Genomic DNA, 261,347 nt, shown 5'->3' with positions numbered 1-261,347 from the left:
AGATATGAACTTGCTAAGTTGCCAAACTTGAGCCTCAGTCTGTCAGTAATTAGTATAAAATGTAGTTCCCACCAGGGGACAAAAAAGCTACATCTATGTTAAAGAGTCTACAAGACTGATGCACTGATTTGGAGTTCATGATTATGGAGGGTTGAAACTTTTGCACATCCACAGACTAGTTTGTCAGTCTTGATCCCCTTAATAGCCATTTACTGCCTACCTCTGTGTCAAACATAGAATCCTTTCCCATGTCAGATAAACCTTAGGGATATATAAACTAACAGACCCCTACTTTCCATTTATCCAAAAGCTAAGAATGTCAGAGCTCTATAGCAATGACTTCCCCAATTTGCTGTGATCTGACTATTTGTTTGTTTGTTTTTTTTAATCTGTTCTGTTTTCTTTCTTAAGGCAGGATCTCACCATAGCTTAGACAGACCTGGAACTCACTCTGTAGCTCAGGTTGGCCTTGAATTCACAGCAATCCTCCTCTCTCAATCTCCCAAGTGTTGGGGTTAAAAGTGTACACCACCATGCCTGGCCTACCTGATGTTTCTACCAATATATTTGAGAAGTTTCTTGTTATTCTGTAACTATAAAATTTTCACGAAACTATTACCACATCAAAATTTAGTAACCTGAATCTACATTGCCAGGTCATGGTCCCTCTTCTTTGACTGCAGAATAAACTGTTTCCTATTCCCTTTGAGTGGGACCTGTGCTTTCAGTAAACAGTAGGATTACAAGCTTATGCCACCAGGCCTAGCTCATTCTTTGAATCTTATCTACTTACTTATAGTCTGGAACTCTGTATGTAGCCAAGATGGCTTCCCCCTTCCCCCCTCCAAGGTAGGGTCTTACTCTAGCTCCGGCTGACCTGGAATTCACTATGTAGTCTCAGGGTGGCTTTGAACTCATGGCAATCCTACCTCTGCCTCCCAAGTGCTGGGGTTAAAGGTGTGCACCACCATGCCCGGCTTTTTTTTTGTTTTGTTTTTTAATTTTGGTTTATTTTTGTTTATTTATTTGAGAAGGACAGAGAGAGAAAGCAGGGGAGAGAAAGAGAAAAAATGGGCGCATCAGGGCTTCCAGCCACTGCAAACAAACTCCAGACACACGTGCCACCTTATGCATCTGGCTTATGTGGATCCTGGGGCATCGAGCCTCAAACCGGGCTCCTTAGCTTAACTGTTAAGCCATCTCTCTGGCCCTTTTTTGTTTGTTTGTTTGTTTGTTTTTTGTTTTTTTTGTTTTTCAAGGTAGGGTCTCACTCCTCGCTCTAGTCTAGGCTGACCTGGAATTCACTATGTATTTTCAGGGTGGCCTTGAATTCACAATGATCCTCCTACCTCTGCCTCCCATGCGCTGAGATTAAAAGCATGTACCACCACACTCAGCCAAGGGTGATTTTTAAAAAATATTTTATTTTATTTATTTGAGAAAGAGAGGAAGAGAGAGAACAGCCAGATAGAATGGCAACACCAGAGCCTCCAGCCACTGCAAATAAATTCCAGATGTATGCACCACCTTGTGCATCTGGCTTACATGGGTACTGGAAATCAAACCTGGGTTCTTGGGCTTCACAGCTAAGCACCTTAACCAATACACTATCTCTCCAGCTCCAAGATGACTTTTGACCCTCCTGCATCCACCTCTCAAGGGCTGAGATTGCAGAAGTGGGCCATGATACCAGGTTCGTGCAGTGCTAGAGATGGAACCCAGCACAAACTAGGTGTAACATCCACGCTGCTGGGATGAGCATACAAACCGGGCAGGGTTTATGGGAGGAAGAGTTTATTTCAGCTTATAAATCCAGGGGAAGCTCCACCAATGGTGGAAGAATCTACTTACTCCCACAGATCGAGGCCTCAAGCAAAACACCAGCACCGGCACAGAAAAACCCTCCAGAGCACAGACTGCTCTCTTCACACCTTTATGCTGGAATCAGATCCATCTCCCGCAAAAAGCCTCCCACCCGCCCACCCCTCACCCCCCACCCCATAGCAAGAGTCGGCCTGCAATGGGCTGAAGATACAAACTCAATTTTACTAAAACACCTAAGTTTGTGGGCACACACATTCACATTACCACACTAGGCAGGCACTTTACCAACTCAGCTACATCCCAGCCCCTAGTTTTTAAATCATAATGAAGTAAAGCTAGCCTTTGGTATCTGTGGGTTCTACATCCAAGGCTTAAAAACAAGCACAGATTGAATATGTTCAAAAGAGGGGCTGGAGAGATGGCTTAGCGGTTAAGCGCTTGCCTGTGAAGCCTAAGGACCCCGGTTCGAGGCTCGTTTCCCCAGGTCCCACGTTAGCCAGATGCACAAGGGGGTGCACGCGTCTGGAGTGCGTTTGCAGAGGCTGGAAGCCCTGGCGCGCCCATTCTCTCTCTCCCTCTATCTGTCTTTCTCTCTGTGTCTGTCGCTCTCAAATAAATAAATAATAAAAAATTAAAAAAAAAAGAAAGAAAAGAGATTGTAACTGTTCTGAAAATATACATACTTTTTCTTGTGATTACACTGTTGTGACACCTGAGAAATGTCAAGGTACACTGCTTAATATGTCACCCAGGTCAGCCAGCAGTACAAGGCCCTGGCTCCTACATGCTCTGACTCACACAGGCAAAGGAGTGCTCATCATATCCCAGAGGCCTGCAAGACCATCCTGTAGGAATTCCCAACAGAAGGTTGCTTGGAACAGGGGTATCATGAGCTGACAAGCCAGGCCTAGCCAGGAACTGGAGACTATACAAGAATAAAGGGCTCACCTGTTGGAAGGTTCTGAGGTGGAGGAGCCTGTGAAGGGAGCTTCTAAGAGTAAGGGGCACTAGAAGACTAGGGACTCCTAGCAACCTGGTCTTTATTTGTCCTAAGCATTCTATTCTGGCCCAGCAAAAATCCATCCCAGGACCTCACAGCTCACTGCTGCTCTGACCCTCTCAGTCATCAAGCCTGAGGTCCCAACCTGGAAGTGATAATAGCATAGGCTTTGCTGCCTGACACTTCTGATACATGACAGTCCATCAGGTGGCTCCAAAAATGGTGTTGACGGTTCTCTTCCAGAGCAAGACTTATAACAAAGCTGGAAAAAGACAGCAGTTGCATTCAGCAAGAACAGAGCCAGAGGATCTTCACAGGATTTCAGACCCTCTCTCCACTCATGTCTTGAAGAACAGAGCCAGAGGTTCTCCACAGGGATTTCAGACACACTCCCCACTCAACTCTTGAAGAACAGAGCCAGAGGATCTTCACAGGATTTCAGACACACTCTCCACTTGACTCTTGAAGAATAGAGCCAGAGGTCCTTCACAGGGAATTCAGACCCACTCTCCACTCGTCTCATGAAGAACAGAGCCAGAGGATCTTCACAGGGATTTCAGACTCACTGTCCACTCCTCTCATGAAGAAGAGAGCCAGAGGTTCTTCACAGGGATTTCAGACACACTTTCTACTCCTCTCTTGAAGAATAGAGCCAGAGGATCTTCACGGGATTTCAGACACACTCCCCACTCCTCTCTTGAAGAACAGAGCCAGAGGATCTTCACGGGATTTCAGACACACTCCCCACTCCTCTCTTGAAGAAGAGAGCCAGAGGATCTTCACGGGATTTCAGACACACTCCCCACTCCTCTCTTGAAGAACAGAGCCAGAGGCTCTTCACTGGAATTCAGACTTACTCTCCACTCTTATCTTGAAGAACAGAGCCAGAGGTTCTCCACAGGAATTTCAGACCCACTTTCCACTTGTCCCAGGCCTCACCCCTTCTTCATGGCCTTGTCTCTTGAAGAACTAGGTTCTCCCTTCATAGATCTCAGCTTAGGTGCACCACAGATCCTTAGCATGCTACCTCTGATCCAGTGGTTATCCTGTATCACATGGTGCTAACCTATTCCCTCTCTCATTCTCTCTTATCTGCCTCTTTCTCCATCTCTCTAAATAAATAAATAAAATGGGGGCTGGAGAGATACCTTAGCAGTTAAGATGCTTACCTGCAAAAACCAAAAGACCCAATTTCAATTCCCCAGTATCCACATAAGCCAAATGCATAAGGTAGCACATGTGTCTGGGCTTCATTTGCAGTGGTCAGTGGATAGAGGCCCTGGAGGGCCCATTCTCTATCTTAAATAAATAAATAAATAATAAAATATTTTTAAAAATAAAATAGCCCTAAAACCCAGGGATGATGATACATGCCTTTAATCCCAGTACTCTGCAGGCAGAGGTAAAGGATCACCTTGAGTTTGAGGCCACCCTGAGACTAAATAGTGAATTCCAGGTCAGCCTGGGCTTGAGTGAGACCCTACCTCAAAAAACCAAAAAAATTTTTGAAAAAAGACCCTACTGGGTAGATGTGATAGCTCATACCTTTAATCCCAGCGCTCAGGAGGCAGAGATAGGAGGATCACTGTGAGTTCAAGTCCAGCCTGACACAACATAGTGAATTCCAGGCGTGCGTGGTTTAGAGTGAGACCCTACCTCAAAAACAAAAGTCTCTACTAAATACATACATTAGAAGTTCAAGATTTAAGGCAAACTAGAGGTTGAAATGGAGTATGGAGAATGAATGCATAGTTGGAATGGAGCAAATATTCTGCCAGCACATTAACTAGAGTGACTGTTACCCTTGCAGATCAAGGAGGCTGGAATCCCAGGTGGTTCTGTTCCTACCCTGATGCATTTCAAATATCCTTATGATGCAATGAAGGATCCTCTTCTTCCAGGACAAAATGACCTGGGAAATTGGTACTATAAGCCCTTGTCTTCACTGTTCTCAGCCACCAAGGGACTGGGGAAAAAAAAATTTCGCAAACTATCCAACCTCCCTTACCAGGAACCAGTTACACCTCCCTAGAAAGATGGGCCTGGAGCCGGGCATGGTGGCACACGCCTTTAATCCCAGCATTTGGAAGGCAGAGGTAGGAGGATCGCCATGAGTTTGAGGCCACCCTGAGTCTCCATAGTGAATTCCAGATCAGCCTGAGCTACAGTGAGTGAGCAGACTGGAGGCCTGCTCCATGGGAGGGAATACACCCCTGATACTGAAAACCTATGATGGGATAAGTCATAAGTCCTAGGGGTGCAACACCTGCTCCTGTCTGCCTAAATGTACATATTATGCCCAGCAAACTGCCCAGGAAGCACTCTTCATAATGTTCATAACCATATACTAATGCTACTTCCACTTTTGGTTAGAGAAGCTTCTCTTTTTAGATGGGGGGGACCTTGGGACGACTCAGAAGGCACCATAGTGCTGAGAAGAAGTGACAGAGTGTTCATAACCGAAACATCTCTATCACAACTTCTAAGACTCAAGGTCCATTGCAGAAGAGGTGGCAAAAAGAATGCAAAAGCCAAAAGAAGAGTAGGACTCCTTACAATGCACTCTTCCAGGCACAAAATGGCCTGGATGTCCATGACCTTGAAGTGCCTGACACTACTTACACAAGCCATCATAACAGGAGGAAAAGATGATGACATCAACAATAAAAGAGAAGTTGGGGGGCCTTTTCTGCCCCCTTCCCCTCCCCCCAGCGCTGCTCCTGCTGCACCGCGCTCGCTCCGAGCTCCGAGGCTAGGGCCGCCACCGTCTCCCTCCAGCCGCCATCATGATCATCTACCGGGACCTCATCAGCCACGATGAGCTGTTCTCAGACACCTACAAGATCTGGGAGATCGCGACGGCCTGTGCCTGGAGGTGGAGGGCAAGATGGTCAGTAGGACAGAGGATAACATGGATGACTCGCTCATGGTGGAAATGCCTCCGCTGAAGGCCCGGAGGGCGAAGGCACTGAAAGCACAGTCAGTAGTCACGGGTGTTGATATTGTCATGAACCATCACCTTCAGGAAACCAGCTTCACAAGAGAGGCCTACAACAAATACATCAAAGATTACATGAAATCACTCAAAGGCAAACTGGAAGAACAGAAACCAGAAAGAGTAAAGCCTTTTATGACAGGGGCTGCAGAGCAAATCAAGCACATTCTTACTAATTTCAATAACTTACCAGTTTTTTATTGGTGAAAATATGAATCCAGATGGTATGGTTGCTCTCCTGTACTACTGTGAAGATGGTGTAACTCCTTTCATGATTTTCTTTAAGTATGGTTTAGAAATGGAAAAATGTTAACACATCCGCAGTCATTTGGATCTATCGCCTGTCATTGCAGCCAGCTGCTGCTTGCCATCCATACAACACCCAGACTAGAAGAACGGGACTGATGTCATCTTGACCTTTTATTTTGACTGACTTATTTGGAGTAGAGGCATTGTTGTGGTTTTTTTTTTTAAGGGAAAAAAAAAAACATGTCATGTAGGTTGTCTAAAAATAAAGTGCATTTAAACTCAAAAAGAGAGAGAGAGAGAGAGAGAGAAGTTGGGCATGGTGGCACACACTTTTAATCCCAGAACTCGGGAGGCAGAGGTAGGAGGATCATCATGAGACTGAGACCACCCTGAGAATACAGAGTGATTTCCAGGTCAGCCATGGCGGGAGTGAGACCCCACCTCGAAAAACAAAAAATAAATTAATTAATTAAATTAAAATTAAATAAAAGAGAGACTGATTGAGAAGGAGAGGGGATATGATGGAGAGTGAGGTATGAAGGGGGATGTAGGGGGGAGAGAATTACCATGGTTTCTTGTCTATAATTATGGAAGTTGTCAATAAACATAAAATTAAAAAATAAATAAACGTGGGGAGCAAACCAGTAAATTTTCTGTGTGATACTGGTGTTGTCTACTCAGTTATAAAGAAGCCAGAACCGGGTGTGGTGGTGCATGTCTAAAATCCTAGCACTTGAGAGGCAGAGGTGGGAGGATTGCTGTGAGTTTGAGCCTACCCTGAGACTAAACAGTGAATTCCAGATCACCCCAGGCTAGAGCAAGACCCTACTTCAAACACACACACACACACACACACACACACACACACACACACACACACACACACAAATAGAAGCCAGAATGGGGACTGGAGAGATGGCTTAGGGGTTAAGGCATTTGCTTGCAAAGCCTAAGGACCCATGTTCAACTCTTCAGGTCCCACCTAAGACAGACACACAAAAGGTGAGGCAAGTGCAAGCTCACACATGCCCATGAGGTGGTGGAAGAGTCTGGAGTTCAATTGCCCTGGCTGAGGCCCTGGCATGCCAATTCTCTCTCTGTCTCTCTCTCTCTCTAAAATAAAATTTTGTTGTTGCTGTTGTTTTTTGAGGTAGGGTCTCACTCTAGGTCCGGCTGACATGGAAATCACTCTGTAGTCTCAGGGTGGCCTTGAACTCACAGCCATCCTCCTACCACTGCCTCCCAGGTGCTGGGATTAAAGGTGTGCACCACCAGGCCTGGCTTATAAAAATTTTTTTAAAGAAGCCAGAAGGACCCCTGTCAAAAGATAGAATGTTTATACAGGGGGCCAAAGGGTCCCAGCAAACCTACCACTGGTCAGAGGACCAAGTCATGGACCTAGGAGGAAGAACCATCACCACTCCTTCCTAGTGATTCCAGACTGCCCATACCCACTCCTGGGCAGAGACACAAACTACAGGCAACCATCTCCTTTCAGGAAGACAAAACCCAGCTGAGAATTAGAGGGCAACCCCCTGTCAGGCTGATGCTCACCTGCCTCCTCAGTGAGGAATCTCTCCTAATTGCATCTAGCGTCAAAGCCCAGAAGAATTCTTATTTAATAGACCTCCAGGGCCACATCCCCGAGGTGTGGGCGGAAAACAACCCACCTGGGCTGGCAGATCACCATGCACCAGTGGTGGTCCAATTGACTAGTCAAGCCTCACCAATACAAGTCAAACAGTATCCTGTCAGCATGGAGACAAGAAGGGGTATCACAGTCCACATCAGATGGCTGAGAGCGGTGGGGAGCCTGGTCCTGTGTCACTCACCATGGAATGCCCACCTTCTTCCAGTTCACAAACCAGGGACAAATGATTTTAGACCAGTCTAAGATGTGAGAGAAGTGAGCATGGTTGAAACCATTCCTCTTTGTCATCTTTGTCATTATCCTTTGTTTTTCTGTCTCCCTCAACTTTATTTTGACCATGGGACATTTTTCCTCTCAGCTCTCAACCCCCCTTGATCTCGCTCTCTCTCACTTTAAGGATTTTCAGGAAGCTGCAGCAGTCTCAGCAGCCAAAGTGAAACCTTGAAAACTTGGGACCTTCTGCTCCCTTGAGTGGCCTGCCTTCCAGGTTGGTTGGCCACCAGAGCAAACTTTTGATGTGAACCTGATTCTTAAAACCCAGACAGTCATTTTTGGCCACCCCAGCCACCTGGACCAAGGACCCTATATTGTGGCTTGGCGCTACCTCCTCTTTGATCCCCCTTCCTGGTTAAAAACCTCTGGTTCTAGCCAGGCATGGTGGCACACGCCTTTAATCCCAGCACTCATGAGGAAGAGGTAGGAGGATCGCTGTGAGTTCAAGGCCACCCTGAGACTACATAGTGAATTCCAGGTCAGCCTGGGATAGAGTGAGACTCTACCTTAAAAAAAAAAAAAAACAAAAAAAAAACCTCTGGATCTTCCTATTACTAACAAGTCTGCCATCCTCTCGCTCCTACCCAGGGGGAATGAGAAGAAGAATCAGCCTCCAGAAGTACTCCTTTCTTCAGGCTCTCCTAAGGAAGACCTCCCCACTCCTTATAACCCACAGCAAGGCCCCTCCAGGGCTGAACCGAGCCCGTCTCCCCAGCCTTCATCTTCCATTCCTACGGCCCAAGCACCCACCGGGAATCCCTCTCCTAGTCCCCTCCATACCCGTTCAGGAAAACCCTGTCCCCCGACTGCAGTGGCCCTTACTCTGCAAGCTACTTAAGATGATGGGAATCAGTACCTCACTGATTTTCCCTTTTCCACCAGTGACCTGTATATTGGAAACTTCAAAACCCTTCTTTTACGGAGAAACCCCAGGCTCTCATAGACCTCCTTGACACTGTCCTCTTTACTCACCAACCCACCTGGAAGGACTGCCAGCAGCTCCTCCAGAGCTGGTTTACCACAGAGGAAAGGGACCATATTCAGAGAGAGTACTGGAAAGTGGTCCCAGGGCAGGGTGGATGTCCGACCACTCCTCAGTGGAAGCCTGCATTAATGTTGCTTTCCAGACCACTCACCCTGACCCAAGGGAATGGTATCCCAACTCACCTGAAGATAGGGAGTGGCTAAAAGTCTACTGCCAGGTTCTACAGGATGGTCTCCAGGCTACTTCTAAGTGACCTACATATTTGTCAAAAGTTAGTCAGGTAATTCAGGGGAAGGATGAGTCTACTGGTGCCTTTCCAGAAAGATTATTAGAGGCTTACAGAACCTACATTCTTCTGGATCTGGAGGCACCAGAAAATCAGATGGCCATCAATATGGCCTTTGTTAGCCAGGCCAGCCTGAATATTCAAAGAAAGCTCCAGCATCTAGATGGATTTGAAGGTAAAAACCTCTCTGAATTAGTTGCAGTCACTACTAAGATTTACAACAACAGGGAAATCCCAGAGGAACGACAGAACAAGGGACCAACTAAAGTCCTCTTGGCAGCAGGGGTAGGAGATAAGAGGGGCCTTAGGGACTACAAGGGAGGCCAATCATTTAGGAGGACCAACCACAACAACTGCAGAGATGCCACCTCTCAGCCACCCCTTAAAAAGGACCAATGTGCCTATTGCAAGGAGATACACCACTGGAAGGGAGAATGCCCCCAAAGAAAATGAAGACAAGTGCGCTCTGGGAACCCACCAAAGGTCTTTCAACTGGCTGGACTGGATGACTGAGGCCTAGGGGCTCACCTCCCCTCCTCAAGCCTTGGGTAACTTTGAAAGTGGAAGGGCAACCAGTTGACTTTCCAGTATATATGATGGATCATCACTCTGTTCTAAAATCATCCATGGGATCCCTGTTGGGGAAGTAGACCTGGTTCCAAGGAGCAATGACACCAACATATACCCATAGACCACCAAACACTCAGTGGATCTAGGAAGAGGTACAGTCTCTCACTCCTTTATGGTTATCCCTGATTTCCCCTACCCACTTCTGGGAAGAGACTTATTAAGCAAAATGAAGGACCAAATTCACTTCACTGTGAAGGGGTTGATGATCTCCCCACGGTCCAAAGTACTCTGTGTCTTGGATGTTGATATGGAGGAAGAGTATCACCTCTTCTCCAACACATTGACTGTCAAGCCCCAGGCATTTTTGCCTGAATTACAGTGGCAAATTCCTGAAGTCTGGGCTGAATCCAACCCCCTGGGATTGGCAATTTACCAAGCCCCTGTGATTGTGACCCTTAAGCTTTCAGCCTCTCCCGTCCAAAGAAAACAATACCCAATGATCCCAGAAGCCTGTCAAAGGATTTGCAAGCATATAGGTAGACTGAGACAATATGTTATTCTGATCCCCCACAAGTCCCCTTGGAATACATCTCTCCTCCCAGTCAGGAAACTGGGGACAACAGATTACAGGCAAGTACAAGATTTGAGGGAAATTAATTAAAGGGTTGAAGATATTCACCTAACCCATATACACTCCTGAGCTTACTCCCTCCAGAATTACAGGTCCATACTGTCCCAGACCTAAAAGATGCCTTTTTAGCCTGCCGCTGGCTAAAGAGATTCAACCACTCTGCATTTGAATGGCGAGACCCTAAACAGGGTTTCAGTGGCCATTTGACATGGACTCTTCTCCCTCAAGGATTCAAAAATTTACCTATAATATTTGATGAGGCCCTACACCAAGACCTGAGTGAGTACCATGCCTCCACAATAAGATGAGTCTCCTCCAATACGTTGATGATCTCTTGCTTGCTAATAAAGACCAAGAAACTTGCTTTCGGGCCACTAAAGGCTTACTGCAAACTTTGACCACCTTAGGCTGCAAGGTGTCTGCCAAAAAGGCCCAAATTTGAGCCTCAGAGGTTACCTACCTGGGTTATTTATTAAAGGAAGGTAAACGGTGGCTATCCCCAGCTCACAAACAGACCATCCTTAGGATCCCGACCCCAAGGACACAAAGACATTTACATGAGTTTCTAGGTTCAGCCAGCTTCTGTAGACTGGATACCTGGTTTTGCAGAAATGGCCCAACCTCTTTTTGAAGCCACTTGGGGTAATGAGAGCTCTTTTACTTGGGATGAGGCTCAAGATTAGGCTTTCCAGGCTATTAAAAAGGCTCTCTCCATGAGGCACATGCCCTTGCCCTTCCAGATGATACAGATCCATCCAGCTCTTTGTGGATGAGTGGGCGTGAGTGGCTAAAGGGGTACTGACTCAACAACTTGGCCTCTGGAAACAAGCTGTGGTTTATCTGTCTAAGAGACTGCACTCAGTGGTCACTGGCTGGCCAGGTTGCTTATGCATCATTGCTGCTACTACCCTTTTGGTAAAGGATGCAGATAAACTAACTCTGGGGCAGCCATTGGCCATCACCACCCCCCACTTTGTCGAGGGGGTTCTCAAACCCCCCCCAGACAGGTGGATAACAAATGCCAGACTAATTCACTACCAAGCCTTGTGTGGTGGTTTGATTCAGGTGTCCCCCATAAACTTAGGTGTTCTGAATGCTAGGTCCCCAGCTGATGGATATTTATGAATTAATGCCTCCTGGAGGGAGTGTATTGTTGGAGGAGGGCTTATGGGTATTATAGCCAGTTTCCCCATGCCAGTGTTTGGCACACTCTCCTGTTGCTATTGTCCACCTTATGTTGGCCAGGGGGTGATGTCCACCCTCTCTGCTCATGCCTTCATTTTCCCCTGCCATCGTGGAGCTTCCCCTTGAGCCTACAAGCCAAAATAAACCTCTTTTTCCCAGAAGCTTCTCTTGGTTGGGTGATTTCTACCAGCAACGCAAACCGGACTGCAACAGTAAAGTGGTACCAGGAGTGGGGTTGCTGCTAGACACCTGACTATGTGGCTTCAGCCTTTTGGAGCTTATTTTCAAGAGGAATGTGGAAGGAGTTGAAACCTTGGCCTAAGAGATGCCTTGCAGTGCTGTAAGTACAGCTTGATGGACTATTCTGGTCAGAGCTGAAACACCTGAAGGCAGTAAGAACTATGGACTGAGAGGTTTGGCTTATGAGGGTGGGAAAGAGCTTTGCCTGGACTGGGCTAGCAGTTTGTGTGAGAAGCTTGGTCTTATGCCCATGTCCTGAGAAGTTGTTCAGGGTTGCTTTGCATAGAAATGAACTGGTGTGAGCAGACAGATATGACACAGAAAGAAAAATCTTTGGGTGAACTGTTGCCTGTTCAGCTGCAACTGAGAGATTACAACCTTTGAGACTGGGCTAGCTGACCTGTGCTGGACCAACAAGAAGAATGTAGACTCTTTTTAAGGGGCCTGAGTGCTCAAGGAGTCCTGTTCTTCAAAGTCTGCTTTATTCCTCCCTGGATTAACAAATTGGCACCCAACCTGGTATCATGGAGTATAGGAAATGCAGGAAAGAGGGTCATTGGGTTTGCAACACAGTCTTGTGTTTTGGAAATGGCCATGGGCAGTGTGAAGCAGGATCACTGGTTGCCTGCATAGAGACCCCATGGGGCCATGAGGATGAACCGTGGCTTGCAGTGGAGACCCAGTGGAGATGCTGGGACCATGAGATGACTGCCAAGGAAAGCTGCCGGCTCCGATGAAGTTTCCCAGGACTGTAAGTAGCCTAGCTGGGGTGGTGGAATTGGAATGCCAGAGCCTTGTTGCTCATTAGAATCATCAGACTTGAAGATTTGTCACTGGCTAGAGTTGCTGGACTTGGAGCTACAGAGTTTGATGTTTGCCCTGGTTGTTTTAAATCTTGTATTGGTTGAATGTTTCTTTGCTATGTCCAGTGCCATCTTTTGCAGTGTGAATATTTATTCTGTGCCATTCTGGGTTTTTTAAGGTTTTTTTTTTTTTTTCGGTATTATGGCTTAGTTAAAAGATCTTGAATTATGGGGATGTTTGAACATCATTGGGATTGATAAAAACTATGGGGATTTCTAAAGTCAGACTGAATGCATTGTATTTTACATCATGTATGGATATCAGTTTATGGGGGCCAGGGGCGGAATGTGGTGGTTTGATTCAGGTGACCCCCATAAACTTAAGTGTTGTGAATGCTAGGTCTCCAGCTGATGGATATTTATGAATTAATGCCTCCTGGAGGGAGTGTATTGTTGGGGGTGGGCTTATGGGTGTTATAGCCAGTGTCTCCTTGCCACACTGTCCTGTTGCTATTGTCCACCTTATGTTGGCCAGGGGGTGATGTCCACCCTCTGCTCATGCCATCGTTTTCCCCTGCCATCATGGAGCTTCCCCTTGAGCCTGTAAGCCAAAATAAACCTCTTTTCCCCAGAAGCTGCTCTTGGTTAGGTGATTTCTACGAGCAATGCGAACCGGACTGCAACACCTTGTTATTCAATCCCCTGAGGATAACCTTTCAGCCTCCATCTGCCCTGAATCCAGTTACCTTGCTACCCAACCCTGACTTGGAGAAACTGCATGACTGCACAGAAGTGAGGTAGACTCTCAGTCTCTCCTTACCTGCAGGGCCATTAGAATCGCAATCCAGGCAGGTTAAGGGAAAGGCTGCATCCATGTCAGCCTGCACAGTTGTGGGCTGACAGATAGGTCCAGGAACCAGATTGTGGGCAGTGGCTAGAATTTTCTCCCTTTCCTCTGTAGTAAAAAGAACCTGTGGGGGGCTGGAGAGATGGCTTAGCCGTTAAGTGCTTGCCTGTGAAGCCTAAGTACCCTGGTTCAAGGCTCAAGTCCCCAGGACCCACACTAGCCAGACGCACAAGGGGGCACACGTGTCTGGGGTTTGTTTGCAGCAGCTGGAAGCCCTGGTGTGCCCATTCTATCTGCCTCTTTCTGTCTGTCTGTCGATCTCAAATAAATAAATAAATAAATAAATAAATAAAACCTGTGAGAACCAGGAAATGGCTTAGCGGTTACAGCCTTTGACTCTGAAGCCAAAGGACCCGGGTTCAAATCCCCAGGAAGCATGCAAGCCCGATGCACAAGGGGACACTCATGTGGGCTAGAGCAACTGGTGTGCCCATTCCCTGCATCTGTCCCTTTCTCTAGCCGGGTGTGGTGGTGCATGCCTTTAATCCCAGCACTTGGGAGGCAGAGGTAGGAGGATGGCTGTGAGTTCGAGGCCACCCTGAAACTCCATAGTGAATTCCAGGTCAGCCTGGGCTAAAGTGAGACCCTACCTCGAAAAACCAAAAAAAAAAAAAAAAAAAAAGAAGAACCTGTAAGAGCTGCTGGCAATCATCCCAAGTGGGCTGATAGGTTAGGTTATCATTATGTCATTACGGAATCTAATATGTCTAGGAGGGTTTAGAGATTCTCAGAAAAGTTTGGATTCTGCATCTTCCAATTATATAAGTCACTGATAGAAAAAGGGATGTGAGTCACAAACTGCTGGTCGTCCCAACCATGGGGCCAGTTGCCCGTAGAAGTAGTGCAGTCGTTGTGGAGTCTGCCTGTCTTGTGGTCCAGGCCCGTGTATGGGGAGGACTGGTCATGTCTCCTTCTTCCCCTGGGCCCAGATCAACAGCTGCCACTTGTGGTACAGGTTCTGGTGCAGGGACAGGTACATAGGGAGGTGGGTAGAGGTCCTCCTCAGTGGTAGAAGTGGGCAGGACCACTGGCTTAAGGTCCTTTGGCAGTCCTGACTCCTTGACTGGCAAGATTGTTGGCGCTGGTGGTAAAAAGGGCTTCAGCCAAGGAGGGATTGGCTAGGCAATCACTAGATATTGCCAGACCACGATGTATGGGACCTGGTCAGGATGCCCAGGATTCCCATACACAATACCTTTAACTTAGTAAATGGTGGGGAGGTGGGAGGTGCCTCCCTCTGGCCATCCCATATTGAAAGTCGGCCATTCATTCCTGCAAAAGATAGTTTTCCTGACTGTACTGTTAAACCCAAATTGTCCGCCAGGTGTTGGAAATCCTTGAAGTGTGACTGGACTAGGTCCAGTGGGGTGGAACTCGTCACCTGTCCCATGGTGTCTCACAAGAAAGTAAAAAAAGGATGAACAAGACACAAACACAGACACGGAAACAAATTTCCCAAGAAGTGAAAAAGAAACCAAAACAATGCTGATAGTGGCCTATCCCGTGAATGGGACCTGCCAGACAGACAAAACCTGTTAGTATTTATCAAAACCAGAGTCAGACTAGAGCTCTCAGGCTCACACAGATGGGTGGCCCACAGCATCTTCGCAACCCCCTGGCCCAGAGGCATTAATTGGCACATCTGCCCAACCTTTGTGGGCCTCCAGATTGTGTCCAGACACCAGAACCAGCATTACCTGAAAAACAAAGGACAGAGTAGAACAAAGACACACAGTACAGAGGGCGCCCCAAGTCACTGATCGGTGGAGAACCAGTTGCTCCCCTGAAAACACTCCACTATTGAGTTGGGGGGGTCCCAGTGGTCCCAGATGAGCCCTCAAATGTAATAGTCCAAAAATCGCTGAAGAAAGACCCCGGACTCAAGTAGTATGTAAAAGCAAAGAGTGTTTATTGTGCAGAATCAGCCAGCATGTGGGGGTCAACCATTCATACAAAATGTCAATGCGAGAGGAGCACGCAGGCCCCTTTTAAGCACAACTAGGGAATTCCAGGAGGGTTGGATAATCTTCTTAAATGATTGGCTAGGCAAGCAGCAGTTAAAGTTGTACATTTCTAGCTGGGCATGGTGGCGCACACCTTTAATCCAAGCACTCGGGAGGCAGAGGTAGGAGGATTGCCGTAAGTTCAAGGCCACCCTGAGACTCCATAGTGAATTCCAGGTCAGCCTAGGCTAGAGTGAGACCCTACCTCGATAAACCCCCCCAAAAATAAAAATAAATAAATAAATAAAGTTGTACATTTCTAGTTGGTTGGGGCAAAAGGCACAAAAGGGACATGTCTAGGCTTGTTTGGACATGTCTCCAGGAACTGACTCAGCCCCTGGGCGGCTATCTTCTCCAGCCACATGTCAGGGCTGGGTCACTATTGATTAATGGCCCTTTCCAGAAGTCCTGCCTGCCTCTCCAGGAAACTGAAACTTAGGCCTATTTAGGGTGGCCTGTCATGGGTGTCAGTTTGGTCCTTTCAATTACCTGTGCCCTGTCCCGACCCGCGGGACCTCGTTATTCGTGGGGGCGAGGAGGACCCAAACCTGAAATAAGATGGGCGAGAGAGAGGAAGGGACTCAAGCAAATGTACACTTGTCAAGAGTCCAATTTTATTGAGCCACAGCGGCCTTTTTAAGGGTTAGGGTTAGGGTCTTGGGTGAGGGGGGGGCTGGAGGAGGCAGGTGGTGGAAAGTTACAGAATCTTCTTGGCCTTTGGCCTAGGACAGTTTGCAGTTATTCTAAGAATTCCCGGTATAGTTCTCACGTCTCTGCAGTCACCAGGCAGGATGTTAATTAGTTAGGTGTGGCGGGGTGAGGGGATGGAATCAGTTAGGTATGGCAGGGTGGGGGGATGAGGAAAGGTCGGAAGTTGCTCAGGGCAGAAGTTATCTCAGGGCAGAGGTTATTTCAGGGCAAAGATCTGTTCAGGGCTCATCTCCTCGTCTCCAACATCTCCCCCTCTTCTGTATACAAGGACCAGGATAGGGAGGTTACCGCGACCCCTTAATGATGTCCCAAAGAAGGGCTTGTTTTGGTGGCCGATTATTTTTGTTTAAGAGTAAAAATGGATCCAGAGGAGCAACCTGACAGCAACCTGACATCAGAGAGGCGAGTGAGCGTTCCCCAAAGTAGGTTGAGCGCTGTTACTCATAGGTCATTGATTTTGATAAAGTCATTTGGATTGACCTTAGAACAAGGGGCACAAATGGTCTGAGCCTGTTAGAAGGGCAGTGCTGGACCCTTACCCGTCATTGGATCGGCCTCCTCTCGGCGAGGTCGTCCTGTCTTAGGCGGGTCGAGACTTAGCCACCCGTTCCGTCGCTGACTTACCAGACCACTCACTTTGTGGAAATGTAACGCATTTTGCTCTCAACAAGACCGTCAAAGCCCCATAAGGATCCTGGAGGAAATATGTTTGGTAGCCAATTAGTATGAGGGGTCGCGGAGACCTGAGTTATTATTTGGAGGGGCGGGACCAAAATTTCCACCCCAGGGTGGGTTTTTGCAGGGAGGTAAAGTCTAAGGGTCGAGATGGGGGGGTTGTCTTGTTCTTTTGGCAGGTCAGCTGCAGATGTTTCTTCTGTGGCAAGGCGAGGTAGTGGACTTCCACCGGCTTGATTGCAGAATCTACCTGACTCTTAATGAAACTGGTTAGTCGTCTGAAGGCCCAGGGGCCAAAGGAGATAAGCAAAAGGAATCCAACAAAAGGGCCTAAAAGACTGGGAAGCAAAGCAGTTAGCCAGGGAGATGTGGAAAACCAATTTTTATACCAAGATTCTTGTTGTTCTCAAGTCCTTTTTCTATCCTCTAGATTTCTTTTAACTTTATCAATGCTATTTTGTATTAGCCCAGTCCTATCTAAGTAAAACAACATTCTTCTTTGAGGGCTACACAGAGTCCCCCTTCCTTTAAGAACACCAAATTTAGCCCTCTCCGGTTTTGAAGTACAACCTCAGAGAGCAAGGCCAAAGAATCTTTGAGATTTTGTATCCCCTCATGTATGAGGTTAAGATCTCTGTCCACTAAGGCACTGAGTTGTGAAAAATGCTGTTGGGTGGTTACCAGAGAGGCAATACCTGTCCCGGCCCCTGCAGCACTAAGTCCCAGGAGCACAGTCAGGGTGAGGGCAGTTAAAGGCTCTCTTTTTGGTCTAATGGCAATGCCTTGATCTATAGTAGTTGTAAAACTTTCAGAATCATGAATGAAAAATCGTGGCAAAACTATAACTACAACACAATAGTCCTTAGTCTGTAAAAAGTCCTTGTTGACAATAAAGGGAGTCAGCCCCGTGGAACAAGCAAGATAGGAGTTACTAGGGGCTTTAGTATATATAAAGGAGTCATTGATAATAGCAGTTTGGTTGCATACTGGTTCAAGAGTCAGAGGAGGGAGCATATCAGGGCCTAATAGACACAGTCCGAGGCCGGAAATGGATGCAAGAGTAATAGCCCCCTCTGGGGCAGAGTGCCAGAATAATCCCTCTGCACTGTTAGTAGACACAGGAGATGTAAGGATGGCAATTCCCTCATAAAAGGGAGGTCCTAGAACTTTTAATCTGTATGGCATTTCAATCAAGCTCTATAATTTTGAGGAACTTTAAATAAACTTATTTTAAGTAAACTTTATCTATGACAACAGGAACGTATGGTATAGACAGTCTATTTCCCTTTTATTTCTCCCTCTCATGAGAAGACACTCTAACTGCTTTAGGGGGCTGGGTCGAAGACATCAGATCATTTACTACTTCCTGCTGAACGGGGACACGAAGTGGAGACTTGTTGCAGTTAGAGAATCTCTCCTAGAGAGGGGAACTATTTTAATGTACCCCAGAGTGTAGGAAGATAATCTTGAAAGATAACTTTGGAAAGAAAGAATAAAAGTAAGGAGTTACTGAGAAGTGAACACACAGCAAACTGGTCTTTTTGTAGGTCGAGGGAATCCAGGTAGACAGGCTTGGATCATCTCAGGACCATCTGAGGATGAGCTGGCTGAGATTTTCTTTCAGAACTGTTCATTAAATGGCACAGTAGTATTTAACATGGCTTGTAAAACAGATGAGATGCTAGCAGAGTTATCAGAAACATATACATAACATTTAATCTTAATAATAAAGAGCTATTTTTTATCTTTGGTTCTACATTTTTCTCTGAGTGTTTAAGACCTTGCAGATAGCCAAAAGTTAATTAAGGATTAATTTTGGAGGTCATTAATGGCTCTCCAAAGAGACTTTAGGGACACAGGAGTAGCCCCATAGCTTACTGGTGTCTTTGGCCTGTTAGGATGAGCCAGGGCCATGCTGGCCAAGTAGTTTTCCCTTCTTTGGGAAGTCAGGAGGACTGATTGCTTCTCAATTGTGACTCTCCTGTTTTACATTGTACACCACTTTTGTTTGGGTCTCCATATCCTCCCTGCTCAGGAAGACAGGTGACTTACCAGGGGGCCAGTGTAGAAGTGTTCCATCATCTCCAGTGGCCTCATGACATGGGAGCACAGGCCAAAATATTGACACTTTTTACTCTGATGATTCCAATTGGCTTTGGCTTCTACATAGGTGATTAACACACTTAGAAAGGAAGTTACATCAGCTTGGATGTACATACATATGGAGCACATTTAATTACTGAAATAGACTTAACTAAAGAATGGCACAGGGCTTCTAAAATCATTTTGTCCTATTTTTAAAATTTTTGTTGTACTGTGGTAGCATAAGCCATATATCTGAGGTATAGAAAGTAGGCACATCTCCCATTTTAAATATCCAACATTTATAAGTATAGGCAGAACCTGTTATCAGTCTTGAAAACAGTACCAGCTGATTTACAAACTTAACTTATTTAACCTAGAAAACAAGTAAGACAGTATAAGGTCTTAGCACCTGTGTGAAAACATCTTTGATTAGTTCAGATACCTGTATGGGTACAAATTACCCAGAGAACATTGGAAACAGAACCATTGTTTGAGCATGAGGCTGTGCCCTAAAGTAGGGAATATGTCTTAAGGGTTAATTTTGTTATAAGCACTGGACTTAAGATGCCAAAATTGAGACAGTTACTTTACATATAACAGAGTAGAATCTGGTCTTTTCTGAGCCCAAACAGCTAGCTAAATATTAATATAACCCTTGATAAATATTTTTGAAAGAAAAAAAACATTATTTGACAACCAACGATTTTGGCTTAAACTTGATAGCTATTGATTTCATGCACCACAGAAATTTTTATTAACATAAAACAATTTTATGTTTTACCCATGACTTAAATTTGATAAAGCTCAAGCAAACTATCCCAACATACTTCAGCCTGAAAATTTTCTTTTTTTCTTTTTTTTTTTTTTTTTTCACATCCACACATCTTCATCTACATTAACATTCTGATCTAAGTACCACTCAAAAGACATTTTTAACAAGCACTCTATGTCCCAACATTGAAAAATTCCTTCCCAGTTTTTTTTCTTTTTGGGGCATTCGTGAACCCAAGATCCTCTTTCCTTGCAATACATACATTGATCCTTCTCAAGGGGCTTCCTAAAGCCCTCAGGTTTTTTTTTTTTTTTTTTTTTTTTTTTTTTGTTTGCCTGTTGCCCAGGTACCCTGGCTGTCTAAGTCTTCCTGATCCTGATGCTTTTTTTTTTTTTTTTTTTTTAATCACTGTATCCAATATCCTATTTAAGTTCCTTTCTTGTCTCCTTTTCCCATTATTTTTTCTCTCTTCTGCTTCCTTTTTTTTTTTTTTTTTGGTCTTTCTTTTCTTTTTCTCTCTCTCTCTTATGCTAAACCTTTCCAGCTTCCTTAATTATGTCTGTCAAAGCTAGATCTTGTAAACCCTCCAGATGTTGTAATTTCTTTTTAATGTCTGGAGCGGACTGCCTTATCTATGTCATTGTTATCGCCGCCTGTTGACCCGGAGAAGTAGGGCCAAAAGGAGTATATCTCCGGGAAGCCTCCATCAAGCATTCTAAAAAAATAGAGGGAAGTTACTTTAGCCAGATTCGTGGGGCGGCGAGCAGCCCCCCTGAGACCTGCCATCAGAGCCTGGCGGTAGACTGTCAGTTGCTCCCTACCTTCTGCTGAGTTGTAATTCCATTCAGGTAGGGTGAGAGGGAATCCCACATCAATCTCATTTGGGAGCTAGGTAGGCTGCTCATTTGGGCCTGAGACATGCTAGGGTCAGGGGGAGGACCAAAGGCTTGTACGATGGAATCAGGTCCTTCAGTTTCTAGTCCCTGCAGTGGGCCCATCTCCTCTTCCCTCGAGCAAAGCTGGAGCAGGGAGAGCAGGGGGCTAAGGTGGGGGAGATGGAATCGGGGCAGAGGGCCACTCGGGAGGGTCCTCTATTTCAGGATATATTTTGGGCTGAGCCGAGGGGTCTGTGGCCACTCGGCTTGGTTTTCTCGTGGCTTGTTGGGCCACTGCCAGGACTCGGGAGCCTGACCGTGGCGGGGGGTGGATCCAGGGCTTGACCCATGCTGGGGATCCATCACTAGGCTCTCCCAGACCAGGATGTATGGCTGTTGATCTGGGTGAGAATGGGTCCCTTCTGAAAAACAATATTCTTAACAGCAGAAATAATGGTTAGATCAAATGCTCCCTCTGGCAGCCATTCAAAGGAGCAGAAAGTCTGTTATTTACCTTTTTTAATTTTTACAGATAAGTCATGAGCCTTACTTCTAACTTCAGAGAAATGGGATACCGTCAGAGTCAGGGGGGTCGTCATAGTCTGTCCCATAATTAGAAACAAGAGTCCACAAACAAACACAAAATAGATACTGACAAAAAGAAACCAAAAACCGTGACACCTCCGATGCGTCCAGAACAGAAAACCAAATGCAGTTTCAGATGGAAGATGCCTCTGTGGTTTCTCCTGAAGGAGAAATACACAATCTTCCTTTACCAGATAGGAGACTGTCAGCCACCCTGACTCTCCTCAGATCCTGGGGCGTCCCCCAGGATTGCAGCCTGTGGTCCTGCCAACCACCATTGTCAGGTCCTCACGGTCCTGAACAACAGCTGCCCAAACCGAAATTAAAACAGATCAGAACAACAGAAATCACAGAAATCACTCAGACAAACACTCAGACAAACACTCAGACAAGCACTCAGACAAACACTCAGACAAACACTCAGACAAGCAGCGCTGCAGACATTTACATTGTTTACCTCCAAGGGGGTCTCCGGAGTCCTGGGTAGACGTGCAAATCCCTGGATGAGCTCTCAATTGAAAGACCCCCAGAGGGAGACCTTCACTCAAGTCTCGAGATAGCACGCACCCAAAGACACACAGGAGACCCAACTTGCTGCAAAAGCATGAGGCTTTATTTAGGAAACCAGAGCTCTGGGGTCGACACATATCTCACGCAGGAGACAGAGGTGTCGACTCTTTGCCATTTCTTTAGTAGTAAGTTTTTGATTTAATTCTTTATTGACTCTTTGTCATTTCTTGGGATGAATGTTAGGTCCATCAATCATAAACCTCTCGGGGAATGGTACCTGCTTTCACTCTGATGACTATCAGCTAGAGGATTCCCCCTACGCATCACTATGCCATTCCTCCTTCACCCATGTTGTTCGAGTCTCTAACTCCTGGTGAGGATTAGGTGAATATACTCTACTAGCTGTCCCTGATGGGGCATACTTTGCTTGAACCCTAGGACTGACACCTTGCCTCTCAGTATTCTTTTTCACAAAGAAAAATAGCCCTAAATTCTGTATTTTAATAACTGTTGTACCCAGGATATTCTATTACAGAGAAGAAGCTGGCCATCAACATGTAATGCCTTCTCTCAGCCCCTACCATTTTCAGAGGGTCGCTTCCATTCTAATCCCCACCTTAGTGGGAATAGGCATAGCGGGGTCTACTGCCATTGGGGTCACTTCGTTGGCTCTCAGAGTCTCTAGTCATCAACAGCTCACTGAAGTGGTAAACCAGGACTTAACGAGACTTCGCCAAACAATGCCTTGTTAGATAGCTAAGTCAATTCCTTGGCTGAAGTAGTCCTTCAAAACAGAAGAGGCTTAGACCCCTTGTTCCTTAAGGAAAGGGGACTATTGCAGCATTGGGAGAAAACCGCTGCTTTTATGCTAATCATTCAAGAATCATCAGGCAGACCCTAGAACTCCTAAAAACAGACATAGAAAGTAGACAAGACAATGAACGGTTATGGTCTTGGTTTCATAAAATGTTCAACTGCTCCCCTTGGCTAACTACCCTGCTTACTGCCCTCGCCGGTCCATTACTTCTACTGTTAGGATTAATCATAGGACCCTACATCCTTAATTGGTTGATCCAACTTATTAAACATAGGATTTCTTCTGTAAAACTCATGGTACTCCAACCCCAATATGAACCCCTGGTCACGGACTGAGGGACATAATCTTGAATCAAAAGTTTAATTCAAAGCTGGGCGTGGCAGCACACACCTTTAATCCCAGCACTAGGGAGGCAGAGGTAGGAGGATCACCGTGAGTTCGAGGCCACCCTGAGACTCCATAGTGAATTCCAGGTCAGTCTAGTCCACAGTGAGACCCTACCTCAAACAAACAAACAAACAAAAAAGTTTGACTCAGTCACAAGTCAAAGAGGGGAATGAAGGGCTGTGCAGATTATAGGGACTCCATTTTGTTTATATACTCTTGTTGACCTCCAGCTCCAGGAATAACCACTGAAAGGCAGGATGGAAAATTTTAAAGTAAACTCTGTGAAGAAACAGTTGGTTGCTACAAAACAGCTAGGGGGGGTCAACCTGAACTGTATATTCCAGGAAGAAGTAAAACAAAGATAGGCTGCGGGTGGCCCAAGATATGGGTTGGGTCAACCTGAACTTTATGTCCTGGGAAGAAGAGAAACAAAAATACAGTTTCGAGAAAAACCAAAATATGGGAATAGTGAAAGGCCCAAGAATTCAGAAGCTCAGAAATACTATCACACTCCGAAGGGAGCTTAAGCGGGCCCCCTGCATACCTCAAACTCCAGGCTTTACTCTCTGTTAGAAGCAAGTAAAGAATCCCTCTTCTCATTATATCAGAGCCCGCTCCTAATATAAAACTAGGTAAAAAGGGCATGAGATAGCCCTCAAGGATGGGAAATGAGTAATAAAGTGAACCACTTATTTGGTTTCTGTAAATAGCCTGCACCATAAGCCTTAATAGCCCACACTGTTAGCCTTAGTAGCTCGCACCATAAACTGTAACAGCCTGCCTCAGACCACCAAGGTCATAGGAGGCTGATACCATACTCTGCTACCCCCACCTAAGGAATTGCACAAAGGCTGACCTCCAAGGTCATAGGAGACTGGTACCACACTCTGCTATCCCACCCAAGGACCTGCGCAAATGCTGACCACCAAGGTCATAAACTAATTGGCTTAGAAACTATGGGGTGGCACAAACTGACTGGCTAACACCCTGCAGGGCTCCTGATATTAAATAATGATTGGTCTAATGCACAGGCTTTGTTAGAAACCCTATAAAAACTGCCCGGGTCCTGCATTCGGGGCTCTGCAGTCCTCTACCCCTGTGCGGTGTACGACTGTGGGCCCCAGCGCGCTTGGAATAAAATCCTCTTGCAGTTTGCATCAAGACCGCTTCTCGTGAGTGATTTGGGGTGTCGCCTTATCCGGGCAGAGCGTGGGGGCTCCCTGCGGGTTTTTTTTTCCTACAATAGTTTCCCAAGATAGCCTACCAAGGACTTAAACTCTGGTTATGCAAAAATAAGGTATGTTGACATAACTGTACCAGTAAAGTTGCAAGCTTTGCAAATACCCTTGTGAAACCCCCCTTCCCGCCCTTGTTAAAAACCCTATAAAAAGAAACACCCAATAAGGCTCAAGGTTGATTCCTCCGTCTCCTGCTTGAGATACGTGTATACCCCAGAGCTCTGTTCTTCCCGAATAAAGCCTCATGCTTTGCAGCAAGTTTGGTCTCCCTTGTGTCTTTGGGTGCGAGCTATCCCGAGACTTGAGTGAGGGTCTCCCTCTGGGGGTCTTTCACCACAAGGTGTTTCCCTGTAACTGAGCCAACCAATAAGAAATCAGATCCCTCCTCAGAATAACCTCTACATTTGCCAACATCCTGAAACCAAAACAACTAGTTCCTTAACTATAGTTACATAGTTACAACGTATCTCTCCACCTGGAACTCGCCAATCCTGTTAAAGGTTAGCCAGCTCCTCCCCTGGCTGTACACTGTGCCCAGAACTTGGTTGTGGTTTTTTTCTTTAAAAAGCCTCTGAGCCACTCCTTCCCTTCAGGGTCGCAGTTCGAGCTCCCAAGTCAGCCTGCGTCCATGATCGATCAGCATTGTCTTGCCTTGGCTGTAATAAACTTCTTTCTGGTTTTTGTTGAGCTGGAGCGCACTCTGCCTCATTATTTGCACGACCCCCTGACCCAACAGTAACTGAGCCAACCAATAAGAAGTCAGATCCCCTCTCAGAATACTCTCTAAACTTGCCAACATCCTGGAACCAAAACAACTAGCTCCTTAGCTACAGTTGCAAAGTATCTCCCCACCTGGATCCCACCAATCCTGTAAAAGGTCACCCCAACTCCTCCCTGAAACTGTTACTCTGTTTGCCTGCACCTGTTTATGGTGTTGTTTTGTTGTTGTTTTTTTTTTCCTTTAAAAGGCCTGTGGGCCAACCCCTTGGGGTCGCAGACCCGGCTCCCGAGTCTGGTTGAGTCCCTGATCGATCAGCTCTTGCCAATCCCGCGGTGACAATAAACATCTGCTGATTTTCTTGAGCCCAAGCATCCTCGGCCTCATTATTTGTGCGAACCCTGGCCCAACAGCTCCATAGTTGCTTCTCGCTCCGTGAGAGGGAGGCGGCATGGGCCAGGGCTGGCGAGGCAGCAGCCTCCGGCGCGAGAACAGGCGCCTAGTCCCGGGACGCGCTTGCGCAGCAGCGAGCGCCGTAGCCGCGGAGGAGTCGAGATGGCGGCCCTCCAGGTTCCTAGAGAGGCCACGGAGCGCGGCGCGCGTGCGCGAGGCGAGGTCGGCGTCGCAGTGGGCGCGGCGGGAGGAACTGTGAGGGACGGCTACGCGAGTAGGTGGTGAGCGGCCTGGAAACGCGGGACTGTGGAGCGCGCTGGGGCAGCGGGCGAGCGGGGTCTCGAGGCCGTGGCCGGGGCGCCGGGAAGCGCGGGCCTGGGGCGGGAATGTGGGCGCAGGCTGTGCGTGTGGCCTCGTCCACCAGGCGTGGAAGTCGCCCTGGTTCCTGCTGGGCAAGTCCACCTGCCCAGTGGCAAAGTCTGGAGTGGGCGATGGTTTCGTTTCCGCGAGCGAACCAGGAATCGGACGCCCCAGGGTCTGGACAGATGGCTCAGCGGTTGCAAGTGCTGGTGCAAAGCCTGCCAGCCCGGGTTCGATTCCTCGGGACACAGGGTGCACAAAGTGGCGTGTGCCTGTGGAGTTAGTTTGCAGTGGCGGTAGGCTTTTGGCGCACGGGTATTTAATTTCTGTCGGCCTCCTCCTTCTCTAATTCTTCCATATTTTTAAGAAAAAAATTTTTTTTTTCAGAAGCTGAGTGTGGTGGCGCAGACTTTAAATCCCAGCACTTGGGAGGCAGAGGTAGGAGGATCGCCGTGAGTTCGAGGCTAGCCTGAGACTACATAGTGAATTCCAGGTCAGCCTGGGCTAGAGCGAGACCTTACCTTGGAAAAAAAAAAAAAAAAGGAAGAAAGAATTGAAGATTGAGTGGAGAATCAGAACATTTATTCATGTCAAAATGGATTCAGGGGGATAGCTTTCAGAGCCTGAGTCCTGAGCTCTGATAGTTCACAGGTTTTGTAGACAGTATGGCAGGCAGTTTGTCATCACGGTGAGTTCTTTGTGCTGTTGATGGGTTAAGTTTCTGGGCTTTATGACTGGAGAGTACATGCAGAAAATTGCGGAAGTTGGGGGAGTTTGTCTGTGGCTGCACTAACCAGATAACATACATGCAGGGAGCAACTGCGAAGATTGGGAGGACATTCATGCTGGCTCCATGGTAAAGGTTTACACAGTAGAAACTGTGTTTCAGAGGATCGACTGGGTCTGCTTTCTATGTCAGATTTCTTCTGTCATAGTTTTTGTGGTTGTTGTATAAATAGACTGTGTCAAAAGTCCCCTGACTCCTCTCATTTCACCCCTCCCAGGAAATGTCAGACTTCTGCCTCAGGAAAAGGGTGAAGACAGCTCTAGCTTCTTCAGGTTGACAGGACAGGGAAGGAGCTCTCTCTCTCTCGAGAGGGTCTAGTGGATCAGGGAGTACTTACAGGACCTAAGGGGTGCCTGAAAGTCCAAAGTACTGCTGTAGAAACTTGAGGGAATTCACATAGTCTGTTCCATCTGGACCACCATCTGAAGTTTGAAGGCCTCTATTTTGTGATTAAATCTGAGACACCTTAGGTTAAAAGGACCAAAAAATAATAATAAAAATAAAAGTAAGGGGGTCCAGAATGGGGAGCAGTCAGCAGATGGTGGGAAGCTAAGTTTTCTTTATTAAAACCGTGTGCCACCACACCCAGCTTCTAAAAATATATATATTAGCTGGCTGTAGTGGTGCACCCCTTTAATCCCAGCACTGGGGAGGCAGAGGTAGGAGGATCACTGTGAGTTCAAGGCCAGCCTGAGAGTACATAGTGAATTCCAGGACAGCCTGGGCTAGAGCGAGACCCTACCTTGAAAAAAAAATTTTATATACATATACATAGTTAATTTATGAGAACGAGAGAGAGGGGCAGATAGAGAATGGTTGTGCTAGGGCCTTCAGCTGCTGCAAACCAACTCCAGATGGATGCACCGCCTTGTATATCTGGCTTACATGGGTCCTGGGGAATCAACCTGGGTCCTTTGGCTTTGCAGGCAGTTGCTGTACCACTAAGCAATCTCTCCAGCCCCAATTTTTATTTATTTATTTATTTATTTTAATTTTTATTAACATTTCAGCCCCAATTTTTGATTGGACTAAAAATTTGAATGGACAAACCCTGGAAGACAGACTGGTCGTGCAACCATTTGACCTTCTAGAGTGGTACCTGAGCCCAGGTCTCTACTTTCTGAGATATGTTGATATACACGCAACAGTGTCCCTGAAGACAGCACACACGCCCTTCTTTAGGTAGTATCCAGGCTAGCACCTGACTGTGATCCAGGGACCAGCAGGCCCGGGAGCTCCAAACACTGCATCCCAAGCTCATCCTCTGTGCTTTATAGAACCACAGAAGAGATGCTTGGGGTACATAGCAGAGGAGATTCTTTCTGTACATAAGGTAACTTTTTTACCTTAGGACGTGTTTACCATGTTGCCCTCTTATAGGAGGGTGCTCCAGAGCATATTTTGAGGGTTGGTTTCAAGTCTGTGATTAATGAAAGAGCAAAGATGTAAAGATTTAGAAGAATTAGGTGAAGCAGAGCCAACACAAGTTATCACTTGTTGGACAGTGTATTCATTATTATCACATTAAAACAGTATAAAACTGGTAGAGGGAGACTTCTCTCCTTAGCACAACCAGCAGTTGGACTATCTTTTGACCAGAGCTTTGGCTGTTGTGGGCATAGTTCCTCCATGCCCCTGGAGCCAGTTGCTGTCCTACTCCCATAAGAGTGATTATGAGACAACTTGTTAGGAAAGAGGGCACAGCAGGATGGGCATGTCAACATGGACTGTTGACAAGTGCATACATTGTTCTACCCCTGTGGCAGGCAGCAACTGTCAGAAAGTAAGGCAAGGAAAGCTGTTCCTGATTCCAGTTGAAGGGAGGCCCTCAGGTAGGTTTCTTTTAAGGCAAGGTTGAAGTATCTAATTACTGATGTTTGTCAAGTTTCACCATTGTAACTTTTCACACCCTGTTTTCCCTTTGTAATCAGTATAGCCTGGGGGAAGACATTTGAAACTTTGCTTTCAAATGCTGTTTCTCCTCAACTTTCTCCTCCTACTTAGCATCCATTGGTGGATCTTGCCTACAGCAATGACTACTGGGTTCTGGGTTCCTAGCCCTTATTTCCTGTTACATTGCACATTGGAAGACTTTGTGAGGAAGATTTAGCCACCCCTTTCCTTTCTTTTTTGTTTTTGAAGGTAGGGTCTCCCTCTATCCCAGGCTGACTTTCTTTATGTATTCTCAGGGTGACCTTAAACTCACCACAATCCTCCTACTTCTACCTCCCAAGTACTGGGATTAAAGGCCGGAACCACCATGCCTGGCTTTTTTTCTTTTCTTTTCTTTTTGCTTCTTTGTTTACTATTTGTAAGCAGGAAGAGAGAGAGAATGAGACTGGACACACCAGATCCTCTTGACACTGCAAACAAACTCCAGGCACATGTGCCACTTTATGCATGTGATTTTATGTGGGTATTGGGGATTCAAACCTGGGCAGTCAGGTTTGCAAGCAAGCGTCTTAACCACAAAGCCATCTCTCCAGCCCTGGCTCTTCTTATTCTTGTGCCTTTCCACATAAATTGTACAATTAGGTTTACACTATACATACATAACATACATACATACATACATACATACATACATACATACATACATGTTTGTGTATATATCCCTCCTACTCTTTTTTTCTTTTGTGGTACTAGATATTGAACCCAGGGCATTGGACTTGCTAGGTAATTGCTCTACCACTAAGTCACATCTCAGGCTCTTCTCCCCTCCATCTTTTTGAGATTTTCTTTTTTATTTAAATTTTTTTATTTTTATTAACATTTTCCATGATTATAAAAAAAATCCTATGGTAATTCCCTCCTTCTTGAGATTTTCATAGGAATTGCACTACATCATCTGTATATTAGGTAGGGTAGAGCTGACAGCTAATCATAAGTCTCCAAATATACGAATATGGTGTATCTCTCCATTTATTCTTTTATGTATTTATTTTTGTTTTTTAGAGGTAGATTCTTGCTGTAGCCCATGCTGACCTGGAATTCACTATGTAGTTTCAGTGTAGTCTCCAACTCACAGTGATCCTCGTACCTATCTCCTGAGTGCTGGGATTAAAGGTGTGTCCCACCAGTCCAGGCTTTTTTTTTTTTTTTTTTTTTTTTTTTTTTGCACTTATACTGAATATTTTTATCTATTTACAAGGAGAGAGGAAGAATGAATGAATGAGTACACCAGGGCCATTTAATGCTGTAGAGGAACTCCAGATACATACAATACTTTGTGCATCTGACTTTATATGGATACTGGGAATTGAACATGCGGCACCAAGCTTCTCAAGCAAGTGCTAAGCCATCTCTTCAGCCCCATTTCTTCTTTTTTTTTTTTAATATTTTGTTCATTTATATATTTGAGAGAGAGAGAGAATGGGCATACCAGGGCCTGTGGCCACTGCAAATGAATTCACACAGGCACCGTCATATCCATCTGGCTTAAATGGGACCTAGGGAAGTCAAATCTGGGTCCTTAGGTTGCTCAGGCAAGCTCCTTAACTGGTAAGCCATCTCTCCTGCCCCCTTTTATTCTTTTTCGAAATTTTTCATCAACCACTTATTTTTTGTTTGCTTCTTTTTTTTTTTCTTGACATGTTTTACTGTGTTTGGTGATACTTTCTTAAAAAAAATATTGTGTTAATTTATTTGAGGGGAGGCAGATAGAAAAAGACAGCCTGGGTATACCAGGGCCTCCAGCCACTGCAAACGAACTCTAGACACGTGTGCCACCTTGTGCATCTGACTGACATGGATCATGGGTAATCAAATCTAGTTCCTTTGGCTTTGCAGGCAAGTGCCTTAACAGCTAAGCCATCTCTCCAGCCTCAGAGATATTTTCTCAGCGTAGCTCATTAGGTCTTGGTCTGACTATAATCTATTCCATACTGGCAAGTCTTACATGTGAAGTGCTCATCTACACTTGTGCCCTCATCTCACATTTGAATGATCTAGCTGTATCATATGGGATGGACATTGTTTTCTCATCTATCTCCTCCTGAACAGAAATGTTGTCTCATTCCCTTTCCAGTGACTTGCAGTGACCCAGCAATAGTTTGCACACTGTGGTCTTGAGAAGATGCTTGCAAGAACTCAGAAGTGACTCAGTGAAGGCAGTCAGCTTCTTTTGCATTTGGTAGGGTGGACACTAAACAGGAGTGATGCCTCCAGGCAGGTGGCATACTGTCAGACCAGCTCAGGCCCAGGCTTCAAGGGAGCGAAGGCGTCTTCGCACTGTGAAGAAAGAAGAGGAGGATGATAGCTCTACTTCATTGTGCACTGCTAGGCCACAGACACTCAACCGCCCTGGCCAAGAGCTGTTCCGCCAGCTCTTCAGACAGCTTCGCTACCATGAGTCTTCTGGGCCCCTAGAAACTCTGAACCGCCTCCGGGAACTCTGCCGCTGGTGGATGAGGCCTGATGTTCTCTCCAAGGAGCAGATCCTGGAGCTGCTGGTGCTGGAGCAGTTCCTGAGCATCCTGCCCGGGGAACTGCGGACCTGGGTGCAGCTCCATCACCCTGAGAGTGGTGAGGAGGCTGTGGCCCTGCTGGAGGAGCTACAGAGGGACCTTGATGGGACACCACAGAAGGTAAGTGGAGCCCAGTGAGTTCTGCCAGGCTGGGCATGGATGGGTGGCCCTCTGAACTATGAGCTTGAGGAATGTGGGGGAAAACCTCTCCTTGTCATTCTCATGATGACTTGGCAGCTAAGAACTGGACCCTGAGTTATGGACCCTTTAGCAAAGAGTCCCTCCCACTTTACCTAGGAAGATCAGTATATAGAAAATCTGTCTCCACATATTGCCTGATTTGGTTTGAGACTGGCCATAGCCATATAAAAGTGGTAGGGTCAAGACTTGTTGCTTCTGAATGGGGGAACATAAAAGAATAGGCTGCATGTGCTATGTTTCTGCCTTCTCACATACTTTCTGAGTCACTCTGTGTGTGTGTGTGGTGTGGGTAGGTAGAGTAGACACAAAGCACTGGGGGCCATCCTTGGGCTGGAAACTGGACCTCAGTTTTATGCTTCATTCTATAACCACAGTGTCTTTGGCCATCTCACTATACCTTTGGTGGGGTTATTGATTAAGAAGGAACTGCAGAAATGATCTATCTATGGGAGTTTGTTTAGTAAATGTTTGGAACGCTGGCTTACATCCTGTGAGTGGCCTTGACCCTGGTACTGATGCTGCGAAGCAGACCTGAAAGTCCTAGGCTAGACGGGAATAATGGTAGATCATTTCCTGTATTTTTCCTGATCAACTGATGCTTAGCTTGTCCCTTCTGTGTAGTTTTAATTCACTGAAAAATATCATTTATGCCAGGTGTGGTAGTGCACCCCCTTTAATCTCAGCACTTGGGAGGCAGAGGTAGGAGGATCACCCAGCATGAGTTTGAGGCTACCTTAAGACTATGTAGTAAATTCCAGGTTAGCATGGGATAGAATAAAACCCTACCTTGAAGGAGAAAAAGAAAAATATCATTTATCATTTTAAGCCTTCTTACAAATTTTATTTATGTAAAACGAGGTGTTTTACATAAATAATTCATGCATAAAAAGTTGCTAATAGCCTGGCATGGTGGCACACGCCACCATGGTACTCAGGAGGCAGAGGTAGAAGGATCGCCGTGAGTTTGAGGCCACCCTGAGACTACACAGTGAATTCCAGGTAAGCCTAACCTAGAGTGAGACCCTACCTTGAAAAACAAACAAGCAAAAAAGTTGCTAATATTTTTGAAATAACTTTAACATTGTTTTAAATTTATTTGAGAGAGAGAGAAAGAGGCAGAGAGGGAGAGAGAGAGAATATGGATGCACCAGCACCCCTAGCTGCTGCAAACAAACTCCAGAACTATGTGCCACTTTGTGTATCTCGCTTATGTGGCTCCTGGAGAATCAAACCTGGCTCCTTTGGCTTTGCTGGCAAGCACCTGAACTTCTAAGCCATCTCTCCAGCCCCAAATTTGACATTTTTTTTAAAAAAATTTAAACTTAAAAATATTGATATTCTTAGGCTGGAGAGATGGCTTAGCAGTTAAGGCATTTGCCTGCAAAGCCAAAGGATCCTGGTTCAACACTGCAGGACCCACATAAGCCACATAAGCCAGATGTACAAGGGGGCTCATGTGTCTAGAGTTTGTTTGCAGTGGCTGGAGGCCCTGGCATACCCATTCTGTCCCTCTCTCCCTTTTTCTCTGTCAAATAAATAAATAATTGAAATGAGCATGGTGGCACATGCCTTTAATCCCAGCATTTAGAAAGCAGAGGAAGAAGGATTGTCATGAGTTCAAGGCCACTCTGAGACTACATATTTAATTCAATGTCAGCCTGGGCTCAAGCAAGACCCTATTTCAAAAAAAAAAAAAAATGTATATATATATGCCAGGCATTTTATCACATGCCTTAAGTCCCAGCACTTAGGAGGCAGATAGGAGAATTGCTGTGAGTTTGAGGACAGCCTGGGACTACAGAATGAGTTCCAGGTCAGCCTAGGCTAGGATGAGACTCTACATCCAAAACAAACAAACAAATAAATTATATATACACATATATTTTTTTCCAGCTTGAAATATTATTTTTAAAACTCTGAAGGAAAGCCAGGTGTGGTGGTGCACCCCTTTGATCCCAGCACTTGGGAGGCAGAGGTAGGAGGATTACCATGAGTTCGAGGCCACGCTGAAACTCCATAGTGAATTCCAGGTGAGCCTGGGCTAAAGTGAGACCCTACCTCGAAAAACAGAACAAAACAAAAAAAATCTGAAGGATTGGGTCTTTTGGTTTTTAGGGTTTTTGTTTGTTTGTTTTGTTTTTGTCTTTTTGAGGTAGGATCTCACTCTAGCCCAGGCTCACCTGGAATTCACTATGGAGTCTCAGGGTGGCCTTGAACTCACAAAGATCCTCTTACCTCTGCCTCCCAAGTGCTGAGATTAAAGGCATGCACCACCATGTCCAACTCAGGATTAGTTTTTTGTTTGTTTGTTTGTTTTTAAACAGGCTTAATCCACTTTTATTTACTTTTTCTGTATAAAATCCTTATGTGGTAGCCACAGCTGGAGCCTGGGTCCTCTGCACTGAGACTCTGGTGTGGGTTTTCACAAGATGGTCATTGAATTCCTGGTAGGGAGACTTGGTGAACACAGTCTCTTTCCAGAGGTGGGGGGTCAGGTAGCTGTAGGTCTTAGAGATGGTGTCAAAAGTGGCCTTAGCAAAGTTGCCCAGGGTGGCAGTGCAGCCCCTGGCTGAAGTGTAGCAGTCATTAATACCAGCCATCAGCAGCAGCTTCTTGGGCTCGGGGGCAGAGACAATGCCAGTGCCCCTGGGGCAGGGATAAGGTGCACCAGCACAGAACCACAGAGGCCTGTGACTTTACAGGGGACTGTGTGGGGCTTGCCAATCTTGTTCCCCCAGTATCCTCTCTGAATAGGCACAATGGAGAGCTTGGTCAAGATGATGGCCCCTCGGATGGCAGTGGCTACTTCCTTAGAGCACTTGACAACCAGGCTGACATGACCATTGTAGTCCCCAATGGCAACAAAAGCCTTGAACCTGGTCCACTGATCAGCACAAGTCTGCTTTTGCACTGGCATGATCTTCAAAATTTCATCCGTAAGGGGCACGCCCAAGAATAAGTCAATAATCTCAGACTCCTTGGTGGGCAGGGACAACAGATAGATCTCTTCCAGGGACTTGATCTTCATGTCCTTGACCAGGCGTCCCAGCTTGGTTTTTTTTTTTGTTCATTTTTTTATTTATTTATCTGAGAGTGACAGACACAGGGAGAAAGACAGATAGAGGGAGAGAGGATGGGCGCGCCAGGGCTTCCAGCCTCTGCAAACGAACTCCAGACGCGTGTGCCCCCTTGTGCATCTGGCTAATGTGGGACCTGGGGAACCGAGCCTCGAACCGGGTTCCTTAGGCTTCACAGGCAAGCGCTTAACCGCTAAGCCATCTCTCCAGCCCTGGAGTTCATTTTCAATGCTTGAGGCTCTAGTGTTCCCTTTCTTTTTTTCTCTCTCTAATAAATAGAGAAATGAAAATAAAAGCAAAGGTGTTTTCTTTTTCTTGTTTGGTTGATTGGTTGTTTTTGTTGTTGTTTGTTTTAATGTTTTGAGGTAGGGTCTAGCTCTAGGCCAAGCTGACCTAAAATTCACTGTGTAGTCTTAGACTGGCCTAGAACTCATACCAATCCTATCTCATCCTCCCAAGTGCTGGGATTAAAAGTGTGTGCTGCCACACCCAGCCAGAAGTTCTTTAAGGTGCATGTGAAACCATAGTATCATCTTTTTAAATATTTATTTGAGAGAGAGAGAGGCAGATAGAAAGAGAGAATGGGCATGCCATTGCTTTTAGCTACTGCAAATGAACTCCAGATGGATGCGCTCACTTGTGCATCTGGCTTACATGGGACTTTGGGAATCAAACCAGAGTCCTTAGGCTTTGCAGGCAAATGCTTTAACCACTAAGCCATTTTACCAGCCCCCTTTTAAATATTTTATATTTATTTATAGCACAGAGAGAGAGAACATACCTATAAACACTGTAAATGAACTCCATATGCATGCTCCACTTTGTGTACCTGGCTGTATGTGGGTACTGGGGAATCAAACCTCAGTTGGTAGGTTCTCTGCAGCTCAATAGAATCTTCTTACGGCTCATTAAACTGACCACAATGTGGAAAAGCAAGGCCTGGCTGTCCTCGCTTAGTTGTACTTTGTATTCTTAATTATTTCTATCTTGTCAGGACTTGTCAAGAAATGGGAAATGATGACCGTGGTCAGTTCATCCTCTTTAGTCTAAATCTGTCAGGTATTGTGATGATTTGATTCCCCCATGAACTTTTGTGTTCTGGATGCTTGATCCCCAGCTGATAACAATTTGGGAATTGCAGACATGTTGGAGGTGTGTGGTTGGGGGTGGGCTAATGATTATTATAGCCAGCTTTTCCTTACCAGTGTTTGCTACACTCTCCTGCTACTGTTGTTAACTTGATGTTGGCCAGGAGGTAATTGATGTCCAGCCTTTCCTCATGCTGCATTTTCCCCTGACATGGCGCTAGCTGCCCTTCAAATCTATAACCCACAAGCAGATTTTGGTTGGATGTTTGTCCAACATTGCTAAGCTAAGCTGACTGTAACAGGTATTCAATGGCTTCAGGTTAAGATTTGTCTCTTATCAGTATTTCTTGGCTATAAGAATTTCTTGGGTACAGGGTCAGAAAAAGACCCAAGTTTGTTTTTTTTTTTTTTTTTTTTTTTTGGTTTGTCAAGGTAGGGTCTCACTCTGGCCCAGGCTGAGCTGGAATTTACTATTTACTATGTAGTCTCAGGCTGGCCTTGAACTCACATCAATCCTCCTACCTCTGCCTTCTGAGTGCTGGGATTAAAGGTGTGCACTACCACACCCAGCCATTTCCTTTTTTTTGTTAGTATTATTTATTTGTTTATTTAAGAGAGAGAGAATGAATGGGTACGCTAGGGCATCTAGCCACAGCAGAAGAACTCCAGACAGATGCGCCACCTTGTACGTCTGGCTTTACGTTGGTACAGGAGACTTGAAACTGGGTCCTTTGTCTTTGTAGTACAGTGCCTTTAACACCAAACCAACTCTCTAGCCTGTCCAGTTCTCATTTCTGTGTCAAAGACAGCCTTACCTCAGATTAGAGCTGCTAGAGGTCCAAGGATAAAGCCTTGTTGCCTGCTCTTTTCATGAATGAGCAATGCATGAGACTTTTTCATCACTTTTTTTTCCCCCAAGGTAGAGTCTCACTCTAGCTTAGGCTGACGTGGAATTCACTGTGAAGTCTCAGGGTGGCTTTGAACTCACAGGGATCCTTTTACCTCTGCCTCCCGTGTGCTGGGATTAAAGGTGTGCACCACCATGCCCAGCTCATCATGGTTTCTTGAATGAACCTCATGATTCACATTACTCTCTAGTCATGTTGTTTCATTCAGGATTACAGTCTGAGAGCTGACCTCATCTGAAGTCACTCTGCAGGTCAGTGCTGAGAGCAGTAATCACAGTAGGGGATACTTCAATGTATCTCTCTTGTGAACCATTATCCATTTAACTTTTAGGCATTAGTTCCTTCTCAGTTCAGAGCTATAAGTCAGGGCTGGGGGAGACATGACTATGGCACCTAAGGACTGTGTTGTTACTATTTGCCAAGGATATCCTTATGTTAGGAATAGGAAGTGTTTAGGAAACAAATAGGAATTTGTTTCCACCTGGGCGCTCCCTAGCCCAAGGACTAGGGATGGCAATGAAGGAGGTAATCAAAGGCCTGGTAGCCCATAAATCAGCTCCTGTCCTTTACAGATTGGCCATGGGGCCTTTTCTCTGAGTTGGATTTCTGATTCCTATGGGAATCCTCTCATAACATTTTTTTCTCTCCAGGATCCACTCCTTGCTCAGAGCCTAGATGTGCATTGGATGGGGACAGGAGCCTTGCAGTCTGCACAGATATGGCCCTCTTCTTCGCCTCTCAAGAGTGGCTCTGCTCTTGGGGGCCACCTGGAACCTCCCCATGCAGTAGGAGTGTATGACTTCCTGGCTGGGCAATCCGGTAATGACTTCCTGGCTCTCTGCGACCTTAGACTTATGTCACACCACACACCTTAAGTATTTCCTATGCTGTCTTGTCAACCCGTATTCTGTCACAAGAATCTTGTCCTTAGCCCTGTGTTCTGTTGAGCCCCTCTGTGACTCTTAGTTTCTCTTTCCACTGCACTTGTACTCCTCCCTTCCTGGCTCACAGCAGACACTGAAGACACATCCTATGGGTGTTGAATAGCAATCTACCTGCTTGTCAGTCCAGGAGTCATCTAGGAGTGGGGAGAGAGGGCTTCTCGGGTGTCCAGAGCTGAGTAGCTCTCTCACGGCTCTTTGTTATCCTTCAGATCCTTTTGCCGCCCAGATGCCTTGCCCTTTGCAGAGAGAGGGGAGCACAGACGAGCAAGTTACCTCTGCCAGGTCCTTGACAGCCCAGCCCCAGGTGAGTCCCAAGGTCTTCAGACCGTCTCAAAGAAGTCTCAGCACTGGGACCAGTAGATAGTTAGCCCCTTATCATGGGTCTCTTGATCATTTCCCTCATTTCTACAGACCAAATATCCTGCTTAAACCCAGAGCTCTGCTGATAATGCCTTTTATTTTGCTACATTAATAAAGAGCTTACTCTGTGCCTTGCCATTCTGAATTTCTCCTGTTGTTGTTGTATGCTTGTTTTAGGAAGCTTTGACTTTCAAGGATGTGGAGGTGACCTTCTCTCAGGATGAGTGGGTCTTCTTGGACTCAGTTCAGCGCAACCTATACCGGGATGTGATGCTGGAAAGTTATGGGCACATAGCTTCTCTGAGTAAGTCAGCACCATACCTAGTTACCTTTCTTCTGCTTTCTTGGTTTTCATTGTGATGTGAAGGCTTGGATCTCAGCTCCGTAACTACTCACCAGCTCACTTAACCAGTTACCCATATTGTAGTTACATTTATGTAAAACACACACTAACCCTCCTCTCCCTTCCTCCCTCCCCTACCCCCCACCAGAAGCAGCTTATGGAAGGACAGGATTGATTTCCGTTTATAGCAACCATGGGAAACATGATGATGACATAAAGGACTGTAGAACAGAGACTGGGCATCACTTCTTCTCTCAGCACCTGGCAGACAGCAGCAAGAGTGAACTAAGCTCTGGCAAGGTGGAGACTGGGCTATAATACATCTAAGTCCGCCACCTCCAGACACATACCTCCTCCAGCAAATTCCACCAACATGGGTCCAAGCATTGAAAACACATGAGGTTATAGGGGACTTCTGATTCCAACTACCATACTTTACTATCCCTCTTTAAAAAAATGGATTGTTAGGCTGGGTGTGGTGGCACACACCTTTAATTCCAGCACTTGGGAGAGTGATAGAAGGATCACTGTCAATTTGAGGCCTAAGAATTCCAGGTTAGTCTGGGCTAGAGTGAGACCCTACCTTGAGAGAGAGAGAAGAAAAGAAAAAAGAAGAAAACAAAGGAAAAGAGAAAAGAAAAAAATGGTGCTGTGGACCTCTTTGGCGCTCTGCGCCTCCTTGCTAAGTTTTTTACACCTTTCTTCCTGGCCTTCCCTCCTCCCTAGCAGACCTGGTGACTGAAGAAGCTAGAGAACAGTTCTGTGTAGCTCATGTTCATCTTGCTTCCCTTCTTTCCTGCAGTGGGACCATCTTCCAAACCTGCTGTGATCTCCTGGCTGGAAGCAAGGGAGCCATGGGTCCAGACTGTCCATGCAGTTCAGCCTAGCAGTGATCTGTGGACTATCCCTGCAGGTGATTTCCAGACCCCCTCCAGGCCCTGCTCCTCCTGCATCTACTTTTCCCTTTCATGTGTCCAGCTATATCCCTTGGGACTTAACTCCTTTTTTGCTAGGCATTGCTTAGGGTTATTGGTTTCCTGTGGCTGTTCTTCCTGACTGGTCTATGACAGGCCTTTTTTTCCAACCCTGTCTGTCCCCCAGCAGCCCTCATCACAATACTTGTTCATCACAGGGCATTCTTGGTCCTCTTTTCCACTTTTGGAGCATCTGCACCTCCCTGACTCTCCTGTGCTGCTTCCCCCATCCTGCTCTTAGGAGCCTGCATGTCTCTACTGTTCATCTTCAGAGTTTATTCTTCCTTCTGTGATAGCCTTGCTGTCCAGTGCTTTCAGCCAGGCCCTTCTTAGAGCCCCACCTCTTGGTGTTTGTGGCCCTTTGTACAGTGCTGCTTCTCCTACTTTGATATTAGTGCTTATCTCCTCAACCCTCTTTATGGTCCTGCTGGATATGATTTCTGTGTCACTGTCAGCTGTGCCCTTCTTGCACGGACCTCCCTGTTTGAATTCTCTTTCACAGTTTGCATTGTCCTAGACTTGGGTGAAGGGTTTGTTTAGCACTAATATTCTTGCTACTAAGGGTTAAAGCTCTTTACAGCTCCTAGTTGCTTTGTCAAGTTCCAAGTGTGGAAAAGAGTACCTTTCTTTTGTTTTGTTTTTTATTTGTATTTATTTACTTGAGAGAGACAGGAGAAGTAAGTAGAGAGAGAGAGAGAGAGAGAGAAAGAGAATGTGCCAGGGCTCCCAGCCACTGCAAACAAACTTCAGATGCATGCGCTACATTGTGCATCTTGTTGACATGAGTCCTGGGGTATGGAACCTGGGTCCTTTGGCTTTGCAGGCCAGTGCTTTGTCTGCTAAGCCATCTCTCCAGCCTTCTTTTCTTTTGATTTCTGTCAGGAGGTGAGCCCCAGATTTGGACAAGCAAGGTCATCTTAGAACAAAACCCTTTGAAATGTACAGAAACCTTCACTGTGCCACCTGTATGTCCTGCAACATGTGTTTATGAGGGAACCAGGCTCAGAACATCTTTTGGACCAAACAGTAGTCTACAGAAGCACTGTGGCAGCCCGAGAGAAGTGAGAGTTAAGAAAGAAGAGATTGATTTCAATGACATGACAGAAAAAGAACCTGAAGTGACAGGAAGAAGTAATATTGTTGATCTAAAACATGGTACGTATGTGAGAGTTTCCATGAAAAAGCAATCCCTTAAACATGGCTGTGGCAGACACTTCAGAAAAAGTTCACACCATTATGACCACAAGAAGTCTGGGAAAGGGCCCCCACACACAGTCGAAGGGCTTGGAATACATCAGAGAATTCATACCGGCTTGAGAGGGAGTGAAAAGGACACTTGTGGAAAGGGCTTCATCCTCAATTCGCATCACCAACAGGAACAGAATTTTCATCCTGTGGGGAAGTACTGTTGTCGTGACTGTGGAAGGACCTTCAGTAAGAGTTCCCATCTTGCCTATCATCAGAGGATTCATACTCAGGAGAGGCCATTTAAATGTAAGGTGTGTCAGAAAGCCTTCAAATGGAACTCAAACTGTTTGCGACATGAGAAAATTCACACTGGAGTGAAACCTTATAAATGCAGTTTATGTGAGAAAGCTTTTCAGCGTCTATCAGCCTACCGCCTGCACCAGGAAACCCATGCTGGACAGAAAATTGAATCAAATCAGTATGAAGAATCTCTCACTCACAGCTCAGTGCTTGATCATCATTTGGAGGAGCAGAACGAGCAGAAGCTCTTTGATTGCAGCCAGTGTAGGAAATCCTTCCACTGTAAATCCTATGTTCTTGAACATCAAAGGATCCACACACAGGAGAAACCTTATAAATGCACCAAGTGTAGGAAAACATTTCGGTGGAAGTCAAACTTTAATCGCCATGTGAAGCTGCACAAGACGGGAGAGTTTCGTGAAGAAGACAGATGTCCAGACAACTTCAGGAAAAAGAAGCGCAGTCAGCCCCAGGTTGTCTCTTCTGTACGGAAAACTCTTCAGTGTCATCAGTGTGGGAAAACTTTTGCTTATAAGAAAACCCTCATTGAACACCAGAGAATTCACACAGGCGAGAAACCGTACTGGTGTAGTGAGTGTGGGAAAAGATTTACCTACAGGTCAGCCTTTATTGTTCATAAGAAGAAGCATGCCATTAAAAGAAAACCTGAGAATGGCCCATCTTTCAGTCAAGACACCGTGCTCCAAGTTCCTCAAAACAGTGACACTACAAAGGGTCCTCTCATATGCAGCCAGTGTGGCAAAGCCTTCCGTAACCACTCACTCCTTCTCATGCATCAAAGAGTTCACACTAGAGAAAAGCCCTTTAAGTGCTGGGAGTGTGGGAAAGTTTTTCGATGGAGTTCTAATCTCTACCGACACCAGCGGCTGCACTCTTGGCGCCATCATTGTAAGAAATCTTTGCAGCAGCAATATGAGTATTGCAAAAGTGAAGAGACTCCAAATCCAGAGTCAAAAATCCTCACTAAGGATAAGCCTTTTTGGTGTGAAGAGTGTGGGAAAACCTTTACACGTAAACGAAGTCTATTAGATCACATGGGAATACACAGTGGTGAGAAGCGCTTTAAGTGCAATGTATGTGGAAAATCTTTCGATAGAAATTATCGTCTTGTTAATCACCAGAGAGTACATACTTTAGAGAGATCTTTTAAATGTCATTGGTGTGGTGAAGATTTTGTTCAGATACGTGACCTGTCTGTTCATCAGAGAAAACATACCAAGATGATGCAGCCTAAATTCAGTCTTCCTGGCTTATCTTCCTCCCGGGATTCAATCTTGAATGTTCAAGAATTAAAACCAATTGTAGGGAAGTCCCTTGAAATCTGTGAGGTGCCTTCAGGCCAGCGCTCTATGTTCACAGGACTCCAGAATGTACGCTCTAAGAAAAAGTGCTACAAATGTAGCCTTTGTGGGAAAAGTTATAGGAAGCATTCGCAACTCATTACCCACAATAGATTTCACACTATGGACAGACCCTTCAAATGTAGGGTATGCGGGAAAGCCTATGGGTGGGCCTCCAATTTAGCTCGGCACATGAAAATCCACTTTTAAGATAAGCTTAGAGCTTCTGATGTCAGTTGGGTTAGGAATGGAGAAGGGGAGCACCATGTTCTCTGAGGCCCTTCTGCAAGTTCATTCCCTTAGCAGTCATCCTTTACATGGTAGCCCTGGCCTTGTCAGCTAGGTCATTGCTCTCTGGATGGGACATCAGTGGTGTCTGCAGAGAAGGTGCCAGTTGTCGCCAACATTTCTCTCTAGGTTCTTTGGCCCATGACTGTGTGTGTGCGTGTGTGTGTGTGTGTGTGTGTGTGTGTGTGTGTGTGTGTGTGGTTTTTCAAGGTAGGTTCTTGCTCTATCCCAGGCTGACCTGGAATTCACTCAGTAGACTCAGAATGGCCACAAACTCACCGCGATCCTCCTACCTCTTCCTCCTGTGTGCTGGGACTAAAGGCGTGCACCACCACACCCAGTGACAATGGGTATTTTCTTACCTTTAAAAGCAACTCCATCAAGAACAACAACAGTCCTCCCAGATATCTCCTGGATAACTATGGTTGAGGCTTCAGCATTGCAGCTCTCTTTTGTATAAAAGCTGGAGGCCTAAAGTTGTCTCAGCTACAAGTGTGAGGGAAGGTTACTGAGCTGCATTACTTGATTTTTAACCAGTTGTCAGTTCAGTAGAGACACCTGAGCACCTCCCCCACGGCCGGCATCTATATGAGTCAGAGATAGCTGTGACTGCAGCAGACAAAAATCCTGCTATGTTGGTTCTTTACAAATAACAAATGAGAAATTATTCTGGACAGTGATAGGTGTTGAGGACACAAACCAGAGTAGAATGTGGATCTCTAGAGTGTTCCCAGCAGTGCAGAAGGGCTCTGCTCTGGCTGGCATTCTGAGAGGATAACAGAGTTCCCAATGCCAAGTGGAATGAGCCAGCTATAAGTGGAAGCAGGTGTGCCGGAGGTGAGTTAGGGGAATAGAACCCTTACAGAATTCCTTTACAGACCTGAAATGATTCCTTTTCTGTTCATAGTTCTGTTCCCCCACTTCTTGTGCCACCTGGTACCTCTGAAGATTTTGTCCCATAAGCTCTCTAATGTTTTTGTGGAATGAGAAATACTTTTTAAAAACATTCCAACCAAAGGCTAGGGAGATATTTCCATGGTTAAAATTGCTTGTTTGCAAATCTTACCATCTTGGTTCATCTTTCAGCCACCTGCATAAAGCCAGGCAAGCATGTGTTTGCAGTGGCAAGAGACTCTGGTAGAAACACACATGCACACACATGCAAATCAATCAAAACTTTAAAAAAATTTAAAAATAATTTTCAGTCTGGAGTGATGGCCCAGTAGGTAAGTGGTTGCCTGCAAAGCCTAACAACCCAGGTTTGATTCTCCACTACTCAAGTAGATCCAGATGTACAAAGTGATGCATGTGTCTGGAGTTCATCTGCAGTGGGAAGTGGCCCTGGTGTGTCCATTCTCATTCTCTCTCTCTCTGCCAGCATGGTGGTACACATCTTTAATCCTAGCACTTGGGAGGGTGAGGTGGGAGGGTGAGGTAGGAGAATCGCTGTGAGTTCGAGGCCAGCCTGAAACTAAATAGTGAAGTCCAGGTCAGCCTGGGCTGGAGCTAGACCCTACTCAAAAAAAAAAAAAAAAAAAAAAAATCCACTGGGCATGTTGGTACACGCCTTTAATCCTAGCACTTTGGAGGCAGAGGTAGGAGGATCATTGTGAATTTGAGGCCACCCTGAGACTACATAGTGAGTTTCAGGTCAGCTTGGGCTAGAGTGAGACCCTACCTCGATAACCCCCCCAAAAAAAAATAAAGCTAAAACTTAGAATAGTCGCAACATCAAAACCAGTCTTTAATACTATAGCTGTAAATATTGGGATTGTACTGCACAGTCTGTTCAGTTAGCTGAGTTTTCATATTACCTTATGTGTATCATTGTAGAAATGGTGTTTAAAAGCCTGGCTATTTGGAACTAACTGCTAAACATTGTAACATTTGGGTGTGATTGATGTCAGATTTGACTTCCTTGCCCATCCCAGAACTATGCTCCTGAGTCTGTCCTGTCTTGTGCTGTCTCCCTTGGTCCAGAGCACTCCCTCTCTCCCTATACTGGCCCAGGTCTTCCCTCTTTAAGGGCTGGCCTAGTCTTAGCCTTGTCCTTAAATCTGCTCCTCTGACCCCATCTCTCCTGAGGCACACCAAACATGACAGGTTTGGGTGCGTGCTTATGTTTGCAGAGATTTTACATAAAATTGCTTCTGAAGGAATCTAGTTTAGCTATGTCATGGTGGAGGTAGTTTTTTGTAGTAGCCTTTGAGTAAAATGTTAAGTAGAAGCTATACACAAATTCATAGCTACTGGTTTCTGGTTGGGGGCCCAGTTGTGTCTGTAATAGGGCTCCAGTTGACAGCTTCTGCTTATCTTTGCCACCAGGTCTAGTCTTGTACCCAAATGTGGCCTGGAAAACACACATGCTTCTTTCAGCCCATTCCACCTCTCTGCTGCTTTGGAGGATCTCAAGTTGGGCATGTGGGTAACCAGATGGGCTTGGGCTGTCACAGAAGAGTAGACAGCAGATTGATTTAGTCACCCAGTCAGTGTGGTCAGTCCCAGACTGTCAGATGAGGCAAAAATGTGCACAGAGAAGAAACCACATGAAATGCAGAAAATAATGGCTAATCTCATACACAGGTAGTCAAGTTTTTTTGAAACATAAGTATAGGTAAATATGTGGAACAATTGTGATTTACACTCCCTTGTGAGTGGACATATGACATCTACAGTGCCAAGCAATTTGCAGTCTTGCGAAGTTGTGTCATCAGCAGTTCTGGGTCAATCCTAGAAGAACTCATTGTGAAGGAAGATAACTATGAGTTTGTTGTAACACTAGATTGTGGGACTAGAAACCTTCATGCTATCAACAGAATAGGCAACAATGGGTTGTTTTATTCAGAAAGTGAAAATGGGGCCAAGAGGTTATCAGTGGGTAAAGTGCTTACCATGCAAACATAAGGACTGAGTTTGGTTCCCCAGCACCCACATAAACACTAGGTTTAGTGGTGTATGCCTTGTAATGCCAGTGCTGTGGAGTCAGGGTTCCTGGAGCTGGCTGTGTGGCAGTGAAGCTCCAGGTTCAATGAGAAGATACTGCCTCCAAAAGTAAGGTAGAGGGGGCTGAGGAGGTGGCTCAGCCATTAACGCACTCACCTGCATAGCCTAACACTTAAATGACCTGAGTTTGAACCCCAATACCCCACATAAAGCCAGATGAACAAAGAAACACATGCATCTGGTGTTGGTTTGCAGTGGCCTTGGGATGCCCATTCTCTCTCCCTCTCCCCCCTCCTTGTAAATAAAAATATTTTTTAAAACTTAAGGTGGAAGCCAGGCATGGCGGTACATGCCTTTAATCTCAGCACTCGGGAGACAGATGTATTTCTTAGGTGACTTTAAGCATATTTATGAGCACATCACTTCCATTGATTTTTGTTTCACTGTTTCTGTAAATAGGATGGTAGTACAGCCTCACAGGGTGAGGAGGAATAAGGGATGGGGACAGTTAATGAAATGCATGGGTAGTGCTTAGAAGAGTGTCTAGCATGTATATGTATGTGTTTATGTATATATTGTATACTTCTGTTGATTGAAATTATATGTACATTTATGAATTTGGAAGATGTCTTACTGCTGCTTTGCCTTCCCAGGGCAGAAATTGCTGGTATAATCAGGAGGGTACACGGGGCTACACTTGTATTTTTCTAAAAATTGATGCAGATCCATCAGAAAGTTAAGATCTAGTAGAATAATGTGGGCTTACTTAAAATATGTTAAAATAAAAAAATATTTAAGCATGGGCTCTGATACCATGATTATATAGAAATCCCAGCTCAGCCACCTCTTTGCTAGCAGTTACTTAATGAGACCGGATCTCTTCAAGCTTTAGTGTCTTTGGCAGGGGAAGAACAGCCAAAATCAGGAGCAGCACTACTGGCTGTTGGTGAAAGAATGGTTAAACAACTCTGGGCCACTTTAAAAAACAAAACCAAGTGCTGGGCATGGTGGCACATGCTCTTTAATCCCAGCACTGGGGAGGCAGAGGTAGGAGAATTATTTTGAGTTCAAGGCCACCCTGAAACTACGTAGTGAATTCCAGGTCAGCCTGGGCTAGGGTGAAACCCTACCATGAAAAACAAAAACAAAAGCGTGGGCTGGGAAGATGGGGCACTTGCAAAGCCTTCTAGGCCTGCTTCAACTCCCCAGCCACCCGCATAAAGCCAGATGCACAAATGGTGTATGTGCCTGAAGTTTGGAGTGGCAAGAGACACTAGTGCACTCATTCACATTCTTTCTCATCCTGCAAGTATTTTTCTTAAAAGGGGTGTTCTATGTGTATTTTTACATGATCCTCAAGACACACAGTTTATAGAAATTACACATCACTATTTCTTCCCCTTTGCTGAGGAAAAAAAAAAGTCAAGCTATAGACTGAGTTCTGGTGAGGAAATGAAATTCTGAGAACAGAGATGTTAGCCATCTGTAGATGGATGAATAAAAGTGAGTAAATGTTTACATGCCAACTACTATATTGATAGGAATTAGTAAATTAGTCCCCATATTGTAGGAGGTCAGTCAGGATTATAGGCCCCAAAAAGCTACCACTGACAAGTCCAGAGTAGAGAACCTGAGGACTGCTGGGCATGGTGGTGCATGCCTTTAATCCCAGCACTTGGAAGGCAGAGGTAGGAGGCTGTGAGTTCAAGGCCGTCAGGAAACTATTCCAGGTCAGCCTGGGCTAATGAGAGACCCTACTTTGAAAAACTGGGGGGAAAAAAAAGCCATTCATGGTGGTGCATGCCTTTAACCCAGCACTTGAGAGGCTGAGGTAGGAGGATCGTGAGTTTGAGGCCAGCCTGTGCTAGAGAACTTACGGACTGAATTTTACAAAGGCCTGACTCACCAAATTCTCTTATTGTCCTTATTCCTTTTTTTGTTGTTTATGAGAGAGAATTGGTGCGCCAGGGTCTTCAGCCACTGCAGTCGAACTCCAGACACGAGCCATCTTGTGCACAAGTGCGACACTGCACGCTTGCATCACCTTGTGCGTGTGGCTTGTGTGGGACCTGGAGAGTCTAACATGGGTCCTTCGGCTTTGCAGGCAAGCACCTTAACTACGAAAGCATCTCCAGCCCTCTTGTTACTTTTTTAAACCAATAACCCCTATACACATCCACAATAACCAATCCAGTCCACCCTGATTTGGTGCCTAATCGCTATCACTGGAGTTGGAACTCCCATGCATACTGCCGCATAGTTGACATCCCTCAGGTGTAAGAGCCCTTGGTCCCAATCACTAAGTGGGCTCCAGTTTGGGGCTCCTTCCAGTTGCTTTTACTTTCTATGATTAAAGCTTTCCCCGCTTGTTCTACTTTGCACCTGTGGATTCTTTGCAGCTTCTAAGACAACAGATGCAAGACAGCCACTGGTTTAGGGAATTAGTAACCAGAGTTTCTGGCATTCAAGCCCAGTGAGAGTTGAGAAAAATGAATACACCCCGATTTCCATATTTACCTGGGCTAGAGTGAGACCCTACCTCAACAGAAAAAAAAAAACAAAAAAAAAACCTGCAACATCTTTTAAGTTAATAATTGTTAAGAATAGCAACTTTTCTTTTTTTGTCAGCTAACTCCTAGCCAGGAGTCAGAAACTATACCAATTACTTAAAAGAATGTGGAAATATTGACTGGGGGTATCTGAGAGGCAGAAAGAATGTCAGGATGTCTTGGGATATCCAATTGCCAGAGTAGCTTCCATCTTAGGGTCAAGAAAGCTGTCACAGAGTTCTCAAGTTTTGAGGTGTGGCTGCTAACAGTTTCAAACTTCATTGTCATTCCCAGTCATAACAGAATGCCATTTTTGGAGTAGAGAATGCATTGGCTTGGGCGGCCGTGGCAGCTTTGGAGCAAATAATCCAGTGCCCTGTCAATGGAGCTATTAGTCCTTTTAGGAGTAGGAGGAAGGACAGGTCGCAAGACAAGGTTCAAACTATTCTCTCCTGCCTTTCCTCTAGCTGCAAGTGATTTGGGGAAATGCTGCATTATACCAGATTAGAAGGTTAATTGGAAGGGGGACTTAATGATGCAGCGTCATGAGGTTGCCATCCAGGATGGGGTGAGACAAGGATGACAACTGCCTGTAAGTCTCCCATGCTCTGCTGTGCTCTATAAGTAATCCAAATAAACTTCACCAAGATTGAATTTTGCTACAGTATTTACTTTGGTCTGCATCCTGAGCTCTACTTGGTGTAAATAGACTTCTGTTTGCCTCTCATTGCCGGGTGTGGTAGCGCATACCTTTAATCCCAGCACTTGGAAGGCACAAGTAGGAGGATCGCCATGAGTTTGAGGCCACCCTGAGACTACTGAATGAATTCCAGGTCAGCCTGGGTTAGAGCAAGACCCTACCTCGAAAAACCAAAAACTGGTGGTGTGGCGATGACTCCTAGTAATCATAATCTTACTAAAGAAAGTTAATCGATTAAAAAAAAAAAAAAAGGAAATTTCCCGGAATCTACCCCTCCCCTGCAATTGCGTCAGTGAATACAGAAAGCTTTTCTGTCAAGAAATATAACTCGGAAAGGATGCCAATCTATGGCAAGCCCCTCCTAGGTTAGCAGTCCTGAAGCCATAAAGAATCGACAATCCTTAGAACCTAAGTCTAAAGAAAAACAAACGCAGGATCCTCGTGATAGGGACCAACCCCAGCACCAGATGTGCTTGCTTGCTGGCGATGAAGCTGCTCACAGCTATTACATCCCGCCTTATCTTTGTCCTGGGGAGAGCGAGGCCGCGCCAACGCCTCCGGAGAAGACAAGAGGCCTCCAGGACAGGGGTACGGGCGGCACGGACCGGTGCGGGCGACGGAGCCCGGGGCCAGCAGCCTGGCTGCGCGAGGACAGAGCCCCAGTCTCGGGACGCGCGTGCGCAGCCTCGAGCGCCGCCGCCGGCGCGGAGACGAGATGGCCGCCCTCCGGGTTACTAGAGAGGCCGTGGAGTCGAGATGGCGGCCCTCCGGGTTCCTAGAGAGGCCGCGGAGGGCGGTGCGCGTGCGCGAGACGAGGGCGGTGGCGCAGTGGGAGCGGCGGGGGTGCGGCGGCGGAAGGAGCTCTGAGGGACGGTTTGGCGAGTAGGTAGTGAGCGGCCTCGAGACGCGGGGCAGCGGGCGAGCGGGGTCTCGAGGCCGTGGCCGGGGCGCCGGGAAGCGCGGGCCCGGGGCGGGAATGTGAGCGCAGGCTGTGCGTGTGGCCTCGTCCACCAGGCGTGGAAGTCGCCCTGGTTCCTGCTGGGCAAGTCCACCTGCCCAGTGGCAAAGTCTGGAGTGGGCGATGGGTTCGTTTCCGCGAGCGAACCAGGAATCGGACGCCCCAGGGTCTGGACAGATGGCTCAGCGGTTGCAAGTGCTGGTGCAAAGCCTGCCAGCCCGGGTTCGATTCCTCGGGACACAGCTAGAGCCGGGTGCACAAAGTGGCGTGTGCCTGTGGAGTTTGCTTGCAGTGGCAGGAGGCCTTTGGTGCACACGTACTGAATTTCTGCTGGCCTCCTCCCCTCTCGTTCGTTCCATATTTTTAAGGAAAAAAATTCGTGTGTGTGTGTGTGTGTGTGTATGTATATAATTTATTTCTAAGCCGGGTGTAGTGGTGCACACCTTTAATTCCAGGCCGAGGTAGGAGGATCGCCGTGAGTTCGAGGCCAGCCTGAGACTACATAGTAAATTCCAGGTCAGCCTGGGCTAGAGCGAGATCCTGCCTCGATAAAAAGAAAGAATTAATGAATGAATGAATTGTAGTGAAAGTAACAGATTTGATTGCAAGCATAAAGTTTCCTCTAGATGGAAGGGGTCCAGAGCTGAAGAGTTCATCCCAGTGAGCTCTAAGACTGCTCTTTCCTCCCCCTTCATGCTACTGAGGAACTGAGATTCTGTTTGCCCCGTTGGCCTTCCTGAAGATTGATATAATGCCTCAGCTTTTTGCTCTTTCTGTATTTGTAGTTGTTGCATAAATAGAATGTGTCAAAAGCCCAGTGACTGTTCCCTGTCTGCCTGTGTCCCACTAACTCCTATCATTTGCCCTCTCAGGAAATGTCAGACTTCTGAGGGATAAAGGTGCTCAAACTTCTTCAGGCTGACAGGGAACGAGGAAGGAGCTGTCTGGAGAGAAAGGTTTTAATGGGTCAGGGAGTGCAGGGAAGTCCTAATGGGTCAGGAGGTGCCCAAGGACCAAAGGACTGCTGCAGAAGCTTCAAAGAATTGTCATAGTCTGTTCCATCTGGACCACCATCTGAAGTTTGAAAGCCCTCCAATCTTTGGTTAAGTTTATGAGACACCTTAGGATACAAGGGCCAAAAATTAATAATAAAATAAAAGCAGGGAGGTTGGGGAGAAGCCAGGAGAAGATGGTAGGAAGCCAAGTTTTGATTTGACATAATTTGGATACACACACCCTGAAAGACAGACTGGTCATGCAACCATTTGGCCTTTGGAGTATTACCTGAGCCCAGGTCTCTACTTGCTGAGATGTGTTGACATACATGCAACAGTGCCCCTGAGGACAGCACACATGACCTTTTGGTAATATTCAGGCTGACACCTGAGTTCAGAGAAGCTTGAAGGTCTTTGAAGTTACTACCCAGTTCAAGGGCTGTCTAGACTGTGGAGGCAGTAACATTGTTTGACCAGTGTTAGCAACAATCTCATAAGTGAGTCCTCCCAGAACTGCCAGTGCAGTGATACTCTAAGTGTCCGAAAATCACTGAAGACAGACCCTGAACTCAAACAGTATGTAAAAGCACAGAGCTTTTATTCTGCAGAATCATCCAGCCTGCGGGGGTCAACCATTCATACAAAATGGTTACCCCACTAGCACACAGGCCCCTTTTAAGCACAACTAGGGGCATCTGAGGCGGGGTTAGGTAATCCTTTAAAATGATTGGCTAGGCAGGCAGCAGTTACAGTTATACGTCTTTGATTGTTGGGGGGAAAGGGACAAGTCTGGGCATGTTTGGACATGTCTCCAGGAACTGACTCATTCCCTGGGCAGCTGTCCTCTCTGGTCACATGTCAGGGTCACTGTTGATTAACAGCCCACCCTTTCCCAGAAGTCTTGCCTACCTCTCCAGGAAACTGAAACTTGGGCCTAGTTAGGGTGGCAATTTACTGAAGCCTATCATGGTGTCAGTTTGGTCCCTTCAGAACCACAGAAGAAATGCCTCCATGGGGTGCATAGCAGAGGAAATTATTTCTTAAGGGAACTTTTTCTGTAGTTTTTGTTTTTTGAGGTAGGGTCTTGCTCTAACCCAGGCTGACCTAGAATTCACTATGTATTTTCAGGGTGGTCTGAAACTGTCCTCCTACCTCTGCCTCCCAAGTGTTGGGATTAAAAAGACGTGCACCACCATGCCCGGCTCCTTTCTTACTTTTTTAGATTTTTATTTTTATTTTATTTTAAGAGAAAGAATGGACATGCCAGGGCCTCTGGCCACTGCAAACAAACCCCAGATGCATGTGCAACCTTGTGCACTTGGCTTACGTGGGTATTGAGGAGTTGAACCTGGGTCCTTTGGGTTTGAGGCAAGCACCTTAACTGCTAAGCAATCTTTCCAATCCTTGTTTGTTTTTTGAAGAAGGGTCTCATTCTAGCCCAGGGGGACCTGGAATTACCTGGGATTATGTAGGCTGCCATGCACACCTGGCATTTATTTGGGGATCCAAACTGGTTCTTGGGTGTGTATGGGAAATGCATTATCTGCTGACCTTTCTCTCCAGCCCCCTTTGTTGTTTCTGACCTTTATCAAAAGTCAGTGGGGGGCTGGAGAGATGGCTTAGTTGTTAAGGCACTTGCCTACAAAGTCTAAGGACCCGGATTCGATTCCCCAGTACCCATATAAACCAGATACATAAGGTGGTGCATGTATCTGGAGTTCGTTCTCAGTGGCTAGAGGTCCCGGAACACCCATTCTCTCCCTCCCTCCCTCTTCCCCCCTCTCAACTAAATAAATAAAATATTTTTTGTTTTATTTATTTATTTTTTAATTTTTATTAGCATTTTCCATGATTATTAAAAAAATCCCATGTTAATTCCCTCCCTACCCCCCACTTTCCCCTTTGAAATTCCATTCTCCATCATATTACTTCCCCATCTCAATCATTGTGCTTACATATGTACAATATCAACCTATTAATTACCCTCCTCCCTTCCTTTCTCTTCCCTTTATGTCTCCTTGTTAACTTACTGGCCTCTGCTACTAAGTATTTTCATTCTCACGCAGAAGCCCAATCATCTGTAGCTAGGATCCACATATGAGAGAGAACATGTGGCGCTTGGCTTTCTGGGCCTGGGTTACCTCACTTAGTATAATACTTTCCAGGTCCATCCATTTTTCTGCAAATTTCATAACTTCATTTTTCTTTACTGCTGAGTAGAACTCCATTGTATAAATGTGCCACATCTTCATTATCCACTCATCAGTTGAAGGACATCTAGGCTGGTTCCATTTCCCAGCTATTATAAATTGAGCAGCAATAAACATGGTTGAGCATGTACTTCTAAGGAAATGAGATGAGTCCTTCAGATATATACCTAGGAGTGCTATAGCTGGGTCATATGGTAGATCAATCTTTAGCTGTGTTAGGAACCTCCACACTGATTTCCACAATGGCTGGACCAGATTGCATTCCCACCAGCAGTGTAGAAGGGTTCCTCTTTTTCCACATCCCCACCAACATTTATGATCATTTGTTTTCATGATGGTGGCCAATCTGACAGGAGTGAGATGGAATCTCAATGTAGTTTTAATTTGCATTTCCCTGATGACTAGTGATGTAGAACATTTTTTTAGATGCTTATATGCCATTCTATTTCTTCCTTTGAGAATGCTCTATTTAGCTCCATAGCCCATTTTTTGATTGGCGTGTTTGATTCCTTATTATTTAACTTTTTGAGTTCTTTGTATATCCTAGATATTAATCCTCTATCAGATATATAGCTGGCAAAGATTTTTTCCCATTCTGTAGGTTGCCTCTTTGCTTTTTTCACAGTGTCCTTTGCAGTGCAAAATCTTTGTAATTTCATGAGGTCCCAGTGATTAATCTGTGATTTTATTGCCTGAGCAATTGGAGTTGTATTCAGAAAGTCTTTGCCAAGACCAATATGTTGAAGGGTTTCCCCTACTTTTTCCTCTAGCAGTTTCAGAGTTTCAGGTCTGATGTTAAGCTCTTTAATCCATTTGGACTTAATTCTTGTGCATGGCGAGAGAAAAGAATCTATTTTCATCCTTCTGCAGTTATATATCCAGTTTTCCCAACACCATTTGCTGAAGAGGCTGTCTTTGCTCCAATGAGTGTTTTGGGCATTTTTATCGAATATCAGGTGGCTATAGCTACTTGGGCTTACATCTGGTTCCTCTATTCTGTTCCACTGATTTACATGCCTGTTTTTGTGCCAGTACCACACTGTTTTTGTTACTATGGCTCTGTAGTATAGGTTAAAATCAGGTATGGTGATACCACCAGCCTTATTTTTGTTGCTCAGTATTATTTTAGATATTCGAGGTTTTTTGTGATTCCAAATGAATTTTTGGATTGTTTTTCTATTTCCAGGAAGAATGCTTTTGGAATTTTGATAGGGATTGCATTAAATGTGTAGATTGCTTTTGGTAAGATTGCCATTTTCACAATATTGATTCTTCCAATCCAGGAACAAGGGATGTTTCTCCACTTTCTAGTGTCTTCTGCAATTTCTCGCTTGAGTGTTTTAAAGTTCTCATTGTAGAGATTCTTTACTTCCTTGGTTAGGTTTATTCCAAGGTATTATTTTTTTGATGCAATTGTGAATGGGAATGATTCCCTGATTTCATCCTCTGTGTGTTTGTTGTTAGCATATATGAAGGCTACTGATTTCTGTGTATTTATTTTGTTTCCTGCTACATGGCTATAGGTTTTTATCAGCTCTGTTTGCTAGTAGAGTCTTTAGGGTCCTTTATGTATAAAATCATGTCATCTGCAAATAATGATAACTTGATCTCTTCCTTTCCAATTTATATCCCTTTTATGTGTGTCTCTTGCCTTATTGCTATGGCTAAGACTTCTAAAATTATATTAAATAAAAGTGGGGACAGTGGACACCCTTGTCTTGTTCCTGATTTTAGTGGAAAAGCTTCCAGTTTTTCCCCTTTTAGTAATATGTTGGCTGTAGGCTTGTCATAAATAGCTTTTATTATATTGAGACATGTTCCTTCTATTCCCAGTCTCTATAGGACTTTTATCATGAAGGGATGTTGGACTTTGTCAAATGCTTTCTCTGTGTCCAATGAGATGATCATGTGATTTTTGGCCTTCAACCCGTTTATATGATGTATTACATTTACAGATTTGCATATATTGAACCATCCCTGCATCTCTGGGATAAAGCCTACTTGGTCTGGGTGAATGATCTTTTTGATATACTCTTGTATTCTGTTTGCCAATATTTTGTTGAGAATTTTTGCATCTATGTTCATGAGGGAGATTGGTCTGTAATTTTCTTTTTTTTGTTCTATCTTTGCCTGGTTTTGGTATCAGGGTGATGCTGGCCTCATAGAAGGAGTTTGGTAGAATTCCTTCTTTTTCTATTTCCTGGAAAAGCTTAAGAAGCAATGGTGTTAGCTCTTCCTTAAAGATCTGGTAAAATTCAGCAGTGAATCCATCTGGGCCTGGGCTTTTTTTAGTTGGGAGATTGATAACTGTTTGGATCTCCATGTTTGTTATAGGTCTATTTAAGTGATTAATCTCATTTTGATTTAATTTAGGTAGGTCATATAAATCAAGGAAATCATCCATTTCTTCAGATTTTCATACTTTGTGGAGTATATGCTTTTATAGTATGTCCCTATGATTTTTTGAATTTCTCTGGAATCTGTTGTGATGTTACCTTGTTCATCTCTGATTTTATTTTTTTTAATTATTTATTTGTTTATTTGACAGTGACAGACACAGAGAGAAAGACAGATAGAGGGAGAGAGAGGGAATGGGCGCGCCAGGGCTTCCAGCCTCTGCAAACGAACTCCAGACGCGTGCGCCCCCTTGTGCATCTGGCTAACGTGGGACCTGGGGAACCGAGCCTCGAACCAGGGTCCTTCGGCTTCACAGGCAAGCGCTTAACCGCTAAGCCACCTCTCCAGCCCCTTTCTAATTTCTTAATATAGGCACTTAAGGCTATAAATTTACCTCTTAGAACTGCCTTCATTGTATCCCAGAGATTTTGATATGTTGTGTTCTCATTATCGTTTGACTCTATGAATTTTTTGATTTCCTTCTTGATTTCTTCATTGACCCATTCATCATTTAGTAGTGTATTGTTTAGTTTCCATGATTTTGTGTATGCTCTATAGCCTTTCTTTGCTACTGATTTGTAGTTTAATTCCATTGTGGTCAGATAGAATGCAAGGAATTATTTCAATTTTCCTGAATTTGTTAAGATTTGCTTTGTGTCCTAATATCTGGTCTATTTTAGAGAATGTTCCATGTGCTGCTGAAAAGAATGTATATTCTGCAGCCTTTGGATGAAATGTCCTGTATATATCTGTTAGGTCCATTCCTTCTATGACCTCATTTAGTCCAGATGCCTCTCTGTTTATTTTTTCCCGGGATGACCTGTCAATTGATGAGAGTGGGGTGTTAAAGTCACCCACCACCACTGTGTTTGGTGTTATCTGTGACCTTAGTTCTAATAGTGTTTGTTTGATGAATTTGGGAGCCCCCATGTTAGGTGCATATATGTTTAGGATTGTAATGTCCTCCTGTTGGAGTGTGCCTTAATCAATATAAAGTGACCTTCCTTATCTTTCTTGACTAATGTTGGACTAAAGTCTACCTTGTCAGATATTAGAATAGCAACCCCTGCTTGTTTTCTAGGTCCATTTGCTTGAAACACCGTTTTGCAACCTTTCACCCTAAGATAATGTCTATCCTTTGTAGAAAGGTGAGTTTCTTGGAGACAACAAATTGTAGGATCCTGCTTTTTAACCCAGTCTGCAAACCTATGTCTTTTTGTTGGGGCATTGAGGCCATTGATATTAAGAGATATTATTGAAAGGTGTGTATTTATGTTTGCCTTTTTTTGTGTGTGTGTGTGTGTGGTTCCGGTTCTACCTGTGTTCTCTTGTGTTAACTAGTATTTGAGTATTGCTTGTTTTTTCTAGGTTCCTTATATGTGTGCTTTTCCTTTTCTTCAGCATGGAGGATTCTATCAAGTATTTTCTGTAGAGCTGGTTTTGTCTTCAAATACTCCTTTAACCTGCTTTTGTCATGGAATGTCCTTATTTCTCCATCTGTTTGAATGGATAGCTTTGCAGGATAAAGTAACCTTGGTTGACAGTTGTTATCTTTCAGAACTTGGAATATATCACTCCAAGCCCTTCTGGCTTTTAAAGTTTGTGTTGAATAATCTGCTGTAATCCTGATGGGCTTGCTTTTGTAGGTAACTTGATTTTTCTCTCTAACTGCTTTCAATATTTTTTCTTTGGTTTGTGTGTTTGGAAGTTCGATTATAATATGGCGAGGAGAGGTTCTTTCCAGGTTTTGTCTGGATGGGGTTCTAAAGGCTTCCTGTATCTGCATTGGTACCTCTTTCCCAATTTGGGGGAAATTTTCTTCTATGATTTTGTTGAAGATGCCTACTATGCCTTTGGAGTGGAATTCTTCTACTATGCCCTGAATTCTTATATTTGATCTTTTCATACTGTCCTGAATATCTTGAAATTCCCACTCATACTTTTCTATAAGTTTGTCTTTTTCTTTGTTGGACTGTATTAGATCTGCCACCTTGTCTTCTAGCTTAGGTATTCTGTCCTCTCCTTCATCCATTCTACTGGTGAGATTTTTAAAAGTAATTTGGGCCAAGCATGGTGGCATACACCTTTAATCTCAGCACTTGGGAGGGAGAGGTAGAATGGCTGTGAGTTCAAGTCCACCCTGAGACTACATAGTGAATTCCAGGTCAGTCTGGGCTAGAGTGAGACCCTACCTTGATAAACCAAAAAAGGAAAAAGAAAAAGAAAGTCATTGGGACAAATAATAGGGGTTGAATTCACTACACGATTATGTGTCCCAGAGTACTAAGTTCTGGGTCCAACTTCCCCAAATGTGAAGAAACAAAGATTTGGATAGAGCCCAAATGAGTTTCTTCCTTGAATATTACTCATGTATGCCATGAGGCCACACAATCAAGAGGTGAATTGTAAAGGGGCAACTGGCTTAGTTAGTGTATATTCTGTGCTCTTCTCATTTCTTTGCAGCAAGGTTTTGTTATGTGGATAGGCTGACCTCAAACCTGCTTTGTACTCCAGGCTCACATTACAGTTGTCATACTTTAACTTCCCTAGTACTAAGGTTGTAGGTATATGCCTGGCCATATTTTCTTTCTACTAAGCCCTGCTGTTTCCTAAAGATGGTTTGATCATTTAAAAGCCATTGTTGTGCCGGGCGTGGTCATCCTGAGCTAGAAACAAAAAGGAAAAAGAGCCAGGTGTGGTGGCCCACACCTTTAATCCCAGCACTCGGGAGGCAGAGGTGGGAGGATCTCCCAGAATTAGAGGCCAGCCTGAGACTACATAGTGAATTCCAGGTCAGCCTGGACTAGAGTGAGACCCTACTCTGAAAAATCAAAAAGAAAAAAACAAAACATTGTTGTGATGAATCGCTGAAAGAAATACAAGAAATCAGTGAGATGATGGGTTAGAATTTTGGTCAGCTTTTTGTGTGTGTTTGCATATTGTGTCTGGGATGTGCAGAACAACCTCTGGTTGTGTGTCTCCACCCTCCAACCTTCATCTTATTTGAGTTAGGGTTGGTCTTTTTGTTGTTGTTGTTGTTGTTTTTGTTTTTTTTTTTGTTTTTGGTAGGGTCTCACTGGAGTCCAGGCTGACTTGGAATTCATAATGTAGTCTCAGGGTGGCATTGAACTCACTGTGATCCTTCTACCTCTGCCTCCTGAATGCTGAGATTAATGCATACACCACACCCGACTTGTTTTTGTTGTTTAGTTTAGTTTTGTATTGTTTTGAGAGCCATAGAGAGAAAGAGACAGAGGTAAAGAGAGAGAGATAGGAATGAGTGCACCAGGGCCTCCAGCCACTGCAAACCAACTCCAGATGCATGCACCACTTGTGCATCTGGCCTATGTGGCTACTGGGGAATTGAGCTTCGAACCAGGTCCTTAGGCTTCACAGACTAGTGCTTAACTGCAAAGCCATCTCCCCAGCCCTTTAGTTGTGTTATTGTTGTTGTTGAGGTAAGGTCTAGCTATAGCTGAGGCTTACCTGAATAGGGTCTTTCTCGTTTGCTGCGGCATATTTCAGGATAGCTGGCTTGCAAGCTTTTGGGAACCTTGCCTCTTCATCTCCCTTTAAAAAAAATTATTTATTTGAGAGAGAAAGAGGCAGATAGAATCGGCACACCAGAGCCTCCAGCTGCTGCAAATGAACTCCAGACACATGCACCACCTTGTGCATCTGGCTTATGTGGGTTCTGGAGAATCAAACCTGGGTCCTTTGGCTTTGTAATAAGTGCTTTAACAGTAAGTCATCTTTCCAGCCCTGACTTTTCTTTCTTTCTCTCTCTTTTCCTCTTTTTGAGATAGGACCTCACTCTACTTCAGGCTCACTACAACTTCACTATGTAGCCTCAGACTCAGAATGAACTACCTAGCTTAGCCTCCTGATTGCTGGGAGTAAAGGTGCGTGTCATCACACCTGCCTTGCGTGTGTGTGTGTGTGTGTGTGTGTATTACATGGAGAGACGATAAGATCTCATGTAACCCAGGATGGCCTCAACTCACTATGTAATCTAGGCAGGCACATTGATGACCTCATAAAAATCAGAGATTTCCCTAGTCAGCATTTTCTTTTTTATCTTTGAATTATTTGAGATATTTTAAAGTGATGTAATAAAATCTTATCTGATATTTAAGAGATGACTTGAGCAATTTTGTACTGGTCTTTGTGGGCTTTTCAGTCTCTGTTCTCAGCCTATGTACATGGACTTGATCATTATCAATGGATCATAACTCTTCAAATCAAGTGGACTGATTTAGGCTGTTTTTTTCCACATTATTGTCATTTTCAGAATGATTTAGTTATTCTAATTCTTATGCCTTTCCATATAAATTTTAGTGTTAATGTTTATACTTTAGATATCTCCTCCTGCATTTTTTTTCCTTTGTGGTACTGGATATCAAACCCAGGGCATTGGGCTTGCTAGGTAATTACTATGCCACTAACTTACATCTCAGGATTTTCCCCTTTCTTCCATCTTCTCGAGATTTTGATGGTACTTGCATCATCTATATATCAACTTGGGGAGAATTGATGGCTTTATATCTTTTTTTTTTTTTTCTTTTTTGGTTTTTCGAGGTAGAGCCTCACTCCAGCCCAGGCTGACCTAGAATTCACTGTGGAGTCTCAGGGTGACCTCAAACTCATGGCAATCCTCCTACCTCTGTCTCCCAAGTGCTGGGATTAAAGGCGTGCACCACCATGCCCGTCTTAAGTATGCAAATATTTGAATAAGGCATATCTGTCCATTTATTCTTTTTTAATATTTTATTTATTTGGGAGAGAGAGAGGGAAAGAGGAAGATGAGAGAGAATGGGTGCAGCAGGGCCTCCAGCCACTACAAACGAACTCCAGAAGCATGTGCCACCTTTTATATCTGGCTTACATGGGTTTTGGGAAATCAGAACTAAGTCCTTAGGCTTCTCAGTCAAGTGCGTTAACTTCTAAGCTATCTCTTCAGCACCCATTTATTCTTTTTTAATACATTATTTATTTGTAAGCAAAGAGAGAGAATGGATATACCAAGGATCCTTGGCATTGTAAGGGAACTCCAGATACATATAATACTTTGTGCATCTGTATCTACATGGGCACTGGGGAATTGAACCTGAGCTGCCAAGCTTCTCAAGCAAGTGCTTGGCAATCTTCTCAGCCCCATTTATTCTTCCCCTTCGCCTTTGGTTTTTCGAGGTAGAGTCTCACTCTAGCCCAGACTGACCTGGAATTCACTCTGTATTCTCAGGGTGGCCTTGAACTCATGGTGATCCTCCTACCTCTGCCTCCCAAGTGCTGAGATTAAAGGTGTGTGCCACCGTGCCCAGCTTCCATTTTATTCTTTGTTTGTTTTTGTTTTTCGAAGGAAGGTCTCATTCTAGCTCAGACTCATCTAGAACTAACTATGTAGTCTCAAGGTGTCCCTGAATTCTCCTACTTCTACCTCCCAAGTGTTAGGACTAAAGGCGTGTGCCACCACACCTGGCTCAACCACTTACTTCTTGTTGTTGTTTTTCCTCAGCATGTTTTACTATATTCAGAGATATTTTCTTAGCATACCTCAATAGTTCTCTAACTATAATCTACTTACTCCATATGGGTAAATCTCACATGTGAAGTGCTCATCTACACTTGTGCCTTCATCTATCTCCTCCTGAACAGAAATGTTGTCTCATTCCCTTTCCAGTGACTTGCGGTGACCCAGCAATGGTTTGCACACTGTGGTCTTGAGAAGATGCTTGCAAGAACCCAGAAGTGACTCAGTGAAGGCAGTCAGCTTCTTTTGCATTTGGTAGGGTGGACACTAAACAGGAGTGATGCCTCCAGGCAGGTGGCATACTGTCAGACCAGCTCAGGCCCAGGCTTCAAGGGAGCGAAGGCGTCTTCGCACTGTGAAGAAAGAAGAGGAGGATGATAGCTCTACTTCATTGTGCACTGCTAGGCCACAGACACTCAACCGCCCTGGCCAAGAGCTGTTCCGCCAGCTCTTCAGACAGCTTCGCTACCATGAGTCTTCTGGGCCCCTAGAAACTCTGAACCGCCTCCGGGAACTCTGCCGCTGGTGGATGAGGCCTGATGTTCTCTCCAAGGAGCAGATCCTGGAGCTGCTGGTGCTGGAGCAGTTCCTGAGCATCCTGCCCGGGGAACTGCGGACCTGGGTGCAGCTCCATCACCCTGAGAGTGGTGAGGAGGCTGTGGCCCTGCTGGAGGAGCTACAGAGGGACCTTGATGGGACACCACAGAAGGTAAGTGGAGCCCAGTGAGTTCTGCCTGGATGGGTGGCCCTCTGAACTATGAGCTTGAGGAATGTGGGGGAAAAACCTCTCCTTGTCATTCTCGTGATGCCTTGGTGAGATAATCAAATTTGCTCCAGATTATACAGCTAGGCCTAAGTTTCAGTTTCCCGGACAGACAGGCAAGACTTCTGGGAAAAACCACAACAACAAATAATGGGCTGTTATTCAATAGTAACCCTGACATGTGGCCTGGGGCTGATAGCCACCCAGGGGTCTGAGTCAGTTCCTGCACTACCTTTGGACTATGACCAAAATCAGACTTGCCTGATATAGTGGGCTCCAGATCTGAGTCAGTTCCTGCAAAGTCTCTAAAGCATGTCTAAACATGCCCAAGATGGTAAAACCTGGGCCAGCCAATCAAAGGTATACAAATTTAACTGCTACTTGCTTAGCCAATCACATTAGAAGTTGACCTAACCCTCCTAAAATTACCCTAGCTGTGCTTAAAAGGGGCCTTTGTGCTCCTCTCAGGGTCGCCATTTTGTATGAATGGTTGATGCCCGCATGCTGGCTGATTCTGCAGAATAAACGCTCTTTGCTTTTACATACTATTTAAGTCCAGGGTCTTTCTTTTTTAAATATTCTTTGTTCATTTTTATTTATTTATTTGAGAGTGACAGAGAGAGGGAGAGAGAGACACAGATAGAGAGAGAATGAGCGCGCCAGGGCTTCCAGCCACTGCAAACGAACTCCAGATGCATGCACCCCCTTGTGCATCTGGCTAACGTGGGTCCTGGGGAATCGAGTCTCGAACCGGGGTCCTTAGGCTTCACAGGCAAGGGCTTAACCACTAAGCCATCTCTCCAGCCCTCCAGGGTCTTTCTTTAGCAATTCTTAGACTCTTACATTGGCAGCTGAGAACTGGACCCTGAGTTATGGACCCTTTAGCAAAGAGCCCCTCCCACTTTACCTAGGAAGATCAGTGTATTAAAAAATCTGTCTCCACATACTGCCTGATTTGGTTTGAGAGTGGCCATATCCCTATAAAAGTAGTGGGGCCAAGACTCGTTGCTTCTGAGTGGGGGAGCACAAAAGAATAGGCTGCATGTCTGCCTTCTCACATACTTTCTGAGCTTCTCTATGTGGTATGGGTGGGAAGGGTAGACACAAAGCACTGGGACCCATCCTTGGGCTGGAAAATGACCTCATTCTACAACCACAGTGTCCTTAGTCATCTCACTATACCTTTGGGGGTTTATTGATTAAGAAGGAACTGGAGGGATGGCTACTGGTTAAGGCGCTTGCCAGCAAAACCAAAGGACGCAGGTTCAATTTCCCCAGGACCCTCATAAGCCAGTTGCACAAAGTGGCACATGCATCTAGATTTCCTTTGCAGTGGCTGGCAAAGCCAAAGAACTCAGGTTCAATTCCCTAGGACCCTCATAAGCCAGATGCACAAAGTAGTACATGCCTCTGGAATTCCTTTGCAGTGGCTGGAAGCCCTGGCACACCCATTCTCTCTCTCTCTCTCTCTCTCTCTCTCTCTCTCTCTCTCTCTCTCTCTCTCTCTCTTTTTCTCTAATAAATAAAATATGTTTAAAAATTTGACATTCTTGTCCTCTAAATTTATTATGAACATCAAAACAAGAACTTTTTAAAACAATACTTTATTTATTCATTTATTTGAGAGAGATAGGGAGACAGAAAGAAACAGGTATAGAGAGAGAGAGAGAGAGAAACAAGTGGCCATGCCAGGACCTTCAGCCACTGCAAATGAACAAACTACAGACACATGTGCCCCCTTGTACATCTGGCTTATGTGGGTCCTGGGAAATGGAACTGTGGTCCTTAGGATTCGCAGGCAAACACTTAAACTCTAAGCCATTTCACCAGCCCAACAAGTTAACTTTTTATTTATTTATTTATTTATTTTTGGTTTTTTGAGGTAGGGTCTCAATTTAGCTCAGGCTGACCTGGAATTCACTATGTAGTCTCAGAGTGACCTCAAACTCATGGTGATCCTCCTACCTCTGCCTCCTGAGTGCTGGGATTAAAGGCATGCACCACTATACCCGGCTTAATGTTTAATTTGTTTGAGAGAGAGAAAGAGAGAAAGGGAAATAGGCAGATGGAATGGGTCTGCCAGAGCCTCCAGCTACTGCAGGTGAACTCCAGACACATGCACTAGCTTGTGCATCTAGTTTATGTGGGACCTAGGGCACTGAACTTGGGTCCTTTGACTTTTCAGGCAAGCACCTTAACCACTAAGCCATCTATCCAGCCCAATTTATTATTTTTTTAAATTTTATTTTGATTTCCAAGGTAGAGTCTCACTTTAGGCCCGACTGGTCTGGAATTCACTGTGTAATACCAGGGTGGCCTCAGACTCACAGGGATTCTCCTACCTCTGCCTCCTGAGTGCTGGGATTAAAGATGTGTGCCACCATGCCTAGCTCATCATGGTTTCTTAAATGAACCTCATGATTCACATTACCTCTCCAGTCATGTTGCTGTTTCATTCAAGTTTACAGTCTGAGAGCTGACCTCATCTGAAGTCACTCTGCAGGTCAGTGCTGAGAGCAGTGATCACAGTAGGGGATACTTCAATGTATCTCTGTTGTGAACCATTATCCATTTAACTCTTAGGCACTAGTTCCCTCTCAGTTCAGAGCTGTAAGTCAGGGCTGGGGGAGACATGACTGTGGCACCCAAGGACTGTGTTGTTACTGATTTGCCAAGGATATCCTTATGTTAAATAGGAATTTGTTTCCACTTGGACACTCTCTGGCCCAAGGACTTGGATGGCAACGGCCTCTCTGGTTTCTCCTTGGGTCTCCTCTGCCTGGAGGAAGTAATCAAAGGCCTGGTGGCCCATAAATCAGCTCCTGTCCTTCACAGATTGGCCATGGGGCCTTTTCTCTGAGTTGGATTTCTGATTCCTATGGGGATCCTCTCACAACATTTTTTTCTCTCCAGGATCCACGCCTTGCTCAGAGCCTAGATGTGCATTGGATGGGGACAGGAGCCTTGCAGTCTGCACAGATATGGCCCTCTTCTTCACCTCTCAAGAGTGGCTCTGCTCTTGGGGACCACCTGGAACCTCCCCATGCAGTAGGAGTGTATGACTTCCTGGCTGGGCAATCTGGTAATGACTTCCTATCTCTCTGAGACCTTAGACTTAATGCCACACCTTATACCTTACATATTTCTGTCTTCTTGTCAGCCCGCATTCTGTCACAAGAATCTTGTCCTTAGCCCTGTGTTCTGTCGAGCCCCTCTGTGACTCTTAGTTTCTCTTTCCACTGCACTTGTACTCCTCCCTTCCTGGCTCACAGCAGACACTGAAGACACATCCTATGGGTGTTGAATAGCAATCTACCTGCTTGTCAGTCCAGGAGTCATCTAGGAGTGGGGAGAGAGGGCTTCTCGGGTGTCCAGAGCTGAGTAGCTCTCTCACGGCTCTTTGTTATCCTTCAGATCCTTTTGCCGCCCAGATGCCTTGCCCTTTGCAGAGAGAGGGGAGCACAGACAAGCAAGTTACCTCTGCCAGGTCCTTGACAGCCCAGCCCCAGGTGAGTCCCAAGGTCTTCAGACCTTCTCAAAGAAGTCTCAGCACTGGGACCAGTAGATAGTTAGCCCCTTATCATGGGTCTCTTGATCATTTCCCTCATTTCTACAGACGAAATATCCTGCTTAAACCCAGAGCTCTGCTGGATAATGCCTTTTATTTTGCTACATTAATAAAGAGCTTACTCTGTGCCTTGCCATTCTGAATTTCTCCTGTTGTTGTTGTATGCTTGTTTTAGGAAGCTTTGACTTTCAAGGACGTGGAGGTGACCTTCTCTCAAGATGAGTGGGTCTTCTTGGACTCAGTTCAGCGCAACCTATACCGGGATGTGATGCTGGAAAGTTATGGGCACATAGCTTCTCTGAGTAAGTCAGCACCATACCTAGTTACCTTTACTTCTGCCTTCTTGGTTTTTATTGTGATGTATAGGCTTGGATCCTAGCTCGGTAACTACTCACCAGTTCACTTAACCAGTTACCCATGTTGTTGTTTGTGTTGGTGCAAGAAACAGTCATCCTGAAGCCACTAATGGGAGGAAAGGATTTATTACAGCTTAAAGTCACCAGGGGAAGCATCATGACAACAGAAGGAGTGCAGAGCAGAGGCTGGGCATCGCTTCTTGCCATAGCAGCTGGTGGCCAACAGTAAAAGAGAGCTGGGTTCTGGCAAAGTGGAGGCTGGGCTATGACACTCATAAGCCCACCCCTAGCCACCCACCTCCTCCAGAAAAGCTTCACCTCCCACAATTCCACCAGGTGGGGACTAAGTATTGAACACACAAATGTTTATGGGGGACATCTGATTCCAATAACCACACTTCACAATCCATCTTTAGAAAACTGGGATATCTATACGTGTCATGCAGGGCTCTGGTAGAGGCTATGGATCTTTCATGTTCCATTTAGGCATTCAGAAAATGTTGGCTGATAGCCGGACGTGGTGGCGCACGCCTTTAATCCCAATACTCAGGAGGCAGAGGTAGGAGGGTTGCCTTGAGTTCGAGGGCACCCTGAGACTCCATAGTGAATTCCAAGTCAGCCTGGGCTACGGTGAGACCCTACCTCGAAAAACAGAAGAAAAAAAAAGAAAGAAAATGTTGGCTGATATAACTTAAGTAGTTGCCCTGGCCAGCGGGGAGTTGAACAAGGACTCGAGGAGAAGCTAACCTCAGTGAAAAAAGGCAAACAGACACAAGAAGGAGAACATGCTAGGTGTTTGTCAAGGCCTCGAATGTTTATTCTTACATGTAAGTTTATATAAGGTTATAGGGGGAAACGGACGTGGTCAGGGCAAAGAGTTGTAGGGGGAAGGGGACATGGTCAGGGCAAGGAGTTGTAGGGGGAAGGGGACATGGTCAGGGCAAGGAGTTGTAGGGGGAAGGGGACGTAGTTAGGGCAAAGATCACAGAGTTACTGGTTAAACCACGATGTCTTTGTTTCTTTATCAGCTACCGGCAGGATGGGGAAGTGTTCAGCCAGGTGTATGATCCCATTGTTTCTGGTAGTTGAATCTTAGGTGAGGAAGTAGAAACTTAACTTGCTATGTGGCAGTCTTTGTTTCTGGTAGTTGAGTATTAGGTGAGGAAGTAGAAACTTAACTTGCTATATGGCAGTTTCTGTTAACATGGCCGAGGTTTGGTTCATAGCTCCCAACAAGTAGTGATGTGGTTCTGACTTTGGGAGAATCTTTGCAGTCCTTTTGCCATCATTTTTCTTAGTCTTTTCTCTGTCTACTCAGAGCTATCAAAAATGGCTGTCTGGGGCTGGAGACATGGCTTAGCGGTTAAGGTACTTGCCTACAGAGCCTAAGATTCCAGGTTCAATTATCTAGGTCCCATGTAAGCTAGATACATACGATAGCACATGCATCTGAGGTTCGTTTACAGTGGCTGGAGGCCCTGGCACACCCAGATTCATTCTCTCTCTCTCTCTCTCTCTCTCTCTCTCTTTCTTTCTCTCTCTCTCTCTCTCTCTCTCTCTCTTTCTTTCTCTCTCTCTCTCCTCTCTCTCAAATAAATAAAAAAAAAGTATTTTTAAAAAGAAGAAGAAATGGCTCTCTGGAGGAGGGAATGATGGCACATACCTTTAATCCCAGCACTCAGGAGGCAGAGGTAGGAGGATCACTATGAATTAAGCCAACATGGCACTACATAGAAAATTCCACTTAGTCTGGGCTAGGTGAGAACCTACTTCGTTAAAAGAGTCAGAAAGAAATGACACTCTGCCCTCTTTGCCTTACTTTTTACACCTTCCTTCCTTCCTGGCCTTCCCTCCTCCCTAGCAGACCTGGTGACTGAAGAAGCTAGAGAACAGTTCTGTGTAGCTCATGTTCATCTTGCTTCCCTTCTTTCCTGCAGTGGGACCATCTTCCAAACCTGCTGTGATCTCCTGGCTGGAAGCAAGGGAGCCATGGGTCCAGACTGTCCATGCAGTTCAGCCTAGCAGTGATCTGTGGACTATCCCTGCAGGTGATTTCCAGACCCCCTCCAGGCCCTGCTCCTCCTGCATCTACTTTTCCCTTTCATGTGTCCAGCTATATCCCTTGGGACTTAACTCCTTTTTTGCTAGGCATTGCTTAGGGTTATTGGTTTCCTGTGGCTGTTCTTCCTGACTGGTCTATGACAGGCCTTTTTTTCCAACCCTGTCTGTCCCCCAGCAGCCCTCATCACAATACTTGTTCATCACAGGGCATTCTTGGTCCTCTTTTCCACTTTTGGAGCATCTGCACCTCCCTGACTCTCCTGTGCTGCTTCCCCCATCCTGCTCTTAGGAGCCTGCATGTCTCTACTGTTCATCTTCAGAGTTTATTCTTCCTTCTGTGATAGCCTTGCTGTCCAGTGCTTTCAGCCAGGCCCTTCTTAGAGCCCCACCTCTTGGTGTTTGTGGCCCTTTGTACAGTGCTGCTTCTCCTACTTTGATATTAGTGCTTATCTCCTCAACCCTCTTTATGGTCCTGCTGGATATGATTTCTGTGTCACTGTCAGCTGTGCCCTTCTTGCACGGACCTCCCTGTTTGAATTCTCTTTCACAGTTTGCATTGTCCTAGACTTGGGTGAAGGGTTTGTTTAGCACTAATATTCTTGCTACTAAGGGTTAAAGCTCTTTACAGCTCCTAGTTGCTTTGTCAAGTTCCAAGTGTGGAAAAGAGTACCTTTCTTTTGTTTTGTTTTTTATTTGTATTTATTTACTTGAGAGAGACAGAGGAGAAGTAAGTAGAGAGAGAGAGAGAGAGAGAGAAAGAGAATGTGCCAGGGCTCCCAGCCACTGCAAACAAACTTCAGATGCATGCGCTACATTGTGCATCTTGTTGACATGAGTCCTGGGGTATGGAACCTGGGTCCTTTGGCTTTGCAGGCCAGTGCTTTGTCTGCTAAGCCATCTCTCCAGCCTTCTTTTCTTTTGATTTCTGTCAGGAGGTGAGCCCCAGATTTGGACAAGCAAGGTCATCTTAGAACAAAACCCTTTGAAATGTACAGAAACCTTCACTGTGCCACCTGTATGTCCTGCAACATGTGTTTATGAGGGAACCAGGCTCAGAACATCTTTTGGACCAAACAGTAGTCTACAGAAGCACTGTGGCAGCCCGAGAGAAGTGAGAGTTAAGAAAGAAGAGATTGATTTCAATGACATGACAGAAAAAGAACCTGAAGTGACAGGAAGAAGTAATATTGTTGATCTAAAACATGGTACGTATGTGAGAGTTTCCATGAAAAAGCAATCCCTTAAACATGGCTGTGGCAGACACTTCAGAAAAAGTTCACACCATTATGACCACAAGAAGTCTGGGAAAGGGCCCCCACACACAGTCGAAGGGCTTGGAATACATCAGAGAATTCATACCGGCTTGAGAGGGAGTGAAAAGGACACTTGTGGAAAGGGCTTCATCCTCAATTCGCATCACCAACAGGAACAGAATTTTCATCCTGTGGGGAAGTACTGTTGTCGTGACTGTGGAAGGACCTTCAGTAAGAGTTCCCATCTTGCCTATCATCAGAGGATTCATACTCAGGAGAGGCCATTTAAATGTAAGGTGTGTCAGAAAGCCTTCAAATGGAACTCAAACTGTTTGCGACATGAGAAAATTCACACTGGAGTGAAACCTTATAAATGCAGTTTATGTGAGAAAGCTTTTCAGCGTCTATCAGCCTACCGCCTGCACCAGGAAACCCATGCTGGACAGAAAATTGAATCAAATCAGTATGAAGAATCTCTCACTCACAGCTCAGTGCTTGATCATCATTTGGAGGAGCAGAACGAGCAGAAGCTCTTTGATTGCAGCCAGTGTAGGAAATCCTTCCACTGTAAATCCTATGTTCTTGAACATCAAAGGATCCACACACAGGAGAAACCTTATAAATGCACCAAGTGTAGGAAAACATTTCGGTGGAAGTCAAACTTTAATCGCCATGTGAAGCTGCACAAGACGGGAGAGTTTCGTGAAGAAGACAGATGTCCAGACAACTTCAGGAAAAAGAAGCGCAGTCAGCCCCAGGTTGTCTCTTCTGTACGGAAAACTCTTCAGTGTCATCAGTGTGGGAAAACTTTTGCTTATAAGAAAACCCTCATTGAACACCAGAGAATTCACACAGGCGAGAAACCGTACTGGTGTAGTGAGTGTGGGAAAAGATTTACCTACAGGTCAGCCTTTATTGTTCATAAGAAGAAGCATGCCATTAAAAGAAAACCTGAGAATGGCCCATCTTTCAGTCAAGACACCGTGCTCCAAGTTCCTCAAAACAGTGACACTACAAAGGGTCCTCTCATATGCAGCCAGTGTGGCAAAGCCTTCCGTAACCACTCACTCCTTCTCATGCATCAAAGAGTTCACACTAGAGAAAAGCCCTTTAAGTGCTGGGAGTGTGGGAAAGTTTTTCGATGGAGTTCTAATCTCTACCGACACCAGCGGCTGCACTCTTGGCGCCATCATTGTAAGAAATCTTTGCCACAGCAATATGGGTACCGTAAAAGTGAAGAGACTCCAAATCCAGAGTCAAAAGTCCTCACTAAGGATAAGCCCTTTCGGTGTGAAGAGTGCGGGAAAACCTTTACACGTAAACGAAGTCTATTAGATCACAAGGGAATACACAGTGGTGAGAAGCGCTTTAAGTGCAATGTGTGTGGAAAATCTTTTGATAGAAATTATCTTCTTGTTAGTCACCAGAGTGTACACACTGTAGAGCGACCTTTTAAATGTCAGTTGTGTGGTGAAGATTTTGATGGGTTATATGGCCTTTCTGTTCATCAGAGAAAACATACCAAGATACTGCAGTCAGAATTCTGTCTTCCTGACTTATCTTCCTCCCAGGATTCAATCATGAATGTTCAAGAATTAAAACCAAGTGTAGAGAATCCCCTTGAAGTCTATGAGGAGCCTTCAGGCCAGCGTTCTGTGTTCACTGGACTCCAGAATGTACGCTCTAAGAAAAAGTGCTACAGATGTAGTCTTTGTGGGAAAAGTTTTGGGAAGCGTTCACAACTCATTAGCCACAATAGATTTCACACAAGAGAGAAGCCTTTCAGTTGTAGAGTATGTGGGAAGGACTTTAGGTGGGCTTCCAATTTTGCTCGACATAAGAAAAACCACATTTGGGCTGGAGAGATGGCTTAGTGATTAAGGCACTTGCCTATGAAGCCTAAGATCCCAGGTCAATTTTCCAGTACCCATATAAACCATATGTACAAGGTGGCCCATGCATCTGGAATTCGTTTGCAGTAGCTGGAGGCCCTAATGGGCCCATTCTTTATCTGCCTCTTTCTGCATCTTGCAAATAAATAAAGTACTTAGGAAGAGAAAGAGAGAGAAACCACATTTAACACAAGCATGGCAGCCAGGCATGTCTGAACACACTTTTTTTGGGGGGGGGTTTCAAGGTAGGGTCTCACTCTAATGCAGGCTGACCTGGAATTCACTGTGTAGTCTCAGGGTGGCCTCGAACTCTTGGCAATCCTACTTCTGCCTCCTGCATGCTGTGATTAAAGGCATGGGCCACCAAGCCCAGCCCGAACACATTTTAATCCCAGCATTCCGGAGGGTAAGGTAGGAGGATTGACAGAAAGGAGTTAAAGGCCAGCCTATAGCTACAAAGTGAGTTCCATTCAGTTGTTGCTAGTTTGAAACCATACCTCAATAAAGGAAAAAGCAAGCATGTGGCTTCTGGTGACAGTCGGTTGAAGAATGGTTCCTGGTTTTGTCATGCTAGGGAATTTTCATGGTCAGCACTATAGGGAAAACTTTCACAAGGTCTCAGCCCTTTCTGTATTGATTCTCTTGACTAGGAATCCTGATGATGTAAAAATTCAGAATGCCCGTCTCCCTGGTGCAAATTGAAGCTAAGAGTAGCAGCATGTTCCCTGCGGTCCTCTGAATGCTCAGGCTCCTAGCAGCCATCTTGGACAAGTCAACCACTCTTGGACAGGACATGTGAGGCCTGCCTACTAGTGTCTGTTGGGAAGGAGGCAGTTGGATCCTATATTCCTCTTTAGGTTTTGCCCATGATAGTGGCTATTCTGGTGACCTTAAAAGTGACAGCCCTTCTTTCTCTCTCAAATAACTCAATAAATACTTTTTTAAAAAATTTAAAAGGGCTGGAAAGATGGCTTAGTGGTTAAGGTACTTGTGAAGCCTAAGGACCCAAGTTCAGTTCCCCAGTACCCACACAAGCTTGATGTACAAGGTAGTGCATGTGTCGAGTTCATTTGCAGAGGCTGGAAGCCCTGGTGCGCCCATTTTGTCTATCTGCCTCTTTTTCACAAAATAGTAATAGGGCTGAGGGATAACTTGGTGGCTAAGGCCTTTGACTGGAAAGCCAAAGGACCCAGGTTCAATTCCCCAGGACCCATGTTAGCCAGATGCCCAAGGGGGTGTACACATCTGGAGTTTGCAATGGCTAGAGATCCTGGTACACCCATTCTCCCCCCGCCCCCACCTTTCTCTGTCAAATAGATAAATAAAAATTAAAAATAATAAGGGCTGGAGAGATGGCTTAGTGGTTAAGGCTATTGAAGCCTAAAGACCCAGATTCAATTCCCCAGAACCCACGTAAGACAGCTCTACAAGGTGGTGCATGTGTCTAAAGTTCATTTGCAGTGGCTAGAAGGCCCTGGTGCGCACATTCTCTCTCTGTCCCAATTTCTCTCAAGTAAGTAAATAAAAGTTTAAATATAAGTGACAGCATCAAGAACTACTGTGCCTCACTGATTACTCAGCTCAACTCACACTCTTACAGAATTCTATGATCTACATAGAACACTGGAGTTTCTAGGGAAAAAAATCATACTTAGGGTATGGAAACAGTTCCAGGAACTCCTGACTTAGTGGTGTGTTTTACAAAATGATGGTTTTTTTAGGCTGGATAGATGGCCCAGTGGTTAAAGTTGCTGACTTGCAAAATGGTGTTTTCTCTCAACATACAGTTTTCCTATATTAACCCTTGGTACAAAAGATAGTATATCTAGCTAGGTATGGTGGTTTATGTCTTCAATCCCAGCACTTGTGAGGCAGAGGAAAGATGATTCCTGTGAGTTCGAGGCCAGCCTAGAGCTTATAGAATCCCAAATCAGCCTGAGCTACAGTGAGACCCTACCTCAAAAAAAAAAAAAGATTGTCTCTTTCATACCTCTCATAATCCCCCCCTTTTGGGGGAGGGGCTTCTAGGTAAAGCTGTGCTCTAGCCCAGGCTTACCTGGAATACTGTGTAGTCCCAGACTGGCCTCGAGCTCACAGCAATCCTACCTTGACCTCCTGAGTGCTGGGATTAAAGGTGTGTACTACCATGCCCAGCCCCCTCATTATAATATATTTTTATTCTTTAACATTATTTAATTTGACTTTCAAGTTCTGTAGTTTTCATTAGTAATAAATAAGTATGATGGTTTGTTTTGTTATCCCTGTTTCAGTTAATCTCTGAAATAATCCCCATACACATGGGATAAAAGAACACCCAACTGGTCATAACAGCTGTTAAAGCGCTTGTCTGCAAAACCTAACAACCTAGGTTTGATTCCCCAGTATCCAGATACACAACATGGTGCATGTGTCTGGAGTTTATTTGCAGCAACTGGAATGCCCATTCTCTCTGTTTCTTCTACCTCTGTGCTTACAACTAATTAATAAGAAATTGAAATAAAAATACTGAGGCCACTACCATTCTGTTTTCCCAACTATTGCTCCTAGGTGTTAGAAAAAAGGATCATCTATTCAGAAGATTTTGGCCAATTTATTGTCTATAATACTCAGCCCCTAAAGAGCTTTGTTAATCATGCCATCAGGAGCTGTAAGGTTGGGAATGAAAATACACCTTTGACCATCTATCATCCCACAGACTCCCCTTTCGGGTAACTGACAATTCTTTGTTGTAACATATGTAGTTTGTCCAATCTAAAGTTTTTTTTTCATAGACTGCAGTCATAGTCAACACATTAAGAGTCGATCTGAAGGCTTTCCCCCTTTACTAACTGTATGGTTTTTCCCTAGTGAAGAGTTTTTGATGTCAAATAAGACACTGACTGAAAGACTTGCCACATGCAGTCCACTCCTAAGACTTCTCCCACGTGGATTCTCTGACGGTCAGTGGGATTTCTGTTGGAACAGAAGATTCCCACACTCTAGGATTCCTGGTTCTGCCTCCCATCCTGGTGTAGGTGCCCTGGGATTAGACACCGGTGCTATTGGAGACCCCCAGGTGTCAGGCTTGCACAGCAAGTGCTTTTAAACACTGAGCCTACTGGGCCTGGTGGCACATGCTTTAATCCCCACACTTCAAAAGCTAAAGTGGAAGTTCAAAGCCAGCCTGAGAGTACATAGGGAATTCCAGACCAGGCTGGGCTAGAGTGAGACCCTACTGTCATACTTGTGGAGGTAAGAGGACAACCTTAGGGTGTTTGTCTTCTCCTCCCAACTTATTTGTGACAGGATCTCTCATTTGCCACTGAGAAATCCAGTCTAGCCAGCCCAGGAGCTTCAGGCGTCTTCTGACTTCCCCTTCCATTATGGCAGCACACTGGGGTTACAGACTGCTGCATTTGTTACCTTATCACTGCTGATACAAAGCACCCAACCAAAAACAGCTTGCAAGAGGAAAGGGCTAATTTGGCTTGCACACTCAAAGGGAAACTACATGACGGCAGGGAAACATGGCATGAATAGAGACTGGATATCATCTGCTGGCAAGTATCAGGTGGACAACAGCAACAGAAGAGTCTGACAGACAATGGCAACAGGTAATTGGGTAACACCCCTCAGCCTACCTCAACAACATACCTCTAGCAAGTTCCCAACTTGCCATCAGCTGGGGATCAAGCATTCAGGACATGTGAGTCTATGGAAGACACCTGATTCAAACCAGCAAATAGCCCGTGTCTTCCATGGATTCTAGAGATCCGAACTCCAGTCATGGTGCAGCAAGGGCCTTTTGAGCCATCTCCACAAAGCAACAGTATGACATGACTCCATAATCAAACTACATGCCTACATGTCTAGTGTGCTACTGGGTAGTAGAGCTTGCCCAACAGGAAACAGGATTTCTGTCACTGGGAGACACAAGGCCACCCTGCAGAGCCTGTGCCCACATTCCAGCCCCAGACCCTGAGCTTCCTGGTGCCTCTCCCCCAGCCACTGCAGTGGTGTTTGCTTACTGCCCATCAAGCTAATCTCTGAAGTGACTTGCAAAACAGAATGTGTTTAATTCATAAGGTAGCTAAGAATAAGAAGTCCCTGGACTCAAATTTTTGCCTTCCAGAGGATAACATTTGGGGGGTGGAAAGTACAGAGTTGTTTGAAGTAGGAAAGGTTAAGTGATCTGTGAACATGCATGCATAAATATCACAGCTGTCCATGGAAAACAAGAAGATGGAGCATTTGCACCATCTAAGTAAGGGTGGAGCTTTGGGCTCTGATAGTGAAAGGTTGCCCATCAAACACTAGGGCAGGTACAGGGTGGAAGTTGATGGCTCCAACCAATTTGTTGCCTTTAGGGGCAGTCTCACTGACTCTGGAACACTGGTGTTTTCACAAGCTCCAGCAATGCTCTGGTCTCTGTCCCACATAGGGCTGAGATACAGATATGCATGGCTGCACCCAGCCATTCACAGGGGTACTAGGGAATTGAACTCTGTTTCAAGCCTTCGTACTTATGCAGGAAGTTCTCTATCATTGAGCCATCTCTCCTGCACCAGGAAAACTTTTTTTTTTTTTTTCAAAATAGAGCCTCGCTTTAGTCCAGGCTGACCTGGAATTCACTATGTAGTCTCAGGGTGGACCCAAATTCACAGTGATTCTCCTCCTCCTGCCTTCCAAGTGCTGGGATTAAAAGCATGCACCACCACATTTGGAATGAGAATAACTTTTTTTTTTTAATTATTTATTTATTTATTTGAGAGCTACAGACACAGAGAGAAAGATAGAGGGAGAGAGAGAGAATGGGCGCGCCAGGGCTTCCAGCCTCTGCAAACGAACACCAGACGTGTGCGCCCCCTTGTGCATCTGGCTAACGTGGGACCTGGGGAACCGAGCCTTGAACCAGGGTCCTTAGGCTTCACAGGCAAGCGCTTAACCGCTAAGCCATCTCTCCAGCCCGAGAATAACTTTTTTTTTAAAGGTATCTGTTGGGCTGGGGAAATGGCTTAGCAGTTACGACATTTGCCTGTGAAGCCTAAGGACCCCGGTTCGATTCCCCACTACCCACATAAGTCACATGCACAAGGAGGCCCATGCATCTGGAGTTTGTTTGCAATGGCTAGAGGCCCTGGCATGCCCATTCTATCTGCCTCTTCCTTTCTCTCAAATAAATATTTTTGTTTTGTTTTGTTTTTCAAGGTAAGGTCTCAGTCTAGCCCAGACTGACCTGGAATTCACTATGGAGTCTCAGGTGGCCTCGAACTCTTGGCGATCCTCCTACCTCTGCCTCTCGAGTGCTGGGATTAAAGGCATGTGCCACCACACCCGGCAAGATAATTTATTTAAAAAGTTATCTGGGGCTGGAGAGATGGCTTGGCGGTTAAGCGCTTGCCTGTGAAGCCGAAGGACCCCGGTTCGAGGCTCGGTTCCCCAGGTCCCACGTTAGCCAGATGCACAGGGGGGCGCACGCGTCTGGAGTTCGTTCGCAGTGGCTGGAAGCCCTGGCGCGCCCATTCTCTCTCTCTCCCTCTATCTGTCTTTCTCTCTGTGTCTGTCGCTCTCAAATAAATAAATAATAAATGAACAACAAAAAAAATATTTAAAAAAAATAAAATAAAAATAAAAAGTTATCTGTTGGGCTGGTGAGATGGCTTAGTGGTTAAGCGCTTGCCTGTGAAGCCTAAGGACCCCAGCTTGAGGTTCGGTTCCTCAGGTCCCACGTTAGCCAGATGCACAAGGGGGCGCACGCATCTGGAGTTCGTTTGCATGGCTGGAGGCCCTGGCGCACCCATTCTCTCTCCCTCTATCTGTCTTTCTCTCTGTGTCTGTCACTCTCAAATAAATAATTAAAAAATGAACAAAAAATATTTTTAAAAAGTTATCTGGAGCCGGGCGTGGTGGCGCACGCCTTTAATCCCAGCACTCGGGAGGCAGAGGTAGGAGGATCACCGTGAGTTCAAGGCCACCCTGAGACTACATAGTGAATTCCAGGTCAGCCTGGGCTAGAGTGAGACCCTACCTCGAAAAACCAAAAAAAAAAAAAAAAAAAAAAAAAAGTTATCTGTTGAAAAAGCTGGGTTTGGTGGCTCACACCTTTAATCCCAGTACTTTGGAGGCTAAGGTAAAAGAACCACCGTGAGTTTGAAGCCATGCTGGGCTATGGAATGAGTTCCAGATCAGCTTGGGCTAGAGTAAGACCCTACCTCAAATAAAAAAGGGGGGTTGGAGACATGGCTTAGCAGTTAAGGTGCTTGCCTATGAAGCATAAGGACACAGGTTTGATTCTCCAGTACCCACGTAAGCCAGATGCACAAGGTAACACATGTATCCAGAGTTCACTTGCAGTAGCTAGAGGTCCTGGAATTCCTCCATCAAATAAATTTAAAAGAACAAGTGTCTATATCGAAGCATAAAAATTACTAATTGTTTTCCAGTATATTTGTTAGCTTTATAAATAAACTTCCAAAATATAGTCTACTAATGTTAATCTGATAAATATGGAGTTATGATGAAAACAACTGAGGATTCTCTTTCATACAGTCCTATTTATTTCTCTGAAAAATCACTTTTTCCTGGGATTCTTTCATCTATGTGTACTTCTCACCACTAGGAGGCGCCTCTATCCTGGTTGCTAATTTTTCAAAGGACCTTGGACAGTGATGGAGTATTACTGTGTATTGAATGATTACCATAAATTTGTATACACCTGTTACCCCTGTGCATCTATCAGCATGCTTTCAAAATATGTAAGATGTACTAGTGAATCTGCCAAACTAAATAGAATGCAAATGACTCCCTTTAGAAGCATTCCCAGCAAACAATAAAAACAGCAAGATCAGGAAGTGGTGTGCAGTGTGATGCCGTCCTGTGAGTGTAACAACCATTACTGTATCAGTCAGAAGCTGCTGTGACTACTGCTAGAGACCCTCAAGATGGAGCCTGTTGACACTCCTGACTAGAAGGAGGGGCTTTGCAGGGCGTGGTGGTGCACGCCTTTAATTCTGGCACTCGGAAAAATTGGCCTTTTTATGAACTCGACAACCACTCAGACTGGCCTCCAGAGGGCATTCTAGATTTCAATGTCCTCCGTGATTTGGAAAACTTGTCGCCACACTGGCAAATGGTCTGAGTTCCTTATGTTCAGGCTTTTTGGGAACTGCGCTCTCATCCTCCTGTCTACAGCCAATGTTCCACGGTTCAGGTTCTCCTTGCCGCAATAAACAAGCCTATAAACCAATCAGAACCACAACACTCAAATCCCCAACCTGAGTCTTCAGCACTAACTGAACTCCCAGAACATTTGGCTCCTGCACCACGCGGCCCTCCCACTAGTTCCCAGCCTTCTCTGGGTTCTCCCTCTCCTGCCGACACGCCCACCCCTCCAATTCCCCCTCCCTTATCTCCTATTTCTCCCTTAGTCACAGCCTCCCTTCCAAGCCTCAAGGCTTTTACCACCCCTTCCCCTTTTCCCTATCTCTTCACTTCACCCCCTTCTGTGGCCCTCAGTCCCTCCTCTGCCCTGTCCGCCATGCTTCACCTCCTCTTCCACGCCCCCCACCCCATGGTCCTCTCCCCTCCTCACTCCACTCTTCCAGTTCCAGCCTTTCCCCCAAAGCTTCCGCTGACCCACCAGGACGCCTCATCCTTTACACCCCTCCCCCCAACCTCATCTTCCCTTACACAACCCCACCCACCTCATCCACTCCTCTATCCCACGCCCCCCAACCCCCACCCACTCGCTTTGTCTGCTCCCGAAACTCCTAACCCTTCTGACCCCTCTTTCCCCTTTGGGAGGTAGCAGGGACTGAAGGTGTTGCCAGGGTTCATGTTCTATTTTGTCTCTAGGACCTGTCCCAAATTGAAAAATACCTTGGCTCTTTCTCTGCCAATCCAACCTCCTATATTAAGGAATTCCAGGGCTGGAGAGATGGCTCAGCAGTTAAGGCGTCCGGGTTCAACTCTCCAAGACCCACGTAGCCAGATGCACGAGGGGGCACACGCATCTGGAGTTCGTTTTCGGTGGCTGGCGTGCCTATTCTCTGTCTGTCTGTCTCTCTCTCTCCCTCCTTCTCTCCTCCCCCCCTCTCTCTCTGTCTCAAATAAATAAATAAATGAATATATTTTTTAAAAATTCCGTTACCTCACTCAGGCCTGCAGTCTAACCTGGCATGATTTGCATGTTGTTATTGTTTCCACCCTCACCCCAGAAGAATGAGAACGGATACAGATGGCAGCTAAACAATACGCTGACCAGACTCACTTAACTAACCAAACTTTTCCTGGGCACAGGCAGTTCCTGACACAGACCCAGGATAGAATTATCAGGAGGAACAAGGAGGTGAAGGTCAAAGGGACATAAGGGTTACTTGTCTTGTAAGGGGTATGGAAACAGTATCTAACAAGGTGATTAATTTTGATAAACTTACAGAAATCACTCAAGGCTCAGATGAAAACCCAACTGTTTTTCTAAACAGGTTACAAGAGAGGCAGAGGCCACAGTACTGGCTACCCATTTTATTTCCCAGTCCTCACCCTATACTAGGAAGAAACTAAAGAGGGCAGAAGAGGGGCCTTAAGCTCCCATTCAGGATCTAGTGAAAATGGCTTGGAAGATCCTTAACATCCAAGTAGAGGCAGCCGAGTCCTCCCAAGAGGCTCAGATGCAACAGAAGGCAACCCTACAAGCCCAAGCCTTGATAGCTGCCCTGAAGCCATCAGTCTCACGGCAGAGGGGAAGAGGGAGTTCTAAGCCCCATCCCGCCAGGGCACAGTCTCGGTCCACCCCACCAGGGACATGCTTCAAATGTGGCCAGGAAGGCCACTGGACCCCTAAGTGCCCTAATCTACCACCACCCAAGCCATGCCCTGTATGTCAGCAATCAGGTCACTGGAAGTTGAACTGTCCACATGTGGGCTGGACCTCCACAAAGTGAGGCTCTTCAAACTCTCCCAGCATTAGAGCTTCTTGGGTTGGCAGAGGAGTGACGACGCCCTAACTCAGAGTCTCCCATTACCCTCCCTGAGCCCAGGGTAAAGCTTCAGGTAGTGGATAAGTCCATCACCTTCCTGGTGGATACAGGGGCTGCCTTATCTGTTTTGCCTGCCCATTCGGGGACATCAGCCAGGTGAAGATTGACAGATAGATTTTACCCACATGCCAGCCACCCCACAGAAATTCCCACTATCTCCTTACTCTAGTTGATACTTTTACAGGCTGGATTGAGGCTTTCCCACCTTTCAAGGCAACTGCCAGTGTCATGGCCCAGATACTTCTAGAACACATCAGACCAAGATCTGGGGTCCCATTGACTATCCAGACAGACAATGGCCCAGCCTTCACTTCCAAGAATGTCTCACAAGTATTAGAGCATCCAACATATCCTGGAAACTACACATTCCTTATCGTCCTCAGTCATCAGGTAAAGTGGAGAGGGCCAACAGTCTTATTAAACAACAGCTCACCAAACTCTCTATTGAACTTAAGCTGTCCTGGCCCTCCGTTCTCCTTGTTGGTCTAACCTGCTTACAAGCTGCCCCTCGCTAGGCTTAGCCCTTTCGAGTTACAATATGGGAGACCATTTCTGCTCTCTAATCAACTTGCAACCCAAAGCCCCCCACTGTCTACTAACTCCCCTACCTCTCCTTTCTGAGCTCCCTTCTCCGTTCACATGCAGATAGATCCCTACACATCAAGGATGACCCTTCCTACCTCAGACCCTATCTCACCTGGGATTCAAGTCTTTCTTAAGCATGTCGACTCTAGAGTACTCGAACCCAGGTGGGACGGACCCTACACTGATCCTTACCACCCCCTAAGCAGCTAAACTTCTCGGGCACTCCTGCTGATAGCTGATACCACTTCTCCAGGCTTAAATGAGCTTCAGGACAAAATGGCTGGTCTGTACAACAAACAGGTTCTACCTCCCTTAAATTCTCTAACCATCCTGCCCTTACTTAGCCTAGATCCCACCCCCTGGGCTACTGACTGCACGTCACCTCCTTGTGAGTTCCAATTTCAGGTCTGGTCCTTAGATGACAAAGGACGACAAACCACCCTACTCAACTACACTTCATGCCTTTTAGTTCCTGCAATACAGTCCACTTAACTTTTTTGTTTGTTTGTTTTTTCAAGGTAGGGTCTCACTCTAGCCCAGGCTGAACTGGAATTCACTATGGAGTCTCAGGGTGGCCTCGAACTCAGAGTAATCCTCCTACCTCTGCCTCCCGAGTGCTGGGATTAAAGGTGTGCACCACCATGCCCGGTGCAGTCCACTTAACTTTTAATGCTGTTTGTGCATGCCATCACCAATGTTCCAATCCCAAGCACCTGGCAAAGCTGCATAGCAGCAGTAGGATTCTACTACTTTTGGGGATTACATGGGAGGGCATCAGGCCTGGTGGAAGGAGGCCTAGGGCACAGCCTGATGACAGCTCAACTCTCTTCTCAAGAGCTAACTGACCTAACTAAAAGACTCACAGAAGCAATAGAGACAGGTCCAGCTGCCATTGCTGGCACAGGTAACTCTACAAAACAGGAGGGCTCTAGACCTACTAACCACATAAAAAAGGGAATGTCTCTTTCTCAGGAAAGAATGCTGCTAGTATATAAATGAATCAGACCTGATGGAGACCCAAATAAATTAACACACTCCAGATACTGGGTGAAGACCCCAAATGCTGCTTCACTAACCAGACATCCTCTCCAAGCTGGTGGCAATCCACAACTCTACACTTGCTCACCCCACTTATGAGTCCATTAATAATGATTTATTTTTCTTCTTCTTCTAATAGCCTCTTGCCTCCTCTGCTTCCTCCAGGAGTGCATCTGGAAAGTTTCACCGTCGACCAGATGCCCTTATACTCATATGTTCCCTTGAATACAGACCTGCCAACTTCCGACTCCTCCCGCCCCCTCCGTCCCCAACCAGCCTGAAGTAGCTAAGACTTCAGTTGGCATCCATATACACAAAAAGGTCAGAATGTTAGGCAGAACCATGCTCAGAACAAAGGACCTAACATGACGGCCATTCCCTCCAATAACCCTATCACCCACATTCCTGACCATGATTGGGACCAACAGTTTCAAGATTCCCCTGCCGGCCAAACAGCTGGTCCCCCTCCCTAGTTGAAACCTTATAAGGAGACCTCTGCTTTCCCCCATCCTTGAAATAGTTACTTTCCTCAGCCTGCCCTTGGGTTGTAGCTAACAGGTCACCACCACCCCCACCCTCCCCTGTAAAAAAGACCTACACCTTAGTCCCGGATGTGACTTCCCTGGCCTCACATCTTGGGACCAGTGAACCTCACCCAAGAGCTGTGCCAATAAACCTGAACTAGCCTTACTAATCTGGTTTGATCTGGTTCCTTGCTGCACGCAAGCCTTTCAGAAAGCATCTGTGTGAAAGGAATGGTATCTCTATAGGCAGTCATCACAAGTGTTGTTAGTTGTACAGGAATTACCTTTCCAGAAGCTTCCACCAGACTCGAGAGTCCGAGGCCTCCTTCCCCTTCCTGTGTCTCTATAACTGTCGTGTCTTTATAATTGTCTGTGTCTTCTATCCTGCCTCAAATCTATACTGATGGGACACACTATCACCATCTCTGGACCTGGGTCTTTCTGTGTAAAGTGGAGATAGCTGCGGTTCACTTTATTGTTATCACAAGGTATAAGCATGCTCAGAACAGTCAGACCTTTCATCTCCTAGAGTCTCTGCTTGGAAACTGATTTCTCAGAAAGAATGCCCTTAGAGAGGGAAGGGGGTCTTTTTATAGTAGTTATCTGGGCCATTCTATTGAATCCTGTGCCGGCCTGCAGCACAAGAGTCGAAACAGACCCCGAAGGAGGAATGGATCTGAGACAAGAACACAAGGAATGGAGCCAAGACAGGTTCTGATCAAGGCTCAGGTTTATTCAGGCAGTCACAAGCTTATATACAGAATAAACAAAAAAACTTTCTTCACAATGCCTACATGCCTAAAGTAAGCTTCACCAGGGCCATACAATAATTAATGTCTTTGTGCTTCATTTCGGCTGTAGGATAAGGCCTCTGTGCCTTAATTGCCTCTGTGCGTTAATTGCCTCTGTGTCATGAGATCAAAGAGCACCTGCAGCTCCCAACAAATCCTATTAGAATAGATGGAGTGAGCGGCTCACTCTCTTGTAAGGCAGTAAATTTTATAACATCATTTGTCCTCCCTGAGACTGACCATTTAGGGGAGGCACCAGGGGTCACTAGAAGTTTAATCCCAGACTTGGGAGGCTGAGATAGGAGGATCACCATGAACTTAAGGCCAGCCTGGGCTACAGAGCGAGTTCCAGGCCTGCCTTTCTACAGTGAGATTCTGCCTCAAAACAAACCAAGACAAACAAGCTCTAATTGTATAAGACATCGAAGGGTAGCGGGCCAGGTTCCAAAAGAGTGAAGAATCTTTTTTATTTTTAACTTTTTTGTCTCTGCAGTGACGTCCCCAGAAATCCGAATGCCTACCTAGTAAGTTCCTAGGGAGGTTCCCTCTCAGGCGCCCAGCTCCGCAGGGGCCGAGGACCCAGGACCGGAGCCTCCCGCCCCGCGGCCTGGCAGCGCGGCGCGCCGGCCCACCGAGACTTCCGGCGTGGCAGACGGGCCGGAAGTGGGGCTCGCGGCGCCTGGCCCGCCATTGTGTCTCGGTCCTCGCGCCCTGGGCGTCGGGCGGCCGCTCGGGCGGCCTGGGGTCTCTCGGCGGAGCTGGGTGGCGGTGCTGCGGCGGACGCGTCCAGGGAGACCTGCGGAGGCCGGAAGGGGAAGCCCGAGCGCCCGAAGTGAGTCGGACCCCAAGAGTGCAAAGCGCAAAAACCTGCTCGAGATGCGCGGCTGAGCGCTGGGGCAGGAGGGGCAAGAGGACAGCCCGCGCCACCTTCTGTGTGAGATTTCGGGATAGAGTTCACAGATACATCCCCCCACACACACACTTTTTTTTTTTTTAACGAAACTGAGGCTCAGAGAAGACTGCTAACCCAGGGATCCCCAGTGCATAGGGATTAGGAGTCACCACTACACTCAGGTGCTGATTTTTAAATAGCATGGATAACCTGGATAAGTGTTTCCCCCAACTGTCAACTAAATTAACCACATTCATTTGTTTACCACATCAGTGCCCCTATGTGTCATGTGTACACGCGCGCGCGCGCACACACACACACACACACACACACACACACACGACTAGAAACCAGCCTTTTGAGTCGTCCCAGAAAGAAAGACATCTATCAGTGTAAACTGCAATTAGAGGTGAGAAGTGATCTGGCAGAACTTTGAGTAGAAAATGTCCTGTGCGATCACTGAGACAATTACGACTGATGAGCGTGGAGAGGGCAGAGAGGCTTTGGGAGGTGTAGAAAAGAGGGACTCCTCCCCCTCCCCTACCCCACCCCCGTTTCCTCTTTGGTGGCCCTCAACCAGTTTGGAAGGCATGACTAGTGAGTTGTGTATAAAATAGTTAGAAAACAGTGCTATAATGACAGATAATCTCACCAGACCTAGGCCGTCAAGAATTTCTTGAAGAGAAAATGGTATTTCTTCTGGATCTTGGTAGATGAGGAAGAGTTTGTTATCTTACAAAAAGCAAGAAAAGCCCAGCACTCTGGAGGCAGAAGTAGGAGAATTGCCATGAGTTTGAGGCCACCCGGAGACTACATAGTGAATTCCAGGTCAGCCTGAGCTAGAGTGAAACCCTACCTCAAAAAAAAAAAAAAAAAAGAAGAAGAAGCCGGGCGTGGTGGCGCATGCCTTTAATCCCAGCACTTGGGAGGCAAAGGTAGGAGGATTGCCATGAGTTCAAGGCCACCCTGAGATGACAGAGTTAATTCCAGGTCAGCTTGGACCAGAGTGAGACCCTACCTCGGAAAAAAAAAAAAAAAAAAAAAGAGAGAGAGAGAAAAGAAAAGAAAAAAGAGCTGGATGTGCTGGTGCAGGCCTTTAATCCCAGCACTCTGGAGGCAGAGGTAGGAGGATCACCATGAGTTCAAGGCCACCCTGAGAGTACATAGTAAATTCCAGGTCAGCCTGGGCTAGAATGAGACCTTACCTTGAAAAACCAAAAGAGAAAAAAAAAAGAAAGTCCCAACAGGAAAGTGTGAGGCTTTTCCCCATGTTTCTAGAATGTTAGTCTCAAACCTCTACCAGTAGAAGAGGTTTTTAAATTTTTTTTTTTTAATTTATGTGCAAGCAAAGAGAGAACATGAGCACACTGGGGCCTCTTGCTACAAACAAACTCTAGATGCATGCACCACTTTGTCCATCTGGCTTTACATGGGTAACAGGGAATCAAACCTGGGTCACAGGCTTTGCAAGCCAGCTCCTTTAACCCCTGAGCTGTCTCTCCAGTGCCCCTGTAGAAGAGTTTTGAGCATACACCCCAACAATTTGTGTGAGCTTCAGTGTGTGTTGTAATGTTAAATAGAAGCTAGTACTTTCATTTGTATCTTATGGACTACCAGGACTTGCATAGCCTACATTGGTGACCAGTGCTGTCTTTCTAATTTGTATGCTTGGGAAAATTGTGAGGATTGACTGAAACAGGTCTAAGACTAGATTGTGAAAGGTGAATGCAAAACTTAGGCATTTAGGTTTCATCCTATAGGTGATTGGAGCCATGGAAAGTTGAAAGGAAGTCACTTGGATACATTGTTCTAGTTGGTTTTTTGTGTGTGTGTGAAGCTTCACTTTTTAACTGCAGAATCTGTCATCAGCCTGGGCTGAGTACTGCAGAGACTCTTGATTGTTCTCTCCATCTTTCTGTAGGCAACAGTTCCTTCACTTCTCCCTACTATGAAAAACAGCTCCTGAGATCTGAACTACAGACCATTATTTGAATTGTACCCACTGCAGCTGGAATTAGCTTCTATTCAGAGTAGTAATTACCATGGAAGGCAGAACTTTAGGCCTCATCCCCAGGAGTGCTGTGTTCCAGAAGCAAGGGGTGCACCTGACTGTGAAGCAGGAGCCAGGAAGCCAGACCTGGGGACAGGGTTTCCGTCTCCAGAAGAACCACCCTCCTGTCTGTGAAATCTTCCGGCTGCACTTCAGGCAGTTATGTTACCATGAGATGTCTGGGCCTCAGGAGGCACTGAGCAGGCTGAGGGAGCTCTGCCACTGGTGGCTGATGCCAGAGGTCCATTCCAAGGAGCAGATCCTGGAGCTGCTGGTGCTAGAGCAGTTCCTGAGCATCCTGCCTAGGGAGCTTCAGACCTGGGTACAGCTTCATCACCCCAAGAGTGGTGAGGAGGCTGTGGCCATGGTGGAGGATTTCCATCGACATCTCAGTGGACCAGGAGAGGTAAGCAATTGATGTGATACATCTAGAACCATCCTCTAGCATTTGGGCTAACCTTAGGATAGGTATGCTCTGTTCCTCACATCTCAGGATTGTTGGCCTTTGGGATTCCCAAGTTTGTTCTGTGGCTAGAAGGGAAATAGTTTTGTACCCCAATCCATAAACAAAAATGCATGCTGGGCAGGGTGGCTCACACCTTTAATCCCAGCACTTGGGAGGCAGAGGTAGGAGGATCACTGTGAGTTCGAGGTCAGCCTGAGACAACATAGTAAATTCCAGGTCTGACTGGGCTAGAGCAAGACCTTACCTCAACAATCCAAAAAAAAAGTACAAATCCCATCAAGCATGTTTTTGATGATGGCATGAGTTTCCCCAGCACTAAGCAGCACACACATCATTTCCTCTGTGTAAACAAGCAAGCACACATGAACTTGTTGACCACAGGGCTTAGGGTGGCTAGACCCATCCATGGCACTGATACATGGCTAATGTGTTTAGAATGCTGTTTATTAAGACACTTTTCCATTTAGTGGAAGGAGGATTTCTTTTTCTCACTTTGTGTTGCTGAAGGCTAAAAGTCTCAGTGTTCTTGTCCAAGGGGTCCTGCAGAAGTTAATAGTCACAGCCCAAGAGAATGGCTCAACAGTTGACAGGCAGGGCAGCTGAACACCATTGGCTCTAGTGAAAGGAGTCTAATACTCCGTTTCCTACACTGCTACTACAGTCCAGTGCTGTCTTTCTGAAATACAAACAGGAAGCAGATACTTATAGATGATTGCTCATGTTGCCACAGGAAGAGCATGGATGTGTGTGTACGTTAGGGCTGGATAATCCCTGCTGGGCTCCCAAATGATACAGATTGAAAAAATGCTTTTGTATTTTGTTTCTTATTTTAGCTGATAGGAGGCTTACAAAGTAGCCAGTGTACTATTTATCTCCTCTTGACAAATGAGGTGTGCACAGAGAGGCTGATGACTCATCCAGGATGAGACATCATCCCTGTTGCCTGACCACAAGATTACTACCAAGGGTGGGGATGAGGAATTTGTAGCCTTTAAGTTTGAAGCCACTCTCAATTCTCTGGAACATCATTTTGGAATGAGAACTATAATGAGTTTGTTTTTTGAGGTAGGATCTCACTCTAGCCTAGGCTGACCTGGAATTCACTCTGTAGTCTCAGGGTGGCCTGGTTACCTCTGCCTCCTGAGTGCTGGGATTAAAGGCGTGCACCACCACACCCAGTTTGGAATGAGGTTTTCATGCTTGAAGGAAAGAAAATTAGGTTCCTGAGTCCTAGATAATAAATCAAACTGTACCAGAGATTAATTGTTGTTGAATCACCAAGTTAGGTATCACAGTGCAGGTAAGTTCTACCTTCTGCCCATACCCATAACTGCTACATTGAAGAGCTGTTACTCCATTTATAATAATCATCTAGGGGCTGTGGGGTTGGCTCAGTTGGTAGAGCATTTGCCTAACATTCATGCATCCCTGGGTTCAGTCCCTAGTACTCCATAAACCAGGCATGGTGGTATAGGCCTGTCATCCCAGCCTGTGGGAGGTAGAGACAGGAAGATCTTTTGTTCAGGGTTAACCTCAAATGCATAATGAGTTCAAGGCCAGCCTGAGATACATAAAGACAAAATGGGCTGAAGAGCTGGCTTAGCAGCTTGCCTGTGAAGCCTAAGGACCCAGGTTTGATTCCCCCGTACCCACATAAGGCAGATGTACAAGGTGATGCATGTGTCTGGAGTTGGTATGCAGTGGCTAGAGTCCCTGGCATACCCATTTTTCTCTCTGTGTATCTGCCTCCTCTCTCAAATAATTGTTTTTTGTTTTTTTTTTTTTTTAGTTTTTATTTATTTCAGAGAGAGGGAGAGGGAGAGAGGAGATAAATGGGTGCACCAGGGCCTCCAGCCACTACAAACAAACTCCAGACACATATGCTACTTTATGCATCTGTCTTACGTGGGTCCTAGGGAATTGAACCAAGGTCCTTTGGCTTTGTAGGCAAATGCCATAACTGCTAAGCCATCTCGCCAGCCCCAAAGTAAAATATTAAAAAATAATAATAAAACATAAGAGCCGGGCATGGTGGTACATGCCTTTAATCCCAGCACTCAAGAGGCAGAGGTAGGAAGAGTGCTGTGAGTTTGAGGCCAGCCTGAGAATACAGAGTGAATTCCAGGTCAACCTGGGCTAGAGTGAGACTCTACCTCAAAAAACCAAAGTAATAATAGCAACAACAAAATTAAAGGTAAAAAGACAAAACAAAGGCTAGAGAGATGGCTTAGCAGTTAAGGCACTTGCCTGCAAAACCTAAGGACCCATGATCGGTTCCCCAGTATCCATGTAAAGCTAGATATACAAGGTGGCATATGCATCTGGAGTTCATTTACAGTGGCTAGGGGCCCTAATGTCCCCATATTCTCTCTCTCTCTCTCTGCCTCATTCTGTCACTCTCAGATAAATAATTAAATATTAAAAAAAAAAAACACCTCCAGTTAATATCCTGGTTCTACCAGTGAACCATTGCTATTGAGATACATATTAAAAGAGAACATCTGCTGGTGTGGTGGCTCACACCTTTAATCCCAGCACCAGGAGGCAAAGGTAGGAGGATCGCTGTGAGTTCAAGGCCACCCTGAGACTGCATAGTGAATTCCAGGTCAGCCTAAGCTAGAGTGAGGCCCTACCTTGAAAAACCAAAAAAAAAAAAGAGAGAGAGAGACTATCCCTTAACATTTCAATAAATGTAGCCAAATAGAGCAAGTCCAGCATTATTTATTTCAGAAGTTATTTTCATCTCATGTTTGTTACGTACATGCAAGAGCAAGTGAGCTTCTAAATGGTTTGGGTTTCCCACCATCGAAGATGCTCTTTAAACCCAATTCTGTTTCCTTTTATCTAGGTTTCAGCCCCAGCACAGGAACAGGAAGCTCATTTGAAGGAGAAGACAGCTCTGGGTGCAACAAAGGGCTCTTCATGCCCCAGTGGGAGCTTAACCCCTGAAGCCCATGTGGAGCCTCAAAACTCAAGGACACATCACCTCCCCAATGCATACTTTGGTACCTATCTCTCCATTTCTGTCATCAGGTCATTTTTCTCCCTGGAGTCATCTTCCATTGGCCAGTCTTGCACTCCACTGAGATCTTACCTTGGTAGCTGGTCTCCTTCCTCAGTGACCATGTCTATTCCTTTTGTTTATTTTCCAATTATGCATGTCAAGTACATATCAGGAAATATACTTCTGAGCACCAGAGACAACTATTCTGTGACTTCTTGAAAGAATTGTATTTAGGTGGCAAGACTCACCGTATATGTGAGTAGCAGCAGCCTCTTAGCCATAAAATGTGGATCACATCTAGAATCTCCACACGCAGGGGGCCCCTGGACTGCAAGGAGTGCTATGAGCTTGTGGTCAGCCTGGAACTACAGAGTAAAATTCCAGACCAGCCTAGGTTATAGAGTGAGAAAAAACAAAACAAAACAAAAAAAAACATGGGCTGGAAGGATGAGTTAGTGGTCAAGGAACTTGCTTGCAAACCCTAAAGACCCATGTTCCATTCTAGAGTACCCTCATAAAGCCAAATGCTCAAAAGTGGCACATGCATCTGGAGTTCGCTTGCAGCAGCTGGAAGCCTGTGCCTGCCTATTCTCTGTCTGTGTCTCTTCTCTCAATCCATCTCTGCTTGCAAATAAATACATAAAAATACCTTAAAAATAACAAACAACAGAAAAGATACATATGCATGATGAACCACAGCCATGATGCAGACATTGTGGAAGGTAACCTCTGTAAAAAGACAAGATCATTGAGAGATAGAACAGGGGCAGGACACTTGAGGAAGTAACAGGATATTTTATAGTAAAAACTAAATGAAGGCTTTATTGTTTTTTACGAGAGAGAGAGAGAGAGAGAGAGAGAGAGAGAGAATGAATTGGCTTACCAGGGACTCTAACCAGTACAGTTAAACTCCACACACATTGGCCACCTTGTGCACATGCGTCACCTTGTGTATCTGGCTTACACAGGTTCTGGGGAATCAAACCTGGGTCCTTAGGTTTCGCAGGCAAGTGCCTTAACCTCTAGGCAATCTCTCCAGCCCCTTTTTCTCCCTTTCTCTGTCTTCAAAGTAGAGTTTCACTCTAGCCCAGGCTGACCTGGAATTCACTGTGGTCTCAGCATGGCTTTGAACTCTCAGTGGTCCTCCTACCTGTGCCTCCTGAGTCCTCTGTTTGAAGACTGCACTACCATGCCTTGCTAAGTAGATCTTCCTTCAGACAAGTTTAAAGAGAGTGCTGAGAGGAATCCCCAAATCTTGGTTTGACTAGATGCCACCTCTTATGCCCTCCAGGGAACTTTCCAGCATACTTGGGATGAGGTCTATAGGAAGAGTCAGTGTATGAGGAGATTTCTGGATTTCCAAATCTCCTCCTTGGCACATAGACTTGTGGAGCCAAGGGCAGGCCTTGACTCACTCAGAGCTCTCTTCCCAAACCCAGCTGCTGCTCTTCCCCAAGTGGATGACCCAGAAGACCAAGCAGTGGCCACTGTGCATCAGATGACCAGGCTTCAGGTGAATGTGGCACTATGTTTGTTCTGATTCTCATGCCTGGAGACTACCTCCAGATTCTGCCCATCTGATATAGCTCCTTTGGCTTCTGCCTAAGGCTTTCCCTGGAACCAGCTCTCTGCTACTAGTTTCTAGACGACTCCTAGCCATGGGCTTGTCATTTCCCGTATGTTGTCCCAGTTCCTTTGCCTTGCCCCTTTATCTCTGAGGACTCCGCCTTTCTGGATGGAACTGTTCCTGAGCAGTAGAAACTTGTCATTTCAGGAGACTGCAGTGAATATGGACTGTATGCAGAAAAGGTGGAAAGGCTTGAAACTGAAGGAGAAAGTCTTATTCCAGAACATGATGCCACAAAATCACAGCATCGCCATATTGGGTAATGATTCTCTTCCCCAGTAACCACAGTCTGCACTCACTCTGTCTGTCTGGTTTTATATGCATTTTATTTTTTATCTGTTTGAAAAAAGAGGCAGATAGAATGGGTACATCAGTGCTTTCAGCCACTACATACAAACTAGATACGTGTGCCACCTTGTGCATCTGGCTTATGTGGCCCTGGGGAATCAAACTTGGGTCCTTTGGCTTTACAGACAACTTTCCAGCCCTATCTAAAAGTTTTTAGACAGGCTTTCATGTAATCCATGCTGTCTCACCTTCCTAATGCTAGGATTTCAAGCATGCTGCATCATGCCTTGTTTATGTGGTGCTAAGGAGTGAACTCAGGCTTTATTTATTTACATGAATTTTTAATATATTTTATTTATTTATTTATTTGAGAGTAAGAAAAAGGCAGAGAGAGAGAGAGAGAGAGAGAAAGAATGGGCATGCCAGGGCCTCCAGCCACTGCAAACGAACCACAGATGCGTGCATTCCCTTGTGCATCTGGCTTATGTGGGTCCTGAAGATTCAAACTGGATCCTTTTGTTTTGTAGGCAGACACCTTAACTGCTAAGCCATGTCTCCAGCCCTACTTGAATTTTTTTTTTTCCTACTTGAATTTTTAATTTTAAGCTTTTTATTTTTTTGGTTTTTATTTTATTTATTTATTTATTTTTATATTTTGGTTTTTTTTGAGGTAGGGTCTCACTCATTGTAGCATAGGCTGACCTGGAACTCACTTTGTAGTCCCAGCCTGGCCTCAAACATACAGCAATACTCCTACCTCTGCCTCCCAAGTGTTGGGATTAAAGTCACACACAGCTTTTTTTTTTTTTTTTGAAGCAGCGCTCACTCTTCCATCATCTCTTCTGGGAAGTATGTAAGCATGCAATGTCATGTTTGGAAAAGAGTGGAAAAGAGTGTAGAGTACTAGTACCTTTCTCTAACGAGACAGCATCATAGTGCTTCAGGTAGAAGGCACTGTGCTGCCTACCCTAGGCACTCACTTTCTGATCACCCCTCCACCTAGGTGGTGCTGGCCCAGTGTTCCTCTGTCCTGATAACTCTTTCTCATTTTCCTCTACTGACCATATTTCTTCTGTTTGATTTTCTATCCCTAAATATACAATCAAGGTATGTCATATTTCCTGCCCCCTTTGCAGTGTTGTCTCATTCTCTAACCATATGTGACATTTTCAGCTACCTTAGGCTCTTGATGATTCCATTTTCCACAGCAAAGCAAGCAATGAGTAAATTTGTTTTCTTGTTTCTTTTGGCATTAGATAAGAACAGGATGGAAAATTCTGAGATTACTCCACAGCAGGACATTTCTGAAGGATCAGATTCATCTGGCAAGTCCTCAGAGGGCCTCTTTGGAGTGGCTGCTGCTGGACCAGAAGCTGAACTTGTGTGTGAAGATGCTTTAGCACAGCTGGAAGGACAGCCCTCCAGTGTAAAAAGGAGTGGGCCAGAAAGTGAATTTTTGGAAATTACAGGGGAGGATAAGAACAATTCTACAATAGACAAGTATGAGGAATACAAGGGTATGGAGGAACATCCAAATTTGTCCTCTAGCCCTGTTGAATATCAGGGTGTTCCAAAGACAAAGAACTTCTATCAGTGTGATGAATGTGGCCAAATATTTAACCAGAGTTCACATCCCATTAGCCACCAAAGAATTCACAGTGCAGAGAAACCCTGTGAGTGTAATGAATGTGGTAAGACTTTCCAGGAGACCTCTCAGCTGGTTGTACATCTCAGAATTCACAGGGGAGAAAATCCTTATGAACACAGTGAATGTGGGAAGACCTATCGACAGAGCTCTCTTCTCTTTCAGAACCAGAGACTCCATAATGGACAGAAACCTTATAAATGTAGTGAATGTTCAAAAGCTTTTACTCACGGTTCCCAACTTACAGACCACCAGAGAACCCATACTGAGCAGAAACCTTGGCAATGCAGTAATTGTGGAGAAGTGTTCATTCAGAGCACAAGTCCTATCCAACATCAGGTCCTTCACACTGATAAGAAACCCTACAAATGTAATGAATGTGGAAAAGCCTTCTGTTCCAACAGAACTCTCATTGATCATCAGAGAATCCACAATGGGGAGAAGCCTTATGAGTGTATTGAGTGTGGCAAGTCCTTTAGTAGGAGTAAGTGTCTTCTACGACATCAGAGCCTCCACACTGGGCACAAACCATACAAATGTAATGAATGTGGGAAAGCCTTCCATCAGAACTCCCAGCTTGTTGACCATGAACGAATTCATACTGGAGAAAAGCCTTTTGAATGTAGTGAGTGTGGTAAGGCTTTCAGCCTGAGTAAATGCCTTATTCGGCATCAGAGGCTTCACACTGGTGAAAAGCCCTATAAATGCAATGAGTGTGGCAAATCCTTCAATCAAAACTCTCACCTCATTATACACCAGAGAATTCACACTGGTGAGAAGCCCTATGAATGTAATGAGTGTGGGAAAGTGTTCAGTTACAGCTCTAGCCTTATGGTTCATCAGAGAACCCATACTGGTGAAAAGCCCTATAAATGCAAAAATTGTGGAAAAGCATTTAGTGACAGTTCACAGCTTATTGTACACCACAGAGTTCATACTGGGGAGAAGCCTTATGAATGTACTGAGTGTGGGAAAGCCTTTAGTCAGCGTTCCACTTTTAACCACCACCAGCGAACTCATAGTGGGGAAAAGCCCTCAACTTTGCTTCAGTCTGTATCATAAGGTATGGTTCTTGGAGACAGAATTCTGAGTTGAGCTTTGTTACAAGTCAGATGCTTGCCTTAGTCTCTTTGAACCAATAATTAAGGAAGCTCCTTTAACCACTGAGCCATCTCCTCTGAACAAGTAATCAAATTTGACCATTGCTTAGTGCTTTTCACTGGGTTACTAAGATGTCAAACTTAGTGCAGTCCCTTCCCAGTGGGGAGAAAGTGGAGACCACACATTTTATTCTAGTTTTCACTTTCCTTCCCCCCCACCCCGCCCCTTGAGGTAGGGTTTCACTTCAGCTCAGGCTGACCTGGAATTCTCTATGTATCTCAGGGAGGCCTCAAACCCACGGTGATCCTCTCCTACCTCTGCCTCCCAAGTGCTGGGATTAAAGGTATGCACCACCACGCCCAGCTGTTTTTATTTTTTAAACTGTCTTGAAATCTATTGTATTGCTTAGTTTTGCATTCCACAATCAGTCATTTTCACATAGAGAGATTGTACCTTCTGTTGTTGTTTGGTTTTTGTTGTTGTTGTTGTTGTTTTTCGAGGTAGGGTCTCACTCTGGTCCAGGCTGACCTGGAATTAACTCTGTCATCTCAGGGTGGCCTTGAACTCATGGCAAGCCTCCTACCTCTGCTTCCCAAGTGCTGGGATTAAAGGCGTGTGCCACCACACCCAGCTAAAGAGATTGTACCTTCTAACTTCTGAATATCTTTACACAGAGATGCAATACAAGACTCAAGACTGATTTTTTTCCTACCTCTTGACTTGCTCTCAACTTTTTTTTTTTTTAAGCAAGGTCTGTACCCAAGCTGACCTAGAACAACTTCTGTAGACCCAGGATTGCCTCAAGGTCATGATGATCCTATGCAGCCTCCTGAGTGCTGGGAAGATAGGCATGAGCCTCCTTATCCAGTTTGCTCACATTTACTCCAATGTGTGGTTTACATGTATGTTCCCTACCTAGAAAACTTTTTAAAAATTTGTTTGATTTGTATTCCCTCATTGTCTTCAAACTCCATCTCATTTTTGTTTTTGTTTTGTTTTTCAAGGTAGGATTTCACTATAACCCAGGCTGACCTGAAATTCACTATGTAGTCTTAGGGTGGCCTCGAACTCACGGTGATCTTTCTACCGCTACCTCCCGAGTGCTCAGATAAAAGGCGTGTGCCACCATGCCTGGCATTCCATCTCTTTATTTTTTTTTTTTAAGAGATAGAGAAAGAGACAGCAAGAGAAAGAGAATGGGCATGCCAAGGCCTTCAGCAGCTGTAATGAATTTCAGGTGCCTGTGCCCCCTTATGCGCATGTGTGACCATTACACGCTTCTGTAACTGCATCTGGCTTACATGGGACCTGGAGATTCAGACATGAGTTCTTGAGCTTCAAAGGCAATCACCTTAACCACTCCAACCTCTCCATCATTTTTAAGGATGTTCTTCAGCTGCTTTGTTGTTAATATACCTCAGTGCTTTGAATAGATGGTGCTTCCAGGAATAGCTGCTAACTGTTGTAAATTCTTCTTGATGTGGGTGTATATCTTCACAACAACTTGTAGGCTGTCTGTGATTATATTTTTTCAGCATATACACTGCACCTTGTATGTACTCTTTGGTAAATTTTCAAATCTCCACTTGCAAATCAACCCTAAATCAAGTCCAGATTCTTTCCTCTTCCCAAAGCTTCTAAAGTTGTATCCCGTGGGATGTAACATACAATGTCCAATTGATATTTTCTATATGTACTCCTAGTAAAGCAATCTTACTCTTGGTTGATCAATCTCTAGATGCTGTATATGTGTGTATATGGGTAGATATTTCTGTATTGGCTTGGACAGTTGTGTTACACTGAGATGTGTGCTATGTTCCACACTGACTCCAGTTCTGAATTTGCTGAGTGAACTCTGACAACAAAGGCTCATGGAACTTCATTACTGTAGTACAAATAGCTGAAAATCTACCCAGCTTTCTTAGAACATTGTAATTTATGTGGATTAGTTTTTTTGGAAAGTATGATAATGTTTTTCTTTATCCACGAGCCCTTTCTATATCTACTATGTTAAGATTAAGTTGGACACTGTATCTTGAATCTTGGCCTTTTATATCCCAAAGATACAAGCAACAAGTCACCTAGGATTTCCTCTCCTGTTATACATTTGTCATGAGCTGAAACAGCTTTCCCGTAGGTCCCCAGTGCTAGAGGACCTTTACCTCTGGTGACAACTCCTCCTTCCCTGCCCCAAGCTGCTTTTTTGACAGCATGAGAGAATTAGCAGTATGGCAGAAGGTGAGGGGTAGAAGGGCAGTGTCAGATATGTAGCCTGGTGGGAAGATATTTTAAGTTTAAAGAGCCTTTGGTTTTTCAAGGTAGGGTCTCACTCTAGCCCAGGCTGACCTGGAATTCACTATGTAGTCTCAGGGTGGCCTTGAATTCATAGGGTAGGGATCTTCCTACCTTTGCCTCCCAAGTGCTGCAATTAAAGGTGTGTGCTACCACACCCAGCTTGGCTTAGCTTTTCTAAAAGACAGTATTCCGTGTATGCACTGTTTCTATATTCATGTGCATATACACACATGCCATGATGTGCAGGTAGAGGTCACAGGACAACTTTAAGTGGGTCCTTTTCTATTTTGATGATTTGGGTTTTTGTTGTTGTTGTTCATTATGTACATGACATAATGTTGATGGGCAGATCTTATGTAAGTAATGACATTTTTGTGAGGTCATGAATGTAACGACCACTCACTTCATGTCCAGAAAACGGTGTTCCAAAGCACTGTGCCTCGTCTTCTGCCTCTTACATTCTTCCCATCCCCACTTCTGCAGTGTTCCCTGAGCCTTGGAGGGTGTGTGTGTGTGTGTGTGTGTGTGTGTGCGCGCACTTCTCAGTACTGAGCGCTGAAGCATCAGTTATTCCCAGCACCTTGATGGATTTTGAGCCTCCCCAGTAGTCACCTCCATCTGTAAATATGAGTTTCTCTGACAAAGGTGAGAGCAGTACTAATCTGCAATTTGATGGGCACAACATGCCTCTTTAGCCAAACAACAGTAGTAGTTTCCCATTCAGGTCTATGACCTTTACTGCACTATGTATGAATTCCTTCCTATGGAGTGGGCCACAAATCTAATTGTAGGACATTTGGTTTGCCTTGTAAGTAGTCATGCCAATATTGCACTAATGGGCACATCTTGCCTAGTCATTTATGTCGCTCTGGGTCCACTGTTGATGATTTCCCCCTCCCCAGCAACCTGCAAAGCACTTCCCAGCACAATGAGAGCCAGCAGGAAAGAGGCTTCCAGCTCAGTTCCAGCCTGATTTTCCAGTGCTCTGCAACCACTCTGTCATGCCTTCGCAACAGGCCTTACCATGTAGCTCCTTATGGGCAATCAAGAGTATTGGCAAAAGCCTGTATTGTTTTGAATGCCTCAGGGGCCTCCTTGACCAATATCTGTGTGTGTGTGTATTTTTGTTTACTTATTTACTTATTTGATAGAGGAGGGAGAGAGAGAATGGGCATTCCAGGGCCTCCAGCCACTGCAAAAGAACTCCAGACCTGTGTGCCCTCTTGTGCATTTGGCTAACGTGGGTCCTGGGGAGTCGAACCTGTGTCCTTTGCAGGCAAATGCCTTAACTGCTAAGCCATCCCTCCAGCCCCAGGGTATATATTTTACACTCAACTGAAACTTTGACATTATAGTGAATGAGGTGGACCTTCCAGTTCAACAGTGGCATAGTAGGCACCTACTAATACATATTTTCTTTCTCTTTGTTTTTGGTGTCATGGATGGCTTTACTACTAAGATACAAAAAATTTAGTTAAAATTAATTTTTTGAAAATAACATCACAAAGTGCAAAAAAAAAAAAAAAGTGAAATCAGCTAGGCGTGGTGGCGCATGCCTTTAATCCCAGCATGTGAGAAACAGAGGCAGGAGGATCGCAGTGAGGTCGAGGCCAGCCTGAGACTACAGAGTGAATTCCAGGTCAGTCTTTGTTAGAGCAAAACCCTACCTTGAAAAAGAAGAAAAAGAAAAGTTAGTTTTCATGCGCTGCCAAACGGCTCCACTCGGGCTTTGCAGCTGAAAGGCATGGTCTGCGGAGGAAAGCGGCTCTGTGCCCTAGCTGATCGGCTCTTCCCCTTCCAGGGCTCTCTTCTGATTGGCTCTGCACCCACCCGCTCGCCCACTCAGCCAGCCAGGGAGGCGTGGCCGGGAGCCCAGCGCTGGGGCTGGACCGGCTGTGGGAGGCCCGCGGCGGGCGGAGACCTGCATGTCGCCCGCGCACATCCCCGACCGCTTTGTTCGGACGCGCGCCGGGCGCCGAGAGGGCTGCGGGCCGGGGCTTCCGGAGCGAGGGAAGCCAGGCCGTGCCCAGCTGCTGCCGCCCCGAGGCCGCGGGCCCCTTAGTCCCCGAGCGCTTGGCGGTGACACGGCTGTGCCTACCGACCCCGCCGCCGGCCGCCTAGGTCCCCGAGGCCCACCAGCCTGGCTCTTGGAGGACCCCAGCTCCAGTCCGACCCTGGCCGTGGCACCAGTGAGGACGCTGGACCCGGGAGTGGGGGGTTCTCTCCTTTATTCCTTCAACAGACGATCAGCTAGCAGGTCCTGGGGACAGTTGTGTGGAGCAGATCTCAGTTCTGGAAGGGAAGAGATGGAACCTGCTTTTCGGAGCTTGGGCATCTGATGAGAAATTCTAGTCATCAGGGGCTGGAAAGATGGCTCAACTGTTAAACGTGCTTCCTTGCGTAGCCTGCACGCCTGGGTTCAGCTCCCAAGCCACCCACATAACACACAGGCTAATTTTTTTTTTCCAAAAAAGGCATATATATATGAAAAAAAAAGAGTCTTCAAGTGTTCCTTAAGGTTTATACTTTCTCTTTCAGGACAGTTGACCCACCTGCTCCACCCTGTCTACCTGTGCAAACTTACTATGGAAAACTAGACTGCAAGGGAAATCCTGGTTGAGGAACAGGTAAAAAGAAGTGGCTCTGATGTGTTAAAGAATAAGGATTTGCTGTAGTCATGCAAGCCTTGTCACTAGTCCTGTGATCTCTAGAGCAAGGTATTGAATCCCGGAGACCGTTGTTTCATTGTCTTTAACATGGGAGTGTTTTGTGCTGTGTTCAGAGTTCTACAGGAAAGTTAAAGAATGGGTCATTGCCCTGGGGGTTTGCTTGGAGTTAAGGCCTCCGACAACACCATTTATGTTATTTATTTTTTGTTTTCTGAGGTAGGGTCTCGCTCTAGCTCAGGCTGACCTGGAATTCACTATGTATTCTCAGGGTGGCCTCAAACTCACTGCAGTAATCCTACCTCTGCCTCCCAAGTGCTGGGATTAAAGGCATGCGCCACCATGCCTGGCCCTGACAACACCATTTTTATCTGTCTGCAATGAGTATTATAACCCCTATTAGGAAGCTCTTCATTGAACTGAAGGAGAGCAGGCAAAATTTTGCCTAGCAGATCCATTGGGTGAGTCATTGCCTTCTCGTTTAAGCAAGAGGCAGACTATGACCTTTAGACCTGAGACAGGAATGCTGCCTGCTAAAGGATGTGATCAGGATTGAAAAAGAGTGTCTCTTCTCTTTCTTACTTTGTTTATGTGGGGGGGGAGGGGCCTGATAGGGTCTCACATAGCTCAAGCTGACCTCAAATTTGCTATGCAGCTAAAGATGGCTTTGAATTCCTGATCTGATCTTCCTTTTTTTGCCTTCAAGAGCTGGAAATTACAGGCCTGCACGGCTATGCCTGGTTGAAATGGAGCATTTATTTATTGATGTTATTGATCACTTAGGAGAAAAAGCACAGAAAAGGAGGAGGACCTCTGCACCATCGGGAGTAATTTGGGGATGAGGAGTGAGTGATATTAGTGGAACTCAAATTTGTGTGCCACAAAACTTAGATGTACGCCTCAGCTCTCTAAGTTCCAGTTTCTCCATCTGTCAGTTTGGCTAGGAGTTGGGAGTGGTAGTACACATCTATGATCTCAGCACTTGGGAGCCAAGGAAGAGGACTGCTGTGGGCCTCAGGCCAGCCTGGGCTTTATACTGAGTTCCAGGCCAGGCTACAGAACAAGAGCCTGTCTCAAAAGAAAAGGAAAAGACTAGGCAGTCTGAGAACCTCTGAGAAGTGGCAGTGCTCAGTTTCTCAGAGAGGATCCCTTTGTTGAGATAGCATCTGCAAGAATGCAAATATAAGCCAGGCGTGGAGGCAGAGGTAGGAGAATCGCGGTGTGTTCAAGGCCACCCTGAGACTACAGAGTTAATTCCAGGTCAGCCTGGACCAGAGTGAGACCCTACCTCGAAAAACCAAAAAAAAAAAAAAAAAAAAAAAAAAAAAAAAAAAATATATATATATATATATATATATATATATATATATATGGTCATGGTGTTTCTCAGACTGTGGAGCCCTGTAGACTGACAAAATGGAGAAAAGGTGATGACTGTGATATGCAAGGGACTCACTTCACAGCATCCCTATGTGCTCTATATTACTAAGCTCTCCTGTGTCAGACAATGTGTGGTATCCACAGGCAAGTATTCTGGGCCCTGCTGTGTAGGGCCTCAGAGTTCAATGTGTACAGGCTAGGATAAGAAGCACCAGCATGCCTACCAGCAGCTGTCTTACAAGAAAACCTTAGTTTTATTTCACTTTTATTGCTTAGATTTTGTTTTCAAGACACAGAAAGGATTATATGATCATACAAGCTTTTCACTTTGTTATCAGCCTTTGTTTTATGCTTGAAGGCCGCCCTGTCCCTCTCCAAGGTCGTTTGTCTTCCTTTCAATTTACATATTTCACTCATTTGTCTTTCTTTTTATTCCCTACCACATGCAGTTAATGGTCAAGGACCATGTGACTCTTGCACAGAGAGCCCTGGATTTGCAATGGACACTGGAGAATTAAAAGAACACAGCATCCTTGGGTAAGGCCTCTTATTCGGCTTCTCACTATTTACTTGAGCTTATGTTTTTTGGCACAGTTGCCTAGATACCCTTAGTGACTTACTGGTTCCAGCCTCATCTTTCTCTCCTCTTGCTTCTGCAGCTAAGACCTCACCCTTATGGTGCCTGAGAATTCCCATTCAATCAGGCACAGGGTTAGTTAGGTTTCCTTTTGGGGAAATTCTCAAACTGGACCTTCCTGGTCTCTTTGTTTTAGTCTCACTTCCTCCTGTAAGACCAGAGTAGAAACTTGTACAGAAAGGGGCAGTAAATAATTAATAATCATTAATTCAAAAATGTGTGAAGAGATGATTTAGAGAAGATTAGATATGGAAAAGAAAGTTGAGTATGGTAGTACACACCTTTAATCCCAGCGCTTGAAAGGCTGAGGTAGGAGGATTGACATGAGTTTGGGTTACAGAGTTTCAGATCAACCTAAGTGAGAATGAGACCCTGCTTTAAAAAAAAAAAAAAAAGGAGGGGGTGGAGAGATGGCTTAGTGGTTAAAGTGCTTGCCTGCAAAGCCAAAGGACTCAGGTTTGATTCTCCAGTACCCACATAAGCCAGATGCACAAGGTAGCACATGCATCTGGAGTTCATTTGCAGCAGCTGAAGGTCCTGGCACACCCATTTTCTTTCTCTCTCTCTCTCTCTCTCCCCTCTACCTCTCTCTCAAATAAGTAAATAAATTTTACAAAAAGAAGAGGGTGTTGGGGAGATAGCTTAGTGGTTAAAGGTGCTTGCTTGCCAAGCTTGCTAGTCAGGGTTCTATTCCTCAGTACCCACATGCAGCCAGTTGCACAAAGTGGCACATGCGTATGGAGTTTGTTTGCAGTTGTTAGAGGCCCTGGTGCACACATTCTCCCCTCTCTCTGTTTGCAAATAAATAAATACATAAATAAATGGAAAAGAAAAGCAGAGCAGAAACAATTATCAGCTTTCTCCTAGAAGGAGCCATGCACAGGTGAGGTCACCTGCTGTACCAATCTCCTGGCTTCTGTCTGAGTTTCCTCCACTTCCTTCTTCTTGATTAGGAGTGGGGCAGCTGGAGGGGAATGAGCTCAGGATCCAGCCAAGACCCCTCCCCCAACCTCTCTCTACCTACCTTCTGATCTTTGGCACGGATGTCAAAGGTACCTGTGTATGAAGTCACTGTCACTTGGCCTCTGAGATCTGACTTTAACGCTGCTGATCTCCCTTTGCTGGTTTTGAGCACTCAGCACTGGAAATTAGATCTTTCTGAAAAAGTAAGCAGTACTACAAAACCATGTCATTCATTCTTCTTGCTGAGTGTGTCTGTGGAGCTGCTGGGAATGCATTTCAGTAGGAAGGAAGCTTTACATGAAGAGATCAGGATAGCACTGATGATTGTTAAACCTTAGGGATCTGCAGAAATCTCTCATATTAGCAAAACAGTGGTTAAATTATAATGAATTCAGCCTGGCGTGGTGACGCATGCCTGTAATCCCAGCACTTGGGAGGTAGAGGTAGAAGGATGGCCATGAGTTTGAGGCCACTCTGAGAATACAGACTGAATTCCAGGTCAGCCTGGGCTACAGCAAAACCCAACCTTGAAAAATCAAAATATATATGAATTCTATTAGTAGTACATTATGTAGCTATAGATGATCATGTGAATACATGGCAAAAAAAAGAAAAAGAAAGACTAGGGCTGGAGAGTGGCTCAACATGTAAAGGAACTTGCTAGCAAACTGAGGGCCTGAGTTTGATTCCCCAGGACCACATAAAGCCAGATACATAAAGTCGCTTATTTACAGTGCAAGAGGCCCTGGCTCACCCATTTCCTCTCTCTGATTCATATTCTCTCTCTCCTTTTAAAAAATAATTAAAAATTTTTATTGTTTTATTTCATTTTATTTATTTGAGAGAGAGAGAGAGAAGAAAAAAAAAGAGGGAGAGAGAGAGAATGGGTATATCAGAGCCTTCAGCCACTGTAAACAAATTCCAGACACATGTGCCACCATGTGCATCTGGCTTACATGGGTCCTGGGGAATTGAACCTAGGTCCTTTGGCTTCTTAGGCATTTGCCTTAACAACTAAGCCATCTCTCCAGCTCTAAAAATATATATATTTTTTAAGTTAAAAGAACTAGGTGTGGTGACACAAGCCTTTAATCTCAGCTACTGGGAGACAGAGGTAGAAGGATTGCCCTGAGTTTGAGGCCACCCTGAAACTACACTACATAGTGGATGGTGAATTCCGCACAAGCTTGGCCTAGAGTGAAACCCTACCTTGAAAGAAAAAGAAAAGGTTAAAAGGTAGTATGGGGGGCTGGAGAGATGGCTTAGCGGTTAAGCACTTGCCTGTGAAGCCTAAGGACCCCGGTTCGAGGCTCGGTTCCCCAGGTCCCACGTTAGCCAGATGCACAAGGGGGCACATGCGTCTGGAGTTTGTTTGCAGAGGCTGAAAGCCCTGGCGCGCCCATTCTCTCTCTCTCTCCCTCTATCTGTCTTTCTCTCTGTGTCTGTCGCTCTCAAATAAATAAATAAAAAAAAATCTTAAAAAAAAAAAAGGTAGTATGGGAAAATACTTATAAAAATTAATTCTGTACTTTATCCTGAGAAACATTTTGCCACATAAAGTTAACTGTTATATTTGGGATAATGATAATTGGTTGACTTTTAAATACTATTGTCATTTAGCTAACTTTTCAGAAGTACAGTGGAAGAGATGCTACTTGTAAGATGGGGTTGAATCCTCTAAAACGTTAAAACATTTGGGTCTATCAATGGTTGGTCTGGATTCTTCATTGTGGGGCCATCCTCTGAGTTGAATATTTGATTGTGTATGGCCTCTATGCACTAAGTGCCATTTAGCACCCATTTCTGCTCATTTTAGAGGTGGCAGTGAGTGAATAACAAATGAGAGAGTTTATGATAAATAGGTTCAGATTATGGAATAAGTGCATAGTATATTTAAAATTGTATCTTAGTTGACAAACTTTATAAAGCTTGCCACGTTTTTCAAATTTTTAATACATATTTTTTTACTTGTAATTTCTATACTTGCAGACAACAAACCATGATATTGCCCTCCCCTCCCCAACTTCCCCCTTCATAACTCTGCTCTCTATCATATCCCCTCCCTCTCTTCATTAGTCTCTCTTTTAATTTGATGTCATCATCTTTTTCTTCTTTTAGGAGGTTCTTGTGTACATATTGCTAGGCATTGCGAGGTTATGAAAATCAAGGATAATTTCTTTTCTTTTTAAGCATATTTTTTTATTGACAACTTCCATAATTGTAAAACAATATCCCATGGTAATTCCCTCCCACCCTCCACTTTCCCCTTTGAAATTCGACTCTGCATCATATCCTCCCCCCCAATCGGTCTCTCTTTTATTTTGATGTCATGATCTTTTTCTCCTATTATGATGGTCTGTGTATAGTGTCAGATATTGTGAAGTCATGGATATCCAGGCCATTTTGTGTCTGGAGGAGCATGTTGTAAGAAGTCCTACCCTTCCTTTGACTCTTTACATTCTTTCTGCCACCTCTTTCACAATGGACCAAGCCATGAAAGGTGTGATTGAGATATTTCAGTGCTAAGCACTCCTCTATCACTTCTTCTCAGCACCATGATGCCTTCTGAATCATCCCAAGGTCACTGCCATCTGAAAAGAGAAGCTTCTCTAACCAAAAGTGAGAGTAGCATTAATACATGGGTATGAACATTAAGTGCTTACTGGGCAGTTTGGTGAGCAAAGTACATACATTTAGCTAGACACCAGCATAAATTACACCCCTAGGGCCCTGTTGTAGGTTTTCAGCATCAGGGATGTATTCTCTCCCATGGAAGAAGCCTCCAAATTAGAGGGCAGTTGGTTTACCCCATAAAAGACATGCCACTATTGCACTCTTTGGCTCATTTGGCCTGGCTGGACAAATATAAGGCTTGCAGTGTTTGCTGTTGGGTATCTTCACTGGTATTTTTTCTCTCTCTCCCATTGAACTTCATACAGCATGGCTTTTTCCAGCTTTCTGTCCGCTGGTCTACATGGAAGAGGTTTTCAGCTCAGCTCCAGCAGGGTTTCTCAGTGACCTGGCAACTCAAGTATGTGGAGTCTTCAGCAATAGGGTCTTGCCATCTATTTCTGGTGGTAAACCAAGGGCCTTGGCAATGGCAAGTAATGTTTGGGGGCATCAAGGACTTCCCTGGCCAACAACTCACTGGAAGGCATCCCATCCCTAGCACTGAACATTTTCTAGTAACAGTCTACAGCTCATGTGTGCTCCATTGTCCAGAAAAGTAGGTTTCCATATGACTTATTTATATCCTCTTAGATTTTGATTAGCCCTCCTTAAACCTTTCCTTTATTCAATCTTGAGCCCAATTTCTGTCTGGACTTTGCATGTTAGGAGTTGTACCCTTCCTTTGGCTCTTAAATTCTTTCCACTACCTCTTTTGCAATGGACCCTGAACCTTGGAAGGTGTGAGATGTTTCATTACTGGACACTCCTCCTCCTCCTCCATCCCTTCTTCTTAGCACTGTGTTGCCTTTTCAGTCATTACCACCTGAAAAGAGAAGCTTCTCTAAGCAGAAGTAAGAGCAGCATTAATATATGAATATGAACATTAAGTATAGTGCTTCCAGGGCAATTTGGTGAGAATAATATATACCTTTATCCAGACAAGAGCAGGCTTTATACATCTAAGGTTCATGACCTCCCCTACCATTTTTTTTTTTTTGTTTGTTTGTTTTGTTTTATTTTTCTAGGTAGGGTCTCACTGTAGTTCAAGCTGACCTGGAATTCACTATGTAGTCTCAGGGTGGCCTTGAACTTGTGGTTCTCTGCCTCCCAAGTACTGGGATTAAAGGCATGCACTACCATGCCCAGCACCATAGGCTTCTGATTAGGTTTCCAGTACCAAGCATGTATTCCCTCCCATAGAGCGGGCCTTCAGTCCAATGAGAGAGCAGTTGGTTTCCCCCAGAGCAGACATGCCACTATTGCACTTGTTTGGTCATTTGGTCTGTCTGGCCAGACTTAAGGCTTCCAATGTGCACTGTTTTCACCGCTAATGACTTCTATCTCCTAGAAGGCTACATACAGTACAGCTCTTTCCAGCTTTCAGTTGACTAGTCTACAGGGAGAAGGTTTTCTGCTCACCACCAGCTTGATTTCTCAGTGATTTTGCCATTCAGGCATGTGAGTTTCTTCAGCAATAGGGTCTTACCATCTCTTTCTCAAGGGAAACCAAGGGCCTTGGCAATAGCCTGTAATGTTTTGGAGGTAACAGGGACCTCCCTGGCCAACAACTCACTAGAAGGTATCCTATCCCTGGCACTGAAAATTTTTTGGTAATAATCCATGGTTTCTGGATGTGACAGTATACAAAAAGTAGGTTTTCACATGTCTTATTCAGAATATCTTGAATTTTGATTGACTCTCTCCCTCCCCCAACCCTTCTTTTACACAATCTTTTCCCCTGACCTCACTTAGGCCTTTTCCCTCCCTGTAATCTGTTCTTCTACTTACATATATACTAAAGGCATGCACTACCATGCCCAGCCTGTTTGTCAAATTTAAAATCTTGTGCTGGAGAGATGGCCTTGAAGCCTTGCCTGTGAAGCCTAAGGACCCCGGTTCGAGGCTTGATTCTTCAGGACCCACGTTAGCAAGATGCACAAGGGAGTGCACATGTCTAGAGTTCGTTGGCAGTGGCTAGAAGTTCTGGCATGCCCATTCTCTCCCTCCCTCCCTCTCTCTCTCCCTGTGTCTGTTGCTGTCAAATAAGTAAATACAAATAAACAAAAAAGTTATTCTCATTTTTAAAAAGTTTTAAAAATATTGAAATCTTAAGTCAGCTTTATTCTTAGCTGCTGTATAATGAATAAAATAAATTTTTCTTTAGGTAGTTAAATGTTTTGTAAGTCTAATTCATTAAAAAGTAATAAAAAATTATCACATTAAAAAAAATTAGCTGGGTGGTGGTGCATGCCTTTAATCCTAGCACTTGGGAGGCAGAGGTTGGAGGATCACTGTGAATTCAAGGCCAGCCTGAGGATAATTCTAGGTCAGCATGGGCTAGCGCAAGACCCTACCTTAAAAAAACAAAAGAGAAAACTTAAACCAGGTTTGGAGGTGCACATCTGAGATGCTAGTGTCTGGGAGGCCATGTTGGGAGAACTGCTGCAAGTTCAAGGCCAGCCCAGTTTCTGCAGTAGCAAGTTCCAGGCCAGTTGCTGGACTACGTGATATACAAATTGAGACTCTGTTGGGGAGATGTTGGTCAAAAGATACAAGATTTCATTTAGCCAGAAAGAATAATTTCAGGAAATCTCTTGATTATAGTTTCTGCATTTTCTTTTTCTTCTTTCTTTCACTTATTTATTTTGAGGTAGAGTCTCACTCTAGCCCAGGCTGACCTGGAATTTGCTATATAGTCTCAGGCTGCCTCAAACTCATAGCTGTCTACCTACCTAGGCCTCCTGAGTGCTGGGATTAAAGGCATGTGCCACCACCTGGCTGATTATAATGAATAATAATGCATTTTACACTTGAAATATTCACACACACACATACCTAATTATATGAGGTAATAGATATGCTAATTAGCATGACTTACCCATTCTACATTATATGCATATGTTAAAACATACTGTAAACTGTGGATATATACAATCTCTTTCTTTATTTGGTTTTGAGACAAGATAGCATATAAACTTTTATCAATTTAAAAAGTTAGAGGTAAGCCAGGTGTGGTAGCACACACCTCTAGTCCCAGCATTCGGAAGGCGGAGATGGGAGGATTGCCATGAGTTCAAGGCCACCCTGAGACTATATAATTAATTCCAGGTCAGCCCGGGCCAGAATGAGACCCTATCTTGAAAAACCAAAAAGAAAAGAAAAAATAAAAATAGTGGCACAAGCATCTGGCATCATGTGCAGCAGCAGAAGACTGTGTTTGTGTGTATTGCACATACATGTGCAAGTGGGAGAGATGACTCAGCAGTTTTAAGGTATTTGCCTACAAAGCCTAAGGACCCAGTTTAGTTCCCCAGTACCCACGTAAAGCAGATGCACAAAAAGAGGGAATAGAATGTAAAATTACAACTGAATGTTTAATTATTCGACAATCCATATGTAGACAAGTCTGAAAGGGAGCATGGTGGAAGGAAAATTTGTAATTTAGCCTCTCTAGATGTGGGGTCTGCTGAAGTTATCTGTATGTGCACAGTGCTGTGTGAAATTCCTCATAAGTGGTTTCATCTCAGACTTCTTGGGTAGTCTGTCTCCTGTTCTCACCTTGCAAAATCCTGTCATTGTTTCATTTCCATGCTTTGACTAACCTTTCTCTCAGGTTACAGATTAAAGCTACAGACAGGCTTCCGTTAAGTCGGTGGTCACACCCTGTGGCTTCCGTACTGGGAGACTTGTGTCACCACTTATCAAGCAAGGTTTAAACAGAGATGTAGGTGGTTGCTTGGAGCCAGACCTAAAGTCAAATGTGGAATTTTACTCATATCCTAAGGCAGAAGAATCCCAGTTGCTATTCTGTAAAGTAATTTTTGAGTGCCTAGTATATGCCAGTCACTGCTCGCTATAGTTCTGAGGAAACAGGTCAGCAAGAATTAAAAGCCAAACCAGCATGAAAATGAGGCTTTTCAGTTAACTGAACTAAGACTTTTCCCATCCACTTTTGTGTGTGTGTGTGTGTGTGTTTGTGTGTGTGTAATGTATTTGCACATGTATGTGCCCTGTGGTGCCCCATACACTGTCTTGGTGGGGTTCACTCTCCTTCAGAGGTCAGAGTAGAATGTGGGGTGCCTGTTCTGTCCACTCTTGCTTTGAACCAGAGTCTCCTTTGTACTAATTCCAGAGCTTGTGGGACTCTGAAAATGCTTTGGTCTCTGCTCTCCTGAAGAACTGAGGTTATAAGCATATGTAGCCACGCCTAGCCATTTTACTTGGGATTCGAAGATTTGAACTTGGGCAGTTTCAGGCCCTCATGCCTATGGAGGATGAGTACTTCACCTCGGACCCCATTTACTTTTTTTTTTTTCCAATATAAACCTGTGTTTTAAAATTTTTATTTATTTGCAAGCAGAGAGTGAGACAGAGAGACAGAGAGAGAGAATAGGCATGTCAGGGCCTCCCAACTGCTGCAAACAAACTCCAGATGCATACACCACTTTGTGCAACTGGCTTAATATGGATACTGGAGAATGGAAGCCAGGTCCTTAGGCTTCACAGGCAAGTGCCTTAACTGGTAAGCCATCTCTCCAGCCCCCCCCATTTACTTTTTCTCAGATTATCATCATATTGAACAGTTCCCTTGCCTTTGAACGCTCACCTTTCCATGTAGATCCTATGGTCTAACACATTTACACATTTTTTTTTTTGTCCTTAGATAATTCTTCCTCTAGTAAAGAGAAAATGTGATATGTGTGCTTTCTGATTCTCCTGTTAGGTGGTGAAAGGAAGTGAGGTGGTGTTAATTCCAAAGTGTCATTTCTGAAAATTCAGAATCACATGGTACTCAAGATATTTCCATGTAAGTGTGGCCAAGGAAGTCAAAACTTTCAGAGTTCCTCTAAATGAAAAGAATACTAGAGAAGCCACTGGAATGCCCCCAGAAGACAATGAGAAGAAAGACAAGAATCTTCAAACATAATATGTTTAAAGACAGTAATGCACCCAGAGAAGGAAGTGACCAAGAATGTGAGAAAGATGATAGTCCGTGCTATGTCCCTTCAACAAATGAGGTCACTCAGGATGAAAGAAGACAGTATGTATGTGCTGAGTGTGGGAAAGCCTTCAGTCAGAGTGCCAACCTTACTGTGCACGAGCGAATCCACACAGGGGAGAAGCCCTATAAGTGTAAGGAATGTGGGAAAGCCTTCAGTCATAGTTCCAACCTTGTGGTTCATCGGAGAATCCACACAGGACTGAAGCCCTACACATGTAGTGAGTGTGGGAAATCCTTTAGTGGTAAGTCACACCTGATTCGGCACCAGGGAATCCATAGTGGAGAGAAAACATATGCTTGTAAGGAGTGTGGGAAAGCCTTTAGTCGAAGCTCAGGACTTATTTCTCATCATAGAGTTCACACTGGGGAGAAGCCATACACTTGTGCTGAGTGTGGGAAAGCCTTTAGCCGAAGTTCAAACCTCACTCAACATCAGAGAATGCACAAAGGAAAAAGGATTTATACATGTAAAGAGTGTGGTAAAACATGTGGTTCTAACACAAAGATTATGGACCATCAAAGAATTCACACGGGAGAGAAGCCCTATGAATGTGATGAATGTGGGAAAGCTTTCATCTTAAAGAAGACTCTTAATGAACACCAGAGACTGCATCGTAGAGAGAAGCCTTACAAATGTAATGAGTGTGGCAAAGCTTTTACTTCTAATCGAAACCTTATTGACCACCAAAGAGTTCACACAGGAGAGAAACCTTATAAATGTAATGAATGTGGGAAAACCTTCAGGCAGACATCTCAAGTTATTCTACATCTCAGAACCCACACCAAGGAGAAACCTTATAAATGTAATGAATGTGGGAAAGCCTATCGATACAGCTCACAGCTTATTCAACACCAGAGAAAACACAATGAAGAGAAAGAAACCTCATAAGTAACAGATATTGCTGGTATAAGGCTAACTGCTGGTTTTCTGAAAGCAGATTTTAGTGCCATTAAGCTTAATTCTACTTCTAGGAATCCATACAGGGAAAATAAGTAGTAGATAAAGTCTAACAAAAAGAGCATCCCTGCCCACAGTATAACAAAGCAAAAACACCTAGATTTTCAGCAGTACAGGGTTAAGTGGATGAGAGTCAATATATATGATGTTTTATCCACTCAGTGCTTTTAGAGAAGAACACCATGGTGAAGATGTTTTACAGAAAATTGAAGAAATGGAGAAACACACAAATAAAAACCAAGTAAAATATCTGTGCATAGGAAAACTGGAAGGAAGAAACCAAAATGTTAGCAATGCTTATCTCTGCATGATAGAATTGTAGATGATTTCTATTTTCTTCTGTATGCTTTTCTATGCTTTCTAGATTTTCTGCAATAAGAGTTTACTATTTTGTATGTAAAAAAGGCTTATTTTAAATGCAGTGATTACCAGCTTATTTTCACTGAGCAGTGTAAGGAAAGGAACTTAGTCTTGTTAATTACATCCTCATCTCAAGACAATACTTAATGATAGTAGAATTAGGAGTAAATTGGTTCCTTTTAGATGCTTCCTTTTAGGATCATCACTGCCAATCCTTTGTCTTTTATAGTTAGTAGATAAATTGACTAGAGTTGTTAAGACAGTAGGTAGTCATAGTTAAAAGAACACAGCAGAGGGCTGGAGAGATGGCTTACAGATAAGGTGCTTGCCTGCAAAGCCTAAGGACCCAGGTAAGCCAGATGCACATGGTGGTACATGAATATGGAGTCTGTTTGCAGTGGCTAAAGGCCCTGGCATACCAGTTCTCTCCCTTCCTCTATCTACCTTTCTAATAAATAAAAGCTTCCTGGGAGGCAGAGGTAGGAGGATCACCAAGAGTTTGAGGCCACCCTGAGACTACAGAGTGAATTCCAGTTCAGCCTGAGCTAGAGCGAGACCCTGCCTCAAAAAAACAAAAACAAAAACAAAACCTTATTTATAATAATTTTTTCAAAGAGGCTAGAGAGATGGCTTAGTGGTTAAGGCACTTGCCTGCAAAGCCAAGAAACCCTGGTTCAATTTCCCCACAAGGTACATAAGACAGATGCAACAAGGTGGTGCATGAGTCTGGAGTTTGTTTGCAATAGCCAAAGGCCCTGATGTTCCCATTTATCTATCTATCTATCTATCTTCTATCTGATCTGCTTTTCTGTCCCTTTCTCTCTGTCTCTCTCAAAAATAATTTTTAAAAAGACCTGGAGAGATGGCTTAGTGGTTAAGGTGTTTCCCTGCAAAGCCAAAAGACCCAGGTTCAATTCCCCAAGACCCACATTAGCCAGATGTACAAGGGGGCACACATATCTGGAGTTCATTTGAAGTGGCTAGAGGCCCTGGCATGCCCATTCTCTTATCTCTCTCTCACTCTCCTTTTCTCTGCCAGGTGGGGTGGTGCACACCTTTAATACCAACACTTGAGAAGCAGAGGTAGGAGAATCACCATGAACTCAAGGCCACCCTAAGACTACACAGTGAATGCCAAGTCAGCCTGGACTAGAGTGAAACCCTACCTCAAAAAAAACAAAGAGAGAGAGAGAGAACACAGCAGAAGTTACTGTGCCTTTTTCTGAGTCATGGGAGGATCTGCAGATGACGGAGAGCTACCCAGGCTCCATCTTTCCAGCATGTCTCAACTAGAAAACAAATGTACTCTTATGACTTTAGGTAATCGTGGGCTCAAAAACACGAATAGTGGGAAAAAAATTTGCCTATATCATGTTATGTAGAGCTTAGTAGGTTAAAAGTCAGACATTGGGGCTGGAGAGATGGCTTGGTGGTTAAGGCTTTTGCCTGCAAACCCAAAGGATCCTGGTTTGACTCTAGGACCCACTTAAGCCAGATGAACAAGAGAGCACATGCATCTGGAATTCATTGGCAGTAGCTGGAGGCCCTGGCACGCCCATTCTCTCTCTGTCTCTGTCTCTTTCTCTTTCTCTCTCTCAAATAAATAATTTTTTTTAATAAGACATTGGACCGAGCATGGTGGCACATGCCTTTAATCCCAGCACTCAGGAGGCAGAGGTAAGAGGATCCCTGTGAGTTCTAGGCCATCCTGAGAGTGCATAGTGAATTCCAGGTCTGCTTGAGCTAGAGTGAGACCCTACCTTGAAAATGAAAAAAAAAAACAACACATTGGGAGATTAATGTTTCTCATTTGCTGAGTCATTTAATCACCCGGAGCCTCAGAGGCAGTGATTACCTCATGGAATTCCTACAGGATTAAATGAAATAATGTATATCAGGGCAGAAGAGATAGCATAGTGATTAAGGCACTTGCCTCTGAAGCCTAAGAACCCAAGTTCGAATCCCTAGTACCCACTTAAGCCAGATAAACAAGTACATACATAGTATATATATCTGGAGTTGCACTTTTACATAGTTATGGTTGCTATAGGCCCTGGTGCACCCATTTTTCCCCCTCTCATTAAATAAATAAATAGGAGCCATGCATGATGGTGCATGCCTTTAATCCCAGCACTTGGGAGACACAGGTAGGAGGATCACCATGAGTTCAAGGCCACTAAGACTACATAGTGAATTCCAGGTCAGCCTGGGCTAGAGTGAAACCCTGCCTTGAAAAAATAAAAATAAGAGGAAGTACAGAGTGAGACCCTACCTTGAAAAAACAACAACAACAACAAAACAGTTTAGCCCCAAGGGTGGCATTTTGGATATTTTTAGGTATAATTAGTAGAATACCAAGTAGTAATAACTTAGACCTAAAGAACTTTATTTACTTAGGAAGTACAGCCAGGCATGGTGGCACATGCTTTTAATCCCAGCACTTGGAAGGCAGAGGTAGGATTGCTAAGAGTTCCAGGCCAACCTAAGACTACATAGTGAATTCCAGGTCAGCCTGAGCTAGAGTGAAACCCTACCTTGAAAAAATAAAAATAAGAGGAAGTATAGAAGGAAGCAGTTCCAAGTTTGTCTCGGTAACCCAGCAATTCTTGAGCCTTTCATTTTTCACAATCTCATGGTTGCAAGCATCCTAGTTAAGTACCCCACCACTCACTTATGTCCCCCTTCCCCATACCTTTCTGGCCTGTTCTCAAGGAAATCTTTGATGTATCCAAAACTGTTTTTGTTTTTCTAGGTAGGGTCTCACTCTAGCCCAGGCTGACCTAGAATTCACTCTGTAGTCTCAGGGTGGCCTCAAACTCATCATAATCATCCTACCTCTGCCTCCCAAGTGCTGTGATCAAAGGTGTGCGCCACCACACCCAGATGAGAACTTTTAAAACCTTAATTCAAAAATCCATCTGGGTGAGGTGGGGAGGGGATATGATGGAGAATGGAATTTCAAAGGGGAAAGTGGGGAGGAAGGGTATTACCATGGGATATTTTTTATGATCATGTTAATAAAAATGGAGGAAAAAAAGAAAAAAAATCCATCTGGGGCTGGAGAGACAGTGGTTAAGGCAGTTGCCTAGAAAGTGTAAGGACCCAGGTTCAATTCCCCAGTACCCATGTAAGCCAGATGCACAAGTGGTACATGCATCTGGAATTCACTTGCAGTGGCTAGAGGCCCTGATGCACCCATATTCACATTTTGTTTCTCTGCCACTTTCTCCCTCTATTAAATTAATAAGATATTTTTAAGGGTTGTAGAGATGGCTTAGCAGTTAAGGCATTTCTTCAAAGCCAATGAACCCAGATATGATTCCCCAGGAACCACATAAGCCAGATGCACAAAGTGGCACATGCATCTGGAGTTCACTTACAGCAGCTAGAGGCTCTGGTGCACCCATTCTTCCTCTCTACCTCTTTCTGTCTCTCAAATAAATTTAAATATGTATATATTTTTTAAATTTTTTTTTTTATTTATTTGAGAGTGACAGAGAGAGAAAGAGGGAGACAGAGAGAGAGTGGGCACGCCAGGACCTCCAGCCACTGCAAACGAACTCCAGATGTGTGTGCCCCCTTGTGCATCTGGCTAACGTGGGTCCTGGGTAATCAAGCCTTGAACCAGGGTCCTCAGGCTTCACAGGCAAGCGCTTAACCGCTAAGCCATCTCTCCAGCCCTAAAAATATATTTTTGAAACAATCATCTAAAAGAAAAAAGAGCCAGGCATGGTGGCACATGCCTTTAATCCCAGCACTTGAGAGGCAGAGGTAGGAGAATTGCCATGATTTCAAGGGCAGCCTGAGACTAGAGTGAATTTCAGGTCAGCCTGGACTAGAGTGAGTCCCTACCTTAAAAAACCAAAAACAAAGAAACAAACAAAAAAATCCATGTGGCTGTAGTTAGACTATATCTCCATTTTATACACACATACACCACACACACATATATATATATATGAGAAAGAGGCAGATAGAATGAGCACAACAGGGCCTCCAGCCACTGCAAACGAACTCCAGACACATGTGCCCCCATGTGCATCTGGCTAACATGGGCCCTGGGGAACCGAGCCTCGAACCGGGGTCCTTAGGCTTCACAGGCAAGCACTTAACCGCTAAGCCATCTCTCCAGCCCCATTCTTTTTTTTTTTTTTAATATTTATTCATTTGACAGAGAAAGAGGGAGAGAATAGACACACCAGGGTTATCAGCCACAGTAAATGAACTCTAGACAAATGTGCCACTTTGTGCATCTGGCCAACGTGGGTCCTGGAGAATCAAATGTGAGTCCTTTGTATTTGCAGGCAAGTGCCTTAACCACTAAGCCATCTCTCCAGCCCAATATCCGTTCTTAACTTGGACATTCCTCCTCGTAGTATGTACTGAATCCCTAAGCCCAATAACATTTGTCTCATGAACACCATGAGTCATTTCAGAAATGACTGAGGAAATGTCACCTCATTTAATGTAGAAAGAATTGAGCTTCCTCGGTGTTAAGAAACTACTAGTCCATGATTGGGGCCAGGATTTAACATCAGCTTTGCCTTTAAAATTCATACTTTCCTCTTTATTCCAGAGTGCCTCTGCACACCATTGTGATTCTGATTTTTCTTTACTTTTCTTTTATCCCCCTTTAAAAAAATATATATTTTCTGCTGGGCGTGGTGGTGCATGCCTTTAATCTCAACACTCCGGAGGCAGAAGAGGATCACTGAGTTCAAGGCCACCGCTGAGACTACATAGTGAATTCCAGGTCAGCCTGAGCTACAGTGAGACCCCTCAAACCGCTTTCTCCCCCTCCCCCAGGCTGACCTGTGTAGCCTCAGATGGGCTTCAAACTCATTGCAATTCTATCTCAGCCTCCCGAGTGGTGGGATTAAAGGTGTGAGCCACCACACCTAGCTACCATCATGATTCTGCATGTGAATGTGAGGCCAGTCAGGGCTCTCAGCAGCCACCTCTGAAAGGTGATTGTGTCTGGACTGTTGTGGCCAGGTCTCATAGGAAGATACTACCCACCGTCTCTGAGATTCATAGCCCACTTTGTTACCTGGGTGGTTTCTTCCATGTCTTCCTTGCACTGAAGAGTTGTGACGGTTGTTATGTTTGTGTTTTATTGTGGTTTGATGCGATACTGGGTCACACATAATATTATGGTACAGTAGTCTCTATGCATTGTTATTCAGAGCAAGGTTTGGAGGACCTGGAACAGAACTGCCAAGTTCAGGGACACTGGTAACAGAGCCGGGCTGGGATTCTTCCTCTGTCGCTGAGCAGACAGATACTCTGATCACTGTCATCATTTTCCAAATCACTGCATCACAGTGCCTGAAATTCTTCAGATGGGCTTTTCTTTTTTTTTTTTTTAATCTAAAGATTGTGTGATTTTTAAAAGAAAGAAGATTTTAGGAAGGATACCATGTCATTTCATACATTTCTTACCCTAGTAGCTAGCTCTTTAAGATCCTACCTATCTGCTAGACAGCTAGACTAGTGCCTACCTCGACCTACAGAAACCAGTGTTGGCAACAATCCTTGTGCCTTGTCAGACGTAGGACTTGAACTGATCATCCCCTTCCTGCAGCACCGCTACTTCTGCGTTTAAGCATGCAGCCCTGGCTGCCCTTTCCTGGTAGCCTCTCTGAACTCAGAAGCTTTCTGCATGTTTTCTTCAGCTCCTCTGGAACCTTGGCTTTTCCATCAGGCACTAGTTCCTCAAGTGTCCTCTTACATAGTTCTCGCCTGCCTCTTTGTCCTGCCATGCCTTTGCCAGCTTTGGCTTCCTGTGTGCTTTTTTTTTTTTTTTTTTTTTTAAATTTGATTTATTTGAGAGAGAGAGAGAGAGAAAGAGGCAGAGAGAATGGGCGCACCAGGGCATCCTGGCCACTGCAAATAAACTCCAGAGCTAAGCCATCTCTCCAACCCTGTGTGTACTCAGCTTTTAGTGTCCTGAATATTCCTGAGGAAATGAAGATTCAATGTTTATTGGCCATAGACATCTTGGTTGTATAGAATTGCTGTCTGGAATAACTGAGTTGAAAGTGTGAAATAAAATCTAAGCTGGTGTTGATTAAGGGGATATATGTAAGACAAAGCTGCATAGGGAGGAAAGTGCTGTTTCCCTGGACTTAGTTTTTCATAGCTTATGTGCACTGTATTAGATATTACTTGTAATAAAATTGAGACCAGAAGGCTTTAAGTAGCTGAATAATTGTGTTATATCTAAACCTCTTAAGGTTTATTACAGCTCACTCTCCTACTAGCAACCTTCCTTTATTTCTTTTTTTTTTTTTTTAAAAAAAAGTCTTCTCTAGCCCAGGCTGGCCTCAAATTCTCTATTTAGCAAAGGATGACCTTGAACTTCTGATCCTGCTGCCTCCATCTCCCAGGCGCTGGGATTCAGATGTACACTACCATGCCTGGTTTATGCAGTGCTGGGAATTGAACCCAGAGCCTTCTGAATGCTAGAGAAGTACTCTAACATCCACTGCCTCCCAAGATCCAAACTTCCATATTTAGATTTCTGTTCAGTATAAATAAATAATGCTCATAACAGGAGTCATACTTGTGTTTTTTTTTTCAAGGTAGAGTCTCACTCTCTAGTCCAGGCTGACCTGGAATTCACTTGAACTCATGGCCATCCTCCTACCTCTGCCTCCAGAGTGCTGGGATTAAAGGCGTGCCCCACCACACCTGGTTCCTCCACATCTTTTGATATCTCATGTTCTGATTTAAACTAGCTTAGTTCAATTTAAAGGTTCTTAATTTGCCGGACTTGGTGGTGCACGCCGCCTTTAATCCCAGCACTTGGGAGGCAGAAGTAGGAGGATCACCATGAGTTCGAGGCTACCCTGAGACTATGTGAATTCCAGGTCAGCCTGAGCTAGAGTGAGACCCTACTTCGAAACACCAAATAAAGGTTCTTAATTTGCCACTTACATGATGATGTGGAGTCGGGTAGGGTGGTGTGTTGTGGATGAAAGAAGGGCAGCCCCTAAGTTTTGGTTCCAGCAAAGATGCGTTGCCTTCGGGTAACCCAGGTCCACAGCCTGGCCAGGAAGGGCGCAACCCACAGGACCTGAGGGCCCTGAAGCTCCTCGACTCCCACACAGCCACTGCGCCCAGCTACAATCCATCCACCCATCGCCGAGGCGCTTCCTACAGAGGCTCGGCTCGGGGGAGTGGTGGCCAGAGCGACAGGAGTCGTGGCGTCCGGGGCGCGGCTGTGGTCGCGTGTGGTTCCGGCGTCAGGTGTTCCCCCCCCCCCCCCCCCCCCCCCCCCCCCCCCGCCTGGCGCGGAGGCGGCAGTTCCCAGGGCCGCAGCGCGCAGGAGCCGGGTGAGCGCCGACCGGGAGGAGGACTGGGGACTCTCCCGGGTGTGGTGGCGCACCGGGGTAATCCCTGCGCCCGGGATGCTCAGGCAGAGGTCAGGAGTTCAAGGCCAACCTAGTCTGCGTGAGATTGTTTCGGAAGGAAAGCAGAACAACGTGGCTTGTGTTTAGGGATGGGCAAATTGTCATCATCTGATTTTGTGACATAACGGTATTGAAAAAGGGACGGAGAGATGGCTTAGCAGTTAAGGGGGTTGCCTGCGAAGCCTGATGACCCAGATGCGGTTCTCCGGGATCCTTGTAAGCCAGATGCACAAGGTGGCGCATGCGTCTGGAATTCATTTGCTGTGGCTAGAGGCTTTGATATGCCTATTCTCTCTCTCTATCTCTCGTTCTCGTTCTCTCGCTCTCTCTGTCAAATAAAATAAAGAAAAAGGGACCAAGCGAACAGACCACCGTTGCTAAAGAGAATGCATTTAGCCGGGCGTGGTGGCGCACGCCTTTAATCCCAGCACTTGGGAGGCAGAGGTAGGAGGATCGCTGTGAGTTCGAGGAGACCCTACCTCAAAAAACCAAAAAAAAAAAGAATGCATTTAATTCCTAAGTACTAAAACTGTTAACTCAGAGTAAATGCAGTCCTTTGCAAAAACTCTTTGCCAACCTGCCACAGCGTTCACCCGTACTGCTTTTCTTCTCAGCCTGCCAATTGAACCTTTATCTTGGGATGAGCAGTGTAAGCCATTGTTTCTGAACAGCTGTTTGGACTTTATGTCTCTTGTTAGATGAAATTACTTTGAGTTTAATTAGAATCCCTGGGTTTGGAACTTGCTCCCATGCAGTAAGTGGTGAGGTGCCATATGAAAATCACTTAGCTCTTGAACATTTTGCTTTTTAAAGAATTATTTATTTACTCAAGTGTGTATGGGCATGCAGAGATATAACCAAAAATTTACACCTAAAGATAATCATTGTGGCCTTAGTAGGAGAGAATTAGAAATAATCTATGGGACTGGAGAGATGGCTCAGCAGTTCAAGTCACCTGCTTCCCAAACCTATTGGTAGGGGTTCATTTTCCCAGCCACCCACATAAAGCCTAATGGGCATTTGTTTGCAGTGGCAAGAGACCCTGCTATGCCCATGTATGTTCACGCACTCACAGACACATGCAAATAATTTTTAAATTTCTTAGCTAATTTTAATGTCTAGCAAGCAGGGAACTACTTAAGTATGACTGAGTCACATAATTCAAAAATTACAGAAAACATTAATATGCTCACAGAACAACATACAGTGTGAGAAAAGCAAATCACTGAGCAGTGCAGTCATGGAATTTTATAATGCAAACTGGTGTATGCAGAAAGGACCAGAAGGGCACAGTCCAGAGCAATAACACTGATTATTTTCTGGTTTATGTTATGAACTTAGAAAAATAAACATGTCTAAATATCACATGATTCCAAGAGAGCATCAAGCCTAAATTCTATATAGCAATACCTTGTTCAAAATTGTCTGAGTTTTTCTTGCCTCGTGGCCTTAGCTTCTTGGCTCCTTCCCTATGTGAGGAATAGTCTCTCTCTGGTCTCCCCTTCCCCTGCCCAGCCAAGCTGGGAGTTTCTTTGTGTCTGGGTACTTTCTTGCCTTTTTTTGAGTGCTTTCCTGTGTGAAAGATCTTAAATTGCTGAGGACCTCACTCTCTGCCAGTCTTTTTGAACCCCACCCCACCCCGTGAGAGCGATCTTTTGGCTTGGGTCTTCCTGCTTGCCTTCCCTCTAGGTTCTAACTCCCCCTAAAATAAATCTCATAATTTATGTTTTTTAAAATGTTATCTGAAGACAGACATGCTGATGCACGCCTTTAATCCCAGTACTTGGGAGGCAGAGGTAGGAGGATCAACATGAGTTCAAGGCCACCCTGAGACTACTGAGTGAATTCCAACTCTGCCTGGGCTAGAGCGAGACCCTACCTCAAAAAAAAAAAAGAGCCAGGAGTGTGGTGCACACCTTTAATCCCAGCACTCGGGAGGCAGAGGTAGGAGGATCACCATGAATTTGAGGCCACCATGAGACTACATAATGAAATAATCCAGGTCAGCCTGAGGTAGAACAAGACCCTACTTAAAACCCCCTCCAAAAAAAAAAAAAAGGTTATCTGAGAAAATAAGTTACTACAAACAACACACATCTAATTCAACTTTTCTTTGTTAGTTGAGTGTTGGGATTTGAGGCCACAGTTGCGTGTCTCAGCTGAGAACACAGGAGTGGATGCACAAGGGTGACCAACCTCTGAGTTCCAGTTTCAGGCACTGTTCAGCAACCTGGATGTATTCTGAGGTACAGCCCAGTGGCAACACATCTACCTAATGTGAAGCCCTGGATTCAGTACCACAAAACAAACCAAAAACATTAAAGCATGTTTAGAAATCAAATTCTTATTTCGCTTTAAAGTATGAACTGTTGTTATCCCTATTGTACCAAGTTTTTTTAAGTAGGAGTATAAGTGAGGTGGCCTGTTTAGTCTATAGAAGTATCTATCCAAGAGGCCCATTGCTAGAATGTTGGAATCAGCCTATATTGTAATTTGATGGAAGACATCTTGTGCATACCAATGTGTTTCATTTCAGTCATACCTCTATCCCCAGGGCAGGGGGCTTCTGTCAGAGGAGATACTCTGTGGAGCCTAAGACCTTGAATTCAGGAAGATCTTATTGCTGGAGCTGACTCTGGTCTGCAAAGCTTGGGTCATTTCTCCAGGCTAATATTAACAATGCTTTCTTGAGGTCTTACAGATGATGTTCTCCAAGCTCTAAGGAAGATTCAAACAACAATTAAGAGAACGTGAAAGCAAAGCACAAAAGACGACAATGACAAGAGAAAGTTGGGCCCACAATGCTCTGAGACAAGGAGGTCTTGTGAAAGGAAAGGATGACATCTGGAAGTGGGGAACCTGCTTCCACGGTAGCAGCTCCTCGGTTTGGGAGACCTCCCACCTGCATTTTAGACAGTTGCGTTACCATGAGACATCTGGACCCCAGGAGGCTTTGAGCCGCCTCAGGGAGCTCTGTCGACGATGGCTGAGGCCAGAAGCTCGCACCAAGGCTCAGATCCTGGATCTGCTGGTGCTGGAGCAGTTCCTGAGCATCCTGCCTGGGGACCTCCGGACCTGGGTGCAACTCCATCATCCTGGGAGTGGCGAGGAGGCTGTGGCCCTTGTAGAGGAGCTGCAGAAAGATCTTGATGGCCTATCACCAAAAGTGAGTGAGTCTAGGCATAGGGTGCAAGTAGAAGGAAGGAAAGAATTGAAGCTGGGCTGATGGGTAATCCTGTGATTTTCAGTAGTAATGCCTCACTTAGAGCCTATCACTAACTAAAGCTGGTTCATGAGTGTAAGGAAAGTGTAAGAGAAAAGCAAAAGAGAACATCAGACTTTGATCTCTACAGACTGACTGTTTATTTAGAAACAACAGTGAGGGGCAGCAACCTTCCCACGGGAAGGAGGCTGAAGCACTGGGCCAGGCTGGGGTGTAAGCTTATAAGGGAGATCCAAAGAAAAACAGACTGTACCAGCTGCAGGTCCAAGGGAAGTAGATAAGGAACTGTAGTTATTCATGTCCTTGCTCAGAATAAACTTTTTAGCCAAATTGTCTCAGGAGGATATCCCACCAGACAGTTTCTGTTTCTGCGAGGTTTTCCGAGCTAAGGGAAGTTTAGTTTATCATTCAGGAGTGGATGTCAATGCCTGTCATGGGCATGCGTCTGAAGTTTTTTATTGCTTGCTAGTCTTGGGGAGAGTTTTTAACTCTTTAGCTCTCTCTAGTTTTCAGGGAAGGCTACTAAGTCTTCAGTGAGCTCTTCGAGTCAAGTTGCAGAAAGTGGATTTATGATTAAGGTCTTTGAGCTCAGCTGACAGTCAGCACACAGCATTGACTCCACTCTGTCCCCAGAGTGAGGCTCCCTCATGCTGACTTTGATCCAGCTCCTCAAAGTGGGTTGTGTTTTTATGCTCTCCAAAACAGAAACGTAAGTTGGATCTGAGTAGTGATGTAAGTCCAGAGCATAGAAGGAAGTGGCATAGCAAGAGTGGTGCTTTTGCAGGCTGGTGTGGGGCTCGTGTAGGTAATTCTCGCTCTTGGAAGGCTTAGGCAGGAAGGTAACCACAAGTTCGAGGTTAGCCTAGTCTACATTATGAGTTGCATGCCAGCCTGTGCTACATAGTGAGATTCTGTTTCAGAAAGAAACCCCAAAAGAAAAAAAAAAATAAGGAAAAGAAAGGGGAAGGAAAAGAAGGAAGGGGAAGAAAGAAGGAAAGGAAATGGACTTTCCAAGTCTAGTAACACGTTCCATGGGCACCCTTGACTGGGGATCCTGTAAGGCAAGGGATTAGGCTGAGATATTTACCTCTGGGAGGATTTTATATCCTTGTCCTTTATTTATTTATTTGCAAGGTGAAAGAGAGGGAATAGGCATGTCAGGGCCTCTAGCTACTGCCAACAAACTCCAGGTGCCTGTGCCACTTTATGCAACTGGCTTTATGTGGGTACTGGGAAATCAAACATGAGTCATTAGGCTCTGCAGGCAAATGCCTTAACCACTGAGCCATCTCCCCAATACTATTTCTCCTTTAAATTGGAACTTTGTACAGCCTCTCCTGTGTGTGAGTTTTTTTTTAACATAAGCATGTACGCACTATGTAAAATGATGTTTTGCTATGATATTCTATGCAAGTATATCATGAATTTTGATCTTATTCAGAGATTACTTTCTTTTGGTCTGTAGCCCACCAGAGACATTTGTATGTAAGTCTGTGCCCCGGCCAGTGGGGGAACAACAGAGACCCGAGGGGAAGTAAACCTGAATGGGAAAAGGCAAACAGACACAAGAAGGAGACCAAGCTAGGTGTTTGTCAAGGTCTCAAAATTTTATTTTTACACATAGGTTTATATAGGGTTGTAAGGGGAAGGATTCATATTCAGGTCAGAGATCACAGGGTTACTGGCTAAATGAAATTTCTTTGTTTCTTTATCAATTACTGGCAGCACCGGGGGGAGGCTATCACCCAGGTGTAACAGTTTCTTCATTTCTGGTAATAGATCATTAGATGAGAAAATAGAAACTTAACTCACAACATGGTGGTTCCTGTCAACATGGCCGAGGTTAGGCTCATAGCTCCCAACAAGTCTGAACCATAACTCAAATTTGGCAGTGCCATCATGGATGGGCTTATTTGTTTTAGTTATAAAAATACAGAATTTTATAGCCTAAGGACTGGAGTGTCATTCCCCAGTACCCACGTAAAGCAAAATGCACTAGGTGGTGCATGCTTGTGGGGTTGGTTTGCAGTGGCTAGAGGCCCTGGTGTGCCCATTGTCTCTCTATCTCTACCTGCCTCTTTCTCTTTGTCTTATAAATAAATAAATAAATAAATAAATAAATAAATAAATAAATAAATAAATAAATAAAATATTATAATATAAAAAGAAGGCTGGAGGGATGGCTTAGTGGTTAAGGCATTTGCATAAAAAGCCCAAGAACCCAGGTTCGATTCCCCAAAACTCACATTAGCCAGATGCACAAGGGGACACACACGTCTAGAGTTCATTTGCAGTGGCTAGAGGCCCTGGCACACCCATTCATTCTCATTCTTTCTTTCTTTCTCTGTTAAATAAATAAATAAAAGTAATGTAAAAAAGAGCTAAAAAATAAAATAAAATAAAGAGATAGAGAGATGGCTTAGCAGTTAAGGCACTTGCCTGCAAAGCCAAATGACCCAGGTTTGATTCCCCAAGACCCATGAAAGCCAGATGCACTAGGTTGCACATGCATCTGGGGTTCGATTGCTGGGGCCGGAGAAGCCCTGGCATGCCCATGCTTTTCTCTCTTTCTATCTGCCTCTTTCTCTCTTTCAAATAAATTTAAAAAAAATGTTTTTGCAAAAAGAGAGAGGGCTGGGGAGATGGTTCACCAGTTAATGGTGCTTGCTTACACTGCCTGCCATCCCAGTTCAATTTCCCCAGTACCCACTTAAAGCCAGATTTACAAGGTGGTGCATGTGTCTGGAGTTAGTTTGCCATGGCAAGAGGACCTGGTGCACCCATATCCATTTTCTCTCTGTCTGTCTCTCTGCCCCTCTCTTTTTCTCTCAAATAAATAAATAATATTTCTTTTCAAATAAATACTTTTTTAAAGAGATAAAAATATACTAAAAAGAGACAGCATTTCATCCAGGCACATGCCTTTAATCCCAGCACTTGGGAGGCAGAGGTAGGAGGATCACTGTGAATTCTAGGTCAGCCTGGGTTCCTTGAAAAACCAAAGAGAGAGGGGTGGGGGGAGAGAGAGGGCATTTCACTATGTAGCCCAGGTTGGCCTCATACTTGAGAGAAACTTCTTGCCTCAAACTCCCAAGTGTTAGGATTACAAGAATACACCACCATGTCTGGCTTCCTGTGTTACTTTTATTGGACCAGGAGGATAAAAAGGCTTATAAAGTAAGTAGAAGAGATGTGATTGAACCCAAGTCTGGTCTGAAACTTGGTCTGAAGCTAAATCCATGTTCTTAGTTAGTGCTTGTTACATCTGCGCCCTCCCTTAACGCACACCCAGTCTAGCTTCTGTTGCCACTGGTTGTGGTCACCAGTACCATGAGTGGGGCTGGAGGGCTCCACTGTGCTCAAGCAAGGCATCACTGCTGCTTTGACACTTGAGGTGGGTCTTTGTGATCTCACAGTTTTAGACTAAGAACAGAAAGAGTTTCGTGCTAGTCACGGGAGTCTATTTTCTGAAGGTATAGGAGCCAGCTTCTTTTATTTTGCTTGGTTCCAGGTTCCGGTTCCTGTCCAGGTCCAGGACACTGTGCAGGAGGGTGCAGATGCTCCCGGAGCAGCACTTCCTCTCACATCTCCCCGCAGCCTCTTGCCGGCTGAAATTCTCTTGAGGGCTCTCACTGACCCGGGGGCGCTCAGCCTCCAGGATCTGCCACAAGGTACCTCTCCAGGATCCTGCCTGTGGCCATGCCTCGCTGCAGGAGTTGCTTCTTCTGTCCTGTGTGGGAATCCCTTGCAGTGCAATCTCTTTCTGCTCTTCCCTGACCCTCTGACCTCTGTCCGCTTGTGCTCTCCCAGCTGTGCACATGGAAATCACTCAGAAGAGGTCTACCGGACCTGACCGAGCCACCATTGCCTGGGCCTGGGAGTTCTGGACGATGTGGGGTTCCTGACTTGTTAGACTTGGGCAGAAAGCAAGAGTAGCAGTAACCTTATGTGCCACTTACTCTCCTTCTGTAGATTCTCCTGTTCCCAAAGCCTCTGTTCTTTCCCAGGAGGAGAATCCAAGAAATCAACTGATGGCACTTATGCTCCTAACAGCCCAGCCCCAGGTAAGGTTGCATCCACCTTCCTGATTATTCCACACACCGGGGTGTCCTGTCAGATTCCATCTGTGCCTCAGAGCCCATGCTATGAAGATAGTCTTCACATGGAGCCTTCTTAATGTCTGACTTCCTGTTTTCTTCTCTCATCCCATGGCCTCCCTTGAGGTGAAAGGAACCTTTCCCTGGGGACTGTCTTGGTGATTTCACCCATAGCTGTCGTTTCAGGAGCTGGTCATGTTTGAGGAGGCATCCGTGTGCTTCACTAATGAGGAATGGGCATGTCTGGGCCCAATTCAGAGGGCCTTGTACTGGGATGTGATGCTGGAGAATTATGGGAATGTAACTCCCTAGGTAAATTCTCTTCCCATATTTTCACCTGTAGCTCCTTAATTTTGCTTATTTTTTTAATCTTATTTTATTTTTTCTCAATTTTTTAAAACATTTTCCATGATTATAAAAAATAACCCATGGTAATACCCTCCCTCTTCCCCCTTTCCCCCTTAAAATTCCATTCTCCATCATATCCCCTCCCCATCTCAATAAGTCTCTCTCTTATTTTGATGTCATGATCTTTCCCTCCTCTTATGATGGTCTTGTGTAGGTAGTGTCAGGCACTATGAGGTCATGGATATTGAGGCCATTTTGTGTCTGGAAGGAACATGTTGTAAGGAGTCCTACCCTTCCTTTGGCTTTTACATTCTTTCTGCCACCTCTTCTGCATTAGACCTTGAGCCGTGGAAGGTGTGATCGAGATGTTACTCGGTACTCTAGTCACTTCTTTCCAGCACCATGATACCTTCTGAGTCATCCCAAGGTCACTGCCATCTGAAAAGAGAAGATTCACTACCCAAAGTGAGAGTAGCATTAATATAAGTGTATGAGGGCTGGAGAGATGGCTTAGCGGTTAAACGCTTGCCTGTGAAGCCTAAGGACCCCGGTTCGAGGCTCGGTTCCCTAGGTTCCACATTAGCCAGATGCACAAGGGGGCGCACGCGTCTGGAGTTCGTTTACAAAGGCTGGAAGCCCTGGCGCGCCCATTCTCTCTCTCTTCCTCTATCTGTCCTTCTCTCTGTGTCTGTCACTCTCAAATAAATAAATAAAAAATTTAAAAAATATATATAAGTGTATGAATATTAAGAGAAGTGCTTACTGGGCAGTTTGATAAGCATAGTATATACACTTATCCAGACATCAGCAGATGTTACACCCCTAGGGCTCATGACTACCCCTGTTTTAAGTTTTCAGTATCAGGGTTGTATTCCCTCCTTTGGAGTGGGACTCTAGTCCAATTGGAGGGCAGTTGGTTTCCACCATGACAGATGTGCCACTGTTGCACCCGTTGGCTCATTTGGCCTGGCTGGCCAATTATAAGGCTTGCAGTATCCACTGTTGAGTATCTTTACTGGTGGTATCTCTTTCTCCCATTGAACTGCATGTAGAATGGCTTCTTCCAGCTTTCTGTCAGCAATTTTGCTTTTTTAATATTCTCTGTATTTATTTGAGAGAGAGTGTGTGATTGAGTGAATTAGTATGAGCATGCCAAGGCCTCTTGCCTCTGCAAATGAACTTCAGATGCATGTGCCACTTATGCCTATGGCTTTACATGGGTACTGGGGCATTGAACCCAGATCATAATGCTTTGCAAGCAAGTGTATTTAGCTGCTGAGCCATCTCTTCAGTCCCAGTTGGTTTTCACCATGACAGATGTGCCATTGTTGCACCCATTGGCTCATTTGGCCTGGCTGGCCAATTATAAGGCTTGCAGTGTCCACTGTTGAGTATCTTCACTGGTGATTTCTCTTTCTCCCATTGAACTGCATGCAGAATGGCTTTTTCCAGTTTTCTGTCATCTGGTCTACATGGAGGAGGTTATCAGCTCCGTTCCAGCAAGATTTCTCAGTGGCCTTGCAGCCCAAGTATGGGGAGTCTTCAGCAACAGGGTCTTACCATCTTTTCCTGGTGGGAAACCAAGGGCCTCGGCAATGGCCTGTAATGTTTTGGGGGTATCAGGGACCTCCCTGGCCAACAACTCACTGGAAGGTATCCCATCTCTGGCACTGAAAATTTTCTAGCAATAATCTATGGCTCCTGAGTGTTCTATATTCCATATGATTTATTTATATCCTCTTAGATTTTGATTAGCCCTCCCTCCACCTTTCCTTTACTCAGTCTCTTCCCCTGACCTCCCTTTGGGCCTTTTCACCCCCATTAATCTATCTATCTATATATAGATATATACATATATAGATATAGATAGATAGATAGATAGATAGATAGATAGATAGATAGATAGATAGGTGATAGATAGATATACACAATACCATCCTATTAAGTAGTATTTAAAAATATTTTATTTATTTGGCAAAGAGAGAGAGAGATAGGTATAAAAAGAGACAGAGAAAATGGGCATACTAGGGCCTCTAGCCACAGCAGATGAATTCCAGATGCATGTGCTATTGTGCATCTGGATTATGTGGGTACCAGGGAATCAAACCTGGATCTTTTGGCTTTGCAGGCAAGCACCTTAACTGCTAAGCCATATCTCCAGCCCTTTTTTGTTTGTTTGTTTGTTTGATTGATTTATTTATCTATGAGAGAGAGACAGAGAATGAGAATGGGCACACCAGAGCCTCTAGCCATTGCAAATGAACCCCAGATGCATGTGTCACCATGTGCATCTGGCTTATGTGGGATCTGGAGAATTGAACCTGGGTCCTTAGGCTTTGCAGGCAAGCACCTTAACCGCTAAGCCATCTCGCCAGCCCTGTTTGTTTTTGAAGTAAGATCTCGCTCTAGCCCAGACTGACCTAGAATTCACTAGTCTTAGGCTGGCCTCAAATTCACAGGGATCTTCCTACCTCAGCCTCCCAAGTGCTAGGATTAAAGCTGTGCGCCACAATGCCTGGCTATTTTTTTAAATCATAAATGAAATGTACACTTTGGAAAACACTGAATATTAGAAAGAAGGAAACCTATGTTTACTCCACTACCTACAGATAATTACTGTTAGCATTTTGCTTTGTTGTGTGGTGTGTGTGCATGTGTGTGTGCATGTAGTGTGTGGCATGTGTGTGAGTGCATGTAGTGTGTGGCAAGTGTGTGCAGATTAGTGTGCCTTATGTACACTCATGTGGAGGCTAAAAGAGGACATTGAGTGTTCTTGTCTATTGCTCTTCTCCTTATTCCCTGAAACTGTCTCTCATGGAACCTAGCTTGCCATTGTTTGGTTAGTCTGGATGGTCAGAGAACCCAAAAAGTTGCTGTGTGTTCCACTCAGCGCTGGAGTTGCAGGCATGGCCAGGCATACACTTCCCGGGCGCTGGAGTTGAGCTCATGTCCTCCCGCTTGTGAGTGTCTTACCCAGAGCGCCAGCTTCCCAGCTTCCCACCTGCTCTTTCCGTGTGCTCCAAGTGGTCTTCGTGTTGTTCAGTATGGATGCATGTGTGTAGCCTTGCTCTGGTGTCCTTATTCATAGTGCACTTGCCTCTGTAGAGTAAGTCACTAGCCATTTCTTTCTTTTAGTAAATTGCTGTCATGATAGTCTCTGTGCCAAAGCCTGCCCCTTCTTCCCCCACCTCTCACTTTAGATACCGTCTTATATCTCACACTAGCCTTGACCTTGTGATCCTCATTTATTGTGCTGAGTTCCCGATCACTGGTGTTAGCCGCCATGCCAATCTTGCTGATTTTTACACATTCCGCTCTCGTGCTTAAGCATTTGAATTGCTCTAAGCTTCATACTGTATTTTACCTTTTGTATCTAATTAAGTCAGAATCCAACACAAATCTGAGGTTTTTATGTAATAAAATTTAAATTTCTGTTTTTTGTTTTGTTTCGTTTTTTTTTTGCTTCATTGCTTTTTTTTCTTTTTTAGTGTGTGCTACCCACAGGCAGCTCTTATTTTATTTTATTTTATTTTATTTTATTTTATTTTATTTTATTTTATTTTATTTTATTTTATTTTATTTTATTTTATTTTATTTTATTTTTTGAGGTAGGGTCTCACTCTGGCCCAGGCTGACCTGGAATTCACTACGTAGTCACAGGGTGGCCTTGAACTCATGGCGATCCTCCTATCTCTGCCTCCCAAGTGCTAGGATTAAAGGCATGTGCCACCATGCCTGGCTTCTTCTTTTATTTTTTATTTTTATTTTTTGGCTTTTTAAAGTAGGGTCTCACCCTAGCCCAGGCTGACCTGAAATTTATTATGTAGTCTCAGGGTGGCTTTGAACTCAAGGTGATCATCCTACCTTTGCCTCCTAAGTGCTGAAAATTAAAGGTATCCAACACAATGCTGGCTGAGTTCTGTTTTGTTTTTTAAATTTAATTTTCTTTATGAGAGAGAGAGAGCAAGATTGGACACACCATTGCAAACAAAACTCCAGATGCATGCTGGGAATGGTGGCACATACCTTTAATCCCAGCACTTGGGAAGCAGAGGTAGGAGGATCACCATGAGTTTGAGGCCACCCTGACACTACATAGTGAATTCCAGGTCAGCCTGGGCTAGAGTGAGACCCTACCTCAAAAAGCAAGCATACAAACAAATACTCCAGATGCATGTGTCATCTTGTGTATCTGGCTTTATATGGTTACTGGGGAATTGAACCTGGGTTCTTTGGCTTTGCAGGTAAGTATCTTAACCACGAAGCCATCTCTTTAACCCTGCTTGCTTTTTGTTTTTTTGAGGTAGGGTCTCACTCTAGTCCAAACGGATCTGGAACTCACTCTGTAATCCCAGGCTAGTTTTAACTCACAGCAATCCTCCTACCTCTGCCTCCCACATACTGGAATTAAAGGCTTGTGTCACCATGTCTGGCCTGAATTATTTTATTTTTTTAAAAATATTTTTACATAAGGAGTTTTACTGGGGAGTTGAACCCAGTTTGCAGCTGCTGAAGACCTGGCAGACTCATTCTCTCTTTCACTCTCTTTTCTTGAAAATAAATAAATAAATAAATTTTTAAAAAATTTATTTAGTTGAGAGCAAGAGAAAGAAAGGAACTGTGTGTGGCTATACTACAATTCCTTGTTGCTGCAAATAAACTCCAGATGCATAAGCCATTTTGTGCATATTTCATTATGTGAGTATGGGGAATTGAACCTCGGGCCTAGATTCTGAGTCCACAGGCTCAGCAAGCAAATACCTTTAACCTCTAAGCCATCGCTACTGTCTGGAGAATTTATAGATAAATTCTAAAAATTAAGTTGCATTTTGATGGAGTTTATTTTCTGTTAGTTATTTGCTTTTATCCAATTAACAGTTATTCATATACTTGATTTTTCTCATCTTCTTAACATGATGAAAATAAAAGGCTGAGACAGGAGGATTTCAAGTTTGAGGCTAGCCTGTGTTACATAACAACAAAACTTTGTTGCCAAAAAACAAAGGAGAGAAAGAGAGAAAGGAATGAAGGGAGGAGAGAGGGAGAAGTGTGAAACAGTGAGCCCAGCATGGTGGTACTACTGTGTAATCCCATCATTCAGAAGTTGGAGGGAGGATGGGTGTAAGTATGAGAACGTGCTGGATAGACAGCTACACAGTAAATTCAAGGCTAACCTGCATTCCATAGTAAGACCCTTTCTCAAAAACAAACAAGGAGGCGAGGCGGGCCCACCTTCTCCTTTGCAGCAGTCCAGGGTGCTGGCAGTGGACGGAACTTCCCACTAAACAGTGATAAAGGCAGTGTCCAGTGCCCTGGCTTTAGTGCCAGAGGCAGAGGGGGTGTGGGTGAGCTGAGGTGCCTGTGGGCATCCCCTAGGGGAAGGAAGCCTGGTGACCTTGGCCTGCCAACCTTGTGTAGGTGAAGCTACTCTGCCATGGTTTAATACTTTAAATGGGAGAAAGGGTAGCATTTCTAAGAAAATGAGAATGAATAAATTATCTCTACTTTCCAAAAGATAAACCATATTATGCTTACATATTTGAAGATTGCATCATCCTGCCTCCAATATAAGCAGTTTCTCTGTTCTGCAATCAATGTGATTCCTAGAAATAACTTCAGGAACAAACAAAATGAGACTGGGGCATGGAAAATAGGATTTTTATATTGGGTGCAGATTGGCTATGACCTCTGCCATTTTCATTGGAGGGAATTCCATTTTAAGGGGAAAAAAGGCCTTCTATGAGTTGCTAGAAAAGGCTTCATAAAGCCAGGTGTGGTGGCCCATGCCTTAATCCCAGCAGAGGTAGGAGGATCATCCAGAGTTCAAGGCCACCCTGAAACTACATAGCAAATTCCATGTCAGCCTAGACTAGAGCAAGACCCTCCCTGGAAAAAAAAAGAAAAGAAAAAAGGCTTCATGATGGGGAAAGGGAAGGAATTACCATGGGATATTGTTTACAATCATGGAAGTTGTTAATTATAAATAAAGAAAGAAAGAAATAAAAAGGCTCCATGAAAGCAGGTCAAGGTGGTCATGCATATCTTAAAACATGGTTGTGTTGTATAAAAAAAATTGCATATGCTTTTTGTTGTTTCTTTGTTTTTGAGGTAGGATCTCACTCTAGCTCAGGCTGACCTGGAATTCACAATATACTCTCAGGGTGGTCTTGAACTCATGGCAGTCCTCCTACCTCTGCCTCCTGAGTGCTGGGATTAAAGGCGTGCACCACTATGCCCAGCACAAAACTTAAATCTTGTTTATATAAATATAAATAAAAATTGGGGCTGGAGGAATGGCTTAGTGGTTAAGGCACTTGCCTGCAAAGCCAAAGGACCAAGATTCAATCCCCCAGGACCCACATAAGCCAGTTGCACAAGGTGGTGCATGCATCTGAAGCTTGTTTGCAGTGGCTGGAGGTCCTAGTGCATCCTTTCTCTCCCTCTTTCTCTGTCTCTCGCATTCACTCTCCCTCTCCCTCTTTCTCTCCAATAAATAAACAAAAATAAAAAATATTTAAAGCTGAGTATAGTGGTGCACACCTTTAATCCTAGCACTCTTGAGGCAGAGGTAGGAGGATTGCTGTGAGTTCAAGGCCACCCTGAGACTACATAGTGAATTCCAGGTGAGCCTGGGCTAGAGTGAGATCCTACCTCGAAAAACCAAATAATAATAATAATAATAATAATAATAATAAATAAATAAAATAATTTAAACCTAAAAAAAATAAACAAGAGAGGGCAGAGAAAGAAAAGAAAACCAAAGGCTGAGGATGCAGAATGCTTGCCTCCCATACTCAAGGCCTTGGGTTTGATCCTAGCACTAGAAAAAGAATCTTGCAAACATAACCTGGTAACATTTGCATTTATAATTCCCTTTACCAGAATGGGAGACCATGACTGAGAATGAGGACATTACATTGAAGTTGAGTATTTCTCAGACAGCAGACTCTCAGAAAGGAGCATCGAAACAACACCAAGGAAGTGCTCCCAAAGTTACTGATTGTGAGGAAAAGTGTTAATGACAAGTTTTGAAAAGTCAGTGGAAAAGTGAAACAGGGGAAAAGCTAGATTCAGTGAAAAAAAGGTCCTCTTGTAAACAACAGAAGAAAAGGACTCTACCAGAAATACAAGGCCAGAAATGGAGGGAATCTGAAGAAAATGTGACTTTAGATTCAGCTGTTTCTGAGAGTTTAATAGATCCTGAAGGAAAGAAGTTTTATAAATGTGATATATGTTGTAAACATTTTAATAAAATCTCCCATCTTGTAAACCATCGGAGAATCCACACTGGTGAGAAACCTTATAAGTGTAAGGAATGTGGAAAGAGCTTTAATCAGCGTTCAAGCCTTCTCATGCACTTACGGAACCATTCTGGGGAAAAACCTTACAAATGTAGTGAATGTGGGAAATCATTCTCTCAAAGTGCTTACCTTCTAAACCACCAGATAATCCACACGGGGGAGAAACCTTATAAATATAAGGGGTGTGGGAAGGGTTTCTATAGGCACTCAGGCCTGATCATTCATCTCAGACGCCATTCAGGGGAGAGACCCTATAAATGTAATGAGTGTGGGAAAGTTTTTTCCCAGAATGCTCACCTCATTGATCATCAGAGGCTCCACAAGGGAGAAGAACCTTACAAATGTAACAAGTGCCAGAGAGCTTTCGTTCTGAAGAAGAGCCTCATTCTGCACCAGAGAATCCATTCTGGGGAAAAGCCCTATAAATGTGACAAGTGTGGAAAAACCTTTGCTCAGACCACGTATCTCGTTGATCACCAGCGACTCCACAGTGCAGAGAACCCTTACAAATGTAAAGAATGTGGAAAGGTTTTCATTCGAAGTAAAAGCCTCCTCTTACACCAACGAGTCCATACAGAAAAGAAAACGTTTGGTTGTAAAAAGTGCGGGAAAGTTTTTGGTTCAAAGTCAAACCTCATTGACCACAAGAAGGTGCACAGCAGAGAGAAGCCGTACAAATGCACTGACTGTGGGAAAGCCTTCACTCAGAGTGCTTACCTTTTTGACCACCAGAGACTCCACAATGGAGAAAAACCCTATGAGTGTACTGAATGTGGCAAAGTTTTTATTCTGAAGAAAAGTCTCATTTTACATCAGCGGTTCCACACTGGAGAGAATCTACATGAGTGTAAGGTCTGTGGCAAGGTCTTTGGGTCCAACCGAAACCTTACTGACCATGAGAGTACTCCACAATGGAGAGAAGCCATATGAATGTGGAGAGTGTGGGAAAACCTTTATTATGAGCAAACGTTTCATGGGCCATCAGAAACTGCACACCCAAGAGAAAGCCTACATCTGTGAGGACTGTGGGAAAGCTTTCAGTTACAACTCAAGCCTGCTGGTACATCGGAGAATCCACACTGGGGAAAAACCCTTTGAATGTAGCGAGTGTGGGAGAGCTTTCAGTTCAAACAGAAACCTCATTGAGCACAAGAGAATCCACAGTGGTGAGAAACCCTATGAGTGCAACGAATGTGGCAAGTGCTTCATTCTGAAGAAAAGCCTAGTTGGTCATCAGAGGATTCACACTAGGGAAAAGTCTTATAAATGCAGTGACTGTGGGAAAGTCTTTAGTTACCATTCAAACCTGATAGCCCATCAGAGAATCCACACTGGTGAGAAGCCCTATGCTTGTAATGAGTGCGGGAAAGGCTTCACCTACAACAGAAACCTTATTGAGCATCAAAGATTTCACAGTGGAGAAAAAAACCTATGAATGTCATATATGTAAAAAAGTTCTTAGCTCTAGTAGAAATCTTATGGTACATCGAAGAATCCACACTGGAGAGAAACCTTATAAATGTGGTGAGTGTGGAAAGACTTTAGCCAGAATAAAAACCTTGTTGTACATCAGAAAATGCACACTGGGGAAAAACCTTATGACTGTGAGACATGTAGAAAATCTTTTACTTCTAAGAGGAATTTGACTGGCCACCAAAGAATCCACACAGGGGACAAACCCCATGGGTGTAATGACTGCAGTAAAGCTTTCAGGCACCGTAAAAACCTTACTGTACAGCATAAAGTTCATACAGATGAAAAACCTTGTGGATGTAAGTCTGTAAAAGAGTTCTTGCAGACTTCAAACCTTCATCTTCACAAAATCCATACTGTGGAAGAATTATCTCAGCTACAAAGTACCAGTGAGTTCAAGATAGAGGTTCAGAAAATCTAGTATAGAGCTGGGGCTTAGTAGAAAATCTGGGTTTTTTTTTTTTTTTTATTTGAGAGCGACACAGAGAGAAAGACAGATAGAGGGAGAGAGAGAGAATGGGCGCGCCAGGGCTTCCAGCCTCTGCAAACGAACTCCAGACGCGTGCGCCCCCTTGTGCATCTGGCTAACGCGGGACCTGGGGAACCGAGCCTCGAACCAGGGTCCTTAGGCTTCACAGGCAAGTGCTTAACCGCTAAGCCATCTCTCCAGCCCTAGAAAATCTGGGTTTTAAGTTGGGCATGGTGATGCATGCCTTTGATCCCAGCACATTGGAGGCCAAGGTAAGAGGATCTCCATGAGTTCAAGGCCACCCTGAAACTACAGAGTGAATTCCAGATCAGCCTGGCCTAGAGCGAGACCCTACCTCAAGAAAAAAATAAAATCTGGGTTTGGTTCCCTAGCACCATAAAGAAGAAAAAAATATATGTAAGATGAAATAGAATTTTACTGAAGTAACTGTTGGAGGATGATGATAGTTCCTAAACGGAGGAGGGGAGGTGGTGACGACTCATGGTCATGCTTTTAAGGAATCTAGACTTCAAAGTCTAAAAAAACCTGAATTCTAGTCCAAGGATATTCTGGTCCAGGGTATTTTGTGATGACTCTGGAGCACTTGAAGACTGAAGAAACCAAGTTTATATTTTATACAATGTAATGGTATAATTGTACATGGTAGCAAAACAATTTTCTGTATTTCAAAAGTGTGCATTGCTTCTGAAGATACTTGCATTATATATTTTAAAGATAAAATCAACTCTACAGAACATCTATACAGACAGTGTGATCCAGACGTGTGAAATGTGGAAGTGGGTGGGTAAGAATCTGCTGCTTGAGAACAGCCTGGGAAGAGCACTGGATATAGAATCAAGAGATGTAGGTTTGGGCTGGAGAGATGGCTTAGCAGTTAAGCACTTTCCTGTGAAGCCTAAGGACCCTGGTTCGAGGCTCAATTACCTCAGACCCACATTAGCCAGACGCACAGGGGGCGCACGCGTCTGGAGTTCGTTTGCAGTAGCTGGAAGCCCTGGCGCGCCCATTTTCTCTCTCTCTCTCTCTCTCCCTCTCTCTCTCTCCTTCTCTCTGTCGCTCTCAAATAAATAAAAATAAACAAACAAACAGAAAAGAGATGTGGGTTTGGGTTCTGGCTCTAAGCTTCTAACTCTCAACATAATGCCTGTTTCACAGGGTGTTAGGGGTAAGTGAAAGGATCTTCATGAAAATATGTGAAATATGTTGTAAATAAAGTTGGATAAAAGGTATGGTCGAATTTATAGTGTAATGTGTGTTTGTCAAATCAATGATTTGAGTGAGGGGAATTCCAGGAGCTTCAAAAATAAATCATATGAGCTGGAGAGATGGCTTAGTGGTTAAGGTATTTGCCCGCAAAGCCAAAGGACCCAGGTTGAATTCCCCAGGACCCACAAAAGCCAGATGCACAAGGGACACATGCATCGGAAGTTCATTTTCAGTGGCTAGAGGCCCTGGTGTGCCCATTCTCTGTCTGTATGTCTTTTCTCTCTATCTCTCTGCTTGCAAAGAAATAAAATTTTAACAAAATCATTTATGTAAGAGAAAGTACAGTGGACAGCTACTTTCAGAATTTAGAACCCTTAAAGACTTAAAAAGTAAAGTTTGCTGGGAGCATTGGCACACGTCTTTATCCCCAGCACTCGGGAGGCAGAGGAGGAGGGTCGTCATGAGTTCGAGGCCACCCTGAGACTACAGCGTGAATTCCAGGTCAACCTGGTCTAGAGTGAGACCCTTCCTCAAAAAAATAACGAAAAAAAGAAAAGAATAATATAGCTGACCATTAACTTTGTTTCCAAGGAGAGCAGTTTCTTTTTAAATATGTAAGTGTGAAACAGCTGTAGAGCATTACATGGAAAGACAGGCCACTGTTGCTTTCCTTGTTCGTGGGGGAATCCACAGCCCCATCAGCAGCTCTTGTGACCACTGCTACAGTTGTCATCAATTCTAGTGAACATGTTGTTAATACCATATGATAGCTTCTTACTAATAACATCACTCCCACACTTCATTTACCACATAGCTTTTTGTTGTTTGTTTGTTCAGAGGTAGGGTCTCACACTAGCCCAGGCTGATCTGGAATTCACTATGTAGTCTCAGGGTGGCCTTGAACTCAAGGCGATCCTCCTACCTCTGCCTCCTGAGTGCTGGGATTAAAGGCATATGCCACCACACCTGGCTCCATGTATCTTTTTAACAGAGCCAAGACCTTCAAGTTATGATGAAACCAATTACAGAATCTATTATGGGGGCTGGAGAGATGGGTTAGCAGTTAAGGTGTTTGCCTGTACAGCCAAATGACATCTGTTCAATTCTCCAGGACCCACATAAGCCAGATGCACAAGGTGATGCATGCGTGTGGAGTTCATTTGCAGCGGCTGAAGGCCCTACTGTGCCCTTTTTCTCTCTTTCTCTCTGCCTCTTTCTTTCACTTTCTAAAATAAATAAATAAATAAATTTTAAAAAGAATCTATTTTGGGGCAGATACTATATGACTATGAACCAGTCATGCATGCTTTTAGGCATGTATGTCATATGTGTGGTGTGCCCATGAGTATATATGTGTGAGTGTACATGTGTGCATGTAGAGGCCAAAAGTCAGTGTTGGGTATCATTTTCATACCCCCTCCACCTTATTTATTTTAATTTTTGGTTTTTCAAAGTAGGGCCTTGCTCTAGCCCAGGCTAACCTGGAATTCACTATGTAGTCTCAGGGTGGCCTCGAACTCACGGCAATCCTCCTACCTCTGCCTCCCAGGTGATGGGATTAAAGGTGTGTGCCACCATGCCTGGCTTTTTTTGTCTATCTACTAGTAATATAAAAGTGACACAATCATGATAAATGAAAAAAAATTTTTTTTTGAGGCAAGGTCTCACTCTAGCCAAGGCTGACCTGGAACTCTGTAGTCCCAGGCTGGCCTCAAAAGCACTAGCAAGCCTAGCTGAAGCATGCTTTTGATGTCATCTGAGAGTTCTCCCCTTAGCCCTAGTCCTGAAAGTTGTTTTAGGGCTGGAGAGATGTCTTAGCCATTAAGGTGCTTGCTGTGAAGCCTAAGGACCCAGGTTCAATTCCATAGTACCCAAGTAAACCAGGTTCACACAATGGCACATGCTTCAGTTTGTTTACAGTGGCTAGAAGCCCTGGTGTGCCCATTCTCTTTCTCTCATAGAAAATAAAATGCTTTTAAAGGGCTGGAGTGATGGCTTAGTGGTTAAGGCACTTGCCTGCAAAGCTAAAGGACCTTGGTTCATTTCCTCAGAACCCGTGTAAACCAGATTCACAAGGTGGCGCATGCATCTGGAGTTCGTTTGAAGTGGCTGGAGGCCCTGGTGTGCCTATTCTCTCTCTCTCTCTTTCTTGCAAATATAAATATAAATATAAATACACACACACACACATATATACATACATACACACATATACTACTTTCTTTATTTTTCTGAGAGAGAGAGAGGGAGAGAATGGTCATACCAGGGACTCCAGCCACTGCATATGAGCTCCAGACACATGTACCACCTTATGCATCTGGATTACATGGGTGCTGGGGAATTGAGCCTGGGTCCTTAGGCTTTGTAAGCAAGCACCTTAACTGCTAAGCCATCTCTCTAGCCCCACACAAGCTTTTTATATGGATACTGGGAATCAAATGCAGATCCTTGTGCTTGTGTAGTAAATGATATTGTTCAGAAGTAGGGTCTTACTCTAGCCCAGGCTGATCTGGAATTCACTATGTAGTCTCAGGGTGGCCTCGAACCCAAGGTGATCCTCCTACCTCTGCCTCCTGATATCACCCACTGAGTCTTCTCCCTAACCTCCAGTTTGGAGCTTTCTTTAAAAAAAAAAAAAAAAAAGTGAGCCGAGCTGGGTGTGGTGGCACACACCTTTAATTCGAGTACTCAGGAGGCAGAGGTAGGAGGATAGAAACACACTTAGCATTGAAGGTACTTGCTTGCAAAGCCTAACTACCATAGTTCAATTCTCCAGTGCCCACATAAAGCCAGATGCACAAGGTGTTTGCATGTATCTACAGTTTGTTTACAGTGGCTTGAGGCCCTGGTGCACCCATTCTGTCTGTCTCTTTTCTCTATATATCTTTCTGCTTGAAAATAACTATTAAAAGAAAAACAAGGAAGCCAGGCATGGTGGCACATGCCTTAAATCCTAGCACTCTGGAGGCAGAGGTAGGAGGATCACTATGAGTTTGAGGCCACCCTGAGACTACATAGTGAATTCCAGGTCAACCTGAGGTAGAGCCTAGCTTGAAAAACCAAAAGAAGAAAAAGAAAAACAAGAATACACTCACTATCCCTCAGCAATTGCACACCTGAGCAGTTGTCCCAAAAAATGGTCTTCATGTGCATGTTTGTGTATGCAAGAGTGGGTACATGTGTGTGTGTGGGGTGCATGTGTGGGTATGGGTGCGTGTGCAGGCCAAAGGAACACTTCAAATATTCCTTACTCCTCAGTTGCCATCCACCGCTTTTGAGAGCATCTCTGCTTCTGGCTCTCACCAAGCCGACTAGAGTGGCTGGCTAGTAGGTCCCCTTGATTGCAAGGCAACACTTTGATGGCTGAGCATTTCCCCAGTCCCAGTTTTGTTCTTATTAGCTAAAACCTTTAGGATAAGTATTCTTTATTAGGCAGCTAAAAACAAAATGACGTTGATGTAGAAAACTTAGTAAGATAGAATGACTATTGATTGTCATGACTAGAATGAATTTTAAGTGAATCATTGTTGAATGAAGAAACCCTTAAAATGTCACATTGAGGTGGGAGGTAGTAGCCTAATTTTGTCATTATATTTATGTACAATTTAACCATCGGGGCAACTCAGTGAAGAATACTGTCTTTGCTACTTACTGTGAATTTATCTTTTCAAGACAAAGGGCCTGGAGCGATGGCTCAGCAGTTAAAAGCCTGCTGGTCCATGTTTAGTTCCCAAACCACCCACAAAGGCCGAACAAAAAAGTTGTGTGCCTACTATTAATTTGCTGTATAGCAAGAGGCCCTGGTGCACATGAGTGTGTGTGCAAGTAAAGCAAGTAAAAAAAAGAACAAGCAAGGGGCTGGAGAGATGGCTTAGTGGTTAAGGTATTTGCCTGCAAAGCAAAGGATCCCAGTTCAACTCTCCAGGACCCATGTAAGCCAGATGTACAAGGGGGCGCAAGTGTTTTGAGTTCATTTGCAATGGCTGGAGGCCCTGGTGCGCTGAGAGTTCAGGGCCACCAGGAGACTATACAGTGAATTCCAGGCCAGCCTGGGCTATAGCGAGACCCTACCTCGACAAAACCAAAACAAAATAAAAAGCAGAAGTAAAACTAAAGAGACATAAGTGAGGTGTGGTGAACTTTATTTATTTATTTATTTATATTTTTGCGAGGTAGGGTCTCACTCTACCTCAGGCTGACCTGAAATTCACTATGTAGTCTCAGGGTGGCCTTGAACTCATGGTGATCTTCTTTCCTCATGATCCTCTTCCCTCTGCCCCCTGAATGCTGGGTGGGATTAAAGGCATGCACCACATGCCCGGCTAATATTCTCATTCTTAAGGAATATTTGGAATGAAATGTTTTGATGTTTGTATCTTTTTGAAAAATATTATTTATTTGAGAGGGAAAGAGATAAAGTAAGAGGTAGAGAGAAAGAGAGAAAGAGAGAGAGAGAATGGGTGCGCCAGGGTCTCCAGCCACTGCAAACTGAGCTTCAGATGCATGCTCCCCCCTGCGCATCTGACTTACATGGGTCCTGGGGAACTGAACCAGGGTCATTTGGCTTTGCAGGCAAAATGCCTTAACTGCTAAGCCATCTTTCCAGCTCTATTTGTATCTTTTACATAATGATTTTATGTATACATAAGGCCACAGGGAACTGTAATCGTTGAGTACAGACAGGAGTTACAAATATTCATTGTATTTTTCTTTCCTCCTCTTCCCCTCCCCTCTCCTCTTCTCTTTTCATTTATGTATTTGAGAAGCGCACTTGAGAGACTGAGACCGAGAAACAGAATGAATAGGCACGTCAGGGCATCTAGCCACTGCAAGGAACGAACGGCAGTAGACGCGCCACCTTGTGCATCTGGTTTCACGTGGGTACTGGGCAATCAAACTGGGGTCTTCAGGTTTTGCAGGCAAGCCCCTTAACTGCTGAGCCATCTCTCCAGCTCTGCATTATATTCTTGTTTCAACTTTACTGAACTGTATGATATTTAATAAATACTACAAAATAAACATGTCTGGGGGGAGGCTTATCAGGATTTTCTACAGATGACTGCATGAGCGCTCCTGGCCTTCCTGAGGACTCTGGGCTCCTGCCAAGCTCGAGGAAGCATTGGAAACCCCGAGACGGACGACCTCCGAGATTCCTAGAGGGGCCAGTCCAACGCCCAGGGGGCCGGAAGCCCACCGGAAGCGCTTCCTGTCCGCTCATTGTTCTCGCGCCGGCCGGAGCAGGTAGGCTGTGGTGGCCTCGAGGCCGGGCAGCGGAGGAGCCGGGCCAGCGTCGGCCGCCGTGGTGAGCCGGTCCGGGGGGTCGCGCGGCCGGGAGGAGGGCGCTGCGGAGCGGGCCGAGGGGCTGTGGCCCGTCCGCCCGGGGTGGGTCTGCGCCGACCCCAGTGCCGCCTCGCGGGCTCCTCGCGCCGGAGAGAAGTAGGCGGGACGGTGGAAGGAGGCCTGCATGGGGCGGGGATGGATTGCCACGCTTGCGGGTGGGAAACCTAGGTGGAAGGCTCCGCGCCTCCCGGGGCGAGAGCCTCCATGGAAATCCGATCGAGTCTGATGACGAGATTCAGAAGTAGACTATCAAGCTTGTGCACAGGATGCAGCGAGTCTTCGGGCCTCCCTGCTAGGACGAACTCACCCAGGTGTGCAGAGAATGATCCTCGGTATTAAGACTTGGTCGAAGGCATGGAAAGCATTGCATTATTCGAGAAATACAATGCGCACTGTAAATTTACATAGTTATGAAGTTAGTATAGGATCATTTCAATAGTTGCAGAAAGGGATTTAGTAAAATTTAGCTCCATTTTCTAGCAAAACACCCAAAGAATACTGGAAAGAAAAAGATTGATTTTGTTATACCCAGCTAAAATAGTAAGTTTCTTTAAAAAAAATTTAGAGAGGGAGAGAGAATTGGCGCACCTCTGCAATGGAACTCCAGACACTTGCGCTATCTAGTGGGCATGTGTGTGATCTTGCGCTTGCCTCACCTTTGTGCATCCAGCTTACATGAGATCTGGAGAGTGGAACATGGGTCCTTAGTCTTTGCAGGCAAGTGACTTAACTCTTTCCAGCCCATCTTATTATTATTATTATTTTGAGAGAGAGAAAAATAGAGTTTCTTAATAAAAACCAACTGGCTGGGCTGGAGGAATGGCTTAGTGGTTAAGGCGTTTGCCAGCAAAGCCAAAGGACCCAGGTTCGATTCCCCAGGACCCATGTTAGTGAGATGCACAAGGGGCTGCATGCGCCTGGACTTTGTTTGCAGTGGCTGGAGGCCCTGGCATGCCCATTCTCCCTCCCTCCCTCTTTCTCTGTCAAATAAATAAATAAAAATAAGGTATTAAAAAAAAACCAAACTACTGGCTTAGCTAAGGCAAAGAGGTAAGCTAATTAGTGGTGATGTGGTTTGACTTCATGTAGTGTATTGGGAAGCAATTTGATGATACAAGTCAAATTATCAAAGCAGTGATTGCTCTGTTTATTCTGAAGAAATATACAGCAACAGGAAAAAGTGATTTGTACTGAAAAAAAAATATGTGTTTTTTGGTTTTTTGAAGTAAGGTCTCAGTCTGGTCCAGGCTGACCTGGAATTCACTATGTAGTCTCAGGGTAGTCTCAAACCCACGGTGATCCTCCTACCTCTGCCTCCCGAGTGCTGGGATTAAAGGCATGTGCCACCATGCCCAACCATTTCTTTTATTTGCAAGCAAAGAGAGGAGACAGACACAGACAGACAGTATGGGCAGGCCTCCATCACTTGCTGTTGCAAGTGAACTCCAGATGCATGCACTACTTGGTGCATCAGCTTTACATGGGTACTGGAAAATTGAACCCTGAGCCAGCAGGCTGTGCAAATGAGTGCCTTTAACCTCCAAGTCATCTCTCCAACCCCTGAAAATAATTTTTTTTAAAAAATTATTTGAGACCAACAGACAGAGAAAGAGGCAGATAGAGATATAATGGGCACATCAGGGACTCCAGCTACTGCAGGCTCCAGATGCATGTGCCACCTTCTGCATCCGGCTTATGTGGGTCCTGGGGCATACAAGCCTTGAACCAGGGTCCTTAGCTTTTACAGGAAGCGCTTAACTGCTAAGCCATCTCTCCAGCCCCCTGAAAAATTTTATTTATAATTTATAATTTTATTTATTTATTTGCAAGCAGAGAGAGAAAAGAGAGACAGACATAGAATGGGCACACCCGGACCTCTAGCCACTGCAAACAAATTCCACATACATGTGCCCCTTGTACACCTGGCTTATGTGGGTCCTGGGGAATTGAACCTGGGTCCTTTGGCTTTGCAGGCAAATGCCTTAACTGCTAAGCTATCTCTCCAGCCCCCTAAAAATAATTAAAAATTTTTTTTTGTTTTATTATTATTTACTTGGGAGTGACAGAGAGAGAAAGAGGCAGATAGAGAGAGAGAGTGAATGGGCGCACCAGGGCCTCTAGCCCTGTGAACGAACTCCAGATGCGTGCACCCCCTTGTGCATCTGGCTAATGTGGGTCCTGGGGAATCGAGCCTTGAACCGGGGTCCTTAGTCTTCACAGGCAAGCACTTAACCACTAAGCCATTTCTCCAGCCCCTAAAAATAATTTTTAATATTAGTTGTTGAAATAACTCCGATTACTCAAAGAATAATTTTTACATGAGGTGTGGTTCAGGAAGTTATGTATAGTATGCCAGAATGAGGTGTGTATGTACTGTGTATCAAAGCATCAATAAGACTATTGATAACCTGGCGTGGTGGCACATTCCTTTAGTCCTAGCACTTGAGAGGTAGAGATAGGAGGATGGCTATGAGTTCTAGGCCACCCTGAGATTACATAGTGAATTCCAGGTCAGACTGGGTTAGAGCAAGACCAATCTCAGAAAACAAAACAACAAGGTTGGAGAGATGGCTTAGCAGTTAAGGTGCATGCCTATGAAGCCTAAGGACCCAGGTTCAATTCTCCAGATCCCACATAAGCCAGACGCACATGGTGGCGCATGTGTCTGTACTTCATTTGCTGTGACTAGAGGCCCTGGCGTGCCCATTCTCACTATCTGTCTTTCTCCCTCTCTCAATCTCTAACAAATAAAAATAATAATTTAAAAAAGAGATTACTGGAGGGCTGGAGAGATGTCTTAGCAGTTAAAGCAGTTGCTGACAAAGGCTAATGATCTGAGTTTGGTTCCTCAGTGCCCACATAAAGCCACATGCACAAAGTGGCACATGTAGCTCAAGTTTGTATGTAGCTGCTGGACACCCTGGCATGCCCATTCTCTCTGTAGGTCTTCTCTCTCCCTTGGCTTGCAAATAAAGAGATAAAAATATTTTTTTTAAAGACTTGGAAAACAGAATCAAGAAACAAACAGTTGTAGCTTAGCGTGATGCGCAGTGGAGGTAGAGCACTTGCCTAGCAAGCATGAGGCCCTGAGTTGGATTCCCAGCACTGCAGAAATAACAGCAAAAACACAACACAGGGTATATCCTTGAACATTGTGCAAATGTGATCTAAAGTATGTCTTGAAAAAGTGAAAGTGTACACCTAAAAGGGACTAGGAGGTCACCAGGTCATGTAAGTAATTACTCTGTGTGTGTGAGAGTATGTATAAGACACATTTCAGTTTACATACTTCTGAGCCAGGTCTGTAATCCCAGCACTTGGGAGGCTGAGGTAGGAGGATCACTGTGAGATCAAGCACAACCTGGGTCTACAGAGTCAATTCCAGGTCAGCCTGGACTACAGTGAGATCCTACCTTGAAAAAAACTAAATAAATTTATGTATTTCTGAGTTGGTCCTTTTTTTCAGGGAGAGTGAGATTTTACCAATACATAGGGTATTGTGTAGCAATGTAACAATTAAAAATAAACATTAACAATTGCAACATAGAAATTTTTTTGTTTTAAGATGGCCATGGTGGTACAAGATTTTAATCCCAGCATTCAGAAGGCAGAGGTAGGAGGATAATTCTGAGTTTGAGGCCAGCATGGGACTACAGAATGAGTTCCAGGTCAGCCTAGGCGAGACTGAGACCTATCTTGAAAAAATCAAAAAATTTAAAAATAAGACTTGGTTGTTGTGGTGGTTTGACTCAGGTGTCCCCCCAAAACTTAGGTGTTTGGAGTGCTAGGTCCCTAGCTGGTGGCAGTTTGGGAACTGGACCCTCCTGGAGGGGGTGTATTGTTGGGGGCAGGCTTATGGATGTCATAGCCAGCTTCCCCTTGCTAGTGTTTGGCATACTCTTCAGGTGCTGTTGTCCACCTGATGTTGACCAGGAGGTGTCCATCCTCTGCTCATGTCATCGTTTTCCCCTGTTATCATGGAGCTTCTCCTTGAGTCTGTAAGCCTAAATAAACCCTTTCCTCCCTCCCACAAGCTGTTCTTGGTCGGGTGTTTTCTCACAGCAAGCTGGCTTCAACAGTTATTAGCCCAGCCTGTTGACTCACACCTTTAATTCTAGCTAAAGTAGAAGGATCACCATAAGTTCAAGGTCAGTTTGGACTACAGAATGACTCCTTGCCACAAAAAAACAAAAGGAGCGTGGTGGCACACACCTTTAATCCCACCACTTGGGAGGCAGAGGTAGGTGGATCACCATGAGTTCGAGGTCACCCTGAGACTACATAGTGAATTCCAGGCCAGCCTGGGCTGCAGCAAGACCCTACCTCAAAAGACAAAAAAACTAAAATAAAATAAAAAGAGGAATATTACTTGGTCTTTAATCATGTGGAAATAGGAAAATATAAAAATAAAACAGAGAAAAAGAACCTCAAAATTACTTATAATCCTAGAGGTAACCACCTAACATGTTGATGGGTCAGCCTCCAGTTTTGTTTTCTTGTGATTCTTTTGTTAATGGTGTGTGTGTGTGTGTGTGTACACACACACACACACACACACACACATATATTATTGACAGTAAAACTTTGCTTATAATATGCCTTTCCAAAAACTACCCTGGGCTAGGTGTGGTGGCACACACCTTTAATCCCAGCACTTTAGAGGCAGAGGTAGGAGGATTGCCCTGAGTTCAAGGCCACCCTTAGACTACAGAGTACATTCCAGATCAGCCTGGGCTAGAATGAGACCCTACCTCAAAGAAAAGGCACTTGTTAGCAAACCTGAATGGCCTGGGGTTAATTTGCCAGTTCCCATGTATAAAGCTACATGGAGAAAGTGGCCCATGCATCTGGAGTTCATTTCCAGTGGCAAGAGGCCCTGGTGCATCCATTTGCTCTCTCCCATTCATATTTTTTTCTCTTTCCTTGCAAATAAGAATATTTTAAAAACCACCCTGACAGTAATTAGGAACATTAGTATTTCCACAGTCAAATCATAAAGGCATAATTATTAGTATGCTGAAGGTTTTCCCTTAAAGGAAATTTCTACAGTTTTTTTTTTTCTCTTTCAAGGTAGGGTCTCACTATATCCCATGCTGACCTGGAATTCACTATGTAGTTTCAGGGTGCTTTGAGCTCACAGTGATCCTCTGTCTCCCAAGTGCTGCAATTAAAGACGTATGCTACCATGCCTGGCTTACAATGTATTTTTTGAAAGAAGACCATAATGGTTTTCCTTAATCTTTTTGTATTTTTAAGTATTATAATTTAAACGTTTATTATTTTTAAAATATTTTTATTTGCAAACAGAGAGAGAGAGAGAGAGAGCGCGAGCGCCAGGGCCTTTTGCAACTGCTAATGAACTCCAGATGCATGTGCCACTATGTGCATCTTGCTGTATATTGGGGACTAGGAAATTAAATCCTGGCTATCAGGCTTTGACTGCAAGCACTTTTAACTGCTGAGCCAACTCTCAAGCCAGAAAATGTTTTTTTTTTAAATTCAAAATTATGGTTTTAAAAATATTTTTATATATTTATTTGCAAGCAGAGAAAGAGAGGAGACACATGGGTGGAGGGTAGCTGGAGAGACTAGGCATGCCAGGGTCTCTAGCTGCTGCAAACAAATTCCAGACAAATGGGCCATTGTGTGATTCTGGCATTACATGGGTACTAGGGAATTTATTTATTTCTTTTTCTTTCTTTCTTTTTTTTTTTTTTTGGTTTTGCGAGGTAGGGTCTCACTCTGGTCCAGGCTGACCTGGAATTAACTCTGTAGTCTCAGGGTGGCCTCGAACTCATGGCAATCCTCCTACCTCTGCCTCCCGAGTGCTGGGATTAAAGGCGTGTGCCACCACGCCCGGCTTGTTTGTTTTTTTGAGGTAGGGTTTTGCTCTAGCTCAGGCTGGCCTGGAGTTCACTCTGTAGTCTCAGGGTGGCCTCGAACTCATGGCAATCCTCCTACCTCTGACTCCCAAGTGCTGGGATTAAAGGCATGCACCACCATGCCCGGCTTGGTACTAGGGAATTGAAATTAGGCCGTCAGACTTTGTAGGCAAGTGCCTTTAACCACTGAGCAATCTCTCCGCACCCCCTCCAAATATGTTTTATATAGCTATTTGCATTCACACATTTGCCATTAATTCCATTCATAGTGTGAGGGAGAAATAGAACATCCTTGTATTATAGTGGCCCCTAGCCAGGCACTTTTGAAATTGGCTAGTAGCCTAAGTGGCATCCAGACAGTGACATTTGGAGTTAACAGTGTTTTTTGAATTCACAGTGGACAATACATGTCTTGGTCTCGATAAGAAACTCCAAGAAGCTTTTGAGACTTAAAGTTTAGATGGGGCTTGATGCTGTTGGGCAACCCCCAGCTAGTTCCCTGGCTGAGCAGAGATGACTACAGAATGGAGAGAGGCCGTGGTCCTAGCCCCTTGGGGCCTACTGAAGGTGAAAAAGGAAGACGAAGAGGATGAAAGTGTCCTGAGTCAGTCATCCGGCCAACAAGTGCACTCTGAGAATGGCAAAGTCTGGGCCCCAGGGGAGGGTCCTCAGGCAGGCCTTGATGTATCGGAAGATGAGCAAAAGGTAAATGCCTGGGAGGAGAGGGAGGAGGGAACTGCAGATCTCAGGCCATTCCAAGGGGACTGTGCACCTGAACCCAGAGCTCTGGTCTTAATTCTTTTTATATAGTGGCAGTGATCCCTTGTCATATATCTTGCAGCACTTTCTATAAACCATGGACTCTCAAACTTTCTTACCCAGGACCTGAGGAATGTTTATAGTATCTTGATGTCTGTTCTATACTCTCAGAGTCTGGGAGTGTGACCTAGGTTTTTGTAGTTTTTAAAATTATAGGTGACTCCCTTAAGGTTTAATAGTTCTAGCCAGTGCTTCTCCACCTGGGGTCTTGTAGTTTTGGCTTAGGAGGTCTGGGATATGCTTCAGATTCTGCATTCCACACAAGCTGTTAGCTGTGCAGGTCCTGAAGCTCTATAGATGGCATCCTGAGCAATGAAGCCGCTCCTCTGCTGTGCCCTGCTTTCCTTCTCCTTCCTTTCTCTCTCCTTCCTCCCTTAACACCCTTTCCCTTCCTTTCCTTTTTGAGTCAGCTTTCCTTATCCTTCTTTTTCTCCTTGCAGGCTTTCTTCCTTACCCCATCCCTTCTCCTTCCTTCCTTAACGTTCTTTCCCTTCCTTTCCTTTTTGAGTCAGCATCCATGGACTCCTGATCATCCTCCACTACCAAGTGCTGGGATTATAGATGCTTACCATTGTACTGTTAGCCCTTAATGTTTTCAGACTCCTTACTATTACTGGCCAGGTGACAACAGAGGTTCCTCCATATCTATCCTTTCCATCTTTTTTTTAATTATTGTTTTTCAAGGTAGGATCTCACTTTAGCCCAGATTGGCCTTACAGTGATCCTCCTACCTCTGCCTTCCTAGTGCTGGAATTAAATGTGTGCATACCCGTCTTCCTCCATAGCCTATCTGTAAGAATATGATCAGAACCTAACCTATCTTCTTCTCTTTTTTTTTTTTTTTTTTCAAGGTAGGGTCTTACTCTTGTCCAGGCTGACCTGGAATTCACTATATAGTCTCAGGGTGGCTTTGAACTCACAGTGATCCTCCTACCTCTACCTCCTGAGTGCTGGGATTGAAAGTGTGTGCCACCATGCCCGTCCTATCTTCTTCTTTTTTAATATATTTTATTTTTATATACTTGAGAGAGAAAAATAGGAAGATAAAGAGAGAATGGGTACACTAAGGCCTCCAGCCACTGCAAACGAACTCCAGATGCATGCACCACCTTGTGCATCTAGCTTACGTGGGTACTGGGGAATTGAACCTAAGTCCTTAGGTTTCTCAGGCAAGCACCTTAACCACTAGACTATCTCTCCAGCACCGCTCTACTTTTTTTTTTTTTTCCCAGCTGAGTTGGCTTATTTATTAACAGGATAACCCTTGAATGTAGCTCCTGAGGAGTGGCCCAGGCTCAAGTGAAGTATGTTGTCCCAAGGGAGGGGACAGAAAAGCAGGGCTTCTGAGTAACCTCAGGGCCGGGGGAACTGTTCTGCAAGTGCCTTCCTTGAGGGAAGGAGTCAGTCTTCCTTGGGCAGTGCCGCTCTACTTTTTAAGAAATTTACTTATTTATTTGCAAGCAGAGGGGCAGAGGGGTAGACAGACAGAATGGGTGTACCAGGGCCTCTTGCCACTGCAAACAGATTCCAGGTACATTTGCCACAGTGTGCATCTGGCTTTACAAGGGTACTGGGGAATTGAACCTTGGCCACCAGACTTTACAAGCAAGCACCTTTAACCACTCCACTTTCCAGCCCCTCTACTTGTTTTTTTTTTTTTTTTTTTTTTTGGTTTTTCAAGGTAGGGTCTCACTCTAGCTCAGGCTGACATGGAATTCACTATGTAGTCTCAGGGTGCCTCAAACTCAAGGCGATCCTCCTACCTGTGCCTCCCAAATGCAGGCATCACCACACCCAGCTCCCTCTATTTTTTTTAGGTATTCTTTTGAGACAGGGTCTCAGGTTGCCCAGGATGGCCTCAGATTTGCTAATTGTCTGAGGATAACCTTGAACATCTGATCCCTCTGCCTTTACCTCTTATTTTTTTATTTTATTTTTTTATATTTTGGTTTTTTGAGGTAGGGTTTCACTCTGGCTCAGGCTGACCTGGAATTCACTATGTAGTCTCAGGGTGGCCTCTAACTAACTCATGGTGATCCTCCTACCTTTGCCTCTGAAGTGCTGGGATTAAAGGCGTATGCCACCATGCCTGGCTATTTTGTTTTTTTTTTTCAAGGTAGGGCCTAACTCTAGCCTAGGCTGACCTGGAAGTCATTCTGTAGTAAGGCTAGCCTTGAGCTCATAGTGATCCTCCTACTTCAGACGCCTGAGCTTTGGAATTAAAGGTGTGTGCCATCATGTCCAGCTTGCTTCTACCTCTTCAGTGCTGGGATTACATGTATGTACCACCTTGCTCAGTTTATACAGTGCTGAGCCAAACCCAGGTCTTTATGCATACTAGGCAAACACTCTACCAACTGAGCTACGTGTGCGCCACACTCCTTGCTCTTGGCGTGTACTTACTGGCAGGTTAAGTTTGAATGCTGGAGAGAAGGCACTGAGGTAGAATCAAAATGATAGCCTTGCTTCTCTTCCCAATTCACTTAGGAGATTAGGGAAGACTCTTATTCCCCCCCCCCAACTTCCCACCCTCCTTGTTATGTTTTGTGGCCTCCAGGAATAGACACTTAGGTTCTTGTCTTCAAAGCTGTCATCATACCACCCCACAGTCCCCTCAACCTCCCTGTGCCCACTTGTTTCAGGGTCAGAACATGTTCTGGGACATGGCAGTAATCTTAGAAGCAGCACCGGAGGCTCCTGCTGCTGAACCTCTTGGCGGCTACACATTACCGGGGCCTCCGGCCATGGGCAAGATCCTGGAGCCTCGTGGGAAGCCCACTGCTCTAGGTAAGGCTCACCACCCTGACTCAACATCTGACGGTGGGTTTCTCAGCCTTTCAGAGTGGCTGGGGTTGACCACACCATGCAGGGTTTGAGAGTCTAAGAAGAACTAGATAGATGGAGTTCCTCAGAAAGCTGCCTATATGGTTGTCACAGGCAGTGGCTGATTTTGCAGGCTTTTTTTTTTTTTTTTCATTTGTTTGTTTGAGGTAGAGTCACTGTAGTCTAGGCTGACCAGGAATTAACTATGTAGTTTCAGGGTGGCCTTGAACTCATGGCGACCCTCCTACCTCTGCCTCCCAAGTGCTGGGTTTAAAGATGTACACCACCATGCCTGGCCATTTGGCACAGTTTTAAGACCAGAGAAATAGAGGTAAACTCCAAATTTACACTTTAAAAAAATTATTTAATTATTTATTATTTATTTTGGTTTTTTGAGGTAGGGTCTCACTCTAGCCCAGGGTGGCCTCCCTCATGGAGATCTCATGGAGATCCTTCTACCTCTGCCTCCCGAGTGCTGGGATTAAAGGCGTGCACCACCACACCCGGCTAAAAATTATTTATTTTAAAATAATTTTATTTATTTATTTGAGAGAGAAAGAGGAAAAAAGAGGCAGATAGAGTGAGTGAGTATGGGTACTCCAGGGCCTTCTGCCACTGCAAACAAGTTTGAGACGCATGTGCCACTTTGTGCATCTGGCTTAACATAGGCACTGGGGAATTGAACCCAGGTCATCAGGCTTTGCAAGAAAGCTCCTTTAGCCAGGCATGGTGACACACATCTTTAATCCCAGCACTCAGGAGGCAGAGGTAGGAGGATCACTGTGATTTTGAGGCCATCCTGAGACTACAAAGTGAATTCCAGGTCAGCCTGAGCTAGAGTGAGACCTTACCTCAGGGGGAAAAAAAAGAAAGAAAGAAAGCTCCTTTAACCACTGAGCCATCTCCTCAGCCTTAATTTATTTATTTTTAAATTTTTTTTGTTTATTTTTATTTATTTCTTTGAGAGCAACAGACAGAGAGAAAGAGGCAGATAGAGAAACAGAGAGAATGGGTGTGCCAGGGCCTCCAGCCACTGCAAACGAACTCCAGACGCGTGTGCCCCCTTGTGCATCGGCTAACGTGGGTCCTGGGGAATTGAGCCTTGAACCGGGGTCCTTAGGCTTCACAGGCAAGCGCTTAACCGCTAAGCCATCTCTCCAGCCCTTCAGCCTTTATTTATTTATTTGATACAGTTTGTGTGAGGGTGTGTGTACCAAAGCATCTTGCTGCTGCAACTGAACTCCAGTTGCAAGAGCCAGTTTGTGTGTCTGTATTTAAACATTTTATTTATTTAGTTACATATTTGTAAGCAGTGAGAGAGATTGGGCACACCAGTGTGTCTAGCTACTACAAATGAACTCCAGATGCATGTTCCACCCTGTGCATTTGGCTTTACATGGGTACTGGAGAATCAAATCCGGGTTGTCAGGCTCCATGGGTAGACGCCTTAACCACTGAGCCATCTCTGTAGCCCTGTTTCTGGCTTTATGTGGGTACTGGGAAACTGAACTCAGACCATGTCCTTAACCCTGGCTCCCGAATTTACCCTTTTAACCTTTATTTGATTTGATTTATTTGATTTGAAGCAGGTTCTCACTCCAGCCTACGTTGACCTGAAACTCACCGTAGTCCAGGCTGGCATTGAACTCATGGTGATCTCTCCTACTTTAGCCTTTAGTTGAAGGCATGCATCACCATGCTGGGCTCCAAATTTATCTTTTTTTTTTTTTTTTTTCGAGGTAGGGTTTCATTCTAGCTCAGGCTCTTCTGGAATTCACTATGTCGTCTCAGGGTGGCCTCAAACTCAGGGAGATACTCCTACCTCTGCCTCCCGAGTGCTGGGATTAAAGGTGTGTGCCACCACACCTGGCTTTTTAAAAAAATATTTCATTTTTATTTATTTATTTGAGAGAGAGATAGAGAAATAGGCATGTATGTAGAGAGAATGGGCATGCCAAGGCCTCTAGCTACTGTAAACAAACTTCAGGTACATTCACCCTGGCTTACATGGGTCCTGGGGAGTTGAACGTAGGTCATTTGGCTTTGTAGGCAAACATCTTAACTGCTAAGCCATCTCTCTCTCCAGCCCCAAATTTATGTTTTTTTTTTTTTCAAGGTAGGGTCTTGTTCTAGCCCAGGCTGACCTGGAATTCACTGTAGTCTCAGGGTGGCCTCAAACTCATGACAGTTCTCCTACCTCTGCCTCCCAAGTGCTGGGATTAAAGATGTAAGCCACCATGCCCAGCTGCAAATTTATCCTCAAACACTTTGTAGTCACCATAGTTTGCAAGAGAAGTTGGCTATGAAGAGTCATCTCTTGGGATGCTTTTCAAGAAACTCCACAGAGGTCTACTTTTTTTTTCCAGGTAGAGTTTCTGTAGTCCAGGCTGACCTGAAATTCACTATGTAGTCTCCAGGTGGCCTCAAAGTCACAGCCATACATCTGCCTCCTGAGTGCTGGGATTAAAGGCATGCACCACCACGGCTGGCCATTGTTTTTTTTTTCTTCTTTTTATTTTTGGTGTATGGTTTTACAGGACCTTGTGCAAATTCTGGAGGGATTTGTTTGGCAGGCCCACCACACATAATGATGGTTGGTCTGGGAGATAGCTCAGTCTGTAAAGTGCTTACCTTGCAAGCATAAGGGCGAGAGTTCCATCCTTACAACCACTGTAAAAATGGCAGCATGGTGGGGGATGCCTGTGGTCCTGGGGCTGGGGGTGTGGAGACAGGAGGACCCCTGAGGCTTCCTAGCCAGCCTGTCTCCACTGCTTGGTGCACATCAGGCCAATGACTCAGCCTCAAGAAGGAAACAAAACAACCAGGTATGGTGGTGTACACCTTTAATCCCAGCACTCTGGGAGGCATAGGTAGGAGGATTACCGTGTGTCCAAGGCCACCCTGAGACTACATAGTGAGTTCCAGGTCAGCCTGGACTAGAGTGAGACCCTACCTGGTAAAAACAAACAAACAAACAAATTATATATATATATATATATATATATATATATATATATATATATATATATATATATGACATAATGAAGGTCAATATTTGGTCTTCAGGGAAGTAGTGTTGATTATCACCCGGCTTTAAGCTGGGACTTAGCATGTATGTTCTAAATGTCTTTTTATGTATTTATTTATTTATTTCCTAAGGTAGCATCTCACTCTAGTCTAGGTGGACCTGGAACTCACTCTGTAGTTCAGGCTACCTTTGAACTCAGTAATCCTCTTACCTCTGTACCTCCTGAGTGCTGGGATTAAAGGCATGTGCCACCATGCCAGGCCATTGGATATCTTTTTTGTTTTGTTTTGGTTTTCAAGGTAGGGTCTTCCTCTACTCCAGGATGCCCAGGAACTTACTATATAGTATCAGGCTGTCCTCAAACTCACAGCGATGCTCATACATCTGCCATCCAAGTGCTGGGATTAAAGGCAAGGCATATGCCACCATGCCTGGCCCCTAGATGTCTTTTTTAATGTTAAAAATGCATTTAGCACATAAAGAGCTATTACAAATTGTTAGTATGGGGAGTAAAAAGGAGATTTAAAAATTGGTAGTTCAGAACTGGAGAGATGGCTTAGTGGTTAAGCACTTGCCTGTGAAGCCTAAGGACCCTGGTTCAAGGCTCGATTTCCCCAGGACCCAGAGGGGGTGCACGCATCTGGAGTTTGTTTGCAGTGGCTAGAGGCCCTGGCACGCCCATTCTTTCCTCTCTCCCTTTTTCTCTCTGTCTCTCTCAAATAAAAATAAATAAAATTTTTAAAAAAATGGTAGTTCATATTCCCAAGTACAGAAATGAAAATATAAAAATATGCAATAAGCAGATGAAAATATTAACCTTTACTGACTGTAAGAGAATTGATATGCTAAAAAATGAGGCATTGCTTTTGCTTTAGAAATAAAAGTCTTAATTGGCTGTGGCACAAGCACCTGTGGAGGAGGTCAGGAATGTGGCAGCCATGAGTCCTGTGTTGCAGAAGCCATTGCCCAGCTGATTGGCATGAACCCTTCTGCTGTCTCATGAGTTGGCCCCCTGCAAGCCTGCGTCTGAATGATTTCAGCCAAGTATCCTCCCAGCCAGGCAAACTAGTGTCATGGGAAAGGTAGCATCAGCTCTTTTCATTTTCTTGTCTCGATTTTACTTAGTTTCCACATGCTGCACAATCTCTCTTCATTCTTTGGTGTATTCTCCTGTCCTCTTGCTTTATCTGCCATTTGCAGTATTAATTCTAAGAGCCAAACTGTTTACTAGGAATGATCACCATGTTCTTTCGCTGCCTCTTACCTCAAGTCCCTGCTCCTCCCCAGTGGCTGTTGGCCATTTCCAGAGCAGTGGATAATGGCGGGAGCATTGAGCTCTGAGAGTTTGGAGACCGGAGTGTAGTTGTCTTTCCTCTTTTTTTTTTCAAACTTAAAAATTTTTTATTCATTATTTATTCCACAACCAAATAAGTCATAATTTAAAATTGTAACATTTTTATAAGGTAAAGGAGAATTATATTAACAAAACAGACTAAACAGGTGTTTCTCTGTTCCCATGACGGAAAATGCATGGCCATTACACACATTTCCCCCAAGATCTGGGGCGAGGCAAATAATCCTTTGAATCAAACTGACTGTGAAGAGAGGTAAGCTGCAAAGAATTCCTCCTGTCACTTTACTGCAAGATGGAAAAACTCCCAATGTGACTAACTCAAACCTCTCATCTCACAGGCCTGGCCTTGGCTTTTGTCTTGCTTCCTCAATCCCATCTAAATCCAGAAAGGCATCTGTATTTACAAACACAATTCCACGTCCCTGAGGACCTGAGCACAGGCTGGTGTTGATGAGCCTGTAAGCAGCCTTCATCCCGAGCCTCCAGGGAAATCAGAGCCCAGCACAGAGCGCAGCACTGTTTCTTTTGACAACAGTTTAACTGTCAACTAAACTCTGACATCTGACAGGCCATATGCATTTCATACTCAAACCAAAATACTGTCATCATTTCATTTCTTTTGTTTTGTAAGAATATTGAGTAGACCATCCAAGTGGAAAACAAACAAAACACAAAAACCAGAAACAATGAAAACTGAATGTTCAAAGTGTTTAAGTCAAAAAGCAAAGCAGTCCTTTGCAGTTGGGCTCATTTGTTTCTGGGCTGGTAGGCCATGTAGAGGGTGACCAGGCAGTAGTAGATGGTCCCGCCCAGAGTCAGCGCCATGGTGGTCTGGTAAAGCATCTGGTCAGGCAAGCCTCGTCATATGGAGTCAAACTGGAGGTCAACTTAGTTGGTGTTGCAAATATTATGGGTGGTGCTTCTACGGAGACCACAGGCTTTAAACCCTGCAGGCTGTAGGCTTTGGAAGCCCATGTTCTGGCCAGCTTCTGCGTGAAGCCGCTGTACTTGTAGTACATGTTGGCCCATGCGATGGCCCTGTCTTTCCTCTTAACTCAGGCTTGAGGGAGTCCTTTCTCTCTTTGGACCTCTGCTTCCTCTTATGTAAGCTGGTGCATTCATCCAACAAGTACTTTTTGAATACTGACATGCAGAAAATTCACACTGACATCATATCTCCTGTAGCTGGTTATAATCAAAATGAAAGCATTCTAAAAGGTAGTGCATGAGGGCCTGGGGAGTGGCTCAGTGGGTATGAGCACTTGCTGTGCATTCACGAGGATCCTCAGCACCCATGTAAAAAGCTGGGTGTGGCCATGCTCGCCTGTGACCCGGCAGTGGGACTTGCTTCAGCTGGTCTGACTGGAAATTGGTGAACTCCAGGTTGACCGAGAGAGTATTTTCTCAAGGAAATAAAGTGGAAGAGCAGTAGAGGAGGAAATGCAGTGTTCTCTGGCTTTGCACAGTGTGCATCTGCACACCCAAGTCCACACACTATACATATACATCCACAGCAAAACCATTGCACAAAATTACCTTCAGGTTAAGTGTATTAGATGTATGTGGACATAAATGATTTTCATGTTTAGACTTGTGCTCTATCCCTAAGATATCTCATTATTTATATCCACATATCCCAAAATCTGGGGATGGGAATGGTTCAGTTGGTTCAATTCTTGTTGTACTAGTATGAGAACTTGAGTTTGGATCCCAAACACCCATATAAAAACTAGGCATGGGGGCTGTAGAGATGGCTTAGTGGTTAAGTGCTTGCCTCTGAAGCCTAAGGACTCTGGTTCGAGGCTCGATTCCCCAGGACCTACGTTAGCCAGATGCACAAGTGGCCACATGCGTCTGGAGTTCGTCTGCAGTGGCTGGAGGCCCTGGGATGCCCATTCTCTCTCTATATATATTTGCCTTTCTCTCTGTGTCTCACTCTCAAATAAATAAATAAATAAAACAAAAAATTAAATAACTAAAAACTAGCCATGGCAGTGGGTGACTGTAAACCCCTGTCTCATAAAGTAAGGTGCAATGTGATTGAGGAAGAGACATTGACCTCTGGCTTCCATTTGTACAAACATACATGCACCTATAGGCATGAACATGCATGCACACATACATACAAGAAAGGCAAGTCGCCAGGCGTGGTGGCACACGCCTTTAATCCCAGCACTCGGGAGGCAGAGGTAGGAGGATCGCCTTGAGTTCAAGGCCACCCTGAGACTCCGTAGTGAATTCCAGGTCAGCCTGGGCTAGAGTGAGACCCTACCTCGAAAAACTAAAAAAAAAAAAAAAAGAAAGAAAGGCAAGTCAAGGGAAAAGCTGATTGGCTGATTGCAGTTGTTAGATCTGTCTTGAGATAAGCAAGAGGAGCATGGTGTGGAAATGAGTTTTGCTGCAGTAGGCTAAGGGTCGGTGTTAGGCTTTTTTACAGGTGACAGAGACAGCTTAAGGAAAGATGAATTTATTTTAGCTAATGGTTTCAGTCCAATGTTGCTTGAGCAGAATACCATGGCAACAGGAACATGAGGAGGAAGGTGTCATCTCGTAGTAAACAAGGAGCAGAGAACAAAGAAAGGACCAAGGACACAGAGTTTCCAAACCTCCTCAGATGGCATCAACAGTGTGGACCATACATTCAACACATGAGCCTGAGAGGGACACTGCTGAAACCATGGCAGGTTATATGGAGGCAACTGGACATGCTGAGAAACCCAAGCATCAGTGCTTTCTGCACCAGGCGTGGGTCTGAGCACAGAGCCAGCAGAAGAGCTACAGAGTAGTGTGAGGGATCCTTTTGTTAAAATCAATTTGCAAAGGTGAAGTCACACATTTCCTGATGTTGAAGTGCTTAGTCGATTCCTTTTCTAGGCCAGAGAAAGCTAACATTGTTTTTTCTGTTTCCTGGTTCAGAGGATGGAACTAAGAAGCTGCCATTATGGGTTCCTAAAACTGAAGTCTGTGGTGAAGCTGAAAACTCCCTGATAGCAGGAAGAATCCAGAAAAGTGACCCTCAAGGACCTGAATTAGGAGAAGCCCGTGAGAACGGAAATGTGTTCCAGAGACGGAGAATGTTGAGGGAGAAAAGTGATTCCCGACGAGTGACTGTGAGAGACTGTTCATTATCTGAAAGTTTTAAAGAAAAGGAGGACCACACTTGTAAGAAGGCTGGGGGGAAATACGGGCTTGGTTCTGGCCCTGTTAAAAATCAGAAAATGCAGCCTGGGCAAAAGCCTTTTATATGCAGTGAATGTGGAAAAGGCTTTAGTCAGAGTGCAAACCTTGTTGTGCATCAGCGAATCCACACTGGAGAGAAACCTTTTGAGTGTCATGAGTGTGGGAAGGCCTTCATTCAGAGTGCAAACCTTGTTGTGCATCAGAGAATCCACACTGGACAGAAACCCTATGTTTGTGCAAAATGTGGGAAAGCTTTCACTCAGAGTTCAAATCTGACTGTGCATCAAAAAATTCACTCTTTAGAAAAAAATTTTAAGTGCAGTGAATGTGAGAAAGCCTTCAGTTACAGCTCACAGCTTGCACGGCACCAGAAAGTCCATATCACCGAAAAATGCTATGAATGCAATGAGTGTGGAAAAACATTTACTCGGAGTTCAAACCTTATTGTCCACCAGAGGATCCACACTGGGGAGAAGCCCTTTGCCTGCAGTGACTGTGGCAAAGCCTTCACTCAAAGTGCAAATCTCATTGTACATCAGCGAAGCCACACTGGTGAGAAGCCATACAAGTGTAAAGAATGTGGGAAAGCCTTTAGTTGTTTTTCACACCTTATTGTGCACCAGAGAATCCACACTGCAGAGAAACCTTATGACTGCAGTGAGTGTGGAAAAGCCTTCAGTCAGCTCTCTTGCCTTATTGTCCATCAGAGAATTCACAGTGGAGACCTCCCTTACGTGTGTAATGAGTGTGGTAAGGCCTTCACATGTAGCTCATACTTACTTATTCACCAGAGAATCCATAACGGGGAAAAACCTTACACGTGTAATGAGTGTGGTAAGGCCTTCAGGCAGAGGTCAAGCCTCACTGTGCACCAGCGAACCCACACTGGGGAGAAGCCCTACGAGTGTGCAAAGTGTGGGGCGGCTTTCATTTCTAACTCACACCTCATGCGACACCACAGAACCCACCTCTTTGAATAGCAAGGAAAAGAAGAGAACGATCTTCAGCTTGCTCAGACTCCTTCTCCGCCCTACATCAGACACCTCTGTGCTGCTGCTTCCTCCATTGTGAACATCCTAGTTTCCAGGGAGATGGCCCTAGCATTTCAGAGGCAAACTGAGAAAACCAAACTCAAGCCCCTAAAGGCAAGGAGGACCTTCTCTGAACTCTACTGGCCTAACCTGTCTTATTTCTGAAATGGGATGTGGCTTTCTTAGGGAATGGGTCATTTTTTAGTTACCTGATAATGGGCCTATTGGGGAAAAGTGGATTTTGCTTTTTTTTTACACAGGGAATTAATTGAACAGCAGGCAGGTTGTCTGCCTGGTTGCATTCTGGAGCTTTAAATTTATATTCTGGGTGAATAAACAACTAGTTAGGGAAATCATTGGGGTTACAATTACAAATTCAATACTTCTATAAGGTGTCCAGTCCCTAGGTAATTTAAAAAAGTTCAGCAACAAGCTGGGCGTGGTGGCACACGCCTTTAATCCCAGCACTCTGGGAGGCAGAAATAGGAGGGTTACCATGAGTTTGAGGCCATGCAAAGACTACATAGTAAATTCCAGATCAGCCTGGGCCAGAGCGAATCCCTACCTTGAAAAACTGAAATGAAGTAAGAACCAGCCTTTCCCTTGTCTATACTTCTTACTAGTGCAGAGTTCTAGGGGTCAGTGATGAGTCCCTTCTGACTCTTCCCCCTTCTGCTCAGCTACATAGATATTGAAGGAATGATAGAGGCCCTCCACACCAGCTACATCCACTTGCTAAGACTGGCTGGTACTCTGAACAGTTCCACTCCAAATTTCGTCACATTCCTTTGCGTGAGATGTGTGTTCCCAGCAAAGAGTCCAAGAATAAAGCTTGTCTGGGAGATATGTCCATGTTTGCTCTCATTCTGCCCAGGCCCAGCAGATCTCATTCTCATGCTGTGGTGATGTTTAGGGGAAAAACGGCAGAGCTTTTCTAGTAAGAGGATTAAAGAGGGAAGAGGTAGAATGGAATGCCTAAATTGTTTTAGTTAAAATATTTATTTATTCATACCTTTAATCTCAGCACTTAGGAGGCAGAGGTAGGATTGCTGAGAGTTCAAGGCCACCCTGAGATTACATTGAATTCCAGGTCAGCTTGGGATAGAGTGAGAGCTTACCTCAAAAAGCAAAAACAAACAAACAAACAAAAAACTGCAATAAAATTTAAAAGTAGGTGTGGTGTCCCATGTACTTCATGTAACTGGCTTTATGTGGGTAGTGGGGAATCAAACCTGAGCCATCAAGCTTTACCATCAAGCACCTTCAACCTCTGAGCCACTTCTTCAGGCCTCCAGTTGCCTTCAGTCAGTTCCAAATTCTCCATCCAATTAGATATTGTGTTGAGTTACTATCCCCCCCTTTCTTTTTGCATATTCCCTAGCATCCTGCTCTAGTCTGTCTTTGATGCTCTTTTGCCTCTTGCCTTGTTATCGTGCTTGATTCAATTGTTTCCTGTGTCACATATCTTCCATTTTGTTTACTCCCTCATTGGCTGCAAGTCACTTGCCAAGAAGATGGAAGGGGAAATTCCATGTTTATGTGGCAAATGTATCTTTCTGACCTGATGCTTGATTGGTAATTTGATTGAATTTGGAATTCTGTATTGAAATATTTCTCCAGAAATTAATGATATATCACTGCTTAGAGTTAGTGTGACTTAATTAGATGTCTGAATCTAGTCTCTAATCTGATTATTTCTTTGAGAATTAGTAAATAACATGCATATTTTAGTGACCACTTCCCCTACCTTCATGCTTGGAAGTTATTAAAATCTCTTTTTCTTGGTTTATTCAGTTCCCTAGTGCTTTATTCAATGACATTGTATGACAGTTAGTTTGATTTTCCCTTCACCTCCTTCCCCTCTCATTCTTTCTCCCCTCCCCTCCCCTCTTACTCTTTCTCTCTTCCACCTCCCTTCCCTCCCCTCCCTTATTCTCTTTCTCCATTCTCACTGCGGTTTTGCTTTGATGTTTATGGGAAGTGAGCTGGGTTTTGTGCATGCTAGGCAAGCACTTTACGCCTGAGTTACAGAGACAACAGTTACAGAGATGGCTCAAGTTAAAGGTGCTTGCTTAGCGTAGTTTTCCTCAATTTTTGTTACTGTTGTTGCACCAGGGCCTCCAGCCACCATAATGGAAATCCAGATGCATGCGCTACCTTGTACATACATGCATTGCCTTGTGTGTCTGGCTGAGGTGGGTTCTGGGGAGTTGAACATGGTTCCTTAGGTTTCACATGCAAGATCCTTAACTGCTAAGCCATTTCTTCCACCTGTAATCTTAATATAGGTTAGTAATATCAACCTAAGCCTCAGGTGGTACAGTATCCAGAGTCACCACCCACGCAGAGCCTTGGGATGTCTCTGAGAGGCCTAGGAAGGGAAAGGAGTGGTTCCACCCCCATGGCTGGTCAGTCCAGAGGCTTCTGTATCCAAGCCATTCCATTGCATTCCCTTGGCCAGTCCCTGTGCCAGCTAGGCTCCACCTCCCGAGATGTGGGGCTCATCCACAGCCTCAGTGCTGCAGCCCCAGGGCTCACATCAAGGTGTGGGTAAGGACACACCTAAGAAAATGGCTTAGCAAATGCATTAATATTAATAAGTGAGTGAGGAACGACTGATCAAGCACTACGCTGGTTTCTGCAAACAATACCTGGGGCTTTGAAGTGTTGGTCTGGAACAAACTTACACCCAACCCATCCTGCACCGAAGCTCAAAACTTTGTATGTGGAGTGTGGTTTGGTGGTACTCTAGCTCACTAAGCAACCAAGCCTGGCGTTGAACACGTAGCAATCCTCTTGACTCCTGAGGTTGCCAGCGGGAGCCACTCCTGCTGGGCTCAAGGATGCCTCATTAAGTGGGGGTCTCCAAGAACTGGATTAATTCTGGAGAATACATAGGCAGTGTCATAATCTTTAAAATTGATCAGTCCAGGGGTCCATTACTCTTCACAAGGCTCAGCTGAGGAAAATAATTTGGGAACTTCTACATAAGTATGATTGGATTCCAACAAAATGCAACCTTTATGTGCTAAACATTCACAAGACTACATACTGGATGAGTAGTCTTAAACTTTTTTTTTTTTGGAAGTAGGGTCTCCCTATAGCCCACGTGGCCTCGAAGTTACTCTGTATTCCCAGAGTGCCCTTGAATTAACAGTGATCCATCTATCTCTCCCTCCTGAGTGTTGGGATTAAAGACCTGTGCCACCATGCCTGGCTCTATTTATTACATTATTTTATTTTACTATGTGATACTTTTTACTCATCCTTGCTTTGCTTTAAGAAATATTCAAACAATGCTATGACTTTTTCAGAAGATCGACTGCTTTAAAATATATAGTAAAATGGTTGGTAGTTGGCAAACTCTGAAAAAAAGTAGAATTAAAACAAATGATAATGGACATAGTTTTTTTTCATATGTATCTTTATTGCCCCAATAGTTGTATGCCCATTAAGATAGTTAACTGTATCCAAATGCCACCTGAGAGGTAATAATAAGAGGACTTTCGCTGGGTGGTTTTGATTTCAAGTGATAGCATTTTTAGGAAAGCCATACTTCTCAGCCTGTCATGACTTGTCTCACTATCCAGAGAACTATCAGAATCTCATCATCTGAACTATTTCTACAAGGTTCTGGGAAGCTTTTGCCAAGCCATTGCCCTTAATTCTCTGTGGAAGTCTTCTGAGATATGGTTAGCTATATCCTGGATAGATAGTATTTATGGTTTCTTGGTGGATACTATTTTTTTTTTACTTGCGTGTCTATGTTTTATTTTATTATTTATTTATTTTGGTTTTTTGAGGTAGGGTCTCACTCTAGCTCAGGGTGACCTGGAATTCACTATGTAGTCTCAGGGTGGTCTTGAACTCATGGTGATCCTATTACTTCTTCCCAAGTGCTGGGAGTAAAGACATGCACCACCACACCTGGCTTACATTTTATTTTTTATTTACATATTTGAGAGAGAGATGGAATGGGCATACCAGGGCCTTCAGCTCCTGTGAACGAACTCCAGACATGTGTGCCCCCTGTACACGTATGTAGCATTGTGCCTGTGCATCACTGTGTGTCTAGCTTACCTGGGACCTAGAGATTCAAACATGAGGTCTTAGGCGTCACAGGTAAGCACATTGACCGCTAAGCTCTCTCTCCAGTCCTATTTGTTATATTTTAAAGATATTTTATTTGGGGGTAGGAAGACAGATGAACAGTGATTATGGGCATGCCAGAGCCTCCTGCATTGCACAGGAGCTCCAGATGCACACACCACTTTTGCTTCAGGCTTTACTTGGATACTGGGAAATAAAACCTAGGTCATCAGACTTTGCATGCAAGCTCCTTTAACCACTGTAGGAATTGTGCTATTATCCTGAGAGGTTTTCTGTGAGTTCCTACATACTTTACTCAGGAATAGCTCCTCAATTTTCTCTTTACTTGGATAGTGAGATCTCAATTTCCTACCATATGAGCAGGGCTCAGTTTTCTAGGAGTATTTTCTAATCAAAGCAAAGATATATATAGTTTGTTTATTTGACAGGAAGAAAGGGAGAGAGAGAATGGGTGCATTAGGGCCTCCAGCTACTGCAAATGAACTCCAGATGCATGCGCCACCCTGTGCATCTGGTTAATGTGTGTCCTGGCGAATCAAACTTGGGCCCTTTGGCTTTGCAGGCAAATTCCTTAACCACTAAGCCATCCCTTCAGCCCTTGACTATGGAAACTTTTAAAGAAACTGGATGAAGCTCAGGTGATGCTGTCATTTGCAGAGATGTTAGGGGCAGATATGGGTTATCTTTTGGTCCATTTTCTGCTGCTGCTCACTTTAATTTCTGGCACTTCCTTTTTATGTTCTCCCACTATTCAGTCTTTGGATATGAACCATTCTTATTTCCTATTTTGCTCTAACCCTAGTATTTGCATTCTAGTATATGGATTGTCTCTTATTTTGAATCTATCTACGTTGCCTTGATTTTCTTGAGGTGGTTAGTTATTTGCCATGGTAGCTTTGTATCAATCCTTACTCACAGGCAGTCCCTCAGACTTAGGAACATTAGGGTCACATAGGGGAAGGACTTCTATCCTGCCCTACATAAGAGGTACTCACTAGTCATATTTCTCAGATTGGAAGAACAAACATGCTCCAGTACAGGATATTTATGTAATTAATCCATGAGGGATCATAACCAGACTTCAAGAGGATGAATGCCAGATTCTGTATTTGATGAAAAACATGCATGTGAGGGAATGAAGGAAAACTCTGCCAGCAAGATTGTTAAGGAATGCATGTTCCAGGATGGAGCTTTGGGGGAATGACTTTGATTCACAAGAAAGCATCTCCTGAAATGATTAGTCCAGAGTATAGTTTTAAGAAAAGTTTAGGGTCTACAGGAGAAAGCCTGCACCAGTGGGAAACAAGGACCAAGGTAAATCTTCAGCTTTCTCCACACAGGTAAAATCTTGGATGTGTCATGAGTGTCATGCACAATATCAGAGAACTCATACTAGAGAGAAATCCTATTGATGTCAGGAATGTGGGAAAGCTTTTAGTCATAGCCCAGCCATCCAACATCTACAAATCAGTGCAGAGAAGCCACATGGATGTGAGCAGTGTGGAAAAAGGTTTCAGTACCAATCATTTCTTACTCTGCATTGAAGAATCCACATTGAAGAGACACTGTATAAATGTAATGTGGAAATTCTTTCTGCAGTCACTTGCAATGTAGTGAGCACCAGCGAATTCACAATGAAGACAAACCTTGTAAATGTAGATATGAAAAGGCAGTCAGATTATACATCTTGTCATCACAAAATTCACACTGGTGAGAAGCCTTGTTCATGCAAAGAATGTGGCTTTTCCCGTAAACATAATTTACACAACATCAAAGAATTCATACTGGGGACAAATCTCATGATGCATGTGGGAAAACCTTCAAAACAAAGGCTAACCTGTCAGCAGCAGAGAATTCATACTGGAGAGAAATCCAATCATTGTAAGGAATGTGGCAAAGCCTTTTGTCAAAGCCCATCTCTTAAAAACATTCAATGCATTCATACTGGAGAAAAATCCTGCAAATCAAAGGAGTATGGCAAGGCAAACTCAAGAGAACCCCACTTATTAAGCATCAGCAAATTCATACAGGAGAGAGCCTACAAATGCAATGGATCTGGTAAAGATTTCCTCAAGAATATTTGCCTTATTCATCAGAGAAGTCACACTGGGGAAAACCCTATAAATGCACTGGACGTGGAAAGGGTTTTAATCTGAACACTTGTCTCATTGAGCATATGAGAATTCATACTGGAGAGAATGACCCTTGCTCATAGCTCATCTCTTACTGAACATCACAGGGCTCGCATTGGTGAGAAGCTTTGCAAGTGTAGTGCATGTGAGGAAACCTTCCAGCAAGTATGCACACCTTAGTATTACAGAATTCACACAGTTGAGAAGCCTTAAGAGTGCACTGAATGTGGAAAATTCTTCAGACACAGTTCAGTACTTTTTAGACACCAGGACCTCCAAAGTGGTGAATAATCTTGGCCTTTATAAGTTTCTGTAGAGAATGACTTAGAGACAGGCAAGTGAGGAGATTGATATGTACAGAATGATGATACAGGTAGGTCTGCTGTACTGTGATGGAAAATATCAGAGATGGAGGTAGGAGCTTGGGGAATACAGAGCCCACACTCCCAGTGGCTACTGGTGTAATGCAGGATAGAAAGGAAGTTTCAGCTTTTAAAGCTTGTCTCTTTCTTTCCATAGGACTTGTACACCTTGAGGTAGTATTTTCTAAATTAGAAGTTGTTTTCTTCATTATATGCCAAACTTCCAACCATGTGACTGGCTGGTGGTGTGAGATTGTTTTTCTGGTTGATCCCTATTGGTGTGAAAGTGGCAAAAGTTCTGATGTAGTGTGGGGTTTATGGTGCCTCCCTGTGCTTGAGCTGCTCTAGCCATGCTCCCACCTGGGGTGGCCTCCCAATGTGGAAGTTGCCCTTTGATGTGTCAGAAACAACAACAGTCTAAATGCATTCACCACATAAGATCTCTAGCAAGATTTAGGCTGATCTCTCCAGAAAAGCCACTGAAGAAGGCTAAGTAGCTCTGATTTTTCCTGACCTTGTAAAACCTGAGGGCACCTTGAATCTAAGAAGAAAACGAGGTCAGGAGAGATTTGGCTTTGAGTGGGAAAGCAGGACTACTCATGGTGGAGGAAAGCACTGGTTTATGCTAGGCATGGGATGGTGTATTAGGGTTATCTAGAGGAAGAGAACTGCTAGAATGAATTATATTAAAAAGGGAATTTATTGGATTATCTTACAGTAGTCCAATAGCAGTTGCAGGCCCAAGAATCAAGGAACCTGGTAGCGGCTCAGTTCACGTGGCCAGATGCCTCAGCAGTCCCAATCCAGCACTGAAGGTCTGGAGGCTTCCTGAGGAGCCACTGGGTTTTGATCCACGCGTGGGACTTCAGTTGATGCTGGTCTTCACTCCACACTGGAAGGCAGCAAGCAGCTCCAGCAGCCAAGTGGTTAGAAGGAAGGGGCTCTTTTCTCCCAGAGCTTCCTTATATAAAGACCCCCTCTGAGCGGGGCTGCCCTTTCTGGGGAGGACTCTCTCTGGGGAAAGGACTTCCTCCTTCAGTTGATTCTTCCTGGAAACAACCTGTGACCCACCCAAAAGGGATTTCTGTGGATTAATAAACAGATCAAGTTGACAACACCTTACCTACCACATGTCCAACCCTTGTCAACTTGACACCAAACCTTATCTCTTTACATCATACTTAATTTCCAAATGAAAACAGTAAGAAGCTCATGATCTGCCTAATGTGGCATAACTATCCCAGGTACAACTGGAACCGCAAAAATCTTCCAACACAAAGCAAGGTTACTTGAGGAATGCTTAGTCTCTTATATAACACGTCTAATATAAATTCAACAATTAGCTAGTGATATAATCTTAATATTGGTGTAGATATGTACAAACACTCTGTATCAAGGTAGGACAGAAACATTGCAATTACCAGCCTGATTTCTGTACCTGCTCATGTGGCTTTAGCTGGTATTTGTAACTACCTTCTTCTACTACCTATTCTGTATTTCCTCCACCTTCAGCAAGCACCTCTGCAGGTCTTCATTCTTTACCTGGAGGGGTGACCGACAACTTCATTACTGAAAAATCTGGGCAGTCCTGAGGAGCAGTCCAATTTCCCCTTAGTAATCTGGATCAATTATCCCTGCTATCACTTTAACTCCTTTCTCAGCCTGTTCACTCAAGGGCATTAGGAGCCCAAAGTGACCAGGGGAAGTCTTAGCTTCCAGTTCAATGGAAGGTTCTTCGTGTCTCCTGGTAAAAGCACTCCTCCCTCTGGAACCAAGACATGTAGGCCAGCAGAGCATAAGGTTGCGGGAACAGGAAGCAAAAATTTAGCTAATGGGTTATTTGGTGTGATGGTAAGTGGGACCATTCCCATTTCCACCCCTTCATTCTGGACCCATGAATCCGGGCTGTAGGAGAAACAGTACCTTATATAGGACGATGATTCAGAGCATATACTGCCTGCTGGAGGAAACTCCCCTAGCCCTCCAAGCTATTGCCACCTAGCTGGTGCTGTGGCTGTTTCTTTAAAAGGCCATTCCACCATTCTATCAAGCCTGCTGATTCAGGATGGTGGGCCACATGGTAAGACCAGTGAATTCCATGACCATGACCCCACTGCTGTACTTCCTTGGCTGTGAAGTGAGTTCCTTGGTCAGAAGCAATAGTATGCGAAATGCCATGACTGTGGATAAGGCATTCTGTAAATCCATGGATGGTAATTTTGGCAGAAGTACTACGTGCAGGAAAGGCATATCCAGAATAAGTGTCTATTCCTATAAGGACAAAATGTTGCCCTTTCCATGATGGAAGTGGTCCAATGTAGTCAACCTGCCACCAGGTTGCTGGCTGGTCACCCTAAGTAATACTACCATATCAGGGGCTCAGAGTTAGTCTCTGCTGCTGGCAAATTTGGCACTTAGGAGTAGCTGTAGCCAGGTCAGCCTTAGTAGAAGTTCATGTTGTTGGGCCTATGCATAGTTGGCATCTTTGCCACCATGGCCACTTTGTTAATGGGCCCATTGGGCAATGACAGGGTGGCTGAGGAAAGAGGCTGACCACTATCCACAGAACAGGTCAGCTTATCGACTTATTAAAGTCATCCTCTGATGAGGTCACCTTCTGATGAACATTAACATAGGACACAAGTACCTTTATACCTTTGTCCACTCAGAGAGTTCTATCCACATACACCTTCTCCAAATGTCCTTCTCATCAATTTTCCAATTGGGCTCCTTTCACATCTTGGACCATCCAGCCAAGCCATTGGCCATAGCCCATGAAACAATGTATAACCACACATCTGGCCATTTTTCTTTCAAAGCAAAATGCACAATCATATGCACTGCCTGAAGTTCTGCCCATTGTGAAGATTGCCCTTCACAGTCCTTCAGACTTGTCCCAGAAAGAGCATGTAATACTACAGCTGTCCACTTCTGGGAGGTACCTGCATAATGTGCTGAACCATCTGTAAACCATACCCTAGTCCTCTCCTCCTTGGTCAACTGATCATAGGGCACACCTCATGACGCCATAAGTGCATGCTTGAGAACAGAAGGCATTGTAACAGGAGTAGCAACCACAGGCATTTGGGCAACTTCCTCATGTAATTTACTCGTACCTTCAGGGCCTGCTCGAGCTTGATCACATATATACCATAAGCTGTTCTAGTAGATGTTTGCCCAGCAATACAAAGGTAACTGCAACACTGAGCTACAGAATGACACTGTCTAAAAACAAACAAAAAATCCCAAAACAAAACTAGAAAAACCAAGAGTTATACTCCAAGCTTAGTCCTGGTTTATGCAGCACCAAATTTACCTAGAGGCGACTTTACATTATTAAATCTTTCAGTTACAATGAGACAAGACAATTTTATAGACACCATTTTTGAAAAAATAACGATTTATTTTCTCAGTGTGCCAAAGTGATGCATAATCATTGACATACATTTATAAAATTTGGGCTAGGTGTGGTTTAGCTGGTAAAGTGATGCCTAGAATGTACAAAGCTTGGCTTTCAATTCTTCACACTGTCTAAACTGGGCATGCTGGAGTAAGCCTGTAGTTCCATCATTTCAGAAGTGGAGGCCCAGAGGTTAAAGGTCATCTTTGACTCAACTACTTGTGAGTTTTAGGCCAGCATGGCACATGGACCATGCCTCAAAAACAAACAAGTAAAGTTATGACTGTTTCACGAGTGCTGAGATTACAGGAATGAGCCACCATGCCTGGGGAGGTATCCCTGGACATATTATTTCCTCATCCAAGGTGCAGGTTCTGCTACTGAGCAACATATATTAGAGGGTGTTTTTTTTTGTTTGTTTGTTTTTTTGAGGTAGGGTCTCACTCTAGCCCAGGCTGACCTGGAATTCACTATGGAGTCTCTCAGGGTGGCCTCGAACTCATGGCAATCCTCCTACCTCTGCCTCCCGAGTGCTGTGATTAAAGGTCTGCGCCACCATGCCCGGCTTTAGAGGGTATGTTTATTATGGGATCCTCTATAGTTAAGAGGTTGTAGTCGGGCATGGTGGCGCAGGCCTTTAATCCCAGCTCTTGGGAGGCAGAGGTAGGTGGATTGCCATGAGTTTGAGATCACCCTGAGACTACCTAATAAGTTCCAAGTCAGCCTGGACTAGAGTGTGACCCTACCTTGAAAAACCAAAAAAAAAAAAGAAAAAAAAAGTTTTTATTTTCATTTTGTTCTTTTCTCTTGTTAAGTTTTTAATTTTTATTTATTTATGTTATGTGGAAGTGACAGACAGAGAGAGAAGGGCAGTTAGGGAGAGAGAGAGAATGGGCATGCCAGGGCATCCAGCCACTGCAATTGAACTCCAGGTGCATGTACCTCCTTGTGCATCTGGCTTAAGTGGGTCGTGGGGAATCAAGCCTCAAACCAGGGTCCTTAGGCTTCACAGGCAATCGCTTAATTGCTAAGCCATCTCCCCAGCCCTTCATTTTGTTTTCTGAGGTAGGGTCTTCCTCTAGCCCAGGCTGACCTGGACATGGCTTGAACTCACAGTGCTCCTCTTATCTGTGCCTCCCAAGTGTTGGGATTGGAGGTGTGCAACACCAAACCTGGCTTTGTAGTTGGATTTTATTTTATTTTTTTTTTGAGGGGGTGTTTCGAGGTAGGGTCTCACTCTGGTCCAGGCTGACCTGGAATTAACTATGTAGTCTCAGGGTGGCCTTGAACTCATGGCGGTCCTCCTACTTCTGCCCTGAGTGCTGGGATTAAAGGCGTGTGCCACCATGCCCGGCTTAGTTGGATTTTAAAGTATACTGGTCTGGAAAAATGTTCACAATGTAAGCAGTATATGTAATACAATCTCAATTTTGTTTAAAAATATTATTTACACACACACACACACATCCAACACACGTGGGCCACAACAAAATGTTATTTTATTTTATTTTGAGGTAGGGTTTTACTTTAGCCCAGATGACCTGGAGTTCACTATGTAGTCTCAGGATGGCCTAGAACTCACAGTGATCCTCCTAACTCTCTCCGAGTACTGGGATTAAATGCGTGCACCACCATGCCCAGCACAACAAAGTGTTAACAGTAGTTAGCTTCTAGAGTTTGGATTTCTAGATAGAAGGGTAACGATAAAGACTTTTTCCCATTAATTTCCAAATGTTTTCTAAATTTTCTACAGGCAACTTGTATTATAATAAGATCTTACTTAAAAAAAATCAGAAAAAGAAATGTTACTTTAAAAAATACAACAAGGTATGGTGGCGCACACCTTTAATCTCAGCACTTGGGAGGCAGAGGTAGGAGGATCACCATGAGTTCAAGGCCAGGTAGGGGCTGCATAGTGAGTTGCAGGCCAGCCTTGGCTAGTGACACCCCATCTCAATAAAACAAAAAACAAAAACCCTCATTGTTTTCAACGGAAACTAGGTCCAAAATGTTTGCACTTACTCATTTTCATCTTCATTATCAAAAGAAAGGAGGTTACTGTTTTTGATTTTTTTTGGTGAATTCTTTTTAACTGAGTCTTGCTTATATGCACCATCTTCTTTTGTTTTCTTCTTTTTTGAACTTGCTGTTAAGCCTGAATACTTTTCATCTGGGGAACGCTTAACTGGTTTTCGATACATGATTCTTCCATCAGCTGGATGTGGCTCTTCATCTGCAACAAAAACAAAGTTGAAGCTGGGTATGGCGGCGCACGCCTTTAGTCCATGGTTTTTTGTCTGTAAGTATAGAAGTTGTCAATTAAAAAAAAAAAAATTTTTAAAAGGTGTTTGGAATTACAATATTTCCTTCAAAAACAATGTAACAGATGTTTGGGAATAATAAAGAAACATTATACTATATATTACACTTCAGGCACTAATACACATATCTTTGTTGAGTGACTGACCTTGTTTTTTTAATAGGATGCTTTTATTTATATGCACTTAATCTAAGCAATGAAATAAGGTAGGTACACTTATTGCTTCCATTTTACATATGAGAAATTTGAAGCTCAGAAATGAAATCACTCAGGGTTATATGTCTGGCATCAAAGGCAAAGCTCGAAATAAGGACCTTCAAGTAAGTTTGAATATCTCCATTAAACAAGACATCCTACTGCATTAAATCATTCCATAATCAGGCTCTTAGAAACACCAGATCAATTTCAGACATACTTTTTTTCTTCCATAATCAGGCTCTTAGAAACACCAGATCAATTTCAGACATACTTTTTTCTTTTGCAAGGAGTGGGAGAGAGAAGAGGAGACAGACAAGAAAGAGAATGGGCACGCCAGGGCCTCTAGCCACTGCAAACTCACTCTAGATGCATATGCCCCTTGTGCAGCTGGCTTTACATGGTTACTGGGGAATTGAAGTCTGATTGTTTTGCTTTGCAATCAAGTGCCTTTAAACTCTGAACCATCTCGACAGCCCCCATACCTGCTTTTTCAGCCCTTATTTCTGCTTTAATTTTCATGACTTCCTCAACTGTCAGGTCTCCTTTCTTTAAAACGACCACTTGAGGCTGTTCATCTTCTTTGTCACTGTGATCACCATCTTCATCTGGAAGCGGAGGCTGGATTCTCTAGATGAAATATTAACATAACTTGTAGACTGCTAACCTTGAACCACATAACTACTACTCATTTTTTAAAAATATATTTTATTTATTTATTTGCTACAAAGAAAGAGGGAGGGGCAGAATAAGAGGGAGGGAGGGAAAGAATGGGCACACCAGGACCTCCAGATGCTGCAAACAAATGCCAGACACATGCGCCCCCTTGTGCATCTCGCTTACATAGGTCTTAGAGAATCTAACTGGGATCCTTTGGCTTTGTGGTCAAATGCCTTAACTGCTAAGCCATCATCTCTCCAGCCCCATAACTACTACTCTTACAAGCAACTGTAATTATTAAAGTTAGAGGGGAACTATCAAATGTGGTAGGAAATGAATTTTCAATTAGCTCCAAAAAGCCTAACTTCACCACATCAGAGAACAGGTTTACCTGCCAGTCACCCTAGAGTAATTGTCCATGGTAAAGCCTGCTCAGAGCAAAGTTACATCTGTTCTCCTTGCTTCTTATCAATGACAGCTTAACATGTTATACAAAATAATGATAAAAGCTCATTTTCAGACACATATATAAGAATGTCTGGAAGAGGAACTGTTGGGCTAAAAGATATGCAAACCAAAATGTCTTCACACATTATATTTAAAAAACTCATTATTTTACTCACAGAACCAGTTTCCCAAGCAGGGTAATAAAGCTCTGCGTATGTAGCCTACTAACAGTTTTGTCTCATACTATTTTCATGGCCTGGTAAGTTTTCTAACTTGGAGATTCATGACCACATCCCCTGCTTTGCCTTCTTGATTCTCCATAAATCCCCAGTGTCTAGACAGTCCTACTGCCACCTCCTAATCAAGCAACCTCGAGTCTCTAGAAATGCCTCTGTTGGTAATTTCACTACTTCTGTAATTGTGCACAGCTCACAGGCAGCAAGTGCCACACTGTGTTTTCAGTAATTTTCTTTTAAAAAATATTCTATTTACTTATTTGAGAGAGAGAAAATGGGCACTCCAGGGCCTCAGACTGCAAATGACCTCCAGACACATGCACTGTAAGACCCCCAGAATGAGGATCCCACGCTCTGCCCAGAAATGGCGACACCCCAAATCACTCACAAGAAACAGTCTTGATGCAAACAGCAAGAGGATTTTATTCCAAGTGCGCTGGGGCCCACACTCGTACACCACGCAGGGGTAGAGGACTGCAGAGCCCCGAATGCAGGAAAGGGACAGTTTTTATAGGGTTTCTAACAAAGACTGTGCATTAGACCAATCATTTTTTTTAACATCAGGAGCCCATGTGGTGTAAGCCAGTCAGTTTGTGCCACTCCATAGTTTCTAAGCCAATTAGTTTAATTTGTTTAAGCCCCTCGTGGACCAGTCTCCTATGACCTTGGTGGTCAGCATTTGCGCAGGTCCTTGGGTGGGAGTAGCAGAGTGTGGTATCAGTCTCCTATGACCTTGGTAGTCAGCATTTGCGCAGGGTCTTGGGTGGGGCTAGCAGAGTGTGGTATCAGTCTCCTATAACCTTGGTGGTCTGAGGCAGGCTGCTACGGCTTATAGTGCAGGTTATTTACAGAAACCAAATAAGTGGTTCACTTTATTACTCATTTCCCATCCTTGAAGGCTATCTCATGCCCTTTTTACCTAGTTTTATATTAGGAGCGGGCTCTGATATAATGAGAAGAGGGATTCTTTACTTGCTTCCAACAGAGAGTAAAGCCTGGAGTTTGAGGTATGCAGGGGCCCACTTAAGCTCCCTTTGGAGTATGATAGTATTTCTGGGCTTCTGAATTCTTGGGCCTTTCAGCACCCCCTTATGCATCTGGCTGTGCAGCCAAGCGCCTTAACCGCTAAGCCATCTCTCTAGCCATAGGTATAATTTTCTTTTTGTCTTCATCAAGCAAGCTCCTTGGGGGGGGGGGTGTACTGTGTTTCCTCTCCCTATCTAGAGGTATGGAGCCTGGAAACAGCAGGGATTTTATTTCTATTCAGACCGGGTCCTCTAAAGGCATTCAGTATCGCGTCTTGGAACACGAAGTCATTTGACTGAGTGGCCTGTCTATCTGGAAAGGGGACAGCGCTGTCATTCCTCTTGTTCACAGGACGTGAGCTTCCCAAGTGAGGAAGGACAGGAAAGTTGTGCTAACTCGCTACCAGGAGACAGGCACTTCGCCTCTCTCGGGCCGTCTTCCAGCACGTGTCCGAGCTCCCTGGGAGCAAGAGACGAACCAAGGAGGACCGGGCAGGGCTCCGAGGCTCACCCGACCTGGGGCTGGTCGCGGGTGAACAGGACCTGTCAGTACCCGGCCTCGGGTCACCGAGAAGCCGAAAGAGGCGCGGCTCTCTCGGGCTCACCTTGGTCTCCACCGTGGGCCCCTCCCGGTAGCCGACCCGCTCCTTGAAGCGCGACAGGAACGCGGGCTCGGCCGGCCGCACGTACGACACCTGGTTCCGCTTGCTCATGGCGGTCCCCGAGAAGCACAATCCCGCGCGACGCCTTGCGGCCGCCCGGAGTTTCCGGCGCTTGCTCTTGACGTCACGCGGCCAGGGGGCGTGGCAGGGCAGTCTCCGCGCCGACGCCGCGTCTGACAGGACCGCCAAATTCAAACTTGCCGCCATTTTGGGCGCGAATCCCGGCGCAGCGAGAACCGGAGAAGCGGGTTCAGCGGCCGTGCGCCTCGCCATTCCGCGACCAGGGCGCTATGGCCCCGGGCTCCAAAAGTAAGTGTCCGGTCTGGCTTTGTGACCTCGCCGCCGCGGCTGTCACGGGATGGCGGCCCGGGCCATGGTGATGGCCAGGTGCTAACCTCCCGGACCGCCGTGCGCCGCCCTCGGTCCTTCCTTCGGGCTCCTGCGCCCTTCCCTCCCTTTCCTCTACACCCTGGGTGTCCTCGCGCGTCGTCCCTTCATCGGCCCCCAACCTCCCGTCGTTGACCGTCGAAGTGCACCTCTGACTGTGACCGTGTCTTTAAGGTGGTCCCCCTGCCTCATCCGCCGAGACCCTGCTTGGATGGGTGGATGCCTGGAACCAGAGTAGGGCCGTGGTACAGAGCCTCCAGATATTATTTAACAAAGAATACAGCAAGTATAACGGTGTGCTGCAGTCACAACGATGGGAATATTGTTTTTGTTAAAGTACCCTGTACTTGTTTCCTCTTGGGATGTGTTGCATGAGAGGAACCATGCAGAGTTCAGGACAGGGGTCTTTTGGACACAAACACTGATACGGCTAGTCGGTCTGATATCAGAGAAGGCTTAGTAACTTATCTACATGTACAGATATGTAGATAGTGTGGATGTGCTTTGGCCTGGATGGAGTGGGATGAGATTTCATTATGCTACACAGAAGTGGAGAGCGAATTTGATGCCAGTCTTCACAGTGAGACCCTATCTAAAATATATATATATATATATGCACACACACACAAGAATTATTTATTCCCACTTGGTAGCTTTGTATTGTAGATGTCTGATAACAAATTAAACCATGGAAAAATAAACTGCTGATTAAAGGGTGGGGACGCAACTATATATTCTCGATGTTTTCATCTCCAGACCCATTTCAGTCCCCACTCAAGAGAGCGCTGCCATGTTTGCATTTGATAAACCCTCCAGTTTTCTTTATTATATACTCATTTGCTTTTCCTGTTATATGCCATCTCTTACATCGCCCAATCTCTTTAGGAGGTGTTTTTTAAGGTTGATTGTTAGATTTCTGAGAATGGAATGAGAAGAGGCCCATGGTAAATAAAGAAATTGTGAACTTAAGACATTTGAACTTTTCCGTCGATGTTAATGTCTCTAGCTCTGTCAGTCCTAATTGTTTTCTGATGATCTGGAAGTGCCAGTCCTCCTACCTCTACCACCCCAGCTGAGTTCCACTGATACAAACACTGCTCCTATATAGCTATTATGTACATATGAGATACATATGTTTTATAGACTGAGTGATAAATTATGTATTTTTTTAAATTATTTTTATTTATTTATTCGAAAGTGACAGAGAGATAAACAGGCAGACAGAGACAGAGAGAGAATGGGCACACCAGGGCCTCCAGCCACTGCAAATGAACTCCAGACGCGTGCGCCCCCTTGTGCATCTGGCTAACGTGGGTCCTGAGCCTTGAACCGGGGTCCTTAGGCTTCACAGGCAAGTGCTTAACTGCTAAGCCATCTCTCCAGCCCGATGTATGTATTTTGTAAAGTTGCATTTTATAAAGTCTATTCTTTTTGCTTTTGTAAAAGTATTTTTAGCCAGGCATGGTGGCGCACACCACTCACATAGTGAGTTCCAGGTCAGCTTGGACTAGAATGAGACCCTACCTCAAAAAAAACAAAAAGTATTTTTATTTGTTTGAAAGCAGAGCTAAAGGGAGAAAGAGTGGGTGCAATAGGGCCTCTTGACACTGCAAATGAACTCCAGATGGATGTACTACTTTGTGCATCTGGCTTTATGTGGGTACTGGGGAATCAAACCTAGGCTGTCAAGGCTTTGCAAGCAAGCACCTTTAACTGCTGAGCCATCTCTCCAGCCGAAAAAGTCTATTCATCTTTAATAAAACTTGTAAAAAAAATTCTATTTATCTTGGCCAGGCGTGGTGGTACACGCCTTTAATCCCAGCACTCGGGAGGTAGAGGTAAGAGGATTGCTGTGAATTCAAGGATACCCTGAGACTACATAGTGAATTCCAGGTCAGCCTGAGCTAGAGTGAGACGCTACCTCCCAAGATAAAACAAAACAAAGCAAAATTCTATTTATTTATTTGCAAGCAGAGAGAGACACACAAAGAGAGAATGGGTGTGCCAGGACCTCTAACCATCATGAACAAACTCCAGATACATGCGCCACTTTGTGCCTCTGGCTTTAGGTGGGTACTGGGGGATCAAACTTGGGTTGTTAGATTTTTCAGGCAAGTGCCTTAACCATGGAGCCATCTGTCCAGCCAGATAAAACTTTTCTGATTAGTTTGAGAGAGTGTATGAGGCATGTCAGTGCCTCTTGCCACTGTAAACAAATTCCAGATATATGTGCCACTTTTGTGTATTTGGTTTTATGTGTGAGTACAGGAGAATCAAATCACTCTAGCCCAAGAATACCTTTTACAGAGGGCTGGAGAGATGACTTAGTGCTCAAGGTATTTGCCTGCAAAGCCAAAGGACCCAGGGTCAATTCCCCAGGACTCACATAAGCCAGGTGCACAAGGTAGTGCATCATCTAGAGTTTATTTGCAGTGGCTGGAGGCCCTGGTGCACCCATTCTGTCCTTCTCTCTCTCCCTTCCTCCCTCTTTCTCTCAAATAAATAAATTAATTAAAATTTTTAAAAAAGAATACCTTTTACAGAGAGAAATTGTAGCTGTAAATGAACTCTAGATACATGCTGTACTTTGTGCATTTGAGTTTACGTGGAAACTGAGGAATTGAACCTGTTGCTATCAGGCTTTGCAAGCAAGAGCCTTTAACCACTGAACATCTCCCCAGGCCCATGAGTAGATATTTGTTTGCTTTTAGAAACATTTACAGAGGCTTTAAATTTTTTTAAAAAAAATATTTTATTTATTTACTTATTTTGAGAGAGGAAGATGGAAATAGAGAGAGAATGAGCATGTCACGACTTCTAGTCACTGCAAACGAGCTCCAGACACATGAGCCACCATGTGCATCTGGCTTATGTGGGTACTGGGGAATCAAACCTGGGTCCTTAGGCTTTGCAGGCAAGTGCTTTAACTGCTAAGCCATCTCTCCAGCCCCTAAGTTTTTTCTTTTTTTTAATTTTTGCTTTTCACCAGTTTCTCTGAATTGTGGGTCAGTGGAGTTCACTCCTCACATTATCATGCCAAAAGTAAATAGCTGACTTTCTTTTCTAACTTAAAAAAATATATTCTATTTTTATTATATTTATTTATTTGAGAAATGACAGCCTCTTCAGCAAGTGGTGTTGGGAAAACTGGATATGTATCTGCAGAAGGATGAAAATAGATTCTTCTCTCTCTCCATGCACAAGAATTAAGTCCAAATGGATTAAAGACCTTAACATCAGAAACTCTGAAACTGCTAGAGGAAAAAGTAGGGGAAACCCTTCAACATATTGGTCTTGGCAAAGACTTTCTGAATACAACCCCAATTGCTCAGGCAATAAAAACAGAGATTAACTACTGGGACATCATGAAATTACAAAGATTTTGTACTACAAAGGACACTGTGAATAAAGCAAAGAGGCAACCTACAGAATGGGAAGAAATCTTTGTCAGCTATATATCTGATAGAGGATTAATATCTAGGATATACAAAGAACTCAAAGTTAAATAATAAGAAATCAAACAAGCCAGTTAAAAAATGGGCCATGGAGCTAAATAGAAAGTTCTCAAAAGAAGAAATATGGATGGCATATAAGGGTCTAAAAAAATGTTCTACATCCCTAGTCATCAGGGAAATGCAGATTCCATCTCAGTCCTGTCAGATTGGCTGCCATCATGAAAACAAATATTCATACATGCTGGCGGGGATGTGGAAAAAGAGGAACCCTTCTACACTGTTGGTGGGAATGCAATCTGGTCCAGCCATTGTGGAAATCAATGTGGAGGTTTCTAACACAGCTAAAGATTGATCTACCTTATTTGAGAGGAGAGAGATACAGAAATAGGCAGAGAGAGAGAGAGAGAGGGAGAGAGAGAATGGGCTTGTCAGGGCCTCCAGCCACTGCACATGAACTCTAGATGCATGTGTCCCCTTGTGCACCTGGCTTATGTGGGTCCTGGGGAGTCAAACCTGGGTCCTTTGGCTTTGCAGTCAAGCACCTTAACTGCTAAGCCATCTCCAGCCCCCCCTTTTTTTTTACTTTTAAAATTTTTATTTATTTATTTGAGAGTGAGAGAGGGAAAGAGGCAGACAGAGAGAGAGAGAGGGAGAATGGGCACGCCAAGGCTTCCAGCCTCTACAAATGAACTCCAGATGCATGCGCCACCTTGTGCATCTGGCTTATGTGGGTCCTGGGGAATCGAACCAAGGTTCTTTGGCTTTGCAGGCAAACGCCTTAACCGCTAAGCCATCTCTTTAGCCCCAAAACATACTTTTAAATAATTACTTGTGTTAATTATTATTAAATGCTGCATGAACATTTTCCTGTTTTTTTGAAGATTCTTTGTAAATATTTGTGAATCTTATTTTATTTATTCTCTTGTTTTTGGAGATGCATTTTTTAAAGGATTAGAGATAGCCAATGTATCAAAATAGATCCTTCCCACAAGCCCCTTGAAAACTCTCTTTATACATCCCCCGCCCCCCACTGGACAGGATTCAGGACTTTACAGTGAAAGCAATACTCACAGCAGCATCCCTAGGCTCACTACCATCACAACATGTTTATCATCGTTATTTTTTTCCCTACCCTATTTTTTATTTTATTTTATTTTAATTTTTTATTAACATTTTCCATGATTATAAAAATATATCCCATGGTAATTCCCTCCCTCCCCCACGACACTTTCCCCTTTGAAATTCCATTCTCCATCATATTACCACCCCATCTCAATCATTGTACTTACATATATACAATATCAACCTATTAAGTACCCTCCTCCCTTCCTTTCTCTTCCCTTTATATCTCCTTTCTAACTTATTGGCCTCTGCTACTAAGTATTTTCCTCCTCACGCAGAAGCCCAATCATCTGTAGCTAGGATCCACATATGAGAGAGAACATATGGCACTTGGCTTTCTGGGCCTGGGTTACCTCACTTAGTATAATCCTTTCCAGGTCCATCCATTTTTCTGCAAATTTCATAACTTCATTTTTCTTTACCGCTGAGTAGAACTCCATTGTATAAATGTGCCACATCTTCATTATCCACTGAAGTCTCAGGGTGGCCTTGAACTCATGGTAATCCTCCTACCACTGCCTTCTGAGTGCTGGGACTAAAGGCATGGACCACCATGCCTGGCTCTGACTTGTTTTTTAAGAGAAACATTCTAGGTTGACATGACAATCGACATTAGATGGGGTTGGGGGAGTGGAATAAGCAGGAGTCAATTGTAATATTCAACATAAAGAATATTGCTAGAGGCTGGGGAGATGGCACAGTGGATAAGGTGCTAGCTGTACAGTTCTGAGTACCAGAGATCCATTTCTCACACATATGTTAAAAGAAAAAAAAAAGGATCTGAGTGGTGTGTAAGACTTTAATCCCAGCACTTGGGAGGCAGATGTAGGAGGATCACCATGAGTTCAAGGCCAGCCTACTACATACTGAATTCCAGGTCAGCCTGGGCTAGACAGAGACTCCACCTCAAAAAACCAAAACAAACAAACAGTGCTGGAGATATAGCTCAGAGGTTAATGTGTTTGCCTGCAGAGCCTAATGAACTGAGTTTGATTCCCCAGTACCCAAGTAAAGCCATGCATCTATAGTCTGTTTGCACCAGCTTTAGGCCCTGGCATGCCTGTTCTCCCTATTTGTCTCTTTTCTATCTCTTGGTGCTTGCAAATTAATAATTTTTTTAAAAATGCATTAAAAAGCCAGGTGTGGTGGCACACATCTTTAATCCCAGCACTCGGGAGGCAGAGGTAGGAGGATTGCTGTGAGTTCGAGGCCACCCTGAGACTCCATAGTGAATTCCAGGTCTGCCTGGGCTAGAGTGAGACCCTACCTTGAAATACAAACAAACAAATAAACAAAAAACCTGGAAGTTTTACTTATTTATTTATTTTAATTTATTTTATTTTTATTGACAGTATCCCATGGTAATTCCTTCCCTCCCCTCACCTTCCCCTTTGAAGCTCCACTCTCCATCATATCCCCTTCCCCTCTCAATCAGTTTTAAATCCTAGTGCTTCTAAGGCCAATTTCTGGGAGCTTGTGAACAGAGATAGGTGAAGAAGAGTCCTTGCTTTAGACAAGTGGAAGGTGAAGACCAACTCGAAAGTTGCCCTCTGATCTCTGTACGAGTGTGGGTGCACACACATATCATGTACACTAAAACATTTTTTTAAACCAAGAAAAGGGAATATTGTGCTGGAGAGACAGCTTAGTGATTAAGACGCTTGCCTGTGAAGCCAAAGAAGGAGACAGATTCAATTCCCCAGGAGCCACATAAGCCTGATGCACATGGTGGTGCATGTGTTTGGAGGCCTTGGCATGTCCATTCTCTCTGTCTCCCTCTTAAATAAATAAAAATAAAAATTTAAAAAGCATATTGTTGGCTCTATTCCATAGGGGTGGCCTTAGGTTTCAAAATTGTAGGATAACAGGCATCTTGCTATCTGTTAAGCAGTAAATTTTACAGTGTAACTTATTTTTTCTTGAGACTAGCTAGCCATGGGTCATTAGGAGTTAGGCTACAGATGTGTGTGTAAGATATAAAAAATCACTAGGGCTTAAGCTTCAAGTAGTTGTAGCCTGGTTGTTAAAGCATAGGAATTTTGCTTATAGTTTTTGACCTTTTATCTCTACAGATCTCTTGCCTTTTTTTTTTTTCTAGCTGATTTACGCAATGGGACAAATTCTCAGTCTAACCAGTCAAGGTAAGAAAAAAGTCTTGTTGATGAGCCAAAAGGAGTATTTTGCATAGTGAATAATGCTTTTAAATTTAGCTTGTCCTTAATCAGCTCAAAGTATGGGAAATTGCATACCTCCTCATGCCCTCCCAATTTCTAAGCTAAGCTATAGAAAGAATTGCAAAATCCTCCCTTGGAATAACTTAAGGTATAATTGTTAGAGAGGGAATAAAAGATAAGGAGTGTTTGGAGCTCTCAGAAATGAACTTCCTTTGATTTTTATTTGCATTAAAGGCTTGTAAATGTGTCTACTGGAAAATAAATCTGCAACGGATAAGTCAAGTGGGGTAGGTCTAGAACTTGTAAGGGAATTCTCATTAAGAAAATGTTAGAGACAATTTGAGACTCAGGTCTCTTCAGTTTCTTTTATCCAATAACCTTACCTATTAACTTTGTTGTTTTGGTCTTAGTAATGAAGGTGATGCTATCAAAGTTTTTGTGCGAATTCGCCCACCTGCAGAAGGCACTAAATCAGCTGATGGGGAACAGAGCTTGTGCTTATCTGTGCTCTCCCACACCACTGTCCGGTTGCATTCCAAGCCAGACCCCAAGACCTTCATGTTTGATTATGTCGCGGACATGGACACCACTCAGGTAGTGATCCATGAAATTTAACATTTGACTTGGAATGTACAAGGCTTTGTTAGGAGCTAACTTCTGGTCTCTTTAAAATTTATTTTTATATTGTTATTTATTTTACAGAGAATGGGGATGCCAGGGCCTTCAGCCACTGTAAATGAACTCCATATGCATGCGCCATCTTGTGCATCTGACTTATGTGTGTTCTGGGGAATCGAACCTGAGTCCTTGGGCTTTCAGGCATGAGCCTTAATTGCTAAGCCATCTCTCCAGCCTTCTCTCTCTCTCTCTCTCTCTCTCTTTTTTTTTTTTTGATGTAGGGTCTCGATCTAGCCTGGGCTGACCTGGAATTCACTATGTAGTCTTAGGGTGGCCTCGAACTCATGGTGATCCTCCTACCTCTGCCTCCCGAGTGCTGGGATTAAAGGTGTGCACCACCATGCCCGGCTTCTTTATTTTTGGTTTTTCAAGGTAGGGTCTCACTGTAGCACAGGCTGACCTGGAATTAATTCATCATTTAGTCTCAGGGTGGCTTCGAATGCACAGTGATCTCCCTGCCTCTGCCTCCTGAGTGCTGGGATTAAAGGTGTGCAAACTTTGTGCCAGAAAAACACACATTGCTTCATTGTTTCTTTTGTATGCATACTGGAGATTAATGTGGACGTCCTTTTCAAAGACACTTGATCAGTAAACACAAATGAATGATTAGTTTAAGGATTTAAGATTACTATGATATCAATAACGTCTTTCTAATTAAGGCCAGTTTAATTAAGGTCCAACACTATCCAAAAGAATTTTCTGCAGTGATGGAAGTGTTTTTGTGTCTAAGCTGTCTGTTATGATAACATATAGATGGTTTCTCAGATACATTAGCCACATATGGCTATAGAACATTTGAGGTATTGGTGTGGTAGTGTATGCCTTTAATCCCAGCACTTGGGAGGCAGAGGTAGGAGGATCATTGTGTGAGTTTGAGGCCACCCTGAGAGATTGTAAATTCCAGGTCAGCCTGGCCTAGCACAAGACCCTATCTTGAAAAACTTAAAAAAGGAAGGAAAGGAAGCTAGGAAGGAAAGGAAAGGAAAGGAAAGGAAAGGAAAGGAAAGGAAAGGAGAGGAGAGGAGAGGAGAGGAGAGGGGAGGGGAGGGGAGGGGAGGGGAGGGGAGGGGAGGGGAGGGGAGGGGAGGGGAGGGGAGGGGAGGGGAGGGGAGGGGAGGGGAGGGGAGGGGAGGGGAGGGGAGGGGAGGGGAGGGGAGGGGAGGGGAGGGGAGGGGAGGGGAGGGGAGGGGAGGGGAGGGGAGGGAAGGAAGGAAGGAAAGCTAGGAAAGGAAGGAAGGAAGGGAGGGAAGAAAAAATTACACACAAAAAAAGAGAACATTTGAAATATGGCTAGTGTGTTGGCTGAACAAAGTTTTATCCAACTTTAATTTATTTATGTTAGTCACATGTTGCTAAGAGCTACTATATTGGACATCACAGGTCTTGATTATTATATACATGATGAATGTTTTGATGAAATACTTAGATCTTTAGATCTTTTTCATTTTCTTCTAGGACATTGCTGGCCAGCAGAAATATAAAATGAGTCACATACATAAATTTTACATTTCCAGTATATATATTGAAAAAAAAAGTAAAAGGAAAAGGTAAAATTAGTTGTAATCATTGTTGCAGTCAGGCTCGCATTGCTGGTAGAAATCACCCAACCAAGACCAGCTTTTGGGAAAAAGAGGTTTATTTTGGCTTGTAGGCTCAAGAGGAAGCTCCACGATGGCAGGGGAAAATGAAGGCATGAGCAGAGAGGGTGGGCATCACCCCCTGGCCAACATAAGGTGGACAATAGCAACAGGAGAGTGTGCCAAACACTGGCATGGGGAAACTGGCTATAACACCCATAAGCCTGCCCCCAACAATACACTCCCTCCAAGTGGTATTAATTCCCAAATCTCCATTAGCTGGGAATCTAGCATTCAGAACATGGAAGTTTATGGGGAACACCTGAATCAAACCACCACAATCATGTATGTTTTTTAATATGCCCCAAATACCAAAATACCTCAAACTCTCCACAGTCCTGCTTCTGCCTCCTAAGTGCTGGGATTAAAGGCATGCACCACCACGCCCACCTCTAGATGTGTGCTTTTCTTTGTGGTGGGGGAGCTTTTTGAGGTAGGGTCTTACTGTGGTCCAGGCTGACCTGGAATTAACTATGTAATCTCAGGGTGCCCTTGAACTCATGGTGATCCTTCTACCTCTGCCTCCCGAGTGCTGGGATTAAAGGTGTGTGCCACCACGCCCACCAAGATGTGTGCGTTTTTTATGGAGATAATATTATTTTTAAAAATTGAAACAAATTTGTAAACTGAATAATATCAACACTTGAAGAAAAAGTAAAAATATATATGTATCTGGGGCTGGGAAGATTGCTCATTGGTTAAAGGTGCTTGCTTGCAAAGCCTATCTGTCTGGATTTAATGCCCTAGCCACCCATGTAAGCTGGATACAGAGAGGCCCAAGTGTCTGGTGTTCATTTGCAGTATCAAGAGGCCCAGAGGTACCCATATCCATACACAAATAAATAATCAAATATATATGTTTATATATTGTAGAAGTAGATATGGTTAAGAGCCAGGTGTTCCTTTAATCCTAGCACTTGGTAGGCTGAGTTAGAGAATTACCATGAATTCCAGGCCAGCCAGAACTACAGAATAAGTTCCAAGGTCAGCCTAGGCTAGAGTGAGACTGCCTCCTCCCAAACAACAACAACAACAAACAAATAAATAAAAACAGCAGAAATAAATAAGGTTAAAAACAATTGAGTTGGGCACTAAAGTTAGTTTTCTCAGATTCTGCCATGTGGTCAGGTTTTTAACATGTTGGTCCAAAGCAACAGATGTGCTCATTAAATTATAATTGTAGATTATTAAACCTAACTTTGTTAATAATTTTGTCATCTTTGATGTTTTAGCCATTTTTCACTATTTATTTTATTTATTTGCAAGCAGAGGGGAGGGGGAAAGAGAATGAGTGTACCACTTTGTGCATCTGGCTCTACTTTGGTACTGGGGAATGGAACCTGGGTTGTTAGGTTCTGCAGGCAAATGCCTTAAACACTGAGCCATCTCTCTTACCCCCATTTTTCCTGTTTTCTTTCTTTTTTGGTTTTTCGAGGTAGGGTTTCACTCTATAGTAGATGCAATTTCTATGTTACCATGTGTTAAAAGTCTAAGCACTCAGTTTTTATTGTTATTGTGGTATGTAGGCTAGAAGTGTTCTTATTTTTCTAAAAAGTTACTGTGTGTTATGATTATATTGTAGGAGTCTGTATTCTCAACTGTGGCGAAAAGCATTGTGGAGTCTTGCATGAGTGGTTATAATGGGACCATCTTTGCATAGTAAGTTGTTGATTTTCCAAAAATAAGAGTACAATAATACTTTTATTAGTTTCTTATTACTGCTTTGACAAATTACCCCAAACTCAATAGCTTAAAACAACATTAATTTGTTATCTCATAGTTTGTTTGTTTTTTCAAGATAGGGTCTCAAGCCCAGGCTGACCTGATATTTTAGTTCTTTTAAGTTGGGAGTTCAGCTTAAATCTCAGTAGACTAAAATCAAGCTGTTAGCAGGGCTTCATTTTTTCCTGGACACTGTACAGAAAAGAAAAACAAACAAACCCTGTTTTCTTTTTCCAGCTTCTAAAGGCAACTGATCTTACTTGGCTTTCCATCTCTTTTCTCTATTTTTATTTTTTAAATATTTTTATTTTTATTTATTTATTTGAGAGAGAGAGGGTAAGAGAGAGAGAGAGAGAGGAGAGAGAGAATGGGCATGCCAGGGCCTCCAGCCACTGCAAACGAATTCCAGAAACATGCGCTCCCTTGTGCATCTGGCTAATGTGGATCCTGGGGAATCGAGCCTTGAACTGGGGTCCTAAGGCTTCACAGGCAAGTGCTTAACTGCTAAGCCATCTCTCCAGCCCCCCGCCTTTTTTTTCTTATTTGGAGAACATTTAACCAGAAAGTAAATTTTTACATGGCTTTGGAGGTAGCTCAAAATTCTTTCCTTAGCATTACCTGAAACCTAGCATGGTGAAGTATACCTGTAATCCCAGCACTTAGAAGGTAGAAGGAGGAAGAATAGAAGTTCAAGCCGTCCTTGGCTACTGAGGGAGTATGAGATCATCCTGGGCTAAATGAGACCCTGTCAGTCAATCAATAAATAAAATAATGAGAGCTGGGTGTGGTAGTACATGCCTTTAATCCCAGCACTCAGGATGCAGAGGTAGGAGGATTGTCGTGAGTTCTAGGCCACCTTAAGACTACATAGTTAATTCCAGGTCAGCCTGGGCTAGAGTGAGACCCTACCTCAAAAAACCAAAAAATAAAATAATGAGGTTGGTTTTTATATTGGCTTAGATGCCCAAGATTAGAAATAAAATATAACTTTTTATGAGGAGATTTTATATCCTGGTTGTTGCAGTCAGGTTCACATTGCTGGCAGAAATCACCTGACCAAGAGCACCTTGTGGGGAAAAAAGGTTTATTTTGGCTTACAGACTGGAGGGGAAGAAGCTCCATGATGGCAGGGAAAAACGATGGCATGAGCAGAGGCTGGGCATCACCCCCTGCCAACATAAAGTGGACAATAGCCATAGGAGAGTATGCCAAACACTGGCAAGGGGGGACACTGGCTATAACACCCATGCGCCCACCCCCAACAATATACTGTCTCCAGAAGGCATTAACTCCAAATCTCCATCAGCTGGGAACCTAGCATTCAGAACACCTAAGCTTACAGGGGACACCTGAATCAAACCACCACACTGGTAGATTATATTAAAATTAGAAAGGTAGGGCTGGAGAAATGGCTAAGTGATTAAAGTTGCTTACTTTCCAAGCCTGATGGCCTGGATTCAGTTTCCCAGCATCCTCATGGAGCCAGATACACAAAGTGGTACATGCGTGTAGGGTTCATTTGGAGTGGCAAGAAGCCCTGTATGCCCATCTTTTTACTCTCTGTCCCTCCTTCCTTCTCTGTCTCTTCCTTCTCTTTCTCTCTCCCCTTTTCCCTTTGTGTCTATCTCTCAAATAATAAAGACATTTAAAAAAATTTTAAAAATCAAATTAGAAGGGTAGTTTCAATTTTATATGTTAAAGTAATATATGAAACATTCTTTTAGCCAGGCATGGTGGTACATGCCTTTAATCCAGCCTGTGACTACAGAGTGAGTTCCAGGTCAGCCTGAGCTAGAGTGAGATCCTACACTGAGGAAATAAATAAATAAATAAATAAATAAATAAATAAATAAATAAATATTCTTTCTTTGCAGTGGGCAGACTGGCTCAGGAAAGACTTTTACTATGATGGGTAAGTAACAATTAATGTTTACTGGTTGGATGTAGATGTATTCTTTCTGTGAAGATAATACGTAATACATTTTGAGAGAGGCATTATTTCTGTGTATGATGCTGTTCTCATATAATTAGGGTGTTCCCTAGGCTTCTGTTAGATTATAAGTTTCTAGAGAGCAAAGTCCAAGGGCTAACCATGTTTGGAGCTATGTTCATCTCAGCTTAATGCTTAGCGCACACTGAGTACTGAGCACCATTTATCAATAGGGTTTAATGATTTTTTTTTTTTTATAAATGTCTAACCATATAACCACTACTAAGATTAAAATTCCGGGCTGGAAGGATGCTTAGTGTTTCAGGCGTTTGCCTGCAAAGCCAAAGGACACAGGTTCAATTCCCCAGGACCCACGTTAGCTGGATGCACAAGGGGACACACACATCTGGAATTTGTTTGCAGTGGCACCTATTTTCTCTCTTTCCCCCTTCTTTCTCTGTCAAATAAGTAAGTAAATACAAATTATTTTTTAAAATAAGGTTAAGATTCTGAGTTTTTAACAACTTCTGTCCCATTTGCTGAAGTACCCATTTGAATCTCTCCTCTCTCCAAATCTAATTGTACCAAATGTATTCTTTTTGGTTTTTAGAGGTAGGGTCTCATTCTAGCCCAGGCTGACCAGGAACTTACTCTGTAGTCTCAGGCTGGCCTCAAACTCATGGCAGTCCTCCTACCTCTGCCTCCTGCACCACTGTTCCCAGCTTGAATTTTTCATTCTGCTGATGGGCATTTATTTTTTACTAGTTTTGCATTATATTCTGCTACTGTGGACATTATTTTTTTGTATGTGCTTTTTAAAAAAAGTTTTTATGGGGCTGGAGAGATGGCTTAGCAGTTAAGGCATTTGCCTGCTAAACCTAAGGACCCAGGTTTGATTCCTCAGGGCCCACGTAAGCCAGATGCACAAAGGGGGCACAAGCATCTGGAATTCGTTTGCAGTGGCTAGAGGCTCTGGTGTGCCCATTCTCTCTTTCTCTATCTGCCTCTCCCCACCCCCCCCCGCCATGTGTGTGTTAAGTAAATAAAATAAAAACTTTTCTTATTTTATTTATTTCTTTTAATATAATTTTTATTTACTTGAGAGGGAGAGGGAGAAAGAAGCAGATAGAGAATTGGCACATCAGGTCCTCTAGCCACTACAAATAACTCCAGACACATGTGCCACCTTGTGTATCTGGCTTACGTGGGTCCTAGGGAATCAAACCTGGGTCCTTTGGCTTTGCAGGCAAACATCTTAACCACTAAGCCATCTCTCCATCCCATTTTTATTTATTTATTTGTAAGGGAGAGAGAGAAAGAGGCAGATAGAGAATGGGCATGCCAGGGCCTCTAGACACTGTAAAGGAACTCCACACACATGCTTCATCTTTTGCATCTAGCTTATGCGGGTGCTGGGGAATTGAACCTGGTCCTTAGGCTTTGCAGGCAAGTGCCTTAACTGCTAAGCCATCTCTCCAGGCTTGTATCTGCTTTTTGAAGTCACTTCTTTTGGATGTTATCAGGAATAGAACTGCTGGAATGAAGTTAATTTATAGGAAAATGAACATTAGAAAGAGTGATTATAATAAGAATTTAAATAACTCATCATTAATACTAGTTATGATTTTAACAGCTGCCCAGTGCTCAGTCCCCTAGTCCAATTCATGTCTCACATCATTTCTGTGGAGGTAGTGTTTGGTCCTACAGGTTGAATACACACCTCCTTCTCTTCAGATGCTAAGTATAAGCTTCAGTTTATGGCTTCTGAACAAACAGCTGTAAACTGGGATGGTGAGATCAAAGGACAACTTTATCGCTGTCTTTAGGCTTGATAAATTTGCTAGCTGCACAATGTGATTGTACACTGTATCTTTTTTTTTTTATAAATTGTCCTTTGGGGACTGGAGAGATGGCTTAGCAGTTAAAGTGCTTGCCTGCAAAACCAAAGGACCTCAGTTTGATTCCCCGTTTGGTTCCCCAGTACCCATGTAGAGCTAGATACACAAGGTGGTGCATGCATCTGGAGTTCATTTGCAATAACTAGAAGCCCTGGCATACCCATTCTCTCTCATGCTCGCTCTCGTGTGTGCTTCCTATCTCTCTCTCTCTCTGCCTGTTTTCCTCTTTCAAATAAATAAAATTTTTTAAAATATGTTTAAAAATCTAGAACATTTAATATGTAATAAAATTGCCTTTTGGTATTGTTATTTTAAAGGACTCATAATAAAAATCAACAGGCTTTTTCTTTTAATTTTTTTTTTTTAGGACCATCTGACTCCGATAATTTTTCTCATAACTTGAGAGGAGTAATCCCACGAAGTTTTGAATATTTGTTTTCCTTAATCAATCGTGAAAAGGAGAAGGTAAAGCTAATTATGAAAGTAAAATGGGGGGACTAGAGAGATGGTGTAGGAGCTAAGATGCTTGCCTGTGAAGCCTAGGGACCCAGGTTTTATTCTCCTGGTCCCACATAAGCCAGTTGCACATGGTAGCACATGTATCTGGCTAGATGCCCTGGAATGCCCCCCCCTTTCTCTCTCTCTCTCTCTCTCTAATAAGTTTAAAAGATAAAAAAAAAGTAAAATAGGCCCGGAGTGGTGGTGCATGCCTTTAATCCCAGAACTTGGGAGGCAGACATAAGATCATGGTGAATTTGAGGTCAGCCTGGAGCTAAAGAGTGAGTTCCAGGTCAGCCTGGGCTATAAGATTCTACCTCAAACAAGACGACAGTAACAGCAACAACAAAAAAAGTTAAATGGCCCAGGGTTGGGAGGTGGCTCAGTGGGTAATGTGTAAGTGTGAGTAGTTGAGTTGAGATCCCAAGATCCATGTAAAAGCTAGGCTGAGGAGATAGCTCAGCAGTTAAAAACACTTGCTGCTTAAGCATGAGGGTGTGAGACTTTTTGTTCAACTCCCTAGAACCCACATAAAAAGCTAGTGGAGGCTGGAGAGATGGCTTAGTGGTTAAACACTTGCCTTTGAAGCCTAAGGACCTTGGTTCAAGGCTCGATTCCCCAGTACCTATGTAAGCAAGATTCACAAGGTGGCACATGCATCTGGAGTTTGTTTGCAGTGGTGGGAGGCCTTGATGTGCCCATTTTCTCTCTGTGTTGCTCTCAAATAAATAAACAAAAACAAAAATAAATTTTAAAAGCTGGGTGTGGTCACACGTCTGTAACTCAGTGTAAGGTGGTCAGAGTCCAGAGACTCACTGGGGCTTAATGACCCAAAAAACAAACAAACAAACAAACAAAACACAACACAACTCTGGCAACTGTGGGTTGAGAGAAAATGACTATCTCAAGGAAATGCACAGGTGAACAAGAGAGAAGGGCACCTGAAGTTCCCCTCTGGCCAACCCATAGTTGTCCCAGTGTGTGCATCTGCACATACATGTGCATATAGCACATATCACATGCAAACACAAAAGCTATGACAGGTTTCTGTAATTTCAGCATGACTACAGTGAGAAGGGAGGTGTAGGTAGGAGAATTTTCTAGAGGCATGTGGACCAGCTAGGCTCATGAATATGGCAGTTAACAACAGGAGAACTATACCTTAAACCAGGTAGTCCTCTAACCTCCATATGTGTGCCTTGAGATGTATGATGTGACTCTACTTGTATGTGAACACACACATACACCAAAAACTAATAAAATTGTTCAATAAAATACATACTTTTGAGCTGGGTGTGGTGGCACATGCCTTTAATCCCAGCACTTGGGAGGCAGAGGTAGGATTGCTATGAGTTTGAGGCCACCCTGAGATTACATAGTGAATTCCAGGTCAGCCTGAGCTAGAGTGAGACCTTACCTCAAAAAACAAACAAACAAAAAAATTAAAAATGCATACTGATAATTAGCTTGTAATAGTTGGAAGAAAATGAAATGTCCTCTACAATGTGAGTAGGCTAGTGATATGTAAACCTCATCAGTTCTGGGTTGGAAAGATGGCTCTGATAAAGCTCTTGACACAACAGGAGAATTCTCTGGGAACTTGTGGAAAGCAGAGCAAAGAATAGCAGAGTGAGGAATGCTGTGTTAAATGAGGTAGATGAGTGAGAATGAACCTGAAAGTTATCCCTTGACTGTTACATGCACACACACAATGAATAATAAATTAATTTTTTTAAAAAGTAAATTCTGGGCTGGAGAGATGGCTTAGTGGTTAAGTGCTTGCCTGTGAAGCCTAAGGACCCTGGTTCAAGGCTCGGTTCCCCAGGTCCCACGTTAGCCAGATGCACAAGGGGGCGCACGTGTCTGGAGTTCGTTTGCAGTGGCTGGAAGCCCTGGCGCGCCCATTCTCTCCCTCTCCCTCTATCTGTCTTTCTCTCTGTGTCTGTTGCTCTCAAATAAATAAATAAAAAATGAACAAAAAAAATTTAAAAAAAAAAAGTAAATTCTGCCGGGCGTGGTGGCGCATGCCTTTAGTCCCAGCACTCAGGAGGCAGAGGTAGGAGGATCGCCATGAGTTTGAGGCCACCCTGAGATTACAGAGTTAATTCCAGGTCAGCCTGAGCCAGAGTGAGACCCTACCTCAAAAAAAAAAAAAAAAACCCAAAAAGTAAATTCTTAGGATAAAGTTTAGGATTCTGTGGTCTTTGTTTCCAGTTTAATCTAGTTTTTAGTTTGTGAAACATGCATTATCCTTTACTCAAACTGCTAAGCAACTGCTTCTAAGGCTCTGAAAACATTTTACAAGAAAGTATAAACAGAATCCCCAAAAAGAAAAACACTCTCTCATTTACCCCCTCTAGCTATTGCTAGGCTCATGGGTGACTGCATATGTTGCTAGATCCTCAAAATGTCCAGAGATGATGGGCTGACCCTTGCCTCTCGGTAGCATGTTCTTCCATTTCACTGTTGCCTGCTTGCTTGTGCGTGATGTAGCTCTGTTCAAGGATATGGGCTTTCTACTCTCATTGGCTGCTAAGTTGGGCCATTCTCATGAATTCCAGGGTTAACCCTTGGTGTGGAGCTGGGGAAATGCCTCTGCAGTACGTGCTTGCCACTTGAGCATGATGGCCTGATTTGCCCTGAGTTTGTTATCCTAGCACCCATGTCAATATCTGGGCATACCCATGCATGCCTGTAACCCCCATCCCGTGGGGGGCAGAAGGGAAAATCACTGGGGCTCATTGTTCAGCCCATCTTGTCAGAAAACCAGTAGCTCTGACTTCAGGGAGAGACTATTTCAGGGAAGCATGTAGCTGAGCAAAAAGAGGAAAATGCCCAACATTCTCTGGCCTTCTCAGGTGCACATGAGGCATCTGCATCTGCACACGCAAATACACACCACACATACATGCTTGCACACATAAAAGAGCCTTTGTTACATTCTTTTACTTGTGTGCCAAGGAAATTGTTACTTAGCATTGGATCACCATTAACTCCTTTGTAGAAATATCACTATATTTTAGACATAAAAATGGGATGCCAGTGAAATTCTTTGCATTTCTTTGCTTAAAAATTCTGTTGGGCTGGAGAGAAGGCTTAGCGGTTAAGCGCTTGCCTGTGAAGCCTAAGGACCCCGGTTCGAGGCTCGGTTCCCCAGGTCCCACGTTAGCCAGATGCACAAGGGAGCACACACGTCTGGAGTTCATTTGCAGAGGCTGGAAGCCCTGGCACGCCCATTCTCTCTCTCTCTCTCTCTCTCCCTCTATCTGTCTTTCTCTCTGTGTTTGTCCCTCTCAAATAAATAAATAAACAAATAAATTTAAAAAAAATTCTGTAGGTTTCTGTTTATGTATTAGTCAGTGCTCTCTAGAGGAACAGAACTGATAGAATGTATTGTATTAAAGGGGGAATTTATTGGATTAGCTTATAGCAGTCCAACAATAGCAGTCTGTGGGTTTGAAAGTCAAGGAAACTTGTCGCTGCTCAGTCCACATGGCTGAATGCCTTAGCAGTTCCAATCCAGCACTGAAGTCCGCATTCAGAGGGTGAGAAAACTTGGTTCCAGTGCCTAGGAAGGATTGCCAAACACGATAGATGCAAGTACAAGTAAAGGCACTCACCTATAAGCAGCACAGGCAGCCAGGCAGGAGGGTGGGCTCCTTTCTCTCAGAGCTTCCTTATATAAAGCCCCCTCTGGTATGCCTGCCCATTCTGGGGGAAGGGCTCACTCTGGAAGAAAGACCTCCTCCTTCAGTCAGTCCTTCCTGGAAGCAACCCCAAAAACCCATCCAAGAGATTCCTGTGGATCCCTAAGCAGATCAAGTTGACAACAGAACCTAGTCATCACAGTTTTTATGACACACCAGGGCCTCTAGCTACCATGAACAAACTTCAGACACATATGCCACTCTGTGCATCTGGCTTTACAATGGTACTGGGGAGTTGAACTTGTATCCTTAGCCTTTGCAGGCAAGCTCCTTAACTGCTGAGCTATCTTTCCAGCACTTTCTATAATTTTTTAGAATCAATTTTCAGTATTTTATTTATTTGCAAGCAGAGAGGAGAGCATGGGCATTCCATGGCCTCTTACAGCTGCAAACTCCAGACGCAGGTGCTGCTCTGTGCATCTTGCTTTACATGAGCACTGGGGAATTGAACCCAGGTTTGGCAGGCTTTGGTAACAAGTACCTTTAACCACTGATTGATTTCCCCAGGCCATTTTAGTATTTTTAAAGAACATAATACTTAATTGAAATAAAAAGCCATTAGAAGTTTAGTGTATCAGACAGACAATTATCCATCTGAATGCTTTCTCCAAACTTCTGAGCACCTGCAACCACCGTAATGCTGCTTTTAAAAATGGAACACTGGGACTGGGGAGATGGCTCAGCAGTTTACAGGCACTTGCTTGCAAAATATGTTGGCCCTAGTTCAGTTCCCTAGTACCCACATAAAGCCAGATGCACAAAGTGGTGATACAACTGGTGTTCATTTGCATGGCAAGAACCTAGTACACATGTGCACTTTATCTCTTTCTGTTTCCAAATAACTTAAAAAAAATTTTTTTTTGTTGTTTTTTGCTTTCTGAGGTAGGGTCTCATTCTAGCCCAGGCTGACCTGGAATTCACTATGGAGTCTCAGGGTGACCTCAAACTCATGGCAATCCTCCTACCTCTGCCTCCCGAGTGCTGGGATTAAAGACATGCTCCACCACGCCTGGCTTTTTAAATTTATTTTTATTTGAGACAGGGAGAGGGAGGAGGAGAGAATGGGCACGCTGGAACCTCTAGCCATTGCAAATGAACTCTAGACACATGTGCCAATTTGTGCATCTGGCTTACCTGGGACCTGGAGCATTGAACCTAGGTCCTTAGGCTTTACAGGCAAGCGCCTCAACCGCTAAGCCATCTCTCCAGCCCCAAGTAAATTTTTGAAAAAGAAACAATACATTGCAACTAGTGCTATAGGTATTTTTTAATGTCTTATTTTGTATTGAAGGGTAATAGGAAATTTACACCCTGAGAAGCTGCTCATGACAAGCTGATCATGAATATAGGAAAACATTGTGTCTAAATGAAGCTTTTCCTTTACAGGCTAGAGCTGGAAAGAGTTTCCTCTGTAAGTGTTCTTTTATCGAGGTCTACAATGAGCAGATATATGACCTGCTAGACTCAGCCTCCTCAGGACTGTACTTACGGGAGCACATCAAGAAGGGAGTCTTTGTTGTTGGTGCAGTGGAGCAGGTGGTGACCTCAGCTGCTGAAGCCTATCAGGTGCCATGAGTGTCTGTCTGATGCTTATGTTCTCATGTTATTAAAGCACCCCAGTCTGAAAAAGAAAAAAACTGAGATGCCACATGTTTCTTAAAGTTGTGATATGAAATGTTCTTGAGAAGTAAATAACAAAGAATATGGCAACACTTTATAATCTTTTTAGTTGAAATAGAACTTTGGGTTGGCTATGGGAAGATTGTGAATCCAATTTAGTGAGTTGTTCTGAACCAGCCTGAACTATATAACAAGGCCCTGTCAAAACAAAATAATTTTGGGCTGCTTGACTTTGTATTATTTTAGTGCTGTTTAATTCTTTTTATTTATTTACTTTTGGTTTTTCGAGGTAGGGTTTCACTGTAGCCCAGGCTGACCTGGAATTCACTATGTAGTCTCAGGACAGCCTTAGACTCATGGCACTCCTCCTACCTCTGCCTCCCAAGTTCTGGCATTAAAGGTGTGTGCCACCATGCCCAGTAGTGCTGTTCAATTCTAATTATGTGCTCTTAAAAAACAAGTTACTCTAAAAATGGTAATTCCTTGGTCTATGTTTCTTTCGTTGTACTTGCTGGGCAGATGCCTGTGTGAGGAGCTCTTGGAAACACTATCTTTCACCAGATGGCTCTTTTTCTACTTTTGCTTGCTTGTTATAAGGTGGCAAACCCAGCTTCTGAGCTTTCAGTTCAAGGCAAACAACCTTGTTGACAGGAAAGTCTAAACGCTTTCTGCTCATGTTTTAAGGAACCTGATGTAGACAAATTGTTTTTAAATATTTTTTTTCCTAAATTGGCATCAATCATCTTTTTAGTTTATTATTATTATTATTATTATTATTATTATTATTATTATTATTGAGAGAAAACGGCATAGAGAGAATGTGTGTATGAGTGAGAGAGAGAGGGAGAGAATGGGTATGCCAGAGGCTCTAGCCAATGCAAATGCACTCCAGACACATGTGCCACCTTGTATATCTGGCTTACATGGGTCATGGGGAATCAAACCGTGGTCCTTAGGCTTTGCAGGCAAGTGCCTTAACCTCTAAGCCATCTCTCCAGCCCTTAAATAAAAAAAACTTGGGGGTAGGTGTTCAAGGTAAGGTCTTGCTCTAGCCCATGCTGATCTGGAATTCACTATGTTGTCTCACGGTGGCCTTGAACTCATGGTGATCCTCCTACCTCTGCTGATTAGGTGCTGGGATTAAAGGTGTGCACCACCACACCTGGGAGTATTAAATTTTATCAGATCATTTCTCTGTTGTCACTCAGATGAGCATCTTTTGACTCATTTAGCATGCTAACATGATAAAGGTTTTTTTTTTTGTTTTTTTGGTTTTTTTGGTTTTTTTGGTTTTTTTGAGGTAGGGTCTCACTCTGGTCCAGGCTGACCTGGAATTAACTCTGTCATCTCAGGGTGGCCTTGAACTCATGGCAATCCTCCTACCTTTGCCTCCTGAGTGCTGGGATTAAAGGCATGCGCCACCACGCCCAGCTTTTTGTTTGTTTGGTTTTTTTTTTTTTTGGTTTTTTGGTTTTTCTTTTTTTTTGAAGCAGAGTTGGGCTCTATTGAGATCTTTTTGTTTTGTTTAGTAATGGAGGCCTAAGCATAAAGGATAGCAAAGAGAAGTACTCAGAAGAAAGGTGCATCCCTAGCCTGGAGAGATGGCTTAGCAGCTAAGGCATTTGCCTGCAAAGCCTAAGGACCGGGGTTCAATTCTCCAGGACCCACATAAGCCAAATGCACAAGGGGGTGCATGCATCTGGAGTTCATTTGCAGGGTTGGAGACCCTTGCGTGCCCATTCTCTCTCTCTCTCTCAAATAAATAAATAAAATATTTTTTTTTTTAAAAGGAAAAAAAAGGTGCATCCCTGAGCATGAGTGTTTGGAAGTTTGTATATTTGTTATGCCCTATACCTAGAAATTATGGTAGACCTCATTTTTGAGTTTCAGGAGATTTTTATGTGTGCTTATGCTAGAAAATCAAACCTGAACTTTAATCAGATAAGGTGATTTGGATACACATTGTGTGTAGACTTTCTGATTCTGTGGGGCAGGTATCATATTCTTATTTTACAAAAACAGAGGCAGAGCCTTTTTTCAAATCCTACAAGTGAATAGTGGAGCCAGGTCTGAACGCAAGCTTGCCTGACTCAGAGTCTGTGGTCTGAGCCTTCATGGGTTCAGCTTGTAATGAATGGAGAGGGAAGACCTACTTGGTACCTGAAACTGACAAAACTTTAGGCTGAAGTAATTAGGAGAGTTTTTTTCTTGTTTTTTTGTGGGGGTACAGTCCAGGATTCTCATTATCTAGGAAAAGAAAACTGCAAGATGGGTGTGGTAGCCCAGGTCCATAATCATAGCACTTGGGAGATGGCAATAAGAAGGATCAAGTTTAAGGTCAGCTTAGGCTATATATTGAGTTCAAGGCCACCTTTGATGACATGAGATCCTGCCTAAACACACACACACACACACACACACAGAGAGAGAGAGAGAGAGAGAGAGAGAGAGAGAGAGAGAGGGAAACTTAGAGACTTTATTTGTACTGAGTTAAAGAGATAACTAAATAAGTCTAGATCCTATGCCTTCTGACTTCCTATTTGTTCTCTTTCTTTTATTTATTTGACAGAGAATAAGAAAGACAGATACAGAGTGAGTATGGACACATCAGGGTCTCCTGCCACTGCAAATGCACTCCAGATACATATACCACTTTGTGCATCTGGGTTTATATGGATGCTAGGGAATCACACCTGGGCTGTAAGGCTTTGGAAGCAAGTGTCTTTAGCCACTGAGCCATCTCTCCAGTCTGAAATATTTTATTTATTTGCATGCAAAGACAGAGAGGGAAACTCCAAATGGATGTGCCATTTTGTGCATCTGGCTTCATGTGGATATTGGAAAATTGAACCTAAGCTGCTAGGCTTTGCAAGCAAGTGCCTTTTACCTCAGCAATATCTCCAGCTCCCTTTGTTCTTTCTGTGGCATGAAGACGGGTGGTGAAGTAATTCTTTGATGGGCCAATAATCCTTCTCACATTTTTTTTTTTTTTTCTTGAAGGTATGGTCTCACTGTAGCCCAGGCTGACCTGGAATTCATTCTGTATTCTCAGGGTGGCCTTGAACTCACGGCAATCCTCCTACCTCTGCCTTCCAAGTGCTGAGATTAACGGCATGTGCCACCATGTGCAGCCCTTCTCACATTCTTTATAGGTTTCCTATTGCAGTGCTAATATGTACTGCCTGGAACTTGAGATAATACAATGTCTCTCACAAAGCTGGATAATGGTAGAAAGGCCCTGGGTATTCCTTACCTCTGTTCTAAAGGGAAATTAAGTTGTACAAATGTTTGAAAGTAGGTAATTAACTATGTTAATGTATTCCTTGTTAAAGTGAGTGGTCTGTACGTGATTATTTTGTATTTTAGGTTTGTCTGAGGTGTACTTTTGGCTTCTTCTGATATATTCCCATTTTTCCAAGGTGTTGTCGGGAGGGTGGAGGAACAGACGAGTGGCATCGACATCTATGAACAGAGAATCTTCTAGATCTCACGCAGTCTTTACAATCATAATAGAATCGATGGAGAAAAGCAATGAAACTGTGAATATACGGACCTCCCTACTCAACCTAGTAGATTTAGCAGGATCTGAAAGGCAAAAAGATACCCATGCAGAAGGAATGAGGTTGAAGGTAAGAATTATGATCTTCAACTTATCTGTGAATTCTTACTAAATAAAAATCACTGTCACATTAAGTGTGTGTGTGTGTGTGTGTCTGTGTGTGTGTGTGTCTGTGTGTGTGTGTGTGTGTGTGTGTGTTTGGTTTCAAGATAGTCTCTCATTCTAGCATAGGCTGACCTGGAACTTTGTAGTCCAGGCTGGCCTTATACTCACAGTGATCCTCCTACCTCTGCTTCCCAATTGCTGGGATCAAAGGTCTGCCACCACACCTGGTGGAACAGATTTTTGTTGTTTTTGTTTGTTTGTTTTTCAAGATAGGGTCTCACTCTAGCTCAGGCTGACCTGGAATTCACTATGTAGTCTCAGGGTGGCCTTAAACTCATGGCGATCCTCCTGCCTCCTCTCTAGTGATGGGATTAAAGACATGCACTACCACACCCGGCAGAACAGAGATTTTGTTGTTGTAGGGTAGAGGCAATGAACATAAATAGGGTAGGGCAAGTGACAAGAATGTTTTAGTTGTTGCCAACAGGGTTCAGATAAAGAATGGTATGATATGATCTGCTTCAGGTAATGTTAAGTATTAATCCATGAGCTGTCATCATATATGTGCTGGGATTTAGGTAGAGACAGAGGAGTGATGTGTAAAGGCTTTTTGGATAGAAACAGTGAGTAGCTCTGACATTTCAGTGTGAATGTTAGTGAGAAAGCAAAGAGGCCCAGGTCAGTGAGGACCAAGAGTATCAGGCCAGGTGAACTTTCCAAATATTGGGAAACCCTTAAAAGTTCTGAGCAAATGAGTAACTTCATGAAGAAAGCAATTCTGGCAGGTCATAGTGGCTCATGCCTTTAATCCCAGCACTCGGGAGGCAGAGGTAGGAGGATCGCTGTGATTTTGAGGCCACCCTTAAACTACATAGTGAATTTCAGGTCAGCCTGGCAGCCTGGACTAGAGTGAACCCTACCTCGAAAGAAAAAAAAAAGACAGCAATTCTGTAAACACTTAAATCCTCTAATCCATCATCAACAGAGGAGAATACGAAAGCAGACCCACGATAGTTAATCTTTGAGGCAGGAAGGTACCAGCAGTCTCATGTAATATATATTGCCAATATGTATATATATTTAGTCATGTAAATTACCATTAAAACATGTACAAATTATATAGTTTAGGAATGTAACTTGTGGGAAAGGAGTTAGAAGTCAGGGAGAGTCATGCTTAGAAGTGGTATTTGAGGTCTTGAAAGATGAATCAGTGGGTAGGACTGCTCCTTCAACAAGCAGCTGCCCAAGTCCAAATCTCCAGATCCCACATAAAACAGCTAGGTATGACTGTACACACCTGTAACCCCAGTTCTGCAGGGGAGCAGAGATCCAAAATTCAGTGAAGCTTTGCAAGCTCTGGAAACAGTAAAAAGATTTTGGCTCAAAAACATTCAAGGGGCCAGGCATGGTGGTGTATGCCTTTAATCCCAGCAAAGGTAGGTGGATCACACTGAGCCAAAGGTCACCCTGAGACTAGAGAGTGAATTCCAAGTCAACCTGAACTACACTGAGACCCTACCTCGTAAAACAAACAAACAAAAAAGTCCAAGGAGAGAAGAACAATGGCACTGGACACCTGATGTTCCAATCTGGATACCTCAGGCAACCAAACCCACCACCACAGGTGCACATATGGGCACCACAAGGACACAAACATGCACACTACACATATCATGCGTGCACGCGTGCGTGCGCGCACACACACACACACACACACACACACACACACACACAATGGTATTTGAGTCTTCTGAGCTGTTAGGCAGTTTCAGGCAACCTACTACACATGTTTCTATTGGGGTACGAAGCATAGTAAAATAACATTTATATATTTAAATGCTTTATTTTATTTTTATTTATTTGAGAGAGAAAGAGGCAGGGAGAGAATGGGCATGCCAGGGCCTCCAGCCATTGCAAATGAGCTCCAAATGCATGTGCCACCTTGTGCTTCTGGTTTACATGGGTCCTGGGGAATTGACCCAAGCGGTTAAGGCTTTGCAGGCAAATGCCTTAACCGCTAAGCCATGTCTGCAGCACTTTAAAAAGTTTTTTTCTTTAATATTTTATTTATTTATTTGACAGAGAAAGAGGGAGAGAGAGAGAGAATGGGTGTTCCAGGGCCTCCAGCCACTGCAAACGAACTCCAGACATGTGCACTCCCTTGTGCATCTGGCTGATGTGGGTCCTGGGGAATCAAACCTGGGTCCTTTGGCCTTGTAGGCAAACGCCTTAACCTCTAAGCAATCCCTCCAGCCCCTTAAATTTTTTAAATGTTTTATTTTATTTTTACTTATTCAAAGGGGGGGGGGATAAAATAACAGTAGAGATGTTCTTCAACTTAAAGTGGAGCTACATCCAAAGAAACTAATATTGAAATATCACAAGTCAAAAATGTATTTTTTTTTTTTTTTTTTTTGTGGTTTTTCAAGGGAGGGTCTCACTCTAGCTCAGGCTGACCTGGCATTCACTGTGTAGTCTCAGGTGGCCTCAAACTCTTGACCTTCCTACCTCTGTTTCCCAAGTGCTGGGATTAAATGTATACAGCACCATGCCCAGCCCAAGTCACTTTCTTATTACCACAAGTAGTTTATGGAAAGAAATGGTTTCTTTTAGTTTACAGGGTTTTTAAAAATATATTTTATTTATTTTTATTTGAGAGAGAGAGAATGGCCATGCCAGGGCCTCTAGCCACTGAAAAGGAACTCTAGATACATGTGCCACCTTGTACATTTGGCTTACGTGGGTATTCGGGAATCGGGTCCTTAGGCTTTGCAGCCTCAACTGCTAAGCCATCTCTCCAGCCCCAGCTTACAGTTTTGAGTGGAAGTTTCTATCATGGCAGGGAAAGTGTGGCAAGAGCAGACAGCTAGTGTGCCATCTTCATATCATTAAGGAGGAAATTGAAAAAGTCCAAAAGCACCAACAGGGGCTAGATTATAACATTCTAAGGCTCACCCCCTGAGGCAAACTTCCAAAATGGCATCAGCTACTGGGGATTAAGTATTCCATCACACAAATCTATGGGGGTATTTTACATTCAAATCACCACAACACCTAATTACTGAACATCCCCCTTAGCAGCAGAGTAACTGAAGAGCATTATCTTGTGGTTGTTAGGGAGCTGTGCAGAAAATGAATTTTCTCATGGTTGTCTGGAAGGGTGGTTCACTGTTGCTGACCAGCATTATAGGACAATGTTAGACCTTATTTGATTAGCTGAGGAAAACTCAGAATTCAAAAGTTACATGTGTATTACTTTTCTACCACTGAATAGTTACAGTGGATATCAATTAGGGAAAAGGAGGTAGTTGACCATATCATTTTTTTGCTGAAAAGTTGTCTTTAACTAATTTTGCCCCTATTTTGCCTTTCCATCCCAAACTATCACCCTGGTAGGTATATTTTAGCTCAAAACACCAAAAGCAACAATGCATCTAAATTTTTATTCTTTTTCCTCAATGCTTTAGGAAGCAGGTAACATAAACCGATCATTAAGTTGCCTGGGCCAAGTGATTACTGCACTTGTCGATGTGGGTAACGGCAAACAGAGGCATGTCTGCTACAGAGACTCCAAACTCACCTTCTTATTGCGGGTAAAGCTGATTGTTGGGTATTTGGCTCTTTTTAGTTATGCTTACTAAAAGTGAAAGTGGGATGATCTCTTAGCCATAGTGGTGAGAGTACACCTTTTTATGTATTTATTTTTATTTTTATTTATTTATTTAAGAGTGACAGACAAAGAGACAGACAGAGAGAGAGAGAATGGGCACACTAGGGCCTTCAGCCACTGCAAATGAATTCCAGATGTATGTGCCACCTTGTGCATCTGGCTTACATGGGTACTGGAGAATCAAGCCTTGAACCAGGGTCCTTTGTCTTCACAGGCATGCGCTTAACTGCTAAGACATCTCTCCAGCCCCACCTTTTTTTTTTTTTTTTTTTTTCTGAAAAATATGTTGTGATTTCTCACCTAAAAGCATATACCATTCATGTCATTGAACAGGACTCTCTTGGGGGTAATGCTAAGACAGCTATAATTGCCAATGTTCATCCTGGATCCAGGTGTTTTGGAGAAACACTGTCAACACTTAATTTTGCCCAAAGAGCCAAGCTGATTAAAAACAAGGTAAAATACTAGAGTATATTAAGTAAATTTTTAAAATACTTTTAATTTATTTACCATTTTTGTGATTATCTTAACATTACCATTCTATTTATTTCTCTATAAAGCACAACTATATATAAGATTTATTTTTCTTTACCTTTTCTTTCTCTCTTCCTTTTTTCTCCCTCTCCTTGTAGTGCTGTGGATTAAATACAGTCTCACATTTGCTAGCCAAGCACTCTGCCACTGAGCTACATCTCAGCCCCTCTATTTGGGCAAGTGGTCATTCTTATCCCCTTCATTATCTGTTGGAGTGAAGTGGTCATATTGCCCCTAATCCTGGTTAGATGAGAAGTGCATAGGTCTTGTCCTTTATTTTATTACAAAGAATATGGATTCTGCTAACATGAGTGTTAGTAATACAAGAAGGAAAAGTTAGTAAAGCTTCCTAGTCCTACATCTTGACTTGCCAGCAACCTTTGGAAAGTGTAGAACTGCAGTAATAATTGAAATTATGATGTCACTGAGCTCAGAAATGCCTCATAATAAGACTGGCCATAAGATCAGAAGCAATTAGAAATGACTTCTTAACAAACACCAAACCAGGAGCTTTATATTAGTCACTTCTCAATGGTAAGGGCCCTGCTGCAGCATATGAGTGCTAGGGTATCTGGAACTAGTTTAAGGATGAATTATTTAAGTCTTTCCAGGTGGACAGGAACCTAAAACCAGAACATGGCGGCTTGCAGCCATCAGAGGGGTATTTTCCTTGCTATAGTGATTGGGTATTTCATTAGTGGGCTCTGTGGTGTGACTATTGGCACTTGTTTTTATCCTGTAGATTTTGTGGACCTTTAAACTTGTATATATATATTTAAAAAAAAAAAAACTTTAATTTTATTTTATTTGTTTGAGAGAGAGGCAGAGAGAGAAAGAGTGGGCACATTAGGGCCTTCAGCCACTGCAAATGAACTCCAGACACATGCGCCACCTTGTGCATCTGGCTTATGTGGCTTCTGGGGAATTGAACCTGGGTCCTTTGGCTTTGCAGGCAAGTGCCTTAACTGCTAAGCCATCTCTCCAGTCCTAAATTTATATATTTTTTTTATTAGTTTACAAAGAATGAGGTTTCATTTTGGTGTTTTCATATAACTTTTTTTCCCCTTTTTTATTATATTTCATTAATTTTTTTATTTGAGAGAGAGAAAGAGGCAGAGAGATAGAGAATGGGTGTGCCAGGGTCTCCAACCACTGCAAAGTAACTTCAGATGCATGCACCCCCTTGTGCATCTGGCTTATGTGGGTCTTGGAGAATTGAAGCAGAGTCCTTTGGCTTTGTAGACAAACACCTTAACTGCTAAGCCATCTCTCCAGCCCTTGAATTTATATTTTTAATTAACTAACTTTCATAGCAGCTTTAGGTTAATAGTAAAAATTAAAGTATGAAATGATCCCCTATACTAACCTTATATATGTACAACCTTCCCACTACTGATATCCCACACCATACATTTGTTTCTGGCCATTTTTAACCTTTTACGGGTCATCTTAAATAGGACTTTTTTTTAAGAAAGTGAAGTATATTTTAGTGTGGTGGTAGAATAGAGTAGAATTCTGAAATGAGCCCCTGTTTCCAAGAGGACTAAACAAAACAGAGAGCTTGTATTCCTCTGGAGAGGTGGTTTCTGCCTCCTAGTGGAGCTCAGGCCAGCCCAGTCAACAGTCATGCCCTTCTAGGTCAGTCTCCTTCACCAAAGAAACTAGACAGAGGGCAGGCAGGTCTGTTCTCAGCTAGGGAGTATCAGAGCCGTACACTCAGATCTGAAGGTGATCCAGTCTAACCCAGGCCTGTGCTGGTTAATAGGATTGGACCTGAGTGGAAGCCTGGTGAGGAAGGGCTGGGGAGGGAGAAGAGAGGCTGGCCAGAATGGTTGTGGCTCCTGCTCTACACATAAAGGCGCAGGAATGGGAAGCTTCCTGCGTTTCCCAACACACTGATTTTGATGGCCTTTTGGCTTAGGTACAGTTTTGTTTGACATTCATCTCTCCAATTCATATAACACAAATGCAACACAGGAGCTTGCAACTTTTCAGCAATCTTTCAACACTCTATTCTTGCTAGGCGGTGGTGAATGAAGACACCCAGGGAAATGTGAACCAGCTGCAAGCTGAAGTTAAGAGGCTCAGAGAACAACTGGCCCTACTTACTTCCGAGCAGATAATACCAGAAAGTTTACTTTCCAGAGGTGAGATGAGTCCAATGCCCTTCATCCTTGGAAAGATTGCATATGACTGTTAGGTCAAAAGCCCATGCTGATAAATAGGTCCAATACGGAGAGCTTTCCAGAATACCCCACCATGCTCTTTTGTTTTTGTTTTTCAGGGCAGGGTTTCTCTCTAGCCCAGGCTGACCTGGAGTTCACTCAGGCTATCCTCAAACTCATAGTGATCCTCCTACCTCAGCCTCCTAAGTGCTAGGATTAAAGGTATGTGCCACCATGTACATGTGGCTTATGTGGGACCTGGAGAATCAAACCTGTGTCCTTAGACTTTGCAGGCAAGTACCTTAACCACTAAGCCATCTCTCCAGTCCCTCTCATCTGTTTTATTCACCTATATGGGTACATAGTACTTTGTAATTGGATATGGGTGTATAAGGAATCAAAATGATCTTAAATAGGGCTGGAGAGATGGCTTAGTAGTTAAGGCACTTGCCTGCAAAGCCAAAGGACCCAGGTTCACTTCCCCAGAACCCACATAAGCCAGATGTACAAGGTGGTGTATGCATCTGGAGTTCATTTTCAGTGACTTGGGGCCCTGGAGTGCCTATTCATTCTCTTTCACTCTCTCTCTCTCTCTCAGTCTCTTTCTCTCTCAAATAAATAAATAAAATTAAAGAAAAAAAAGATCTTGAATAATTCATCCCTAATAAGTTAAAAGGAAGGTAATAAATTTCATTTAGATCACTTTTCACATACTGCCATAGCATTTTTGATCTGCACATGTTTGCTAAATAAGTGGTTGATTTTACTCCCAAGAATAGTTAGTAGAAACTGAATTAATTTAAAATCCACATATAACCAACAGTGTGGCTAGAGATGTAGAGTACAAAACTTTTAAGTAACCTGGCAAGATAGTACATGCCTTTAATCCCAAAACTTGGGAGGCTGAGGTAGAGAGAATTGCTGTGAGTTTTGCAGCACTTGTCTAAGCATGTGGGAAACATAGGGTTTGATCCCCAGCACTGCAAAACAAAACAAAACAAAACCAAACCAAGAGTGTGCATTAGGTCAGGCCTAGTGGCACACATGTGTAATTACAGCTCTGGGGAAACTGAATCAGAATATTGAGGTTGAGGCTGCATAATGAGTTCCAGGCTGGGCTGGGCTGGGCTGGGCTACAGAGCCACAGAATAAGACACTACACGCACATGCACACGCACACACACACACACACACACACACACACACACACACAAAACAGAAAGGCTTCTCTAGGGTCTCTGTAAGTCTATTTCTAAGCCAGCCACAGAGTAAGACCTTACACATGTACATCCACCCAGGAAGTCTTCTCTAGGGTCTCTGTAAGTCTATTCTAAGCCAGCCACAGAGTAACACCCTACACACACACACACACACACACACACCACCACCACCACCACCACCATCACCACCCCGCCGTGCACAGGAAGGCTTCTCTAGGGTCTCTGTAAGTCTATTTCAAAATCAGCTGTGGTGGTTCACGACTATAGTACCCAGCACTTAAGAGATTAAGGCAAGAGGATTGCCATGAATTTGAGGCCAACTTGATATACAGTGGAATATCTTGTCTCTGAAAGAAAGAAAAATCTATTTCTAGTTCTATCAGACCATAAGTGACCTATATGTGCTAACAAATAAGGAGCAAACTTGTTTTTCTTCAAAGAATAACTAGTATGTTAAGTGGTTTAAATTAAAATCCATGATCAAAAGATAAAAATTTGTTCCTTTAGACTAGTTGAGAGCAGTCCAAGACTATTTTAGTTTTGAGAAATAAACTTTTTTCCCTCTTCTTCTTTCTCTCTGCTGGATCAATGCTAGACAAAGAGAAGACTGATTACATGGAATATTTCCTGGAAGCAATGTTATTCTTTAAGAAATCTGAACAGGAAAAGAAGGTAGGAGATGAATTAGTAAAAGGGGGATTCAAGATATCTTGGCTTTCTTGCTGTGGTTTTCATTGCTTTACTGAGTGAAATGTGTAGTACCAGATGGATAGAGAAATAAAGGAAGGCTCTCAAAGTCTAGTTTTGTCTTTAAAATGAAATTTGGAATTATTATTTGTTGTTGGGTTTATGAAAATTTAGGGAAGCTGAATTTTTCATGTTTAACGAAGCTCTGAATTTCTTAAGTCTCTGGTAGAAAAAATTACTCAATTAGAAGACCTCACCCTCAAAAAGGAAAAATTTATTCAGTCGAATAAAATGATTGTGAAATTTCGAGAGGACCAAATCATGCGCCTCGAGAAGCTCCAGAAAGAGTCACGGGGAAGCTTTCTGCCTGAGGAGCAGGACCGACTGCTCTCCGAACTGAGGGATGAGATTCAGACGCTGCGGGAGCAAGTAAGTGCACATGTATGAGAAGGAAGTTCAGAGCAAGTATAAAGTACTTGTTCTTTGGTACAGTGGACATTGTTTTTAGAGAATTTGACAGACAGTATGATTTGCATAATTTATTCCCTGCCTTTTCCAAAATATTTAACCTGAAGACAAAAAGCGGAAATAGTGGTGATATTACCACAAAGCAGATAATTTGAGCCTGCCAAGCAGAACTTAACCTATGATAGTTGTGGTTACCCAAGACTCTTAAGCTGAGCCTTTTAAAGTTTTATTATTTTTCTTTTACTCTAGAGAGGATGAATAGGTAACAAAACACCTAGTTTAGGGGACTGGGGAAATGGCTTAGTGGTTACAGCATTTGCCTGCGAAGCATAAGGACTGGGGTTTAATTTCCTAGGACCTGTGTAAGCCAGATGCACAAGGGGGTACATGTGTCTGGAATTCGTATGCAGAGGCTAGAGGCCCTGGCGTGCCCATTCTGTCTTTCTCTCTGTCTCTTTTCCATAAATAAATAGATAAAATATTTTTTAAAAACACCTAGTTTAATAACCAGAATAATCTGTTAATAGCTTTTTGTTTGTCCAGCATTTTTAATTCATATCCGATTAATAAAATAGATATTACATCCATTTCTTTTGTGTACTTTCCTGTGCTTTGTCAATTAATTTTTTATTTTTATTTATTTATTTGAGAGAGAATGGGTACACCAATGCCTCCAGCCACTGCATATGAGCTCCAGACACATAAGCCAGTTTGTGTATCTGGCTTACATGGGTTCTGGGGAGTCAAACCTGGGTCCTTAAGCTTCACAGGGAAATGCCTTAATTGCTATGCCATCTCTCCAGACCCACCAATTAATATATTTTAAAGGACAATTCATTCTTGGTTAAATTTTCTTATTCCTGTTTTTATTTAATTAATTAATTTATTTATTTACTTAATTATTTTTGGGTTTTCGAGGATTTCATTCTAGCCTAGGCTGACCTGGAATTCACTGTGTAGTCCCAGACTGGCCTTGAACTCACAGCAATCCTCCTACCTCTGCCTCCTGAATGCTGGGATTAACATTACACCCACCTCATTTCTATTTTGAGAAAACAATATTTATTTGTGTGCATGTGCATTCATAAGTGTGTGTGTATGGGCAGGATGTGGCTTCTTGCTGCTGCAAATGACTATCGGACACTTGCACCACTTTTTAAGTCTGGTTTATGTGAATGGTTTGGGAATTGTACCTGGACCAGCAGGTTTTGCAAGCAACTTTTTTTTTTTTTTTTTTTTTTTGAGGTAGGGTCTCACTCTATCCCAGGCTGACCTAGAATTCACTATGGAGTCTCAGGGTGGCCTCGAATTCACAGCAATCCTCCTACCTCTGCCTCCCACGTGCTGGGATTAAAGGCATGTGCCAACACATCTGGCTTTGCAAGCAACTTAACCACTGAGCAATCTTCTCAGCCCCCTCCTCCTTCCTATTTATGGTGCTGGCGATCAAACCCAGGGCTTTTTTTGCATGCTAAGCAAGAGCTGTGCCATGGAGGTACATCCTCAGCCCTCCTTAATCTTTTCCATGTATTAATTTAATAATTCTATTTTGTATAAATAGTCTCTTGGACTTATCTCCTACATGCCTGGGTGGAACTTTCAAGAAGCTTAGCACAAAGTTGTAAGACATGCATATTTCAACGAGATCACAATCAGCAACTTATTTTCTTTAGTGGCGTTTGCATTATACAACCAATATTGCTGTGTGCTCCTAAAAATTAGGATTAGCTTTTTTAGACTATTTTCCTTAGAAAATGTTTGTAAATATACAAATTATGTAATTCTTCCATATCACAGGTAGAGCACCACCCCAGAGTTGCAAAGTATGCTATGGAAAATCATTCTCTCAGGGAAGAGAATAGAAGATTAAGATTATTAGAGCCTGTGAAAAGAGCCCAAGAAATGGATGTCCAGTCTATTGCAAGACTAGAAAAAGCTTTCTCTGAAGTGTCTGGCAAAGAAAAATATGACAAAGGTAAGAAATGAATTTTTTTAATTTTGTTATTTTTTTGGTTTTTCAAGGTAGGGTCTCACTCTAGCCCAGGCTGACCTGGAATTCACTATGTAGTCTCAGAGTGGCCTTGAACTCACTGTGATCCTCTTACCTCTGCCTCCCAGGTGCTGGGATTAAAGGCGTGCGCCACCATACCCAGTTCTTATTCCATTTTTATTTATCCTTTTGCCTCAAATGGACTAGTACTCAAGAAATGTGTTTTGTTATTTTTGTCTTTGTTTGTTTTGTTTTTCTGAGGTAGGGTCTCCCTCTAGCCAAGGCTGACCTGGAACTCAATCTGTAGTTCCAGAATGACCTCAAACTCACAGCAATTCTCCTACCTCTGGCTCCTGAGTGCTGGAGTTCAAGGCACGCGCCACCATGCCTGGCCTAGTTTTGTCTTTTAAAGACTGATGTTTTTTTTAATCAGGTCAGCAAGGATTTTCTCCCAAGGCTCCAAAAGAATCATGCTCCTTTACAAACACTGAGAAGTTAAAAGCTCAGCTCCTGCAAATTCAGACGGAACTGAATAATTCAAAGCAAGAATATGAAGAATTCAAAGAACTAACTCGGTAAAATACAAATGCACCTGTATGTCCACCTATTTTATTATACTGTTGATTTGCTTTAGGGTTAATATTCATAGTTAGACACTGTAAGCTGGGCGTGGTGGTGCACACCTTTAATCCCAGCACTCGGGGGCAGAGGTAGGATCACAGTGAGTTTGAGGGTAGCCTGAGACAGTTAATTCCAGGCCAGCCTGAGCTATAGTGAAACCCTACCTCAAACAAACAAACAAACAAAAAAAGATTAAATTCATACCATCAACTACCTTGTTTTGGCATAGAGAAAAAGCATTTTTAAAATTTTGCCTCTTGACTATATCTGATGAGCTTGATGATGCTCATGTTTCAAGGAAGACAAACTGCTGAGACGACTGTCAGTGGGATTTACAGAGTAAATTCTACATTATAAAATTTTAGTCAAAATTGTTTTTAGATGTTATAGCTTGTTAATATTCTAATTTGCTGCTCATTGTGTAAAATAATAAAAATATAAAATATTAATATTGTAACCATGATTAATCCTATCCTAAAATACAGCCCAGGCTGGCTTTGAACTCACAGCAATCCTCCTAAGTCTGTCTCACAGGTGTGAGTCCTGGGATTAAAGGTGTGTGCCACCATGCCTGGCACAAGTGTTTGTGTTCAAGGTGATATGTTGGGACTGGGCGATAGCTCAGTCAGTAAAGTGCTTGGCTCACAAGCATGAGGACCTGAGTCTGATCTCTTGAATCTATGTAAAAATGATGGGTGTAGCATAGCTCAGGGACTTCTGTGGAAGAGGAGGCAGAAAGATTGTTATTGCCAGAAGTTGGGACATTTTGCAGAGACATTGCCTCTCTCCCCACCATGCGTGTCCCACAGTCCCCATGGGGTTGACCTGCATCCCCAATGAGGAAGGCCTCTTCAGAAAAGTGGCAGTGAGGAGGGAAAGGATGGTACCAACATGTGATGTTTACATACAAAATATGTCTATATCTAATAATAAAAAGTAAGTAGAGCCAGGCATGGTGGTACACGCCTTTAATCCTAGCACTTGAGAGGCAGAGATAGGAGGATCACCATGAGTTTGAGGCCACCCTGAGATTACATAGTAGTGAAATCCAGGTCAGCCTGAGCTAGAGTGAGACCTTACCTTGAAAAACCATAAATAAACAAATGAATAAAATTTTTTAAATGCTGGGTGTGGTGAAATTTACCTGTAATCCCAATAATAGGGAAATGAGACAGAATGATTCCTGGGGCTCACTGCCTAGCAATCTAGCCTAATTAGTGAGTTCCAAACCAGTGAGGGGGACCCTTTCTCAACAAAACAACAACAAATCAGATGGATAAGATTCCTGAGGGTAACAAATAGTTCATACACACATGCATACACAAGTGCATTTAAAAAGAAGAAGAAGGCTAGGTATAGTGGTGCATGCCTTTAATTCCAGCACTTGGGAGGTAGAGGTAGGAGGATTGCTGTGAGTTCGAGGCCACCCTGAGACTGCATAGTGAATTTCAGGTTGGCTTGAGCTAAAGTGAAGCCCTACTTCAAAAAACAAAAAGCAAGCAGGGCGTGGTGGCGCACGCCTTTAATCCCAGCACTCGGGAGGCAGAGGTAGGAGGATCGCCGAGAGTTCGAGGCCACCCTGAGACTACATAGTGAATTCCAGGTCAGCCTGAGCCAGAGTGAGACCCTACCTCGAAAAAAACAAACAAACAAAAAAAGCAAAAAAATAGAAAGAAAGAAAGAAAGAAAAGGTGAGGGCTAGAGTGATGGCTTAACAGTTAAGGCATTTGCCTTTGAAGCCAAAGGACCCAGGTTCAATTCCCCAGGACCCATATAAGCCAGATACACAAGGTAGCACATGTGTATGAAGTTTGTTTACAGTGGCCGAAGGCCCTGGTGTGCCTATCCTCTTTCTATTGGCCTTTCCCTTTCAAATAAATAAAAATTATAAAAAATTTAATATGGTATCATTGTAGACTATTTTTGACTATAAGTTTGTGTTCTATCATTTACTAATTAAATACCATCAGCAGTCATCAATTTCTGACTCTAGTTTAGACAGCTGTAAAAAAAGTAATGATCTGAGAAAGCATTTATGATTTAAACGATTGTTATGTGAAAACATGAACTGTAATATACCTTACAAAAGTTTGGCATTACTGCTTATCTGAAGTACTCATTTATACAATTTCTGTTAGGAAAAAGCAGGTCGAATTGGAATCAGAAGTTCAGTCTTTACAAAAAGCAAATTTGAATCTTGAAAACCTTTTGGAAGCAACAAAAGTCTGCAAACGCCAAGAAGTTTCTCAACTGAATAAAATACATGCAGAAACACTTAAGGTAAGCAAACATCTGGAGTAATGCTCCTGTCTTATATCAGTGCTGTTATCTCTTTTATTAGTAAAAGAGAGTCTCTGGTTGGAGAGATGGCTTAGGGGTTGAGCACTTGCTTGTGAAGCCTAAGGACCCTGGTTTAAGGCTCGATTCCCCAGTACCCATGTAAGCCAGAGGCACAAGGTGGCACATGTGTCTGGAATTCATTTGCAGTGGCTGGAGGCCCTGGAGTGCCCATTCTTTGTCTGTCTGTCTATCAGTCTGTTGTTCTCAAATAAATAAATATACATATATTTTTTAAGTGAGTCTGCCTGGCTTACCTCAAGCAAGGATGGCAATCCATGCATGTTGGCTCTACTGTCCTGATGTTTTCTAGTGGCAGGGTCAAGAGGTAGGGTCTCACTCTAGCTCAGGCTGACCTGGAATTTATTATGTAATCTCAGGATGGCCTTGAACCCACAGTGATCCTCCTACCTCTGCCTCCCGAGTGCTGGCATTAAAGGTGTGCGCTACCATGCCTAGCTTCTTTTTCTTTCTTTTGAAACAAGATCTCATAGTAGCACTAGCTGGCCTCAAACTTGCTCTATAGTTGAGGCTGGCCTTGAACTCCTGACCCTCTTGAGTCCCCCCATACCTCTCAAGTAAGCCTCATCTTTCTCTGAATTAGGGATGACCATAATTTAATTGCAGGTTCATCTTATGTACTAATCTCTGGTAAGTGTACCATGTGCCTCTTCTCATGTGGTCACTACTAACCTGCATCTTATACACTTTTTTTTTTTTTTTGGTTTTTCAAAGTAGGGTCTCACTCTAGCCTACACTGACCTGGAATTCACTATGTAGTCTCAGGGTGGCCTTGAACTCATGGCAATCCTCCTACTCTGCCCCCTGACTGACTGCTGGGATTAAAGGCATATGCCATGACACCCAGCAGACACTTTCATTTTAAGTTAATTTAATTTTATTTTTTCCAGGCACTTTAATGTTTGGCAATCTAATGGCTGAAAGATGGGATCTTCTTATTTCTTATTTATTTATTTATTTTGAGATAGGGTCTCTCTCTAACTCAGTCTGACCTGGAACTAACTCTGTAGTCCCAGGCAGGCGTTGAACTCATAGTGATCTTTCTACCTCTGCCTCCTGAGTGCTGGGATTAAAGGCATGTGCCACTAATGCCCAGCTCAAAAAGTCAAAAACCACACAGTCAGGTTTCTAGCAACAATGAACCCACTTCACTGATACCAATTTTCTGTGAGCCATTCTTGGTACCAGTTTTCTTTGTAGTTACCTTCTCTTGCTAGGACAAAACACCCAATAAATGCAGCTGATGAAGGGCCACGGTTTTTATTTTTGCTTACAGTCTCAAGGGGAAAATCATGATGGCATGGGGAAAGGATGACATGAGCAGAGACTGTACATCATCTCTGCCACAGCAGGTGGAAAACAATAGTGGGAGTGTGAACTGGATCCTAGCAAGCTAGAGCTGGCTATAACACCCATAAGCCTGCACCCAACAACACACCTCCAGCAAGGCTCTACCTCACAAATTGCTACCAGCTGGAGACCAAGCACTCAAAACATAAGTTCATGGGGGACATCTGGTTCAAACGACCACAAATGGAAGATTTGTGGTCTGTGTGCAGATGCACATGCCCCTGTGCACGGTCGCAGAGTCCAGAGGAGGACTTTGTTCCCTGTCATTTTTCTACCTTCCATATTTCCTTAAGATAGCCTCTCACGGAGCCTGGAGTTGCCATTTCTTTGTGTTGTTAATTTTTTTTTAATTTTATTTTTATTTATGAAAGAGAGAGCAAATGAGAGCGCCACAGCCTCCAGCCACTGCAAACAAACTCCAGATGCATGCGTGTGCATCTGGCTTACTTGGGTTCTGGGGAACCAGACCTGGGTCTTTAGGCTTGGTGACCAAGCACCTTAACCACTAAGCCATCTCTCCAGCTCTGCAGTTGCCATTTCTTGTTAGATTAGCTGACCAGAAAGCCCCAGTGATCTTGTCTCTGTCCTACTCCCCTTCAATTCTCCAGCATTGGGGTTATGTACATATGCAGCTGGCCATTTTGTTTTTAATCTACTTTATTTTACGTGTGTGGGCTTGCATGCACGTACTAGCACATGCACCAGGGCCTCATGCTGCTGCAAATATCACTTATACCACTTTTTGCATCTGACTTAAATATATGGCTTGGGAATTGAGCATGGGCCGATCGGCTTTGTGAGCAAGTGCCTTTAACTTCACCTATCTTCCCAGTTCCCATACCAGGCTTTTTACCTGAGTGCTAAGGATCAAACTCAAGTCCTCATGCTTGCAAAGAAACCATTCTTACTCTCTGAGCCATTTCCCTAACCCCACACCCCTCCGTTTTTGAGACAGTCTCATAGTATATCTTAGGCTGGCCTTGAACACACTATGTAACTTATAAGGGCTGACCTTAAATTTGAGGTTCCTGAGCCTCCCCAGTGCTGGCATTATGAGTATGTACCACTATCCCCAACTTCAAGGTTTGTTTTTTTGGTTTGAGGCAGGGTCTCACTCTAACCCAGACTGGAACTCAGAGTGTGTATGTGTGTGAGAATGAATGTGTGTGTGTGTGTGTGTGTGTGTGTGTGTGTGTGTGTGTGTGTAATATGAGAGAAAGAGAGTGTATGTGTGTGTGTGATATGGGAGGGAGGAAGGGAGGAAAAGAGAGAGAATAGGTGTACCAGGGCCTCTTGCCATTACAAGGAGCAGTAGCTCATTGTACTTATTTTTGCTTGAGGCTTACATGGATCCTGGGGAATTGAACCCAGGCCAGCAGTCTTCTAGTAAGTGCCCTTAACTGCTGAGCCACTCTAACCCTCAACTTTCTTTTTCAGAACCATATTTAGAAACTTCCATAGGACCATATTGAATTGATGAACTCATATTTGCTCATTTCTATGCTGTTTGGTCAGGATATTTCTTCTCTCTATAAATGATTTCTTCCTATTTTATTGGGGGGTTGTTTTGTTTTGTTTTTTGAGGTAGGGTCTCACTCGAGTCCAGCCATTCCTGGAATTCACCATGGAGTCTCAGGGTGGCTTCGAACTCACAGCGATCCTCCTACCTCTGCCTCCCAAGTGCTGGGATTAAAGGTAATCTCCACCACACCCGGTTTCTTCCAATTTTTGATATGTAAAATTTTAATTTTATCCTTCCTGTTCACAAGAAGACTATGCTATTTTATTAACTTGTCTTAATAGTTTTTTTTTCACCATTGTTGTTATGTAGATTATAACCACACCAACCAAGTCTTATCAGCTCCATTCTCGAATGGTACCAACGTTGAGCCTCGAAATGGGGAGCTTTGGCTCGCCATACACTCCAAATTGTAGCAGATTAGATAATGATATATTAAATGAGCCAGTTCCGCCAGAGATGAGTGAACAAGCTTTTGAGGCCATTTCTGAAGAGCTTCAAACAGTACAGGTAATGCTTTGGTTTTAGAAAAAAAGTAAATATTTAATGTTCATTTGTGTAAGTTGTATTTTTCTATCATTTTGATTATATGTATATGGAATTCACTATGTAGTCTCAGAGTGGCCTCATGTGGATCTGACATGGTGTGCCACCATGCCTGACATCCCTTTAATTTTTTTTTTTTTTTTTTTTTTTGAGGTAGGGTCTCACTCTAGCTCAGGTTAACCTGGAATTCACTATGTAGTCTCAGGGTGGCCTCTAACTCATGGTGGTCCTCCTACCTCTGCCTCCGAGTGCTGGGATTAAAGGTGTGCGCCACCATGCCCAGCTCACACCTATAATTTTAAAGTGTGGGATATAAAAGTCTATTTTTGGAAAACAGCTGTTTTTAAATTAAATTTATTTGAGTTTGTGTGTGTGCTATGTACATATGTGCTAGGGTCTGCCTGCAAATGGGCACCACTTCTTGTGGCTAGGTTTACATGGATCTTGGGGAATTGGACCAGGCTTTGTAATCACGCACCTTCAACCACTGAGCCACCTCCCCAGCCTCTCAGAACTATTTTAAATGGCAATGCTGTGTCTGTTAAAGATATTCAAGGTACTTGACAGAATCTTATTTAGGTCAAATTTTAGCTTGGTTTTTAATTTATTTGATATAACTTGTGAAATTTGGTTTTTCTAGTTTGGTAATCTTTTTTTTGTTGTTGTGTTTTTTTTTTTTTTTCGAGGTGGGGTTTCACTCTAGCTCAGGCTGACCGACCTGGAATTAACTATGTAGTCTCAGGGTGGCCTCGAACTCACGGTGATTCTCCTGCCTTTGCCTCCCAAGTGCTGGGATTAAAGGCATGTGCCACCACACCTGGCCAAATATTATTTTTGTTGTCCGGTAATCCTTGGAATTGGCTAGAATACCCAAATCTCAATTATTTGCCCTTCCTAGGACAGAGAGCCCTCTCTGGTTTGGTAACCCCATAATCAGGATAGCTTTTGACCTTTTCTGCCTTCAGCAGGCCTTTATTCTATTTGTTCTTCTGTGGGTTTGAGTTTATTGTCTTGTCTCTAGATGAAATGTTTTGTGAATTCCATCCCAGGCATCTTTGGTGATTGAAATGTGTGTGTTTTAGGAACAAATGAGTGTTCTTCAAATTAAGTTGGATGAAGAAGAACGTAAGAATCTGAAGCTTCAACAGCATGTTGACAAACTGGAGCACCATTCTACACAACTGCAGGAGGTAAGGGCAGGAATGCAGCCCCAGCAAAAGTCAAAACACCTTCAGAATAAGGGCATTGCAGGGTGAAAGTGATCTCACTATGCTTTAGTCAACTTTGCAAGTTGCTGTGGTAATAAAACAGAACTTAGTTGTTTGAATGCTGGCCACTAGTAGATAGGATCAGTGGCTTCCTTGATGTCTGTTTAGAAAAAATGGTGCCTATCTACATAGCTATAGTCATCTTGGACTTTGCTGATCATCTTCACCATAATGCCTGACTAGCCACATTTATTCTTGTCAGAGATCTTAAAACCACTTTTATTATTTTTTTAAAATTATTCTTTTATTTATTTGAGAGAGAAAGAGTCAGAGAGAGAGAGAGAATGGGTGCACCAGGGCCTCCAGCCACTGTAAATGAACTCCAGATGCAAGTGCCCCCTTGTGCACCGTTAGGTGCTTGCCTGCAAAGCCAAATAACTTCAGTTTGTTTCCCCAGTACCCACGTAAGCCAGATGCACAATGTGGCACATGCATCTGGAGTTCACTTGCAATGGCTGGAGGCCCTGGTGCACCCATTCTCTCTCTCTCTCTCTTTGCCGCTTTACCTCTCTCAAATAAAAAAATAATAATAAAATGAAATAAGAAAAAGAAGAGAATAGCAGGTATAGTGGTGCATGCCTTTTCCTTGCACGCAAAAGGCAGAGGTAGGATTGGTGTGAGTTTGAGACCACCCTGAGACTACATAGTGAATTCCAGGCCAACCTGGGCTAGATCCTACCTTGAAAAACCAAAAAGAAAGAATAACTTACAGTGCGTCATAATGTGGGCAGTATTTCCTTTCCAGTAAACATCTCTTTCCCAAAGCTTTTCTCATCAGAAAGAAGTGATTGGGCCAAACAGCAGCAAGACCATCTCTCACAATTGCATGTCCTCGAAAAGCAGCTTCAAGACACTCAGACTAAGAATGACTGTAAGTTTTAACAGTTAGGAACTGGAATGCAGGCGCATTTTACTTTTTTTTTTTTTCCCCCTGAGATAGGATCTCACTCTAGCTCAGACTGGCCTGGAATTCACTATGTAGTCTCAGGGTGGACTCGAACTCATGGCAATCCTCCCACCTCTGCCTCCCGAGTGTTGGGATTAAAGGCATGAGCAACCATGCCTGGCAACTTTTTATTCTTATGTACTGCAGTCCCATGGTTTGGATTGGATGGTGGTTGTTAAACAAATTGACTTGAATCTGTAGATAGTGACAAGTAATGATGGGTTAGGAAAGGTCATCTGTCATGTTTACGTAAAGTTTGTTTAAACTGCTTTGCAGATGAGGGGTCTTCATTTTGAAAAGTGAATGTTTTAATGCTAACAAAGTAAAGCATAAATATAGATAATATATACAATTTCTAGATATGGGGATATCATTTGATTCCTGGGCATTTTTTTTTTTCAGCTTAGTTTTCCTTTCATTAGTCTTTTCAGATACACTGAGTAGAGTTTATTTACCTGTAAACGCTAGTGCTCTGGAGGTTGAGGCAGGAGGAACAGGTGTTCAAGGGTAGCCTTGCTACATAGCAAGTTTGAGGCCTACTTGGGTTACATTTAATCTTACTCAAAAATTAAAAAAAAAAAATGAACATAAGAATGATCGTGAGCTAAGGAAAGGAAGAAAGTAGAAATCTTAGTGGTTTTGACTGCCTGTCACTTAGTTGTTCAATGTGTTTGTACTTAAAATAGAATTGTCAAATGTGTTTGCTTTCTTCATAGAAAGTACTTGTAAAGAAGCTGTTGATGACTTGTTTTGTTTTTCAGTTTTGAAAAGTGAGGTGCATGACCTTCGAGTAGTTCTTTATTCTGCTGACAAGGAGCTTTCTTTGGCGAAATTGGAGTATAGTACATTCAAAGAGAGTCAGGAGAAAGAGCTAAGCCAGCTTTCTGAAAGACACATGCACGCTCAGCTTCAGCTAGACAACATCAGGTAGAGTTGTTCTGTGTTGGTTCAAGGCGTCTGGTTGCTAACACTTGGGAATACTTGAAGTATAAGTGTTATAAATCCAACTCAAATTGCATAACACGCAAAATAGCCATTTATTAGTGATTCATCATGACTGTACTGTCATTTTTTACATCTGATATTTGTTTTAGCCTCTGAATATAAATCTTACCTTTACCACAAGCTGTTTGTGTCTTTTTATTATTATTATTTATTTATTTATTTATTTATTTGAGAGCAACAGACACAGAGAGAAAGACAGATAGAGGGAGAGAGAGAGAATGGGCGTGCCAGGGTTTCCAGCCTCTGCAAACGAACTCCAGACGCGTGCGCCCCCTTGTGCATCTGACTAAGGTGGGACCTGGGGAACCGAGCCTCGAACCGGGGTCCTTAGGCTTCACAGGCAAGCGGTTAACCGCTTAGCCATCTCTCCAGCCCAGTCTTTTTTTTTTTTAAGTAACTCTTATAATCTCAAAAAGTTTTGTTAACTTGTAAGAATGCAAGTAAATAAAAAAAATATAAGGAATCTGGGACGGGGAAAATGACTCAGTAACTAATAGGTCTTCCTTCAGAAGTCTGACTATCAGAGTTCAGATCCCTAGAACTGTACAGAAGGACACAAGTAGTGTATATCCCAACCTACCTACGACAATGGGAGGCAAAGTGAGGAGAATCTCAAAGCTCATGGGCTTTGACAGTGTCAAAAAACCAGAGGCCCCTGCCTCAAACAAGGTGGAAGGTGAAGACTTCCAAGAAGTTGTTCTCCAGCCTCTACGCTCATGTTGTGACATGTGTGCACCCACATGCAAGATGTAAATAGTTACTGTATTAAGACATGTGCTACTCTGTTTTTATGTTTTAAGGTTTAGAGAGACTTTATTAGATTAAGAGAAGCAGAAAATACAAAGAGCTTCTGCCCATGATGTGGCAGGAGGGGGGTCTCACACAGGCATCATGAGTGTGTCACACAAGTCCATGAGAGTCTAGGCTTCAGTCAGGTGGAAACAATCTGTTGATGGAGAAAATGGAACTTTAAATAATCTGACTCATAAATAGAAACACACTGTTGACATTTACTATTGTAAAAATGTTTTCCTGTAAAGATTAGAAAATGAAAAGCTTCTTGAGAGTCACACTTGCCTCCAGGATTCTTATGATCACTTACAAGAAGTAATGAAGTTTGAAATCGACCAACTTTCAAAAAGCCTTCAAAACTGCAAACAAGAAAATGATACTCTGAAATCTGATCTCAATGTAAGTGAAGAATTGTGGTAGTGGGTGAGCACATCCCAGGTCTGTGGCTGCGGTCCTGCCTGGGGGCAAGCACGATAGCTCCCCGACTTCTCCCGCCAGGCACACGAGGGTGCTCAGCGCGTTTGTTGACTACCCATTGCTAGTAACCGTCACTTATAATCTAATGCAAGGTTGTCGTTTTTAGAATTTGATGGAGCTTTTTGAGGCAGAGAAAGAACGCAATAGCAGATTATCATTACAGTTTGAAGAAGACAAAGAAAGCAGCTCTAAGTGAGTGCTGTTAACCCTTTTCATTAATGGATTAGAATGTTGTTCACAACCACATTCTTGCTTTTGGGTTTTTGAGAATAAAGTCTTGCTATCTAGCCAGGCTGGCCCCAAACTTGCAATCCCTCCCACTCAGCCTCCTGAGCTCTAGAGTTAAAGTCTTGCTTCACTACGCCCAAGCCTTACTTGTAATCTTCCTTCTACACTGTAATGAGTTACTTTCTGCTGGGGCTGCAACTCAGCAGTAGTGCACTTGCCTGCCATGCATAAATTCAGTTCCCAACTGTGCAAAATAACAACACATATAAATGAATTGTTTCCTTTTAAATTTATTTTTCAGGTTTGGTGGAAAACACTTAGGTGCAACATTTAGGAGGTGGAGGTAGGAGGATTGCTGTGAGTTCAAGGTCAGCTTGGGCTAGAATGAAACCACACACACACACGTGTCTGGCTTGTGTGTGTGTGTGTGTGTGTGTGTGTGTGTGTGTGTGTGAGGTAGGGTCTCACTTTAGTCCAGGCTGACCTGGAATTCACTCTATAGTCTCAGGGTGGCCTTGAATTCATGGTGATCCTCCTACCCCTGCCTCCCAAGTGCTGGGATTAAAGGTGTGTGCCACCATGCCCGGCTCACACCAGGGTCTCTTGCCACTGCAAAAGAATGACTGTCCAGTTTTGCATGAGTGGCTGTAAATAAATCACAATATGCCAGGCGTGGTGGTGTACAACTTTAATCAATCAAAAAAAAGGTCACCATATATATATACTTATAACTATTGCTTTTATTATTGGGAGATAGGGGATGATTTTTATTTCTGTCTCTACTAATCTTTTCTAGCTGCTCTTTTGCCTTTATGGTTCCTCATTTAGAATGTCATTGTCTTCTCTCTCCCTCTCTCTCTCTATCCCCCCCACTTCCTCCAAATGACTCTCTACCAGTAGTCTCATGATCACTAGTGAGAAGAATAAGTTTATTGTAGAGTTCATAGTATGACTTTCTTGGTTCTCATATACATTGGTGAAGGTGTAACATATATCTAATTGGGATAAAAACAATATTTTGTCACATCCAACACACCAGGTACTATTCTGTAAATGCTAGAGCGTTTAGAAGTAAATCAATCAATAAAGCATCCCTGTGCTTATGGATTTTACTTTCTAGTACAGGTAGATAGTAGTCAATATATGCTATATGTTTGGTTAACAAGGACCAGACACCAAAAGCTACACATACAGTTGTGGCACAAAAATGATTTATCATTAAATAATTGCTAAAGAAATGAGTTTAACTTTCTAACCTCCACTGAAATATGCCTCTACCTAGGATGTACTTAGTAAAGTCAAATTGAATTGCATGTATTCTCTTTTAAACTAACATACTCAGTTTAAATTTCCATTCATTCATCTTTTCCAGAGAAATCTTAAAACTTCTTGAAGCTGTGCGTCAAGAGAAACAGAAAGAGATGGCCAAATGTGAGCAGCAGGTAAATTTCCTGTTATTCTAAGTATTATTCTGAATCTAGAATTTGAAGTTTGAAAGTTTTATTTAAAGTGGCTTATTATTAAAATGGTTTCAGGGGCAGGGGAGATGGCTTAGTGGTTAAGACACTTGCCTGTGAAGCCTAAGGATCCATGTTCAACTCTCCAGGTCCCACATAAGCCAGATGTACAAGGTGATACAAGCGTGCAAAGTCACACATACACACAAGATGGCTCATGCATTTGGAGTTTGATTGCAATGGTTGGAGGCCCTAGCATGCCAATTCTTCTTCTTGCTCTCATTTAAAAAAAAAGTTTCAACTTTCCATATGTAAGTCAGTTATAGAAGGTGGAGATTTTGGCTTTTTGTTTTGTTTTGTTTCAGTGCTGGGCATCAAACCTAAGACCTTGTACATGCTAGGCAAGTACTCTAACACTGAGCCACATCCTTAGTCCTTGATTATTTGAAATATGGTCTCTATATAGTTTAGGCTGTCCTGGAACTTCATAGTGAAAGTTGCTCTCAAACTCAATATCTCCCTATGTTTGCCTCCAAGTATTGGGTTATAGGCATGTTCTACTACAACAAGCCTCTACTACTACCTTTGAGCTCTTCTCTAACTCCCAGATGGCTGTAACTGTAGCTGCAGCAGGTCTCCTAGTAGAGACAAAAGCTATTGCTCTTCAGGTATTAGTATAGACTTCATAATGTAAAAACAGATACTGACTTTTTCCCAGTTGTTTATTTATTTGAGAGAGAGATGGACCTACCAGGACTTCCAGCCACTTGCAAATGAACTCCAGACACATGTGCCACTTTGAGCTTCTACCTTTATGTAGGTACTGGGGAATTGAACCTGGGTCCTTTGGCTTTGCTGGCAAGTGTCTTAACTGTTAAGCCATCTCTCTAGTTCCTTTTTTTATTTTATTTTTTTCTATGTAGGGTCTCGTTCTAGCCCAGGTTGACCTGGAACTCACTTTGAAGTTCAAGACTGGCCTTGAACTCATGGAAATCCTTCTACCTCTGCCTCCCAAGTGCTGGGATTAACATTTCTTTTCTAGGGCAGGAGAGGTGGCTCAGCAGTTAAGGTGCTTTCCTGCAAAGCCTAATGACCCAGGTTCAATTCCCCAGTAACTACATAAAGCCAGATTCACAAAGTGGTAATGCATCTGGAGTTCCTTTTCATGCCCTATCTCTCTGTCTGTCCCTCCTTCTGTCTCATTCTGCTTGCAACTAAATAAATAAAATATATTTTTTAAAGATTAGACACTATTTAAAATATATATATATATATTTCTTTTTCTGAAAGTGTTTTTCTACATAATAGATGGCCCAAGTACAGAAACTAGAAGAGAGCTTGCTTGCTACTGAAAATATGATTAGTTCTCTGGAAAAGTCTAGAGATTCTGATAAGGTAAGTGAAATTGGAAGCTGTATGCCTCTGTATTTTCTTTTATTATTTTTTGTTTATGTTGTTTTCAAGGCAGGGTCTCACTCTAGCCTAGGCTGACCTGGAACTCATGTTGTAGCCCTAGGCTGGCCTCAAACGTAGGTGATCTTCCTTTCTTAACCTTCACAGGAGTACTGGACTTAGAAGTATGCTCCACCTTGCCTGGCTTTACCTGCTTAACTCCTCTCCCCTCCCTTCCACTTCCCTTTTTCAAGGTAAGGTCTGGTCTCACTCTAGCCCAGACTGACCTGGAATTCACTGTGTAGTCTCAGGGTGGCCTCAAATTCATGGCATTTCTCCTACCTCTGCCACCTGAATGCTGGTATTAAAGGTGTGTGTTACCACACCTGGCTTTTATTAGTTTTTCTATTTATTTACTTTTAAAAATTTTTGTTTATTTTTTTGAGAGAGGGAATGGGCATTCCAGGGCCTCTAGCCACTGCAGACAAACTCCAGACGAATGTGCCACCTGGTGCATCTGGCTTATCTGGGTCCTGAAGTCAAACCAAGGTTCTTTGGCTTTGCAGACAAATGCCTTAACTGCTAAGCCATCTCTCTAGCTCCTTAATTTTATTTTATTTTGAGGCAGGGTCGTATTCTACTGAGGCTGACCTGGTACTCACTCTGTAGCCCAGGCTGCCCTTGAACTCACTTTAATATTCCTATTTCATCTTCCCAAATGCTGTAAGTGCATGTGCTACCATGCCCAGCTTTACATTTTCTTTATAATGCTAGTTGGACATTCTTGTTTTCGTGTCAGTCATCTTCTACTTCCAGGTGACTGGTTCTAACCCATGTACAATTAGGCCCCACTCATCTTCAAGGGTGTTAGAGAACAGGGTCTTCCACTTAGTTAATTTTTTTGTTTGTTTGTTTTGTTTTTTGAGGTAGGGGTCTCACTCTAGCTCAGGCTGACCTGGAACTCACTATGTAGTCTCAGGGTGGCCTTGAACTCACAGCAGTCCTCCTACCTCTGTCTCCCGAGTGCTGGGATTAAAGGTATGTGCCTCAATGCCCAGCTTTTCTTTGTTAAAATATCTCTGTATTTATATATTTGAGAGAGAGAGAAAGAGGTAGAGACAGAGAGAATGGATGCACCAGGGCCTCCAGCCACTGCAAATGAACTCCAGATGCAAGCACCACCTTGTGCATCTGGCTTACGCGGGACCTGGAAAATCAAACGGAGGTCCTTTGGCTTTGCAGTTAAGTGCATTAACCACGAAACCATCTCTCCAGCCCTTATTTAATTTTTCACATAACCTCGTGTACAAATGACTGTAGTCACTTCCATAACTTTTTTTTCCCCCACTTGGGTCTTGCCCAAGACCAGGCTGACCTGGAATTCATAAGAGTCTCAGGGTGGCCTTGAACTTACTATGATCCTACCTCTGTCTCCTGAGAGTGCTGGGATTAAAGGCATATGCCAGCATTACTTGTTGTAACTAATATTATTTTTATTTATTTATTTAGTTAGTTAGTTAGTTAGTTAGTGTTTTTGAGGCAAGTCCAACAGACTGGCCTTTTTTTAATGTAAGAGAGAAAATTGGCATGCCAGGCCTCCAGCCACTGTAATGGAACTTCAGACATGTGCGCTACCTTGTGCACATGTGCCACCTTGCACACTTGTGTCACCTCATGCATCTGGCTTATGTGGGACCTGGAGAGTTGAACATGGGCCCCTAGGCTTTGCAGGCCAGTGCCTTAACTGCTAAGCCATCTATCTCTTTAGCCCTATAACAATATTTTTAAAATATATTTTTATTATTTATTTATTTATTGGACGCAGAGAGAGAGAGAGAGAATGGGCACGCCAGGTCCTTTAACCACTGCAAACGAATTCCAGATGTGCCCCCTTGTGCATCTGGCTTGCATGGGTCCTGGAGAATCGAAGTGGTATCCTTTGGCTTTGCAGGCAGGCACCTTAACCACTAAGCCATCTCTCCAGCCCTATAACAATACTTTTAAATACACCCTGCCCCCTACTTTTTTAACTAGGTAACTTAATAATTATGATTTGGGGGGGGGGTTCGAGGTAGGGTCTCACTCTAGCTCACGTTGACCTGGAATTCACTCTGTAGTCTCAGGTGGCCTCAAACTCATGGTGTTTCTACCTCTGCCTCCCAAGTGCTGTGATTAAAGGCATGTGCTACCATGACCCAGCTGATGACCTTTTGTTATTGACTGTTAAGTTTGATGATACACGTTCCCAAATCCGTGGTTTTTACTTTACCAAAAACATCAAAATAACATGTCTCTCTATAAAGATGTAATGGTACATGCCTGTAATCCAAGGACTCTGAAAAGCTGGGGCTTCCAGGCCAGCATGAACTATATAACAAGTTTGAATCCAGCATGAGTTCCATAATGAGACTCAGTCTCAGGTTAAAAAACAAAACCAAAAACAAGAGGCTTAGCTTCTTATTAATTTATAAGAGCAAAATAAGCCAGGTGTTGTGGCACACGCCTTTAATCCTAGCACTTGACAGAGGTAGGAGATTGCTGTGAGTTCAAGGCTACCCTGAGACTACATATTGAATTCCAGGTCAGCTTGGACTAAAGTGAGATCCTGTCTCAAAAAATAAATAAATAAAATATAATATAAATATAAATAATAATAAATAAAATAAAATAAATAATAGATTATCCTTGACTAGAGAGATGACTCAGCAGTTAAGTCACTTATCTGCAAAGCTTAAGAACCCACAAATGCCAGGTGCACAAAATAGCATGTGTGTCTGGAGTTTGTTTGCAGAGGCAAGAAGGCCTGGTATGCCCATTCTCTCTGTCTCTCTCTCTCTCTCTGTCTCTGCTTGTTTTATATATATATAAAATTCAATTTAGCTTATTCATTTATAAACCAAAATTATTGATGAAATAAAATAGAAATTGATTTCGATAATAGAATATGACATGATATTTTTCTCAAGTAATACTTCTCATAATGCCATTAGGTAAGATAAATGATTTATCCATTAGTTACTTTTCTAATTTCTAGGACCATTGACCCAACAGAAACAGCTTAATAGAGGAAGAATTTATTTTGGCTTATGTTTGAGGGGTACAATTCCCATAGAGAAGTGGACCACTCTGTGGTAGCATTAGCATGTTTTGTTACAAAAAGCACAGAAAATCTAGGCCAAATTGAGGCCCATGTTATAACTCTTAAGGCCTGACTTAGTACCCACTTCCTTCAGCTGGGCTTCTAAACTCCTAAACATTCAGCATCATCCCACAACAGCACAACCAACTGGGGACTAAGTGTTCAAACCCATGATCCTGGGGGGAAATTTCACATTCACTCCATAATAGTCTATTATTTAAAAATTATTTCCTTAGTGGGACTGGTTCTAAAGGTGTTATTTCTGTCCTCATCAGGAACTTGTAGCTAACCTCATGAGCCAGATTCAGGAGCTGAGGACATCAGCTGGTGAAAAGGCAGAAGTGATAGACAACCTGAGACAAGAACTGCAGGACTTAAATGTAAGTTCATTCACCAAGAATATATTCAATTGTGAATGGGAGACACTTCATAGACTCTTGAAGGGATTTAAAGGCTGTTCATTTTACCAGAAAGAAAAGGTTGTATGATGAATAAGTTTGGAAGTAGCCAGTGGTTCCTGACACATGTGGGACCTTTCTGTGAAGAGTGCATACCTCCAGGAGGCAGGGCAGGCAGCAACTTCTGTTCCAGGTTCTTGGCCTGGAACAGTGTTCTCTGTGTGCCAAGCAGGAATTACTGACTAGAAACAAACTGTCACAGGGTATTCTCTGTCATATTTAAAGCTAATATAGTACTCCTTAGTTTCCTCAGGAGAAAAACAACACACTGCAGGGACATTATGTGGACAGTGGGTTTCTTTCTCCAATACTAGACTTAATGACAGTTCCTGCATACATCTAAATTGAACGTTGATGTTTCTTCCTCTGTTTGGGTGACAGTCAAGGTTTTCATTCTTATCTTTTATACTCTAAGGGGAGCTTGTTGCCTTCCACATTTATTTCCACAGGCAGTATGATGAAGATGATAAAACTAGGTGCTTTTTTCAGTGGGAGTTTACCATTTCTCTTTGCCACATACATGTATTCTTTCATGCCTTTCTTAAGAAGTATGTGCTCAGCTAGCTGGTGTTACTCTGGTCCTTGCCTGGAACTTAGACTATTGTTCAGTGGTTTTAGTGTACAGAGAAGGTGACCTAGTAGACTGCATCTGTGTCATGACTTTCTTCTCTGCAGAGCAAATACAGTGCTGCTTTGGCTGACAAAGAAGAGAGCCAAGTGTTGATCAAGAAGCAGGAAGTGGACATCGTGGACTTAAAAGAAACCCTTAGGCTAAGAATACTCTCTGAGGACATCGAGGTAGATGCCAACATCGCACAGCTTTTTCGCTTTATTACTTGTCAATATATATATTTGTGGAGGGAGGTGTCTTCCACCTTGCAGGCTGCTTAATATGTGTTAGATGGGATGCTTTCAAGGCCAGTGAAAAATTATACACAAGAGCTGGAGAGATGGCTTAGTCGCTAAGGCACTTGCCTACGAAGCCAAAGGACCCAGGTTCAATTCCCCAAAGCCCATGTTAGCCAGATGTACAAAGTGGCACACACATCTGGAGTTAGTTTGCAGCGGCTGGAGGCCCTAGTGCGCCCATATTCTCTCTTTCTCTCTCAAATAAATAAATTTAAAAATACAAAAATATATATACAGAAAAGCCACAAGCTAATGCATTCTACAAGGTTTAAAACATGGGCTACAAGTTCTGTTCCATGTGTCTATTGAAAAAGGAAAAATGGAAGTGCAGTTAAGCTACGTGAATAGGGATGGCTGAATGGTGAGTTCATGGTGGCTCTTTCCCTTTGCCTGTATTCTTAAAAAAAATTAGAGCTGAAGTTAGTGTGGTGGCACACGCCTTTAATCCCAGCACTTGAGAGGCAGCAGTAGGAGGATTGCCATGAGTTGAGTCCTCCTGAGACTACATAGTGAATTCCAGGTCAGCCTGGGCTAAAGCAAAACCCTACCTCAGGAAACCAAAATAAAATAGGGCTGGAGAGATGGCTTAGTGGTTAAGTGCTTGCCTGTGAAGCCTAAGGACCATGGTTCAAGGCTTAATTCCCCAGGGCCCAAGGAAGCCAGATACACAAGGGGTTGCATGCATCTGGTGTCTGTTTGCAGTTGCTGCAGACCATGGCATGCCCATTCTCTCTCTCTCTCTCTCTCTCTCTCTGTTCCTCTCAAATAAATAAATAAAAATAAACAAAAAGAGCTGGAGGGATGGCTTAGCAGTCAAGGCGTTTGCCTGCAAAGTCAAAGGACCCAGGTTCAATTCCCCAGGACCCACATTAGCCATATGCACAAGGGGCACATGCGTTGGAATTTGTCTACAGTGGCTGGAAGCGCTGGCACACCCATTCTCTCTCTCCCTCTTTCTCTGTCAAATAAGTAAATAAATAAATAATATTTTTAAAAAAATAAATAAAAATAGGGCTGGAGAGATGGCTCAGTGGTTAAAGGCATTTGCTTGCAAAGTATGGCAGCCTGGGTTCAGATTGATAGTACTCACATAAAACCAAATGCACAAAGTGGTCTGGAGTTTATGTAGTGACAATAGGTTCCAGCATGCTCATTCTCCTTGCAAAGCAATAATTTTTTTTTTTTTTTTTTTTTTTTTTTTTTTTTGGTTTTTTCGAGGTAGGGTCTCACTCTAGCCCAGGCTGACCTGGAATTCACTCTGTAGTCTCAGGGTAGCCTTGAACTCACAGTGATCCTCCTACCTCTGTCTCCCGAGTGCTGGGATTAAAGGCGTGCACCAACACGCCTGGCCAAAGCAATAATTTTAAAAAATTAAGTTTTTTATGACACAAGTAGAATTAACCTTACAAATAGCTAGCTTCTGTTCCTTTGTAATTCTATTATTTATTTATTTGAGAAAGAGAAAGAGGCAAAGAGAAAAGAAGGGAGAGAGAATGGGGGCTCTAGGGCCACTAGCCAATGTAAAGGAACTGCAGATGCATGTGCCACCATGTGCATCTGGATTATGTGGGTCTGGGGAATTGAACCTGGGTCCTTAGGCTTCACAGGCAAGTGCCTTAACCGCTAAGCCATCTCTCCAACCCACAATTATTTATTATGATTTTTTGGTAGTAGTTGGGGAGTTATTCAAATCCTATTTGTATTTAACATGATTTTTCAACAATGTGAGTTCTTAGCCAGTGAAATTAAATGAGAAGAATTAGTGTGATTACAAATATTCTAAGATTGAGAGAAAATGACTCTTACTTGCCAATGCGTATCTGCATGAAAACTCTGGATCTGGACTAATTAAATATCTGTTAGAATAATGACTTCAGCTAGGTGTGGTTGTACCCACCTGTAATCCCAGCACTATAATCCAGTTGGTGATGGGATGATCTGGTATTCAAGGTTATCCACAACCACAAAGTGAGTTTGAGGCTAACCTGGGCTATATGAGATCCTGCTTATAAAATAAATGAACAACAAAAGGACTTTAACAATAGCCATTTAGCTTAATAATGGAACAGAAAATTCCATTCATGAGCTATAGAAATGGCTCAGCACTGAAGTACACAGGTCTGTGGTTACAGGCATGCATGGCCACTCCCAGCTATTTACATAGGTGCTAAGGAATCAAATCACAGGATCTCAATTACTCATGTTAGAGCAGCCAATCTTATTCAGAAGTTTTTGTCAGGTTGGGCATGATGGCACATGCCTTTAATCCCAGAGGTAGGTGGATCATCGTGAGTTTGAGGTGATCCTGAGACTTCATAGTGAATTCCAGGTCAGCCTGAGCTAAGGTGAGACCCTATTTCAAAAAAAAAAAAAAAGTTTTTACCTGTGCTTTGAGCTTGTACTTTTAGAAAATGAACCTAAAGAAATAATCCACATATGAGAGTAAAGTGCATAAAATAGTTTTAAAAAAATTCCAATGAGCTGAAATATTTAGTTAGGATTATACTGAGATCCAGAAGAAACAGCCCACCAGTGAAACCTACGTGATAGAGTGAATAATACATGGGAAAATGATATATCATGTCCTCCCTTTTTTTTTTTTTAAATTATATATACACACACATTTAGAAAGGAAATATAAGCAGACTGCTCTAATTATTTTTTCAAGGTAGGGTCTCACTCTAGCCCAGGCTGACCTGGCATTCACTGTGTAGTCTCAGGGTGGCCTTGAACTCATGGCAATCTTCTTACCTCTGCCTTCTGAGTGCCGGGATTAAAGGTGTGCGCCATCACCCCCAGCCCCAGACTGATCTAATTTGGTAGTGACTTATATGCTGTATAAGTGAGAATTATGGACGTAACCTATAGGGCTTCTCATTCTCACTGCCACTCTCCACCAACTTCTCTCTCTGAGGCTTCGCTGAGAAATGCCTCAGCTCCTTCCCAGCTGCCTGAGGAAGGGGCATTCTAAATAGCTAATTACTGTCTAGTATGTAAAAACCTAGGCTAATTGGTGAGACAATATATAAGCTCTGTGTCTTAAGTCTTACCTAAGGAGATCAGCTCTAAAATCCTGAGGGGGAGAGGAGTGTGACTTAGCCTCAACCAGGAGACCTGTGTGAGTACACTATAATAATACCTCTAGGCCTGCTTATAAAGTACTAACTGGTTGAGGAGTCTTTAAATGAATGAATTAGTACATAAGCAAAAAGTAAAATTAGGGCTGGAAAGATTACTCAGCATTTAAAGGCACTTGCATTCAAAGCCTGATGGCCCAGGTTAGATTGTCCAGTACCCACTTAAAGCCAGATACACAAAATGGTACATGTGTCTTGAGTTCGTTTACAGTGGCAGGAGGCCCTAGCACACCCATTCTTTTTCTCTCTATCTTCCTCTTTCACACACTAATAAGTAAATAAGTATGTTTTATAAAAAGTAAAACTAAATTTTTGTTTGTTTGAGGTAGGGTCTCACCCTAGCTCAGGCTGACCTGGACCTCACTATGTAGTCTCAGGGTGGCCTTTAACACACAGTGATCTTCCTACCTCTGCCTCCCAAGTGTGGGGATTAAAGGCGTGCCTGGCTATAAATAGTTTTTTACCATTAAAAATTGTACATAGTACTGGTTTGTGAACCTGTATCAGTGCCACAATTAATTAAGGAATTTTTTCTTTTGTGCGGGTTGTTCCTTGATAGAGGGATATGCTATGTGAAGATCTAGCCCATGCCACTGAGCAGCTGAACATGCTCACAGAGGCCTCTAAAAAGCACTCAGGGTTGCTACAGTCTGCGCAGGAAGAGTTGACCAAGAAGGAGGCCCTGATCCAGGAACTTCAGCACAAGGTGAGACCCATGTCCTTGGCATCACTCCAGACCACAGCAGGCAGACACATGGTTGATGTTGTTCTGACTTTCCTGATTGAGCTAAGTTTTGCTGTACAAAAGGTAGGAAGTGTCAGGGACTCTGTCATTTCTCTGTGGACTGTGAATTTGAGTTTCCTCGGTTGCCTCCCTCTTTGCCTTAGCTCTTTGACACATACGGCAGTGTTTTATTTGTTTCAGTTTTCCGAGGTAGAGTCTCTCTAGCCCAGGCTGACTTGGAATTCACTATGTAGTCTCAGGCTGGCCTTGAACTCACGGTGATCCTCCTACCTCTGCCTCCCGCGTGCTGGGATTAGAGGCTTGTACCAGCACACTGGGCTACATAACCTTTTCTAGGTTCTTCATCATGTTGCTGCTAGCTGACTAGTGCTCCATTGTGCATGTGTACCTCATTCTTTTATTCATTCATCTGTTGATGGACATTTGGGTTTGCTCTGTAATTTGGTTTACAAGAATAAGGATGCAGTGAACTTGGGGATTCAGATATCTCTTTAACATACTCAATTCCTATAGATGTACACCAGAAGTGAGAATGCTCATCATATGGGAGTTCTGCTTTGTTTTGTAGTTAACTGCCATACCATCTTCTATGGGCCTATACTGACTTACATTCCCTAACTGCACAAAGACCCTGTCCTTCATGTTCTCACTGACACATCTATCTGTGTCATCCTCCCCCCACCCCCTCCCCACTGAGGTAAGGTCTCGCTCTAGCTCAGGCTGACCTGGAATTCACTCTGTAGTCTCAGGGGGGCCTTGAACCCATGACAATCATCCTACCTCTGCCTTCTGAGTGCTGGGATTAAAGGCATGTACCACCACGCCCGGCTTTTTTGAAGTAGGGTCGCATTCTAGCCCAGGGTGACCTGGAATTCACTATGTAGTCTCGAACTCACAGCTATCCTTCTACCTCTACCTCCCAAGTGCTGGGATTAAAAGCGTGCACTACCACACTTAGCTTCTGTCATCAATTTTATTTATTTATTTATTTGAGAGCAACAGACAGAAAGAGGCAGAGAGAGAGAGAGAGAGAGAGGGCATACCAGGACCTCCAAGACACTGCAAACAAACTCCAGATGCATGTGCCATCCTGTGCATCTGGCTTACGTGAGTACTAGGGGAAATCAAGCCTTGAACTGGGATCCTTAGGCTTCATAGGCAAGCACTCAATCTCTAAGTCATCTCTCCAGCCCTCTGTCATCCTTTTTAAACCCACTCTTCTAACAGATATAAGGTGATATCTCATTAAGTTTGATATGTATTTCTCTGATGATGGGGGAAGCTTATCTTTTTTAATTAGATCATGTGTTATCTGTTCCCACATTATCTTTTTGTTTGTTTAATTTTCCCAGCTAAACCAAGAGAAAGAAGAAATAGAACAGAAGAAGAATGAATATAATTTCAAAATGAGGCAACTAGAACAGGTGATGGATTCTGCTGCTGAATATCCACAGGTACTTTCCAAAAAAAGAGCATTTCAGAGAAGAAACAGTTTCTAAGTGATGAAAATTTGGAAATTAGCAAGGCTGTACCTTTTTTATTTTAAAGAAAAAGATCTTCACAAACACCTTCAGTTTACTTTTTACTTGGCAAAGTTACCAATATTTTGTTTCACTTGAACAAGTATTCGAATAAACTAAGTGAGCTGGAGAGATGGCTCAATGGTTAAAGACACTTGCTTGCAAAGCCTGTTGCCATGGGTTTAGTTCTCTAGTGCCCATGTAAAGCCTGGTACACCCATTCTCTCTGTCTCTCTCTTTCAAATAAATAAGTTGCTTGTGTCTTAACATATACCATACACTAGGAGCTTAGCTTTTAAATGTAAATGCACATTCTGTGTTAAATATGTAGACTTCAACTGAAATCTTCATTACATAACCTAACAACCATGTGGATGAAATGTGATTTTGTTTTAGAGTCCTAAAACACCACCTCAATTTCAAGCACATTTGGCAAAATTCCTGGAATCCCAAGAACAAGAGATAGAAGATGGAAGAGCCTCTAAGACTTCTTTGCAACACCTTGTAACAAAGCTAAATGAAGACCGAGAAGCCAAAAATGCTGAAATCCTCAGAATGAAGGTGCCTGGGTAGTTTTTATAAGACAAAGCTAGCCAGGTGTTGTGGCCTTTAATCCTAGCACTTGGGAGGCAGAGTTAGGAAGATCACCATGAATTTGAAGCCAATCTGAAACTACAAAGTGAGTTCCAGGTCAGCTGGAGCTAGAGTGAGATTCTACCTTGCCAAAAAAGGGAAGAAAAAAAAAAAGACAAATTTAATTTTAAATGTCATCAGTATCCTCCTGGCTACTGAAGATACAAAATTAAAAAGCCTAGAACAGGGCTGGAGAGATGGCTTAATGGTTAAGGTGTTTGCCTGTAAAGCCCAAGGATCCAAGTTTGGTTCCCCAGTACCCACGTACAGCCAGATACACAAGGTGGTGCATGCATCTGGAGTTACTTTGCAGTTGCTGGAGGCATGTGTGTATGTGCCCCCTTCTCCCCCTCACCCCAACTTAAATAATAAATACCTAAAAAAAGAAAAGAAAAGCGGCCAGAACTGAGGATCATATAGAACATCTTGCACCCATTTCATCTCCTGACTACTGGCTTCCAAGAAATCCAGTTTCCTTTCCTTTTTCAGAGCTTTTTTTTGTGTCTTTAACCAAGTCTATAAGCATGCTTTTCCTCTCCCACGAGGGCTGCACACAGTGATGTGTAGTTTGCATCAACCACACTGTCTTCAGCAGTGGTGAAGAGGGCCTGTGTTTTTCATTTCACAGTGGTATCTGACTTTTGGCTGTTTGTTGCAGTTTAATAGCAAGTACATACTATCTCAGTGTTGTTTAAATTTTACCTTGTTCTTTTCTTCAGTTGAGGCAAGGTCTCACTAGATAGCCCAGGTTGATTCATTATTCTCCCTGCTTCAACCTGGGTACTGGGATTATAGGAGTGTGCTACAATGCCTGGCTAAACTAATGATTTTTGTTTTTTATTTGGTTGGTTTTTCTTTTCTTTTTTTATTTTTTTCAAGGTAGGGTCTTACTCCTTACTCCTGGAATTCACTATGGAGTCTCAGGGTGGCCTCTAACTCACGGCAATCCTCCTACCTCTGCCTCCCGAGTGCTGAGATTAAAGGCATGCGCCACCACGCCCAGCTTTATTTGTTTTTTTAAGGTAAGGTCTTTATCTAGCCCAAGCTGGCCTGGAATTCACTATGTAGTCTCTCATACTGGCCTCGAACTCATGGCAATCCTCCTATCTCTGCCTCCTGAGTGCTGGGATTAAAGATGTGCCACCATGCCTGGCCATAAAGTAATGATTTTCAAGTCAGGATTCCATTAAGTATTTTAAGGGATGTGCAATGTTATCTGTGTTTTTCTTTTGTCTGCTTTAATTAGTTTCTATTAAATATAATCAGAATTTACCAAAGAAGAGATTTCTTGGCATTTTTTTTTCTCTTAAAGAAAATTTGATGAATTGTGAGATACTGACAAGAAACTATGGAGGATAGTGAGATAGAACAGAGAGATTAAACGCTCTTGCTTGCAAGTCTGCGGCCTGAATTTTATTTCCCAGCATCCACAAAAAACCCAATACACAGTGGCACGCATGTCTGTCTCCCAATGTGCCTACAGCAATAAGAGACAGAGCCAAGACAATCTGGGAGCTCATGGACCAACTAGACTAGCACACATGAAGCAAAGCAACAAAAACAAAGGAAGCCTTGTCTCAAGCAAGGTGGAAGGAAAGGACAAACGCCCTGAGATTGTCTTTAGACCTCCACACATGTGCCCATACATACATACAAAATTTAAATGTAACTATGTGCATGACTTTAATCCCAATACTTGGGAGGCAGAGGTAGGGGGATTGCCATGAGTTTAAGGCCACCCTGAGACTGTATGTTGAATTCCAGGTCAACCTGGGCTAGAGTAAGACCCCACCTTGAAAAACAGAAACAAAAATAATAATAATAAATATATAAAATAAAATAAAAGTAACTATGCTCAAAACACTGAATGTGGTCATGCCTCATAGTTCCAAGCCTCCAAGGGTTTGACATGGTCTGTGTTTATCCAGAAATACTCAATGCAGTGTGATGGGTATGAGAGAAACGCCTATCTTCATCATTGCCTTGGGGAGCAAAGTACTGCCTACTGTAACGTGTCTTTTGAAAAGATGATTTGGGTGTTCTTAGGAGCAGCTGTGTGAAATGGAAAACCTGCGCCTGGAGTCTCAGCAGTTGAAAGAGAAAAACTGGCTCCTACAAAGTCAACTGGATGACATTAAAAGACAAAAGGACAACAGGTGAGAGATGGTCACTAGAACTCCTTGTGCCGGGTCATGGTCTGCATGGTTTCGTTAAGTGAATGGGGGTGGGGCTGGTTTTATAAGATGGATGACAAGCCCACTTGCATGTGAAATGCTTCCTTGATTGACTTTGGTCAAATCTGATGAATATGTGGCTTTTTCCAGACAAGGCAGTGTGCATTGGTTGAAAACAAACTCACCAATAAAAGGTTCAAGAAGCTCTGTAGGAAAAGGAGAGTTGGCTTTGCTTTGAAGCCTATGGTTTGGAGAAAGCTCCTTAGTAGGCTAAACGTCATCAACGTCTTACCAAGCTTTTGAGAGGCCTTAGGTTCAGTCTTCAGTACCACAAACAAAAGAAAACAAAGCCAAAACAAAAATAGGGTGTGTAACTGAGGGTGTCTTTCTGTAAAAGCTAGCTAAGCACACAAGGCAAAAATTATGATATTGCCATTTCTTTTTGGTTTTTCAAGGTGGAGTCTCATTTTAGCCCAGGCTGACCTAGAATTCACTATGCAGTCTCAGGTTGGCCTTGAACTTATGGTGATCCTTCTATTTCTGCTTCCCAAGTGCTGGGACCAAAGATGTGTACCACCATGCCTAGCTGGGTTTTTTGTTTTGTTTGGTTTTGGTTTTTGGTTTTTGTCTTGTTTTGTTGAGGTAGGGTCTTACTCTAGCTCAGGCTGACTTCACTATGTAGTCTCAGGATGGCCTTGAACTCACAGCGATCCTCCTTACGCGGCCTCTGGAGTACTAGGATTGAAGGTGTGTGCCACCATGACTGGCCTTGTCTATTGACTTTCTACACAAACACTGGAGATGAGAGGGGCCTATAAACTTATGCTAGAAGTCAAACCAGAGTGGGTTAATTAGTATCCTAGTGGTTCCCACTCCCAGATTGGGCATGCTGATTGTCCATGCTGTTGCCAGGAAATCTTTGACAAGCATGCCAACTCCATGGCTCTGCAAAAGGTGCCCTGACACTCACTGTCTAAAATCCATACGAGACCAAGGAAATCTGAAAATAGTAACAGCAGCTGTGCTGATCATATCTTGCTAAAATGGTTTTTCAAATTTTAGTGAGCATCAGAGCATCAGAGGAGAGCTAGAGTGAAGCATTTTGAAGAAGTAACTCTTCCCTCTAGGTGATTCTAAATCATGTAGCCCACTGTCTGCTCTAGTCATTTTCATATGTTCCACACCCATTTCTAGCCTTTCTCAAGAGCTAGTAGACCTTTTCCAAATTATTTGTTAAACCACCATTTAAAAAACTTTACTTTGTGGGGGAAAAATATAAAGCGGGGGGATGGAAAGATTGTAAGAGCCACAGTGTAGATAGGAATACCCCAAGGCCCTGTCATCCTACCCCTCACCACCTCTGCTATCCCACAGGGACTGACTGAGGCCTTCTTGACCCCACAGTGAATACCATACTGCCACTGAGGAGGGCCCCCAGAGTAACAGGAGCAGGGTTGAGGGTATAAAAGAGTATAACCTGTTCTATATAAATAAAAGGTTAAAAAATTAAAGAAGAGTCAAACTATAGCCCAGAGCCCAAGTTCAGCCCACAGCCCATTTTGTAAATAAAGTTTTATTGGAAGATAGTCATCATGTCCTTTTATTTAAATATTGCTGTGGTTGCTTTACAATGCAGTAGCCAAGCTGAGTAGTTATAGCAGATGCTGTGATAACCAAAGCCTAAAGGATTTGCTTTCTGGATCTTGACAGAAAAAATTTGCCTGTCCATTCTTATCTGAGGTTTTCCTCATAGGAATCTCACTACCACTTTTTGTCTAGGCTTCCGGATTTGTTAAGGGAAAGCAGCCTTTCGGTACTGCAGCTTTTGTTCTCCTTCAAGACCTGGTCTTGCACTTAAGCCATCTGAGAGCAATTTCTAGAGAAGCTCATGTATTTGGGCAGGTGCTCCAAGAGAGAGGTGTCACCAGCCCACCCAACTCAACTGACTTCCCAACCTGGACAGGCTTACAGAGGTGCACATGCCATCCAGAGTGTAGCTTCCTCACTCTCTGGACCATTTCTTTCTCATGTAGGTTCATACCCTTTGCTCAGGGAGTCCCTCTCCTGTGGTTTGCATACATGTGAAGCCAAAGTAGTCATCAGAAACTGCTACTGAACTAGGAAGTCCAAACAAAAGGGAGTTGGGGGCTCCAAGAGGTCATGCCACTATGGGGCGCAAAATACCCTCTCCATCCGAGTCCCTTCTAACACATCGTGGCCATACCAGGCCTGCCTTTTTCCTCTAACCCATTTTGTTCCCATGAGCTTCATATGTCATGTTTTGCTTTCTTCTCTTACTTTCAACCAGTCCTTAATTAGATTTCCCTGCTCTGCTAGACTTACCTTTTCAGTGGGAGGAATCAGTCCTGTGTTTTGGGGAGGAGACTTCTTCCTATTCATCGGTTACATTATTTAACTTACTAACCTGACCTAATCACCAGAAAGTTCACTCTCCTGGTCCTAATTTGGCACTGCTGCCCATAGTAAATTTGAAATTAATGCTTGAGTATACTTGACAATGATTTCCTATCCACTCTTTAATCTCTGTAGTGATCAGAATCATCCAGACAATCAACAGCTGAAGAATGAGCAAGAAGAAGAAATTATCAAAGAAAGACATGCTAAAGTATGACTTTTTTACACAGTAATTTATTCTGTGAGAAGTGCTTTTATAATTAATCTTATTATTAGCATTTATGGATATACATACATACATATATGCATTACATATTTATTTAAGAGAAGCAGAGAGAATGGGCACACCTGGGCCTCCAGCCATTGCAAATAAACTTTAGACACATGTGCCACCTTATGTATCTGGCGTATGTGGGTCCTGGGGAATTGAACCTGGGTCCTTTGGCTTTGCAGGCAAGTGCCTTAACTGCTAAGCCATCTTTCCAGCCCTAATGGTTATATATTTTGGAAATATTTTCCTTTCAAAACTCCTGCCTTTACTGCATTCCCTCTGGTTAACATGGTATCATGTTATCAGTATCAATATTAACACATAACTGATAAGTAAGAATATATTTGTCAGCCAGTCATGGTGCTACATATTTTTAAAAATATATTTATTTATTTATCTATCTATCTACCTATCTAAGAATGAAAGAGGCAGAGAGAGAAAGAATGGGCACACCAGGGCCTCTAGCCACTGCAAACAAACTACAGATGCATGTACCACCTTGTGCATGTGGCTTTAAGAGGGCAAATCAAACTCTAGTCTTTAGGCTTTGTAGGCAGGTGCCTTAACCACTGACCCATCTCTCCTCTCCAGCCCTACACATTGGGGGGGGGGGTTGTTATTATTGTTTTGTTTGTTTGTTTTTTCAAGGTAGGGTCTCATTCTACCCCAGGCTGACCTGGAATTCTCTCTGTAGTCTTAGGGTAGCTTCAAACTCACAGTATTCCACCTACCTGTGCCTCCCAAATACTAGGATTAAAGGTGTGTGCCACCACACCCAGTACACTTTTAACCCCAGAACTTGGAAGACCGAGGCAGAAGGATTGCCATGAACTTGAGGCTAGCCTGGGCTAGAGTGATACTCTATCTCAACAAACAAACAAAAATTAAAGAAAAAAAAAAGTACATCTGTCTTTCATCGGAAACCCATTGCTCAGCACTCCCACTTGCAGTTTTGCGCTAAGAAACAAGTGAGGGGCCCCAGTGCAAGAAGGCTTGTGAAATTGTTCCCTTTTGTGGTGTAGCTGGGTTTGTGGATATAGACATTGGGTTAATTTTATTAACATGAGGGAGAATGAACTTTTTTCCTCATGGATTTTTACAGTAATGTTATTCAAGAGTCTTAAGATGTCTCTTTTTTTTTAAATTTTATTATAGAGTAAACTTACTGAAGAGATGCTGAAAGTGAAAACAGAGTAAGTATGCTGTTTTGTAATTCAAATTTTTTTAAAGATATTTTCTTTATTTATTTGAAAGAGAAAAATGGGTGGGGGGGGTGGTGAGACAGACAAAGAAGAGAGAAAATGGGCATGCCAGGGCCTCTAGCCACTGCAAATGAACTCCAGACGCATGTGCCACCTGACATGTGCCACCTGGCTATACATGGGTCTTGGGGAATCAAACCTGGGTCCTTTGGCTTTGCAGGCAAATGCCTTAACTCCCAAACCCTGTAGCTCAAATTCTTTTTTATTTTTATTTTTTAAATTTATTTATTGTTGGGCTGGAGAGATGGCTTAGCGGTTAAATGCTTGCCTGTGAAGCCTAAGGACCCCGGTTCAAGGCTCGGTTCCCCAGGACCCACATTAGCCAGATGCACAAGGGGGCGCATGCATCTGGAGTTCGTTTGCAGAGGCTGGAAGCCCTGGTGCGCCCATTCTCTCTCTCTCCCTCTATCTGTCCTTCTCTCTGTGTCTGTCACTCTCAAATAAATTAATTAATTAATTTAAAAAAAAGGATAAATTTATTTATTGTTTTTTGGTTTTTCAAGGTAGGGTCTCACTCTAGCTCGGGCTGACCTGGAATTCACTATGTATTCTCAGTGTGGCCTTGAACTCACGGTGATCCTCCTATTTCTGCCTCTTGAGTGCTAGGATTAAAGACATGCGCCAGCATGCCTGGCTGCTTTTTATTTATTTATTTATTTTAGTTCAAATTCTTTATGATCTTGTTATTCTCCTTTAAGGGAAAAGTTATCCATAAGATAAGTGATGACTTTCTTCTGTAATATGTGAACATAACTGATGTTACATTTTCATTTTATTTTATTTATTTATTTCAGAGGGAGGGGTACAAATAGAGAGAATGCACACACTAGGGCCTCTAGCCATTGCCAACAAACTCCAAATGCATATGCCACCTTGTGCATCTGGCTTATGTGGGTCCTGGGGAATCAAACCTGAGTCCTTAAGTTTCGCAGGCAAGTGCTTTAACCACTAAGCCATCTCCAGCCTGAACATAGTTAATTTTTATTTGTTTGTTTGTTTGTTTTTGAGGGAAAGTCTCACTCTAGCCAGGCTGACCTGGAATTCACTCTGTAGCTCAGCCTCCTGAGTGCTGAGATTAACAGCATGAATCACTATTCCTGCTCAGAATTATTTTTCTGGTCCCAGAATGCATTCAGCAAGATGGGAGGCAGAGAAAAGAAAAGCTGGAAGTTTGCTGGCTAGCTTGCTTAGTGAACATACACAGTAGTGTACAGTTGGAGACCTTACCTCAAAACAAGGTGGAAGTTGGGTATGGTGGCACATGCCTCCAAACCCAGTACTCAAGAGGCTGAGGTAGAAGGTTTACTATGAGATTCAGACCAGCCTGGGCTACAGTTAAACTCTACTCAAAAAAAGAAAGAAAAATCCATAGTAGAAGGTGAAGATCAATATCTGAAGTTGTCCTCTAACCTCTACATATGCACCACAGCATGTGTGCACCTGCGCATATATACTCATGCAAATTTATTTATTTATTTATGAGAGAGAGGTGAGAAAATGGGCATGCCAGGGCCTCTAACCACTGCATACAATTCCAGACGAATGCACCACCATGTGCATCTGGCGTATGTGGGTTCTGGGGAGATAAACCTGGGTCTTAAGGCTTTGTAGGCAAGTGCCTTAACTACTAAGCTATCTCTCCAGCCCAAATAAGTTATTTTAGTTATGTTATTTATTTATTTGAGAGGGAGAGAAAGAGGCAGAGGAGTGAGAGTGCTCCAGGACTTCCAGACACTGCAGCCGAACTCCAGACACATGCACCCCTTGTGTATCTGGCTCATGTGGGTCCTGGGGAATCGAACCTTGGTCCTTTGAGTTTAAGGCAAATGCCTTAACTACTAAGCCATCTCTCCAGCCCCCAAATAAAATTTTTAAAAAAGAAAATGTTCTGAGACTTGGGATACTTAGTTAAACCCTTCAGACTATAATGATTTTTAAGTTCCATCTCCAAGTGGACCGAGCACTTGCTAAATTTTTATAATTTAAAAAATTGGAGCCGGGCGTGGTGGCGCACGCCTTTAATCCCAGCACTTGGGAGGCAGAGGTAGGAGGATCGCCATGAGTTCAAGGCTGCCCTGAGACTACAGAGTTAATTCCAGGTCAGCCTGGACCAGAGTGAGACCCTACCTCGAAAAACCAAAAAAAAAAAAAAAATTGCTGGGTGTGGTGGTATACACCTTTAATCCAGCACTTGGGAGGCAGAGGTAGGATGATCACTCTGAGTTCAAGGCCAGCCTGAGACTAATGAATTCAAGTCAACCTGGGCTACAGTGAGAGCCTACCTCAAAAAAAAAAAAAAAAAAGTAGAAAATGGTGAGCTAGAGAGATGGTTCAGTGGTTAAAGGTGTTTGTTTCCAAAGCTGACAACCAGAATCAATTTCCCAGCACCCACATAAAGCCAGACATACCAAGTGGTACAAGTATCTGGAAGTTGTCTAGTGATGAGAGGCTTTGGTGTGCCCATACACTCTCTCAAGTAAATAAGTAAAAGTGGCTTAAGCTGGACAAGGTAGTGCACACCTATAATTCTAGCATTTGGGAGATGGAGACAGGATCAGGAATTTAAGACCACCTTTGACTACAAAATGAATTAAAACCTAGGTTTCATGACCCTCTATCTCAATCAATTAATTAAATGGTTTGAAGGATCTTCTTCGGGATGAAATTTTAAAAAAAAATCTCAGGCATGGTGGTGCACAGCACTCAGGAGGCAGAGGTAGGAGGATTGCTGTGTTCAAGGTTACCCTGAGGCTACATAGTGAATTCCAGGTCAGCCTGCGCTAGAGCGAGACTCTATACCTTGAAAAACAACAGCCCCAGCAACAACAACAACAAAAAATCCCAACAATCTGATGTGCTGCAGTAGTCTCTTCCCCCTGCTGCAACTCTTGCTCCTTCCCCATGCTATGTTGAGGATGAAACCCAGAGGCTCAGCCTTGCCCAGAAAGTGTTGTAACCACTCAGCTCCATCCCTAGACCTAGCTGACCTCTGCCAAGTACAGCGGAGAGCTGAAGATTAGTGAAACTTTCAAATCAAGATTCTAGGGGCTGGAGAGATGGCTTAGCAGTTATGGCACTTGCCTGCAAAGCCTAAACTGGATTTGAATTCCCAGTATCCACAAAAGCCAGATACAGCTGGGTGTAGTGGCACATGTCTTTAATCCTAGCATTTGGGAGGCAGAAGTATGAGGATTGCCATGAATTCAAGGAAACCCTGAGACAACATAGTGAATTCCAGGTCAGCCTAGAGTGAGTCCCTACCTGGAGGAGGGGAGAACGATGCACAAAGTAGCACATGTGTCTAGAGTTCATTTTCAGTGGCTAAAGGCAGGCCCTGGAGCACCCATTCTCTCTCTGTCTCTGTCTCTCTGTCTCCCTCTCTCTCACAAATAACAAAAATTTTTTTTAAATGATTCTGGGCTGGAGAGATAGCTTAGTAATTGAGGTACTTGCCTGCAAAGCCTAAGGACCCCTTTCTCAACTCCCCAGATCCCACATAAGCCAGATACACAAGGTGGCACATGTTTCTGGAGTTCAACTACAGTAGCTGGAGGCTCTGGAGTGCCAATTCTCTCTCTGTCTCTCTTTCTCTCTTCCTCTTGCTTTCTCATTATAAAAACAATCCTGCCAGCTGTGATGGCACACACTTAATCCCAGCACCAGGAGGCAGAGGTAGGAGGGCCACTATGAGTTCCAGGACACCCTAAGACTACATAGTGAATTGCAGCAAGTCATCCTGGGCTATAGAGCAAGACCCTAACTTAAAAAAAAACAACAGAAAAAAAGGATTCCAAGCTTGGGTGGAAAAACTTAATTTGTTTTCTGTTTTGTAATTAATATTTCCTTGGCGCTCCTTAAAAGGATGTCAATTCTTACAGTCTAGAAAAAGTCCAAAGTGCCCTTCACAGCAAGGAGATGGACTGCCACAGAATGGCTGAGGAACTTGAACGAACCAGAACTTTGGAGTCCAAAGCATTCCAAGAAAAGGAGCAACTGAGATCAAAACTGGAAGAAATGTATGAAGAAAAAGAGAGGACATTTCAGGTGTGTTGATATTAGATTTTTCATGATACTTGGAAAACTTGAATATATAGACCTAACTGGCAAATCCTCATTCCTGCCTTTAGGTGTCCCTGGTTCAGTTTTTTTTTGTTGTTGTTGTTTTTCTTGTTTGTTATTATTATTGTTTTTCCAGGTAGGGTCTCACTCTAGCCCAGGCTGACCTGGAATTCACTATGTAGTATTCAATAAATTATTTAATTCGTGCTGGAGAGATGGCTTAGCGGTTAAGGAGCATGCCTTGCGAAGCCTGAGGACCCAGGTTCTCTCTTCCAGGTCCCATGTTAGCCCAATAGATATGGTAGCGCATATGTTTGGAGTTTGCAATGGCTACAGGACCTGGCACACTCATTCTCTCTCTCTCTCTCTCTCTCTCTCTCTGTGTCTCTCTCTCTCTCTCTCTCTCTCTCTCACACACACACACACACACACACACACACACTTTTTTTTCTCTCTCTCTCTAATAAATAAATAAACAAAAATCTGTGCCAGGCATGATGGCACATGCCTTTAATCCCAGCACTTGGGAGGCAGATGTAGGAGCATCACCATGAATTCAAGGCCACCCTGAGACTACATAGTGAATTCCAGGTCACTTTGGCCTAGAGTGAGACCCTACCTCAAAAAAACCAAAAAATAAAATAAAAAAAAAATAAATCTGTGGCCAGGCGTGGTAGCATAGGCCCTTACTCCCAGCATTTGGGAGACAGAGGTAGGAGGATTGCTGTGAGTTTGAGGCCACCCTGAGACTACATAGTGAATTCCAGGTCAGCCTGGACTAGAATGAGATCCTACCTCAAATAAATAAATAAATAAATAAGTAAATCTAAAAAAAATATCGTTATATTATTTAATTTTTCTTATATAGAGTTTTTAAATTTTGTTTTGCTTTGTTTTTCAAGGTGGGGTCTCACTAGCTTAGGCTGACCTGGAATTCACTATGTAGTCTTAGGGTGGCCTTGAACTCACAGTGATCCTCCTACCTCTGTCTCCCGAATGTTGGGATTAAAGGTGTGCACCACCACGCCCAGTTTATTATACATAAAATTTTAATTGCATGCACATACTATTATTATATGCCTATCATATTACCCTCTATTGCACCCCTCCCCTGCCCTAATTCCATTGAGCACCCTCCTATTTTTTTTTAACATTTTATTTATTAGAGTGGGGGGGAGGTAGATATATATATAGAGAGAGTGTGTGTTGGGGGATGCACCAGAGCCTCTAGCCATTGAATCAAACTCCAAATGCATGCACCTTGTGTATCTGGCTTATGTGGGTTGTGGGGAATCGAACCTGGGTCCTTAGGCTTTGCAGGCAAGTACCTTAACCACTGAACCATCTCCCCAGCCCTTCTGTTTTGATGTCTTTAAAAAAAATTTTTTTTTGCTTATTTTTTATTTATTTATTTGAGAGCGACAGAGCGAGAAAGGCAGGTAGAGAGAGAGAGAATGGGCGTGCTAGGGCCTCCAACCACTGCAAACAAATTCCAGACGTGTGCACCCCCTTGTGCATCTGGCTAACATGGGTTCTGGGGAATTGAGCCTCGAACCGGAGTCCTTAGGCTTCACATGCAAGCACTTAATCACTAAGCCATCTCTCCAGCCCTTGATGTCTTTCTTTTTGTCCTCTGTCCTGTGTCAAAATGCTAATGGGCTCAGAATTGTACAGGTCTTATGGGAGTAATGACAGCCACATGAGTTCATTAACTAATGCACTAGTCAGCTCATGTACAGATGACAGTGATCTAAAGTACTCCTTCCCATCCTGTGGCTCGTACGTTCTTTCCACCCCTCTTCTGCAGTGTTTCCTGAGCCTTGAGGGATGAAATAGAGATGTCACTTTTAGTGGTGGGCTCTCAACAGCCTCTTATTTTCAACTTAGTTGAGTTTTGAGTCTATTCAGTGTCTATGCCATCTCCACATAGAAGTTTTTCTGACTAGTAGTGAGAGCAACTTGTGTATTTTCCACCACCTCCCCTGCAATGTTTCCTGGACTGTAGCAGGTGATGTAGAGATGACCCGTGTAGTTCTTAGCAGTAGGCTGTCTTCTCTTACTCTTGATGAGTCGGGTCTCCCCAGTATTTACCACTTTCTGCCATCTGGAGACAGTGCTTCAGTCAGGTCTTTCTGTGCTGACTGTATTCTTGGAACAGTGCTTGTTATTTCTTTGTGTTCACTTGTCTTTCCTCTGCCTTGTGATGCTTGGAGTGCAGTCCTGGACATGCTGTGTACTACTTCACAGATGAGGTGATCTACATTTTCTTGCTGCTGAGCTGGAAGTTAAACTTGGCTCCCAGCCCAAAGCAAAGATCTTTGGTTCTGTTTGCTTACTCCATCTCCTCCTGTCTCTCTTTCACACACACACCCCTACCTGCCATGCCTAGAAGAGGATTGTTGTAGGGAATCTGACAGCTGGACTTCATCTTGGGGCCTAGAGTAAATGGTGAGCAGACTGTGCCCACAGGGTGTAGAGAAGAGGATCTCTAAGTGGAATACAAAAGCTGGAACTTAAGCACGTGGCCCCAATTAGGTCCCAGGCATGATAGCAGGTCTTGGGTGCTGGGCTGTGGAGGAGAGGTGTTTGCTAGAATTATTCAGCTGCTATAATTTACACATGCACTATCCCAATCAAGATGGTTCAGTGTTTCTAATGTGCACAAAGATATGGGCACATAGAAGTGGCCACCTGGACTCGATGTCATGTTCTGTGCTCTGGAAAGGGAAAAACTACTGTGGTTTTTCCCTTCCTTGGATTGACTTGGATTCCTGCAGGAAATGGAAATGTTGAGGAAGCAGCTGGAGTATCTTGCTGAGGAAAATGGAAAGTTGATAGGTCATCAAAACCTACACCAGAAGATTCAGTATGTGGTGCGACTAAAGAAGGAGAATATCCGGCTTACAGAGGTAAACTGAACTATCCTAATAACTTCATACTTGCTTCAAAGTGATTGTTTTATTAAAAACAAACTAAAGTTAATAATTCAAGGAACTTCCTAAATTAAAAAAAAGTCATTACTCTTTTATTTATATTTTGGATTTTGAGACAGGATATCACTGTAGCCAGACTGGTTTGGAACTCGCACCAATCCTCCTGCCTCACTCTCTGTAGTGCTGGAATTATAGATGGAAGCCACCATGCCCTAATGTTATGTAATCAGTTAAAATTTCATAGGTGCCAGATTTTTTATTTAATATTAGTGTATAGATTGAATATTGCAGTCTTAATTTGAAATGTGTACTTAGTGAAAGTCAAGAAAAATAGCTCTTCCAGGCTGGAGAAATGGCTTAGTGGTTAAGGCACTTGCCTGTGAAGCCAAGGGACCCAGGTTTGGCTCCCCAGCCCCCACGTAAGCCAGATGCACAAGGGGGCGCATGCATCTGGAGCTCATTTGCAGTGGCTGGAGGCCCTGGTGTGCCCATTCTCTCTCTGTCTTCTCTCTCTGTGCTTGCAAATAAATTAATTAAATCAAAAAATAGCTCCTCCCTTAAGAATTACAGCCTTAATTTTGTCCCCTTTTTCTTCTGTTTCATTATTATTTACAGGAAACAGAAAAGTTGCGTGCTGAAAATGTTATTTTGAAAGAAAAGAAAAAGAATGACACCTAGATGCTGACCAGCTCCCTAGGCATCACCTTCTTTGGAAATTCTTAAAAAGTGGAATGTACTCTTGCCCACTCGGTGGAGCTGAACTTAAGGACCTTAGTTATGAATTATGGTGGGCATTGACCCTGGAGTTTCTGATGGATGGTCTTTCTGTATATGTGATGGTGTGTGGTTAAGTAGCTAATACTCCATTTCAAGTTTCAGGTCATTTGTGAGTTCAGAAAGAACCTTTTTCCCTCTTTAAAATAAAAACCTGTAGCTAAGGTCCACAGTGAATGTCATTTGGATCCTTTTCTTTTTCAATAATCTCCTATGATGGACTTATTGTGTTGGATAGCTAATTTTGTAGCAAACTTGTTTATACAATTTGTATTGTTTTAAATGTTGTCTAGTATTTTCTATGTCCATTTTTCAAATCTTTTTTAAAAAATACACAGTTTTAACAAAATGACTTGCATTGTTCATTTGTTTGACCATTCACCATATACTTAATGAGCATCTACAATATGCCAAGCATTGACCATCGGTGAACCAAACCAACCCCTCAAGGAAATACATTCTTTTTTTTTTCCATTGTGTTATGTGGTGTGTGGTTCAAGGGGCTATATACATGTGTATGCGCCTCTTGCAGTGCCCGTGTGCTTGCCTGGGGTGGGGTACACTTGCCTACAGGGGCCAGAGTGGAACATCAGGTGTCTCCCTCTACTACTGTCCCACCTCACTGACTCTTGTCCTGGAGCTTACTGGTCTTTAGTGAGCTCAGGTGATTGCCAGGTCTCCACCCCTCTACAGGACTGGAGTTACAGGTACATGTACCACACCACACTGTTTAACTTATGTCCTGGAGATTTGAACTCAAGTTGTCTTAGGCCCTCATCCTTGCACAGGAAGCACACTTAAGTGCTAAGGTATCATCTCTCCAGCCCCTTCATTGTTCTCCATTGAGACTAGTACTTTGTTGCATTCACATGTCACATTTTGTTTCTCTGTTTGTTCATTAATTATTGGACATTTGAGTTGCTTCCATCTGGGTCTACTTCAAGTAATGCATAAATACACACATATGAATCAGTGTGAACTTACGACTTTTACCTAAAAGGAGGATTACTTGCTAAGTCATCTGGAAGCCTGTGTTTAATTTCTTAAGATATTGCTTAATTTTTCCAAATGTATTATTTTATAGTTGCTTCAGCAGTCTGCTCCAGTTTTTCCCCATCTTCACTCATACTTATCGTCAGTTTTTTTTTCAGTGCAGCCATTCCCATGAGAGTGTAGTGTATATTACTTGTATTTCTCTAGTGACTAAAGCTATTCTATTCATTTTTTTTTGTTGTTGTTGTTGTTGTTTGTTTTTGAGGTAGGGTCTCACTCTTCCCCAGGCTGACCTGGAATTTACTGTATGGTCTCAAGGTGGCCTTGAACTCATAGTGAACTGCAGATCCATGTGCCACTTTGTTCACCTGGCTTTTTGTGGATACTGGGGAATCAAACCCAGGTCATCAGGCTTTGTAAGCAAGTCTCTTTAACCACTGAGCCCAGCATTTTTCTTAATTGTAAAATACTACTGAACAACAGAAAAGGCACTGATACATACTACATGCATGAACCTCAAAAACATTCTAAGTGGGGCTGGAGGGATAGCTTAACGGTTAAGCCATTTGCCTGCAAAGCCAAAGGACACAGGTTCCCCAGGACCCACAGCCAGATGCACGAAGGGGCGCACACGTCTGAAGTTCGTTTGCAGGGGCTGGAGGCCCTGGCCATTCTTACTCTCTCTTTCTCTCCCTGTTAAATAAATAAAGAAATAAAAAGAAGGATATTACTACAATAGTCCTTTCTTATAAAACCACTTAAAAAAATTCTAAGTAGAATCCAGCCCCAACAGAACATGCATATTGTATGCTTTAATTTATATGAAATGTCCAAAATGGTAACAATTATCGAGCTTAGAGATAGAACAGAAAAGACTGCATAGCATGAGGGAACATTTTTGCATTGGTAGAAATGCTTTAAAATAAGTTCATGGTAATGGCAGCACAACTCTCTAAGTTTATTAAATGAACTATATGTTCAAGTGTTTTACAGTTTTAAAATTAAACGATTTCAAACATTCTAAACATTTCAATTTTATTTTTATATTTTATTTATTTGAAAGACAGAAGAGAAAGAGGCAGATAGAATGGGTGCACTGCAAATGAATTCCAGATGATGCTGTACCACCTTGTGCATCTGGTTTACATGGGTACTGGGCAATCAAATCTGGGTCCTTAGCTTTCACAGGCAAGCAAGCACCTTAACTGCTAAACCATCTCTACAGCCCTAAATTAAACTTTAAAGTGAAGAAAAAATACTTTATTTGATGCATACTTGAACTCAAAGAGTAATAGTAAGTCTTTCAGGGACCCAAACAAAAAGGGAACTTAAATTTTCCTGTAATTGCCATCTCACTCCTGTCAGATTGGCTATCATCAAGAAAACCAATGACCATAAATGCTGAAGAAGATGAAGAAAAAGAGGAACCCTTCTACACTGTTGGTGGAAATGCAATCTGGTCCAGCCACTGTGGACATCAGTGTGGAGGTTCCTGAGACAGCTAAAAATAGATCTACCACATGACCCAGCTACACCACTCCTAGGCATATATCCTAAGGACTCATCTCATTACCTTAGAGATACTTGCTTAACCATGTTTATTGCCACTGTATCCACAATAGCTAGGAAATGGAACCAGCTTAGATGAGTAGATAATAAAGATAATAAACCAACTGATGAGTAGATAATAAAGATAATATACCAACTGATGAGTAGATAATAAAGATAATATACCAACTGATGAGTAGATAATAAAGATGTGGTGTGGTAAAGAAAAATGAAGTTACGAAATTTGCAGGAAAATAGATGGATCTGGAAAGGATTATACTTGAGTAATTCAGGCCCAGAAAGCCAAACATCACATGTTCTCTCTCATATGTGGATCCTAGCTACAATGATTGGACTTCTATGTGAGTAGGACTAAAACTCAGTAGCAGAGGCCAGTAAGCTAGAAAGGGGATAGAAAGGGAGGGAAGGGGGACTTAATAGGATAGTATTATATATATGTAAATAGAACAAATTAATGGGGGTGAAAAGGCCTAAGTGAAGTCGGGGGAAGAGATTGAGTAAAGGAAAGGTAGAGGGAGGGCTAATCAAAATCTAAGAGGATATAAATAAGTCATGGAAACCTACTTTTTTGGACAATGGAACACTCAGAAGCCATAATTTGTTACTAGAAAATTTTCAGGGCCAGGGATGGGATACCTTGCAGTGAGTTGTTGGTCAGGAAGGTCCCTGATACCCCCAAAACATTACAGGCCATTGCTGAGGCCTTTGGTTTCCCACCAGGAATAGATGGTAAGACCCTATTGCTGAAGATTCCACATACTTGGTTTGCAAGGTCACTGAGAAATCTGCTAGAGCTAAGCTGAAAACCTCCTCCATGTAGACCAGCTGACAACTGGAAAAAGCTAGGCTGCATGCAGTTCAATGGAAGAGAGAACTCACCAGTGAAGATACTCAACTGTGGACACTGCCAACCTTAAATTTGGCCAGCCAGGCCAAATGAGCCAGCAGGTGCAATAGTGGCACGTCTGTCATGGTGGAAACCAACTGCTCTCTAATTGGACTGGAGGCCTGCTCCATGGGAAGGAATACATCCCTGATACTGAAAACCTACAACAGAGGTAGCCATGAGCCCTGGGGGTGTAAAGTCTGCTGTTGAATGGCTAAATGTATATATTATGCTCACCAAACTGCCCTGTAAACACTTCTCTTAATGTTCATACCCATATATTAATACTACTCTCACTTTTATTTATTTATTTTTATTTTTTATTTTTTGGTTTTTTGAGATAGTGACTCACTCTAGTCCAGGCTGACCTGGAATTCACTCTGTATTCTCAGGGTGTCCTCGAACTCACAGCAATTCTACTACCACTGCCTCCTGAGTGCTGGGGTTAAGGGCTTGAGCCACCACACGTAGCTCTACTCTCACTTTTGGTTAGAGAAGTTTCTCTTTTCAGATGGTGGTGACCTTGGGCTGACTCAGAAGGCACCATGACGCTGAGAAGAAGTGACAGAGGAGTGCTCAGCACTGAAACATCACTATCACACTTTCCAAGGCTCGGGGTCTGTTGGAAAGAGGTGGCAGAAAGAATGTAAAAGCCAAAGGAAGGGTAGGGCTTCTTATAACGTGCTCCTCCAGACACAAAATGTCCCAGATATTATCCATGACCTCAAAGTGCCTGTCACTACCTACACAAGATCATCCTAACAGGAGGAAAAGATGATGACATCCAAATAAAAGACTAAGAAGAGGAGGGGATATGATGGAGAGTGGAGTTTCAAAGGGGCAAGTGGAGGAAGGGAGGGAATTACTATGGGTTATTGTCTACGCTGATGGAAGTTGTCAATAAACAAAAATTAAAAACATTTTTCCTGTAAAGGGTCTGGTCGGATTGCTCAGTAGGTAAGAGCTGTCCACACACGCGCATGCACGCGCGCGCGCTCCCAAAGCTCGGCCTTCTCTGCTGGGAGATGCAGCACTTTTTCTAAGAACAGGCCGGGTGCGCCGCCCCAGACGCGGGGTTCGCCCCGCCCCGCGGGGCCCTCGGTGCGCGCGCAGGTTTCGCGGGCGGCGAGCTCGCGGCGCCATGGCGGTCGGCCCGCAGAGCCCAGGCGGCTCGGCTTGGGCCCCCGCGGACCCCGACTGGCCGGCCGAGCTCCCCGCGCGGCTGCGGGCGGGCGCGATGAGGCGCCGCTTCTGGGGCGTGTTGGACTGCCTGTGCGCCGGCGCGCTCGGGGCCCTGGCCGCCGCCGCCGCCAAGCTGGCCTTCGGCAGCGAGGTGCAGCGCGGGGCGGGCGGGCCGGGGAGGGAGCGAGGGCGGGCGGGCGGCCGGGCCTGCGGGGCGGGGCGGGGCGGGGCGGGGCGGGCCACCCAGGATGCCGCGGAAATTGTTAGGGACCCCCTAGCTCCTGGCAGTCCCCGACGCTGAGCGCCGAGCGGTTTCTGGCGGCTCTGGCCGCGATCTGAGGCCAGCCCGGGCACGTTTCGAGGGCTTCATTCATCTGCAGCCAAGGCTTGGCCGCGGCCTGGCAGAGGACTGACTGACTACGCTGCAGACATCGCGCGGGGGCGTGGGGAGCAGCCAGGGGTAGGGGCAAGCTTGAAGTCTGTTTTTCGGGAAGCGATCCAGAAAAGAAAGGTCTTTATGGACCATGGATTTTTTTTTTCTTAGTGTTATTATACCTCCGGGATCTGTTAGGTGAACAAATGGTCACTGACCCACAGGATGCCTTTTTGTAGATAAGGCTCATCTGTCCAAAAGGCTTAGTATTCAGCTGCTGGGAAACCTTCACGAATTAATAAAGTCTATCCAGTCCCAGCCTTGGAAAAAACACACTGACTACAGCAGTTTCATTGCATCCTGCCAGGCAAGGTCTGCAAAACTTGAAGGAGGGTTCTAAAAATCCTCCAGTCTCAGGGTTCTCTCCCTTAAAAAGAAAAGAAGAAAAAAAAAAAAAAAAAGCAAGAGCTACAGGTAATAGCGAGGATGACCGTAAGGTGGCCACAATTGCACAATTGGTATATCCCAGGCGGGGCTTTGTCCTGGTTGACATTATTGAGCTACACTACATAGGACTCACCCCAGTGACACTTTAGGCAAGTGACCTAATGTCCCTCGTTCTTGATAAAATTAAGTTGAGGAATAACCAAGAACTCCTTGAAAATACTCAGCACAGGTATTAACAGAGTGTCTATATTTTGGTGTAGCCTGCATTGTGCTGGGGGGTGGGGGTCATAAGAAGAAATCAGGCATTAATTTATGCTTGACCTAGTCCCACTCATACCTATACGAGGGTTGTTAACTTCTGGGGCTGGTCTTTGTCAAACATTTGTCACTGGGAGATTAATGAAGACTGTGTTTAATAGATAACATTGACTCCAGATGAGTGTTTTTGCTTTTGTCCAAAGTCACAAGACTAACAAGTGTCTGTCTTGAATCTGTCTCATCTATAAGATGATTGTACTGCCTGCCAGGGGTCAAGGAAGCCCTGGGAGGGAAGTTCAGAGGCTCCCAGGATTGCGAGGAAAGTCTAGGAGATTACCTGTGGCCGCCACAACCCTGGTTCTGTGAAGGGGCTCCAGGTCACACTGCCCATGGTGGATGGCACAGCAGTGGCACTTTCTCCTACAGGTGAACATTGGCTTATGTGTCTTGGGCATTATTGCCATGGCAAGCACCAATTCTCTGATGTGGACCTTCTTTAGCCGAGGCCTCAGTTTCTCTATGTCTTCAGCCGTTGCATCAGTCACAGTGACTTTTTCAAACATCCTCAGCTCGGTGAGTAGCCTGAGGATATGGTGCCCTTATCCTTACCCTGGGTTCTGGGTAAGATATCCTTGGGGAACCCTTGTTTTCCCAGGTTTAGAAAAGGACAGGAAGTGAGGCAGAAGTTGGGCTGTGGCTCCAACTGTGGAGCATCTAGATGTGGAGGACCTGTCTAGGTAGATAGGCATGAAGCCTAGCCATCAAAAGCCTGTGTGCTTGTTGCCCCTCTAGGATCAGCTTCTCTGTTCAAAGGCCCTTAGCCTGTCTCCCATGGGTCTAGCATGAGCTGTAGGGGTGGTGATGGGGTGTTGAGAGTCCCTACTGATAGTTTAAGTTCAGTGAGGTGAGTTGAGCCTAGTCAGTCCTGAAGTGGAAGGAGGAAGGTCATGGTAGCCCAATTCAGATCAGTAACCACCAGACACCAACTGTGAGCTGGGCCTCAGTGCTGACAGGGCAGCCCCTCCTTTCCACAGGGGAGACAGAAGAACATGGAGTGACTTGATGAAGGATGTAAAGCCTCAGGCTTCTGGCCCCCTTGGAAGGAAGCCGCAAGGGAGGAGATTGTGCCCACCTGTGGAAGCCAAGTCCCTCACAGCTATCTCTACCCACAGGCATTCCTGGGCTACGTGCTGTATGGAGAGTGCCAGGAGGTCTTATGGTGGGGAGGGGTGTTCCTCATCCTCTGTGGGCTCACCCTGATCCACAGGACATTCCCACCCACCTGGAAGACAGTTCCACACAAAGAGCAATGACCCCAGTTGTCTTAGGCAAGCCAGCTGAAAAGTGATCCTAACACCCAGCCTCAGATTGGCCTGTGGGACTGCTTCCAGAGCAGCCTGGGAGAAGAGCCTTCCAACCATTGACCACAGGGAGATGCCAGACTGGCCACAGGCACAGACCTCGCCGCCCTAAGGCCCAGAGCATTGGCCTCTGTGAGGGGAGGCAGCGACCACCTTACGAGGCCTGAGCTGCTTCATGTCTGTCTTGTGCTTTGATACCCATGCAGCAGATGCTGAGACCTGGGGGTTGCTTAGCTCCACATCTGGTGCTAAGAGCACACTGTAACAACAATCCTACAACCTAAGCAGCTGATGCGGCTTCCTGAAAAAGCTATTTGACATGTCAGGCTGGGTTGCGCCTATGTATCACAACAACGAAACTTGGGCTAATAAATACTTTTTAAATCAAAGTTCCCAGGTATGGAATCTTAATTGCCATGTTGGGTGTCAGGGTATACCTGAGTGAGTTGAATTCTTGGTGTGGCGCAAACATGGGTGTTCTAGCCCCAGCAGCTCTGTCCCTGTGGCTCCTTCCTGAGTCTCCCAGGCCTGGGGCCCGCAAATGGAACACGTCTGTCCACTCTCAAGGAGCGCTACATTGTTGCTCCTTTACTGGCTAACATGGTCCAGAGGAAGCCACCCTTTTATGGTGGGTCTTTTCTGTCCTTTGCTTTTCCTGCCCTGAGCTCCTGGTGTGAAACCCCATGAGAGTGTGATGCCCAGAGCAGAACTCTGTGGTCTGCTTGTTTTCTCCCAGCTTTGCTTCTCTCCTGGGACTTCCAGACTGCTCAGCTCCGGAAGCCAGCCTGGAAGTGATGAGGACCCTGGTGGCCAGGGGGCTAGGGTACAGACAAATCCAGTCCAGGTTCCCTGTCCTACCCACTCAGCCTGAATCTCCTCCCTTACTCATCTGCACAGGTGGCAGAAGGAATTTGCTGGCACACTTCATAGCTAATTGAGTCCTGTGTTCTTTCTCCACTCCACGAGTTTGACTCTTGACATCTCCTTGGTCCCCTCTAAGCCCTGCATGCTGGAGTTGCCCCAGACAGCTGGCCTCAAAGTTTCTCAAGTAGACAAGTCCAGTCCTGCAGCAGCGCTTTGTGCTTGGGCTCTCCAGGGCCTTGAACCCCCTTCCCTGCCCTCTCTCTGGTAACACACCCAGCTTGTCCCTCCAAGCCTCATGAAGCACCATGGAGTCTAGGCAAAACTGTGATTCACAGAATGCTTGTTGGCTAGCCCCACTTTGACACACTGAAGCTTCATGGACTCCCCATGAGGAAGGTACTCTAGTTATTTTTGTCTCCAGTGAGGAAACTCAGGCCCAGGAGCAGGCAGAATAACCTGCCCAGTGTCACAAGCCAATGAGGGCATAAAGAAACTGCCTGCCTACTCAGTCTGTTGGCTCCACTTCTGTCCTGCATCCAGCATAAGCACATCAGGTCCAGAGAGGCCTAGTGAGAGAGGAACCAATTCACACTAATAGCATCCCGAAGTTTCTAAACCCTCTTGTCACCAGCCATCTTTGTTCTAGGGGCTTCATGTCCTGATCTACTCTAACCCCATTGCTCCACCACTGAGAAAGATGAAAGCCATTCAAGGCTCCCATTCAAGCACATTTAAGTATAGAGATGGTTGGAATTGACTCCAGTCAACAAATGCACCTATAGGAAGACCAGTGTACAAGATGTTTTCCTAAAAGGAAGTTGACTCACTTTCCAGAAAACATGGGAGTACACCTCTATAATCTAAGAACACAGGAAGTGTTCATCATATCTCCTTTACTGCAAAGGGCTGTTCTCTAATGATGAAAAGAAACTGTGACAATATTTGCCTTCCTGATGGGCACCCTGGACAATGGCTTGAGCTTCACTTTATTTGCTTTGGAGTTGGCAGTTTGACATTAGGATCTACACAGTTGCTAGATCTTTGTTCTTTTTATTTTATCACTTTTTTGAATCATGCAAGTCAGCATTTCTTTTAGTATATTCATGTCCACCATTATCCAGAACATCTCTCACTCCCAAAATAAAGTCAGACCCATTAGCAGCCACTGCTCCACTCCTCTCTCTGACCCCTGCAACCATAACTCCTGTCTATAGATTTGCCTATTCTAGACATTTTATATAAATGGAATAATTTGTCATGTGGCCTTTGTGTCTAGTTTTCTTCACTTAGAATAACATTTTAAGGCTCATTCCCAATGCAGGACATCTTAGTACTTCATTCTACTTACAGTAGCATCAAAAAGAATAAAATACTGAAGAATAAATTTAACCAAGCACATAAAGAACTTATGTGCTGAAACTACAAAACTGCTGGAAGAAATTAGGGAAGATACAAATAAATGGCAAGAAAGCTCATGTTCATGGATTAGAAAAGTTAATATTGCTAAGGATGATAGTACTACCCCCATAGTGATCTACAGATTCAATACAGTCCCTAGAAAATTCCAATTTATTTATTTGACAGAGAAAGAGGGGAGAGAGAGAGATTGAGAGAGAAAGAGAATGGGCATGTCAGGGCCTCCAGCCACTGCAAATGAACTCCAGATGCGTGCGCCCCCTTGTGCATCTGGCTAACGTGGGTCCTGGGGACTTGAACCTGGGTTCTTTGGCTTTGAAGGCAAATGCCTCAACCGCTAAGCCATCTTCTGCAGCCCCCCAATGGTTTTTTTTGTTTGTTTGTTTGTTTGTTTAGTATTTTTGTTTTCGAGGTAGAGTCTCACTCTAGCCCAGGCTAAATTCTAATTTCAAAATTGCTACAAAACCATAAGATCAAACCTGGTACTAACATGAGACAGATATGATTACTAGTGGAACAGAACACTGAGAGAAACCCTTGACCAACATGCCTGGACCGGTCAATGGGGAAAGGGCAGTCATCTCAACAATGATGCTAAGAAATTGTGTCCACACGTAAAAGACGAAATGGAGCCCATACTTTATATACCAAAAATAATAATAATAGTAATAATAATAATAATATTAAAAACCTCAGGGCTGGAGAGATGGCTTAGCATTTAAGGTACTTGCCTGCAAGCCCTAAGGACCCAAGCTCAATTCCCCAGTACCCACGTAAGCCAGGTGCACAAGGTGGTGCATGCATCTGGAGTTCGTCAGCAGTGGCTGGAGGCCCTGACTCACCCATTCTCTCTCTCTCTCTCTCTACCTGCCTCTTTCTCTCTTAAATAAAATATGGGGGAAAATCCCTCCTGAATCTATTGGGGGACATTTGTTTTAAAAATTTTAAATGGGATAAACACTCAAACATAAGCAGTATTTCATTGGGAATTTGTTTTTCATTTCCCTAAAGATGAATGTCTTTTGGCATCTTTTCATGTACTGATTGGCTTCTTTGCCCATTTATTTATTTATTTACAAGCAGAGAGAGAGAGAATGACAGTGGGTGTGCCAGGGTCTCAAGTCACTACAAATGAACTACAGATGAATACACCACTGTGTGCATCTGGTTTATGTAGGTTTTGGGGAATTGAACCCTGGTTGCTAGGCTTTGCAGGCAAGTGCCTTAATTGCTGAGCCATCTCTCCAGCCCAAGTTTCAACTCTTTAGATGAAAAGAGAGAAAGGATATGAACATAGATTTCACAATTTCTTTGATATAGTAAAAGTGTGGGCAACAGAACAAAGAATTAAATCATAAATTGAGCTGGGTGTAGTGGCGCATGCATTTAATCCAAGCACTCAGGAGACAGAGGTGGGAGGATTGCTGTGAGTTTAATGGCACCCTGAGACTACGTAGTGAATTCCAGGTCAGTCTGGGCTAGAGTGAGACCCTACCTTGAAAACAAAATCATAAGTTGAGCCTCATTAAAATTCTTAACACTTGGGCTGGAGAGATGGCTTAGCAGTTAAGGCGCTTGTCTGTGAAGCCTAAGGACCCCGGTTCGAGGCTTGATTCCCCAGGACCCATGTTAGCCAGATGCACAAGGGGGTGCATGCATTTGGAATTCATTTTTAGTGGCTGGAGGCCCTGGCACGCCCATTCTCTCTCTCTCTTTCTCATAAAAAAAAAAATACATTTAAAAAATTTTTTAACTTTTTTTTGGGGGGTCTCACTCTAGCCCAGGTTGACCTGGAATTCACTATGGAGTCTCAGGGTGGCCTCAAACTCATAGCAATCCTCCTACCTCTGCCTCCCGAGTGCTGGGATTAAAGGTGTGCACCACTACGCCTGGCTAAAAATTCTTAACCTTTGATCTGGATTGATTGCACACTTCCTGCATAATCATGAAGGCCTGAGGAAGGCCCGAGAATGCCTGAGTTCAAATCTCTAGATCCCATATAATAGCTGGCTGTCTGTGGCCATGAAAGCACATGGCCCAGTTCCCTGACAAGTGGAGACAGGAAACTTACTGGGGCTCAAGAGTAGCAAGCTCTGGAACCAGACTCTTGGCAGGAAAAATGCACAGGTGAATGATGGAAGGAGATACCTCATGTTTTTCTCTGGTCACCATAGGTGCGTCCATAGGGTGCCAAGCCAGTGCACCATACATCAGTGCACACAGGGCAGACACAGGGCACTGTATCAGCACACCCATATGCATATACCACCCACACCACACCACAAAAACAATTCTTAACTCTTAGGCCAAGTATGGTGCTGTATGCCTATAATCCAACACTCAGGAGGCAGAGGCAGGAGGATTGCCATGAGACCAGCCAGGGTTGCATAATAAGGATCTATCTCAAAAAATTAAACCTCTTAACTTTTCTGCATTGGAAGACATTGCCAAAGCTGGGCAGAGAGGTGCATGCCTTTAGTCCCAGCACTTGGGAGGCTGAGGTAAGATGATCATCATGAGTTCTAGGCCAGCCTGGGCTACAGAGTGAGTTCCAGGTCAACTTGGGCTAGAATGAAAAATAATAATAAAAAAAAAGGGAAACGGAAGATGGCTTAGCGGTCAGAGCCTTTTTGACTGTGACTGTGAAGTCAAAGGACGCCGGTTTGAATCTCCGGGACGTAGGCAAGCCCGAGACACAAGGGGGTGCTCGTGTGCTTTAAAGACACCATTAAAAGAGCAAGAGGAAAAAAATAAAAATATCACAATAAAGCTGCATTTTATCCTGAAAAAAAAAAAAAGAGGGTAAGAGGAGGGGCTGGAAAGATAGCTTGGTGGTTAAAGGCACTTGCTTACAAAACCTGACTGCCCAGCCTTGACTCCTCAGTGCCCACGTGGATCCAGATATAGAAGGTAGCACAGGAATATGGAGTTCCATTTGCAGTGGCAAAGGTCATGGTGTATGTGTCTCTCTCTCCATGCAAATAATAAATAAAATACCTTTTTTAAAAGTGGGCAGCTGGCGGGCGGGCATGGTGGCACACACCTTTAATCCCAGCAGTTGGGAGGCATAGGTAGGAGGATTGCCATGAGTTCGAGGACACCCTGAAAGTACATAGTGAATTCCAGGTCAGCCTGGGATAGAGTGAGACCCTATCTCGGGGAAAAAAAAAAAAAAACAAAACCAAAAAACCAAAAAAGAACTCTATACCCAATGTCATTATTCATTAAGTGAATAAAAAAGGCACCATGAGATAACTCATATATGAGTGACCAAAATTTAAATGACCAAAAATAACAAATGTTGCCGGGCGTGGTGGCGCACGCCTTTAATCCCAGCTCTCGGGAGGCAGAGGTAGGAGGATTGCCATGAGTTCAAGGCCACCCTGAGACTAAAGAGTTAATTCCAGGTCAGCCTGGACCAGAGTGAGACCCTACCTTGAAAAACCAAAAAAAAAAAAAAACAAATGTGAAGATTAAGGGGCAATTAGAACTGCTTATTGGAGTTGCAAACCATAGTAAAATAGTACAATGATTTTGTGAAACATTCTGGCAATAATTTACAAAGTTAAATATTCCCCTCCTAGGAGTGTATTTCCCTCCTAGGAGGTTTTCAGAGAGAAATGAAAATGTGCATACAAAAACTCTTAAGAGGGCTGGAGAGATAGCTTAGCAGTTAAG

At 43.8% G+C, this 261,347-nt stretch overlaps 9 protein-coding genes and 2 pseudogenes across 21 annotated transcripts; 9 read left to right on the top strand and 2 right to left on the bottom strand.

The window, feature by feature from the left end:
- Window positions 1–5,580: 5,580 nt before the first annotated feature.
- Window positions 5,581–6,264, top strand: LOC101596043 (annotated as a pseudogene).
- Window positions 6,265–25,589: 19,325 nt separating this feature from the next.
- LOC101596333 (zinc finger protein 445-like) lies at window positions 25,590–43,369 on the top strand. Of its 6 annotated transcripts, none has more exons than XM_045136684.1 (7): window positions 25,590–25,649; window positions 30,543–31,101; window positions 36,906–37,074; window positions 37,409–37,503; window positions 37,737–37,863; window positions 38,705–38,815; window positions 39,759–43,369. In XM_045136684.1, the coding sequence occupies exons 2-7, from the start codon at window positions 30,673–30,675 to the stop codon at window positions 41,933–41,935; spliced, it is 3,108 nt and encodes a 1,035-aa protein (XP_044992619.1). In that variant the 5' UTR covers window positions 25,590–25,649; window positions 30,543–30,672; the 3' UTR covers window positions 41,936–43,369. The 6 variants fall into 6 exon arrangements, with proteins under 6 accessions (XP_044992619.1, XP_044992620.1, XP_044992622.1 ...); XM_045136685.1 differs by having other exon boundaries at window positions 25,591–25,642; XM_045136687.1 differs by having other exon boundaries at window positions 25,615–25,646.
- A 5,651-nt stretch (window positions 43,370–49,020) lies between these two features.
- LOC101613538 (zinc finger protein 445) lies at window positions 49,021–70,515 on the top strand. Of its 3 annotated transcripts, none has more exons than XM_045136926.1 (7): window positions 49,021–49,087; window positions 60,446–61,004; window positions 63,972–64,140; window positions 64,473–64,567; window positions 64,802–64,928; window positions 66,920–67,030; window positions 67,976–70,515. In XM_045136926.1, exons 2-7 carry the CDS (start codon window positions 60,576–60,578, stop codon window positions 70,168–70,170), a joined length of 3,126 nt encoding a protein of 1,041 aa, XP_044992861.1. In that variant the 5' UTR covers window positions 49,021–49,087; window positions 60,446–60,575; the 3' UTR covers window positions 70,171–70,515. The 3 variants fall into 3 exon arrangements, with proteins under 3 accessions (XP_044992861.1, XP_044992863.1, XP_044992862.1); XM_045136927.1 differs by lacking the exon at window positions 49,021–49,087 and adding an exon at window positions 58,570–58,667; XM_045136928.1 differs by lacking the exon at window positions 66,920–67,030.
- A 12,324-nt stretch (window positions 70,516–82,839) lies between these two features.
- On the top strand, window positions 82,840–94,311 carry LOC101613820 (zinc finger protein with KRAB and SCAN domains 7). 4 transcript variants are annotated; one of them, XM_045136488.1, is made up of 6 exons: window positions 82,840–82,975; window positions 84,957–85,491; window positions 88,400–88,556; window positions 89,995–90,068; window positions 90,330–90,441; window positions 91,727–94,311. In XM_045136488.1, the coding sequence occupies exons 2-6, from the start codon at window positions 85,078–85,080 to the stop codon at window positions 93,175–93,177; spliced, it is 2,208 nt and encodes a 735-aa protein (XP_044992423.1). In that variant the 5' UTR covers window positions 82,840–82,975; window positions 84,957–85,077; the 3' UTR covers window positions 93,178–94,311. The 4 variants fall into 4 exon arrangements, with proteins under 4 accessions (XP_044992423.1, XP_044992425.1, XP_044992424.1 ...); XM_045136489.1 differs by having other exon boundaries at window positions 82,957–83,077; XM_045136487.1 differs by lacking the exon at window positions 82,840–82,975 and adding an exon at window positions 83,162–83,444.
- Window positions 94,312–98,095: 3,784 nt separating this feature from the next.
- On the top strand, window positions 98,096–110,486 carry Znf660 (zinc finger protein 660). Its single transcript, XM_012949569.2, has 3 exons — window positions 98,096–98,138; window positions 100,007–100,094; window positions 108,551–110,486. Exon 3 carries the CDS (start codon window positions 108,678–108,680, stop codon window positions 109,716–109,718), a length of 1,041 nt encoding a protein of 346 aa, XP_012805023.2. The 5' UTR covers window positions 98,096–98,138; window positions 100,007–100,094; window positions 108,551–108,677; the 3' UTR covers window positions 109,719–110,486.
- Window positions 98,098–134,460, top strand: LOC101596631 (zinc finger protein 197). Its single transcript, XM_045136493.1, is given in 11 exon segments — window positions 98,098–98,138; window positions 100,007–100,094; window positions 120,255–120,728; window positions 124,297–124,456; window positions 124,758–124,849; window positions 125,069–125,194; window position 126,095; window positions 132,113–133,434; window positions 133,436–133,954; window positions 133,956–134,064; window positions 134,067–134,460. Coding segments are annotated over 9 exon segments (3,078 nt in total). The 5' UTR covers window positions 98,098–98,138; window positions 100,007–100,094; window positions 120,255–120,338; the 3' UTR covers window positions 134,426–134,460.
- Window positions 134,461–140,919: 6,459 nt separating this feature from the next.
- On the top strand, window positions 140,920–160,946 carry Znf35 (zinc finger protein 35). 3 transcript variants are annotated; one of them, XM_045136491.1, is made up of 4 exons: window positions 140,920–141,002; window positions 147,320–147,627; window positions 150,384–150,528; window positions 157,863–160,946. In XM_045136491.1, the coding sequence occupies exons 2-4, from the start codon at window positions 147,436–147,438 to the stop codon at window positions 159,104–159,106; spliced, it is 1,581 nt and encodes a 526-aa protein (XP_044992426.1). In that variant the 5' UTR covers window positions 140,920–141,002; window positions 147,320–147,435; the 3' UTR covers window positions 159,107–160,946. The 3 variants fall into 3 exon arrangements, with proteins under 3 accessions (XP_044992426.1, XP_044992427.1, XP_004662074.2); XM_004662017.2 differs by lacking the exon at window positions 140,920–141,002 and adding an exon at window positions 141,202–141,351; XM_045136492.1 differs by lacking the exon at window positions 147,320–147,627 and having other exon boundaries at window positions 140,942–141,002.
- Window positions 155,694–155,965, bottom strand: LOC123455551 (annotated as a pseudogene).
- Window positions 160,947–170,190: 9,244 nt separating the features above from the next.
- Kiaa1143 (KIAA1143 ortholog) lies at window positions 170,191–174,792 on the bottom strand. Its single transcript, XM_004662133.2, has 3 exons — window positions 174,650–174,792; window positions 172,162–172,306; window positions 170,191–171,394 (listed from the first exon to the last, which is right to left on the bottom strand). The coding sequence occupies exons 1-3, from the start codon at window positions 174,755–174,757 to the stop codon at window positions 171,180–171,182; spliced, it is 468 nt and encodes a 155-aa protein (XP_004662190.1). The 5' UTR covers window positions 174,758–174,792; the 3' UTR covers window positions 170,191–171,179.
- A 98-nt stretch (window positions 174,793–174,890) lies between these two features.
- Kif15 (kinesin family member 15) lies at window positions 174,891–248,669 on the top strand. Its single transcript, XM_004662134.2, has 35 exons — window positions 174,891–175,015; window positions 181,769–181,811; window positions 182,255–182,438; window positions 185,742–185,818; window positions 187,756–187,793; window positions 190,077–190,174; window positions 195,301–195,480; window positions 198,954–199,163; window positions 202,666–202,791; window positions 203,202–203,324; window positions 205,426–205,549; window positions 207,383–207,459; window positions 207,694–207,903; window positions 209,740–209,917; window positions 210,366–210,507; window positions 212,692–212,833; window positions 216,093–216,290; window positions 217,409–217,516; window positions 218,360–218,465; window positions 219,302–219,467; window positions 220,586–220,736; window positions 220,921–221,006; window positions 222,415–222,484; window positions 223,808–223,894; window positions 227,306–227,410; window positions 228,164–228,286; window positions 232,094–232,240; window positions 233,632–233,733; window positions 234,196–234,360; window positions 236,479–236,588; window positions 239,157–239,232; window positions 240,448–240,485; window positions 244,433–244,598; window positions 247,391–247,522; window positions 248,162–248,669. The coding sequence occupies exons 1-35, from the start codon at window positions 174,997–174,999 to the stop codon at window positions 248,222–248,224; spliced, it is 4,170 nt and encodes a 1,389-aa protein (XP_004662191.2). The 5' UTR covers window positions 174,891–174,996; the 3' UTR covers window positions 248,225–248,669.
- A 4,240-nt stretch (window positions 248,670–252,909) lies between these two features.
- Tmem42 (transmembrane protein 42) lies at window positions 252,910–255,778 on the top strand. The gene is made up of 3 exons (XM_045136798.1): window positions 252,910–253,101; window positions 254,455–254,601; window positions 255,201–255,778. The coding sequence occupies exons 1-3, from the start codon at window positions 252,910–252,912 to the stop codon at window positions 255,339–255,341; spliced, it is 480 nt and encodes a 159-aa protein (XP_044992733.1). The 3' UTR covers window positions 255,342–255,778.
- Window positions 255,779–261,347: the final 5,569 nt, after the last annotated feature.

The sequence above is a fragment of the Jaculus jaculus genome, chromosome 17, assembly GCF_020740685.1.
Source record: "Jaculus jaculus isolate mJacJac1 chromosome 17, mJacJac1.mat.Y.cur, whole genome shotgun sequence".
Taxonomy (NCBI): Eukaryota; Metazoa; Chordata; class Mammalia; order Rodentia; family Dipodidae; genus Jaculus; species Jaculus jaculus.
This window is presented reverse-complemented; position numbering and strand designations above follow the sequence as displayed.

What these genes read in the sequence shown, in the direction of transcription:
- LOC101596333 (XM_045136684.1), top strand. Translation starts at nt 30,673, where the DNA reads ATGCCTCCAGGCAGGTGGCATACTGTCAGACCAGCTCAGGCCCAGGCT. An exon ending in CTTCCTGGCTGGGCAATCCG is followed by an intron (nt 37,075 to 37,408) that starts GTAATGACTTCC and finishes GTTATCCTTCAG; the next exon opens with ATCCTTTTGCCGCCCAGATG. An exon ending in CCTTGACAGCCCAGCCCCAG is followed by an intron (nt 37,504 to 37,736) that starts GTGAGTCCCAAG and finishes TGCTTGTTTTAG; the next exon opens with GAAGCTTTGACTTTCAAGGA.
- LOC101613820 (XM_045136488.1), top strand. Translation starts at nt 85,078, where the DNA reads ATGGAAGGCAGAACTTTAGGCCTCATCCCCAGGAGTGCTGTGTTCCAG. An exon ending in ATCAGATGACCAGGCTTCAG is followed by an intron (nt 90,069 to 90,329) that starts GTGAATGTGGCA and finishes TTGTCATTTCAG; the next exon opens with GAGACTGCAGTGAATATGGA. An exon ending in TCACAGCATCGCCATATTGG is followed by an intron (nt 90,442 to 91,726) that starts GTAATGATTCTC and finishes TTTTGGCATTAG; the next exon opens with ATAAGAACAGGATGGAAAAT.
- LOC101613538 (XM_045136926.1), top strand. Translation starts at nt 60,576, where the DNA reads ATGCCTCCAGGCAGGTGGCATACTGTCAGACCAGCTCAGGCCCAGGCT. An exon ending in CCTTGACAGCCCAGCCCCAG is followed by an intron (nt 64,568 to 64,801) that starts GTGAGTCCCAAG and finishes TGCTTGTTTTAG; the next exon opens with GAAGCTTTGACTTTCAAGGA. An exon ending in TGGGCACATAGCTTCTCTGA is followed by an intron (nt 64,929 to 66,919) that starts GTAAGTCAGCAC and finishes TCTTTCCTGCAG; the next exon opens with TGGGACCATCTTCCAAACCT.
- Kiaa1143 (XM_004662133.2), bottom strand. Translation starts at nt 174,757, where the DNA reads ATGAGCAAGCGGAACCAGGTGTCGTACGTGCGGCCGGCCGAGCCCGCG. An exon ending in GGCCCACGGTGGAGACCAAG is followed by an intron (nt 172,307 to 174,649) that starts GTGAGCCCGAGA and finishes TATTTCATCTAG; the next exon opens with AGAATCCAGCCTCCGCTTCC. An exon ending in AATAAGGGCTGAAAAAGCAG is followed by an intron (nt 171,395 to 172,161) that starts GTATGGGGGCTG and finishes TTTTTGTTGCAG; the next exon opens with ATGAAGAGCCACATCCAGCT.
- Tmem42 (XM_045136798.1), top strand. Translation starts at nt 252,910, where the DNA reads ATGGCGGTCGGCCCGCAGAGCCCAGGCGGCTCGGCTTGGGCCCCCGCG. An exon ending in AGCTGGCCTTCGGCAGCGAG is followed by an intron (nt 253,102 to 254,454) that starts GTGCAGCGCGGG and finishes TTTCTCCTACAG; the next exon opens with GTGAACATTGGCTTATGTGT. An exon ending in TTTCAAACATCCTCAGCTCG is followed by an intron (nt 254,602 to 255,200) that starts GTGAGTAGCCTG and finishes CTCTACCCACAG; the next exon opens with GCATTCCTGGGCTACGTGCT.
- Kif15 (XM_004662134.2), top strand. An exon ending in CCAAGCTGATTAAAAACAAG is followed by an intron (nt 203,325 to 205,425) that starts GTAAAATACTAG and finishes TATTCTTGCTAG; the next exon opens with GCGGTGGTGAATGAAGACAC. An exon ending in AAGAGCTTCAAACAGTACAG is followed by an intron (nt 216,291 to 217,408) that starts GTAATGCTTTGG and finishes TGTGTGTTTTAG; the next exon opens with GAACAAATGAGTGTTCTTCA.
- Znf660 (XM_012949569.2), top strand. Translation starts at nt 108,678, where the DNA reads ATGAAAAGAATACTAGAGAAGCCACTGGAATGCCCCCAGAAGACAATG.
- Znf35 (XM_045136491.1), top strand. Translation starts at nt 147,436, where the DNA reads ATGACTACAGAATGGAGAGAGGCCGTGGTCCTAGCCCCTTGGGGCCTA. An exon ending in TATCGGAAGATGAGCAAAAG is followed by an intron (nt 147,628 to 150,383) that starts GTAAATGCCTGG and finishes CACTTGTTTCAG; the next exon opens with GGTCAGAACATGTTCTGGGA. An exon ending in TGGGAAGCCCACTGCTCTAG is followed by an intron (nt 150,529 to 157,862) that starts GTAAGGCTCACC and finishes TTCCTGGTTCAG; the next exon opens with AGGATGGAACTAAGAAGCTG.